Source organism: Uloborus diversus, chromosome 5 (assembly GCF_026930045.1).
Source record: "Uloborus diversus isolate 005 chromosome 5, Udiv.v.3.1, whole genome shotgun sequence".
Lineage (NCBI taxonomy): Eukaryota > Metazoa > Arthropoda > Arachnida > Araneae > Uloboridae > Uloborus > Uloborus diversus.
In genome coordinates, this window is record NC_072735.1 from 117,783,163 (window position 1) to 118,071,520 (window position 288,358).

The 288,358-nt window shown below is 32.7% G+C and overlaps 2 protein-coding genes across 2 annotated transcripts in view; one reads left to right on the forward strand and one right to left on the reverse strand.

Annotated features, from left to right (window-relative positions):
- The first annotated feature begins 14,825 nt into the window (after positions 1 to 14,825).
- LOC129222759 (sodium/potassium-transporting ATPase subunit alpha-like) lies at positions 14,826 to 234,010 on the forward strand. Its single transcript, XM_054857287.1, has 22 exons — positions 14,826 to 14,893; positions 137,138 to 137,203; positions 146,177 to 146,314; positions 155,721 to 155,780; positions 157,513 to 157,716; positions 165,973 to 166,086; positions 170,539 to 170,791; positions 171,977 to 172,245; positions 180,511 to 180,709; positions 182,914 to 183,025; positions 185,617 to 185,749; positions 195,251 to 195,443; positions 198,922 to 199,097; positions 202,741 to 202,877; positions 206,642 to 206,859; positions 207,687 to 207,788; positions 207,869 to 208,023; positions 209,556 to 209,650; positions 222,995 to 223,169; positions 227,425 to 227,555; positions 229,243 to 229,344; positions 231,220 to 234,010. The coding sequence occupies exons 3-22, from the start codon at positions 146,255 to 146,257 to the stop codon at positions 231,338 to 231,340; spliced, it is 3,009 nt and encodes a 1,002-aa protein (XP_054713262.1). The 5' UTR covers positions 14,826 to 14,893; positions 137,138 to 137,203; positions 146,177 to 146,254; the 3' UTR covers positions 231,341 to 234,010.
- Positions 234,011 to 277,340: 43,330 nt separating this feature from the next.
- LOC129222874 (hemicentin-1-like) overlaps positions 277,341 to 288,358 on the reverse strand; it is a 91,984-nt gene continuing 80,966 nt past the window's right edge. Inside the window, exons 11-18 of the mRNA XM_054857433.1 lie at positions 288,273 to 288,284; positions 287,906 to 287,997; positions 286,707 to 286,890; positions 285,376 to 285,513; positions 284,642 to 284,675; positions 284,349 to 284,503; positions 283,668 to 283,871; positions 277,341 to 280,567 (exon numbers count right to left, since the gene is read on the reverse strand). Of these exons, the coding sequence (XP_054713408.1) occupies positions 280,407 to 280,567; positions 283,668 to 283,871; positions 284,349 to 284,503; positions 284,642 to 284,675; positions 285,376 to 285,513; positions 286,707 to 286,890; positions 287,906 to 287,997; positions 288,273 to 288,284 (980 nt within the window). The 3' untranslated portion in view covers positions 277,341 to 280,406. The remainder of the gene's footprint in view (positions 280,568 to 283,667; positions 283,872 to 284,348; positions 284,504 to 284,641; positions 284,676 to 285,375; positions 285,514 to 286,706; positions 286,891 to 287,905; positions 287,998 to 288,272; positions 288,285 to 288,358) is intronic.

Sequence of the window (288,358 nt, forward strand, 5' to 3'; positions counted from 1 at the left end):
ATACGGACGTCACGAGAAAAGTCGTTGTACTTAACTCGGGGAATGTCAAAATTGATATTTCCGATGTTTATACGTTCTTAGGCACTTATCCGCGTGTGGTCGGGTTGAAAAGAAACTCAACATTTATTCGGGGGTGAGCAAAATGGAATTTAAGGCCGAATTTTGAGTGAAAATTTTTTCGCGAATACAATAGTTCCTTTTTTGGAAAAGGAAGTAATAAATGGATCCTTAAGTGATATCTAAGCACTCACAAATTTTCTTCAAAGCTTACAAATAAATAGGTATTTATTAAATGGTATCCCTTTAAAAATAGATTACTTCTATTTTTGAAATGCTATGGTTCACGCGATGTATGGTGCAACGGGATTAGAAACCACTTCGGGTTTTATGGTTCAAAGGTGAAAAAATCCTGTTACATGAGTTCAGGACTTATGTATCTCGGTTTTCAAAAAGTTATTTGTAGAAATTTCTTTCTTTTTTCTTTTTTTTTTGTTATATCTTAGGGGAGAGATTAACGATAGCCGATCCCTTTTTTTGTTGGAACTTATAAATTTTGTTTGAATCGAGAGAAATAAATGACTTCTCGTTACATATTTAGAGCAGTCTTTTTCTCATCAAAATGCTATGCCATTTTTTAAATTTATTTATTGTAACAAAATATTTTTAAGAAAAACCAAAGTAAGTAAAAAGAATCAAGTCCCCTTTTTGCAAGGAGACTTGATCCTGGGAGAAAAGTGTCCTTTAGTGTTTTAAATGCAAGTGAAACAATTATTATTGCGACTTGCTTATTATTTATTTATTTCAAAAAAAAAACGAAATCGTTCATGTAAAATTTGAAAAAGGGAACAAAATTAAAATAATAGATATCAAAAGTGATATTTGACAAAAAAAAAAAAAAAAAAAAAAAAAAAAAAAACAATAGAAGAGAATAATAATAGAAAATAGCTAACAATGGTCAAGATCAAATATTCAATGAAAACTAAAAAATACGAGGGTTGTTTTACCCTCCTCATAGAACGTTGCCGCCAATGATTGAAAGTGATTTTTGACGGTGTCTTTGAGTTCCACGTCAATTTGGAAGCGTTGCCCTACAAGACGCTTCAGTTCAGGGAAAAGACAGTTTTCTGAGGCGCAACCGTTGAATCACTATAGAATGTAGTGTAGATCTTGAAACTTCTGGAAATTGCATCGATAATTCAATTGTCGTGAATCTTCGATTTTCCTTAACCGCTTTGTCGACTCGTTGAACAAGGTCGTCTGTAGCCGCAGACTTGTATCTCTGACTCCCTTCATCATGCACATTAGTTCTGCCCTCTTTAAATAGTCGGAACCACTTACCAACAACACCAGCACTCATTAAGTTGTCTCCATATACACGACTTATTCTTCGATGAATTTCTGCTGCCCTGTTACCTTCTGCTTGCAAGAAACGAATAACACTTCTCAATTCACATTTGGCGGGAGAGTCGATAGAGACAGCCATGTTTTCGTGTCTGTAGCTCAGGAGGAAATGGCAGACTGGACTCGACAGTAACTGAGTGTTTGGACAGGGGTATGTGCAGTATCCTAGTACGCAAACCAGCTACCTACCGTCTACCTGGCTTTCCTACTGTAGAAACGGAGCTTGGAAAAAAAAAAAAGCCCTACATAAATGCAAAAATACATTTAAAATTTAACGTATACACCATAAGTAAGGAGCAAAAATAGTGTTTTAACGACTTAAATGGTAAAAATGTTTCAAAATTGACTCCAACCATTAGATAAAATTAGTGGCAAGAAAAGGAAGAAAAAATAAATGCATTTAATTTTCCAATCGGGTATTTTCCAAAATATTAAAAGCATTTTTTTCTGAAGGAGCATGCTTAAAAAGATAGGAGCTGACCATTTTTTAAGTAATTTATTAAAGTTTAATATTTTTAAAAAATTACCTAAATCGGTATGCTTTCATTGTTTACACTTCTGCCGATGATATCACAAATGATGAAATGCCATTTAGTGTTGCCATTCACAGAACAACATATTTAATTCGCATCTTTACTCACGTGCATTGGAAACGATATGGTTGATAGCAAGCGTAGAGCGCAATTTTAATTCGCTTCTTGATTATCATAACGTGGAAACGCGATAGAAAGATGCGCCAAAGAGCATCATTTGTGACGTCATCAAGACCACGCCTTGTTTCAAAAATAGGACATTTAAAAAAAGTAATAAAAAAATAACTGTTGGGAAAGTATTTTCTGGGTCCATGTTATTTTTTTTTTTTTTTTTGCTCATTCTATCAATTTCAGTGACAAAAAATACTTGTTTTGACTGAAGGAAACAACACCATTCCAACAACGTTTTTGAAAAAGTAAAGCGATCGATTAACAGTAGATTTTAAAGTTGGTTTGGGGTGTTTTTTAGGATGTGGTATCTAAAATTTCTCCTTGGTCAGTTTTTTTCAAGTTTTCGCTACATTAATAGGGGATTTATTTTAGCTGTAGACTATATTTTGAAAGGCTACGGCATTTCTGTTAAATAGTAATTAGGACGAAAAGCATATACTTATATGTACAATTCTATTCAAGAACATTTGATCCCGAATCAAGTCCCCTTGGCTCGAAAGGATCAAGTATCTCCAAGTATGCTTTTCAAACATATTTCAAAAATTACAGCAAAACAAGCTACGATATGCTTTTTTTCACACCTTTAACATCTTTTTGAATCTTTTACTATATTATAAAAACAATGTATGTACTGCTTAGCTTCGTTAAAAATGCTAGAGACATTTTAAACCGGAACTCAAACACAAAAGAAAAAAAAAGATAATTATCTCTCCGCTGAGAACTGACAGTGTCACATAACCTCAAAAGCATGCACAAATCTGGACGTGTGATACTTAGAGATGTGAACGTACCATGGCTGCTCAGTAAAGCTGCCAGTATTAAAACTGTACATTATAGCAGTTTCGAGATTTTAAAGAGCGAATAAATATCCCACTGGATCAGGTATCCCCACTCTTTCATATTAAAAAAAATACCCATAACATATTTAGACATGTTAGTCTATAGTTTTTTAATGACAGAAGTCTCATTACAAAGCACTTACTTAAAAGAAACACAATTGCACAAAACTAAAAATTAAACAGGTTTTAACTAAGTTTTACAATAATAAAATAAGGAACAGGAAGTTTCGTCTCGAATTAAACAAGCCTACGTTCCCTTATATGAATATCAACTTTCTAGTATCTGATCAAAATTCTCAAAATTAGCTAAAATCGCAAATTATTTATAACAAAATATTTTAAATATTTTCAGGCGATTTCTAGAAATAAAATATGCCTCACTCATCTGAAGAATTAGATACGTAAAAAATAAATAACGAACAAATAAAGTAGCAGCACCTTTTAAACAAAGCAGCAAATAAATTTTATTCCATTAATAAAAAATCTTTAGCCGTTTTAAAAAAGAAAAAAATAAATAAAATTAATAAGCTCATTAAAATAAATACATCATATAAAAAAACGTCGTTCGTTGTTCCCCTTTTGCCAAAACAATAATTTTAAAAATGAATTAAGGTAATACCAAAAAATAAATAAAAACAATAAAATGTCAACTAAAGAAATAATTTTCATTGTCGAAAAAAAAAATCGTCTGCGCATATCTTAATGTAGAAACATAAAGGACTTCGAGTTGATCCGCTAAAAACTGAATACATAAATTAAAACTTTAGACTGAAAATAACAACAAATCATATTAAACAATAATTATTTTGTAAATTACCGCCCATTAGCCAAGACTAAAGCAGAAATACGTGAAATACGCCGCCAGCTCAGTCATTTCCAGCCGAGGACTGCAGTTTCGTGCTTATTAGCACTCATCAGCCCGGCATAGGAAAGTGACTGAGTTGGAGATGGAAAACCTCTTAAGGAAGCCAAGAGTGCGAAACAAACTGGCAGCTAATATCGAATTAGCAGACCAGACGAGTGACCGAAGCAATGGTTCAGTTCAACTCGAAGATTGAACGCGAGGCAAGGTATATTCAGTAAATTACCGCCCATTAGCCAGGACTAAAGCAGAAATACGTGAAATACACCGCCAGCTCAGTCATTTCCAGCCGAGGGCTGCAGTTTCGTGCTTACGTATTAGCACTCATCAGCCCGGCATAGGAAAGTGACGGAGATGGAAATGGAAAACCTCTTAAGGAAGCCAAGAGTGCGAAACAAACTGGTAGCTAATATAGAATTAGCAGACCAGACGAGTGACCGAAGCAGTGAAAATTTCTTCGCGAATACAATACTTCCTTTTTAGCCTACTTTACCAGTAAAAGTCGGAAAAAGAAGAAAAAAGCATGGAAGAAGGCTTAATGCATCTTAAAAATATCGCGAAAACAAAAAAAAAAAGTCAAAAATAAATAAAATAATTAAATAAATATAGAAAAATTAAAAATTGGAAAGTAGGGTATTGAGACGGGGAAAAATGTCTGTCGGTCTGTTTGTCCGACCCCCCTAATAACTTTTGAATGAATAGTCCGATTTGAACAAACTTTTTTTTGTTCGAAAGATATCGGCGAGTACACCTCATTCCCATATTTCACTTTTTGATTTGAGCTATTTTTTGTTCAATTTGAACAGTTCAAAAAACTTAACATTATCACCTACGGGGAAATTCAAGGCAATTCCGAACTGTGAGGCGAATTTGCGTCAAACTTTGTAGGAAAAAGCTTTTGATGAAAAACGTATATATGAAATATCTTTTTGATTTGAAAAATTTTCCGTTCAATTTTGAACAGTTCAAATCCCTTAACATTAGCGCCTACGGGGAAACTGAAAGTCAATGTAGATTCCATACTTGAAGGCGGATTTACTTCAAACAAATTTTGTTGGAAATAGCTCTTGATGCCAAACTCCGGACTCCGACTCCGATTCCTGTGCTTGACAATTAATCGGACTCCAACTCCTCGATTTCGACTCTGACTTTTGGCAAAAATTTATACACGGAGGACAAATGACTGACTCCGATTCTTGGATTTCGACTCCGACTCCTTTATCCCAAAATGAGATTGACTCCGACTCCGCAGCTACGGTTTTAACTGTGAAATAATTATTGTTGATATGACTTGTTTTTATCTTCACGCTAAAAAAACTGAAAAATTCAGGTATTCAGTTTTCGGCTGATAAACTCGAAGTCATTTATGTTTCTACATAAAGATATGTGCAGACGGTTTTTTTTTTTTTTTTGACAATGAAAATTATTTTTTTAAGTTGACATTTTATTTATTTTTTATTTATTTTGGTAAGTGCATTAATTCATTTAAAAAATTATTTTTGGCAACAGGGGAAAAAGAAACGATTTTTTTTTGATATGATGTATTTATTTCAATGAGCTTATTAATTTTAATTAGTATTTTTTCGTTTTGAAAGCTGCTAAAGAATTTTTTTTAATGGAAAAAAGTGTATTAGCTGCTTTGTTTAAAAGATGCTGCTATTTTATTTGTTCGTTTTTTTTACGCATTTAATTTTTTTATTAGATGAGTAAGGAATATTTTATTCCTAGAAATCAGCTTAAAAGATTAAAAAAATATGTTTGAAATAATTTGCGATTTTAGCTATTTTTGAGAATATTGATCAGGTACTAGGAAGTAGTATGGGTATACGGGAAAGGAGGCTCGTTTAATTCTAGACGGAACTTCTTGTTTGTAAAAGAAAGTAAAAAGATTCATTGTATATTCGAGACATACATTTATGTCAGTAATGTTAATCTTTCCAATTTGTTTTTAAACCCCTTTACAAAGTGTACAAACGGAGCAAATGTCAACAATTGAAGTACGATATTTTCAAAATAATTATGTAAACTTGGTACACGTACCATTGCTACTTGGTGATATACCATTCAGAAATTTTAAACATCAAAGTCAAGAATACCTTTTGTAATTTCGAAACGATACAAAAAAATTTGACATGCTTAATAAAAGCCACTGTTCAAAAAATAAGTAAATTCCTTTCACCACATATCACGATTTCTATTGAAGTTCGCTGTTTTTTGTAACACACAAGTTAATGTATGGAAGCCTTTCAAATCTACGTATTTTTGATTTCTCCACAAAACGCATTCAGTTTCAGCTAATACTAATAATCACTAGAACAGAAAAAATTCTAAAAAATTTGTTTTAGGAATAAATACAGGTAAATTTTACGCGTAGGCACTGATATAAATATAAGTACAGAAGTATACTGATCTAAAAAAAAAGAAAGAAAATTGAAGGATCTGAAGCACAAATTGATGGACATAATAGCATTCAAGATTTGTCAGCTTCAGAAAATAAATGAATCAAGTTGAAACAGTTTTACGCAAGGAAACGGATTACTTACTTTTCTTTGAAAGAAAATCTTTACTAATAATAAAACTTAAACTTTGTCTGGATGTCTCTCTGTGACGCGCATAGCGTCTAAACCGTTCGGCCGATTTTCACGAAATTTGGCACAGAATTAGTTTGTAGCATGGGGGTGTGCACCTCAAAGCAATTTTTCGAAAATTCGATTTTGTTCTTTTTCTATTACAGTTTTAAGAATATTTCATCGAGCAAATTATCATAATGTGGATTAGTAAGTTACCAAATTATCCTAACGTGGAACCGTAACATGGGCGAGCAAATGAACATAGCAAATTGGCGTGAAATCATTACCCATTATTTGTAAATATACAGGCGAACCGAATGACTTTTTAATTTTCTACTACGGGCAAAGCCGTGCGGGTACCACTAGTATTTAATAAAACGAAAAAACAAGAAGTTTTCAATTATTAAGCATTGTATAGCTTTGAAAACTGATATTATTAAAGCAGTGACTCCTGAAATTTGTACTTTTTAATGAACAATATTTCAAAACTTCACGACGCACAGTGGTTCAAAACGACAAAAAAGCGGAAAAAATTCAATAACTTTGAATATTTTCAAAAAATGCTTTGGAAAATTGTTAAAATTGTTGCATGGTAATATTTATCTTCATGCCTGCTGATCGTATACACTGAGAAACCCCGATTTTACGTCCCTCGAACCTACGTTTTCCCCACATTTTACATTTTTTATCATCAGGTCCCAGTTTTTCCGTACACTAATAATATTAATTTAACACGGATGAAAAGTTTGTTATTTATGAATTTCCCGCATTTTACGTTTTCCCTCGGTAGTTAAAAAAAAGAGAAAAAATGTTTTAAAATCAAGAAAATTCCCTCTGTGCATTTTTTAACATAATCCACTCTGTTGAAAGTTAATCCATGAAAACAGAAACGCTTCGGCTCCGTCCGTATCTGACTTTATGGACTGAAGATGAACAAGAAGACGAGGAAACACAATTTGTCTCTTCTTTCAATACTGCATTTAAGAGCTTAATAATAGTGAAAGACTATTTTCTTTATCATAAAGACCAGGAAAAAACTTTGCAAAATGTTCCAATCCTGGAAGATGCTGTATTTACTTTGGATTCAATGACTCATAATTACTGAGTATTTTCAACCTAAACGCTCGGATACGTTACTTAATGTGTTAGAATGATCTAAACTGGTGTGTACAAAAATGTTCTTTTCGTAAAATATCTTATTTTTACATTTTATGTGTCATCGTAGCAACCTTTATTACTATTTTTGTTTCCTTATCTGATTTTTGCTTTTTATGCATTTCCTGTATTTAACGTTTTCTCATGTTTTATGTTTTTGGATTTGAATTGACGTTTTTCCACATTTTATGTATTTTATGTTTGATTCAGGCCTCTGAGAACGTGAAATCGGGGTTTCTCTGTAGTTCAAATTCATTTCTGTGTTTTTAGTGAAAAATATAAATTAAATCAGTTGTATACCACGTGCAAGGGTTTATTTATTGCAATTGATACCCTCGAACAATATTTTCTGGCAATGTTGACAAACTGAGAACAGCTTTATACTAGAATGATTTCGAAAAAGAAATCAGGAATTTCAAACGTTTAATGATTTTCTAATTTCATTGTTTTATAAACAGAATGGTTATTTAACTTTTTATATAGATTTCTGTATGAATTTTAAAAATTTCTTTCTCATATGTATCTTCTTTAAAGCCAAACAGTTCCGAAAATTGTTATTTTCAGGTTACTACTGCATTGCATGTAGAATAATGCGCCGCATTAAGCCATAACAACGTAAATCTGTTTAAAAAATCCTCTATATTTATAGATGAATGTTTCAAAAGCCCCAACTTTCGGAAACAGTAAACAAACGTTCTTAGGCTCTCCTGCAAAGTAGTGAAACTGTGACATACGTTAGTCTGGAGCATGTCAAATTTGATGACCAATTTCTTTGATAAAAAAGCAATTTACCCCCGTCATACCGTTACGGGTTATTTTCTAACTTACTATACTGGTATTCGTAAATAGCGTAGATCGAACAAAAACATCTGCCACGACCGCAGTCGCAGGTGATCGCAGCTAAAATGTTGTTGTTTATTTACAGGAAGGATAAAACTATTGATGTATGTAAATTTTAGCCCACCGGAAGCCGCCGATAAAAGTATATTCCACAATACTTTTCATTATATTTTTTAAAAAATAATGTTTTTTTATTTCAGGTAGTTTTTAATTTTGATGAATTTTTAATTTTTAACTGCGATGTAATATGCATCCTATAAGTGTGAAAAAACAATCAGAAATGAGTTTTATTAAATTTTAGTCCTCCTTATTGAACGAATGAATTAAAACTGAAGTATACGTCGTACGTCCGAAAAAAGTAAAAACGCAATTGTTCAACAATCTCTGCTTTTTTTTTTCTGTAAAAACGAATTTTTTTTTTTTTCAAAAAACTCTTTTGGAGTAAGTTACTACAACTCGAGGGCTAAGTAATTACGGCATTAAATATTTTTTACCTTAAAACTTAAAAATGGCTATTTTATCCGCCCTTGAACCACTGTGCGACGTTGAAAGGAACATTTGAATGAAGTCAAACAACTACTAAAGTATTCTCCCAAGAGTTTTTTTTTTTTTTTAGTTCTTGATAATTTTAATTCAGATACTGGAAATAAATGGCTGTTTATGAGCCGTCGCTCAAAAGATTAATAAATAGTATGAGTGTTACTCGAAAGAAAAATGAATATTCTTGTCATAAACTGAAAAAAACTCCGTTATTGTTATTTTTTGGCATCTTTTCAACTCGAATGCTATTCTGGAAAGCGTCCACCCCTCACCACACGTGTTGGAACAAAAACATCAGATGTAATCATGAAACGAAATGTACAGTTTCCTGAACGACTGATTTGTCATGATTATTTACGCGAATAAATGTTATTTATGAAGAATCTTTGAACTTAATTAGAAATTCTCGATAAATACATTATTAAGTATGCAACTACATTTTTGATTACAGAAAAATTACCCCACTGTATTTATTACTAGCCGTTATGTACGGAGCTGCACGGGTTTTAAATGTAATGCCAATCCAAATTATAAGATACTATGGAAAAGATCTGAATTGGTTAAACTTTTTGGATGAAATTGACATGAAAATAATAACTCAAAGCAACATAACTTAATGTGTTATCATTAATGTGTAAAATTAATGTGTATTTTAAACAGATAATTCTTTACTGATACCATTGGAGTTATTCGACAAACAGAAGTCTTCGGGGCCAAACCACACGCTGTTAAAAAAAAGTCCTTTTTCACCTTGTTATTTTGCACAAAAATAAGATATATAACAGGTCTCAATAATCCCGCTTATACTCACTATACTCACTAAATAGCCGGCTCATTACATGTATTTTTAAACCGCAATAAGAAAAATCCCCATGAAGGGAAAAAAGTGGACTGTTGCACGAATAATTTTAGCTGTAATACACTGACCGGTTTCAAAAATGAGGTAGTTCAGAATTGGTGTTGGTGAGCAGGTTGTAATGTAAACGTACACTATCAAAAATGGACTAGTAACGTAACAGAATGGACAACTAAGCTTTTAAAAATAGTTCTAATCATAAAGAAAAGTTACCATTACAGACAGGGCTGTTAGATTTTGGCCGGGTCAAAAAAGGTGGGCCGGCTGTTTTTGGTTTTAACTGCTTTAAAATAGGCGGCTTTTATTAGAACAAGCCGCCTTTTTTAAGAAAAATAATTTTTTGGGTTTTTTTTTTTTTTGTAATTTAATTTAAATGGAAATTATTTTTGTATCCTTAATGTAATTACTACTGTTTATTAAATTCCGTGTTACAAGAATGAAAATTTGGTAGTTGTTAAATATAGCGTTGTTCAGTACTTAACAAAAACTTGCTTTATATTAAAAAAATAGTCTAGTTCAACGGAATTTAAATGATTATAAATAAGTTTTAGTTGAGAATTCAAAATATCAGATGACACCGCTGTTGTCATACCAGTCATTTGATTCATACTTTAAATAACAATGCACTTATACGTTTTCTTTTAATCACCAAAACTGTTTCTTACATTTTGTAGAAAAGTGAAAAACATTTTGAGAAAAAATATAGTTTCTTATATAAGAATAAATATAAGAATATATAAAAAGACCAGCAAGACCATATTGGTGAATGAATTTAAATTCCGCCGGAATGATATAGATCTACAATTGTTAATAGGTACATAATATAAATAGTTGCCTCTGTGCTAAAAACTGAGCCAGCTGAACACTACAATAAGTCTTTTAAAAATTTTTACTTCAGGTAGTATAGTAGCAGGAATTGATATTTTATTTTTTTGGGGGAATTTTGGAAGTACTTGTTTATGGGAAGAAGGAAGGAAGTACTTGAAACAAGTATGTCTGATTTTAACCTGAGGGGGAAAAAAAGATAGATTTATTTAGGTGTAAACCACTTATTGTGTCATTTAGTTTTTGTTTTCACATATGTTAAGATGTTAATCCACAGCAGCAGAAATCCAAAATATGATGTTTAATGATGCAGAATTCAGTTTTGTTTTATGAATAAAGAGTCAAAAGTTTTTTAATCATCAAGATTGATTAAAAAACAAGATTAATAAGGCATAAAAAGCGGCAAATTATTGCATACAAGTGTTTTATGGTTACAAGGAAGCTATTTTCAATCTTAAAAACATCAGCTTAGTTGGAGGATCATCCAACAAAATCAAAAGGGTTTTGTAGGAATGATTTGCAGTTTTTGTGCTCCCCCTTTATCATTTATATATCCTTTTTATCATTTTACATTCAGCTAACGTATTGTTTTTTTACTTAAATTGACATTTGTTAGCTTGTTAAAATGCATAGAGATCATTATTATTAAGAATACAAGAATATAATACATGATTTATAAAAGCCAAAAAAAGGCCATCTTTTTTGCAGCCCTGATTACAGAACAAACTTTAATTGAATCAATGATTCTAAAACTATTCTTCTTGCAATTTCAAGAAAATATACTTTTTTTGAGCCTGTTTTTCTTTTCTTTTCCTTCATTATTATTACTAATGTAACGTAGTGGAAATTCAATAACAGAAAACAGCTTTGAGAGCAGAAGAAGAAGACAATTGTTTACTGGCTGTAGATATATTTTACATTTGGCGCAACACCATCTATTCATTTTCAAATGCTTTCTTTCCTACAAAAATCACAGTTTTTTAAAAATTATTTTTTTATGCATTGTAGTTTAACCAATATGTCTAATAAAAGTTCTTCCAAAAAGCTACAAAATAACTGAAAATTTATTTCAGTATTTATTTAAAAATTAATTTTGCATTACTATTAATTTAAAATGAGTGATGAAGAAGACATTTTTCTAAATTTCTATTACCAACATTTACAAGTAAAAAAGGATATTGACAAAATAATGAACAAGAAACTCTGCTATTACTCATTTATATAGCAAAGACTATTGTAGTTTATGAATTATATTAAAAACTATACATCATTATTTTCTTTTATTTATAGTTCATTATATGTTACTATCAATTAATTCACTTTCAAAAGGCTAAGTAATTTTTTTAATTATTGACGAATGAATTTGAATCATTTTTTTTCCACCATTTTTTAAATCTTGAATAAAGTTAAATAATAATTTATTCAATGTAAATTAACTATTGATGAACAGAGATTAAATTTTTGTGAAACATACAAAATTATTAATTCTTCGATCCACTCTAGATTTAGGTAAGGAATATCTGTTGAGAACATAAACTTCTTTCAGGACAAATTGCAAAGTGTAATATGTATGTATTTACTAATTATTTAAGAAGAATCGCTTTTCAAAGCGGAAAAAAAGAAAAAGAGAAAGAAAGAACTCCCGGACTCGCTATGAGACAGTTGCAACGATCTTCTTAGCTCCTCGTAACCTCGAACCACATATGTGAAATACAGTATAACGTCCATTATCCGATATCCCATTAACCAACTATCTAATTATCCAAACGCTCTATTCCTCTCATTTTTTATTACTTACTTATAGCTTGCTCTCAATTCATCATCATTGTTATTATTTTTATTACGATATTAAAACTTGCTCCCAGTGTATAAGAGTAAGAACATTTAGAAGGTGAAAATAGAGGTCAAGACAATACAATTCCTAATCTTATTTTGGATAAAGTGTGAAAGAAAGTTGTACGAACAATATTTTAAAATATACCTTTTAGTATTAATTGAAATATAATTACGTTAAAACATTCAGGCTAACGTTGATCCACTAACTTTCCATTTTCAGCTACTCCATTCATATTTTAAGGAGCTCCCAAACTATTTTATAGTTAACCAAAATTAAAATATAATAATTAGTAAATCCATTTAAAATGAATTATTATCCTGGTTCAAAGCTATCTTGTTACTCAGGGTAACTTTTAGCCACGTCAGAAGCGAAATGCAGAATTAATAATTTTAATAAAAATAATGCAACTTTTACCACAAAATTTTTTTTTTTTTTTAATGTTTAAACAAATGCCCGTTTTGTGCTTCGCAACAAGATTCCTATCATTTTTAAATTGCATGGAATGTTGCAATGCAGGAAGAACAATATCAACAACTTCAAAAATAGCTTCCAAACAGCAACTTCAGAACCATTGAATGATGCAATGAATTGTGCAAAATATTGCCAAATTCTTTTTAAATATTTTTTTGCAAATTGAAGAGTAGAAAACTCATTTCATAACCCAGCTGGTAGAGTGCTTTACTGGGCCTTCTAGATATTTTATTTTTAAATCCAAATACACTAAACAATTTGAAGTGGCACGTAAGAAACCGACGTGACGTAGCTCAAAGTGATTCTGAATACTGTATTTGACCAGTTTTATGTTCTTAGCATAGAAGCGTCCATGAAACTAACTTGTCCAACCATCTGATTTTGTGTCTGTCCGAACCAGGGTCTGTTCTGGCAAGTACTAGGCGCTTCATTTCGCAATTTATGCTAAGACGTTTTCAGCTTAAGAGATTTCGAATGAAGGTAAACGTTTCCATCTTAGACAATATTACTTCCAAATAAAGAAAAACAATTATAAATATATGACTTTTAAGTCGAAAAGAAAACATATTTTTTTTATGTAGTCCACTTTTATAACTTGTACTAGCGGTACCCGTACGGCTTTGCCCGTAGTAGAAAATTAAGAGGTCATTTGGTTCGCTTGTATATTTACAAATAATGGATATTGAATTGCTCGTCCATGTTATGGTAATTTCCTCGTCCACGTTGTGGTAATTGGTAATTTGCTAGTCCACGTTATGGTAATTTGTTCGTCCACGCTATGATAATTTGCTCGGTAAAATGTTCTTAAAATTGAATAAAAAAAAAAAGGAACATAATCGAATTTTAGAAAAATCGCTTCGAGGTGCGTACCCCTTTGCTACGAACTAATTTTGTGCCAAATTTCATAAGAAATTTGCCGCACGGTCTAGGCGCTATGCGCGTAACAGATATACAGAGATAAAGACTTTCATCTTTATTATTAGTAAAGATCATTAGATTTTTAGCGCCATACTAAACCTTTTGCTCTTTCTTTTTTTTAAAAAAACCAGGAAAAAATCGCTTTTATGAATTCAAGATTTTTAACATAATTTAACAAAACAAAGTTTATGTTTTAAATTGTGCCTCAAAACGTTGTTGATTACCAGTTATACAGACCGTGGTTTGAAACAATCTGAAAAGTGCCCTTTTGGTACGCTCTTTTTTTTTTTTTAGTTATCTAAAAAAAAAAAAAAAGACGCTACGCATATTATTTACAAACATTTAAAAAATATAATCATCGATAAATAATATAATTTTCTCTTTTAAAATATCCTGCATCCAGAATACTAAATATAATGTAGAAATTAAAAAAAAAGTAATAAGTGATAAATTGTTGAAGCAAAAAACTAATATACTAAAATGACTTTCCTCTCAATTATTTATTAATGCAATATGCATTGAAGAAATGTATTTAGAGTTAAATATTAAGTTTGACTGCATTTATAAGGATAATTAGCAAAAAAAACATTTTTAAACATCACTTCGGAAAAAAATTGGCACATAAATTTAAGAAATAATTATTAGCATCATAAATTTTTGTTAGGGGCGAACAAAACCCTGAATAAATTTTTAATTGCAAATTAAATTTTTCTGAAAACTGCACGACCTTCAGTGGGTCAAAACATCTGAACGGATATTGAAAAATGATATTTTTTCTCAAAACAATCGACCGATAATTTTCTTCGATTTTTAAAATGCTACATTGTAAATCTTTTTATTTTATTTTAATGGGATGACTTTGAAGTGAAGGCCCCCTAGGTCCGGCGAGTGCCGGACGGGTCCAGGGTAAGGCTGACGTCACGGTCTTGCGGTCTCGGCCGCCATCTTTTCCCCGTGACGTCATAATCGCACACCCACCCACCTTTATAAAGCACTCGGGAGCCGAAGGAGCATCGTCAGATCCCGAAAAGCTCACTCAAATATGGCGGCCACTCCGTGCAAGTCACTCGTGCAGGTAAGGCTCCAAATTTCCTTCTCCTACTCCTCTATTTTTCCGCATCTTAATTAATTCACTTCTGTTCCGTTTGTTCCTTTTGTTCAAGCTACGATAGTTCGGTATCCGAAACAAAATAAAATGCATATAATTTTTTTTTTCATTCGCCGGCATACTGTTAAAGTTATTGATTTATTCGATCCCGCTGCTGCAAAGGAAAGATGATTCCTCGTATCAGGAGCTATGGCTCGGTTTGTGATAATTAAATATTTTTTGGTTTTCTTGTGTAACAATGGTGATATAAGTAGAAATTGTTATTGGGTTAATGTGGAAAAGGACCGCATAGGCCGGGGAACAGATCCTCGTTTCTAGCGATGGGGGTTTTCGACCATGTTTCATTTGACCTTTCAGAGCCTGTTTCTTTGCCACAAGGTTATTGCTATGGCTACCGTCCCGTTCAAACTGTTAACGAGTTTCATATGATATTTGATTTTTAAATTAAATTTAATTGTTTTAACAAAACGAAAATGATTAGAAAAATTCTTTCTGCACGCTTGTGTGAAAAATAAGCTTTTCTTTTTTAAACTTGCATGCTTATGAAAGAACAAACTCGACTATTACAAATTACACAGTTTAACTCACTTACTTAAATGTAAATTGTCCAGTGAGGAAAGTATCAAATGACCTATCAAGGTTAAACAACGAAAACTGATATTTTACCTAATGTTTTCTAAGTTTGTTGGTCCGAAGGTGATCTTGATTATACGTTCAATTTCAAGCATGTGGGGTTTTGTGTATTAAATGCTTACACAAAATTATTTTCTTTCTGTTAATTTTACAAATTTGCTACAATAATGAATTTTTAGATATTTAATTCATGTGCAATTTTTGATTTCATAGATTATGGTTGCAAAAGCATGTTAGTTTGCTTTAAGTTACGCTAAAATATTACTCGTTAAGGAGGCAGTTGGTGCATAAACTTCTTTTGATTTGTATAAAGAATATCTGAAATAATATGTGCCGTGAGAAAATAAATAGTGCTAGAGGAAAAGTTTACTGTATTCTGTTAGTTTTTAGCTAAACTCATGGATGAAAACTTAAATAAATATATAAAAAGTTCTCTTCTTAATTTCAGGCAATGAGTGTTTTTAATAATTGAACATATGTCTAAGTGCGTAGTTGTTTATAAAAAGTGCGTAAATTAACTATGTGCACTTTGAGAAAAAAAAAGTGTTTTTAAAACTATTTATGGATCATAAGATTCGGCGTAGAGTATGGGCATTTTTTACATATAAAATTATTAAATAGCAACGAAAATAACTTGTGCAGGAAAATCTGTGAAAATTGGCTGTAAAATATATGTGTCGCTACCATTTTTCAAAATTTGACTGATTTTTTTCTTCAACTTAATAGTATTTGGTTAATTAATGACAATATTTTTATTTTATATTCAATTAAAAAGCGATCTTGAATGAAAAAAGGGGCGTGGCATTGTAAATGTACATGTATTTCATTTGCGATGATTTAAAATAAAATTAGCGTAGAATTTACACACTAATGACAATGATTATTATGAACTTTTTATCTCAATAACGTAGAGAAAATATAATTTATAATTTTTTTCTATTCCGTAATTTATGCAATAAATTTTGTACTTGGGGGACACATATGCCCCTTACTCAGCTAAAGGGTTCAATAAATTAATAACAATGATTATTATTAATTTTTGTCTCAATAACATGGAGGAAATATAATTCATAAATTTTTCGTATTCTACAGTTTATAAAATTACTTTTGTGATTAGGGGACACATACGCCCTTTCATCAGCTAAAAGATTCAACAAACGAATACTAGTACTGATTATACTTACTTTTTTTCTCAATAACACGGAGAAAATATAATTTATAATTTTTTTTGTGCTCTATAATTTGTAAAATAAGTTTTGTACTTAGGGGACACATATGCTCAGAAAACTAATGATGATGATTATTATTACTTTTATTGTCTCAATAACATGGAGAAAATATAATTTATAAATTTTTTGCACTTTATAATACATAAAATAAGAATTGTATTAAAGGTAGACATGTGCCCCTTGGTCAACTGAAGGGTTCAACAAACTATTAATAATGATTGTTTTGTTTTTTTTGTCTCAATAACATAGAAACAATATAATTTTTAAGTGTTCTGTATTCTATAATTTAATGAATAAGTTTTGTACTTAGGGGACTCATATTCCCCTTGGTCAGCTAAAAGGTTCAACAAACTAACAATATTGCATAATAAAATGCCGGTGATATTGAAAAAGAAAAGAGTAAGCACTTATTACAATAAAAAGAAGTAGTATGTTTTGTTCTAAGGTTTTTCGAAGGAAAAGTTTTCAGAAATATTCCATAATTTTTGTTCAATAGCCAAAGTTGATGAGTTATTTTCAATAAATTTATTCATATGTATTCATCTTTCCTTCAAAAAAACTGTTGAATAGAATTAATGCGACTGTTTAAATTATTTGTTGTTGTTTTCGTGTCCATGGACATTAAATTTTTCCGAAGGTCTTTAAATTATTTTAACTCTCTTTTTATATTATTGAACGTTATTCAAAAGCATTGAACTAATATAAAACTAAATAACTCAAACATTTATTTAAATTACAATCCATTTAATTGCAAACATACATGTCAGAAACTTCACATCATGGGGTTCTCAGAACATGGGAGGCTCTGAGAATTGAAGCCCCTAGAAGCAAAGTGGTGTAAGTGCAAAAATTAAAAATTTTCAGATAAATGTTACAAATATCGGTAGAAACTCTAATCTGTTTTGAGAAATGGTGTTAATAGCCCTGTTAGGTGTTTCAAAAAAGCATGATTAAGAGGAAATATTCAATGAAAGCCTACTTAGGGTTAGAACTTTGTTTTACTCAAAACGTAAAAAAAGTCCACTTTTAAACCTTTGCTTCTCTCACTGTCACAATTCTTTTTTTCAATCATATGTTACTCAGCTAAAAAATTCGAGCCCTGAAGTTTAACTTTCATATTTAACTTTCTCATTAAGTGGATTCTCAAAAAAATGTTACAAATTGCTGTGCTTCAAAGTTAATGTCCACTATGTTAGTTTACCTTTATCACTGTTAAGTTAAGAAGGCTACAAGTAGTTAGCAAATTTTAATTCTGTAATAATGATAACAGGGATCTAAATGCTAAACCTAAATGGAATAAGCAGAAAGAGTAATGGGTCGTTCTCAAAAAAATATTACAAAACGCTGCCCTTCAAATTCGATGTCCACTATGTTACTTCATTTATTTTCAACTAAATAAATAATTAGGAATAAAATTAGTGTCTACTATATTACTTCATTTATTTTTAACTCTTAAGAGATTAGGAATAAATATAATTATCAGTTCTTAGCCCTATAGGACATGTTAATAGCGAAGTAAACGTTGAGCCTAAATGGAATAAATAGAATGAGTAAACACAAAGTAAGTTTATAAAATCGTACGAATCATTCACCAAAAAAAAAAAAAATGTTCTTTAGTCTGTAAGCTCTAAAATCAGGATATGAGGAGAAACCTTTAAAAAAAACCCCCTAAAGCACCTTAAAAAGGGAGAGGAAGACATATTTCGGTGTCGTCAAGATTTTCCATCTAAGGTATCTACACCCCACTTTAGTGTGCATACCAATCTGAAGTAATGAAGGTGAAAAATGCTTGATTGCTCATGATCAAATAGGCAAAACAGGAATCAAAATTCATAATGTAATAAGATAATATTTATTTTAATTAAGAGAAAGAAAAGAGAAGGAAACGCAATTTTCAAAGTAATATTTAAATTTTTACCCATGACTAATTACTCGAGCAATTGCTTGTTATGCATTCATTATAATTTAGATCTCTACGTTCAACAAGCATTGAATATCTTCAGTTTCGTTCTAAACTCTCTTTTGTTTGGATGATATAATATCAGAAGATACAATTTGCTCGATTTCTCAAAAAGAGAAAAAAAATTAAACGACCTCCTTAATCGCATTTTGTCTTCTTTACCAAAATTTAATCCTTACAGCTGGGACAACTGGGTTATTCTGTTAAATAAGTATCTACGAATTAGTTGGAAGAGCGTTTACTTTTAAAACTAAATTGCACTTTCAATTCAATTTAACAGTTTTTCATCTCGCAACTGAAAAGGCAATAAGTCACGATCAAGATTAGCATCCTATGGCGACTAAATAAAGAAATTTTACTTTGGGGGCGACTTTCTCCGAAAATCATCTGATCAACGATAATGCTATTAATTAGTAGTTACATTATTAACCTTCATTTAAACAGGTAATTTGCATGTTTCAGTTGAAATTTAAAAGCTAATTTGTTGTTTAGTTGCTTTTTCTCGCGTTTACAAAAACGAGAAAAAAAAAAAAAAGAGAAAAGGAAGTAGCAACCAATAAACTTGTTTCTACTTGCCACTGGTGACCAGAAAAATTGCCCATTCTTGTTCTTTAGCAATAAGAATGAATTTAAAAAGTCGAATGTTTAATTTTACTCAAACTGCTCAGCATTAATTTTTCGCGGGGTACATTTTTCATTCTGATATTTTTACTTTACTGCTACTGAATTCACACCGGTGCTGATTTTTGTCCTTTTAATTTATGAAATGGTTTTTCTTACTTTATCTAGAGAGATTTATCTAAGATCTTATGAGCTAGAGAAAATGAAATCATTTGAAAGAATTGTTTAACTTTGATAGATTTTTGGTGAGTCTGCTTCAAAATGCACTTTTATTAATATTAAAGAAAGTAACAGAAAAAAGCTCTGAAACTCAAATTGAAACTTTAATAATACAACGTACATTATTAAAAATACTACATGCTCAATAATATTTTCGAACTGTGACTTTACATTAAATTTTCTCTCCTTTCCTAACACATAATGAAGTTTTGGTTGTATAATTGGCAGCAGTAGAATGAAAAATCATCTCTAACTAAGATTTTATACTGCACTGCAGAAATTCCATCTAAAATTCATATTAGAAAGTCAATTGATTTTTAAAAAAATGTGCTTCGAGCCCCTCTCCAATTTTTTTACATATACAGTTCTTAGAACGAACATGTATTAAAAATGATTTATACAAACCGTTAAAATTTTAAATTGGTGCTGATTCATTTTTAAGTGTTTCTAAAAGTTTCCTGCGTCGACTTTCAATGTATCGACAGTCCATCCATTTGTCTTTTTTATGGATTCATCAGTATGGAATAGACAATAACCAAGCTGGAGGCAGATGCCGGCTTACTGAAACTTAATTCCTGCTCAGACTTAAATGATTGAAGTAAAGTAGTCTGGTATAAAAACCAGCTTCATACATTAAAAAAAAATGTATTGCATTTTTTCTGTGAACATCTGTCAAACATGTTTTACTCTCCTTCAAAACCCTGCTTATTTAATGTGTGTACAAACTTAGCGTTAAAATAAAGTTAATAAATTTGGGCTTCAATAATGTTTAAAATATTCTGTTATGTTACAGTAGTTAATAACTATAAATGTTCTTAAAAGAGAAATAATTGAATCTATTAACATGAAAACGTACAACCGTAAAAAGAACAAAAAATTGAAAATAAGAAAAAAAAAGTGGAAAATTTCATTGGAAAAATTTATCATTTATCATGCATATCATGGTCATAAGGAAAACAATGCTACTTACTGCTTTAGTAGCTAATTAATCACTAAAACAGTAAATTTAGCGCACTTTCAGATTAAAAACAAAATTGAGTTCTTTTTAGTAATCTTACTTCAAAATAGTAATTTTTTGAATTTTTCAAATTTAAAAATTAATTTCTTAGGCTGTATGCATCTGAAGTTAACAATAAAATATGCTGTGAAACTTTTATGAAAGTACCCTTGATTTCCATTTGTATTTGGTAAAAAAAAATTCCCGCAAAAAATAATATTCGTAAATTTAGTAAAAAAGCAATTTTTAGACCCAAAAATATTCATTTTCTTGATTAATAAAATATAGTATGCTTTCAGATATTATACCTAAATGATGTACTGTTTCGAAGTTATGTATCGAAAACAATATTTGACCCTATTAAATATTTTTGAAATTTCACAATGAGTTATTTTCTGATTTTCTGAAAACTAAGTTTCGAGTTAAAAATTTACAAGACTCTACAAGGGGGGGGGGGGGGGGGGTATCTTGAAATTATTTTTTGATATTTTGTCAGTCCCTTAGCTTTAACTATACTGTATTTATTTTTCTTTTTACAGAATTATTAATGATGGTCATACAACACTTTAAAGTGATTTTGATCTGATTTAAAACGGATAGGCTTTTAAATTTTTAGAACTATTCACTTAAACGGATTTCAGCCATTTTTACAAAATTGTATAGTTATTTTTTTTAAACAAAATAAAAGTTAAATTACCCGCAAAATGCTCACAAACTGGATAAAATGTATGATTTTTTTTCGCTCTCTCTCTCTCATCCAACTTTGTTCTCAACATCCGTCTCCAAACTCAAATTTTTATGGAGTTAACTTTTCGCAGCCCCATAACTTTAAAAAATTTAAAGCCTATGACGTTAACATTTAAATTTTGTATCTTTTAATAACTTTCATTACATTGATCTGTGTGTTTGAAAATGTGCTTGGAGATGATTGAACTGTTAAAAAGTAGCCAAACGCCAAACAAGTGAAATCTTCCCCAAACTATGGATACTTTTATCGCTTCCTAACACGAAAAGTTAAAAGAAATGGTTTATAGCATTTTGAAACAGAGAATTTACATTTTTTAAAAGTCTAAAAAGAAAATTACCAAAGTTGTAGCAACACGGAAAGGTTTGTAGTTTAAAAAAAAAATTCTTTTTGTTATTCTTAATTTTTAGTATAATTTAACGAAATTGTAAGATGTTGGATTTCAACTGCATGCTATTTCGTCAGAAAATAGAAACTTTTAAGCATGAAGATTTTTGTGTTCTTTCTCCCGGGTCCTTCAAACGTGATCATACATGTAATTTGCAGTTTAATCATACTAAAGTTTAAAATATAAAACGTCTCGTTTAATGTTTGTATTTTTTTCATTTGTGGTTTCAACTACGTTATGCAATTTTGTTCATGTTTTAGTACAACATTTTTCAGATTTTTCTAACTTTCAACTTGCTTATTTCGTCATTCAGGAATGTTGCAGAGGGAATTAATTTAAGAGAATGTTTTACAGTAGTAATTAAAAAAAATTCATTAACGGTTTAGACGTTTTATTACGTTTCACTCTATCAAAACACTGGAACACTATCATACTACTTAAAAATAGTAATGTCTCCAGTTTTTAGACATGAATATAAATTGAGCAAAATTTCCACGCATGTAAATAAGTTAAAGATCTTACATCTGAAAATAGAACAGCTTAGGCTTTGAACATTTTTAAAAAAGCCCTAAAATAATGACTGACGTCAGATTTAGCTTTGAGTAAAAAAAAATTCGCTTGTGAGTTCTACTGGAAAACTGAGAAAGTAAGGGAAGTACAAAAACAGTTCAGAAAGGAGATTCACCGAGATGTACCATCGAAATTCACAACTTCGTTTAGTGACCACATTTAAGGGAGAAGGAACTGTTAAGAATATTGAGGAGAGCCATTTCGGAAGATTACGATCATCCACAGCCCCACATGAGAAAGGAAAGTCCCTGAAACAGTGGCAGATCTAGCCAATTATTTTGGGAGGGGTCATCCAAAGTTTTTGATCAAACTCCCCAGAAATTTTATTAAAATAAAGTTATAAAAACTCACTTGTAGGCTATTCTTTGATACGTAATGTGAGGAGAATGGGTTTGACAATTTATTTCAAAAATGTTTTGAAATTGAAATTTCCGAATAATTTTGGAAAATTTGTCTTAAAAAAGCATTTTGAGCTGTTTTTAATGATGCAATACGAAAGGCCAGGGTTCGGGTGCTGACTCTAAAATACTTTTTGAAAATGAAGTTTAGAAACTGAAATACGAGTATTCTGCCTTTATATGTAGAGATGTTAAGGAAGGGGGTGGGTGCTTTTCTAGCTCTTCTGCTGTCGACCTAAAAATTCACTTTTAGGCAATGTTTGCTTGGCATGAAAGAGAGAGTGAGAGAATCTCCTCTTCAGGTAAATATTTTACCATTGAGGCTATAAAAATCCAATATTAAGCTTTTTTTGGACATATTAGAGAAAGGGATGGAAGATTTGTGAGCTCTCCTTCCAAAAACCTCATTTTGAAGCTATCATCATGATATTAACAGGAGAGGGGGGGGGGGGGGCTATCAGAAATCGTGTACTTGAAGCCCCCCAAAAAGGCACATTAAGCGGCTTGTAGGCAAGTTAATGGATAAGTGCTGGGTAAGCTATTTTCCATTGAAATATTTTCTAAATTGAAGTCATAAAATGCAATTTTTGGTGCCTTTCGTGGCATTTGTGGAGGAGCATGGGAAAAGGGTTCGCCCCCAGAAAAATTTCGAAATTAAAGTCATGAAAACGCAAGTTTAGGTTATCTTTGTTCTCGTGAGCAATTTCTCTGATGACAGCAGTTTTTAGCGATCGTACAATTGTCTAAAGTTTGAATCAAGAAATGATTTAAACGATGGAGCAAAATTTTGGAAATAATAGTTCTGTTTCCAGGAGAGGAATTTCTCTCCTAATTAAGACCTAAATTTCTTTTAAAGTAAAACAAATGCGTTGAATTTTGTTATCTCCTCATAATATAGGTCCTTAAATCTTAATTAAGGCTGTGAGAAGCAAAAGGATGTAAATGGGAAAATTGAAAAATTTGAGAAAAACCAGTACACATGGTAAGTGAACCTCTCCTCTGTCTTGGGGCAAGAGATGGTACTAGTAATCCTGGTAGTTGTTGCTATACAGCATGATTTAGAAAAAAAATTCAATGAAAGCCTACCCAAGACGTTATATTAAAATGCGTTTTACACCAAACTTGAAAATGTCCACTTGCATCCGTTTGCTTCTCACTGCCTCAATTTTGAAAAAAAAAAATGGACACAGTTCCGATTACCTCTCAGTCGCAGGTGCATACACATACACATTTATACAAGCAGAAAATTAGCAATTAATGAAATTAATGCAGAATAGACAGACAATCTAAGCTATTAGCGATTTATATATGACGTCAAAGCATCAAGGTGCCCTAGAAATTGAAAGGTCAGAGTTGCAAGATCGAACGATGGAATGAATACGAATTCATCATTATTCTGCAGTTATTTTTTTACTAATTTTAGGAATAAGCGAAAGGTAAATGCATGTCTGGTGCATACATTTGAGTGACCTAAAGAAAAAAAATATTACAATCCTTTATTAGGAAGAATATGATGCACGATCACAAAAGAACATTTTTTTAAACGCTGCATGTGGTATAAATGACAGAAGGGCAAAAATATCACACATTATGAATCCGTTATATGCACAGCAGCACGTCGCAAGAATCTCATATAGTGATAAGTATGTAAACTTCATTAGATTCTTTTAGGGTAGTTTAGTACTAACATTTTTCATGTAATTGTTTTTCTTCAAATCAACAGAATTGTCGAAGACCTGAAACAATACCTTTTGGCTGAAAGCAAAGTTTAGAAATAATAATTTAAAAGAAAGAAGCCCTAAAACTGCTTAACTTATTACATATAAGTGTTTTGCAGTTACAAGGAACTCCGTCTCTGATAGACAATGGCTTTTGTCGGATGCTTTCTCATTCATAAGCTCACATTTTGTGCATTAAAGCACGTGTTTGCAGCAATTTGCAAAATATGTATCGTCTACGTTTGGTATGTCTATTTTATTAAATTATCCGCAAAATGTTAGAATCATGTTTTAGATTATGTTACGGCTCTATTTTTTGTATTTCTTATTTTTTTAAACTCTTAATGTCCGATAAAACTTATTTCTATCGATATGCAATTATTATTTAAGCTACTATGTCAAGAATTCGAAAAGGTCAATGTTAGAATTCGAAAAAAAAGTACAAAAGAAAGTAAGTGATTTTGTTTTACTTCAGGAGACAAAGAAATTATTTATGTATCCTAAGACCAGTGGTTGGAAGTAGCGTGCTACAAGTAGCGACGCTACTGTAGTGGCTACATTTTTTAGTAGTTTGTAGTGTAGCGTAATACTTAAGTAGTGTAGTGAGTAGTTCGATACAAAAAAAATAGTAGTTTGTAGCGATTTCTGGAAACTACTTTTAAATATACTTTAAAAAGAAAAAAAAAAAGAAAAGGTTCAAACGAATTGGACTGGAGCAAATTTTACACAAGTACATCAGCGGATGCAATGAGAAATAAGATTCATAAAAATACTATCTGACCTCAAGCATATCATTTTGATGCCATACATTCCATCTGTTGGACACCATAAGTTTGTTTGCCATTGTAATTCTCTTTTTTTCGCCAATATTTGTATTGAATTGAGCTTGACTTAGAAAGAAGAGTATATGAAGAAGCGATAACCGCCAATTTAGTAACTCCTTTGTTTTTTCTGGCTGCCGAGAATGTCCCGTGGATCAACGTTTTAGATTTCAAAGAGATTGTTGTAATAACATTGTAAAATCTTTTATTTGAGTGAAAATGAAGACACCGATGATTTCGCGGATTAAAAATTTCGTGAATTTTGTATAAACAGACCGAAAGTTGAAAAACCAAAAATTTGTCTCGTTTCGTGATTACGACGGGCATGCGAAAACCGCTAAGGTTGAAGTCTTGCGAAAATAAGTGCTTTTGCAGTATTCACCTAATAAAGAAGCTACTAAAAATGTTGTAGAAGAGGACGATATTGAGCTGCCCTGGCCGGCTTACAATAAATACGAGCATTACAGCATTATATAAAAGTTTGATGATGGACATTTTTGACAAAAAAAAAAAAAAAAAGATAATTCTTAGTAATATTCCATGTTCAGATGAGCTAATTTTATCAATCTAAACCTTTATTCGCTCAATCCTCTTACGATGTGTGTGTGTATCAGGGTGTCCCAAAAAATCGAAAGTTGATTTTTCAAATCGCACACCCTGTTATATTTTTCCTTTTACGTCAAAACAATTGTAAAAAAAAAAAGTTTCATATAATTTGAACAGCGGTAACCAGTGCCGACTTCCGTCTGAAAGTGTGAACCAGCACTTGCAATGTTAGGCCAAATAAAAAAAAAAAAATTTTTTAGAAACACGAAACTTCTGTTGATAAAAAGATGCCCCTATACCCCGCATGCACCATAAAAACATTTATTAAAGTTAAAAAAGTTTAGATATCCCTCACTTAAAATTTATAATTTTCTTCAAAAAAAAAAATCATTTTTTTTTCGATACATATTTTTTTTAATGCAAGATAAATTTCACAAAATTATCAAACTGGAAAATATAAACAGTAAAGTAGGTGATTAGTATTAAAGAAAATTTTTTTTCTTCTGCAATATTTAAGTCTCCCGACGCGAGAGGCCATGTCAGCCTAGTCGGAAACTAGGGGCCCGAGCCTTGGAGGATGGTGGGAGGCGGCGACACTGACGAAAAAAAAAGAAAAAAAAGAAGGAAAGAATAAAAAAGAAAAAAAGAAAGGAAGAAAGAAAAAAAGGGGGGGGGGGACTCCAAATAAGAGAAAACGTAAAGATTACGTAAAATTTACACTTTTGGTATTTACTGCTGTGGCACGTAAAACAGAGTTAATTGTTTTCTAGTAAGCAGTTTTGACTCCCCCCCCCTTTTTTTCCTTTTTCCCTTTGCTTCTCTCCCCCTTTTTTTTCTTAATTTCCCCTTTTCTTTTCTTTTCCCCTCTTTTTTTCTTATTCCCCCGCTTTTTCTTTTTTTTTTCTTCTTTTTTGGGGGGAGGGAGGGGCCCGGCGAGCGGCCTGCCTTGGCTCTCTGCGGCCGTGCTCCCACATAGTACTCGAAGATATGGATTTTTTCAAGGTTAAGTTAAATCAATTTTTTTAGAAAATTACAATATTTAGGCTAGGTGTGTATACTTGGCCACAAATATCTAAATGTTTTTTAATTTGAATAAATGTTTTTGTTGTACATGTGTGGTATAGGGTGGCAACGTTTTATCAACAAAAATTTCAAATTTCTGAAAAAAAGTTTTATTTTTTCGATTTGGCCTTGCGTACAAGTGCTGGTTTACATTGTCAATCGTAAGTCGGCACGGGTTGTCGTTGTTCAAATTAATATGAAACTTTTTTTCACAATTGTTTTTACATAAGAGGAATAATATAAGAGGGTATGCGACTTGAAAAATCGACTTTCATTTTTTATGGGCCACCCTAGTGTGTACGCATGCTCTTTATCTACTTATTTTTTTGAAAAGTAGCGAAGTAGCGAGTACATTTCAAAAGCAGTTTGTAGTTGTTACATTAAAAAATGTAGTTGTAGTTAACTAGATTTGTGACAAGGTAGTTGTAGTTCGCTACAAAAAAAAAAAAAGTTTTTCCAACCACTGCCTAAGACTATAGTGATATTAAACATTTTGAAGAAATAAACAATTACGGCGGATCTGTGTGCGTTAATGCAAACTTAGTGAAACTAAGAATAGTTTGTACTGATAAATTGTTCTGATTCTTAATCATGATGTGAATAGTTCAAATTAATGACTGTAATTTGTGCGTTAAATAGTAAATATTTTATTTTCTCTCTCAATCCAATTAGAAACTTAAACCTAAGAAAGCAGCTTATGATTTATAATTTTTCATTTACAGCTTCTTTTATTTCCTTTTTTGACTCACGGTTCTAGCAGTTGAATGTAGTTACGAATAGTACAACTGGTGTACTTTTACGCAGTACACAATCCAACAGCAACGGACAGTATGTCCAACATCACTATAAGTCCCTTACAAACCCAATTAGAAGATCAGTTTCCTTCACAATCTCGATGCAAAGCCTGTTTCATACAATTTTCATGATTAATTTATGTAACAGACTGGGTAATGTTGATACAAGCGCTTTAACTTTCGAGTGCGTGCGTACCCAGAACTATGCTGATTTGATCTATGTACTGGAGAAAAACCTGTCTTTTACATTTGAGAATTATTCGCAAAAAAATCGTTTTTTGCACAAAAGCAATTTTTGTGGTTTCTTTCAACTGTCGTGTAGAGTGTTTAAGTGATTATATCATGTTGAGCAAGATATTATTGTGATTTTTGAATAAGAGACATGATTTTACCGAAATTAAGCTGTTTATATTCAAAGCTATTTTTTCACCGTTCTTGGGAAAATATAATGATTTTGTTTGGGTCAAGTTAATACCATATCATAATTTACCACAAAGTTTAATTAATTGTTACTTTTCCAGATTTTTTTTAGAAAATCCCCCCTCCCCCTCTAAAAAAAGAAAAAAAAAAACTCATAGTAAGGACATTCTTCGTGTAATACTTGAACGAGCCCATTTCGGCGAAGATAGTCATACTTATATTGGCATCAACTGTAAATCAGATTTACGTTTCTCATCTAACTCTCGGATTAAAACTTTAAACCTTTTGAAAGAATCTTCTTAAGAAAGAACTCTTAAAAATTTCATTTCGCTGCTTATTACGTCAGCAAAACAGCTCATTCCTTCATGTATCAACTTGATCCATGTTGTGTATAATTGATGGATTCCGAAATGCTTTTAGAATTTTTTGCTTTTATGAAAAAAAAAGTGTGTCAACAAAGGTGTTGAAATCATTATTTGATAGCAAAATAGTAATAGTGTTAAAAGAAATTGTCTTTTGGTACGATACATTATTAACAAAAACTAAGAAAACCGAAATCTAAAATGTTTATCAACTAGATCTGGTTCTCCTAGTACAAAACTGAGTTCTTTTTCAATGTATTGTGAGTCACACTTGTGCTTCACAGTATATTCACGGGATAACATGAATCAAGTTGAATCTAACTAGCATAAAATAACTGCAGCAAAATCCCGTTACAACACACATCAATACAAGGAAATATACGTTTCAACGAAATAAATTTTCAGTCGCAACTAACTTGCCATTAAATTGTTTGAGATCCATAACAACAGGGTTCCCATTACAACGAACAAAACTAGTGTTGATTTTAAGTTCATTGTAAAGGGATTTCTCAATATTTACACTCTCAAAAATAATTCCTTCAATTGACGGAAATTCTCTTGGCAGCAGTGCTGCCGGACTTTTCACGATTTTTAACGGATTTCCGTTTTTATTTTCTCCTGTCAAATGAAGGAACGTCCTTCTTATTTCTTTTCGTCATAGGAGGAAAATTTTCCGTCATTTTGACGAATTTCCGTTTTTATTTTCTCCTGTCAAATGAAGAAAGTTTCGTCCATATTTTTCCTGTTGTGGGAGGAATATTTTCTGTCATTTGACACTTTCCCCGTTTCTTTTCTTCTCCGTTAAATGTGGGAAATTTTTCGTTGTTTGAAGAAACGTCCGTTATGGTCGTTTCTGTTACATGAAGTCAACTTTTCGTTATTTGAAGAAATGCTCGTTATTTTTTGTTTTGTTACACGAATGATTTATTTCGTTGTTTGAAGAACGTCCGTTATGATCGTTTCTGTCACACAGATGAAAGACAATTTGCGTTATTTGAAGAAACTTTTTTTTTTGTTTCTGTTAATGAGGTTTTTTAAATATTTTTTTCAGATACTTTGAAGCTGTATTTTTGCTTAGTCCGAAACGTGGATACATCAAACCACCAAAATCCCAAGTAAAATTTTAGACCCCATCCCCTTTCCCGCGAAAAAACTCTCCAAAAATCATGACAAACTTATTTAAAAACAACTTTTAATTTTTTTAGTTTTGTTGTCAGTCGAAAATTTTCGGAAACGGCAACCCAAAATTTTCGAATCAAATACGCCTCTGAAAATTCCACAAGAAAGTTCAAAAATAGATTCCTTATTGCTAAATGTATTTATCAAAAATCTGTTTTTGTCACCTGAAAGCAGAGTAGAGTACAGTACAAAAGCAATACACTGTAGTTTTAAATCTATTGCGCCTCTATTATTTTTAATGCCATAATCAATTCTATTTGTAGTGTGAGTCGCTTATAGAGTTAGCCACTTAGGGCGGGGGGGGGGGGGGGGGTTAAAAATCAAATATCTGCATTAACAACAAATGATATTCTTGTATAAATCATGAGAAACAGAAATTATTGTTAAACATAGTGTTGAATATTAAAGGTAAATAAAGGATGATGAGTAAATAATGACTTCAACTTTTGCCATTGAAAATAAAAGTCTACTCAGCAGTTCAGCGAATATTTCTTTATGTAAGGAGGAAGTATATGAAAAGAAATTAAGCATTATTAATGTGAAAAGAAGAAAAAGAAGGCGACAAAAATACATTTCGTGCCAACGAATACAGGGATTATTTAAAAACGCAAGCTTTGTCGCATAATTCAGCCATGTACATGTATGTAGGATGTAAAAATCTGATCGTGTCGCAAGTATTTAGTTTATCACGTGTTTAAAAAATCAATATGCATTTTATGTTTTCAGAGGTATTTTCTTTACCACAGCTTTTTTTTTTTGATTAGGAACAATTCGATTTTAAAATATTCTACTGCAGCTTTGTGTCGTTCACTCAAATCTAGGCACGAAACAATAATTTAAATTTGAATAGAATTCGGAATTCGTTTCATTGCTAGTTTTGAAAACTGTTAGATTTAGTGAATTCTTTTTATTTGAAAAACTGAGTTTTTAATGCTTTACCCATTATGCTACTTTTAAAAAATTTAATGAAAAGTTAAATTAATTCAGCATTTTTACATACTTGTTATCATTTTTTATGTTTTTTATTGTATTTCTAAATAAAATATGTATGTGTAATATTCCATTAATTTTTCAAATGTTTTTAAACTGCAAAATTATTTGCATTGTTTAAATGTTAAAGCCCGAAGAAATACATTAAGGGGAACTTACTGTGCTACGTTCTTTGACTCCTAAAACAACGCTAATAAATTAATCACGAGTTAAATGCATTAATTCACTGGTAATTCATTTTGAAAATCTTCTTATTCTATCGTTGATTACACTTTTTAAATCAATAAAGCAGGGGTTCTAAAGCTTTTGAAAATTTATTTTACGATTGAATTGACGCCACCTGTGACATTATACTTCAGTGGATTATACTATGTGGATCTAAACTTCAAATGCGGTTTTCTCGAAACTTAAGAAAACACTTACATTCATTTGCTTTTCACTGCTTCATAAGAGCTTCGAGAAATATGAGTCAGCAACACCTGTTCAGCGTGAATTTCAACAAAAATAACCTGATGCTGAGCCTATTATCGAGAAGAGCATCGGAAGATAGTATAAACGGTTCTAAGACACGCGTCGTTCGCATGACGGAAAATCATCACCTGGGGTCCCTGCACAACAGACGAAAATATCTGTATTTGTGATAATAGAGCATTTAGCATGTATAATTAGTATAGAACTTCCCAACAATGTGCAGGAAAGAGCAATATAACCCTCCCCCCCCCCGCGCACATGAGTTCCTGAATTCAACGGACCACTGTGCGAAATTTGGCAAAGATCCGACATAAGCTGTGGACTTGTATAAAGAACATATAAGCCCACCCATATATATATACATATATATATATATATATACACTCAAGAGCCAAAACATTATGACCACCCCTACATTTTGCAATGAACTCGCCTGGATGACGTGAAAGGCACGTGATCAGGTGGAAGTGATATTTAACTGCTGCGGAGAGTCTAGAGAACCATTCTTTCACTTACTTCTGTACGTGATGGGAAAGGCTGAGGATCTAAGAGACTTTGATAGAGGGTAGATTGTGATGGCTCGAAGGCTCGGAACAAGTATTTCAGAAACTGCACGACTCGTGGGTTGTTTGCGACCTACAGTTGTTAGTACTTATGCAAAGCGGATGAATGACGGTGAAACCAACAGTAGACGACATGATATTGGACGTCCACACGCTATCGAAGAAAAAAGTCGTCGGAGACTGTCTCGCATGGTGAAGCAAAACCGGAGCCAGACAGTGGCTCAGCTGACAGCCCAATACAATGCAGGGCCAAGTAGAATAGTATCGAAGCACACTGTTCAGCGGACAATGTTGGATATGGGGCTACGCAGCAAACGTCCCACTCGTGTGCCTTTGCTGACCAAGCGTCACCGCCAACTGCGCCTGCGCTGGGCCCGGGAACATCGCGACTGGTCCATAGATCAGTGGAAGAGAGTTGCCTATGGTCAGATGAATCACGGCGATGGCCGTGTCAGGATACGCCATCTTCCGGGCGAACAGTTGCTCCCTCAACGTACAGTAGGTCATACACAGGCCGGTGGTGGCGGTATTATGCTTTGGTGGACGTTCTCTTAGACATCTCTGGGACCCATGGTTGTGGTACAGCAGATCCTGAATGCTACAGGGTATCTGAACATCATTGCGAACCAGTTACAATTTTACATGGCCTCTGTTTTTCCAGCTGGAAATGTTATGTTCCAATACGACAACGCCCCGTGTCACAATGCTAAAATTGTGTTGGAGTGGTTCGAGGAACATGATGCTGAACTCCAGTTAATGTCTTGGCCGCCTAACTCACCTAATCTCAATCCGATAGAACCCATTTGGGATGTCATGGGACGGCAGCTCAGAATTCAAAGACCACCAATTCTCAATATCTCGGATTTGCGTAACAATTGCTTAAACATCTGATACAATCTGTCTCCGGCCATCTACCAAGGACTTGTGGCATCCGTGCCAAGGCGGGTTGAAGCTGAGTTGCACGCCAAAGGTGGACCAACTTGTTATTGACAGGTGGTCATAATGTTTTGGCTCTTGAGTGTATATATATATATATATATATATATATATATATATATATATATATATATATATATATATATATATATATATATATATATATATATATATATATATATATATATATATATATATATATATTATGTATTACATACCAAATCTAGGGCTCTTTTTTAAAGATTAAATGTGTCAGCTTACAGTAATGAACGTTTATTTTCAACATTAAGAATTTTGAAATTCTGCTTGCGAAATTCCATTTCGCAAAAAGAATTTCAAAACTCTTAATCCATTATCTCAATTTTATCGGTACTGCGCAATTCAGTTTCACAATAACAATTCAATGGTCTAGTTCTTATTTACATTTATAAAGACATTTATGCATCTGAAGAGGAGGTTTTAAATGATCTTAATAAAAACCTACGAAGAATGGGTATAAGGTAATCGTAAATTTGTTGTTATCTCTCTCCTTCCCCCTTTCTCTCCTAATCTTCCTTTTTCAGCATAAGTTAATAATTACTGAGCCGTAGAAACTGTTAGGTTAAATATATTGAATAATATTTTCACATTAAAAATGAACGAAAAAATGCAAGAATTTTTGGATACGAAAACTTCCCCCAGAAAAACTTAGCTCTGGGCGAAATTTGAGAATGACAAGTCATATTCACCCTGGAAGAAGAGGATATAGTGGAAAGAAGAGAGAGTGTGAAGGATTTTCGTAGGAGGGAGGTAGGGTCGGTGGGAATGGACTTACAGCGCTTGCTTTTTTATTTAAGCGAAATTTTTGAAAAGTAAGTTGTGAGTTAAATCTTTATCAAATGTATTGATTGTTGGCACTTATTTTGCTCAAGACTTCAAGCTCTACAACTTTTTTTAGTATATACTTATTAGTAACTACTTATTTTAGTATATTTATGGGCATTGTTAAAACTATTTTTGGGAATTTGTTATCTTAATTATAAAACGAGTGTTTTTTGACACAAATCTGTATGCAGCTGTTAAAGCTGACTTAGCAGGATGGGGAAAACTTTGTATGATTATTCCTGACCTATATTGGATGAATAAAAACAATTTCCAGTTTTCCACCAATTACTTCTAAATTCAACTCGCCAACCACTGGGCAATATACCGTAGATAAAAAAATAGAACATATTAACCGCCTTTAATCTGTCTTTTTGAAAAAAAAAAAAAAATTATAATATGAAACTACTAGAAAATCGCCCATCAGAGTATGACGAGTGAGAAATGCTTCGACATTGGAACGATGCAATCGTCTGTTTGGTGATATTTTGATGATTGAAATTAAAACCCTAAAACCCCCATTACTGGCATTGAAATTTTAACCCTGAGTGGATTAACCGTAAACTCCAGTACATCGCGTTCATTGTTGACCCCTTTTTCGTTTCTTCATTCAAGTCTTACCAGTAATTGACCGGATCCAGTTCAGCCTTGACAAAATAAAGCATTTCCTTGCATGTCAAACATTGCCAAAAATATTATGAAATTATAAATAACTTACTGAATTTTTGGTGCTTCAACAATGAAATAATGCCGTCACGCATGCTATGGCGCGAGTTTCATTGTTGGTGACGTCAGAGCGTTACTCGATCAGTGATTTTGGCTCTTTTTATGTATGTGAATTTTTAAGCGTGTCTTTGCTGAATAATTTCTGTGACTTTTTACACGAAATCGAGAATAATTTTCATTGATTTTTGCTTTATGAAAACTAGTCTTTTACTCATTTTTAAATCATCCCTCCAAATGATTCTTTCCTTTTACAGTTGATTTTTCGAAAGGTCGAAATATTTTCGGACGGTTTAACTGTACTTCCAAAAACCTTATCAGAGCCAAGCAGAACTTAATTATTGAGGAGGATTGTAACTGTGACACAAAAATACCTAACTGGAAATATAGCAACTATGTTTTTATGCATCAAATGTTTTACAAGTCAAACGAATGCAAGAAGCTTAAAGGTGTTATAAAACTTTTGTGCAGATTAAATAAATAAATATTTTCTCAGGATGATATTCAGTCTGTAAAAACGTCGAACTTCGTACTAAAATATTAGAAATAAAATAAACAAAAATAATTAAAAGTACAAAAGAAATTGTTAAAATTTTGCGAATGTTAAGGTCTTTGTTTTATGATTGTTATTTGTACTTTTAATGAAGCCGAGTCATTTAGCTTTTTATTGCATTCAGTTATTCTATTATGTACTTGAACTCCTCAGGAATTTAATAGTATGAATAATATTACTGCAATTAATCAATATTAAGTTCCTGTCATGGATAAATATGCAATTTTCAGTTTAAAAAATACAAGACTATTTTCAGAGTTGAAATAAGCGTATTCAAAAGTGTTGCGAATTAGGTGATTTTTTATGTATTTGTATCACAAAAAAAAAAGTTGAAATAAAAAAAAATAGATCCCCCCTTTTTTTTTATCTTTTGTTTAAAATACTATAATTATATAAAAAGCAGCAAAGTTCTTTAAAAAAAATTGCTACCTTTCATAGAGTAATGAAGAGGAAGAAATTAATATATATTTTGGCAAATTTTTTTTTAAGACACCCAAGTAGATCTGTGTCTGACAGCTAATGTAGTCTATGTGCATAGACAAATTATTGACATTTTTTTCAAAGTAGAGTAAGTTTGGGTAAGTTCAATCACTTCTGATTTCCTTTATTTTGATCTTTGTTGTATTTCCTTTAAAAAAAGTTAGATGTTTTAATGATTTGGGGGTAATTTTTTCTTTAAGAATAAAGAAAAAAATAATTAACCTTCAAAGTTAATTATTTTTTAGGCTCTTAAAGAGGGTAGTTGTATAACTCCACCAAAAAAATCAAAAAACTGAAAATTTTGGGAACGTGCTTGATGAACAATTATAACCAATAATGCTTTCTCTTCTTCCCCGTAACCTCCCTTTAAATTTTTATGGTTGTTTTCCTGCAACTCTGATTTAAATTGTCTAAAACATATGATCCTGTCTGTGTCTGATAATCACTGCTTTTGATTTTCTGATTCCGGGTAACTTTGCGTGGGTGTTGTAAATTTAAATTTTCCTGATATCAGAAGATAATGAAAAATCTGAGGATCTTTTCAATCGTTTTTTTTTCTTGTTTGAAGCTTCTGACTCTTCTATTTTCTTGGTTTTATTTGTTGTCTTTTTTTTTTTTTTTTTTTTGAGTTTTGTTGTCTTTTTCTTTGTTCATTGTTTTTTTTTTTTTTTTTTTTTTTTTTAAGTTCTTTTTTAGCACTCTTCTTCTCAACCTTTCCCAGCCTTTCCATTGTATCTTTTGCTGTAAATACGTCTTTCTAGTTTAGTCTAGTCTTCTTTCTAGTTTAGTCTAGTCTTTCTAGTAAGTAGTTATCTTAGGGTTTCAGCATTAAAAAAATCTTGAGTTTGGGTTGCGTATTTTTTAAATTAATTTTCTTTATTGAGGTAGTGAGAAGCAAAATGATGTTCGTGGAATATTTAAAGTTTCGACTAAATCGCGTTTAAAGTTCCAATTCTAGACAAGCTTTCTTTTTTTTTTTATAAATCATGCTGTACAGCAGCACCTACTACGGCTACTAGCACTATTTCTTGCACCGAAGTAGAGGAGAAGTACTCCTATCATTTGTACTGGTTATCTCCACATTTTTAAATTTGTCACTTACATTCCTTTGCTTCTCACTGCCCCAATCGAACTTTTCTATGTGATCTCTTTTACTCCATTCTGATAAAAAGTGGAGTAGTTACGATCATCTAATTTCAGATGCTAAATTTAAATACAAACAGAAAATAAAAATCATAAGTAGAAAAGACATCGCAGGCTTTATTATAAACAATTCAAAATATACTGTATTTTTAATTGCTGACATCAGTTTGAACTAACGTTTGCGAAATCTGTTTTTCAAAGATTTGTAGTCTTTTGGAATTGTTTGATAGTGACTAAGTATTTTTATCTAACGACTATTTAAGGGTTCCTGAAACAAAATACGCATTGATAATTTTTATTATTTAAAAGTATTGAAAACCCTAGACGAGTTTTTTTTAAATGGTAAAGGTTACAATTACTCCATGATCATAATTACTAAAACATACCCGAATATCTGTTACTATTGTGTGTCATTTTGTAGCAAATTTGCTAAAAAATATCTGAGATTTTGGGTTTTATTAGATTCTATAAGGTAAATATGTTATTCCATATTTATATGCTTTGAACTGCACTGCTTAATTGACATCGATGTTAAAAGTCTCGAATTAATGACGATAATAACAATAAATTAATTAATTAATAAAGTGTAATAAATAAATAAAAACATCTAGCATCCAGCATTTATTTGAATTTTGACGCCTTAAATTAAAATTATGTTTAACGCAATCACGAATAGCGATAGGACCCTAGTCGCTGGGGTTCTTGTTTCTGCAAATAGAATGGAAAGGAAATGGTAAAGAAATTTGTACCTGTCATATTATGACGAATGATTCATAGGAATGATTATTATGAAGTCATATTTTGACGATTAGGGAAAAATAGTGATTAGGATGTGTAATAAAGGTTTTATGGCAGAGATACTTATCAGTACACTTATCATAAAGATTATTTAGAGTGTATAAAGTTGCGTATTTTTATTTCTGGTCAACCTTAAATGATAGGCTTTAGTAATCTGGAAATTTTGTACTTAATGAAATTTTGCTGTTTTAGTTCATCATACATTTTTTTCCCTGAGAAATCGCAATTTTACATACAAAAAAAAAAAACTTTTCTAAATGTAAAGACTGCTTGAGTTAAATCCTGCAAAAAAATAAAATAAAATAAATAAATAAATAAATAAAATAAAATCAAACCGCAGAAGATTTGTAACTATGACGAGGAAAATTTCGCTCTCTAAATAAATATTAAAATCAACCGTCGTCATGGCAATCTGAAAAATCAGAGCAACATCAGTTTTAGTCAAGTAAAGATAATAAGCAATTTGTGATTGCTCAATAAAAAAAAATGTTTACATATACTGACAAAAATAATAATCTACGAGCACAAAAAGATACAAAACATATTTTAAAATTATTGGCTAATTTTATTAGGCTTTGGGAGAGAAGTAGCATTGTTATTTTGCTGCTACCTTAATTGAAACTTTACATTAGCTATAAAGTATCTGGTCACAATAATTCTTGCAAACGATTCTTATTTTGAAAACATTAATTCGTGTTGATATACAAGGCTTCAGTTGACGATAATGTTTTTCTCTTAAAACCCTTCATTCCTCATTTAATTCTTTTTAGCTAAGTATACATCGGATATTCTTCTTTTTCGCATTTCTTTTATCTAATTTACTTCACTTCTTAAGCTGCTATGACAAGATACGTTTAAATCTATTTACCCTAGAAAATTTGATTTAAGGTAAGTTAATAGAATTATTATTGCTTTTGTTCGATCTTGGTCACCGAAGCAATGCAGCAAATAATTATATTACATTACTTAATAAAAGCGTGCTTTCATTTCAAATAGAAAGGATAGAAATAAAAAAAAAGGTAAATTTAATGAATCGTAATAAAAAAAAAGTTAAGAATGCTTATAATTTGCCCATTTATCGTGGAACAATGTTACTGATTATTAGTTTATTTCCTGCTTCAGCTGTATGATCTAAAACATGTTATGAGGGTAAAATAATTCTGCCGTAAAAACTTTTAGCCTTATCCTGATTAATTAGAGTTTAACTTTTTTACATATTAAGTGAATGAATTACCAACGTTTTAGTGCCCAAAAGTTGCAAATTACTGTAGACTCGTGTTTCGGGGTTTTAAGGAACCTCTTGTTTATGCAAAGAAGTGTGAGCGTTTGGATTAATTCGTTTAATTTTAAGAACAAAGGTATTTATTCGTTATTTTCTACACATATTTCTCTGAGCACTTTGTTTTACTCTACACATATATTTTTTTTTTACTTTAATGTTAAAACTTTCGTATATGTAAGTTACACATTTTCATAATTATGTTTTTTAATAAGATTTCGTTTCCGAAATTCGAAAAAGAAATTTCTGTACGATAAATAAAATAATTATAAATTCGTCACAGTTTTAACTGAAATTTCTCAAAGAAAATTAAAAATTAAATGGACATAAGCAACTCCATAAATAATAAGTTATCAATTACTCAAAATATTTTTGGCAGCAAAATGTTGGCCCTATTATGAGATATGTCGCTCCACTTCGGTTCGTTTCAAACATTTGCTAAAACGAAAGCTAAGTTTGATGCTCTTCCCAGCCACTGGCACAAATCTATTATACATAAGGGTCATTCTTCAAAAAGTGTAACTTTTCTGTCACACGCCTTTTACATTAAAAACTTTAAGGAATAATTCATTTAACAATACTTTTAAATTTCATCAAAAATATATCTATTTAAACCTTCCAACAATTTTTTAACAATAATTTTTATTTCAGTATAGTTTTGGTTCACAACATTTGAATTCTCACCTCCGCGGCATGTCACACACCTTGTGTGACTGTTTATGTTGCTTAATAACTTGTTTAACTAAAAGTACATGCTTATTTATTTATTATTTCTTTCACAAATGTCTCAACTACTAATTGTTTAAGTATGTTTAATTTTTCAATATAGTGTTTTAGTTCGTTTAGTAGGATAAAGAGTCATGTCTAGAGATGTAAAATTTCTGGAAATTTTGAAATGGTGGAAAAAAACCGGTTTTTTACCGGTTTTTTTTTCGGGAAAAATTGGAAAAAATGGAAAATTTGATTTTTTTATGAATAAAATTATGGTTTCTTAATAGCTCTGTGTTTTTTGGAACATATAAAGAGTTAAGCATTAAGAAATATGTGCTATCCACATATCTGCTTGACAGAAATACGCATAAAGGTAAGATTAATTAGAACAAAAAAAAAAAAAAACTTTTTATTTTATAACTGAAAGCTTTCATGATCAAACACTAGAAATAAGTCAAGTCGTCATTCAACCAATAATATTGGGTAATGTGTGTCTAATCGTAACAATTACATTTTCTATTTTAGATTGCCTTTGAAACTTGAAGCATTAATTGAAATTTTCAACTTTCAAACATGATTGATTTTTTTTTTTTTTGAAAGAAAAATAATACAATGTAACTTTACTGTCTGAAAATGAAAGCTATTGAGTTTGATTTTTTCCAATCCAGTCTCAGACTAAATCAAATCTAAATTGGTGTTTCTTAAGCTGAACCAAAACTTAAAATACAGTTTCAGTTTATTCATACGGTCGGGCTAAGCACAGCAGTAAAAGTAGTCATACCAGCATTTTTGAACAATATTAAGTTATTATAACCAAGTTAATCTCTGTTTCGTATTTTACTTAATGAATAAAATGTTTTGGGGTCATTTGATCAAGAAGTATTGTTTTGAAAAATTCTTTAAAAAAAAAACAAAAACATCTGACTCAAATATATGGAAGAGCCACACTTTAAAATACAATATCTCAGCTTGAGCCCAACTGCAAATTCCCCTTTTTTTGCTTAGCACGGCAGTATACAGGTTGCGGCAAAACAAATATCGGACAAAAATTGTATCATCGAATGGAAGAAAAGTAATTTCATTTTAATGAGTGCCTAATTTATTTTTGTTTCTCACTTTATTAGAAAATAATTTACAATATATTACCCAGTTTATGTATTGTTTCCGGTTTTCTTACAATTTTAAGCAAAATAACTGCTATTTTAAAGTTTAACCAAGTAGAACGACAGTTCGTTTGCTTGTTGTCCCTCGACAAACAGTATTTGAAACGGCATGCCGTTTTAAATGGCTTGGAAATGATAGTCGGGAATGTGTACAAAAACGAACAGTGAACATTTCAGTTAATCCTCAGGGCATCCAAAAGTGAGTTCAATGAAATCCTTGGGTTTCCACGAGAGCAGTCGTTTGTGGGAATTTGTGCTACTGAGGGAAAAAACAGCTCAAACAGAAGTTTTACGAATTCCAAAAAGTTCATGCATTCGTATGACTCCAAAGATGCCAGAAACGTTTGAGACGGGCCGCAAGTCCACGCTCAAAGAGATACCTTTCACTGATTTACAGTTTAACCAACTCATAACCCCTAGAACGACAGCGTTTGGTCTGTAGACACACCAAGCACATTAGAAAATGATAAAGTTCGCCAAAATCCGAAGTCAGTCTTCGTCTGAAATGGAAACAGCACAAGTGACGAAAAATCTCTAGTTTTTTATGGATGAGAGCCGTAAAATGAATCAAAAAGTGAACCAGAAGGACATTTTAGAGTTATTGTACTTCTGTGGGTCTAAGAGCCCCTCAGCATTGTAGACTGGACATTTTCCTTTAACTCCACATCGATTTATATGGCCAAAAAGAGAGTGGTGCAAGGCGCATTGTTTTTGACATGATATCATCTTTAGAGTGGACAACCTCTATCCCATTTATTACACTGTACGACCTGTTTCCGAGTCAAAGGTCTACCCTAAACTACACATAAGTTTGGACTTTCTAAATCAATTGCTTTAAAGGGAATAGGATTGATTAAAGGACTTGCTGCCTTTGAATGAAAATTTCAATAATCAGTTGCATCTCTATATTGCTGCAAAAGGCTGCTAGTTTGAAACCAATTAAAGTTATTGATTGCTAAAAATCTTCTCATATTATTTTTTGTGTTTTGATAATTTATTTGTTTTTAATAGAGTTTCTTGGAAAATTGCTTGCCCGTTTTTTTTTTTTTTTTTTTTTTTTTTGCCACATCCTGTACATTTGGTTCGCACAATCAGCAGAAACATACACTGGTGTGCAAAAATTAAGGACGAGACGGTTTTTTCAATGTAACTTTGTGCAAAAGCTTTCCAAATCAACACAATTAATACCGTAAGATCCCCAATTCGTAAGGACATGTGTAATGTAAGCAACACTTACTAAAAGAGAAATCAGAGGGATAAAAAGAAGCTTTATTGAAAAAGTAGCATGGAGCGCAATGCGACTGAAGGCCGAAACATCCCTGTGATGGGTGTCCAGCAAGAAACATCCGATCTTTAGTAGGGGATATGATCTCCCCCGACTGCTAGGAAGGTTTCACAGCGTCTGCCTATGCTGAGAATGAGGGTGTCAATGAGTTGTTGAGGCATTGCTGCCCATTCGTCTTGCAGCGCCAATCGAAGCTCCCGAATCGTTACTGGTGGTAAAGTACGAACTGCCAAGCGTCTGCCTAGAAAATCCCATACATGCTCGATGGGATTGAGATCCGGAGATCGTGCCGGCCAATCCATACGTTCAATATCCTCACTCTCTAAGAGCTGTTCGGCAGCTACTGTGCGATGACATGGTGCATTGTCGTCCATGAAAAGGAACTGCGACCCATAGCGCCTCTAAAAACACGCACATATGGAAGAAGAATCTCGTTACAATAACGGGTCCCGTTGACTGAATCTGCGTCGAAGATGTGAAGGTCTGTACGACTACCAAGCATGATGCCTCCAAAAACGAGAACACCGCGACCTCCATACTTGTCCGTTTCAATGATGTTCGAGGGATGATTGCGGCTTCCCCGCTCTCTCCAGATGAGTATACAATGAGAATCGCTACTCAAACTGTATCTGCTCTCATCTGTAAAGAGTACTCGTCCCCATTCATTGTCTTTCCAATTCCGGTGTTCCCGGCACCACAGAGAACGCCTTCTCCGATGGGCAGGCGTTAGAGGTACACACCGTATAGGGCGTCGTGCAAACAGATTACCACCGTGCAGTCATCTGGCCACGGTAAAACGCGATATCGGTCGTCCAGTCGCCTGTGTCGTGTGTCTAGCGATTTCTCCCGCTGTCTGCCGCCTATTTCTTCTGGCCTGTAAGACAATATACCGGTCATCTGCGGGTGTGGTTCTTCGTGGACGACCACTACTGAACCCCCGGATAGCTGTTCCTGTAGTTTGAAATTGTCTCCAAAGTCGTGAAACGATGCTGTGAGCAATTCCGAACTCTGCAGCCACACTTGTCACACTGCGACCTTCCTCCAACTTCCCAATGATTCGACCTCGGGTAAAAGCATCCAGATGTCGTCTAACGGATTGATTATTCGCCATTTCTCGCTGAGGCAGCAACTCGGTGTGATTTTAACTGCTATACGGCGTGCAATCTCTTTGGCAGAAATACTGATCTTACACCGACAACATGCTTTATACTACTCAGACACTCCCCCATTACGTCTGCTTGCATATCTGCGCATGTGCTACCGTACATCACCTTACTTAATCTCCTGATTGGTCTTTCTGTCCCTCTGCCTCTTCGTTCAGCTGATATGCTAATTTTTCGACTTTGTCCTTAATTTTTGCATACCAGTGTAGTTTTGTGATTAAAGTCATGCTTGTTTGTTTTATGAAGAAGGAAAATAAACTCTTCACTAAGGTTATTGGTTTAAGCTTTTTTGCTAAAAGTATTATTAAACATTTTTTGATCTATATGCAAATTATATTGTCATACAACAACTTGCATTAATGTTAGACAGTATTTTAACATAAAGCGGGGGGGAGGGGGGGGAGGGGATTGCATCAGAATTTAAGCGTGAGAAATTTCTAATCATTTTTTGCTGACAATTTCAATTAAAACTCTGAAAAGTTGAAAAAGTTCTTTTTTTTTTTTTTCAATTTTTCTGAAGTGGAAATTTACTCCTTCGGAAAAAAACAGTTTTTTTCCGTTTTTTTTCCGACTGTTTTCATCTCTAGTCATGTCACACAATAAAATCTCACCTCCGTTACCTAAACACAAAACACCATTTCTCATTAACACGTGGCAGTAATGAAATCACATTTAATTTTCCATGATACAAGCGAGCCCTCCCCCCCCCCCTGTTTATTTTCAGTCATAAAGATGTTGTGAGATTTTTGTCGAAAAACAAGAAGATAGATTTTGCTTCAAAACTTACCGTGGTTATTATAACTTCTCACCTCCGTGAACTCTAATTTCAGAGATGTACATAAATGTAAAAAAAGAAGTGAACATGTTTTCATATGCTTAACATGCGCAGACTGTAACAATGAAGAAAAAAAAAATCCCTGAAAAATGTATCCATTAGGTCTATATTAATGGAAAAATTTTCACCTCCGTGACAGATCTTATCAATGTCATTATTTCTAAGGTGAAAATAAATGATGGAGGAGAAATAAATTAATCTTAGGCATTCTACCAAAATTATAAATTGCCGGTCTATTCTCAAATTTACTAAATACTATTTTTTAACACACATTTGAACTAAAAGGATAACTACTAATTTAGTCATACTTTAATGAAGAGAGCTTAATATTATATTCCCACTAATCATTAAAATGGCTCACTGTTTGCGCAATCAACAAATTACTGCTTTGATATTAAATTGGCCTCGATTTTAAACACTAAAAGTTTTTTTCTTTTTTTTATTTCCATGAAAAAGGCAATTCTTTATTTTTTCTTTATTTATGAGTAAAATAATGGGAACTTAGCTGGGCCATTGTTTATTGTTACTTCTAGTTGGTAACACTTTCACGTAAGAATAAAAAAAATGAAAGGTTTCGAAATTGAAAAATATTTGCGTTCAAAAATTACATTTTCTGGAGAATGACCCATAACTGGTGTTTGGTGGAGTATAAACGACATAATCAGTAATGGAGAAAAAGTACATCCATGCCAGAGCTTAGATTCGAACCCAGAGCCGCACCATTCGCATTCAGACTTCTCTGACTACTAGACAAGATGGACGGCGACGAGTACTATCATCCCTCTAAGTTTGTTGAAATATTTCAGATACACCCTGTATAATTCTATCTTACATGGCAATTAGTGACTACAATTGCGTTATGCTGGTATACCGAATACTGGTATTTCGAACAATTTTTCAATTTTGAAATTCCGGTACTGCTGAGGTAAAATACCGGTATTTTCGGTATTAGCTGAAAATAGTAAAGAGTTTCAATTAAAGAACGTTCAAGTTATTTTATTAAATATCTACTTATATTTTTAAATGTACATTTATTTTTCCATGGTACAGATCCAAATCCAATCTAATGATATAAAAATTTGGCTTCAAAAGCACGAACTAATAGAATAACATTAAACCAAAGTAGCAAAAGATTGCATTGTAATATTTTCATTACTAGATGGTGAGGTGAATCGCATTTCGTGCTCTTTTGTGCACCATGTTTTTATTTTTTACATTTTCCTGATCACTCACTTTCCCTATTGTGAAAGTTAATTTCGAGTGTAATTTCAATTTATTCGAACCATCAATTGTATGATTTCTTTTTTAATTATATGTCTTGACTGTACTAATTTTGAGGAAAAACGTTTTTCTTATTAGCATAACAAATAATAATTTGTTGTCACCATCGTTGGTTTGTTGTCTTGTCTCACTATTTGGCTTTATACTTGACAATATAATATTTAGAAATTATGTAATTAGAACCGGCTTTAGCGCATGCGGGACCCGATTGGAGAATTCTGTCGGGGCCCTTTACAGAATGATTGTACAAATTTGAGATGTGTCGTCGATTTTTCCGAGGCGGGCAAGGAATCGAAACTGCTACAATTATCAGTCTTCTTTCAATCGTTTGATTTTTACTTATGTTTTTCTTAAAATGGAAATCAATGAATGCTAAAAAAAATAAGTGAATTTTTAGAACGTAGTTAAGTAGCTCTGAGGTTCTTTGTACACAATCATAGGCGGCTGGTGCACGAAAAAAGTGTGCGTTGTTGGGGGAGGAGGGTTCAAAAAAGGAGGGAGCAACGTCCCGATGCTGATTTTTTCCATTATTTTTGTGTAAAATCGGACTATGGGATTTTAACATGACTGATTGAACAACTTCTAAAGCATGAGTAATACGGCCTCCAAAATAGGAACGGATGGCCAACATAGACTTCCCTCTTCCAACTCAAAGTTCTATTATAGTGAAATAACAAGAGAAAAGTCCATTTAGTTAGAATTTTTAGTTCTTATTTATTTTCGTGAAATAAGTCATTGCGCCCATTAAAAATCTTTTTTCTATCCATCATTATTGTTTACCTCTGAAAAGTGAGGGAGCAAGTCCCTTCACTCTTGGAAGTAAGCGGGAAGTTGCCCCCCCCCCCCCCCCCGCTCCCGTACGAGCCGTTTATGTGCGCAATTTATACCTTTAACGGAAAAGTAAAATGCACCAAGATTTACCAGTTCTAAAAAAGCAATTTTAGACAATCTTTGGGATGCCAGAAGTAAATAGAACGGAGTTACAGGGAACAAGGAGCTCTTCTTAGAAATTGAAGTTTAAAAAAGTAGTTTTGGTACAGACATGAGGTTGGGGGGGGGGGGGGGGGTTAGAGATCAGATAAACTGCCCACGGTCCCCGGAAGGGTCTTTAAAGTTGACGACTGAAATTGCAAATTTCAGCATATTTTTTTTTTGTAAGGCTAAGGGAAAGGGGGAGAGGCGGAGGTTCCCTTCCTACTATTTTTTGCTATGCCCTAATTTTTTCCGAAATTTTAATCCCAGTTAAGTTGTTTGATGAAAATAGAGAATAAAGGAAGTTTGGTGATCTCCTACGGAAAACTTTCAAAATCAAAGGTTTTAATGCTCAATTTGGACTTTCATCGTTCATCGGTAACGTTAGGGGATTCGGTACTCTTCGAAAAATTTTAGATATTGAAGTCGAAAAACGCAATTTTAGACCCTGTATGGGAACGACAGAGAAAAGGGAGGGGATTCCCTCCGGAATTTTTTTCGAAGCTGAAATCAATTTTATGCTATCAGTGGGAAGGAAGAGTTCGAGGGCAGTATTTTCTAGAAGGGAGATTTTAGGCAGTTGCCCTGATGCTAAGGAAATGAGCCATTAGTTACAAAAAGGGGTTCAGAGACCTTCCCCCGGAAAAGTTTCGAAACTTAAATCTGTAAAATACTATTTTAGGCTAACTTTGGAGACATTAAGTGAGAAGAAGGGGAGGAGGGTTACGTAATTTAAAAATCTTCCTTCCTCGAAAATGTTTTAAAATTGAGAATTTAATGTATTTTTTGTCAGTTTTTTGTGATAAAGTTGAGGTAGTTCAAGTAAACGTCCCAGTAGAATCCTTCTGATTTTTTTTTTTGAAATTGAATTCTTAAAAACGTATATTCTGTCACGTTAGAAGAAATATCAGGGCTTGGTTGCTGCTCCAAGAAATTTTTTGGCATTGAAGATTGAAAAGTCAAATTCTAGGCTGTATGTATAAACGTTAGGAGAGGAATGGAAGCTGTAGGCAATTTGTGTTCTTTAGAATTATTATGGAGATGTTTTACGCATATCAAGCATGCATCATTTGAGGTTTACTACTTATTCAATTATTTATTTATTTTTCGGAATTGCACCTACGTCAGTGTTAATCGTATACCCGAGAAATTGTCATTGCTGTTGAGTTTTAGCACTTTTATCAACACAAAAAAAAAAAAGTTAAAAAAAAATAATAAAATAAGTAAATTTATAAATGAAATAGATAGCTTTGGAAATTCCTAAAATTTCGGGGTCTCGAGGCAATTTCCGCATTGACCATGAAGAGCAAGATCCTGTGATTGGAACCCTTGACTATTATGTTATTGCTCATCGTATTGATTGCCGATAATCATAAAAAAAATGTACATTGGTTCCCCGCTACTTAGTTCCTTTCTTTTGACCAGAAGTTATAGGGTACAGCGGGTGTGACCTTGGATATAGATTTAAAAATGTTCAACTGACTATATACTTTAATTTCTTTCTTCTTGTAGAAATTTATTTGAAAAAAATAGTTTTGGAAATATATTTTGCTAACTTTAATAGAGATGCTAAAAGCTACAGGAAATTCCCCTACTTCCTTAATTGCACTGAAAGTAGCTCCATACTCCCAGATTAAATATCAATAATTAGTATCAGTTAAGTTCATTTGAACTTTTATTTCATTTTTTTCTCATTTATTTTCGTGAGAAATGAAAAAAAAAAAAAAAGTTTTGTTAGTGCGGGGCCCCTGCTGGCGCGGGACCCAGTTAGGCCCTTTTGCTCTTATCGGCTTAAGGCCGGCTCTGTATGTAATGCCTTGAAAATTTGCATAGAGGTAAGCATAATCAATCGAAACACATTCTCAGATATTTACATAATTATAAATACAAAGAATTTTTAAAAGAAAGCGAAAACGAATAAGAGAAATTAACAAGATCAGATTTGGTCAAGTTTACTGTAGATTTCAAACCAAAAAGTTAATAAAAAGCAAACACAAACCTCTCCTGCTCAAGAGAAAATGATGTTAATATAGGAATATTTAGTATATATTTAGTGTCATCTCTCGGAAAAAAATTACAACTAGAGATAAATTAAAAAAAAAAAAAAAAAAAACAATAATACACACAATACAAAAGAAAAATACATTTAAAAAAAAGAGTTTATCTCAAAATAATATGCAAGAGACCGAATTACTTGAAGATGTAGGACTTCTAAACAATTAGAGGAGGTATATTACGCACTGTTAACAGTACCATTGACCTGCGTGAATTCAGAAAGAGTATTTTCAACTGTAGGAAAGTTGAGAGCTAAAAGGAGTTCCAGGCTTAGAGATAATTTAATAGATGCACTATTTTTTTAATATTACAGTCGAGTCCCGATTTACGCGAGGGATGCGTTCCAAGACGCCTCGCGTAAGTCGGAATTTTGCGTTGTGGAACAAGGTATGTTTAGTAATTTTTTATAAGCATACCCAATTGTTTCAGACGTTTGTAAACACCTCTCATACTGTTTTAAACTATTTAGTAATTATATATTGCAGTATTTTTTTCACAAAGAACCGACTTTTTCTGTATTTTAGAAAAGGCGTTATTATTTGACATAAAATTTTGTAATTTAGCACAAAATCAATGATTAATGAGGGAAAGAAACTTAAAATAAAGCAGTATGGTACTTACAGTATGTACACTACAGCATTATTATAGCACTTAACAGTATAGATATAGTAAATATATTTATAATTTAAAAAATGAAGAAGGTTTATGCAGCGCGATCTGAATGCTATCAGAATGTATTTTTTATCAACGTTCATATGTAAAATGAAAAAAAAAAAAAAGTTACGAATCGGAGCGGCTATTTGTATAAACAAAAGCAACGCGCTGTTTAGACTAATACAGTGGGTGAACTCAGGGCTGCGGAGTCGGAAGGAAAATGGCCGACTCCGACCCCGACTCCTGAATTTTGAAACACCCGACTCCGACTCTGGATTTTTTTTTTTTTAATTTTAATTGTATTTTTTCAACTCCCTCTCTCCCTTCAGGGGAAGGGGAAAAACCTCTAAACAGAGATTGAAATATTAATTCCTTTTTATAAAAATTTCGCATTTTGTTTTTTATTGTAAACCCAAGACGAATACAATGTTAGAAATACAATTTAAAAATCAAATTTTCCAATATAGTTATGAGTTAAAAAGTGAGATGACTTAAAAATCCCTTTTAAAAAATTTGAAAAGGATTATCTGTAATTTGCCTCCCTTTAATATTTAACAAATAGATGTTGATCAAATCTTGTGCTTTCAATTTTTGAAAGTTGAGAGAAAAAAAGCTTTTTTTTTTCTCTAAATATTAAGTTCTTGAGAGGGGGTGGTTTGCCCCAGGTAACACCCATCTGGTAGATGACACCCAAAGTTAATTTCAAAGTTTATAAAAAATATAAATATTTTAATTCTGAAAATTTTCGCGAATATATTTTAAATTATATTTCATCAATAAAATTTCAACGAAAATAGGGCATATATACGTCAGGAGCTAATTTTATACGAAATGCGGCGGCATACAAATTTGTACGAGTAGCGTTTACGATACCTATATTTCTTCTTCGCTAAATTTTTTATATAAATTTTATTGGCTGCTTTAGAATTAACCTTAATATGAAGATTTTAAGATTAACTGCAATTATTGAGTGTTGTAATCAAGAAATCATTTACACTTATTTTGTCCCATATTTTTAGTGAGAACCAAGCTTATAGAAATAGTCTTAATAAAAAAAAACATTAGATTATTTCATCGAATCTTTTGGATTCGTGCTTTCGCGCCAGAACTTCTTTGAATTTGCCGATCACCCTTAAACGTTTCAACCTTAGCTACGGGCCTCGACTTACTAATTTGTTACGTTTCTTTTACTATTTTATATAACTGAAATCGAATAAAACACTATATTTCTATTTTCATTTCAAAGTGATTACTTGAAAATGTTAAGCAACAAAACCGTTTGCTGACAGTTGCTATTAGTTAAGTTAAAAAGCAAGCAAACTAGGAGACGGTTACAGAAAGTTCGGTAAGCTATTTGATTGCCATAATGGCAGTTATTTTCTCATTAGTATCTTTTTATACATGTAATCGAACCAATTGGTAGTCGGTTTTTAAAAAATGCAAGGAGAGTCAGTGAAAAGGAAAGAAAAAAAGAAGCCCGGAGTCGGAGTCGGAATGTTTTCTAACGACTCCGACTCCAACTCCTTTACCCCAAAATCAGTCCGACTCCGACTCTTCGACTCCGACTTCAACTCCGACTCCACAGCCCTGGGTGAATTTCCGCTTTCAGTGATGCCAAAGAGATAAAAGTCCATTCACAAAACCAATATTTAGTGTCAATGAAGCCCATTCTAACTCTCCGCCGCTCTTTTCCGAAAAATTTCATGTTGCAGGCGAGTAATTTGTGTCCGCACTAAAAAATTCATTACTCATGAAAAACTCGCGTTATAGCCATTTCGCGTAAGTCGGATCGCGTTGTAGCGGGATCCGACTGTATTGATTTTTTCTTATGACATTTGTTCCTTTATTTTTATTTGTTCACAATACGTTTTCATAAATAATACAATTGTTGTACAAAATTATGAAATATGGCAACGAAACGAAATGTTTTGATGCATCTTTTGAGAAATTTTAAATATACCGGTATTAATACCGGGATTCTGGTATCACGTTTTAAAAATGCCAAATACCGGTATTGAATTTTTGGTCCGGTATTGCATTCCCTAATGACAATCAAAAACGAAGAAACGCATTTTGAATACACGCACCGAGCTTCATGGCCGCGGCAGTTTTTCTGCATGGATGTATTATTTTGAAACTGTTATAATAATTTTAATGGCGACTTTGTGGCAGTGAGAAGCAAAGGGATGTAAGAGGTCTTTTTTATATTTAGAGTAAAACGAGTCGAAAGTTAAGAAAGCTTTTATTGAAAGGTTTTTCAAAATTATGCTATACAGCTGCACCTGCCAAGAATACTATAACAATCTTCTGCAACAAAATATCGGAGAGTCTCTTACCATTTCAACTAGCGTCATTTTTTAAATTTTCGCACTTACATCCCTTTGCTTCTTGGTGCTTCATTTGAAACAGCAAAGGGATGTAAGTGCCAAAATTAAAAATTTGGAGGGAACCAGTACAAATGGTAGGTGAACCTTTCCTTTGTCTTGGGGCGAGAAAAAGTGCTAGTAGCTCTGGTAGGTGCTGTTATATAGCATGATTTAGAAAAACTTTTTAATGAAAGTCAATCTAGAACCGCAACTTTAAACGCGTTTTACTCAAAACTTGAAAATGGCCACTCACATCCCTTTGCTTCTTGATGCTTCATTTATAAACCGGAACGATGAACGTCCAGAGAACGAAAACACACCATCCCTGACTTAGGGTCCTGATCCTCGAAAGGTTAAAAATGAAGATTCCTTCTCAAGCCGGATATTTATACACTCGGAATAAAAGAAACAAACGCGAAAAGGAGCGTGAAAAGACGAAAGTGAGGAGATTTTTGGTAGGTTGGCGTACTGCGGAGGATCGATCGACTGCAGCTGACGACTCCCACCCCCGTCTTCATTACACTCGGAGGACGACCCCCCTTTTCTATCGCCTGGTACTGTGTACCGAAGGTGATTGCCGGGGACAGCCAATTTCCGAGACAGAGCTCAATCCATTTGCAGCACTTTCTTTTTCTTAGACGGTATCAGGCTCGAGATGAATAGGCGTTGATTCCGCGGAATTGGGAAGGCGATTCGGAAAAATGTAACTCTGTGTAAACTGAAGTGAGATGAATTATCTGCTTCGGACGAAAAGTTTTTAAGTAATTCGAACGGAGAGTAAGGTGTTTTGGGGTTAACTAAAATCGGCTTTGGTAAATACTCGAAGTTTCTTAATCTAGATATGAGGTGAAATATATTGTAGATTTCTTGAAAGGATAATCTATAGATTTGTTGTAAGATGAATACTGCCGTGGACAGGTAAACGGCAGTGTCTGCAGAAATGAGTTTTCGAGACATTTGAAGAAAGGGGTTTTGGATTCAATACTAACAGTAGGGAAATGTTAGAATTAGACGTTTATTTGACGCTTTTTTTTTTCCAGCGGTAACCAAATAAGCAAGCTTGTATGATAAAGTTAACGTACAAGAAATGTAAAAAATGCAAATAAAAAAAAGAAAAAGAAAAATTTGCCGCTATGCTCTAGACCTACCCATGGCAGCACAGACAAACATACATTTAGCTCAAATTTTACTTAAATTTAAAAATTTTGAGGTTATTACTAAAAGTGTTGAAAATAAATAAATAAATAAAAGCGTTGCATCAGCTATACACTCTCGTTCTCTTTTACACATGCACACGACCGTAAGAAGTTTCACGTCATCGTGTTCACGTGATGTCACGTTACGTCATTGTAGAATGTGGAACATTGCATTCGCTTGACCCAAAACTAAAAAATTAAAAAAAAAACTTCTATCAATATATAACTTTTAACATGTCATTGGAAAATAGTTTCAACGTTGTGAAGCTACAAAAGAATTGCTGATACATCGCTTATGGATGACAAAAGTGATATAAGTCAAAAAAACTAGCATTGGATGAAATCATGGGCAGTACCGGGATAATACTTTGGTTTAGCTTCAAATGCTGCAGTACAGACTAACATTTATGGTGTTATATTAGCTGGTCGGTTTTTTTTTTTTTTTTTGACTAAATTAATACTGCATAGTAAAAGTTTGAAAAATGTTCTTCTAAATTGTTAAAGTTTAATGACAAGTTACTCTTGATTGCAACGTTTATACGCCAGTAGGCAGCAGTTAAACGAATTAACTTTGAGCCAGTATTGTGAAGCATTAAGAAGAAAGAGCATTATTTAAACTTTCACTTTATTAAATTTCTGAAACGTACCACAATTGAGCTATGTAGTATGTCAGGATGCGTCCAACATGACGCTAGAGAGCAGACCTAGCAGGCTTTTGAACAATTGATAACTTATTATGCATAATGTTACTTTTGTTAATTCTATTTTCAATCAGCTTGGAACAATTCCAGTTAAAATTGAAATGCCTTAAACTCGATATTCTTTCTTAACCAGTAATTATTGCATTTCTTCAAAACTTTGAGGTGAGCCACAATGGTCAACGGAGAGTGATATGTGTCTGTGTATACGCGTGTGACTTCCATTTGTTCAGTTTGTAACATCATCGTAGAACGTGGAATACTACATTCGCTTGATAAAAAGTGAAGGTTTTTTTTTTTGTAGTCCTTTGGAACGTTGAATATGACAAACAGTAGATACTTTTCATCAAAGTGTATCACAGTGCATGAGTGTGATTTCTATATCTTCCATACTCGGCAATAAGAGCATCTCAACTATATTTATAAGCTTATGAAGATTGCAACAACAGGAATCCAATTATTGTCACAGTGCTCTGTGCATAGCCATTTTATTGAAAAAAAAAAGGTGCAGGCATTTAATTTTTTTCAAGATATAACCTGTAAGTTATTAAATTCTTGTTATATGCGTATGTGTGTTCCTTCATTTGATGAACTAATAACGGAAATTTCGTATTAGTTCTTTTCAAAAAGATGAACGAAATAAGTTTCTAAATGCAATAATATTTCATGCTATATGTTCATTTATAGAGCAAAGTAAAACAACAATCTCTAATTGAAATCCAAATCATCTTTATAAGTAGCGTAGTTGAAAGCAAAATGCACGAGTCCCGATAATCTTAGTAAATAATTGAATTTGCAAAAAATAAATTAAAAAAACGCTCCATTATAACGTTTCATAGAAGAATTATATTAAAAATGCTATAGCTATGTTATCTTTATGTTTTTAAGTGTTCAATTCGATTTATTCTCGATAAATTGTTCTTTGTTTTACTGATTTTCTTTCAAAATTACCTCATTTTTTAAAGTAATACTTGCAATGGGATTGTTTCCTTCAGTCAAAAGTAGTACTTTTTGTCACTGAAATTCATACAATAAGCAAAAAAAAAAAAAAAAAAAACATGGGCTCAGAAAATACTTTTATTTTCCCAACAGTTATTTTTTAATTATTTTTTTAAAATGTCCGATTCTTCAAACAAGACGTGGTCTTTATGACGTCACAAATGATGCACTAGTGGCGCATCTTTCTACCGCATTTCCACGTTATGATAATCAAGAAGCGAATTACAATTGTGCTCTACGCTTGCTATCAACCATATCGTTGCCAATACACGTGAGTAAAGATGCGAATTAATCATTTTGGACCGTGAATGGCAACACTGAATGGCATTTCATCATTTGTGATGTCATCGTCAGAAGCGTTAAACGATGAAAGAGCACCGATTTAAGTATTTTTTTAAAAACATTAAACTTAAAGAAATTGTTTAAAAAATGGTCAGATTCTATGTTCTTAAGCATGCTCTTTCAGAAAAGAATACTTTTAAAATTTTGGAAACGATCCCATTTGTTTTCTCGTCTTAGCTTACAGTTAACGCAAGATTCTGTAATCTTAACATCAAGGCGATATCCCGCCAATTTCGCGCTATCATTTTTATCAACAAACTTTTGGTGCCAATTTTCCTGTGTAGTCATTCATTCTAGGATATAAATAAAGCAGTTCATATTTCTCTAGTTATTTTAGTTTTTAGTCAAGAATTTCAGGAGTTTAGTGGATATTACCATCCCAGGCTTTTTGGTCTTGAACTTCGTCTACCTCTTGATCTCAACGTGTCAACTTCGGACACTCACCACCTTTTTTATACTCCTAAACTAGCCTTAATCCTATAATGGGTTAATTTAAGAGTAGTTGTAAAATTTTAAGTGTATTTTAATAGAAAATATAGAATATTTTTCGTAAAATCGACTGATCAACGAATTCCGTTTTTTTTTTCGTTGATTAAACGAAATCAAAATAAAAAGAGCATTTACAGAATCCAGGTATGCTTCATTTCTATTTAAAAATTAAAAAAAAAACATATTAAATGACTCAGAATGAGTTTTTTTTATTTTTAAATGTAGGTAAACATTTAGAGTTTTGTTTCACCTAGTTTTGAAAATCATCTCAGATAGGTGACGTTCTCGAAATCTATATCTTTTCACACTCCAGAGTACCTTGTTCCTATACCACTTTTTAATTTTACCCGTTGAATAGGGATTTAAAAACAGTTCTGTTTTTTTGATCCAGACCAGAAGCCAAGCAATCTTTGGTTCAGCACCGTTAGAGGTATTGATTCACTTGTTGGACTTTGTGACCACGACACCTTTAACGTGCTTCAGTCACCATTAACGAGCACGGAGGATCTTCGATCGGCTGGCATAGAACCTGGGACCTATCGGTTGCGAGTCTGACGCCTCGCTGATCAAGCCACCACGGCCATCTCTCGAGGTATATACACTACATATGCGTATGTCTGGTGTTTCTCAGGATCCCTATCAGTATAGCAGAGGGTACGTTTGCTATGTTTGCTCGGATAGTGGTCTTCAGGTATTGTAGGACTTTTGAACGGTTTCATACTAAAGGATTTAAAAGAAAATCTCGACAAAATCCCACAAAGAGCCAAATAAGGGAGTGTTGAGGCTGCTCCAAATAATCTTTTATGGATATAAGGCGCCCCAGGTAATGTACCCGTAGGACAGCCGTTGATGCTCTAGAAGTTTGAGCCGTTGTGTTGTCCCTTACAACAAAGTTTCCCTCATCAAGTTTTACGAAAAAATATGGACTTTCAGTGCACAATACAATGAAGGTGGGGGATATCCCCTACCTAATATGATTTTCCAAACAGTATAAAACAAAACTTTAGCTACGTACCACATTATTAAAGCAATAATAAAATGTGTTTCATAGAATTTTGAAATGGGAAATTTATATTGCCAAGCGATGTATTATTTCAACATTAATGAGTTGAGAAGTCAAACTTCATAATGTTACAAGCTTTGAGCTGTAAATAATCCAAGCGAAACTTACTATTTTACCCGGAACGCACATTCTAAAGGCTAAAACTTTATGCCTTGTCCACTGAATTCTTTGTTACCACGAAACACGTGCATGCAATTTTATTTCGCCTTTGGGCAATGAAACACCAAATTTTCTTACAAATTGTTTCTATCCAAAGGTGAATATTGCACCTCATACATTACAGTTTGATTCAATATCAGACTCCATCTTAGTGCAACTATAAAGTTTTAAGGACATTATTTACAAAAAAATTGTAATTTTTAAAAAATTAATCGGAGATTTTAGTCTATCTCTTTAATGATTTTGTTTGATTTTCTGTTTGACGTTCGTTTTCTACTTATATTGAGCAAAGGTTGAAACAAATCAAATTAAATTTAGAGGCGATAAAATTTTACCTCTAGTCACCCTATTGTAAAATAATAAATTGGACAATACGCAGTTTTTAAGAATATGCAAAGATTTTCAGGGATAATTTCGACATTTTTTGAAGCTTATAACAGTGTTCTTTTGGGAGGCACTCTAAGCAAGATTTATTAAAAACTGAATGTGCTGCAATTATTAATTTTGCTGAAACATTGTAGTTATTGTTTTAATACCTTTTATTCAAGACAAAGCAATTTTGTACCCCTTGAAACTCTGGAAAAATTTCATTTTAAAATCAAATATTGCTTTTCCTTACATGAACCGTATTTTAATATCGCTTCAAAATGCTCATTTGAAGCTCAAATTTATGAATTTTTCTTTAAACATTTAGTTTAAAACCATTGAGGAAAGTATCACTATAAAACATTTATTGAAAGAAATATTTTCATTGAAAACGGAGAGTTCTTTCATCGTACTTCATGTTACTTTCATGTTTTATAAAAATTAATGAAATACGCTTTGAAGCTTAATTGAACATACATGGAATCGCACACATGTGCTAAATCTCAAAATCTAATATAAAGAGGAAGATTTAATACAGCGATGAAAACAAAAGAAAACTAATGATGTAAGAAAACGTGTAGCATTTCTGTTATTTATTTGAAAAATGATGTACTTCAGTCATTCATAGCGAGTCTACATTAGTTAGATGATATTTCTTATCACTAATTTGGGAAAACCCTTTTGTCGTAATTAGACTGGGATCTAAGACTATTTTTCTAACGTAGGCATTGTGATTTTAAAATGAGTTTTCTGTTTCAGCTAAATATTTTGACTTTTAGGGAATCAAGGAGTTAAAATAATGTTTTCTTTAACCATTGTTCAAGAAAATATCTTCAAAAAGCAATATTTCAATGTTGCTTCAACCGACTTATTCTATATGACTTTCACCATGACCTTTCGCGAAACAAACATCGTCAACTCTATATATATAGACTAAGTTTTTTAGAAATAAATTACTGGCAACGTTACTTCCTGATAATGTAGCTTTCTATAAGTGAAAAAATGGTTAAAAACAGTCCAGTAGTTTTGGAATCTATTCGATAAAAACAAACAAACAACAACAAAAAAAAAAACTTTCCTTTTTATATTATAGATATTCTTATTTATTTTCCACTTTTTTTATTCTCTGATGGATGGGAAAATAGTTGTCATCCTTTTCTTTCTCACGATATTTTAGTACTACTTTCGGGTCCTGTTTATTTATGTAAACGCTTTTTACGTATTCGTAAGTAAACATATTTTTTTCAAATTTGAAACGCACCAGTGTTGCTTATTAAGCTAACAAAATATCACTTTTCGATAACCTTTGCCGCATTTGGTCACGATGTTACAACTCTGGTGGACAATGCGTGAGTTTTTCTCATCTTGCGTGCAAAAATTGTGCGAAAGGTTTGTCAATACACGTCACTTCGAGGGGAATTTATTGTTTCCTTCGCGAGTGTTACCCATTTGTTTGTTCTCTTAGTTATATCGCAGACCCAACATATTATTTCTTAACTTATTATTTTTTACTTCTAACTATAAACTTGAACTGAAGGATATTTACTCTGCTTTTACCGCCACCTATCTGGTAATATTTTATAAATGCAATGCAGTATTGCATATAGTCTATTCCATTCAGGAAAGAATTACCTCTGGAGATCAAAGCATACAATAATATAAGCAATTATCAAAAATTGATACTGTAATTGTAATATTTTGTTGTAAATCAAAAATTATTTTTGTTATTATCAAATGATAAAGTTCTTGTTATTAACATTTTAACAATTTGATTGAGGTCTACTAATTTCGGTGATGTATGTATTTAGTTAATATTAAGCTTATTTGCATTTTAAATATTTTGCACAATTATTCAAGTGCATGCGGTACAAAGTGGATTTGGCAAAGTGAGTTCATTTCGTTTACTTATTCAATCATTTACTATAAACCACTTACGTAATTATTTATTAATTTATTTATATGCATTCCTTCGTTTAACAATTCACTTATTTCTTCATTCATTCACTTATTTTCTTATTCTTTCGCTATTTTATTCACTCGTTTATTTTTCCTTATGCGTTAAATAATTAACTTGTTTATTAATTTATTGTTTCATTAATTTTTCATTTATTCATTCATCCTTTAATTTACTCATTCATTTAATCTTTTTTTTGACAGTCGAATAGAAAACATTTCATTAGAAAAATATTTTATTTTTTACTTCGCCCCATGAAAAAAAAACAAAAAGTGAAAATCTTGCACTTTTTTAAGGGTACAAATTTAATGCCAAAAAAAAAAAAAAAATTAACAAATAATAATATTTTGATGAATAATGTTTTTACATTATAAAAGATTGTTCTATCTTTATGTACTGCAATTTTTAAAACAAATTTTGATGAATAATGTTTTTATATTATAAAAGATTGTTCTGTCTTTATGTATTGTAATTTTTAAAACAAATTTTCAATTTATTCATTTCGAAAAAGCTAAGCCACCTTAATTATTACACTTTTTGCACCATTTTACAAATAGACTATTCCAATGGTAACTCACGCATCAATTGTTGCCCAAAACAACTCCAAAAGACTACAAATTGTCAAATCCTTGTTTCATTGCCTGAACTTTAGGAAGATTAGGAACTCTGCTTCTATATAACGCAATTAAACTTTTAAAACTTCCGGAACAAAATATTCAAACATTGTTTTTTGCTCTGAACGGACGTATCTCATAAGACTCGTCCGTTACTGCATGATGTTTAAATAATGATCTTTAAATATTGATTGATGATGTGTGATATCGCTTTTAGAAATCTTCAAAATTTAATTGTGTTTTATAGAAACAGAGTCTATGTTTCTATGTTAGTTCTCCGAAAATTTGGACGATTTTACGTTGTAATACTTTTTTAAAACTTATTACAGAAATGTTTTCTTTCTTTTTTTTTCCTTAAGGATCTAACATATTTCGCGTCTTTGTATGGTTTTTCTGCATTAAATGATGTATTTACACGGTATTACGGTATTACACATAATGTTACACGCATTTATTTGTTACACGTAAATACATATATAATTACATATAGTTTAATCAGAAACGCCCACCCACCTTCAAAGTGCTGACGCACCCGTCTCAAATGCAGCGGAACATACTACCGGATCTAGGATGGAGAAAGCTAGGGCCCTGCAAATTCTAGGGGCAGCAAATTCATCCCATTTCTCTGTGTGTGTGCGTGTGTTTTTTTTTTTTCTTAACTAGATATAAAAAATTGAAGAAAAACGGGAAAGTGAGGCCGCTTCAAGTTTTTGCCCCGGTTCGGAAAAAACATAGATACGGCACTGGCGGAACACCCTCCTAGAACGAGACCCATCTGTGTTCCGTGGCATTGAAAAGGGGACGCCACCGCCTTTGAGGGTGGGTGGGCCCCTCATTAAACTATATGTAATTATAAATGTACTTACTTAATACCAAATAAATGTATGTAACATGTGTAATGCCGTCTAAATGTATCACTCCCGAAAATGATATTCAAAAAAACCCTTTAAAATAATTCCTAAAACTTTCAACGGCACAGTATGCTCCCTGAACACCCCCCCCCTCGTGGGCATCCCTTGATAATTGTAATTAATAGTTAGACACTTAATTAGCTCATGTACCGACGTTATAGTATAACTTGAGGAGACTTTTCAACAATGTGTTTACTTTAAAAATGCTCATAATGTTGCATTTAATTGATGTACCTTGCAGTACAGTGGCCGCTGCTTACATGAACCATGTTTGTTCTAAACATTTTTGTTCAGTAAAGTGGCTAATTCAATAAAGCGACAAATTCAAAAAAGCTAAATTTTGTTCTGTTTTTACGATTTGATTCAATAAAGCGGTTGATTCAATTAATCGGCGTTCACTGTACCACATAAAGTAAAAGCGCATGGAATTAAGTTGGTATCTAGCTACTGAGACATATGAGAAGATTCTGCAGTCTTAAGATTGTTAGGTTTAGTGTTATAAATGAAAGATATTAGTTTAAAGGCACTTTTAACTCAGGTTAAACTTATTTTACACTTTCTAAACACAAACATTTTTAACTGAAAGGAAAAAGGTTTACAATTGTTATTTTATTTTAAAACACTTGGCTAGTGATGAAAAAAAGCTTTGAGGTCTCAAAAATGCTTTCATTTGTCTACTTTAAGTCTATTTTCAACTTTAAAAAGTTTCATGCAAAAATTCATTTCTGGAGAAGTAAATTGAAGTTCGGTTTTAAGAAATTAAAAACATATTTGCCGTTTGCACAACATTACGGCACGCTTCGAGTTTTGAAGAGACAACATAATTAGCTAAGATCAATGGTACCCAACCATTTTTTTTTAAACTCAAGGGCCGCTTTTCATACTGAGACGAATTTCGCAGGTCAGATTTAAATATGCAGTATAACTTCGATTTAACGATACTCGATTTAACGATTTCTTAAATTAAATGTTACATTTAAATGCTCCTGATTTGAGCGCATTAAATGTCTATGCTCCTCGATTTAACGACATCCTTGATTTAACGATACTTTTCCCATTCCCTTAACAATCGTGAAATCGAGGTTATACTGTATTTGATTTTCTTCACAAGATAACATGGAGAAACACGGAAAAGGAAGGAAAATTACAAACCAAGAATTGTTTTCTTTACAATATGCTTACTTTATCAATATGAAGTCACCTTTTGTTTTTTAGAAACCTATTCCTGGCCCTTAAGCTCCAAATTTGCAACAATTAGTTTTAATACTGAATGGGGATGACCGGTTGTTTTGGAAGTTTCCAGAACATAGCATTTGATTCGTAATATTGAACATAACACCTTTTTAGATAGATCAATTTACCCTTAAGTTCGGCACTACTGGTTAAGACCACAGCATGTCAAATGTTATCATATTCAGAATTTAGTCTAGAAAAGTTTATCCTTCTTTCAAACAGTCCATACAATGCCTGAATACGCATTGCTCTATATTTACCCTCTTCAAAAAAATTTTACGATCTCAAAAAACCTAATTTCTTTTTTTATTTTGTATTTGAACACTGAGTTATTGTTTTTTTTTCAAGAATATTTATGGTTTACGTTTCTTCTTTAGGATTATGAAGAACATTTGTGAGAATTTTTACTTTTTGAAAGGTAGGCAGTTTAAATCGGAAAAAAATGCTTTCTTTCTGAATCAGTGTTTGAAATAAAAGATTCATTAGAAATTTAAAAATGTAAATATTTAACTAATTCAAATTTTATCTCTCTTCGATTTAAAACAAAATGCCATGCACAATAAAACTGCTTCTAGCAGACTATTTTTCATCCTAATTTTCTTGGAAATTAAAACTATTCATTATAAATTTACTAAAGAAAAAGAAAGAGTTATTTTCTTTCTCAACAATTATTGTTTACGTTTTACATTAGCTAATTCCATCTAATAAATGCAAATGGGATGCAGAAGCATTTAAAAAACTATTTGTTTTGAATGTTATAGGGAGTGGTTTTTATGGATGAAAAGTGTAAAAACGGGATCAGGTGTAAATATGGGCGCCCCTCCCTGGTGGCAAGAGGAAGTACTGTGGACAGTCGGTGCGGACTGTCGATGGTGCCATTTACCAATATAAAATAGCAGAGAGCAGTCAGAAGCATTTTTTCAAGTAGTATGGATGCAGAGTGAGTTATTGTACAAATTGCTGCTTTTCTGGACAGCAAACTTTTAAAAGATATGTGAAATTCTTTTCTTCTCATGTTCTTATGTTTAGTTAAAAACAATTTCACAATTATTTCCGGAAAGTGGAGATCTTAAGCGGCTTTTCAAAGCACACCTTTAGTTACGCACGCTTTTATAGTATGTGTGATAGCTGCCATATTTCTTAGGTGTAGCAGTTGGTGCAAATACGGGGCCCCATGCAAAGGGTGCCTATAATTATACCACCTCGTTTTCCTTACAACAAAAAATATTTCTCAAGTTATGCTACTTGCATCTTTCGTGATGAAAAGTTATCTGAAGACATTCTGGAAGAAGTGTGGGGGAAATGTGTTTTGTGCCAAATATGGGCATACACAGATTGTGCCGGGCTGAAAAAAAAACAGTTATGTTTGCGATTTCTGTAATTTTTTTTCTCTCCTGTGACAAATTGAAGTCTCTACCATTTTGCATAGTTTTTATCCCGTTTCTGCATTAGTTTTTTAGATTTTTTTTGAAGAGAATCTATGTTTACACCCCCTTTTTTTTTTCTCAGCCTTTTTAAAAACCTTTTTGTAAATCGGCGTTTTGAAATGAAATCATTCATATTAATCATTGGTTTGCCTTCTCGTATTTAGGATATTTGTAATAAAAGACAAAAATTTTGGATTTTTCGAAAAAGCCTTCATTATGAAAAGTTTTGTGGATTAATCAGTGCCCTAATTATTTTCATAAATAAAGATTAGAGCCCAGTCGGTATTTATCAAAAATATTAAAATATTCATGCAAATATTTACTGAAATACCCGAAATTTTTACTTTTTTAAATTTACGTAAAGAAAGTTGTCACGTTTCTTTGTGGTCTCACTCAAATTTTGCCGAAATGATAATTTTCCGGAACGGAATCCCAAATTTCATCGAATGATGATAATTTTGCCAAATAGAACTCCAAATTTCGCCAAATGATGATAATTTTGTCAAATCGTCAGACAAAATTTGCCGAATAAGGAAATTTTTGGAAGGTCATAGTGACTTCCCATCGGGTCGCCCCTGATAGTAATGAGAAATTTAGTTTAGTATCACATTCAGATTCCTATTTTTTTTAGATAGCAAGCTACAGCTTGTTAATTATTGCTTATCGTTCTATCGGAAAGTTATTTTATATATGCAGAAAGTATAGAACAACGCAGGAACATGAATCGACGGCAATTAACGGCATTTACTGTAACCAATAAAAATGTATCCCTTTCCTAATAAAGGGCATTTTCGGTAACTGAAAGAAAGTTTTATTGGCAGGTGATCTCGGAATACGCCCACTTCCTATGGCCCACATTTCATCAGCTAAATACCAAAGTCATTCACCAGATAAAAATAGCAACGAACAATGAAAGTGCAGAAGTCACAAAAAAATGGCGAAAGAGGAAAAGAACATGCCTCCTGGCCACTCTGAATAATTACCTTTTAGGCTTACGTTTCTCTTTATGAATTGTAAAAGTAGAAAAATAAATCGCTTTTAAATCCTTGGAAATAATGAAACGCAGTAATGTAGTGCAAGAGGATTTAAGCCATTAGGGTGCTTAAGCTCTTATTATTTATTAGGGCATGCGATAACGAACGTAAAACATGAGAGAAGGAATGGTGAAGTTGCTACAAATATGATTTAAATTAATTTTTTGTTTCAGAATTGTTTTAAAGGTTAAATGTTTCATGGTAATTTTTCTTTTAGTGTTCCTTAAAGCTTTACAGAATTGAAGGAAAAATTTTTCTTAAGCACTATTAATTTTTGAATTAATTTGAAATGGAAGAACAAAGAACATTTATTAATATAAAGTGTGTTTTAGATTGGAGGAATTCTGTTTCAATTTTTTTTTATTTTTAAACACAGAAAATATTTATTTATTTTTATTTCTTCTTTTTAAACATGTTGATATTTTGTGAACTACTTTCTTCTGTAACTCATAAGAAAGAAAGGAAGTTACAATGAATATGTATCTATGAAGCCTTAAAGCTATAAATGTCAAGAAGGGCAAACGATAGTAAGTAGACGCTGGTATTATTATTGATGACATCTGTATGAATTGATATTTCAGAACAAAGCCATTTGTGTTTTTTGTCCATTCAATTTTGATTTTATTTTACTTTTTAACGCGTAAAATATTTGATGTTAGAATTGTTTTGTATTTCTTTCGAACTTACAGAATATGGTATTAGTTTTAATGGATAGAATGAAGAGATATGCAACTACAATATTAATGAATGCACATCCAACTAATTTCATTATAGGGATACAAATATTGAAAGTTTATCTTAATTTTTATAACTAAAAATATTTGACCATTACCGTTGAATCCCTCGGATTTATCAAGTAATCAATTTTCCATTGCTGTGGTCTTCACGGAACTTTATTCAATATATTCCACATAAACAATTGGTGCTTATGCATCCTCGCTTCTATCAAGATTTGTTGTCTAGCGGCAGTCAAAGGAAATAAAGTATTCCATCAAAGGAAACTGTGTAACAGTCACATTTAACTAGAAAAACGTTAGATTGGACCACCTGCTTGAATTGAAGCTAATTACTAGTAGTATCTGTTTTTACCGAGTTTCATCAGTACACTGATTTGTTATTGAATCCTTGCACTGTTTGTTGAGATGTAGCAGTAAGTCTTATCCATTAAAAAATGTTCAATTAAGCCACTTCCGTACATCAATTAGCAAATAAATAAATGAATAAATAAATAAACGAATCATTACATGTTCGCATTGAGATCCACCAATGAAAAGCGTTTGATCGCACCAACCCTTTGGAATGATTAAGGCTATAACGTAATCAGCACTAGTCCCTGTCGAGGTTCATATAAGTACAATCCATGAGTTCGTTTTGAGTTAGACCGTGCATAAAAAAGGGTACACCAAAAATAGATACCTAACCATTTACCAGGGGTGCCCACCCCCATAAGATTATGGGCGCATCCCCCTTAAATATCGGGAAGACCCCCTTCCCCTTAAAAATAAGAAAAATAGCCCTCAAAACATCCCTTCCTCCAGGGTGGGCTCCCCTGCATTTTCTAAAAGGAGTCAAAATGGATTCAGCATTGATCATAATGAGCAAATCCCGAATTTTTGCTTGTGTATTAATTCTAATAAAAAATAAGAACAAAAAGAAAAAACTATTTGGAAAAAAAAATATTTTTGGAAAAAAAAAAAAGTGGATGTGTGAAGGGAAGTCAGTGGTAAAAAAAAAAAAAGTAATAAATGAAAACACGCACACTCACAAATTAGAAATTTGACTTTGTGAAGTAAATGTCAACGCATTAGGCTCAGCTGTAAAATTTTTCCAATCTAAAATATGTAAAAAAAACGAGCTAATGTGTGCATCACATGACTTCCTTTTACTCCAATTTAATGTCATTTCCCCATTACTGGCAATTTTAATGTGATTCAATAGTTTACTCTCTAAATATCATCAACAGCGGCCAAATTGAAATAGATTTTTAAAAAAAAACCACTAAATTTGTCGCCAAGTTGGCGACAAAACTTGGCGACCAAAAGACTGGCTAGTGTCCGCCAAATTATAACACCGCTTGAGTTTACAACGAAATTAACAGTGATTTCCCCGCAAAAAGGGGCAAAAGACCCCTTTAGAAATACCCGAATGCAACCAAAAGGAGAGGTGCACAACTAGATCCCACTAGGAGTCTACGTACCAAATTTCAATTTTCTAGGACTTACCGTCTTTGAGTTATGCGACATACATACGCACATCCGCACGTACATAAGTACCTACAGACGTCACGAGAAAATTCGTTGTAATTAACTCGGGAATCGTCATTATGGATATTTCGCGTGTCTATACGTTCTTAGGTACTTATCCACGTGTGGTCGAGTCAGAAAAAAAACTCAATATTCAATCGGGGTTGAGTAAAATGGAAATTAAGGTTGATTTTTTAGTGAAAATTTTTTCGCGAATACAATACTTCCTTTTTTGTAAAACGAAGTAAATTTGTGTTTTTTTTAATTCAAAAATTTACCAACTTATGTTGTTAAAGCACTGGAAAAAGTATAATAAATACCTTCTACAAAGTGAAATGTGAAGGTAATTTTAAGAAATTTAAGTGTTGAAACACTCTGTATCACAATGCGAGGATGTAATGAAAATGTCATTAAACAATCGGTGTTAAATAGTGAAACTCGAAATTCGATTCGAATTCGTTGAACTTGGGTATTTAGTTCGATAGCAAAAGCTATTAGTGTTTACGAACAAACGAATTCTTTCAATTCCTAAATAAATTCCGACAGTCTGTCGGTACACAGGTAACTAGTACGCATTTAGTTTCGCACAAACAACATTACTGTACTTATCCTCCTTTATTACTCAGTCATAAAATTTATCGGCAAAAGAGCGTATACTTTTCATGCTGTTTAAGAGGTATAAACTTATTTATTGTTTTCAGACTTTTAAAATATCGCTTTTATGTAATTTTAATTTTTCAGACATTTGTTTCAATTTACGCTAAACATCTTAAGTTTTAAAGTTGAAACTTATCTACGCTCATTAGAGTGGCATCGAATAGCACTTTGGTGAAGTAGTCGAGCTTTTAGTTACCGAATACCGAGTATTAAGTATGTTTATAAGAAGAAGTGAAGAATTTTGCACTCATTGCCCCATCAATACGTATCTTGAGCATGTAATCATTTTCTAAATTAAATATCATTAAGTCAAAATTTTTGCATCAGGGAACTTACTTTCAGATATTCAAATTAATTTGCAAATTTGCTATTATAGCTCATCCTAATATTAAAAACTTGCTCATCCCAAACGATCTTTGTAATTAATAAAAAAGTTAAATGTAAAAGTTTCATATTTTCCAATTTCACCATTTTAACAAAAACACTAATTAATTAATTAACAAATAAAATAGTGTCTCTATCAACATTGGTAGATTTTTAATGCATACTTTTTAATGAATTAAAAATTATTTGTTGTTGGTCATACATATTAATATTTGATTTTTGTAACTATTCGGTATTGGTCGAATATGTAATGAAAATTTGGCCAAGTATCGGGTGCATAGTAAATTGGCAGAGTACATCGAGTACAAATTAAGTACTCGGTACGACACTTAACATCACTGTTATAGATTTATAATGTCAAGAGGATAAATAAAGTTAAATTATAAATAACAGATTTTTTTAAAAATACTAAGCACTTTTCATAACGCATTCAAAAGGACAAAATAACCTTTCTGGGTCAGAAAGGACAATTTTAGCATTCCTGTAGTTTTCAAAAATTCCAAGAAAATAACACCACAAATGAAGAAAAGTGCGGCTCAAATCATGAAGAGAATTTTTTATCATTATCTAGTTTTCAATCATAACTTTGAGTGTTCAAACATGCATATTTTTCTTATTAGGAAAGTTTGGTTTGAAATGACTAGAATCGCACTTTTCTTCGTTTGTGGTGTCATTTTCTTGAAATTTTCGAAAACTACAGGAATACTTAGATTGTCCTTTCTGACCCAGAAAGTTTATTTTGTCCTTTTGAGTGCGTTATGAAAAGTGCTTGGTATTTTTTTAAACAATCTGTTAGTTTATTCTTTTTAGTGCAAATGTATTTCATAAATAGAATAATTTTACCATCACGAAGCTTCACCTTATTTTTTCATATAAATACTTGGTACTTAAAGCGAAAGAAACTACATCGTGTCTAAAACTTTAAGCAGTTGGCACTAAAATTTAATCTTTGTTACTTTTCAGGATTAATGCTTGCTAATTTCATCCTTGCTTCAGAGAAGTCTTGATTCAAAATTTTCATTATGATTTCTTTTAATATTACTGTTGCAACGCAACAAAATTTGTAAAAATAGGTTTTATATTTAAACATTTAATGGAGAAATTACATGAAATTTGCTATTTTCCATCCTAATCGAAGCAATAATTTTATTTCAGAATTTTTATTTTTCAGCGTTAAGTTGTACCTTAAGATTAAGCTAATCATTTAGTGAAATCCAGAAGTCTCTAAGTGATCTAGTTGCTGAAATATAAGCAAAACCAGGTCTCAGATTACTCCGTGACAATCAGGCCAAGTGCTTAAAAAAAAAGAAATATTAGTTGGAGTATAATTGTTAGTATACAAATAAAACACCTATGCACGAAATCTGAACTAAAGTTAGTAAACGCAGGGAAATCATTTTGCTTGAAACTTGAGATTTACTATGACCTTTCGTATATTACTATTTTTCCCGCAGGGTTGAAAAAAAATGTTACCAGTTGCATAGACTAAACTGCTGGAATTTCTTTTAGCTGATTCCAGTTTATTAAAAGAAAAGATTATATATAGAGAGTGGATTTTTAAATAATTTAAGAAAATTTAATAATATTAAACATGTATGAATGTTCAGAAACGATACAAAATGTATGAAAAAATGACTGATGTAATTAAAAAGAAAATCATAGATCAGTGAAATATATGATACAGAGCAATTTTGGCTGCACAAAAGGTTTTATAAAGTTATAGTTGTGATTTGTTGATAAACGTTTAGTTTTCAAAATGTGTATCTTAATCAAATTTTTAATATTTTAACAATTTATGAGTTTTTTTTATTTCGTAATATGATCAGAAATGCAATAAAACAATCGTCCCACGACAATAATGATACTAACTGTAAAACCAGTTAAGCTATTAGTCTTCTTTCTTTCTTTTTTTTTTTTTTTGTCGACATTTTAATACAATGACGAAGAAGCAATATGATTGTTCTCCTGTTTAAATAAACGTTATGGTTGAACGAAACGTCTTTATTCACAATAATTTGCGGATTTTTATTTGAATGTAATCTTTTCTTTCATTAGCTTAAAAAGGTGTACTTACTAAGCACATGCTGAAAATATACATGCTGAGTTATCTCGGCGTGCATTTGTTATTCTAAAATTTTTGCCTAAACATATTATCCTTACTAACAAAGCAACTAAATTAAATTTCAATAGGATGAGATCGTTCAATGTAAACAATCTTTTGGGGAAAAAGGAAGGAGAAAAGTATAAATTAAATGTAGGTGTTCTAATACAGGAAAAATTAAACTATAATTATTTCGTACTTGATAACGGCGGATTATTTAACTTTGAATTATTTACACTTTTAGATTCCTCTAACTCAGAGTCATGATCAATAAACACATTCTAAAACAGAGTCATTAAAAAGCATCAAATTTCCTACCAATATTTGACTCTCTTAAGACACTCATGAACTAAATTCTTCTTTGACTCTGTACCAGGGCAATCAATCTAAGAATTGCATAATGCATCATTTCGTGACCAGGACTACTATACTACTCAGCATTCCCTTCATCAGCGAGTCAATCCTTTTTTTTAATCAATTTTCGCCAAGTTTATTTTAAAAATTACAAAATTTTGTACCAATATTTGACTCTCGCAAGACACTCATAAAGTTAATTCTTCTGTGGCTCTGTACTACAGCAATCAATCTAAGAGCTGCATAATACATCACTTCGTGACTAAGATCACTAAACTACTCTGCATTCCCTTCATCAACGAGGCTATTTTTTATTTATTTAATTATTTATTTTATTTTCAATTTTAGCCGAGTTTAATCCGCAAAAGAACCGAATTTCGTACCAATATTTGACTCTTGTAAGACATTGATGAAGTTAATTCTTTACGGCTCTGTACCAGGGCAATCAATCTAGGAATTGCATAATTGCATTAAGTGACTAGGATCACTAAACTACCATTCCCTTCATCAGCGAGGCAATTTTTTTCAAATTTTTTTTTTTTTTTTTTTTTTTTCAATTTTTGCCAAGCTCATTTTGAAAAAATATCAATTTTTGTACCAATATTTGACTCTCTTAAGACACTCATGAACTTAATTCTTGTCTGACTCTGTACCAGGGCAATCAATCTAATAATTGCATAATACATCATTTCGTGACCAGGATCACTAAACTACTCAGCATTCCCTTCATCAGCAATCTTTCTTTTTTTTTCTGTTCTTCCATCCATCCATGTACGTGGAAGATTCACTGATTGATCCGTAATCCCGAAATCAATACCAGAAAATTTGCCTTTCGCTAAACTGCTAATAAATTCGTGTTTTCCCGCTCGAAGAAATAATTCATCGGAAGAGCAATCGATTCTTTCAGATCGAAGTGAAAGAAATGAAATAAATAAAAATAAAAAAAAAAAATACAAAAAAAGACGGAAAAGAAAACCGGGCAAGAAAAGTGGTGAAATTGTGAGAATTTCGGAGAGAATTGGAACTTTTGAAGGAGAGCAAAGGCAGAAGGACAAGAACTGAGCAAGGACTCTTGAAGGACTTTGAGGGCAAAGGCAAGAGGGAGGAGTTTCCAGACGCCGTCGGCTGGCTTGGCCAATGAGTTTCGGGATGTAAACGTGCAATAAATGTTGTTCGAGCGTTTTAAATATTTAGATGGGGAATTGCGGAAGCTATGGGGTATATTTAGTATGGGAATCGATATGATGGTATTTATACATCAATTTTGACAAAACATTACGTGAGACATATATAGGGAAGAGTGTTGTACCTTGAGACACTTTTCATATTTTAATTTTTAACGTCAATTGTTTTAATTAAATTTAAAATCTTAAAGTCACATTAAAATACCCCAACATACTTCTATGTCATATTTTTTTTTAAAATTCAGACCATTTGAAAATAAAATGTTGCCAGTCATTTAAATTAAAAGTTTCAAGCTGTCTGCTGTACAATGAGAAAGTCTTCATGATTCAAGAAACAGCAATATACTTGAACTAATTTTGCACAAGAAAACAAAAGACATTTTTTTTCATGGTTGTGAATTAAATCATGAATATTTAACAATGAATTATGAGTAATGAATTATGAATTTTTATCTAACATTAAATGTGTTTAAAAGAATACAAAAGATTAGAGCATTGTTCCATGTTCCTAAACATATCTTAATTTTTAAGAACCATGCATATATTGTACCTTGGAATGTATCCTTAGGCACAAAATGTTTGGCTGTCCCAAGGTACAATCACCACGTGGTTTAAAAAAAAACCAAAATGACAAAATGATAGTCAATCTAGATGCACTATCATTATTTTCTCATACGCAAATTATTTAAAGTGCTTCTCTTTCATAACAAAATAAAATTCAGTTCATTAAATTTACAAATACAAAGACAGAAAATGAAATAAAAATGAAGAAAATATTTACTTTTGAGTCAAAAAATTTTCTTTCTCACAAAATCGTTAATTTTACTCATTTGATGCTGATTTTTACTATGACACCATTTAGTGGTTAAGGTTACTATTAAAGATTACAAAAACATGGCTGCTAAAAAAAGATTCTTAGAAATTAGCAGTGTCCCAAGGTACAAACGTCCCAAAGTACAACACTCTCCCTTACAGTTGTTGTTGAAATCATAACCTAAAACTTCGTGCTGAAATCCAGGAAGTTATTCAAAAACATAGTTTTCTGGGGCGGGGGGGGTTCGTACACTGCACTTTAAGGTTATCCGTGTAGAATTTATTAAAAACAATCATAGTTTTAATTAACTTTCAATTTCTTAATGCTGCTTTAAATTATTTTAACTTCAAATTCTGCGAAGTTGACAACTTGATTTGGATCAAGTAAACGTTTTTTTTTACTTTCTTTTTTTTCTGTTTTGGCAATGAATCTGTAGGATACTTTATATCAGTATGAAAAATTCTTCAATGAAACAATCTCTTAATTTTCGAGCACAGTTATAGACTATACAAAACAACAAGTGCGGGATGTCTCACCGCTCCTGATCAGCGAACATAAAATAGAAACATAGAGGAGGTCGAAGTTATACTACGAAGTTAGTAAGAAAGCGTTGCAGTACATAATGCTGGTGTCACTAAAAATCAACATTTTAAAAATGAGAGGGAAAAGGTAAAAATATAGATAGTTTCGATTGTTGTAAAATGGCATTTTAGAATTTATTTTTTCCTCTGAACGAGTGAAGCTAGTCAGAAGTAATGTTTTAAAAACGGCGATAAAAAATTCTTAGTATTGTTCGGTGAAGTTCCATTGCGTAAAATTTTTAAATAAATAAGGTAAGATGAGGTAAAACGAATGGTGGAATAAAAAGGTTTTGTATAAATTTTCTACGCAGCACAAAGCTTGATTTGAAAACATATTTTCATATCAGTAATAAATGCAGCATACTCATTTGAAGAATTTATATTCCATAGTTACGTTTGTTATTTCAATTTGATAATGCATAAAAAACATATTTTTCTTCAAGGAACGCATGTTTAACAATTGATGAATGCCTCTTTCTTTTTTCAAAACTAAATAACATTCTCTTCCTTTTAAGGTCAACTTTTGTTCTGGTGTCAGAAAAGATTCTAATCTACATTTCTTTCAATCAGAAAAAAAAAATTTTGAAAACCTTTTTTCACTTAATGAGTATTTTGTAAGAAAAGGATACATGGCTATTCGTCATAATTAATAATAAACTTTCCAAATGACAAAGAATACAGTTTTACATAGAGTACTAAAAGTTAGGGGGAAACTATTGGTGCGAAATATTTAACACAATATGCTTTTTTAAGACTAGTTTCAAATTATAGAGTTTTAAATAGAGTATCGCGATGCAAAATATTTCTTATTTATCCGGTTTTTCTTATTTAATTAGTTTTTAGATATTTAATTTTTTTTTTTAAATAAGAACAATGTGGTTCTAAACAAATAAAACGCTTATTTTTGCGCGTAAAAAATGATCAAATCGATTCATTACAAGAAACTTTTTCATTATTGCAGACGTTTTGTTCAACGTTTTGGTAACTGTTTATTTTTCCATTATAGGTATTTCACTAGGCTTAGTGATTTCTTCACTTTCTACCTTGGCAAAAATAGAAAGTAACGTTACGTAACCACCTCGTTTTTAGCAGATTGTTTTCCATTTTAATGGAATTTTTAGGATAGATAAATGGTTAGTCTAAAAGAAGAAAAAATCCCTTATGTATACTCTAAAAACAAGAAATGACAAAAAAGTACTCAAATTTGAACATATCGCAGAGTCAAAATGGCTCCGACTGTGTGGTATTCATGGTGTGGTACATGTGCTATAGGAACAACGTTTTATCGACATGAAATTTCGAATTTCTAAGAAAAAGTTCTTTTTTTTTTATTTGGCCTAGTACACAGTGCTGGTTTACACTTTCAGACTAAAGTAAGCACGGGTTACCGTTATTTAAATTATATGAAACCTTTTTTACAACTATTTCGACATAAAAAGAAAAATATAAGGAAGTGTGCGATTTGAAAAATTGAAGTTCAGTTTCTTACTGTATATACATATAACCTATCCTGACTCGATATACAAAGTATTTTTGGAGGAGCATTGAAAGATGCGAAATGCGAAATGAAGGGAATGGTTCCGCTTTTTAAAATGACGCTTAGTAATCTTTTAGAAAGGCGTCCGCTCGATTCGTTTGCTAACCCTTTAATGGTGTCCTCCGTCGCTTCTATCACCCCTGCAAAGGCGCCTCATTCCAGCCGGATAAGTTATCCGGCCGGCCGGTTCTCATATTGATCCGGCTCTCTGGCCCCAAGTCATCGAAGCCGCCGTTATGTCTCGAGTGCTGAGAGTCATTAACCGGCTAGGTTCCTCCTCGCTGCTAATGACTTTTTCCTTATTTGATACCAGTTAGGATTTTAAAAGAGCCGCTGAAATTGGGTTATTGAAACGTGTTTTTTCCCAATTTTAAAGTTCGACGTGAATTTTAATTGGCCGATTAGAGAAGCGGCAGGATGATACATTTTGATTAGAGGTACTTCCTTTAAATGCGAGGGCGAAACAGCTGCATATTTAGTTGTGCCATCATTTTGACATGTCGTAATAACGAAATTCAATTTAATGGATTTAATTTCTTCTTTCCAGGGATAAATTTGCAGCGTGAAATGGAGTTGAATTTTGCTGATTGTCGGGTTTGATTCGATTAGCTTTAAAATATAATATTTTCTTTTTAAATATCCAACGTCTCTTTCACTTTAAGGCTGATTTTTAAAATGTCTGTATTAACTTATAATTGATTTTTCTGTGATTGGAGGTAAACACTTCCTTTTTTTAGCGCTACACAATTAATGTATAAGAAATGCTAATTGCGGTAATAGCTATTATTATGAAAAAAAATATATCATTTATCCATTTGAACTGTTTTTTTTTTAACCTCAAATGTTCAATTACTTTAAAAAAATGATAGTGAGTACATACTTTGTCATTGTAATCAGTTAGACAACATAAAAAATAACCTAATATATTTTGAATTCGCCAAACTATTAATAAATTATAAGTCCCCCTAAAAGTTAAGTAAATAAGAAAATATGAAATCATTTCTATGATCATTTACTCACCATATAATTGGAAATATTTAAACTTACAACGGCAAAATATATGATTTTTCTTAGCAATTTAATGTAACGAACGTATGGAAAGTAAATATTTTCCTCTGGTCAATTTTGGTTCTATTTCGTCGGATTTTTCCAATTTCTTCCAGCATCAGTGGCTTACCTATGGGATCTAGCGCCCCTGGTGAAGTTTAGAAATGGCACCCCACCCCCTGCTCATCTATTTCATAAAATAAAATTGCGATTCATTATGATACATTCATAAAATTCGCTCAGGAACTAAAGACAGGATGTTTCAGTTATATTTATAACAATGCTTTTCTTTTTCCCAAAGAAGCATTAATTTTGAATTTGGTGTTTGGAATTAAAAAGTAATTATGTACTAAAAACATAATTTACACATTTACTGAAATGAAAAAAAAAAGAACTTTCACCTGAAAAATTTTCGAATTAAAAAACACGGATTCAGACGATCGTTGTTAATGTGCGAGGTGTTAGGAAGAAGTAACGTTAACCCCCCCTTCCCCTCCCCCGGTAATGTTCGAAGCTCCAAATACGCAATTGTATATTATTTTCGGTTATATTAGGGAGAGGGGAGTCCACGATTTTTTTTTTTTTTTTTTTAATTGTAGCCTTAACAAGAAGTTCCGTCCAGATCTAAACGCGGCTACTTTCTCGAATACCAACATAGACTTTCTAGCATTTGATCAATTTTCTCTTAATTATCTAAGACTGATGCAAATTATTTAAAACATACTACTTGAGCACATATACAATGCTTCATCCATTTGGACGGGTTTGACATTTTTACGTACATATTCTGCACTTTATTCCTTGAATTTTGGTTTTCTATTTTGATACATATGAATATAAAGAATCATTATGTATCATAATATAAAGTATCAAATTCATAAAAACATTTTTTTAAACTTAAAACACTATTAGTTGTACGTGTTTCGGATGTGACTGCACAATCGCAAATTGCACAAATTGCAATGACATTTTTTTTAAAAGTTAACACTTTACAGTATGATGCATAATGACTTTTTATATTCAAATATCCTCATATATATATATATAATAGCGAATTCACTGATCGAGTAGCGCTGACGTCACCAACAATGAAACTCGCATCCGCCTTATTTCGCAACTCCAGAGCTCGAATACGCTACCTTGCGGTGATTAACAATGCAACTGAAAAAGGTAAAACATTCCGTTCCACGTGTTTCCTTTGGGGTAAATAACAGGCTTCAGACAGTTTGTGATGTGATGTAATTTCAAAGGAATAGAAAAGAAAATTTCTCACAAACATGGCGAAAAATTACTGTCAGTCACTAAGCTTCAAAGTAAGTTATAAGTTACGGCATTTGTTTGTTTTTCCTTTTTCGTCCGCCATTAAACATTGACTGCAGTGCCCCCTATAGTTTATTGGAGTTGCGAATAATTTGATAATATTTTTGATCATTTTGACGGGGGGGATGATCAGGGAAATGCTTTGTTTTCTCAAGGCTGAACTGGATCCGGTAACTTAACTGTTTTACTGGTAACACTGTAATTTAAGGAGAATGAAGAAACGAAAAAGTGGTCGACTATGAACGCTATCTACTGGCGTTTAACGTTAATCCACTAGAGTTAGGGTTAATATTTCCACTTTCAAAATATCACCAAACAGGCAATGGCTTCGTTCAAATGTAGAAACAATTTTCACTCGTCATACCATGACGGGCTATTTTCTAGTATAAACATTAAAAGCCAAACTTTAAAACTCTGAAAATAAAGTGCAAATATATGCATTAAAATGTCACACACGACCGAATGGATTGAGCAATAAATATAGATACAATACAATCCCGTTACAACGAACTAAGAGATCGCAAATTTTGTTCGTTATAACGGGAATGCCTTTTTTAATGGAATTCAAGCAATGTCATAGGAATTGGGTTGTTTCAAAAAAATTTTAAAATATTTTTTTCTGAACAAGCATGCTTAAAAACATAGGATTTAACCATTTTTAAAATAATTTGATTAAGTTTACCATTTTTTAACAACTAATTTTAATCGGTGCGCAGATTCAATTTCATTTTTACGCCTCTGCATATGACATCACAAGTGATGAAATGCCATTCACTGATGCCATCAGTGCAGAATGCAATATTTAATTTGCTTCTTGGCTCACGTGTACTGGCAACGATATGGTTGATAGCAAGCGTAGAGCATATTTAATTCACATCTTAATTATCATATCGTGGACAGTAGCGTAAGCATTAGTGGAGTAGCACGTCGAAGTACATCAATTGTGACGTCATAAAGACCACGCCTTTTTTTCCAAAATCGGACATTTTAAAAAATTAATTAAAAATTAAACGTTGTCAAAATGAAAGCTTTTTCTCGCTCCATGTTATCATTACTTATTTTTTTTTTTTTTTGCTTATTCTATCAATTTCAGTGACTAAAAGTATTACTTTTGACTGAAGGAAACAATACCATTAAATCGGGACTGAATTTCGGTCCTTGAAGCGAATATTTCGTTGTGCTGGTATTCGTTGTAACCGGATTTCACTGTATATAGGAAGAAAAATTCGGAATATGAAAATGTACATGAAATCTAACTCTCACACTGCCTTAGCAATCTTTATTTAATGCTCAAATAGGAAGTCCCTTGATGCGAATATTTCCCATATCGCCCAATTTCGCATTAAACATTCCAAGCGTTTTCATTAATTTAGGAAATTCTTCCTCGCTCGTATAGAAATAAAGACTCGTATCTACAATACAGACTTCGAAGATATGCGTTATTAACATTTGAGAAGGAATTTCTGAAATCTCGGATGCTTTCAATATGTATGATTAGTAATCAACTCCTGTTTTGCCAGTGTGTTCCTTATAAATATTATTTAGCATTTATGTTTAATTTTGGAATGTTCAAATTGTCATTTCGCATGAGTCAAACGAATAAACGTGTCATTTGGCTGGAGTCATTTCAGTTACATTTAGTAGTTAACAATCACTTTTATAAATCCTACATAAAGAGCTCCTCGTTTCATAGTTGTGTTCCTGGATACTTGGTTAGAGATGAGACAGAACTGTTTTGACTAACTAACCTTTCATCTGCAAGTTCACAATTGAATTTATTTCTATGAAATTCAAGATAATAAATGAATAAATTATTTATTGAATTAATATTTTACTAAAATTATATAATTCAAATAAAAAGTTCAACCGAAAAAGAGTGCAAATGTATTCCATTATCTACATTTTATTATTTATCTTACTGGTATTACTTTAAGAGAATGATTTTCAGATTAAAAAACCCCAATTGCAGAATGAAACTATTTCCACAAAGGCTTTCCATAACATTGTAGATCACAATTTGTAGATCACAATTTAATCTGCTTTTCAGTTTTGACACAATGGAAAAAGAGGTTACAGTCGCCTAGTCCCCCCCTCTTCCATTAATACGCCACTATATATATATATATATAGTGTATATATTAATACTATCATAATTGAAATATAATGCATATTAAAATTCGCAAAAGTATTGCTGTACTTAAAATCTCTGAAACTTCGATTTTATCAAGTTCAAGTTCAGAACTCATGAGGGGGGCTATAGCTTCCTTAGCCCCCTTTCACCTTCTATCCGCTACTGCTCCTGATGTCGCCAACAATGAAATCGCGTCATAGCATGATAATTTGATAATATTTTTTGATAATGTTTGACATGAAGGGAAATGCTTTATTTTGACAAGGCTGAATTGGATCTGGTAACTTAACTGTTTTGCTGGTAAGACTGTCATTTTAAGAGAATGAAGAAACGAAAAAGTGGTCAACAGTTTTAACGTTATCTACTGGAGTTAGAGTTAAAATTTCAACTATCAAGATATTACCAAACAGGCATTTTCTTCGTTTAAAGGAGAAGCAATTTTCACCCACCATACCCGCCGCCGATTTTCTAGTTTGAAAATAAAAGCTATAAATTATCTATGGCAAAATAAGTTTTGTGAGCATATTTTTTCCATGCACTTTTTGGCAACAAAAAAAAAAAAAAAAATTTACCACAAAACTTGGGTATGCAAATCTATATTTCGAAGTAGTTTGCAGTTTTAGAGGCTTTCTAAACTTGAGTTTTTTAACAAAATTATTCGGAGCAACAAGATAAACAATTTCAGTTGAACATCAACGGAGCTCCAGCCAGTTTTTTGTCTCTAATGCAGCAGTTTTTGGCAGCAGCAATTCTTAAAGAGGAAGATAATATTCTTTCTTGCGTGAGAAAACAATTTAAGAAAAGAATATTAACTAAAAAAGAAACATGTCGAAATCCTGCCAAACGATATTCCGAAATTTATTCAGGAAAAACAAGTGGCAGTGTAAACACATTTATATTTCCTTTTATAAAATGCAATTTTCATTACTCTCAAATATAAACCAGTTAATAGAAGTTATCCAAAGTTTTTTTTTTTTTTTTTTCAATGTTTCATTTTTCAAGCATTGTATGCATCTGTAATTTACATATAGATTGACGCAGTTCGATTACCAACTTGTAATTGTATTCATTTTATCGATAATGGGAGTATTAATTGCGGAGAGACATACTAACCAAAGTATTATTGCGAGCGCAATAGTGAATGTATTTGTGCAAAGTAACTGAATTAACAAAGAAAAAAACAACAATCGTGTATTTGAGGGCTGGAGAGGGATCAATTTCGATAAATTGCCGAAAGTTTCTGAGGATATAAAACAGCAACACAACTGTCTTTAAACAATATTTACGATTAATATTTTGTACTTTACATTTTTAGTCCTCATACCTTGACACGGTTCTAGTGCAAATATAATTGAAATAAGAAGGATTGTTTCATGTCTTTTTTTATTATACCTATGGCATAACTTTTGTAGAGCCGAATTAACATCACATACACTTTATAACACTTCTTCATGTTAGTAGTGATACGAAGTATTTTTTCTCAAACTGGGGTCACCATATTAACTACGAAAATAAAATTAAATTTGCTGAACTGTATTTTTAATGATTACCTGCTGGGACTAGTGATTTACTGTCATGCGTTAAATTATACTATTCATGCGTAGTTAAAAACAGTATCCTCAAAAATGAAATAGACCAGCGATTCTCAACCTGTGGTCAGCGAGAAATTTTTATGTGGTTCACGAACAGCTAGTCTATATTATTTTTTATATTTGCCATTAAATTTATTGAAGAAAACTTTTGGAATCATCTCATTTTACCTAATATAAAGTAAACTCACCAGTAGCGGCCAGTGCTTAATAGTGCTTCAGTAGTGACCACTTCAAGGTTCATACAGTAAAACCTGTGAAGTTGACCGCCCTTGTAAGCTGACCACCTGTCTAAGTCGACCGCTATATTCAGGCACAGAATTAGATCTATATCACACAATTCAACCTCTATAAGTTGACCACCTGTTTAAGTTGAACACTAAAGTAGTGCACCGCTAGTGGTCAACTTACACAGGTTTCACTGTATTTGAAAAAAATAGGATTTCAGGTTTCCCAATGGATGCACTTTTGAACCCATGGTATTTTGACCTTACTGGCGTTGTGACCTTAATTTGGTACACCATTAGTTGGTGTTGTGACCTTAATACTGGTGTAACCTTAATTGTTCTGAAAATATTATTTCTATCGTATATGGTCTCCTCAGGATTTGGAAGGATATCAACTGGTTTTTAGTAGTGAAAAGGGTGAGAACTAGTGCCTGATTACTGAATAGACATCCTAGGCTGTTGCCTATGGGCCCTGTTTCTCAGATGCCCTAAAATAATTAAAATTGCTTTTACCAATGGCTAAAAATGTAAGGTTTGACTGTAGGGGGCTGCCAAAAAAGTGCCTAGGATCTCTGGATATCTTACTCGGCTCTGGTGAGAACCCCTGAGCTAGACTATATATGTGAAGTACAGGGTGTCCGAAAAGTTCTTGACACATTTAAAAAAATTCATAGAAAACCAACAAATTGATGTATGAATTTGCGGTTTGCACCATAATACTTAACAGGCTCAAGAGTTTTTATTACAAAAAAAAAAAAAAAAATTGAAAAGGGGGAAAAAAAAGAAGAAAAAAAAAAGGCATTTCGCAGCCAGGGTGTCAGTATACGCTATGCTTGTAATTCTTCGTTTAGTAATTTTCATTCCTGTGAAATATTATGGTGCAAACCGCAAATTCATACCACAATTTGTTGGTTTTCTATGAATATTTTAAATGTGTCAGAACATTTCGGATACCCTGTATTTTCAAGTTCGTTTTCTACTCCAATGCAAGTTTTAATGTTCATAACCATTATTCTTTGTATTGCTTTTCTGTAAGTGCGGGGAAAAAAAAATTCCAAAGGTTAAAATCAAGTAAAAAGTACGCTTGAATAAAGTATTTGAACTCATCAATAATTTTACGCTAAACAATAACTGCTAAGGAATTGAATAAAAGGAAAACAGCGACGAAAAAAAGCATGATTACATAAATCTAATTACTATGGTTAAATTCATTTTTGAAAATGGTAAATACGAACGAAAACAGAAGTCTTGTTTTGCGAAGAGAATTGAAAAAATAAAAACTTAAGTTTGAGGTCCAATTAAAAGATTTAACGCAATGTGAAGGAGCCGAAGTGTATATTGGAACAAAAAATCACTGAATGAACAATAGGGAGAGCTAATTAACTATTTAATCGCCACATCTTAATTTTCCCTGATTATGATAATTCAAACAAATGAATAGCTCAGACGAATTTAAATAAAAATCTTAATGAATTTAGGATACGATATTGTTATGTTCGAAAGTAATTTAAGCTGAAAAATAAGAGAACTTATTATATGGGATCCTATTGTAGTGTGAAATGATTAAAACTGATTTGGCAAGGTTTGAAACAAAATGTTCGTAAGACGGATATTTCTTCACTACCATGCATGCCTGCTTTAAGTAATTATTTATAACTAGCGGTACCCGCACGGCTTTGCCGGTAGCAGAAAATTAAAAGGTCATTTGGTTCGCCTGTATATTTACCAATAATGGATGATGAATTTCTCGCTAATTTGCTATGTCAATTTACTCGCCCATGTTACGGTTTCACGTTACGATAATTTGGTAATTTACTCGTCCACGTTATGATAGTTTCCTCGGTAAAATGTTCTTAAAATTGGAATAGATAAAGAACAAAATCGAATTTTCGAAAAATCGCTTCGAGGTGATCACCACTATGCTACGAACTAATTATGTGCCAAATTTCATGAAAATCGGTCAAACGATCTAGGCACTATGCGCGTAACAGATATCCCGACATCCCTGCATCCAGACTTTCAGCTTTATTATTAGTAAAGACGATACTTTTAAGGGACTGAAAGTATTTTTGGTAAAATTAATAAAAACTTTATTGCAATTCTTCTAGCAAAGACATCAAAATTACTTTACTCTCATTTTATATCAACAATACCATCTTAATCTGAGAGTAAGTTATTTTCATTATAATTAACATCGCCACGAAGAAAATAAGTATAAAATTTTTAGATACTTTGTACTATAATGTAAAAAGGGAACTACTAATTGGGAATGATTTCTTGTTTATATGTCGTATTAATTCAAAAACTCCCGCGCTTGAATTTTGAATAATTAGTTTCACGCGATTATGCTATCATATTAGCATTTTTTATTGTTTAAGCTTTAGTAAAATAATGAAATATTATATAGGTTTCCTTCAATATATTCGATTGTATAAAAGGATATTTCTATAACCAGAGAAAATATTTACTAATACTTGCACTATTTTTGCACTGTGCTCTTATTAATAAGAAAAATATGTATAGATAAGGAAAGGAAACTTTAAAGTTGCGCTATATGAGGTTTTTAAGAGTGTGTGGGCTCTTATTGGGTTCAACTCAACTTTAGAAATTAAGTTGAACCCTTTTTATTTGAAATGGTATTTCGGAGTTTTAGTTTCAAATATACAGGGCGTATAAATTATGTAGAATATGAAAAAGTGATACACAATAAATTGAAAAGAAATAGAAAGCACAATCTTTATTGTTTTGAGATTTCAAAAGCTATGAAAATGAATTATGCACAAGATATATTGACATTTCACTTCTTACATGTTTTAGTATGTATACTTCAATTAAAAATTTTAAACTTTACTTCATAAATTACCCTATTGTTTTAATGACATTTCAACTACAGATTGGAAATATATTCAAAATATTGTATCATAAATTTATATAAGAGAATAAAAATTCTGAAAATTAAATGATTTTTGAGTTTGGTACCTTTAACTCTTGACATGTTAACTGTGAATGATTCTTAGATGATATTTTGATGATTCCCCATGCCTTTTTCATCTATCAATCACAAGGAAATTTTTCTCTTGAACAATAAGAAATAACGTTGTGCTTGAATCCCCCCCCCCCCCATCGATCCCACATTTTTTTCAAACAGACCTTGAATCGAAAAAAATCGTTGACTTCGTTTATTATTAATTGTAAATATGATCAACCGTTCGTTATGATCGTAAATGTATAGATATCGAAATGCTTTTGTCCGCCAGGTTTTGTTAATTTATTGATGGGGCTGTCAGAAAAGATGCACAGGAAGAGAACGCCCACTATAAAATCTTCTGCAATGCGGTTGGACTCCGGTACACTGTAAAAACGATTCAGAAACGTTCCTGGAAAATAATAGGCAGCTGACATGCCCAATTTCTGCCAGTAACATATCTTGCAAAAACCAGGAACGTTTTCAGCTAAAAATCAGTAACCTTTCTGAAATTATCCTTAAAACTTTCTGAAAAATTGGTAAATCTCCCCTGTTAAAGAAAAATCCGATTATGTCTCAGGAACCTTCTAGAAAAATTAAGTAGGTTTAATGTAATTGATTAGAACCTTCTGATTTACCATTGTGTTCGGCGGAATCGCAGGGTTCCACGGAGCTCTCTCAGGGGTTCCATGAGATTTGTATATTTTCTTTTTACACCTTTCAAATTTGTCCCGTAAAAAATCGACAAAAATAACGCCTTTTAAAAATACATTAACTGACACTTTCTCATCTGATCTAAGCATTATTACCGATCTGGAATAGATGGGAACAATTTTATTTCTCGCATAAAATAATGCAAATTTTTGATTATTAAAAATAGCATGAAATGGTACCTTTAAAGATTTAACTTTAAAGATTAAATTTTTTCGAGATCAATCCCAAAACGTCTATTTTTCTACTAATGTCTCCAAAGATAACATAAAATTAGTTTTTAAAATCTTCAATTTTGAAAAAGTTTCGGAAAAAGCTATTGACTCCCTAATATCGCCAAAAATAGTTTAAAAGTGGCTTCAATGTTGAACAAACTTCGGGAAATCACCCCAATTCCCTCTCCTACAACATTATCAAATATTGCCGTAAATTACGATTTTTGACATCAATTTCAAACATTTTGCCCTTGATACTAGCCACTCCCAGTATTTATGGCAAGGCCGTGGTGGCCTGATCGGTAAGACAGCGGACGTGTGACCGGAAGGTCCCGGTTTCGATCCTCGCTGGTCGAAGATAGACCGTGTTCATTAATGGTGACTGGGGGACGTTAAATATGCTCGAGGTCAAAAAGTTCTCTAAGTGAAACGATACCTCTGGGGGTGCTGGATCAGGGATTGTTCGGTTACTGTTCTGGTTCAAAAAATCAGAGCTGTCTTCAGGATCCCATGCAACTGGTTAAGCCACAAATAGTGGCAGGTACGGGGGCCTCTGGAGTGAAAAGTATCTATGGCAGCAGTTCAAAGAACAATTCAAACATTTAATGAGTGATGACCAATTTAAGGAGGAGTACTTGTCACGAGGTTTAGATGGTTTAGTTCTGTCTAAGGCCCCTATATATACAGTGACTCTAGTTCTGTCTGACGGAACACCTGTGACATCAAAAACTCTGGTTTGTAAATAAGTAAAAAAAATGTTTAAAAAAAGATATATTTAAAAAATTTTAATTGTAAGGTGTAAAATTTTTTTCTTAGTAAATTTAAGTGAATTATTAACATTTTTGTAGATAAAGCACATCAGTATTTCTTTTCCTAATCAAGAAGACATTTTAATCATATAACCCATGCATAAATTCTGAGGTTATTTATCTATTTTAAAAATTCTGAGTATTTCTCAGAATCACAAATAAGAGTGTACTGGTATTTTACAATAAGAAATAATAATTAGCAATCATCAATAATTAAAATGATCTATAATTATGTGTATTTAAATAGTGACTTAATGAAAAATAGTTAATGTGATAGTCTTTTTGAGGTAAGAACCTGGGAATACTGACTACGCCACTGAAAACTGTTGAAACACTAGGGGTTCCACGAAAAAAGTGAGCATAAAAAAGGGTTCCACTAATCAAAGAATTTAAGAAACGCTGTTCTAAAGCATTATAACAAACATGACCAAAGCTAACAGAGATTTGCAAATCATTCTTTGCAACGCTGAAGTTGTCCAGTGACTTTTTCTCTCTCACTTTGAGCTTAGTCAACTCGGACGAGCCATAATCAAACTTAAGCCGATAGATACACTTAATAATCACGCTCATTCAATCATTAAACTGGTAGCTAAAATCATTTTTCACAACAGTGAAAAGTCGGCATTCGTGCAACTTGTAGCAATTCATGAAGTTTTTTTTTGCAAATTTACTCGATTTTACTGGGAAATAGGTGAAAACCTGTGAAATCCCGAAACGTTGCACGGAAATAATCAGTAACGTTTCGGAATTGTTTTACAGTGTAATGACAAGCGTAACATAACCAACATTTTATTTGTTACATTTACAATTTATGTTAAAAAAAATGCCTAAACTGTCGGTTGTCAATATTATTTTTGAATTGCACATTTACAAGGAATCTTTACTAATAATAAAGCTCAAAAGTTTGTCTGGATATCTGTCGGGGTATCTGTCTGGATCTCTGTAGGGATGTCTCTCTGTGACGCGCATAGGGCCTAAACCGTTCGGTCGATTTTCACAAAATTTGGCACAAAATTAATTTGTAGCATGGGGTGTGCACCTCGAAGCGATTTTTCGAAAATTCGATTTTGTTCTTTTTTTATTTCAATTTTAAGAACAGTTTACCGAGCAAAATTATCATAATGTGGATGAGTAAATTATCAAATTATCATAACGTGGAACCGTAACATGGGCGAGCAAATGAGCATAGCAATTTGGCGAGAAATTTATCATCCAGTATTTAAATATACAGGCGAACCAAATGACCTTTTACTTTTCTACTACTGGCGGGTACCACTAGTTTAGAATGAAAGATGCTGGGGAATTGAATTTACTTTTTTAATCGTCCGTGCGAATTCCATACAATTTGTGGTTGAACTGTATATCTTATTCTATTTTGCAGTAAATGAGCGTTCCACCCTGGGAAGAAACATAAAGTATTCTAGCCGACAAAAATATTTTTTTTTAAATTTTTTAACTAAACTTTCATTGTGTCTTCTTCATGTTTTGCATTTATTTTACATTCAGCTTTTAGTTTATACTCTCTGTTTTTACTATTTTCTTTAATCTCTAGTTTTTTTTTCTTCATGTATTTTCAAAATTGATTTGTTTCATAGATTTTTTTCCTTTCTTTCACATTTTCCCCTTACAGTTTAAAAAAAAATACTTTCACAGATTCGTTTTCTTTCCTTTTCCCTTTCTATTTTGTTTTTTGTATTCACGTCTTGAAAATTGTTTACTTTAATAGATTCCTCTCTTTTCGTCCTCCTTTACGTTTTGTCTTCATAATTTCAAATTTTTCTTTTTTCATTTTGTTTCCTTTCATCACATTTCAAATTGCCGCGTTTCACTGATTAGTTCAAACTAACTTCTTTTCCTTTCCTTTTCGCGGTCTTATACTTTTTTTTTTTCCAAAATCGTTTCTCATCATGGCTTATTTTCCTTTCCTTTCCTTTGTGGAATTGTTTAGAGCGAAGTTACTACTGCCAAATTACCTAACAAAAACTTTTGAATCCCTAGTTAAAAAAAAAAAAACGAACTTTTCATTCACTATTCGTACAACCCTTTATTACAAACGATTTTCTTCTATACATCCGGTTTTTCTTTTGTGAAGTAAGTTCCGAACCTTGCAGTTCTTTTTGAAAGCCTTTTCATTTGCCTTTTTTATAAATGAAAAAATAAAAAACATATTATATTAGAACTTTTTTCGTACTCCAAATGCGTGATAAAAAATTTGAGTAAATATCATTGAAAATAGCAATGATGCGCTGCAGTTTTAGAATAAATATAAATCAGCGCATAAGTTATATGAACAACTGCTTTTTTTTTTTTAAACCAGCTATTCCATACGAATGTTAACTGTCATTTATGCGATAAGTGCTCCAATTTATTGCATGAAAACACGAAAACCTTTAACATTTTAAATGCACGACAGGTATCGTGTCTGCAGTCCATAAAATCTTTGATGAATGGTGCATACGGGAAGATAAATTCGTTCTGACTGAAGAAATAGAAGGACACTAATCAAACGGATACCATTTAATGTGTCATTACGGAGCATCTTTTGCAAAATATCTTGTATCTATTGAATTTTAGTTACTTTTACTTTGTGTTTTGCCTTTAGTTCTTCCAAGTAAAAAACTCTTTCTAGCAGAAGAAGTTCAATTCGTTCTGACTGACGAAATGGGACACCAGTCAAACGGATACAGTTTAATGCATCATAATAGAACATCTTTAGAGAAATAATTTGTATCTACTGAATTTTAGTTACTTTACTTTGTGTTTTGAATTTATTTCATTGAAGTAAATAACTCCTTCTAAAAGAAGAAGTTCAATTCGTTCTGACTGAAGAAACAGAAGGACACTAATCAAACGGATTCGATTAAATACATCATAATGGTACATCATAATGGAACCTATACATTAGGCAAAATACTTTTTATTTATTGATTTTTAGTTGCTTTTACATTATGTTTTGCACTTATTTCATTGAAGTAAATAACTTCTTCTGGCAGTAGAAGTTGAATTTGTTCTGACTGAAGAAATAAAAGAACACTAATCGAATGAATGAGGTTTAATCAAACATTATGGAACATATTTTCTAAATTAATTTGTATTTATTGAACTTTAATTACTTCTACTTAGTGCTTTGCAACTATTTCATTGAAGTAAATAAGTCATTCTGACAGATAAAGAAGTAGAAATCGTTCTGACTGAAGAAATAAAAGGACATTAATCAAATGGATACGGTTCAACACACCATTACGGAATATCTTTTCCAAGATAATTTGTATCTATTGAATTTCAGTTACTTTGCTTCGTGCTTTGCATTTATTTAATTGAAGTAAGTTCATGGGGGGGGGGGGGAGTATTTTGAAAAGTCAAACAGTAGTGCAATGTTGATGTAAATAAAATAAGAATATTCGGAGTTTACCCAATTGAACAACAAAACTGTTTGACCCTGAAATTGAAAAAAAAAAAAAGGTAAATGTTTTTCACTTTGACTAATTTCTTCAATAACGGTTAGGTGGACTATTTAAGCTCTAGAAAATTTGAAAACTAGTTAAAAAATTACGATATACAGGATACCCGAAGAGTCCTTGACACATTTTAAAATTTCAAAAAACAAAATTGTCGTATCAATATGCGGTTTGCGTCACAGGTTCAAGATTTCATTATGACATCACAATAAAAAAGGTTAAAGAAAGAAAACAGTGCAATTGTAAGTAATTTACATTGACGGCTACATCATCACAGTGAGAAAAACAAAGTCTTACTGTGACGATACAGCGATTACTTTAGTACATTTTTTTTCCTTGTTTTCCTTTTTTTTACGATGTCGCAAAAAATTCCCGAATCTATGAATTCTAGAAAATCGCCCGTCAAAGTATGACGGGTGAAAATTGCTTCTACATTTGAACCAAGCAATTGCCTCTATTTAGTGATATTTTGACAGTTGAAAATTTAGTCCTAACTCCAGTGGAGTAACCCTCAACTCCAGTTGATAGCGTTCATTGTTGATCGCTTTTTCGTTCCTCCAGTCTCTTAAAATGAGTCTTACCAGTAAAACAGGTATGTTACCAGATGCAGTTCAGCCATGCCGAAATGAAGCATTTCCTTTCGTGTCAAACATTGCCAAAAATATTATCAAATTATAAATAACTTATAGAATTTTTCGTGCTTCAACAATGAAATAATGCTGTCACGCATGCTATGAAGCGAGTTTCGTTGTTGGTGACGTCAGCGTTACTAGATCAGCGGTTTTGGCTATTATGTACATATATATATATGAGGATTATTGCGCAAGCTGCATTTTGATATTACAATTGGTTGCTTTTCTATTAATTTTTTTGATGTGTCAAGGTCTTTTCGGACACCCTGTATTATAAAGAGATAGAACATTGCATTTTCTAACAGTGCGTTCCTTTAGTATGTTTATTCTTGTTGCATGGACAAAATATATGTGACATAATTTTTAATATCGAACAAGCGTAAAAATGTTCCATGCTTAATTTTGATTTTGATTTTCTTTTCAGGTAGGTTATTCTTGACTTCTTTACCTAAGTTTTAATGGTGAGTACAAAAAACATTTTTCATTGAAATGAAGGTAATATTTATTAAAACGAATCATGGCAGTTCATTCTATTTAAAATAAAAATAAGTGAACTAAAAGCCACCTGCCAAACAAAAGTGTTTCATCTCCTTGTTTTAAAATAATGTTCAGAGCAATGTATAATACGAGCACAATACTATTCAAATTTGATTTTAAATAAAAATAAATGTTTCGCTTCTAAGAGTTATCTGAAATAAAATTTAAAAAAAAATTATGAAATCATCAACATAAGACTTGTATTATGGTTTTCTATCATTTCAATTATGGACTGTTTAATCAATGGGTTGGTTACTTTAATCCCAACAAATAACATTATAATTCAGTATATCTTTTTCATACGTACAATTGGTTAAAACTAAAATGTAAGCAACATATATTTATATAAAGTAACTATGTATTTTATATAAATACATAGTTACTTTATATAAATATATGTTGTACTATGTATGCTTATTGGTTTTAATCTGCAAAGAAAGTTCTTACTGTACCAATATTTACTAACTAAAACGTTAAACTATCAACGGTATTAAAGCGGAGATTTTCCCCAATTTCCTTAAATCTATTTTTTATTCTCATAAATTATTTTCAAGGAATCATAAGAAATTCGCTATAGGAGGAATGATCGCTTTTACTCTTGTCGGCTTACAGTGAAATTTTTGAGCAAAAAATCACAGTTCTCTTCACTTTCTATAGAACTGAGTCGGTTGGATTCAAGATTTGTTTGAAGGAATGTATTGAATTTAGACCTGATGCCTAAAAATAATATAAATAAAAATTATTACATTGATTCTTCAAATTTTGTAAAGAGGAAACTGTTTATTCCATGTTTTCCTGACTGGGGCGAAATATATTAGTGGGTTACAATTATATATTTCAGGGGTGGAAAATCCAAAATTCATTTCTGTATCAGCTTTGTATGAACAAAAATACGAATTTTGTATCAGAACGAACAGTTTTGTATCAGTAAAAACACTATTTTGTATCAGAATGATCAGTTTCGTTATCAAGTGAGCTCCCGGTTTTGTAACAAAAACTTTAATTTTGTACAAGATCACTACATCGTTTGTAGCAAATACAAAACATTTGTAGCAAAAAAGTACATAAGTTATTTTTGAAACACAATTTGATAGCAATATTGTCATTTAAAAAAAGCGTAAAAACTACTTTTGGTACTACTAAATGTATGACTAATCATAATACATATCTAACTAGAAATTTAATTTAGTTGTTTCATATCATTTGTTGCAAACATTTATCATATTTTTATTTATAGCATTACATGACACATACAACGACTTAAGCATTGAAATTAAAAAATGCCTTTAATATATTTATGACATTCAAAGCTAAAGAGAAAAAAAACCTTTTTAAAACATATTTATGAGCAGTTTCTAATTATTACAAAAGAAGACAAGAATTTCCGTCTAGAACTATACGAGCCTACTTTCCCGTAGACCCATACTACTTTCTAGTACCTGATCAATATTCTCAAAAATAGCTAAAATCGCAAATTGTTTCAAACATATTTTTTTAATATTTTAAGCTAATTTCTAGGAATAAAATATTCCTCACTCATCTATAAAAAAATGCGCAAAAAAAAAAAAAAAATAAAAAAAAATATCAGCACCTTTTAAACAAAGCAGCTAATACACTTTTTTCCATTAAAAAAAATTCTTTAACATCTTTCAAAACGAAAGAAATTATAATTAAAATAAATACATCATATCAAAGAAAAAAAAAATGTTTCTTTTTCCCCTGTTGCCAAAAATATTTTTTAAATGAATTAATGCACATACCAAAAAAAAAAAAACAATAAAATGTCAATTTAAAGAAATACTTTTCATTGTCAAAAAAAAAAAAATCGTCTGCGCATATCTTTATGTAGAAACATAAATGACTTCGAGTTTATTCGCCGAAAACTGAATACCTAAATTAAAACTGTAGCGTGAAAATAAAAACAAGTGATATGAACAATAATTATTTCACAATTAAAACCATAGCTGCGGAGTCGGAGTCGAAGTCAATCTCATTTTGGAATAAAGGAGTCGGAGACGAATATTCAAGAATCGGAGTCAGTCATTTGTCCTCCGAGTATAAATTTTTGCCAAAGTTACGAAGTCAGAGTCGAAGTCGGGGAGTCGGAGTCCGATTAACTGTCGGGCACAGGAGTCGGATTCGGAGTCAGGTGCCCCTAAATTCTCGGAGTCAGAGTCTGGAGTTCGGCGTCAAGAGCTATTTCAAACAAAATTTGTTTGAAATAAATCCGCCTTCGAGTACGGAATCTACATTGACTTTCAGTTTCCCCGTAGGCGCTAATGTTAAGGGATTTGAACTGTTCAAAATTGAACGGAAAATTGTTCAAATCAAAAAGATATTTTTTATACAAGTTTTTCATCAAAAGCTTTTTCCTACAAAGTTTGTTGGAAGCAAATTCGCCTCACAGTTCGGAATTGAATTGAATTTCCCCGTAGGCGCTAATGTTAAGTTTTTTTGAACTGTTCAAAATTGAACAAAAAATTGTTCTAACAAAAAAGTGAAATATGGGAATGAGGTGTCCTCGCCGAGATCTTTCGAACAAAAAAAAAGTTTGTTCGTATCGGACTATTCATTCAAAAGTTATTAGGGGAGGGACAGACAGACAGACCGACAGACAATTTTCCCCATCTCAATACCCTACTTTCCAATTCTTAATTTTTCGATATTTATTTAATTATTTTATTTCTTTTTGACTTTTCTTTGTTTTTTGCGATATTTTTAAGATGCAATAAGCCTTCTTCCATGCTTTTTTCTTCTTTTTCTGACTTTTACTGGAAAAGTTGGCTAAAAAGGGCATGAGCCTTATAGTCCGTATAGCTTATTTTTACGCGTAGAAAGCCTGAATTTTGCCTAAATTGATTAAATTTGCATAAAATTGAACAGGAGTTCTAAAGATCAGCTCCCGTCAACTCCAATGTAAGTTAAACCACGCTTAGTTTCGTTCGCTATAAATGGTTATTCATTGAATGATATGTAACTTCAGAATTTCTTATGATAAGGACATTTTTAAATTAATTAGTTTAGAATTGGTTTTATATTTTCATTTTGAGTGTGAGTGATTTTTTCCGTTTAATAATATTGGTTTTTTAGCAGTATCTTTGATGTAATATTACAAATGCGCAGATTTTTACAAGATAGTTTTTTTTTTTTTTTGATGATTGCTTCATGTATTATGATATATTTTTAAAAAAAAAGGCATTCTTTAATTATTATCATTCTTTTTGTATGATATTAAGTACGCAAAAAATCCCAGAACATAAACTGAAATTTATGCAAAATTATAATTTTTAACGCTTTAACTTCTTAATTTGTCACAAACAGATTCATTTTTTCCTTTTATTAAGTTTGCATATAGCTTACTTAGTTCAACAGAGTATTACTTGATTTTTTATTCAACGAACCATATTCCATTTATTTTCGTTTTCTTTTTCAAAAGTTTCAAACTTTCATTACAGTTCGATTCCTGAATATTGTCCAATGTTGTTGCAATGCCGGAACTCAACTGCTGTCAGTTTCTATGTAAATTAAGTCTTGCTTTCACTTCACCATTGGCACGCGCTAACTTCTTTCATTCGCTTTGTGATTGGTAGATAGCGAGTCACATGATTAATTGCCATTTGCAAGACAATTAAATTCTTGATAGCTAAATTACTGAGGAAAAAAAAGCGTCTGTGGAAAAAATACTATTGTCGGCTGTTTTCGCTTGTAAAAGATCGGTGTTTATTTTTGCTTCTTTATTTCTTTCTTTTTATTTTTCGCAATTTCTTCCACACCCACATTGGATATTCTTTGTATTTGTTAGTATTTCCAGGGCTGGCCAATAATTTTCAGCACTACAAATAAAATAAACAATATTGATCTAGTACATGTTCATCTTAAATTTGATCCTAAATGACTGGTAAAGGAATTGTATTTTGACATAGCTGTCAGGACTTGGACTGCTTTTCACCTATCATTTCTCATATTCTGTGCAAAGTTCACTACACATTTTTTCGTATTTTTTTTATTGCTATACAATTTCAGATGTTTAAAAAAATTAAAATAATTTTTGTATCAGCATTCTTTTAGCGAGGTTCCTAATTCGTTAAATTAAAAATAAATAAAATTTTTCTTGAAATTTTCTTTTTTTTTTCTTCTGCACCACAATCAGATTACTAAGAAAAATCGCGCAATTTGAATGTATTGAAAGGTTTGTAGCATTAAAAGATGTGTACACACATAATTTGATCTTTAACGGTGATATTTACTAGCCAAGTTGAACCTTGGTCAGATACCCGAAACCCGACCAGTTGATTGCAGCCTTCTGATTGGTTGATTAAAACTTTCATCGATGGTTCAAGTGTCTGATTGAGATTCCACTAGGCTCGTGAGTATGGCAGTAAAAAGGTTTCTAAATATGGTCTTATTTAAAGGAAAAACTAAGCTCAGAAATTTAGATATTAATGATACAGCCTTACTAGGAAGCTATACGATATTATGGCCGTAAACAAAATGTAAAAAGTAGGTAGGAATCGAAAGATTATACCAAAACATGATTTTGGGAGCATTAATTATTTGCCCTCGTCTCCCTGTTATTGAAGTACAAGGACTTAAAGTCCGCCAAATTGTTTAGAAAAACCGCCAAATTTACCGAGTTTTGGTGAGAAATGGGAAATGTCTTTCACATGCTTTGTAGTGAATTACCTGCTACATACAGACGGTGAAGTTACATGGTACCTTCTCTTTCTCGCCAAGCCTGTAAATTTGGCGAACTCTCTCTTTTATTTCTTCCGACATTTAAACCTTATATCTCGATAACGGACGGAAGAGGGCGATTAATTGTATACGTCAAAAAATGTTGAACTCTTAACTGCTAGCGATTAATTTTTTTCATTATCATAATTTGTGTAGTTCTCTGGTTTGTAGTGTTAATCCTTAGCTGGAACTTGCTACTTTTTTAATTGCTTTACTGGTAGTGATTGAAGGAAGACACCTTGTAGCTCTGATACATGTGTATCTGGCTAAATTTGAGGTGCACAAATTTTGAAATCAGCTGAAAAGAATTTTCCGTCATTAATAATTGTTTTCTATATCGTTTTCGAACAGAAAAGGCGCAAGGAAAAATAACATTCAGAATGCCAAAGCGTAAGTTCGTTAGAAAAATAATAAATTTTATTGCCAGAAAAAGCAAGGTGCCTGAATGCTCCAAACAATAAAATAAAAAATAAAAAGGTGGAAGGAAAAGGCTCCTTTTTTGAATTCTTTTGAGATTGCATGTATTAAATCCTTTTACTTCGAGCACCGTCGTTTTGTAATAAGAGCGGCAAAGCTCATAATCAGATCAGCCTCTGGCCGAAATACCGAACCTCACACACTTTGCTTTTTCCCAGCTTCGTAGGTATTTCAATCCAGGCTGAGCTATCCTTCCCGCCAATAAAGAAGAAGCCGCATACGTCGGGTGGGTGGGCGGGAGAGGCAAGGGTATTCTTCCAAGAAGAAAGGAAGGCTTAAAATAGAACATGGTATAATTCGATGCGGCGAAATGGACTGAGAAGATTTAGAAGGTGAGCAGGGGAAATGATTCGAACCATTTTTATGATGCATTACTTTCGGTAGAACTAACAGTTATCTTTTTTAATCTGCTTTCTCTCCTTCCATTGCTTGTTTTTTTGGCATTACTTGAACGTATGATAAACGCAGATTAAACCAAAGGACATTCGGATTTTCTTACATGAGGAAGGAATTTCATTACACGACCGAACCACAGGTCAGGTTTTTGGTAGAAAATAATTCAAAACGAAAAAAGAAAAATCTCTAACTAACACAGTTTTGGATTTTATCAAGTTTTATTCTTTATTTCAGCTAACTAAAATGTAAGGACTAAATGTAAAAAGAAACGGAAAAAAGAGTTGATTGAATATTGAAAAAGTATTGCAATTAAAGTTTTTTTTTTTTTTTTTAAATGCGCATTATCCTAGGATTCATATTTGTGAACTTAATATTATTTTTAGTAGCACAAATTAAAAAAGAAAACTAGTTCTTTATTAATAAATATTTGATGCTAGCAAAATTTTCGCTGAAAAATCACTCCATCAAGGGAAAGTTTTCTGCATCGAAATTGCTCATACCCTTTTTAATTTCAAAATAAAAGTTTCTCGTACACTTTTTAGATTCTTCTTTGGAAAATATTGTCGGTTTTTGTAGTATTTGGAAGATTAAAAAAAAAAAAAAAAAACAAGTTGCTTACTGATCTGGTGATCAGACATATCACTATGGCATATAAAAAAATTCGCCCTATGCTATGTCACAAAACTATTTTTCTTTCGCAGTTTCGCAATATAAGATATATTTTTAGTTACAAATATCCCTTTTTAACAAAGAAAAGTGCAAATTACAGCCTGAGTAATTATAGACTACAGAATAATTTTTCCATTCTTCTCTTCCCTCAGTTCTCGTGATTAGTACATATTCCATTCAACCTTTTTATGATTTTCCAGCATTTCGATAAAAATTCCAGTATATTTTCAGTATGTAAAAAAAATCAATATTTCAAGTATCTTGAATATCAGTTTTTCCCTGTAACCCCTGTATAAGTTTTCCCTGTAAAACCCTACAAAACACAATAAAAATTTCTTTTACTGTAAGTCACCCCTGTCAAAGTTACCATCATATTTTTATAATACCTCGTGTTTTTCTCATACATTCTTCAAATGCGAGATAACTGACTTACAAGATGCCTCGTTTAATAACTGACAGGGTTTATTATAACTACCTAGAAAATCGCCCGTCAAGTTATGACGAATGAAAATTGCTTCTACATTTCAACAAAGCAATTGCCTGCTTGGTGATACTTTCATAGTTGAAATTTAAACCCTAATTCCAGCAAATTAACCCTACACTGTAGTAGATAGCCTTCATTGATGATCACTTTTTCGTTTCTTCATTCCCCTGAAATGACACTATCTTACCAGTAAATCAGTTAAGTGACCGGATCCGGTTCAGCCTTGTCACAATAAAGCATTTCTCTGCATGTCAAACATTAAAAAAAATATTATCAAATTATCATGTTGTGGCGCGAGTTTAATTGTTGGTGACGTCAGCGTTACTCGATCAGGGGATTGGCTTCTATATACATGAAGATTTTGAACCTTTCATGCATTTTTCAGTCAAAGATAAGATAGAAAGGGAAATCTTCAGAATTTTAAAATTCCCTTGAAAGAGCAAAAAAGTTCTACGTAATTGCAGCAACAACTTCTAGGTAGTTAACATTCTATTTTTAACCATAACCAAAGACGAGTTCGCGTTTTCCAGCACCTTGAAGTTGTTGTTATGGCTTAATTTTGGTAAATATTTTATTCCTTCTTCCTCGAAATTAATTACTCGTTTCTTCCTGAAGCATGCAGCTTTTAGGAGATCCTTTCATCTGTTCAGCGCTTCAGGGTAATGACTTAAGTTTCCGGCCGTTTGAAAGCTTTTGCGAAAAATGTTAGCAGCATACAGACGACTTTCTTTATTGATGTTGCATAGCATGAATATCTTTTCGGATGGTTTCTTCCTCAAAGTCACCCGAAATTCAGCGTCATACTCTAGTTCAATTACGAAAACTATGGTGGCTATGGTAGAAAGTTTATCCCAAAGAATGCAGTAGATATTCTATACGCTTATTTAAATTAACTAAAATTGTGAGAGTTTTGGGGAAAGTCACTTGATTTCAAGAACCTAAATCGATCATGACTCAAAGGTGTTTAATATTCTTATGATGTAGTTTTTGTAATTTTTTTCTTTTTTCTTTTTTTGAAAGTCTTTTTTGTTTAAAACTGCCACGTAAATCCTCATCATGAAGATTGTTATATTAAATTTTACCGTTCTTTGAAATTTCCTGTAAGTATCCATCGAGGAAAAATAATGAAAAACAATAAGCAAAAAATACATTTTTGAGGACAAATAAAAGAAAATATAACTACTCACAAATTTTTTTGGAGTTTCAAGAAATCCCTCTTTCAATGCAGAAAAGTGCGGTTTTGTATACAAAGTTATGCGGGGATGTAATGGTCAAACCTTTTTATCGAATGATCATACATTCAAATGTTCATTTTTTGGCATTGAAAAGGGGGTCCCTTGAAACCCTGAACCAAGTGTGTGCATGTGCATTTTCTGCAAATTTACGATTTGACATTGATGTATTTTCTATTTCTTTTAATTATCAGAGGTTTTTAAAATTCTCATGATACAATTTTTATTTATTTATTTATTTATTTATTTATTTTTAGTCTTTCTTCATCATATGCATCATAACATTAAATTTTACCATTCTTTGAAATTTGTTATGAATATCCATCGAAAAAACATTGTCGTACTTGGAGGATTGTTCAGAATATTTATGATAGTTATTCTACAATTTTGAAAATATGAAATAAAAATTTAATGGCATTGCATGCATTTACCATTCTGAAATTATTACGATGAACGGAAATACCACTACTTATGCATTTTTATGGAAGCTAAATTTTAACTCTCCCTAAAAATGGACTTTTTTTTACAGAATTCTGTGAATGACTTTTTCTCTCTTTCCATCTACTTATCTTTACTTATGTATTTACCTCTCTCTATCTCATCTCTATCTCGTTATATCACTCCCTCTCTCTCTCTCCTCTTCTCCTCCTTCGCTCATTTCTCTTTCATCTCTGTCTGGCTATATCACTCCTTCTCTCACTCCTCTTCCTCTACTTCTCTCATTCTCTCTTTAACTCCGTCTCTCTCCCTCTCTCGATAACTCTTTCTCCTTCTCTGTCTGTCTTTTTCTCTCTCTCTCTCAATCTCTCTCTAACTCCTTCTCTCTCTCTCTTTATCTACCTCAACCACCTATCTCTCACTTTATCTACCTCAACCTCCCTCTTGCTCTCTTTATCTATTTCAACCCCCCCCCCCTCTCTCTCTCTTTATCTATCTCAACCTCCCTCTCACTTTCTTTATCTATCTCAATTTCCCTCCCTACCTTCTTCTCTTTTAATCTCCACTTCTCTCTCTATCTCTCAATGTCCATCCCTCCCTCTTTCTATATATATATCTATATCTGTCTCTCCATCTCTTTATGTCTCTCAGTTTCTCGATCTACCTCTATATCTTTGTCTCTCCATCTCTTTATGTCTCTCTGTCTCTTTCTGTGCACGTGGGTGTCAAAACACTGGTAACTTTTACCAGTTAGCCCTAAGTAAAGCAATATGAATAAAAACTTTTATTTTTGACAAAAATTTAACATCAATATATATTAAGCTTTTCCCTTTTTTATCTCAATTTTTCTATCTATAAGCGAATTGCAGAATGATTCATGCAGCAAAACCATCCATTAAGGTTAAGCAATGTTTAAAAAAAAATGGATTTATAACGTGAACATGATGTGGGCTAGGAATCTCTCGCTTTGCACTTGTTTTTCTTCAGCTTTCACGTCTAATGGTGCATCGTTGAGACAAAAATGTTTTTCATTCTTTCGCTTAAAAGAAGCGAAAATGGAATAAACATTTTTCAGAATTGTTTGCATAGTTTACTTGAAAAAAAAATCAGCAAAAAAGCTTTTAATTAAACAGGAACATATTTTTGCTCTATATTTTTTCGTAAATCGGCGATTGCTTTCAGTTATTCATGTATTAATTCATATGGATATTTTTTTTATTTCCAACATAAATACGAGGTGAATTTAAGTTTAATTTTTTCATACACCGGTACTTTACGGAATCTGGGGAAAATAGTTTTATTTATTTCCTTTTCCAATAAAATACGCATTTATTTTCTTCTAAAATTCATTTGCTTCATTTTTCTAGGATTTAGTTGATATTTTTGTATGAAGCATTTGCACTATTATATTTTTGCAGTGACTTTAATAAAAGACGTTTGTTAGACTTGCTCAGTCTTTGTTAAAAAGATGTGCTTCAAACTCAAACATGATTGCTGAGTTGGTTAAGCTATTCACTCACGTAAGTTTAAAGTATATTTTCCAAAGGAAAAAAATTACTAATCTGTTAAATACGTACGGTTTTTTTTCTTTTTCTTTATGCGCATTTTCGTGATTGGCGGTTTGATTGGTCGCAGGATGCCAAATTATGCCTCTGTAGCAAGAAAGGAAAGCTCAACTCACAAAATGCATTTTCCAAAATACAGCAATTAATAGCTCCCAGGGTGTAGCGAGGGGGGTTTGGGGGTCAACCCCTTCACCCCAAAGCCTCCGGTTATAACGCACATTACAAATCATGATAGGAAAGATTATACATATAGGTAAGGATTCTTCTGACCCCTCACAAGCAACTAAATTAAAATGCAACAATTGAAATAAAACAAAAAATGTACTCGTAAAATCAACAACATAATTAAGGTATGGTGGGGTAAAGTGGTCCTAAAATACTGGTTTTTCAACTTAGGTAAATATTAAATACAGAAATTTCTTCTAAAACACCTAGTTCTTGTGAAGAGTTAACTTTATTTAAATAAATTTTTAATGGTCAACTATGTTGCCATGCTAAGCCCAGATGTGGTATCTGAAGTACAGCTCAAAATGAGAAATTGATGATTAAAGTTTTACAACTCGTTTCTTTGATTTATGACTTAATTAAATGCTCAACTTGCGGTAGTTGTTTCGTAAATAACTTAGCTAAAAACCGTAAGAGGGTATTTTTGTAAAAATCTTAATTTAAAATTAATAAATGTAGTTACGAAAAAATTCCTTTTCAAAACCTTTTCACATACTAAGCTATTTTCACCGTAAGTGACAATTACTAGGCATTTTTAGGGCTATCAGCACAGATACGACAAAAGTAGCTTAGAAAAACGTGCTCAATGTATCATTAAGCAGCTGAAAACATCTGCTTTCTTTAGACTTAGCTGTTTTGCTTTATTTTGTTAACACAAATCTGACATAATCTACCTTCTGAAAAATACCATTCTCAAAACTCCGGACAGTTAAAACTGTAATCCATAACAATTTTCTGTTTTTTATATTCAAAAAATGTGTTTTTTTTTAATATGTTTTATTTTCTAGATTCATTTTTACCGAACATGAAGATAATTTTGACAGCAGACGATACTTGAATTAAAATATTACTGGCCGTAGAATGAAATGCGTTTTTTTTTTTTTTTTTTTTTTGCATGAAAGAATTAGATATGAATATTTTACATGCATTTCATTTTTAGAATTTGCATTTTAATTAACCATTTAAATAGAAAAAGCTGAATATTTACTTTAACAATTATGCAAAGTTGTATTAGTTTTTATTATCAACCTGACTCAACTATTCAATGGCAAACTAACTTTAATATTCTGTGTTACAATAAACTGCTACATTATTAAATATGCTGCTTTACTAAGGTATAAAAATCGTATCTACAAATTACTAAGGTAAAAAGTGGTAACTGCGCAGATACCACTTTTAAGGCTTAGTAATTGTCATTTACGTTCAAATTGCCTTAGCAAACTAAGCAAATTTGCAGTTACGACTTATTTTTCTTAAAGCTTTTTTTAATATTTCGCGGTCACAAATCGCCAAAAAACTTGAGATTTAGGTAAATTAAGTTACTAACGACCACCTGGTGACAATAACTCAATTTTGATGAAATGTGCAGATACCACATCTGTGCTTAGCACAGAGTCATGGCCAAAAGTTGATTCACCAAGAGTTTTAATCATATTTCACTCCTGGATTTCATCAATACCATAAGGAAAGGTGTGATAACTTGCAATGCTTTATTTCTTCAGGAATGTATTAAAGATAGCTTCTGAATTATGTCTAAAATACCTAAATCACATAACAAGAAAACATTACATTCAAATAGAGTTCCGAAAAAATATTACTTAATTAAAAACCAAAAGAGAAAAAAATGATCAAGCTTTATCTATTTATTCAATGTATGTGAAACACTTCTAGTTCAAAGTTTCTACTTCTTACAGATATTTAACAGATGATTTTTTTGGAGAGGGAAGGCGGTGGGGGTGGCATAAGTAATTCTACTGGAATAAATTGAAATCTGGTAGCAGAAAATTTCTATGACTTTTTTCTGAAATATTATAGGATTACAATCTTGCTTTAATTCAATCGATATGCTATATTAAATTTAAACTCAGTTGTATTTAATTCAGTTTATCTTAAAACAGTAAATGTTTACTAAACTTAATATTTAACTGATATATGCGTTATAAGTGTAGATTAAATGAGTTTACATGAAGGATATATGTTAAGCTTAACCTATGATCACTATACCCCATCTTACTTAAGTTGCTCTAAAACATTATATAAAATGAATGCAGCTCAGCTGTTCATTCAAACGTGTTCTAGAGACACCCGGGAAGCTGTTTGCACAACCAATCTACTAAAAATTTTGATGAACAAAATTTTACTAACAAGTTTTAAAAAATGTTCAGATTTTAAAATGTTCCATGTGCAACAAAACGATTTTTTTCACGAAATAAAATACTACCAGTTTAAAATTCTTGAATTCAGAATATAATAGTTGTTAAAACCTAAAATAAAAAATTTATCCTCATTTTTTATTTATTTGGAACATGTAGCTCTATATCTGATTTATGACCACTTTAACCCCATTAACCACTTTCCCCCACCACACCCTATAATAATCTGCTTAACAAATTGTCATAGTTGATTGTACAGGCTAGAAGTGAGAAACCACATGAATTTAATCGGAATTTGAATTGAAAATCAAGTAATAATAATAATAAAAAAATCCGATTTACTTCAAAACCAGCTTAATTAAAATTATTTCTATCTGGAAGTAAGTGGACAATACTGCAAATTTAAAAAAGAAAATAAAACTGAAGTCTTACACGGAATGTTTTTCAAACGAAAAAAAAAAACGAACTTTTGGGAAAATTAAGTGGGCAAGCGGGAATTTTTTTGTCTCTCTTGTAAAAATTCTAAAAATGGATTAAGATGGTCACGCACATACACATGCACACAACATTGCATCGGCGTGGCATGTGTGTTTTTCACTATTTTATTGCTTTGCATATGCACGCGAGTCCGAGCTGCCATCACTGTAACGTTGCTTTTTTGACAATAGCACTCTGATTGCAGAAAAGCTGCATTGACGGCAAGTGTACTATCATGCGCAAGTAGTGCTTTCGCAAGTAACGTTGTGATAATTGATAGTATGTGTTGTTCTAAGTGTTTTTTTCTTTCTTTTTTTACACTCATAAAGTTAAGGCTATTTTTAAAATGTAATAGAAATCATTGTTCAAGTTAAAAGCCTTTTTTAGATAGCAACAAAATATCATTCGTTTTCATGATACAAAATCTAAATCATATGTTTGATTTCAAGTTTAGTTGCACAGTCAACTCCTAATTCTGCGCGGAGCAGATTATCCGCAAGTAAATCAACAATCAGGAACCTGTATTTTCGTAGCAAAAAGCAAAATCAATGTCTCTTTTTTTCCGGAAAATTATAAATTTTAACTCAGTTGTTTTTGTTTTATTTACTTCTTTATTTATTTATTTATTATTTTTATTTATTTATTTATTTTTTTTTTTTGCATTTTCTTCGTCGCGGTTTTTTTTATTGATGTCGAGGTATGTTGTGCAAAATACAAAACATTTTTACTGTACTGTATATATTTTCGCAGTTAGTAATAAGTATTATTCATCAATACAACCAAGTTTTTGAGGAAGTGCAATTTTTACCTTACTAGTCCCTCATTTTAGTCTTTGAAGTTTTTCACTGTGACCGGAAACAGTAGGGTAGACCGGGGCACGTTTGCGCATGGGGCATGTTTACGCAGTGCCCTTCTTTCAAAACGAATTACAGCTGGAGAGCTAACGGTCATAACAGATTGATGCTGCTCCCTAGCACAAATATTCTCACAAGTTTTTTAGCATCGGTCGAGCTTCGGTCTAGCATGCAGAAAGAATAATCTGTTTTCTACCAAGTCGAGTAAATTTTGATTTGAACGTTTTGAAGCTTATTGTGAATAAATAATACTTAGTTACAAAAGAACATATATATAAAAATTAGCAGAATTTCATCCTTTTTTGAGAATTTTATTTGTATGAACTGAAATGTAATTAAATTTTTTCCAAACAATATATAATAATAAACAATAAGAAAAAAATAATTCCAAACTTGGCGACGGGGCAAATTCACGCGTTGAATGTCGAAGCACCTTTACGCACGTTCTTACTGTATCTTACTCAAATGTGCCCCTGACACTTTTCTCGCTCCAAACTGTCTCAAACATTTTTAGCATTTTCCGGGTATTTAGTTTTGAAAATTACCATTGAATTTTTAATTAAGTTATACATTCGTATCTTATAGGTTACAATCATATAGTGCTGTCTTCATGCCCCTTCAGCTTTCACTTTATACAGTATTCAGTCTGTAATAAATTTGCTTTATTTTAGCAAAGGTAAGACATTATGTTTTTTTTTTTTTTTTTGGAAAAAAAAAAGGTGTTAAAATAAATATGTGTAAACGTGCCCCGTGTCTGGCGCAAGTTTACGCAACCTACTTACGACTTGGACTCAAAAATAATTTTTCAACGATTAAAAATATAGGCTGAGCAACAACTGAATATACCAACTTTGACTCCATTAACTGCTTCATGAAACCGCAATGTCAAAATTTCCCAAGTTAAAACAAAAAAGTTTGAAAATTCATTGAAAAAAATCCACATAAACGTCCTCCTGTGTACCCTACTGCAAATATTTTCGAGGTTGAATTTTTGAAGCCATGCCTTTTATTTTTCAGAGTTCCCTGAATCACTAATAACGTTAAACTTCAACTCATAAAAAAGGCAACTGTATGGGCACCACCAACTCAAACTGCCCCCCTCGCACCTCCTTTGATCCCCCCGCCATTTTTTTGGTGCACCAGCCGCCCATGTTTTATGAAATATAAAAAGATGTTTTCTAACATACCTCATACTAGGAGCTGCCCAAGGAATTAAAAACTTTTTGCATTGTTTTAAAAAATAAAATTCAAATCTCTAACTATTGGTTCAAGCGTTTTAATACAAACGATCTCAAATCAAGAAACCTTAATTCAATCATTTTATGTTTAATATTACTGCTTTATTCTGAATCATTCTGAATCATGTTAGTTGTAGGTTGTAAGAACAAAAAGTCTCCCACATTCAGTGACCTAAAATATTCTACTAAAGAAAAAGTACTTTTACATTCATTCTTGAAATTCTCTCGGCTATGAGCGTGAAAGTTATCGGTTAATTTAATCCGCCCGCTGTGGAAAGCTTTCTGTCATAACTCACATGATAGATGTAGCAGATCATTCATCGAAGGTAATTAGTTATTAATGTGCTGGAATAATAAATAAAGCTACTGGTATTTTGTCAACGAAGTGATAATTTTGATTACGCGTAAGTTGGTTTCACAAATCGGGAGCAAATTCCTCTATTTAGCTTTTAATAATTAAGTTATGTGGTCAATACTGACTGTTTCACATTCTCTAATAAGTTTAGTAGGAGAATATGCGGCAAAGTGAAATAGATTAGATAACTTTTTCAAAATAAACATATTGGAACTTTGTTTTGAGAATCACAGAACATAAAGAACGAATAATGTATTTCATGATGAAACTTTTTTTTTTTAAATTTAATTTTTGACAGCACATTTATACCTTCAAAAAAAAAAAAAAAAGAGTGGATATTTTACACCTTTTTTCAACATGAAGCATTAATATAATAATATAATATTTTTCTAATGAAATACTATTTTCTATTCGTCTATTAAAGATATTTTTTATCAAATGAATGAATAAATAAAAGTATAAATGGATAAATTAATCGATAATGAAACAATAAACGAAAAAATAAATGAACCAATTAATTAACAGATGCGGAAAAATACTGAATTAATAAAGAAGAAAATAAGTGAATGAATGAATGAGTGTGTGTGCGTGAATTTTTAACTGAAGAAAAGTAAATGAACTAATGGATAAATGAATACGTAAATGATTTAAAACTGGACATGAATCAAGGGATAAGTTGAAAATCCAAAAAACCCATGGGACCAAATATATCGGATTTTTAACGACCCACTGTTTTATTTATTTTCAACGTTTTTTTTTTTTCTTTCATTACAAGTGTGATCTCGAGTTGGATTTTAATTTTAGCCCGCTTATCAAACTATTTCGTACCAGTCGAGCTTCCTCCGATATCGTTTTTCAAGCAATCACATAGACAAAATTGCACCTGATTTAAGCATTTGATGTTAAATCGTCACGTGACTGAGTTGAAAACGATAGCGAAGTTGAAACCGAAGCGTACGAGAATGGAGCTGGGAGTCATTTTCGTCGGCGTGTTTGAGAACTTCACAGCACTTGAATTTGTTATAACTTTATCTTTTGTTAGCTCGGTGGTACAATAATAAAAAAGAAATATGAGTTTTCCATTTCCTTGCATAATCTAAATATTTATTTCAAAAATATATACGTATACACTCTCTGTTTACTTTTGGATAAAAGTTAGGGTTTTATTTTTAAATAGAAATTTGAAAACTTTATTTCAATAGGAGCTTAAAGCGTGCAAGAGTTTTGTCCCCAAAATTAAGAATGCCGGTTCTTTAAGGTAGATAAAGTAGTGAAAATGTTGCTTACTAATAACAGTGAGAAAAAATAAATTTTTAATAATCGTCATAAGTTGCACACCAAATGATCCCAATGAATGGCGTGACGAATTCTATGATGAAAAAAGAAATGTAGTCTAAATGGCTGAAGATGTATCTCATTAAATAAAATCTGAGCACCAGTGATCAAAATGCACCAAAACTGTATCAGGCAAAAAAGAAAGAATAACGTGGAAAAAAAAATGAAAAATTCAGGAGGAAAACATATTAGTCAAAAAACTACTCCCTCCCCTCTAAAACGCAAAAACACATTTTTAAAAAAGTGAGAAAAACCCAAATCACCACCAACAAGCAAAAGAACACCACTCAGTCCAACTTATTTAAGTTTACTATTTTTCTTATAAAAATTTTAAACGTTAATTACACGCGAAAGCTTAATAGTTCGGAAAAATTCATTTTACGAGGGGGGGGGGGGTCAGACCGTTTGATTGGTGGGAAAATAAAAAGCATTTTTTTCCCCAAGTAGGAAATTTTGCTTACAACTAAAATGAAAAAAAAAAAAACTTATTTTATGCCAAAACCTATTTTATGCCTCATACGGCACGGTACATACAGTTCAAGTGATATAATTTTCATTACTTTCATTTTAAATTTAGCGTCAAAAAACACAGCTTCTGAAAGAACAGCTTCTGATGTGGTTGTATTATCATAACGGTTTTTCGATGATTATGACTAATAAGATACTTAAAAAACTAAACAACTCTGGAGGTTCCTCATTCCTATAATATATTGTTTAACTGAATTTAAAAAAAGGAAATAAATAACTTTAAAAACTTTTAATTTTGAAATGTTTTTCGTATCAGTGGTTTTAAATAAACAAAGCGGTTTATTTCAGCAATAGTCGTATATCATATCATTAACGAAAAATGTCACGAAGAAGACAAACCATGTGGTATCAAAAAGAAACTACAGGGTGTCCTGAAAAAGACTGACTGCTTTTAAAAATTTATAGCAGGGAAACGGTAAATGATCAAAAAAAAAAAAAAATCTTGCAGAAAATTCATATGGTGGGCCGTAAATTATTTCCCCCTGAGTTTCAAATTTTAGTTGAAAATTTTTGCAATAGATGGCGTTGCAGATAGTAAGCCCGTGAATCAAAAATAAGATGTAAAATTACACTATAATTTTTCGAAAAAAAATGAACAAAAGACAAAACAATATTTTCAAACAGTCTTCGGCTGCGTTCCCATGTCGCAATCGGAGGAAAAATCGGTGAATTTCAATTCATCTTTTTTGACTTACCAGCTTGCTATGTGCAGCGCCATCTATTGAAACATTTTTGAACTAAAATTTGGAACTCTGAGGAAAAAAATTTAGCGCCCACCACATGAATTTTCTGCAAGAATTTCTTTTCTATCATTAACCGTTCTTCTGTTATCAATTTTTAAAAACAGTCAGTCTTTTTTCAGGACACCCTGTAGTTAAATATGTATGCATAAAAGCGGTTTATTCGACAAAGTATGCTCTTTTAAGCAGAGATAATGTACATAAGTATAAGCAAACAATTTTTAAAACTTTTAGTTCTGACATTGTCTTTTAACTATTTTGTGTGTGAGTCGGTTTTGAACAAATGGGTTTGCTCCAGTAATAGTCGTAAAGTCAATAAAATAATAATGAACTTCAAGCGGGAGACGAAACGTAAGGTAGCCGAAAGAGACTAGTTAAATATGTATAGATAAAAGCGGTCTAATCGTCAAAGTATATTTTCTTAAGCACAGATAATGTAAATAAAATAACATGTTCCGTATTCTCGCCAAGCAATCAATAGCATGCTATTTTTAGTAAGGGTTAATGTTTTTTTATAAAATGAGAGCTCCAATTCGGACTGTAAGATGTTACATTCGGTAGAATATAGGTTAATAGTATTATCTTGCCTTTAATGTAGAAGTCGAATAGTGCTAAGCTCTTATAAAGTATGTATAAGTGGAAAGTATTGATTACCCATGAGTTATTTTCGTACTCTGCAGGTGTTTAAACTTTCGGTTAAAGAATCTATCGCTCGGAGTGAATAAAAATATTTTCTTCATAGAAAAAGAATATTTTGGAGTTTAAGGCATCTATTCCTTTCATCTTACTTTTAATAGTTTTAATACTTTTGTTGCTAATACTTTTGTTAATAGTACTAGGGGCTTCCGCCCCCTGCTCGTTAAAGCTCACCACCGCTGAAGATAGGGGAGGGTGTCCCAAAATGGGTAGGTTTTTGAAGAACGCTCGAAAATTGCAGTTTTTGGACTTTTATCACAACAATTTCAGTTTTATTCCCTAGCAGGATTCTTGAACTTCAAAATAAAAAGTGATTTTTGTACTATTTCAAACCCAATATTTATTTATTATCAAACTTTTGAAAAACCCGCTTTGCCCTACAAGGGAGCCCAAAGCGGGTAAGCTTAACTAATTGTGATTTGGTACATTTGAAAATCGAATACGAAGTTATAAATGATTAAAATAATTGACTAGCTACCTGCCATTATTAAAAAATATATAAAAAAAATTGTACTTGTCCACTTTAAAGTCAGCATATTTGTTTATAAAACATAAAGAAATAACTGATTAAACTAATAGACTAATTAATAGCTATCCTAAAAAATAACTTTTTAAAGTTATACTTATCCTATTGAAATAGAAAATCTAAGTCGGCACAAGTCAAGAAATTATAAATAAATACATGATTAAATCCTATACCCGCTTTGCCCGACTCACTTTGCCCGATGGAACGTTTTTCTCATTTCAAAAACTATAACCTTAAATTAAAAAAAGAAACAAACGAAATGACTATCGTAGTTTGTAGGTGGATGGTGTCAAAATAACGTAATATTATTGACAATCAAAAAATAAGCTGGTCTTCGACTAATCACAAGTTACAAAACTTACATTTTTTTAAAGAAATGTATCATTTTTTTAAATTTTAAACCTGGTTGCTCCATAACGCTTCACTGCTGCTTTGCTGGGACTGATTAAAACTGAAGGGTGTTCGTGTGAACATGACATACGTATGCATTGCCGCTTACATACCATTGGGGGGGGGGGGGAGCATTCGAAAGCCTACCCGCTTTGGGCCACCCTCGCATAGCTGCAAAATCTTATTTGAGTTATGGATATTTATATCGTCTATTAGGTTGAATCAGATTAAAATACTTATTATGGTTAGAATGAAGTGAAAATCCTATTCTCCCTCTCGTAAAAAAATACAATTTTAGTAACGAGTTCTCTTTTTTTTAACAAATATAAAAATTCCGTATCCATTCGAACAGAGAGGAACATTATAGAAACACATAAAAACAAAGCAATTAATAATCTATTTTGTCGTGATTTGAGTAGCGACAAAATAAAAAGGAGGGGTTAGTTTAAAATATCACGAGTAATGGAAAGAGTAAATAATGGGGAACGTTATTTGTCTGAATAATTTAAAAAATACATTTTTCCTTCAATCTCTGTTGCAGAGATTGAATACGCCATCCTTCCGTGATTTAAAGAATTAATCAAAGATGTAAAACATTTCAATTTGGCACGGAAACGGCAGATGTTTCATTGGACAGTCAATATCCTAGGGTCTTGGCGTTACCTCAGCCATTTTCCAGAGATTGCTGCTATAGGCTGTTCCAATTACAAAAATTATCCATGCGCGTGAAAAAAGCGTATCTCACCTTTTTTGTGACGTCTTAAATTCAAATTTTGTTTTTCACAATCACGAGAGGACCCTTTTCGTTGGATTTCTTGCTCCTGAAAATGAGTCCTATTACAACAATTATTTCGAAAAACGTAAGTTGAATTCATGATGTCAAAAGTCAAATGAATGCCAGGGGCTAGATGCTGGATGTTGAGCGCTTCATGCTGTTTTTGATTAAAGAGGATTGTATAAAGTCAAGAAGGTCGGTTATAAATAAAGTAGATTTCAGGGGGCTGTTTTTTTTTTTTTTTTTGTAAAAACATATTTTGTTGCAATGTATATACATATTACTCGTGTATATCATAATATGTAGCATTGTTTTTTTCAGTTCAGTGTATTTTTTAAACTCCCCTCCCCATACGTATGAAGTTTTGGGGAGGGGGTTAAGTACTCTCTTTCAGTTGAAATAGGAAGCAAAAATTCTTCCAGTAAATTACTATCCACAAGTCTAAAAACATTGAGGGGTGTCCTGTCTTCTAGGACAACCTTTTTTACATGTATTTTTGAACCACCCTAGGGCAAATGCTCACGGAGGCCCATGGAGCTTTATATTATAAGCATAAAAATAAGCACAGAAATAAAAAAAAAATCAAAGGAACATCAACAACGATCAAGTGAGGGCAATAAGCAATTCGTGATTACTTAATAAAACAATAAAATTTACATTTTTTCATTTATTGTATGTTTAATCTTATAATGTGAATATGTTTAAGCAATAGTTAGAATTATGAGCTTTTGAAGGTTTTCATTATTTTTTGGAGATGTAATGAATTGTTATAATGATTTTTTCTGGTGTCTACTATTCCAATAAAACATTTTTTTTTTTCATTTCTTCTTAAAATATCGTCGCCTCAGAGCAACAATAAAATACCTTAGTGTTTTTTCTGGGATTAGATATCTTACTATTGCTTTGAGACGACGATAAGGAGAGTTTTAATGAGTGTTATTAGAAGGTTTTAACAGAGTTTTTGAGTAATTTGAAAGATAAATTCTAAAATTTTACTCAACTTGCACTAAACCTGTTGAAAAGTAGATCTAGATAAACAAGAATAACTAATAGAAATATCAACTGCTAGACTTGAAAAAAAAATGTAAATTTGACGCACATGTCTTGTGGTAAAAATTATTAATCTTAATATTATTCGAAAATGAGTATTCGTCTTTAGTGGAATAAACTATAATCGAATTTTAACTTAATCAATCTTCTGATTTGTGGCATAGGATTTGAATTGTTTCTCTTGAGGATTTATCCTTCATTTTAAGACTTTTTATTAACCGCTTCACATATTTCACTTTCTGGTTAATCTGTGAAAAGAACACAGCTGTAAAACTCACCTTTTATTTCAAATCGGCTTCTATGATAAATTTCTTTTAAAACATCTTCTAGCCCCAATGTAAGCACCTTAAGGAAAATCATAATGCATTGTCAATTTTTCGATAACTTTAGCTTCCTTTTGTTCTTCTTGGGGGGAGGGACTACAATTTAGCTGTTAATGACCAAATTGGGTGGATGCACGCAATGCTTCCAATGATTAAGAACTGTTAAATCAAATACATATATGCAATTTGAATGCATATATGTATGCGTCTTGTGTGCTTCGTGCTGGTACACATATTGGGATGCAACTGTCGTTACAGTTTGATGAAGCTTTATAAATCTTAATAGCTGAAAATTCGTTAAAGATAAATTGATAATTCAAAGGAACCAGATTTCCGATGCGTTGCTTATTTTGATCGTGTCACTTACCATTTACTTGTATTTTTCACTCCATTTTAGTCACGCACGATGCGGAATCCTAAAATCGTATCAGCTAACACAAGCTCCGGGATTAAAGGGTGAATTTATTTCACAAATTTCAAACTTTACCACCGTGTGAGTCGCGTAATTATCTTTAATCGGGATGCTTCAGCATCTGTTGACATTTCAAAGAAACTAATCAGCTGATTACAGACTTCATATTATCTGATATATACGATTTGCTACATCTTCTCGGACCAATGGAAGAGGAGAGCGTGCGCATCAGAAATACGATACACATTTATAACGAGATATGGATGTGACAGGCGTATGTCCCTATCGTTTTTACATTTTTCATCTAATTACGTCTCCTCTCTCTCTCACATATATATATATATATATATGTATGTGTGTGTGTGTGTATAAAATATGCAAGCCAAATACCAAATATTAAACAAATTATATAAAAAATAATGATGATAGAAAGGAAAATTGCAAATAGCTATTTAATAAGAAAAGACAAAGTATGAATCCAGAGCTAAACCAGAGAGTACCTGCCACTGTCTCCACGGCTCCAAAGTATGAAGCCGTGGAGACAGTGGCAGGTACTGTCCCGTGGATGGCTGATTTTCGGAACTTGTTTTCCTAATTAGTCGAGGCGAAACCCCCTGCTTTTAGTTTTAGGTTTGAGCTCTAATTTATTGTTTTTAGTTTAGCAAGTGGTGCATTTTCCCAATGTTACTCTACATTGCATTTACTGGAGCTTAAACATTCTCTTTTAGTTCATAGTTAAATTTTTTGGTCTTTTGACCATATTTATTGAATCCTCTACGGCTAATGAGCTCTGGATTCGTACTTTGTCTTTTCCTATTAAATAGCTATTTGCAATTTTCCTTTTTATCATCATTATTTTTTATATAATTTGTTTAATATTTGGTATTCAGCTTGAATATTTTATATTTACTTGGCCTTTTAGTTTTGCTGTGTTGCGCATCTATGGGCTTTTGGTGTGGTTTTTTCAATATTTTTACTTTTATTTATATATATATATATATATATATATATATATATATATATATATATATATATATATATATATATATATATATATACGCTGTGTGCTTATATATTAAATACACCACTCCAACTCAAATATATTTTCCTGCCTCTACCTGCATATTTTACGCCTTGAGACTTAAAAATACGCCTCAAAAACTGAGTCAAAACGTATTTCTCCTTAAACTCTAAGCTTCAAATAAAAACTAAAAAAAAAACTTGAAATAAAATTCACTTATAATATATAATCTGATTGCAAGGTTGGCAAAATGAAGTTTGTTTTTAAAATCATCCTCTTTCTCTTCATTAATAATAAGTATGATTGCATTTTTTTGAACGAAATTCCACATTTGTTTATTTTATCGATTATTGCATTTTGTTTTAAAAGAAAAATTTTCCACTAAAAGGTTTCATTTTCTTTACAAATTAATCTATTACGAGCTTCAAACGATTTTCGAAACAAAAAATCCAACAACATCTGCAGTTTAAAAGCTTTTCTGAAAACATCACATTCTTTTTTAAAGTAAGTTTTTTCAGAAAAGTCGTTTCAGGAAAGAAAGCCAATAGAAGCAAAGATACTACCGTTCTTTGTAAATTAAACTATTTTTCCTCTTTCTGAGTTCACCTTATTTAAAAATTAATCTATCCCGTCAATTGAATTAAGCCAAAGGAGCACAAACAATACTGATACTTTCAAATAAAGCCCCCTTTTTTTTTGTAACTTTTAAATTTTGCGTGCAAAAGATTTTTGTACCTGTGTCTATTGAGGTGCAATACACTATTTTTTACTTAATTTAACATAGGAAAAACATTTCACAGAATTGAAAATAAATTTAAAAAATACATCTATATAAAATACAAATAAATAAAATAAAAATATATCTGCTTATATACAATATCTAACTAGAAAGTTATATAAATATATAACTTTGAAAACATCAGCTGTATATTTCAAGAAAAAGCTGCGATTGGTCACTTGCATCTACAGATTTTTTTTTTCTTTTCTTTCTTTCTTTTTTTTTTTTTTTTTTTTTGGGTGGGGGACAGGCATTGGTTTTTAAGCCCAAATTTATAATACTTTCCATATGTCCAGAGTTATGATTTATTCAACGAGTTGTTTTCAATCCAAAAATTAAACAAATATTTTACGTAAACCTGTTGAAAAATAAGTCATGGAAAAAATTCAAGTGAAAGTATTTTGAAAATGGAAATTCATATGCGAGAACAAAAATCCAAAGCCTTTTCTTTGACCAGAAATTTGACAACAAGACGAAGAAGGAAATAAGGGAAAGAAAAAACGAGCGTTTGCATAATTCATGAGCATCCGCATTCTCGAAAAATCTTTCAAATGACTTGAATTTGAAGAAAAGCATATACTAAATACGAATTTTTATGTATCAGTGTAAAGCATACAAGGGACTAATATTGAATTTTGGCTTCTTTCCAAATCTAAGTCGGTAGAAGTACTAAGAGAGCAATACCCTCCTCTTTCAAGGAAATTATAAAGTTACATTTTACTGTAAATTTATAGCTTTAGCCCTTTAAGGATCATATAAAGAGTGAAAAGCATATTAAAGATGATTTTGGTTTCTTCTTGATTGTGCGAAAAGCACTGACCGAAACTATTCACAAAAAACTATGAAACACAGCACGAATCCACACACACACACACATATATATATATATATATATATATATATATATATATATATATATATATATATATATATATATATATATATATATATATATATATATATATATATATATATATATATATATATAGCCAATGATCGAGTAACAGTCCTGACGTCATCAACGAGGAAACTAGCGCCACGCCACGGCATGATAATTTGATAATATGTTTTGGTAATGTTTAACATACAGGGAATGGCTTTATTGTGACACGGTTGAACTCGATCCGGTAACTTAACTGTTTTACTTGTAAGACATTTCAGGGGCATGAAGAAACGAAAAAATTGTCAACAATGAACGTTACCTCCTGGAAATTAGGGTTAATCCACTGGAGTTAGGGTTACAATTTCAACTATCACAATATCACCAAAGAGGCAATCGTTCAAATGTAGAAGCAATTTTCACCCGTTATATCTTGACGGGCGATTTTCTAGTTATAATTAGATGGAAAAGACATTGTTATTTCCTTAACACTACCATGTTCCATGCTCTACCACCTGTAGATCTTTTCACAACTTTGCCAGACTTAAACAGTGATTTTTTTCTATATCCTTATGATATTTTTTACTTCAAGGCAATTCTTAGCTAATGTTACCTTTTTTCCGACTGAATCAAAAAATTTGCCAGGCCACATGCCGCCCATGTGTCGCAAGTTTAGCATTGATCATTTGTAGTAGGGGAATGTGAGGCAAAGTGAATGGTGAAATATTTGCTCTGCATTTAGTGTCACCTATCTCGTAATATTTTAACTGGGTAGTAACACATGTAATACATTCTACTCAAGAAGAAGTAACCTCTGAAAATTACGGACTTCAATAAAGCAAGCAATTTTCAACAATTGATACTCATTTGTAATATTCTGTTGTAAGTCCAAAATAATTTTTGCTATTTTAAAATAATAAATGTCTTTGTTATTGACATTAAAAACATTATTCGAGGTCTACCAATATTCGTGCATTATTTATTTATTCAATATTAAGCTCATTTGTATTTTAGATGTTTTGTGCAAATAGGCAAGTACATGGTGGGCAAAGGGAAATAGTTCAGTTCGTTTACTTATTCAATCCTTTATTAAATCATTTAAATAGTCATTTATTAATTAATTCGTTTACATTCCTCCATTTAATAATTTCCTTATTTATTCTTCCATTCACTTTTTTTTTATTCATTCACTATTTTTATTTACTTATTTATTTTTTCTCATACATTAATTAATTATTTTAATTATTTATTCGTTTATTATTTCATCCTTTTCATTTATTCATCCATTCATTTATTTTTTTACTCATTCACTGTGTCAGTTACTTATTTATTTTCTCATACATTAATTATTTAACTTAATTAATTATTCGCTAATTGTTTCATATTCTTTTCATTTATTCACATATTCACTTATTTTTTCATTCATTCACTATTTTATTTACTTATTTTTTTCTCATACATTAATTAATTTAATTATTCATTCCTTTTTTGTTTCATATTATTTTCATTTATTCATCCATTTTTTTTTTATTTACTAACTCATTTAGTAAGAAATATTTTTAATAATCAAACAAAATATTTCATTAGAAAAATGTTTTGCTTTTCACTTTGCCCCATAAAAAGTTGAAATTTTTCGACTTTTTTTTTTTTTTTTTTTTGAAGGTATACAAGTTTACTGCCAAAATTAAATAACAATATTTCAAAGCAAGTCTCATTATAAAATGCATTGTTCTTTTTTATATACTGTAATTTTCAAAACAAATTTCCAATTCGTTCATTTAGAAAAAGTCAAGTTATCTTAACTATTTCACATTGATCCACATTCCCCTACATAAGCTATGTTCGTTTTATTTCACCTTTTGTAAAAATTTAAAAAGTGTGTGCATTTAACCTGGAACAGTTAATTCGTTGATTGTTTGTTGTGGATCAAATGCTAGTCTGCTACGTATGCAAATTGCTTTCACGTTATATTCATTACATGGCACTAAATACTAAATAGATTTTTTTAGAGAATTATTTCTACTTCCCTTCAGCTTCAGAATCACATTGTTTTCATAAAGAATTTCTAAGTTACTTTGTACGCAATAGGCATAAATATAACGGTATGTTGAAACAATGATAATTTGTGTCTGTCTGCTACAGTAACATTTTGTTTATGATTAAGAGTTCACAGAAAATATCGACCTTTACCTCACTCCTGCCATTATATACAGTGTATGACCTCAATTTGAAAGAATGTTTAAAGATTCTTTACAGTAGTAAAGTCATTTCCCCTTCAATGATTGTTTGCCTGCAACGAAACTACCCTTCAGTGTTTTCCCAATTTTTTACTTATAGAACTAGTTTGCCACTAACGTCCGTGAACCGATATTTTTTTTAAAATGTTTTTGCTGATAAATTATCTTTGTGAATTTTAAATTGTAATCTTGTAGAATTTATCGATGATTGTGCATTGTATTATCGGGTTGTAGAAAAAAATCGAGTTATAAGATTAGGAAAAGCCTCACGGCAAAGCACTAGAAAATATCAAGTAATTTTTTGAGACTTTTTTTTTGTGCGATATTTCCATTCTTTTCAAGTTTCGGTTTCAGTCCCAAACGTAAGCTCTAGACGTATGTTATGAGTAATCAGTTTTCATTTGAGAGAAAAAAGTAAATCTGTTTTCAAAATAACTTTCAAAAGGCATGAAAGAAAATATTTTCTCTCAGATTTTGTAAGTAAAATATTAAAAAGATTTTAAATTGACCAGTTTCGTAGTCATTTTTCCTTTGAAGGAAAACGAATATTTATAGTTGAATTATGTGCACATAAAACCGGTTCTAAAATACACCCAGGACATTAAAATTTCGACAAATCAAGGCTAATTTTGACATTTAAAATTTGTTGTTATTCCTTTATATTATATTGTTAGTCAACTTACACAGTAGTGGATTTACCATGCCGCAAATGCAAAGGACCCCATGACCATAGGGGTCCCGACGGTGATTCAAAAATGCACATGATAAACGTTTTACATGACTCTGTGACCAGCAATGGGGCCTTAAAGTACATTGTGACGGGCTCCCAAAACTCTAAATCTGCCACTAAACTTATGTAAAAATTATGAACAAGAAATCTAATTTTATATGCTTTCTTTTTTGAAAGTTTTTTCCAAGCTCTACAATTTCATTTACAACTTAACTTCTTAAATAATTTCTTGAAGGGATCAAGTGTCTCTTATCGTTCCCTCATTAATGACCTCGGAAGAAGGGGCGTGTCCTCTACCTGATTTGTCGCTTCTTCCATATCGATAAACAATGTAACAACAATTGCTGCCACTCCAGCGGGACAAGGGACTGACCCGGCGAATGGGACAGTCTGTGCCGAAAAAGGGGTCACCTATACCGGCTTCGTTAAGGTCAACAATCCGGGCAACTGCGTTACGTCACGTCTAACGTGAGCATGCCGGGAGCTGGCAAGTGGCCAAAACGAACCAGTAAATCGATTCTCTTTGCTGGCGCAAAATGTCAAGGGTAATTCCAGCACTCGGCTCACACTCTTATACAGAGGCGAAGACCGGGCCTACCACAGCAAAGTGAGGAGATAGTAGATATGAAATATGGACGTGAAATTTTTTTTTTCTCTTACCGCTACCATAATTTTTTATTCCAGCCCGAAATAAGTGGAGAAAGGTTCCCAGTTATGAGTTTTTATCAGTGAATTGAGAGCTGTAAAAAGAATCCCATTTCCGTTTTGTCGGAAATTTTCCGCGCCGACAATCCTTTAGGTAAAGAGCTTTAAAAAGGGAGAACAGTTTTCGGAGTTCGGTAACTAAAAATTTACCGGTGCTCGGGTGCAGTAAAAAATTTATTTTAGTGACTCTGCATGGATTGTTTTAAGGTTGCATCTTGTTCATTATTGTTTACTTTGCAGTCATTCAGGGTAATGTTTAGCCATTCCAGGTAACTTTGTGCCAAATTATTTTTTTCTAATATCTTTAACTTTAAAAAGGAACAGAAGGCCCTGCGCTGCATTCTTCTGCAAGGTTGAAGAGTACGTTCTGTTCTTTTATTTTACAGGAAAAAAAAGCTTCTACGCAATTTATTGCATCATTCAATAATTCTGAAGTTTCTGTTTTTCCAGAAATTTTTGAAGTTCCTCAAAGTGCTCGTAATATTGTATGCAATTAGTTTAATGATAAAGTCTTGTGATGTTACAAAGTAAAAAAGGGGAAGATTTTAAAAATTTAGATTCTAAACATTTTTTATGCAATAAAGTTGCATTACTTTTATTAAAGTAATTTATTTTATATCCCTTTGCTGACGTGGATTAAACGTTCCCTAAATGGCAAAATAGCTAAACAAATTGAAACAAAAGTACTGGTATAGATTAAAGCAAAATTAAGTAACCAAAGAATCAATCAACCAAAAAGAAGTTATTTTTTTCTGTAGTATATCTTTTTTTTTTTCTATTTCTCAAAAAAAAAAAAAAACTTGTTCTATAAGTATGCATTATTGGACCACGTTTGCATTGGAATTGGAAAGTGGGAAGATTCTATATGATTAAAAGAGAAAATTAAAATTTTGATGCGCGTGTTTCCTTCATTTCAATGTGACAACTGTTTAACCATCAATTAGATAGAAAGACAAACTTCCAATTTAGAGACGGAAATGGACGCATCTATTAGTTTTCCGGGATTCCAGCTTTAGTGGATATATGTTAGCCTCTAAATTAAGCAGCATCACTTTCAAATGAGCGGAACACGCCCATCCAGTTTTTACTTTTTCCCCTGATTCAGATAGGCTCGTCTTAACTAGACGTTTCCCAATTCCACATAACCGGTGGTCAAACTACTTAATTTCAATGCTATAATGCATCTGAAAGTCAAACTGGCATCCCTGCCGACTAATTAACGCGTCCTTGTCCACTTATAAACCGAATGTTCACCTTTCTCTCTCATCGGTGGTCAAACAGCAAAACTTCTCACTCTGTTGCGCCAAAGAGTATTGTAAATCGAGCATGATGTAGTTGACTTCATTTATTTATAATGATTTCTCTTTTAACATTTATCTAATAAGCAAGGACTGTTTATTGCTCTAATGCTCAACTTCAGCAAAATTTGGCGTACTTAAACCGCTGGAAGTTTGGTGGTTTCTAACTCTCTAACTAAGCCTTAACTTAAACTCCCAAACGTTGCTATTTCTCCATTGTAAAGGGAGAGATCTGAGATTGTGATGAATTATGTATGATTGCACATTTGGCTGAAGTGCTAACAGTATGTATAGTAGGGCCCATTGTTAACTAAAGTAGTGATTAATCGATGCGTATTATTAAGCAATATGCTCAAAATAAACACTTACTGTCGAAAGTTAAGCACGAAAAGAAAAATGATAATTTCTGGAAGCAAATTGGAAAAAGAGAAACTGCAATTTACTGAAGAGTTAAAGTGATTGATGCATTTACCGATCCGAGCTTAATGTGGCAGAGAATGTATATATTTGGCTAACTAGTCGTCAAATCCTCCTATTTATCATTGTTACATTGCATTCAGTTCATTTGCTGTTACCCTCATTTTCTAGAAATTCTAGATGCTAAAACGTTAATAACACCCCTAAAGAAACATTTAATTGATTAAGTCATCAAACACAAGTGCATTAAATTATGTGGTAAAAGCTATTTGCTTTGGTAACTGGACCAATTATAGAACATTAATTCTGAGCCAATTACTAATTTTAGGAAAAATACAACATATTTTCGACTTACATTTTCAGTAAATAATTTGGACCCTCACTTTTGAGTATTATAATCTTTTTCTTTCTCTTCACGCCTATGTGACATTTTAAACTTGATCAGCTCTATTTGGATTATTTCAGTTTAATGGATGCTTTCATATAAGCAAATTTTCAAACTTCAGAAATTAGGCTTTGGAGAACGTAAGAGCGTGGTTTTGGGGTAAAATTTATTTGCATTGGTAGGGTAACGGCAATAGTAACAGACATGCTTAAGACGTCGCTCTCAGGTTAACTCAATTTTCCGAGCCTTTTAATGTATTTAGAGTTTTAAAATTATTTTTCGTTCATGCAACTACATCTCATCTAATGTTTGGCTGCTTCTGGATTCTTTGAAATAGTTAATTCTATTTTTATTTGCTCAATTTCGAAAAAAGGTCCGACCCCCCCAGTAACAGACATCAAAAATTCTGATGATACCCAGCAACAGATAGGATGAGAAAAAGATGGGTAATTGACAGAATTCCCTTTTTCTCTTCAAAATGTGCAAAAGTTCTTAATTTTTAGATCTAAAACCATATTAAATTCAAATGAACATGAAACACCGGCAGACCTCGTGGTGGCGGCTCATAACCTTCCACCGCTGCCTTGTAAATACCAGCTGGCTCATAAAAGTTGCTCTGATAACACTAGATGGTTGCACCGTATTCATGGGTCGCAGCAACATCAGTTTTACCCGCCTAAAATTCTTATTATTTAAATCCAAACTTATGACTGTCTGTTACTGGAACCTTCTCTTTTACTGGTGCCGTTACCCTAATTGGACAAATTGCAGAACATTAATTCTGAGTCGACTACTTACATAAAAAATATATTTCTGACATACATTTTCAATAAAGAATATGGGCATTCACTTCTGGGTATTTTTCTTCTCATACCTATATGAAATTGTTGTACGTTATGCTGCTGTATTTAAATTATTTTAGTTTTATAGATAATTCTATTAAAATAATTTTCGATATTTCAGAGAACGTATATAAATTATTAGAGCGCAATTTTAGCAGAAAAATTGTTTTCCTTTTAAGGAATGGATATCATCACATTTTTAATTTTTAAAAACATGCTCAATCCAATCGACAAGTATGTGACATTTTTGCGTGTAGGTTAAACATTATTCTCGGAATTTTAAACTTTGTATTTTAAGTTTTATATCTTTGAGTAAAGGAACCGTTATGTACCACAGCGTAGAGTAGAAAAAAAAATTGTATGTGCTGCGGTGTAACCGTACAGTCACACCCGCAGCACCCACAAATCATTTTTTAATTGAAAAAAAAAATCAGTTTGAAATTTGAGACCTTGAATTCAAATTATATTTTTGGCAGTCACGAATGGCGATAGAACCCTACTCGTTGGGTTTCCTGTTTCTTTTCTACTAATAGCTTTTATCGCAACCATAATTTGTATTCAAGATGTCTAAATTCAAATGAATGCCAGGAATTGGCTGCTGGATGCTACGTGCTGGATAATGGATGTTGTGTGTGCTGGATACTGTTTTCGTGCGAAAAGGATTCTGTGTAACCCAGAAGATCGTTTATAAATTATTCGATTCCGAGACACATTGACGCCTGCATTATAAGCACAGAACAATAAAATCAAAGGACAGAGGTCATTCAACGATCAAGTGAAAACAATGAGCCATTCGTGATTGCCCAAAAGAAGAAGATAATCTCAATACTTTTTATCAGTGGTGCCCAACCTTTTTTTACTCTTGGACCTCCCCATAAGTTAGATTGGTGATTCTCGCCGGACAGAACATACATATTTTTTAAAAAATATTTACATGTTTTCTAGTTAAAGCGTAGAGAATAAAATAAAATTACGAACAAAGAACTGTTGTTATAATTACTAGTTCTTCATATTACACTGCGCAGCAATCCATCGCTGTGCAGGGGAAAAAGTAAATAAATAAAAAAAAAATCTCTCAAAATACTTTTGATACCATTTTTGCTGATTCTTACGCAAAATAATCCTAATACAAATATAAATACCGCTTTTCCCCAATCATGCACATATTTCAGAGATCACACGTTTTTTCAAGTTTTCGACAGTTTCATAGGCACTATTTTTATTTGGACGGGTAGGGAGCATTGAGCATTATATTAACCGATAAGGTTCTTTCGAGGGACTGGAGAGGTGAAAAGATCAAAATCATGAACATTAGTAGGAATCAGGGACTCATAGAAGCACTCTGCCCTAAAATATTTCAAGAATCATTAAAAACGATCATTATTTTAAAGATTTTTTTTTGTCATAGTTTTCTAATCCAGTTTTCGGTGTAAAACCAGAGCATCGCCCTCACTTCTATAAGCCCCATGCTCAAAAACATTTTCCATGGAAAAATTAAAAAAAAAAAAAGAGCATCGCAAAGTGCACACGAGTCGCATTGCAGATCTTTCATTAAGAACCTTCCCGTAGTGTTGTACCTTCGGACACTTTTCATATTTTAATTTTTAACGTCAATTATTTGAATCAAATTCAAAGTCTAAAAGTCACCTTGAAATATCCCAACATACTTCTAATCAATATATTTTTTTTAATTCAGACAGTTTGAAAATAAAATATTGCCAGCCATTTAAAGTAAAAGTTCTTAGCTGTCCCAAGGTACAACATTCTATTGTACCTTGGGACACATCCTGTTGTACTAAGAGAAAGTCTTCATAATTCAAAAAACAGACATATACTTGAACCAATATTGCATCAGAAAAAAATATATATATTTTTTATGGTAGTGAATTAAATCATGAATAATGAATTATGAATTATTATCTAACATTAAATACCTTTAAAAGACTACATAAGATTAGAACATAATTTCCTGTTCTTAAAAATAGATTAATTATTAAGAACAATGTATATGTTGTACCTTGTACCTTGGAACATGTCCTAAGGTACAAAATGTTTGGCTGCCCCAAGGTACAATCACAACGTGGTTTAAGAAAAACCAAATAATGGTCAATCTAGATGCACTATCAATATTTTCTCATATGCAAAATATTTAAAGTACTTCTTTTTTATAACAAAATAAAATTCACTTGATTAAATTTACAATTACAAAGACAGAAAATGAAATTAAAATGAAGATATTTACTCATGAAATTAAAAATGAAGATATTTACTCATGAAATTAAAATGAAGATATTTACTCATGAAGAGTCATAAAATTTTCTTTCTCTCACAAAATCGTCAATTTTACTCATTTAATGCTGATTTTTACTACGGCACCATTTAGTGGTGAATGTTATTATTAGAGATTACAAAAACATGTTTGCTAAAAATAGATTTTAGAAATTAGCAGTGTCCCAAGGTACAAGCGACCCAATCTACAACACTCTCTTCTGTTGAAAATCGCCTACGATTGCATTAATTGAATTTCAATTTTGAAAATTTGCCAGGAGAGCACTCCGAATCTCTCCACTCATTACCATTACCAAAAAATCTAAAAATACGTTTTCTACAAATCGGAAATTTTTTGTGAGAATGCTCCCTTCTCCCTCTCGCCAACATCATCGAAAAACGTCTCAAATCTCGTTTTTCATGCTTCAATTACGAAACATTTCTGTGTGCGAGACACTTCAAAACTCCCCCTCCCCCCCCCCCCCCTTCAGTGAAGGTTGGTTTGAATTACGATTTCGGAGCTTTAATTTCAAGAAACTGGCGGTGCACTCAATTTTAACAAAAAAGCCTTTAGCCGCGTTTTTAAACTTCAATTTCAAAAAAATTCAAGATGGCGCTCGCATCTCTCTTCTCCTTAATCTAGGGTGCCCACCGGGGGGGGGGGGGGGGGGTCATGACGCAAGTGAAGAAAATATTCACTTTGGAGTCATGAAATTTTCTTTCTCTCACAAAATCGTCAATTTTACTCATTTGTTGCTGATTTTTACTGTGGAACCATTTAGTGGTGAAGGTTGCTATTAGAGATTACAAATACATGGCTGCTAAAAATTGATTCTTAGAAATTAGCAGTGTCCCAAGGTACAACACTCTCCCCTAAGATTAAAAATGAAATGAAGTATGTTTATAAAGTAGCAATAATGTCTATTTATATTTTAGGAGATGCACCACCTCATTGTTTATCACTTCATAGTGATTCAATAAGACATTAAGACATGGGACCATGGGGAGGGGGGGGAGACTTTAGAAAATATTTCGTAAAATGACGAAAATAAATATCTAAAGTGATATATATATATATATATATATATATATATATATATATATATATATATATATATATATATATATATGACAGGCATTAAATAAGCTATTGAATTAGTGGGATGAATTCAATAATATTCCATTTGACTAATAACACAGAATAGTTACCCGGGAAGTAAAACGAAACAATTACAGTTTTATCCTTTGCTTTTGTTGCAACTCATGCAAATTTCAACTATTTCTTTACTATTCTTAACAGGCTTTTCGTGATTCTATTAAAATTTACCATCTCGTGTTAATGCTGCTTTAAGACTCACGGCGTAATGTCCTTTATTGGGTTTTCGAGCACGGTTTATTAGCTTCATAAACTTTTGCGAGCTATAATGTAACGGAGAAACCTCAGCTTCAGTGCATTCAAAAATCATTAGCCAAACGACCCCTGTAATCAGGTGAAGAGATTGAATAAAATCCCTTCTGGAAACGTAATCTTGTCTTAAGAATGCTTTTAATGCCCGTTTGGAAAACAAACTTCAAGCAAATATTCCAGTTATTGAAGGTAGACACTTTTTGTATCTTCAAAGGTTTGTGTCAGTAATTAAGTTAAATAAAGTTCTTTAACGTAAAAAGCATCAATATTTCAAATTTGATTATATCGTGAGTACACTGTAGTTGATTTATGAGATGCTAAAGCTTGTTTTCTATTACAATTTTTTTGGTAACCAAGTAGGCATTTTGTGTGTACAAACGTTTTCTGAGATCGTTTTGAAATTAAAACTCATAGCTGAAAATTTTTTTTAAGCATTTGAACTGATATGATCCAAATCCCCCTGAATACTGAATTTTAGTTTTCGCTTGATTTCATTGTTATTTTTATTATGTCACATGTAAACACAAAAACAAAAAGAACCCCATATTTGGTGATTTAGCCCTGTATACAGTGTTTATTTTGCAGGAGAAGATAGTGGGGGGGGGCGGTACCGTCTCCCTAAACATTTGTTTTTGCTTTGTAAAAATAATGCAAAGGTAATGTCACTTGGTTTCGAGCCACCTTTTATTTTGTTGAGGCCCCCCAAACCCCAAAGAGAGTTCCTCTAACTTTTTTTTTCAACTACAGCACTGCCTGTATACAGGAAGAATATGTGCAAAAAACAAAAATGCAATACAATGGTGTCTTAGAGAGAAAAAAATATGTTTTATTCCTATTTTGTTGCAAAGCAGTGCAGAAAAGACTGTTTAACAGATATTCATGTCAAATATAAACAATTTTAAAGTTGGTTCTGTCGGAATCTCGCTCAATATCGTCAAACTGACATGGTAGGCCTACACTGACATGGGTAATTGACATATAATTTTTGTTATCAACTTCACCGCGTTGGCGGCAAAAACTTTGTGATCAAATCTCGGTGATCTATCGCCATGTAGTCACCAATTTATGATATTACGTCAGTTTGCATTGAAATTAACATAAATTTCTCACAAAAATACCTGAAGAAAAACTTGTGTTAATTAACTCGGGAATGCGTCAAAATGGATATTTCGGTTTTTCATTCGCTTATGGATACCTGTGCATGTCCGAGCGATATGTAAAGACTGGTCAGTATTAATTCTGAAAGTGAGTAAAATGGAAATTTAGGTTGAAATTTGAATGAAATTTTTTTCAATCGATTATTTCCTACACTTCTGAAAAAAAAATAAGAATATATAACAATTTTTTTTTCAATACCAGCAAATAATGCTCTCTGTGACTTTAAAGTGAATGTAACATTGACGCATGTGCAAAATGACCTATTCTCATACGGATGATTCCAATTGATGTGTGCAATTTTTAGCGACATATTAAATATATGTACAATGTGTATATAAAAAGATAGAGAGAGATAGTATTAATTTTTTTTAAAGCAATCACGATTGCTTATTGTCGTCATTTGACTGTTTTGATGTCCTTTGATTTTATTTTCCCACCGCCCCCCTCTGCAGCATCACCGCCGACCGGGTCCTCACGATGCTGCTCCTATAGCGAAAGTCGTCTTCAGGTTGCATCCATGTCCTACACACACGCGCATACATACACAACTACACACACACACCTACACACACACCTACACAAACACATACACACAACTACCCACACATTCGTGCCTGCACACAGACACAAACACATATGCCTACACACACATACACATACCCCCCCCCCACCACCACACACACACATTCATATACACAACTACCCACACACTTATGGCAGCTCACAGACACAAACACACATGCCTACACACACCATACACATACCCCCTACACACAAACACATATACCCCACACACGTCACATACACACACTCGTGATTGCGAAAAACATAATTTGAATTCAAGATGTCAAAATTCAAATGAATTTTTCTTTTATTTATTTCTATACAAATAATTTTTAGCACCATTTCTTATCTTCTTAGCATTCTACCGCATAAATTTTGTGTAAATCCTTGTCTTACGTAACCTTTTCCTTTAAATAGTATTGAAGACAAAAGAATCTCCGTCCAACGCTCACAATTTTATTACTTTACAATTTTCTAGCGCATAACATAAGTTCTTAAGATTTTTTTACATGTTTTGAATCACAATAGACTTGTTCGTCGGGGCACGCAGAAAGAAGCACAAGAAAAGAAAAAACCATTTCCCAAAAGCATACTTTTTCAAAAGCTCAAAAATTTTCCTCACCGCGTATACAAGCAACATAAAGAGAAGCAATCCCCTAAAGGTTTAGAAACGATAATTCGAAGATGGGAAGCACTCCAAGAATTCATTTTTAGTTTTTTTTTCTTCTTTTCGCATCCTTAAAGATCACATTTGGTATTTATGGTTGTACTCTCGTGATAACCTTTGTGATGCATTGAACAAGAGTTGTGATTCTTTGAGCTTTCAGTGAATTCAGGATACAAAAACCTGACATCATATAAAAGTGAGTTTTAAGTAGCAAAGAAGTTGCTTTTGACAGATAGGAATGTTTTTATGATTTGAACATTTCTTAGTTTTTCTAACTGGTGGGACAAGGAATAACATTTACTCTTTATGTTTTTTTATTATAATTACAATAGTTTGAATGTTTAAAACAATAAGATATTCACTTCGCTACATGATTTAATTCGGATTCTATCGAAAGCATAAAACTTTCACATTTATAAGACGACAAAATATTTGGTGTCAACAGATTTTCTTACTATAAGGTAGTACGCCAAATAAGGCTATGTAGACCAATAAGGAAAACCCCATGTTGTTCCAAGAACTGGCAAGAATTCGCTAGATCGTGATTTTATCGTCATCACAAAACCTAACTGATGATAAATTTGTATTCAAAGCAGATTGTTATCAGCAGGTAAAGGGGTAGCAACAGTCACTACAGAGAAGTGTTGTCAAAATTGCCTGATCTCATTTTACAGTAAATTCTGTTTCTTGGTACAATAAAAGTTGTTAATTGTTCGAGAAAGCCTGATTTATGTAGTTGACGAACTTAAAAAGAAAAATGTCGCGGTGTACCCTCATTTTTCCTGTGATTTGATAACCCTCGAATTGCAAACTGTTGTTCAATGCGTATACGATTGCTGTTATTAGGAATTCAATGTTCTTATACAAAACCTTTCCTTGTACAAAAGCTGCTAATTTTATAGGAATCTTTACTAATAATAAAGTTGAAAGTCTCTCTGTCCGGATCTCTGTCTGTCTGTCAGGATCTCTGTGACGCGCATAGCGCCTAGACCATTCGGTCGATTTTCATGAAATTTGGTACACAGTTAGTTTGTAGCATGAGGGTGTGCACCTCGAAGCGATTTTTTTTTGAAAATTCGATGTGGTTCTTTTTCTATTCCAATTTTAAGAACAAAATTATCATAAGATGGACGAGTAAATTACGAAATTATCATAGCGTGGAACCGTAACATGGGCACAAGTCAATTGGCGAGATACGAAATTAGCATAACGTGGAACCGTAACATGGGTACAAGAAAAATTGGCGAGAAAATTCACAATACATTTTTTATAAATATACAGGTGAACCAAAACATCTTTTAGTTTTTCTATTACGGGCAAAGTCGTGCGGTTATCACTAGTATACAATATAGGGCAAAATTGAGAAAATTCTGTAGTCGCCAGTAGCCGACATCAACAATCTCATTAGTAGCCACTTTCTTGAGATAGTCACAACTTTCTTTTAAAGTAAAAGTGATAAACCATTGTTTTACAATTTTTATGTTCAAATTAACAAACAGAATCAGAAACGTAGCAAAAGAATTGCTGGTAAATGGCTAATTCACAGCTGAAGGCAGAAAGCATATGTGTTTTAGAACAAACTATCAAAAATGTTTTCAATGTATAGGGTATCGAATTTTCGAGGAAAATTAAAGACATAAGCGCAAGTAACAGTTAGAGTATGAAAAATATTTTTTTTCCGACCCCCAGTTAAAACCAATAAAACAACACCAGACTAAAAATACAATTCTGGAATTCGGTACTTTTTTCCTAAACGTGATGTCGTATTAGTACCGCGATAGAAATGTTTCAAAACTGAACAAAATATAATTTTATACAAAAACACGCATAAACTATGAAAATATTGGCTTTTTAATCTATACGACTAATAAAAGCAGCATGCAGTATAACATTTCGAAAAACTGCTTTTTTGCGTGAAAATGTTATTTATGATACCACCTAATGTTGAAAATATATTTTTGTATTCCTTCGACGCTTTTATTCAATTATACCCCATAAATTCATCAAATGATTGATTTTGGGCTGCCCAATCAAAAAATACGTTTAAAATAACAGTAAATATTTAAACCTTAAAATTTAAAGCTTAAAAACAATTTTAATTGAAGCTAATGCCACAAATACCAGTAATTTTCCCATCAAATACCGATTTTCCGAAAAGAAAAATATCACGTTATACCAATTCGTATTCTACTGATACCAATATACCGGTATTTGTAATACCAGTATACCACTATTGCAATCTCTAGTAGTCTAGTTCAACACATTTGCTATGCGCACTCTGCGTAAATACACACTATATGACCAAAAGTATTGGGACACTTTCAAATATTCACCTTTTTAAGGATTTCTCGATAAATAAAAGACCAATTGCTTTGTAACTTTTGTCGCATTAAGTATATGTTTTAGCTGTCATTTCATATAAAAAATTATATCCTCCATGCATTTAGGGGTCCAGCAACAAATTTAGGAAAACGAAAATGTTTTTTGATAATAGTTCATCGTAAATAGCTGAGAATTATTTTACGTTTTTCGAGAAAATGTCACTTATATTTATGAAGGTATACATCTCTTTCAGAACTATGAAATTTATTTGAAGGTTTTTGGCGCATAACGCGTAAAGTTTTCCATCAAAGCTTACCAAACTTTCAGAAAACTTGACGGCACACAAGAGAAGTATAATATTAAAATTTCTAATTAAAATGTTGAAAATTTGATTAAATATGGATAATTAAAGCAAATATTGCTTCTATGCGCATGAGCGTAAGATAGTATTTATAACTTTCATAACCCAAACCCCAACTAGATTCTCCAACTCATTAAAAAATTTCAGTTCAATATCTTAAAAATTCCGAAAGTTATCAGCGATATAATGAGCCGAATTTGAATAGATCTTGGATTGGCGACGACTCGTTAGGGATCATTCGCAAGTTTGCACTATTTGCTTGCAATCACTCAGTGTGATTCATGATAAAACAGATTATTTGCGAACAATCCCTCACGATTCGTATTGAATACCAAAGAGGTATTCAAATTAAGCTTATTAGAACGTGGATAACTTTTTTAACTTTTAAGATATTGAACTGAAATTTTGTTATGGATTGGAAAATCTAGTTGGGATGATATGATATAGATTATGAAAGTTATAAATTGTTATCTTTCGCGCATGCGCAGAGAAAAAATAATTGCTTTAAACGTTCAAATTTCCATCAAATTTTCAACATTTAAATTTGAAATTTTAGTTTTATACTTCTCTTGTATGCTGTCAAGTTTTCTGAAAGGTTGGTAACTTTTGATGGAAAACTTTGCGTGTTTTGAGCCAAAAAGCTTCAAATAAAACTCGTAGTTCTGAAAGAGATTATATCTTCATGGATATCAATGATATTTTCTCGAAAGTACGTAAAATAATTGTAAATAGTAGGGTAACTAATTTCTGAAATTTACAGTTTATTCTCAGCTATTTACGATGACCGATGGTCAAAAAACATTTTTGTCTTCAGAAATTTGTTGCTGGTCCCCTAAATACATGGGCGAAATAACTTTCAGTTGAAAATGACGACTAAAACATACCTTTTATGTGACAAAATTTACAAAGCAATTGGTCTTTTATTACTCGTGAAATCCTTCAAAATGTGAATTTTTGAAAAGTTTCCCAATACTTTTGGTCATATAGTGTATGCTCCCATTGTTAGGCCCATTCCACGAAAATACAGACAAACAGTCACACACATTTGGGATTTCAAAAAAAAAGTTCATTGCTTTTTTTAAAACTATTATTCTTTATATAATATATTAGCTGTCACGTGCAGGAAGGACACAGTATTTTTTCCGTGGAGTAGTTTTACTGTTTTTTGAAAGAATTATTGCGAACGTTCGCAATGTTTATCGATTGTTTCATCTCTTCAAATGTCAACAATTCTAAAATCAAAATTTTCGTCTAACATGTGATCCTTTATCAGAAGAAGTCCCTATTAGAAAAATAAAAAAAGCTCTTTTTTTTTTTTTGAGTAGTTCAAAATCTTTGAATACTATTTTCTGTACATATGTTTTCTCCTTTGTAATTCCGTAGTGCGGGGAAAGCCAATGTGTTTTCTTTTACCTCTCACAACTAGATTTAGTATTCTTTGAACGTATGATTAAAATTATCTTTTTTTTATTTAAATTATGTACTAAAATTAAAATGCTGATAATAATATTGGTAATTCCATCAGTTAATGTCATAAGCTATAGATGATTTAACAACACTTCGCTTTTTTTTTGTTTTGAAATATATGTTATTACTATTCTTACAGCTATAAATCTACGCTTAAAGATGCAATTACCTGTTTCGTAATTACTCTAATCGCAAATAAAGAAAATCAAGTATTTCAATTCGGCCTGGCATTTGATGTTATAGTGTGGTGACAGTTCCAGAAAATATAAGCAAAATTACAAAATTTGTTTATACCAAACAAAAGTAAAAGGATATACATTTTGTTCGTGTTTCCCATCTATTTTACTACTAACAACGGGTCAAGAACAAACAGTAGGATTGATATATTTTCTTTAAATTAAAGTTTGTTAAAGTATTTAAAATTAAAGGACAATCTCAAGGAATGACATAGCACTAAGGGCAGTTGGGAGTAATTAGAAACCTATGCTGTTGTGAAGTGTTTCTTTCAAACCAGAAGTTCTAATTCTATTTCTCTCGTCATTAAGTGTTTTTTTTCCTTGGTGTATTTTCTTCGTCGCAGTTTTTTTTTTCTTTTTGAAACATGTGTTATTGTTTTTAGAACATCTACGTTTTTCTATTGCGTTGATGATTTTCGGTTGGCAAACGGTTCGTTTTCTTTGCCAAATTTTTCACTGAATCCGCACGCGTGCAATCTTCATTTTACTGTTCCCACAATCTTAAGAGCGTAAAACGTAAACTTGATCATGAAAAGAGTCTTGGTCATCATTTAGGGACAAGAGCAACAAAAAACACCGAAATTCAAAACGACGTTTGAAACAGGCTGATTCACTTCCAAGCGGTTTTCTAAAGTTTTATTTCCTATTTATTCAATTTTAATTAAAAACCTGTTTTACTTTTTTCCAATCATTTAAAAAAACGGAATTAAAACACACATTTTTTTTACATTTAAATTTTATACCAGGATGAGATTTGATGCAGTAATTGTTTTCATTACGTAAAATACGAAGCTTACCTACATTTAGCAGGCGATAAAAAAATTCGAGGAACTTGCTTTCAAAAGAAAATGCTTTCAATATTGCCATGGTTACGAAATGAATAAAAAAATTCAAATCTCTTCTCCATGCTTAATGCTTTTGCTATAAATAGAAGCACGACAAACTTATACTGCTAGTAGCATTGCTTGGGTCGAAATTCGAACAATTGTGTTTATCGTTTCTCCCTCTCTGTCTGCTTCTCGATCGAACCTGTAAGCATGCGTCTAGGAAGTGTAGCAAAAAAAATACTTTCTGTTTACTTTTATACAAAAATATAGGTTTTTAATTTAAAAATAATAACATGGAGGCAATTTTTAAGTGACTACATTCGATAGACAAACCTTTACAGCTGTTGCCGATCTAAAGTAGCGAAATAAAAGTAGTTTCTTTTAATTTTGGGGGAAAAAATTAAATGAAAATAAGCACAGTCGAAATTTGACGATGATGTCAAATACTTGGACGTCGCGATGATCTTAAAGAATTTTGTCGCAAACTTCATGAGTCTTATGATGGAAAAAGTATGAGACAAAATAACCAAAAATATGAAACGTTAAATAAAGTCAAAACCGGCGATTGGAAGTGGACCAAAAATATGTCACAAAAGAAATAAAAACTTCAAAAACTGAAAAGTGTGAAAGAGAAACAAAAACATCTTTTAAACAAATTGTATCTTTTAAAACAAAAGTTTAAAAAAATACAATTAAAATGCAAAGAACTAAAAAAAGCAAAAAAAAAAAAAAAACTGAAAAATAAAATAAAATGGGCACCAGCAATCAAACAGATACCCCGGAGCTTTGGTTTTCTTATTCTTTAAGCGATAGTTACTAGCATTCTATTATTCTTTGGGCCAATAAATGATGTGTGATGTTGAGTGAAAACACATTATAAATATCTTGTACTAATGAACTTTTTTGACTTTTCTTGTTGATAAAATTATGAGCATTATTAATCATATTGCTTCTAATAACATGACAAGGATCATTCATCATTGAAACATAAACATAACCGCTTCTGGTCTTATTTGCAACTGATTTTTTGAAAAGCATTAATTCTATAACAAATTAAGGTTTTGGCACTTTTTCAAGGCCTTAAATATTGTCCTCCATGATAAAGAAGCTCATATCTCAATAAATATTTTATGCTTCAATTAAAAAATAAATGATTGGTGAAAATTCTTTAAAAAAATTTAGCACGCGAAATTTTACTTTTCCCAAAATTTGAATCAACCTCAATACATCTACTTTTGAACAAAGCATGCAGACTCTTTCTCCAGCAAGTTCACAAAAACTGTCCATAAGCTAAATATTTCAATATAGGTCGCCTTTGGGGCTAAAAAAAATAATATCATTAACTTTTATAACGTTCTCGAAGTCAGACATGAGGTACTTAAAGCGACGGCTCATTTAAGACGTACGCGTTTCGCATGTCATTTCCACCAATGGCATTTTTGCAGTTTCGGAATTCTGCTTCGGATCACGAATTCCTTGGAGAAAGAGAGTTATTAGAATCATTAGGATTTCGGGACTCCAAGCACGTAGACGATTAGGCAGTGGGCGTTATTTGATTGTACCAGGCCAGGAGTTTCTTTAAACACAATGAGTAGCAAGTGCACTTTTTGTATGGAATTAATTCCGTATTGGAGAGTACGGTACGGTCTTTTCAATATCATTTTAAAGAGAAAATGTTGTTCGATAAATTGACGATTTGTTTTCCTTAGATTATTAATCGAAATAAGAGCGAATCGATGCAATAAATTTGAAATAATTTCACTTGGTTTAAAAACGTTTTAGGATTCTTGAATGTAGGAACTTCTTTAAACACAATAGGTAGAAATTATCCATTTTAAGCAGAATTAACTCAGTTTTAAACTACGAAACGATCTTTTTAATATGAATTTTAAAAACTATTGTTGCACGATAAACTCGAAATACACTATGCCATGGATTATTAATCAAGATGAAAGCGAATCTATGAAGTACATAAAGGCGTAATTTCATTCGGTTTAAAAACTTGTAAGGAAACTTGAAAGCAGCAGTTTTGTTAAACACAATGGGTATACAGTCCACTTTTTGTACAGAGTTAATTCAGTATTAGAGAGTGCAGTATATTCTTTTCAATATTTTTTGAAGAGAAAATGTTGCGCTATGAACTGAAGATACGCTTTGCCTCAGATTATAATTAGAAAACGAATCTATGCAATAAACAATGAAAGAATTTCTTTCGGTTTAAAATTTTTTTAGGATATACTTGAAACTAGAACTGACTTTGGGAAACGTTAGGAAACAATAAAAAGGTATTTTTTCCGAACCTTAAGTAACTTTAAATTGACACGTACGTGGCGATGGGAAAAATAGTTATTTATTTGCCTGTTTAATTTGAGCTGCGTTGATTTAATTTCCTTTAGTCTTTGTTATTTTGGATCTCCATACTTGAAATCTTGAATCTAGAGCAATAAGCGCTAATTTCGTTACTTTTATTACTATTGTTTGTTTTACTAGAAAGTCGTCTACATTTTAACGAAGCAATTGCCTGTTTGGGGATAGTTTGACAATTGAAATTTTAACCCAACTCCAGTGGATTAACTTTAAACTCCAGTAGATAGCGTTCATAGTTGAAATTTTTTTTTTTCGCTTGTTAATTCCCCTGAAATGACACAGTCGTACCAGTAAAACAGTTAAGTTAGCGGATCGAGTTCAGCCTTGTCACAAGAAAGTCTTTCCCTACATGTCAAACAATACCAAAACACATTATCAAATTATCATGCCGCGAGTTTCATTGTTGAAACACGCGCGTTACTCGATCATCGGTCGTTATATATATGAGGATGTTAGTTTTTATTGTTGCGAGTCCATTAAAATATGTTTCAGAGAAAGTTTGAGTTTGTAATAACTTAAGAGTAACTGTTATTAAAATTTTGAAAACATCATATGAACTGAACAGGTGCATGATAATTTTGATAAGGTGGAATTAGCTTAAAACTAAAAATGGTATTATGTTTATTTTCTTATTCATTTTGGTACTTAAAAAGATTCAAATACATTTAAGGATGAAGTAATGTATTTTTTAGTTAAAAATGATGAAAAAAAGAAGTTCGAGATAGACTTGCTCAAACAAAAAAGAAATTCCCAAAATTAAAAGCTCAAAAGTCGTACGCCTAGGATAAAAGCAGTAAACCCGCTGTTCCTACGCCTCAATTACCCATTATTTCTGTATTAGAGAAAATTATATCTGAAAGACATTGATAGCGTTGCTTCAAAACGTAAACTCTTTTGAGGAAATTTTATCATTGGTTTTTCTTGTAAACACTGAGGCATAGCCTGACATTGATAAGTTGACTTCCGATCGGGTGATGCTTAAGCAATGTCATTAGTCAAAATAGGGGTGAAGAAAGTCGGTGTGTGCTTTCAATAGCGATTATTTTAAATGGTACCAACATAAAACATTTCTACTCTTTCAATCCAAATCTAAATGAGCTAGTCTGAGGTCAAACTTCTTTAACCATAATCATACAATACTAATTTAATAACGGTAAGTTCATAAAAACTACGAAGTCAGTTATATTAGGTATCTCCAGTTAACCTAACCACTAACCAAAACTGTCTAATACAGACTGTCCATAAGCGTGGAAAGTGTTTCTCATTTATCTTAAGATAATTTTCCTAAGTAGGAATGTCTGCATTAAGTTTCGCCAAGAAAAAAATCATAGAATCTCTTATGACATAATTAGATATGAGATATCATCTTGTTACTAAGAATTGGTTAAGAGTTTTAGTGAAAAAAAGTTTCATGAGAGATATTTTTACCAAGAATTATTATTTAAGGTAACAGATGTCTATCCTTCGTTCATGCATTTGGACGTATTAAACTAAACAAGCACAGTGCTGGAAGTTTTAAAATAACATTAATCTAAACTTATGATGCTCACAAATGAGAAATATATTAACAAATTGTATATGAAATACACCGCCAGCTCAGTTATTTCCAGCCAAGAACTGCAGTTTCGTGCTTATTAGCACTCATCAACCCGGCATAGGAAAGTGACTGAACTGGAGATGGAATGGATTTTCCATCTCCAGCTCAGTCACTTTCCTATGCCAGGCTGATGAATGTTAATAAGCACGAAACTGCAGTCCTCGGCTGGAAATGACTGAGCTGGCGGTGTATTTCATGTATTTCTGCTTTTGCCTTGGCTAATGGGCGGTAACTCACTAAATATAACAAATTGTATGTTGATTTTACTTCAAAAATGATTTCTTTTCGACATTTTTTTTATTTCTTATAGTAGTAGTAAGTAATTTTATGTAAATACTTGCTTCAATTCACGGATAAAGAAAACATTATAAAAGATTTTTTAAAAAATGATATCTTCTGTAAAAAGAAATATATTTCACTCGTAAACAGTTTAATAAAAATTTTATGAAGTTTCTACAGGTTATGTATATTTGTTTTGAAGCATGAGAAAAAACCTTGAAACAGTTTGCGTCTCATCTTTTATGTACTGATGCTTTTGGACTTTTGAATTTTTAATCTAAATGGAACAGTTTCAGTTTTGTTTCTCTATTTCATTAGTAAAGTAAGTATTTTAGGTGACAAAACATTGCCTAATGCATTACATAGAGTAAATGCTGCTGCATCTGTATGACAAATGTATGCAATAACAATTGTTCGTTTATTATGAGAGAAAGCAAACATTTCTTACTCAAATGTTGGGCGGGTCTCCGAGAAAATAGGCAACACGCAATTGTGTTTTCGATTCATTTTATACCTATGTTGTTTCCGGAATACTTATTTGATTCAAAAAATGATTAGTATGCCGTAAAATGTGTTCTTGTTTTATTCCGCAGGGCGGTCATTATTTTGATAAGGCCAAAAGTTAAAAAATTGAAGTATAAACCTTGATTGATAATAGTTCGTGAATTTGAAAAATAAAGATGTTTTCCTAACCATTGAAGTACATTTCTTATAAGTAATTTTACTGCTCTTAAAATCCAATATTATGTTTCGGTAAAAGTAAAATTTTTAAATGAAAACATCAGTTTTTAGTAATGGGGTTGTTTCCTTCAGTCAAAAGTACTACTTTTAATCACTGAAATTGATAGAATGAGTAAAAAAAAATAACATGGACCCAGAAAATACTTTCATCTTCCCAACAGTTATTTTTTAATTAATTTTTTTAACTGTCTGATTTTGAAAACAAGGCGTGGTCTATATGACGTCATAAATGATGTTCTTTCACACATCTTTCTACCGCGTTTCCACGTTTTGATAATCAAGAAGCGAATTAAATATTGCGCTCTACCCCTACTATCAACCGTATCGTTGCCGATACACGTGAGTAAAGATGCGAATTAAATATTTTTCTCCGTGAATGGCAACACTGAATGGCATTTCATCATTTGTGGTATCACACGACAGAAACGTAAACAATGAAAGCGCACCGATTTAAGTAATTTTTTTTAAAATATTAAACTTGAACAAATTATTTAAAAAATGGTCAGATCCCATATTTTTAAGCATGCTCTTTCAGAAACAAAATACTTCTAAAATGTTGGAAATGAACCCATTGTCGTTTCAGGTGAATCATGTTGAAGTCTTTGCTTTTTACTCTTTTAATTACGATCTAAATTACATTGAAAATGCTCTTCTTTCAGGTCGACTGAATGTGCTGTCTAGTTTTAAGAAGGATATTGTCATCTAAATGAAGATTGTCTCCCGTAGTAAGTATTGCTTGTTTGTCTTAAGGAGTTTAAATAAATTAAAATCTTGAATTTTTCAACCAATTATTCTATATCTGAAATTTATGTTTTCTGCTCTACATATTTCTGTGTAGATATTTCAGCTTACTTTCAATTTATTTTTTTTTTTTTTTTCATTTTATGCAATACGTAAGGAAATGCGATGCGAAGGAAAAGTATTTTCTTTTATGTAATTATAGTGAAAGCAACAAGTTGCTAACATTTTCGACGTAAAATGTATTTTAAAATGAAATTAACATAACGGCCCATGAAATTATACATCACATAATAAAAAATGTGCCCATATTCCACCTCAAATTTTACAACCAACTCTTCCACACAAATTTTCTTTTCCTCCACTAGCCTTATAAAAGAAGAATTAAAGGTAGGGAAAAGTGGGACAAAACCACAATACTAAGCTTTAAAACGAAATTTAGAGTCATTTCGCAATATTTCCAGGGCCAAAAAATCAGACAATGTGCTTTCATATACATTTAATGGGTAATTTTGGAAGGCACTTTGGATATTCATAGACATTTTATTATTAATTTTCTGTCATCAATAAAATAATGGATTTGTCTCATGGATGGGGTAAAAATGGAATTTCATTTAACAGGAGAAAAGATTCCTTTAAAGCGTTTGCTCAAAAGTCTGGAAAATAAGAGGTACACGGCGAGACAAATTAGCGATGCTGTTCTACTATACAAGAAACAAATTTCTACTAGCAAAAATCGTAAAGAAAAAATAACGTTCTTCAAAGCAGTTGAAGCAAGCATCAAGAGTCCATGCTCGGTATTTAGAGCACTGGAGGGGCCCCTCTCCAATCATCTAATTAGAATATAAGTCTCAACAATAAATTCTAACTTCGTCTTCCCCTTGTTCATCGACAGTTGAGTAAACACAATTTTGCAAGCGTTCATGCAGGGAATATTTCCTTAATATGCTGTCGTTGTTTTTAGCACTGTCTTCAACATTTTACATTTTTTCCCCATCATGTGAAACGAAGTTTTTTTTGAGCACTTTTCCTCCGTGTTCTTCTTTATTTCTGTTAATTCTATTGTTTTCTCTTGGATTCCGGATTTTCTCTTCACCTGTGTTATTATTATTATTATTATTATTATTTTGTTTTGATTCAACTTTCAATTCATAAACTATTGACGCTGAATTCGCAGATATTATATCTACTACCTTTTCTCATTTTGTGCTCTCTTGTGGCAAAATTGTCAGCACTTTAGTGAAATTTTAAAAGGCTAAATTTTGTCCAGACTCAGAGACTTGGTGCTACGATGCTTCGCCAGACTCCCTACACTCGATTTTAGAATTTGTGTTTAACTTTGTCTCTACAGCAATTTCATTTCTACTTTTAAAAAGCATTACAAAAGCATTTTCTCACACGCAAATTTCTCCCCCTCTCTTCATACAGAACTCAGAGTGATGGTTTTGTGCATTGAAAACTAAAACACCTCAATGTTTGAAAATAACTTTTCTTCTTTCTTCATTTAAAAGGCAATTCTTTCTTCATTAATTATATCATAAAATCGTAACTTCCAAGGTTTCAAAAGCAAAAAAATCTTGGCACTTTTTATGTTAAAAATGTAAAATATTTTTTTCCCATTGTTTTTAAGTAAAAATGGTGGGGGGAAATCGCCGAATAACTCTGACCGGTAACAGATACACTGCTGAATATGTATAGTGACGTCGTTAATTAATTATTCTTAAATCCCATAGAATCACACAAGTCTCACGCTCGGACACGGGATTATGTGATTCTGGCAAATATTTTCCCAAATCCCAGCCAGAAAACGCTGTTTGTTCGGTGTTCCCATAAAAATTTCACATAACATCTTGGTTAAGGTTAAAAATCTAACCTTGTTATTTCCCCTAGTGCGAATTCTGTATCTCTCCTTCAGAAAAGGTCACGTTCCATAATGTTTGATGGATACTTCCGCTTTTAAAACTCCCTTAGATGTAAACATGCTTAGAATCTCTTTTAAACCTAAACCTTGATTCATCAGTAAAGAAAACATGAGACCAGTGATGTTCACTTCAGTTTTGATTTTCTTCAAACCAATCATAGCGATCCCTTTTATTTTACGAAGAGTGAAACACATTTTCTTGTTTTTTTTGCAGTAAGTTACCACCCAAAGCCAAAGCCTAAGGCAGAAATACATAAAATACACCGCCAGCTCAGTTTATTTTCTTGCCTTTCTGGTGGGAAGGTCTTTAACAGTAAGCCTCTTGTGTACCATTTGCCAAGATGCTCCAGTGCAGACCACGAGCTCTGAACTTAACTAGCAAGCAGTAGACTTCCTGTTACGAAAGGCAATTATTAACGGATACAGATATTTAGAAATAGTTTTATTCGTTTACGACCCTGTCCAGTTCTTTTTAGAACAGTTCTGTAGAATAAAAGTATTTCCATAACGTAAAAATGTCTGTCTTGAAACATTAAACTTCTGTCTGCTTCCGGAGATTAACTGCCCGGCTTCAAAAAAATAAAAAAAATATTTAAAAAATGTATGAATTATGATACATAGCAGTACATTTTCTGTGTACGAGACGAGGTAGATCACATTCCATATTAAATTCATACGGCTCAGTGCTCTTGTTAGGTTTTTCTTTTTTTCTAAACTTCGTCAGATTTTACCACCATTTTTATTGTTCCATGCTGCAATTTTATGCCACGCGCGGAGTTATTACTTTTCTCTTTAAATTTATGTTATAAGGTAATGTGTGCATCCTTATAGAAAGTATAATGAAATTATAATTCATAGTTTCTGAGAACTCCATCAAACTATGTATGAAAAGATAATTTTGGTCATAAATATTTTGCAAAAAGCACATAAATCTTTAAACATAAAATAAACTTCTTAAGATTTTTTTTCTTTCAATAACTGTTATTATCTATCGTTTTCCAATATTTTATAAGACCTAACATCATTCCTCGAAATTCTGCTAAAATTCCAGTAGACAGCCAGAAATATTTTTAAAAAGTAAAAATGGAGCACAAGGTTGAAGTTAAATCCTTGATCTGATTCGCCGTGGCTGATTCAAAATTAATTGTAAAAGTAAACCTCTTCCGTACACGTGTAAGCAAGGAACTAGGGTTTCTAGGCGATAACCCAAATTACTTATTGATTTTGCTGTAAAATGTCATTCATTGCCCTTCTAAAATAAGAATCCAAGTATCGACGTAACAGGGCGGTGGCCCGCACTTTTCCCCGCTTGAAATTGAAACTTAGGATACGCCCAAATATTGACCCTTAGGAAATTTTGAAAGAGGAAGATGAACCTCTGCATGATGAGATTTTTGTGATTGTTGATGTAGGGGTAGGAGAAGAAATGCTCCTCTGCACTGATTTCTTGATCGACTCATTCCTCATGAACAGCGGGGATGGATGACTTAAAGAGAAGTATGGAAAACGTTTGCTGCATAAGTTATTATTTTGCCGTCTGATTTACTCTATAGCAGGATGAATAACTATTAAGGTCGTGATTAAGTAAGGGAAAATTTATTATAGTTAAATTTAAAATCTATTTGATTATTTTTAACGTAATGAATAATCTTTACTCTAATAATAAAACTGAAAGTCTGTGTCTCTGGATTTCTGGAACTCTGTCTCTCTGGATCTCTGTCTGGATGTCTGTTACGCGCATAGCGGTTGGAACGTTCTGCCGATTTTCATGAAATTTGGCACAAAATTAGTTTGTAGCATAGGTGTGAACACCTCGAAGTGATTTTTCGAAAATTCGATTTTGTTCTTTTTTAATTCTAATTTTAAGAACATTTTATCTAGGAAATTATCATAACGTGGACGAGCAATTACCATAACGTGGACGAGTAAATTACCATAACGTGGACGAGCAAATTACCATAACGTTGACGAGTAAATTACCATAACGTGGACCAGGAAATTACCATAACGTGGACGAGCAAATTACCATAACAAGGGCGAGCAAATTAACATAGCAAATTGGCAAGAAATTCATCATCCATTATTTGTGAACATACAGGCGAACCAAATGACCTTTTAATTTTCTACTACGGGCAAAGCCGTGGGGGTACCACTAGTCCTTTAATAAAAGTCGAAGAAATTAAACCGAACTCAGAGAAACCAATTTGGTTTTAAGCAGTTTTAACATACTTTGGACAATTCACAGGAATACAGGGGATAAACATCAGCTATTTAAAAATTCCTTATTGCTCAAGAATTAGGCCGGATATTGTGTGTGTTGTTTAAATCACTCGAGTATCCGAGCCCGAGTAGACGTTGCTACCAAGTTTAAGGTAGAGGTACGGCTTTCTCTTACAGAGTACCACTAAGAGAGAGAGAGAGATTCCTCCACTTCTTCCCCGAATGGTTGCAAGACCTTCTCGTTTTAGGTGGGAGATGTGGAATAACTAACATTTATTTGAGAACATTATCGAATAAAAAAAAATCTTGAACATAATTGATTACAAATTTCTGAAGAATAAATTGAAGAAATCCTTGATATAAATTTCATAAAACACAAATTTAAAATACAAATGATGATGTCTGCCAAAACTGATTGATTAAATCAAAATGAAATTAAGGTTCTGTAAAAGATTAGAAATATAATTTAAAACGTAACATAAATAGACCTTATTACATAAAACAAATAAAATAGCAAATTTATTGTTAGAGTACCACTATAAGGTCTGATTTAGCTCAGACAGCACACGCTAGATTGAAGCACCATCTATCAACATTTCGTTAATTTTGATCCAAACAAGGTGCCGAACAACACCTGGTTCAGCATCCCCAGAGGTATTAATTCACTTGGATTTTATGACCACTACGCTAGGGATGTGTCGTTCATGAACGAACGAGTCAAAAAGAATGAATCCTTAAAATGAACGGATCCGTTCTTTCACCTAAAAAATGAACGACCGTTCTTTTGAACGGTGATCAGTTTGGAACCGTTTCAGTTCCTTTGCAATTTTCCAAAGTATCCATTAGTAATATTTTGTGTAACTTGTTTGGGCTACTAACAAAATGTTTGGACTTTCTCCTTCCTATCCCACGCACCTGCTAAAATACTTCTCATGACACAATTATTTCGAAAAATACCTTTTATCATTTTTCTGGCGATTCTATGATCTTCTATAACATCCCTTCTATCAAGTAAGAAGAGTTTTATCAAAAGGGAGCGTGTACTTTTAAAAAAAAAACTCGTTTTTTAGCATTTTCTATAACTATCAGATGAACTCTATCAAACCCACTAATCTCCAGAATTAAAAGCTGGACAAATCCATAGTTTATTAAAGGGTAAAGTTTTAACATTTCTATCAAAAGGTAACAAATCCGTTCCCTGCAATTTCTTTAGGTCATTTAAACAAAAGAGAACATATCTTGACTAAATCTGTTGAACGTAAACTTTTTTTTTCAAATAAGCACATATCCAAAAGCTCAGAATCTCTGCTTGGTGTTTCAGCTTTGAATTCGAAAAGTGAGAAAATATCCGTTAGGTAACAGGTGCATTTTTGTATGATTCATGGAAAAGACACATTTTGCTACAGTTAGAGTGCATTCCCAGCCTTCTTCGGCAAACGTGTCATCAAATAAGCTCTGAGGACCATGAAGTCAATGAAGATTGTCACTCTCTTAATAAAGAAGACATTGATATACATGGATAGTTTAACCAGCAACCGGTTTTTAACAAATTAGACTATATATTTTCCTCTTAATAATATAGTCTGCCTTTATTACTTTAAAGTGTTTTAAAAAAGGAATTTTTTTTTTCAGCATTGACAATATTACCAAAAACTTTTTGTTTCATAGTCACTTGTTGAATCTTAAAAAATAAAAGTTTTTAATCGGTGTTTGGGGTAGATTTCTTGCTTTTATTATCTTTTACCTTTGTTCTATTTTACTACATCCTACATTTTATGAAATAGTAAAATCATGAACACAAATGAAGTAAAAAGTTAAGCAGAATTCTTACTTTCCATTCCCACGAATGAAGTTCATAATTTTATGATGATCAAAACATCAGTCGTTCTATCAGGCTCATAAACACTTGATCTGCTAATTTTAGGCTCAAGTACGTGGATATGAGGACATGAGGAGGTGATGTATTAGAGTTTTGGTGAAGTTGTAGCAATCAACAATCAGGTTTTCGTTCCAAATAGTATATCATTAGGTTTTTCAAACAAAGAGGCACATATCCAAAATTAAAATGGTGATATATCCCTGATTTTTTTTTTTTTTTTGCATGAAAATTTCTTACTCTTGGACTTAATGCCTTTGTGTTTAATTATATGAGCAGAAAATATAATAAAAAAAATTTTGCTGTTAGTATAATTCGTTGTTTTCACCTCCTGAAGATTTTTGATAAATTAGTCCTCAACTACCATCTATGTTGATTTGGCTTTATTTTTAGCTTGCTTGGCGACTTTCAAATCGTTTATTTTACATTCAATATCCAAGAGATTTTTAATACGGATTGTTACTATGTAATTTTTTCTTCGATTTAAAAGTATTGCGTTTTTTTTTTTCTCTCATCTCATTGGTACTGTGGATTGTGGAATAATTTTGAAGCTCCTTAATATTTAGGACAGTTTTTTTCTCTTTAATTAAACAATCCTGTACTCCGGCTGAGCTACCAATTTATCTGTTGTTACTTTTTTCGTTATACATGGTCCTTTTGTTAATATTTAATTTATGTATAAAAAGCTCTAGCTGGAAAAACATATTTGAAGGAACGCACCTCTTTCTTTTGGGAAGATGTCATGGTTGACTTTACAATTTTGGGGTCAGATAAGATCAGTTTCGACAACTTACGCCAGTTTTTATTTAAAAAGCAAACGTTTTATGATTATAATATTTTTGTTCATTTTATGTATATTTAACGTACATAGTTTTAATAAACATTTCTTTATTCTCGTGTTTTATATTATAGCATGTTTCTTTCTTTCTTTCTTTCTTTCTTTTTCTTTTTTTTTGTAGTTTTCTTTTATTTATTTTGTGATTTACATTTTTAAATGTATCCTAAAGTACACATTTAAAATCATTTTTTGTTTTATTTTCACCTGTGACGGTACTACACTTTTATATATGATATTTTTATTCAGAATCAGTGCACTATTTTATGCAGGTTCAATTTCGCAAATTTTCTGATGTCACAAACAGTATTTTTTTACATAGTAAAATTTAATAACTTAACTTTGTGACATGCTGAAATGGAACCTGCGATTTTTGTAATGGAAAACATTGACATTCGACAACCGAGAAACATCTTACAAAATGAACTACAATTGCTTTATATATCTTACTCTGAATTTAAAAAAAAAATTTGATTCATTTTTCACAGTCATATTTTCTTTTACATGATTTTAGTTACTTTTCCTTCAAAGAATATCACTGAAAAAATGAAACATTTCGAATGTATGCGAGTATGTCGTGCAGAGAGCAACTTTTTCAAATGAACGAAGTCGTTCAAATGAACGAGTTGAATGAACGGATCAAGAGAATAAACGATTCTCTAATGAACGGATCATTAAAAAGAACGACATTGCCCACCTCTACACTACACATTTAACGTGACCTAGTCATCATCAGCGAACACTTCTCCGGATCTTCGACCGGCTGGCATCGAAATCGGAACAGTTTCGTTACGAGCCCGACACCTTTCCGATCACCCCCCCCCCCACGGCCTACCTGGTCGGATAATATGAGGCAGCATAAAGCAAAAGGATATCAGTGGATTTTTGATTACATTGAAAAGCGTGCCGAGTTCAAACCGTAGGTAGTCCTTCATTGAAAAGTATTTTTTAAATCATGCTGCATAAGTAAGATCTACCAGGATTGCTATAACCATCGCTTGCAGCAAAACATATGAGAGTTTTCACTTCCATTTGTACTAGTTATCTATATCCAAATTTTAAATTTTGGCACATAACCTTCCTTTGCTTTTAGGTACTTCAAATAGTCCCAAAAAAGACAATTAATGAATTGACTTCACTTACTTTGAAAAACCAAAACAATCGCATTTGACTTCATGAATCTGCGCGCCATACTTCCACTCGGTGGCTCTAGATTTCCAAAGCATCTGCAATCTTCTAAAGGTTATGCAACTGATTAAACACAGAACACCAAGAAATAGTAACTTCTGAAAAAGAGATGATAATTATGATTTTTCAATTGAAACTTATAATCTTAAACATGCGCAAAAGAGAAATGAAGGAAGCAAGCATGTTGGCTCAATAAGAAGGCAGACATAGAGCAACTTAATTATCTTTTCGAATAGCAATAAAAGTCTTCTAAATAAATCTATCAATTCGTTGAGATTTTACTTTCCATTATGTATATCGGCGTTTATTACAATGTTTCAAAATGTGTAACACTTTCAAAAACGAAACGGATTTAACAACTCTATCACATCCAAAGATTGCAGTTTCGTCTCTGTTATGGCCTCATCGGTCTGAAGTGGTCAAGGCAGTTATACTCTCATTAGTGTAATAGCATTTTCAATGAGAGGTCATTCACCTTCAGCTTGGTTCTTGACCGTGCCGGACTAATGAGTTCATAACAAGGACGAAATTGCAGTATCTGGGGCCTCCGTGGCTCTGAGGTAGAAGCTTCACTTCAAATCCCGGAGGTCGCGGGTTCGATTCCCATCGGTGCCCTTGGAGTTATTAGAAGTCCAACCTCTAGAGGCAATGGCACCCACTCTTTCCGTAGTGTTTATCAACTATGGATACGTCAACAACAACTGCAGTAGCTGTATGTCATAACCAGAATGTTTCTATATTTCTTGTAGGGGTGGAATATGTTCTGTTAAAAACTGGTGGCTTTGGAAAGAGAGAATAAAACATGTTAAATATAACGGATTGTAACCCCAATAATTTGTGTAGATCATGAAGTTTACAATCATTTTTCAGTTTTGCCCAATTTTATAACATTCATAATAACTGATTTTGTTTCTTTTCAGCCTAAAGATTCGGACAGCTACCGGGAGGCAGTGATTGCCAAAAGTACTTGGAGCGAGAAAACCTAAAAGGAAAGAATCATGACGAAGAAAGAAAAGAAAAAAGCAGATCTTGATAACCTCAAGCAGGAGGTGGATATGGTAAGAACGATATTATCTAAACAGCTTTTCCAGGCAATAAGATTTCTTTTTCAAATTGAAGGTGAAATTTCGAGGTGAAAATTCGATTGCATACCAGTTTTCTAAAATTTATGCTACTTTGTAAAGCTAGTTACATGGAAACTCCATAAAACTTCAAACGACGTACCAAGCATTTAAAACGAAATGTCTTTCAAAAAGGTTTAAACGTGTTTTCAATAGTGTCTTAATGTGCAACAAAACAAAAGCTAATTTCCCCCATTCAGTTCCATTCAGAAAGCAAATCACTGTTAGGAAAAAATAAATCCCGAAAGTAACCTTCTTTCAGAATAAAATTTGTATTGTAAATAATATGTGCTTGTTATTTATACTAAGTCATTATTAATGGATTTAATTACATGCCAATAAAATTAATAAATTCAGAAGCAATCATCGTTACTGCGATTTGTTCAGAAGTTTTTTAAATAAATTATTTTAGGTTCCTTTTAGGGAGGTAGGGTAGACCGACCAGTGAGTGAACACCACCCAGTGAATGAACAGCGCGTCATTTTTTTAAAAAAATAAGCTTCCAAAAATTTTTTATGTACTAGTGGTACCCGCACGGCTTTGCCCGTAATAGAAAAAATTAAAAGGTCTTTTGGTTCGCCTGTATATTTACAAATAATATATTTACAATTCTATATTTACAAATAATATATTTACAAATAAAAAAATTACAATAATATATTTACCATAGATTATTTTAATGTATGGTAAATTTTCTCGCCAATTGGCTTGTACTCATGTTACGGTTCCACGTTATGATAATTTCGTATCTCGCCAATTGGCTTGTGCCCATGTTGCGGTTCCACGTTATGATAATTTCGTAATTTACTCGTCCATCTTATATTTTTGTTCTTAAAATTTGAATAGAAAAAGAACCACATCGAATTTTCGAAAAACCGCTTCGAGGTTCACAGCCCCATGCTACAAACTAACTTTGTGCCAAATTTCATGAAAATCGGCCGAACGGTCTAGGCGCTATGCGCGTCACTGAGATCCTGACAGACAGACATACATCCTGACAGACAGAGAGACTTTCAGCTTTATTACTAGTAAAGATTTCATTATATATTTTTTTGTCTTTGTAAACAATGCACTTTTTACTGAGTTTTATCTTTTGTCTATCTATATATCTATTTGTGCATTAACCTACCTACCTACATCTATCTTTCTATATCTTTATCTCTCTTGATAGATAGACAGATAGATAGAGAGATAGAGAAATAGAAATATATATACAAAGAGAGAGAATAGATAGGTAGATATGTATGTATGTTTGTGATAGATAAATAGATAGAGGAAGATATAGAGATAGATGTATAAAAAATAAGAGGTAAATAGATATATAGGTAGATAATATAGAGATAGAATAGGTAGGTAGATAGATAGATCGATAGATTTATTGATAGATAAATAGATAGGTAGTGGTTAATAGATAGATAGGTAGATAGAGAGACTAATATAGAGATAGATAGCTAGGTAGAGAGACTGATATAGAGACAGATAGTAGGTACATATATAGACAGGTAGATAGACCGATAGATATAGATTGGTGGATAGATATAGATAGGTAGATATACTGATAAGGAGATAGATAGATAGGTAGATAGACAGGTAAAAAAGCAGGAAGATAGATAGATAAATAGATTGATCAGGATAATAGAGTGGTAGATATTTAGATGTACAGACAGATAAATAGGTAGATAGTTAGGTAGATAGACAGCGAGATAAGAAGATAGATGTATAGATAAGTGTATAGATAAGTAGATAAGTAGAGAGATACGTAGATAAATCGATCGATAAGTAGATAGATAAATTGATAAGTAGATAGATATATAGATAGATAAGTAGAGAGATAGATCGATAGATAAGTATATAGATAGATAGATGGATAGATAAGTAGATAGATAGATATAGATAGTTATATAGATAGATAGATAAATAGATATAGTAGTTATATAGATAGATAGATAGATAGATCTCAAAGAAACTTAGTTTCTTTTTGAATCAAAATTTATCATGTTCATTCACTGGACCAATTTGTGTTCATTTACTGGTTCGAGGTGTTCATTCACTGGGTCTTTGTGCCATTTTTTTTAAACACCTAAAAAAGTCGGAAGCGGTACCATTTAAGTTCCCGCGATTTTTTAGAGATATTTACATAGATCAATTAAAATGTTTTAGCTATCACAATCTGTATAGTATAGAATTTAAAATTACTAGGATTTTTTAAAAATGAAATTGTGCTTAACTGTTCATTCACTGGTCGGTCTACCCTAAGTTTAATTTTTATTCATTGAATAGCTATGGTAAATTCCTTAGCACTGGTTCAGGGTGGTAACTTACTGCTTAAATGATTGCTTACTTAGTTTTATTTTACTTTTTATAAAATTACTCGTTATTAAACAATATTTTTCTTGTTAAAATAACAAATGACATTTTCAGTAAATATTTTTACAAAATTAAACTGTTTATTAATACTAATAAGATATGTATAGAACTTATATTCATTTTTAAGCGGAACACACTTTTTTCGAGTTTTAATTTTTTTTTTCCTAACCCCGATTTTTCCGGCATGCCGGAAGGGACCAGGCAAGTGTCATTGAAAATCTGGTGACCCCCGAATTTTACGGCATGCCGGATAATGCGGGGTAATACGGTATGTAGAATCTAATTCCGTAGTGAGCCATTAAAATGTAATTCTATTTTTTAAAGAAAAAAACTTATTAATGTTTATCGGTTTTATAAGAGCACGAGTTAGAACTTTTATTTGGGCCAGAAGAATGTTTTTACGCTCTCCCTCTCCTGAAAAGTAGTGATAATGTGACTTACGTTAGTCTGGCTTTGAGGTATAGAAATTACGAGCAGCAAAAGTTTCAATTTTTCTGCTCTCTTAATTTTATTTAGTTATTTTTTTTATTTATTTATTTTTTTATTTATTTATATTTTTTTTTTATTTTATTTTATTTTATTTTATTTTATTTTTTTTTTTTTGAGAATATTCAAACATTTTTGGAGAATTCCTAGGAGACCTAAGTACAACGATGCTTTAACTTAGGTTAGTTATTAAAAGTGTTTTTTAAAAAAAAAGTAGGGGACTCAAACTTCTTACAACAAACCAGCAACTAAAATAAAATTAATACCGGGCGATGGAGCAGTGAAATTTATACAGCAACAGTCAGAAGCACATAAACTTATTGTATGACTTCGAGCTTACAATAACCTTTTCAGCTCAATATAGTAAATTCCCCCTCCCTCCCCCCCCCCACACACCAAAAAAAACTGGGACTTTTGAAAGCAATGCTGAAACATAAATCCTACTAATTAATTACATCGGAGCCACCAGAAAGGCAAGAACAAATTTTTTTCTTGTTAAACCGCGACTTAGAACCTAAATAGTAAAAATTAGCTTTAGATTTCCTAAATATAAACAGAAATTTTTAAATTACATAAAATTCAAATAGTATGACGCAAAAATAATAGGTTATGCTTGCGAAATTCAAAGGTGCACAAACTTCTCTCATAGTGCAACTGAAACTAAACTATACATAATTACCTTGTTCAAGCAAACCCTTGAATTATGGATTCTTCGAATCTTAGCGTTTTTTCTGTGCAAATAAGTATTGATTGCTTAAAAATGATTTGGTTTGTGTTTCAACAATTAGAATCTCGATTAAATCGGAAAAATCTAAAATTCCGTTAGTTAAAAAGTGGCTGTAAGAAGACCGAAAAAACGTTAACTCTTGATTTAAACATGTTTATTTATTTACAATTTAACTACAGACTTGATGTTTTTAACTACGCTACAATTATTATAAGGTCTAAGATGTGGTTGACCTAAAAATTCTTTTAAGATGTTCTTAAAACTATTTTTTTTTAAAAACCTCGAAAAATAAAAATGTCCTAAAAACGATTAGTAAAGCTCAGTAAATTTACGTAAAAGATATTTTAATTAGATGTTTTTCAATTATAAATCGTAATTTGTGTTTATAAATGTAATGTGAAAGTTTGTACTCGTGCATCATAACTTTAATTATAGAATAGTCATACTTAAACGAATAATATAATTTGTGCATAAAATTGATGAAAATAAATACCTGATAAAGAAAATAATAATTGATAAACTTCTTGTTTCAATTTTCAAGAGCATCAAACTTACATTGCATACTCAAAAGTTTTCTAATAGTCTTAAAATCGAAAGATAACATTTGTGTGCAAAAGCAATTTCTGTAATCCTGAAAAACTACGTACAACATCGACATTTGTATTGGAAATTCCAGAAAAAATTAACAAAATGAAAAGTAAGAGACTTAAAAATGTTCAAAAACATTAAAAAATTGATTTAAAAATTATGGATAATGCCCTATACAGGAAAAAAACAGCTAAAAAAGGAAAGAATCGCAAAAGAAAAAAAGAATTTATATAACAATATCCTAACCCTGATTATGATAAACAGTAAACTTGTTCAATAAATATCCCTCAAGTCCGAAAATGCAATGTAAATTTAATAAAACATAATACAGTAAATTTGAACTATTATTGTGATATGAAATGATGCATGTAATTTTCATTGTATAAAAACTTTCATCAGATATATTTAAATCCAAAAGCACTTTTCCGCACCCGAAAAAGGGATTCCTTGAAACCCCGAAACACTTGTCTACAGTTCTCTGCAATTTGCGCCATTTAACGTTGTTATATTTTCCTTTATTTTTCTGTACAATTATATTTTTTTATTTCTTTTCAATTACTCTTATTTTGCAGACAATTAGAAACCGCAAGAATTAAAGATCACATCTGTAAAGTTGAATAGATACCTTTGTGCTTGAGAAGTAAAACAAGAAATAACAACGTTAAATTGTGCAAAATTGCATATCACTAAATACACGTGTTTCGAGGTTAAAATGAAGCAACTTTTCAATGCAAAATAAATGAGCCTGTGGATGAATCCGCTTTTGTCGGATGTCTTTTCCTATACAGCTCATTCGTTTTGAATTAAAATAAAAAGCTACTTGTAATCCCGAAATACGTGTATGTAACAATCCGAAATTTTGTACAATTAACGTCGTTGTTTCTTACTTTGCATCACATCTGTAATTTGTCAAAATGATGTCGCACTTTTTTCGGCATATCTCATCCTCTCCCTCCCCTTACCCCGCTTTGACGCTAAGAGTCACACTTCATCTGTCCCTCTCCTCTCCCCTTGTCACACGTCTCGCTATATTATGTAAGCATATTGTTATTTAAAAAACGTGTGACGTCACACTTCTTGTTACCTCCTCCCACTCCCTTATCATACGCTGTCGCTATTTCATGAACCCCTCTCTCTCCTCAAAGTGCGACATCAGTTACGGACGACCCCTTAAAATCCAAAGATTTCAAAAATTTCAGAAAATCGTTTAAAATACTACTACTTTATTATTGATTTTAAAAGCCTCATATTATTACACCACATCTGAAAAACAAAAGATTTAGAGCGCGATTTCGTTCTTCTTTTTTTGTTTTTTTAATTCAAACTTTTCCCCTACTTGAATAATTGAATTTAAAGCTTACGCAAGGAAAAACCATTTATAGTTGTTTTATCCCTTGCTTATGAAAGAGAGAAATATTTCTTTGACATATTTTTATGAAAATAGAAACTTCGTTTTTGCAATTTTTGACAGATTCGAAATTCAGTATTTGGAAAAATTATGAAAGAATATATGTAAAAACCTATTTCGTTAAAAAATGTTTCAACAGATCCAGTAGATAGTTTTCTTTTTTTTCCCCTTGAATCAGCTCTAAAATACAAACTCCATTCAGAAGAAGAAAGATTAATATACTTATAAACTTGATGTTTACAGGTTCATTATCTCACTGGACTTGTTCCAAGTGGAGAGCGGGCATAGCTTATTATTGAAACTCATCCAGACAGTTTAAGGCTTCTTATTCTTTTATTTCTGTCACGTTCTTTAGCGGGAAAGCGGCACTTGTGGAGGACAGATTTTTTTTCTCTTAGGATATTCAGTAGGTTTGGTTGTAGTATTTACGTTAGTACGTATTGGCTGCAATTCAACAGTTTCTGCCAACGTTTACAATTTTAATTTACAAATCTAGCGATTTTCAATAATGGTTCTAATTCATTCACATTATTTTTTTTATATCTTTTTAACTTTTGCTAAATTATTGAAATGTAAAGAAACAATTTTCAGGACACACGATAAAACAAGTAATGTTTTAAAATCAATGTGTTTCCGAAGCTCTAAGGCAAATGTAAAAACGCGAATTCAAATACAATAAGATATGCACTCCAAAGGTAATTTTACATTTCTACTTAACTTAAACTTAACTTTTTTAAGAAAACAACCTTAAGAAATTTTCATAACAACCGAAAGTTAAACAAATCGTTTGGTCATTAGGTTTTTTTTTTCAAATCGTGCATTATAAAAAGCTCAGTTTAGAGGTTTTAACGAAATGAAAGTGTTAATTCTTTTTTGATGATTTTTTCACTGCCCCCCCCTCCTCTTTTTTTTTTTTTTTTTCAATTTTCCCTGAACAAAAAACACCTTTAAAAGTTAATTCATCAAAAGTTTACTTTTATAAATAAAAGTACTTTTATTTTCCTATAACGCAATTATAGGAAAATATAATAATCTTCAATCCTTTCCTTTAATAATATTTTTCCTAAAAATGTATAAAGTCCAGCAGTAACTAATAACTGAAAATTCTGTTTAACTGCGATAGCTACAGTTGAAATCTACGAAAATTGTATAAAAACTTCTGATTAATAAAATATGTATAGACAATAGAAAGTTAAATCTAAGTATTCAGTAAATACAGTTCAAAATAAGGGTATGCCAAAAATATTGAGCGCATTTCCTGCTAAAAAAAGAACAAATTGAGGTACGTACAGGTTTTTTTCTTTTCAGTTGAAAGATAGAATAAGGGAGTTTTATACAACACAATTGTACAAATAATCTTTCACGGAGACACATAGAGAATCATCATTTCTTGGGGAAAATGTACTAATTGACTCTCTGCAAATGGATACTGCACAGGAAAAAGTAATGTGCGTTTTATGGTTCCATGAAAACAAATGCTTTGTAAGCGAGTCTACGCAATTCCAACTCTGCAGCAAGGACGCAACATAGGTGTGTCATTGCTTTATGTGACATAGCTAAAGCAATGATACATACAAATCATTGGAGATATAAATCAATTTCGGCATGGTTTTTGCGTGTCACAAATGGAACTCATGTGGATCTTTATACTAATTTAAAATTGTGTTGTATAAAATTCCACTGTGTTGTCGTACCAATGAAAAAGAAACATGTATACTTACTTCAACTTGCTTTCCTGTTTTATATAAGCATGAAATGCGCTCAATATCCCCCCCCCCTTTTATATAAGTAAAAAGATTATTTTTAAAAAACGCTTATCAAAGGTTACATGAAAACAGTAATTAACTAACAAAATCTCAACCAATCAGTGAATATTTTTCTCATAAAATCTTCAAATTTAGGTTTTCAAGTGAGGTAGTACTTATTTTAATAAAATCTTTTTTTTCTTGCTTAAATATAAGATTTTTATAACGATTCGTAAAAAAGGTGTTTTTTAATAATCATTTGCAGCTCTAAAAATTTCTGAAAGAATAAATCAAATTGATTTTCAAGGATTTTTTATTCTTTTTATCCTTCCTTTAACTTACATACGAACTTAAAAAAAAAAGGTTTTAATATTTTCCCAACGGTGCGTTTATTTTATTTATTTATTTATTTTTAAATAAAATAGTGAATCAGCAAAATATTTAAAGTAGAAAGTGCTCTCCACGTAGAAATTCGCCAAGTCGTGCAAAAACCTATTCTTACTTGCAGAATGTGACAGCTGCTAAGGTTATAAAGTGAAACCTATCAGGGTGTGCATGCAGAAGAGAATTTTTTTATTGCTGTTACATACAAAAGCACAAAAATCGCATACGAAACATTATACGGAAACTAGAAAGGAGAGATACATTACATCCCAATTCGGTAGATGTGTTTAGAATTTTATTTTTTGCTTCTTGTGCCTGTTTTCAGCCTAATTTGAAATTCTGCAGTTCGCAAGGAAGCGTGCGAGAAAATAAATATCAGTAATGAATTTAATGTAAATATTTTAAACTCGAATTTTTCACACTTTATTTTATTTAATCGTCTTTTAATTATACATGGTGGTCATAAAGCCTTGCTATGATAAAGAAAATTCATTAATAAAAGAAATGCAATACATATTTTTTTAAGATTTACAAACAATTTATTTTATTTACTTACCTTTATCGTTAACTTTACCTATAAAGTTTTCTTTTTTCCTGTTGATACAATGCTAGCTCAAGGCATGTAGGTGGCACTAACATCGAAAACTGAAATGGCGTCTGTGGAAGAAAAATTTCCACGGATGTCGCGAAAATGTCATGGAGGACGCGATGGAGGTCAATCTTCCAAAACCTTTGGTTATGACACTTACTGCTAATCCGAATATGACAATTTTTATCCCAAAAGGGCTGTTATAACCAAACCCTCACTTCCCAGAATGCAAATTCTGACTGCGCTAGTGCCTGGCGTGAAATAGAAAATCGCCTAAATCTTCTCAGAGTTACGGAAGGTGCACACACAGAAGTGCATTAACATTGTGAAAAGTAATTTTATTGAGATCGGAATAAAAATAATAATAATAAAAAAACTATGTTTAAATCTGAAGTATTTTTTAAAGTTAATTTTCTTGATTAGTGCACTTTGTAACACCCAGTTTATTATAATGCCCATTTCGAATCTAAAGATTTTATTTTTTCTCATGCATCTCTTTTTTTTCATAGTTTAACAATTGAATGGATCCCTAGAAGAAGGGCATATGTTACAAATTAAATATTTTATTTGTTATTTGTAACATATGCCCTTCTTCTGGGACAGGAAGATCTAAATATTTTTGAAAATCAAATGTAACATACGCCCTTCTTCCACTGCAACATTTACACTTCTTCTTCAATTCTTGAACGAATCACGGAATCACCAAATGAATTCCAATTCTTCTTCCGAATAAATTTAATATAATTCTTTCTGTAATACTTAACGAATCGTCATGCACATGATATGTACGATTTCTGCCTAGTTTCTATAAAAACTTGCAATGGTTTTTTTTAAGTGAAAACATAACGGTTACTTTTCTAAATTAAACTTTTTTATGAAATATTTTTTTTTTGTCAAATAAAATAGTTACATTTGAATGCATACTAAAAATAGTAGCACAAGTCGGAAACTTTTCAAAAATGAAAAAAATACTAAAACATTATTTAAAAATATATCTATTTTACTCATATTATGAGTTGTTATTCAACTATATGTTTTCTTTTTTGTAGGACGAGCATAAAATTCCGTTACAGGAACTTTATACAAGGCTAGGTTCTGATGCTGAAAAGGTAAAAATTTTCTTTTTCTTTTCTATCATGATTGTTTAACTAAATAAATTGTTTACTGTTAATAATAATTAATGAAACTGTTTTGTACTGCTAATGATTTCACAGACTGTAGTGTTAAGTTTTTACATTTAAGATTAGAAATAATTATTATACCCGAATATTTTGAAACCATTGTCAGATTGAGAAAGACGTTATTTTAAATAATCAAAAAAATGTGTTTCGTGCAACAAGCAAGCTTTGTTGTTATTTTAAGAATGCTTCAAAAAGAATCATGGTTTCGATATACTATTTCAAATGTGTTTGGATCATTCTCAAGAAGCGGTCATTATGAGCTCCAGAAATTCAGAAAAATTAAAGTAGAAAAAAATCGCAGAAACATTTTACATAGATTGCTATATGCAATTACTTTGAAAAAAATATATATCCTGTAAAGTCTTTACAATATTTAAATAAGTAAATTCGTTTCAAAAAATTAAAAAGTTATTGTACATTGAATAAAAATGTTCAGTAATTTATATGGAACTACATAGAATAACCGTGAAAATCAGAAAAAATAAATAAATAAAAGTTTTGAATAAGAAAAATATAAAATAAATGCATTCAAAATAAAAGAAAACATTTGAACAAATAACTCTTATGAAACATTCTCTCACTGTGTACGTAAGTGAAGGGCTGTCAATGGTGAGGGAATGAAAAATTTGTTAAAATTTGATTCTAGTCGATAGGCCTAACTGATTTCTGAGATTAATGACATACAAATATTCTTCGACATAGAAGTAACTTTTGATTGTTCAGTTTTCATGCATTATTTTGTTTAATTTAGCTTTTTAAAACGCATATGAGGCAGTGAGAAGCAAATAGATGTAAGTAGTAAAATTAAAAATTTGGAGATAACCCGCACAAATGGTAGATAAGCCTCTACTCTGTCTTGGGGCAAAAGACAGAATTAATAACCCTGGTAGGTGCTGCTGTACAGCATGATTTAGAAAAAAATTTCAATGAAAGCCTACCTAGGATCTGTACTTCAAATGCGTTTTACTCAAAACTTGAAACTGTCCACTTACATCCCTTTAATTCTCACTGCCTCATATGTAGTATACAAAAAACGTTCCCCAGTTGGATTAATCCAAGTTGATTCCAGAGATATATTTTCAACCCAAAAAGGAACTGCAATATTTGCGTGCGTCGACATATGTAAACTACTAAACCTTTTACTTTTTTTAAAAAATTTATTGCGACTCTGAGGGATTAGTTTACTGTGTAAGTGAATGACGCAATTCACGGTAGACAAACTTTAAAAATATTTGTGGAAAATTATTTTGCATAGAAATTAAACTTTGAGCGTTCCTTTTGCATTTCATTGGCCAATAATTTGAAATGGAAGACAAAAAAATCTGAACGTATTGTTTGCTTAGAATTTTTTTTCTATTGTTTGGGAACAGTGGTGACAATTGAGATAATGACATTTTTGTACTAAAAACTTACATGAAAATATATTTAAAAATAAAATATAAAAATTTCACTTTCATTATCTTGTTAAACTTTATTCTGAAAAGTATTCAAATACGATCAATATGTACACCAATCAATATGTATAAGTCTTTAACGAGGACATGAAAAATGACTGTTTCTGTGAGAATGACCCATTTAGCACCAACGTCTATTACATTTGAAAACTTCGAGTTGCGAGTTCATTTCCATTCATTCGTAACTCAATTTGCTCTATTTGCAGGGATTAACTCAAGCTCAAGCTAGGAAAGTGTATGAACGGGACGGGCCAAATTCCCTCTCGCCCCCAAAGAAAACTCCTGAATGGGTCAAGTTTTGCAAGAACCTCTTCGGTGGTTTCGCCCTTCTACTCTGGATAGGCGCCATCCTCTGTTTCATTGCATATTCCATCCAAGCTGGCACTTTTGAAGAGCCCCCAGATGACAATGTAAGTCTATGACAATTTAATTTATTATAAAATTTAATTTTTTATACAGTTAACCCTCGTTTATCGCGGTTAATTCGTTCCAGACTTCACCGCGAAGTAGGATTCTGTACTTATCAACCGAATATTTTCCAAATTAGAGGGCATAAAACTTACTGACGACAATTTAAATAGGTTTTTAAACATAGTTAGACCCCCCTAGACTTGAACCAGCACCCTTATCCAACATTACATTTGTATTACTTAATATATTGCACAAAATATGAGAAAACGAGATATATTACACAGAATCGATATCACATTAATTGTTGGGAAATAAAGTACACACACACACACACATGCAGTTCTTACACACTACTACTAACCTATGAAAATAGCTCAACTTCAACTTGTTCAATGATGAATTAATTTCCAGTTAGTGACCCTCTGTGGCCCCTTTCTTCCTCTACATTTATCCTCATGAAAGGTATTACGCATACAGCTTAAAAAGCTAGTAGTACGTGGTTGAACACCATTAGAGATGTATTTATCCCCTAGTAATAATACAGTGATTTATACTTTGCAGTTAGCGTTTAAGGTTAGATTGAGATGAACTTTCTTCGGCGATTTTAAACCTCCACTCCCTCAACTAGTACAACTACAGTCCCTAAGTAGAGCTTACCTTACTTAAAAGACATAATTTGTAATTCTCTTGTAAAAAAAAGTTTACACGAGAACATAAAAAAGGCTCATTGCTATAATTGAAAAAAAAAAAAAAAAAAAAAAAAACAGAAAAACTGCGATGTAGTGAAACCACGAAAGTCGAAGCGCCAAGTAGCAAGGGACGACTGTAATCTGATTTATTATAAATTTGTTATTAAGTCTATGATAATAAATTTAGCACAACGTGGTAGAACTATTATTTTTTAGAAAAATCTAAGAAGGTAACAAATAGAAAGGGTAGAAGTAAGGATTTTAACAGATTAATTAATTAATCTTTTTATACAAAATTAAAAAGTCTGCAATCAAGGACCGCAGTCAGGCTTTTAAAACAATGTTTTTTTTCCCCTTAAAAGAAATTATAACCTTCCTTTTTTCCTAATTTCCATACTCTTTAGATTCTGCAATTCTAAATGTTACAATTTTACACACATTTCAGACTACCGTTTTACATTTTGTATTAATATTAAATAGCATACAAAAAGAACACTCAAAAATCGTAGTAATTTAAAAGGTATACCTTACGTGGTATACCTTTTAAATTATACAGAAAGTAATAATCGAAACATGAATCATCTATACCGCAAGAAATGTGTGCGATTGTAAAATATACTGTTCACAAAATTAATTTTTTTTTAAAATAATAATTTTTTTTTAAAGAAAGAAAATGAACATGAAAAACATCTAATGAGTTAATATAAATATATATTGTAGAAGAAATTCTTACGTGAGATGTTTGAAATAATCATCATTCTTAGTTAATGTATCTGTTACGCCGGATATAAGGTCTACCGCTACATAAAGTAATAGATCACTATCTATCAATCACAAAGCGAGCGATTAAACACGTGTTTCACTATCTAGCAATCACAAAGAAAACAACTTGAGAAACGTCAGGCAAAGTGACAGAAATAAAAATAATTAACAAAATAAATGGAAACTAAGGTGCAATTTAAGACCAGTTATAATAAATGCTTTCGTTTGCATAACACCAATTTTTAACCCTTGACGCACAAAGGAAAGGGGTTATAAGTTTGATGTGTCTGTGTATCTGTGTGTCTGTCTGCGGTACTCTAACGCCTAAACGGATGGACCGATATTGAAAAAAAAAATGTTCGAAAAGAGAATTGATCGAGAGTGTTCTTAGCTAGGTTGCATCTTTGGATGACATTAATTAACAAAGATATTAAAAACCTCTAAAAGGTTTTTCGCGATTTTCGCAGTGAAAACATAGTTAAAAGTTTCAAAATTTAATACCAAAATAAAGAGAATTTTTTTCCCGCGTCTGATAGAATGTGTTTGGAACTTCCATGTTTCATAGAATTCAATTTATAGCGTTTTTTAAGGCAGATTTTAGTAACGGCTAGGCTTTTCTTCACGCGATTGATAACCGAATTCATTGTTGGCCGACAAGGAAATAAAACGCAATGATTTAAAAATTTTATCCGTTGCCAGTTTCGATTTAAGAGCAAATAAAATACTTGACATTGATTTTTAAAAATATAAGGCTTTTAAAAGGATTATCAATTTTCCCTCTTGATTCTACAGTTGCGACTCAGTTGGGGTTTTTTTAAGTTTTTTAATTTTATCATTGTTAATTTGCATAGAATTCAATCTAATTTTCTTGCATTTGAAGACCAACGACACCATTTTTCAAATATTCAAATTTTCTTCCTATTGAAATATTACTTTCCGCTTTTTCATTTGAAGATTTCGACTGTTAATTTAACTGAGATAACCATAAGAGCTGTTCATTTGTTTTATTATTCGTCTTAGCAGCTATAAAATACCATTTTCTTACGTTAAATCACACATCATTGTCATTGACTAACTCGCTGCCATTTGAAACTTGACGAAGCGTTAGATTCGTCAAGTTTCAAATGACGAATTTAAAATTACTGAATTGTAAATCTGTTTATGTAATAATTTCCTTTTAAATCATGTAAAATATTTTATTTTACCATGCCTCTCTTAAAGATAGGTAACACACAGTAGAATCATTTCTGCTACAAAAAAATCTCTTTATGTGTACAGTAGACCGTTATCAATCCAGACGCTGTCAAACCGGATTTTGCTTAATCCGGACAGCCATTTACACTGTAAAATCGATTTTAGAAACGTTCCTGAAAAATAATGGGCAGCTGATGTGCCCAATTTCTGCCAGTAACTTATCTTGCAAAAACCAGGAACGTTTTCCGCTAATATTCAGTAACCTTCCTGAAATTATCTCGGAAACCTCCTTAAAAATTCAGAAATCTTCCCGTTTAAAGCCAGTCGTGTCTGTGGAACTGTAGAGTAAACTTTGGAAGGTATAATATAATTGCTAGGCCCCTTCCTGATTTATTAAGAAAGTTCCATAAGCAGTATTGCAAACATGGCCAAAGCTAAGCCAGAATTGCAAGCGGATATCGAGAATTTTACTCGCCTGCAACTCCTGCAAAGCAGCGTAGTCCATACTTATTCGTTCCTTTTGGAAGTTTAATCAGCATGGACGGGCCCTAAGTAACCTGATGCCGATTCACTTTATAAATACGCAAAGTTAATCTTTAAACTGGGAGCTAAAATATTTTTTACATCAGTGAGAAGTGTGCATTCGTGCAACTTGTAGCAATTCAGGAAACTTTTTGACAATGATACTTGATTTTTCCAGGAAGTGGATCAAAACCATTGAAATCCCTACACGTTACACGAAAATACTCAGTAACGTTTCGGAATTTTTTTACAGTGTAGGTATACATACTGTATAAATAAAATGCAAGTTAGCGCAATATTGTGCTTTTGTAGGCAGCATTTTGTATTTTTGTAATGTATTGTTGTAGTTTTCTCTTTTGCAGTTTTATATTTCATTATCTTTAGTTTGGAACAAAAATTTTACTACGTACAGTACATGAAATACACCGCCAGCTCAGTCATTTCCAGCCGAGGACTGCAGTTTCGTGCTTATTAGCACTCATCAGCCCGGCATAGGAAAGTGACTGAGCTGGAGATGGAGAAAACCTCTTAAGGAAGCCAAGAGTGCCTGGTAGCTAATATCAAACTGGTAGCTAATATAGAATTAGCTCAGACCAGACGAGTGACTGAAGCAATGCTTCGGTTAAACTCGAGGATTGAAGGCCATGTGAGGATTGATTGACCATGCCTTGCCTTCAATCCTCGAGTTGAACCGAACCATTGCTTCGGTCACTCGTCTGGTCTGCGCTAATTCTGTATTAGCTACCAGTTTGTTTGGCACTCTTGGCTTCCTTAAGAGGTTTTCCATTACCAGCTCAGTCACTTTCCTATGCCGGGCTGATGAGTGCTAATAAGCACGAAACTGCAGTCCTCGGCTGGAAATGACTGAGCTGACGGTGTATTTCATGTATTTCTGCTTCATCCCTGGCTATTGGGCGGTAATTTACTGAATATATGTACAGTAGTTTGTTTATGTAGATTGGCTCAATGTACAGGTTATTTGTTTAATCAGTACTTTCATTAATTCGGACGACCTGGATCCCCCATTAACCCAGATTAATGAGTACTGTATTTGAAAAGCAATAAGAAAGCTTGTTTTATCTTTCAAAAAACAAAAGAAAAAAGGGAGAGAGAAAAATTTGCTCAACTAATCGTGGTTTTAATTTAGACAAACAGGAAAGGGGTGGCTTTATTTGCCTAGAAAAAAAGAGACTAGTTGGTAGCGTTAATTAATTTAACATAGGAAATCGTGAACAGTTTTCATGTAATGAGTTTTGCGGGAGTTTGTAACCTCCCGCGCTGAAAAATATAATTATTTGCAAGATAGGTTTGCATGAGTGTTTTTTATACAGATGATCTATAATAGAATACTATTATGCATATATTTTTTGTGTTGTATGAAAAAAGATTTTAATACCGCTAATGGGAAATGTGTTTTATTCTATACATGAATTTCGCAACGTATGTGGCACAGGATTTGAGCTTATTACTTATTGTCGAATGGCAATAGTTAAACTTGAGCAAACTGATGATGAAAATTTTCAATTTCAAAACTTTTGATATGATTTGATTTGATTAGTAGCGCAAGTTTTTTGCAATGTTCCATACAACGCTTCAAAAGAGCTGCAAAATATAATCCAAAGTGATCGGAAAAGAGCTCGCTATGTCACCAAAATTTCCGATTCAGCCGGAGAAAAGTAGATCTAAGCGAAAGACTGATGACAGAAATAGGTACCTGACAAAAAACCTAACTTAGCGTATAAACAATACTTATGCGTCACCAAATGCAATAAAGTAATCGTATAATTTGCCTATGGAAAATATTTAAGAGCATAATTGCTGCAAAATGTCCGATGTTTCCACATTTTGTAGCGCGCTTTCCTGGAAACACGAAATAAACAGCGGCAAAAGAATATAAAGGGTGTTCGGTTTTAGCCTGCAAGACCTTTATTTTCGCAACCGTTAGTCCTAGATCTATACTTCCAATTGCAAAAATATTCAAAATCAGATGCAGAGTTAAGGTATTGAAAGTTCGAATGAAAAGTTTTCTTCTCTTCGACAATAGATTTTTTGAGGATTTGCGTGTAAAAATACAAAATTTCAATGGAATTCGCTGATGTGATAAACTGTATTTCATCAGCCTTTACAAAATTTTTAGAAAAAAAAAACTCTTAAAAAAAGCTCTGTTTTACGCACAGTTCAAGCTTTACAGAATTTTTGTTTCCGTATTTCACATTCCTTTTTGTACCGTTTTTGTATGTGCAGTGAAACCTTTCTAAAACAGCTGCCCATCGTTCTTGATCAAACGCAGTTTTTGTTTATGTATTTTTTTATTCATTCATTTATTTTTTATTTATTTATTTATTTTTTCGTAATCCCCATGGGCCTTTTAGATGATTTTGAATAAAATAAAATAAAATTCCGCAATGCGAATATTAAAAAGCTTTGACCACTTGTAAAATAAACCGAATTATATTCAAAATTACTTTGTAGATTGTACACTAGAATATGAGTAAAATGGTGCGCATAAGTGAAGTGAATGCAATTTCTTCATAATACCCAAGATTTTCATTCATTCTATTTGTTATGATAATAGAGTCAATAATAAAATAACGTTAATAATAATTGCAAAATCAAAATTCTAGCATATAAGCAGCTGTTAACATTTTATGATTGTCTTTTAAATATTTCTCATCTCCCTCTTCATGCCTTGTAATGCAGTCTACCTCAAAGAAAGTAGAATTTTGTCTCCATTCAAATAACAAGCAACGATAAAATTAAAAATTCTAAAAAACCCCGACTGAGTCGCAACTGTAGAATCAAGAGGGAAAATCGAAAATAATTTTAAAAGCCTTATGTTATTCAAAATCAACGTCAAGTATTTAATTTGCTATTAAAAAGAAACTGGCAACAGATAAAAATTTTAAATCATTTCGTTTTATTTCCTTGTTGGCCAACAATGAATTCGGTTATCAATCGTGTGAATAAACCCTTAGCTGTTATTAAAATCTGCTTCAAAAAAAAAAAAAAACGTTATAATTCGAATTCTATGAAACATGGAAGTTCCAAACACATTCTATCAGACGCGGAAAAAAAATTATCTTTATTTTGGTATTAAATTTTAAAAATTTTTAACTATGTTTTCACTGCAAAAACCTTTTAGAGGTTTTTAATTAATATCTTCGTTAATTAATGTCATCTAAAGGTGCAACCTAGCTAAGAACACTCTCAATCAACTCTCCTTTCAAACATTTTTTTTTCTTCAAAATCGGACCATCCGTTTAATCGCTAGAGTGCCACAGACAGACACACAGATACACAGACACGTCAAACTTATAACCCCCTTCCTTTGTGTGTCGGAGGTTAAAAAAAAGAGATGTAGGGGCGAAAAATAATCAAAATTTATTGCGGAAGTGTATTTTGTTCAGTTTAAATGTGCTCCTCCAAACAAACAGTTTGTAGAGACAGACATTGTTGTAAATTTCCGGTGACAAAATAAATAAGGAAAATTAGTAAAAAAAATTATATTAAACGATTAAATTCAGATTGTTTCCTTGTTTAAGATGAAAGTCGTCTTTACTTTTGGTCGATAACTTAAATCGATTTTCTGCTGTCTATATTTTTTTAAATCGAAGCATTTAGACCATATTTTTTTTTAATGTAGTTCTCATAATAGAATCCAAACGTACCAAAAAGCTCTATGTTAATTTCATTGTCTTTTCTTTCACAACAAAATAAAATTAATTTTCTGTTGCCATCAAGTTTTCGCTATTAAAAACCCATTTCGTGATTTCCTACTGTTAACGACGAATTAGTCATAATATTCCTGCTTTTTCTACCAGCATATTTTTTCTTTTATGTCTTCATTATTTTATTTAGCAAATTTGTTCCTGATCAAAAATGAAGTGCCATCTTTTCTGATTACAGTCAAAAAACATAACTGCTTGTTATTAATGAATGTCTGCAACATCAAATAGAACTTTTTTTATATCATGCGTTTTAATGATAAAAATTCTGTACCTACAAAAATAGACAGATAACGCGGTTAGTTAATTATATTTTTATAATGTTTAGTAAGCATACTATACTAAATATTTAAAAAACGCATTTCCTTGAAACGTAGCGCCTTCGTTTCCTTCTTCCACTGGAGTTTGATTTGAATATAAATCTTTGAATTTTTCTCTATCTAAGCACACAGTTTTAAGCTAAACATTGAGCAACTTTTTATGATTAAAAAAAAAAAAAGGAAAAAATGCTTGGATTTTGAATGCAAGGGGTTAGAACTTTGATAGCAACAATTATCAATTTACGTGCGATACAAAATTGATACATGCCATCAGGGCTTACGTCCTTCAATATACTAGTTGCTAGCATAAGAAAAAAAATCGCTCCATCAATCTTTTCCTAAAACTTTTATATCAGACGCACAGAAAGTCTAACACAAACAAATTTTTAGCGTTCAATTTATAACTTGTATTTTGTTTCACATTTTAACTGTTATAATTGATACTTTATCTCCCAATTTTTACCTTAGCTATGTTTAAAATACTAACATTAAACTGTTATTATGAAGTAGGACACAATTCATCATTAGGCAGTGCACTTGCACTTTGAAATTATTTTTTCCCTCGTAAAAGAAGGCTGCATTTATCACAGTAATAATTTCTTGACAGTATAAAATGCTTGCAAGAGAACTTACATCATTTTGGCTCTAAGTCTCATGTGTCCCATTCCAAGGGAAAACAGACATTTTGCCCAGCATGTGATAGCTGATACATTTCAGTTAAAATAATAAATGAGAATTCAACAAAATTCTACGGCTTAAGAAAACACAACAATGCATTCATTTCCATTAAAAAAACAATTCGAGTGATTTTAAAATTGAAATCTTTTGATGAAGTACATGAACTGTCACGTGCGAGACAAAATGGCTATTTTTCTGTGAAATGGCTCATTTATTTATACAAAAGTGTTGAATTTTTACTAGCCATGAACGGTGAAAATTTAATTTAATATTTATAAATACATTTTTTAAAACTGTCTGAAGTTATCATTAAGAAAAGTTAGGAGTAATAAATAATGAATTAATGCATTTTTTCTTGTTTCCAGCTGTATTTGGGTATTGTATTGTCAGTCGTAGTTATTGTTACGGGTTGTTTCTCCTATTATCAAGAAGCTAGAAGCTCCAAAATTATGGAATCCTTCAAAAATATGGTTCCTCAAGTAAGTAACATTTTTCCTCTCCTCTTCCTCTCTCACTTTACGCATGATTTCTTTGAATTATAATAAAACTACACTACATAAAACAAAGAATAAATTTACTCCTGCTGGAAACCATATAATTTTTTTCGTGAAATAGTTTTCTTACAACTATGCCAAAAAGTTATACACCTGCATCTACTTCCCTATATTTTTGATTCTTTAGTTTAGTAACATTCTTTTTATTTTCCTTGTTCGACTTTAGGGATTTTTTAAAAAACCGAAGCCCGTAAGACAAGACACAATTTTCTTCAAACGTATGTAAAATTAATGAAAAATATTAAGGTTAACAATAATATGTTATTTCCAAGAAGAGAAATTATTATTCCTAAATTAAGCCCATGAGTGCCAGACCTACGTCATAGTATAAAGGCCCAAATATTTTTTGCGTAAATAACAGTTGGGCTGAAAAACTCGTAGGCTAGCATAGTAAAACATATTTTTTTGATAAAATTCGATAAGATTATTTAATATCGTGGCCTTCGAGGGTGATACAGCGATTATAGCGATCATAGTTTTTCCAATACCAGTTTTATTGTATCATTTCTCTTTAGCCTCAGTTTCGGCTATTCCCTTTGCAGAAGAGCTTAATTTCTTTCCAGCGAGCATTCTTTTGAGGTCTGCAAAGAAGAAAAAGTCACTGGGGGGCTAGATCTGGAGAATACAGTGGTTGGGGAAGCAATTCGTAGCCTAATTCATGCAATTTTGCCAGTTTTCATTGATTTGTGACATGGTGCATTGTCTTGATGAAATAGAACTTTTTTCTTCTTCAGATGAGGCCGTTGTTTCGTGATTTCATCGTTCAAACTCTCCAACAACCTTATATAATAAATGCTGTTGATGGTCTAACTATTTTCGAGGTAATCTATTAATGTAATGCCCTGTGCATCCCAGAATACTGATGCCATAACCTTGCCATCCTTCTGTTGCGTCTTTCCACGCTTTGGATTCGATTCATCATGTTCAGCCCAATCGGCTGACTGTCAATTGGACTCTGGAGTGTAGTGATGGAGCCATGTTTCATCCATAGTAGTATGTCGATGGAAAAATTAGATTTTATTACGGTTTAATATCGATAAACACTGTTCCGAATCATCAAAACGTTGTTGTTTTTGCTCGATTGAGAACACGCGCGGCACCTACTTTGCACACAGCTTTCGCATGTCCAAATATTCATGCACGATATGCTCAACAAGTTCCTTTGATATCTTAAAGGTCTCGACTATCTCAGTCAACTTTACTTTACGATCATTCAAAATTATTTTGTGGGCGTTTTTGATGTTTTCGTCGGTAACAGCCTCCTTGGCACGTCCACAGCGTGCATCTTCTCCGATGTTCATTTCGTCTAATTTAAATGTAGCAAATCACTTCTCAACGGTTGAGTTACCTGGTTCAGAGTCCAAATAATGTATATCAAGCCAAACCTTAACTACAACAGTATTTGTTTTCGCCAAAAAGCATTGCTTCATTAACACACGAAATTATTTTTTGCTCATTTTTACACGCTATATCTCACAAACCAGATGTCCAACAACTGTGAAGTTAATAAGCATATCTTTTGAACGTTGGTACTAACTAAAACCAGCATGGATTTAACTCTATTAACGTCCTCTATATGTCAGCCTACGAACTTTTCAGCCCACCTGTTACACTACAGCAAGTAAGAAGGGTTTGCTGTTATTTAAGCTGAGTCGCGCAGGATTTGACAGGAAATAGGTAGCAAAGGTGCTTAAATTCGTTGCAAAAACATCATAAATTTCATTTCATGTCACATGAACTGGTGGTATACGCTCCCCATCCAACCATTTTTGATTTAGCGGACGTTTCAGAGAAGTGCAGACAGGCCTTTGAAACTAATCTGTGCACATTTTCAGCTTCCAAGACACAAATCATGAGGATCAGGGATACCAAAAAAGAAAAAAAAAAGACTCCAAAATGGCTTCCAACGGGAGAATCGTGCTAAACAGGGCAATTCGTTTCACAAAGCTGATCCTCCATTTTAGAGCCCTTTTTTTAATTTAGGATTTAGGTCTTTAAAGTCATGGAGTGACTCAGTTTTTTGTCGCATCTTTGCTACCTGTTTCCTGCTAAACGCAGAACGACTAAGCTTAAACAACAGCGAACCTTTCTTACCTTCTGTGATGTGCTAACGCAGAAAACATTTTGGGCCTTTATACTATGGCGTAGGTCTGGTGCTAATTAAACTTTACTTTTTTTTTTTTTTTTCACCTTTTAGATGAATTCTGAAATATATATGCTTATAGGTAGAAATAACAATAAACTTTTTTTTTTCTTCAACTTCAGGTTTCAACCTTGCAAGTTTAAATTTCGGTACATTGCAATAAAATTTGCGTGTGATTTTTTCAAACGATTTTGTCTTTGTGAACAAGAAAACCATTCTGTCATACTGGAAATAAGTTATACTTCCGCAAAGATTCTTTGCAAGAAACTCAAAATTACACCTGTTAAACTTAAACTAATTGCAATGAAAATTAAAATATTTTTAATTGCACAGTACATTTACCGTCTTAAACTAATTCTAGCAAATCAGTATTAACACAATCAGCAAAAAAAGTAATGAGCAATGGATTGTTACATAAATATAAAACGCAAGTTTTCACAGTAGTACTTCTTTTGACTTCGTGAAAGTGATTTTTATATGCAATCAAGGTTGCGTGCGCAATGTACAACATGTACTTGGGCGTATTCTTTTTTCCTTTGGTGTGACGTCATAAATTGAAGCTTGTCGGAACTAGAGTGTTAGCAGCCACTGTTTAGTGAACTTGTAGCGATGAAAATCGTAAATCTGATAAACGCGACATTAGCCAGTTAATCCGGAGAATCATGAGTAATAGCCGACATTCTCTAACTTCTGTCTTTCACGGTAACAGATTCTCTAAATTGTGGTTGCTAACTGACGCACACTATATATAGATACACTATATATTGGCATCAATAATCTTATGCCAATACCTGATAATGGAATAAGATTAATGCAATAATGAAAGTAGTCATTTTTTTATTGCAATCGCAACTTTTAATGCCATAAAAATTAGTTTAAGGTTTACTGAAATATTTTACAGTGCATACTATGAATACATGTTTTATAATTGCTATAATGTAGAATCAACAACAATTTCATCAAGCTGAAGCTCAATGTTTATTTCCCACTAACCCTCGTAAATTCCACCCCTCGTATCAAGCTTGTTCTGGGTTTATATATATATATATATATATATATATATATATATATATATATATATATATATATATATATATATATATGAACATTACTACTGATTTTTCAATTCAAGAAACGTCTGCACTTTTAACTTTTAGGACGTCAGAATCTCTCTCACTATAGAGGATAGGATGAAATATCGGTTCCGAAATGTAGATGAAGAATGACGTAACTATGCGTTTTGCAAAACCGCCTTTATGAATGTTTCTAACAAACATTATTGAAAAAATTTTAAGTTCAGTTAATAGGTTCCGTTTTAGAAGGTCGACAAGTTCTACTGTTACGTCAAAATACCAATTACTTGCAAAATGTATGAATTTTCTTTAGCACCAATAGGGTGGTGTAGTAGTAAGGCGTTTGTCTCTTACGCTCAAGCAAAGAGCAAAAAACCGTCAGCGTCCGAGTCGTAAAATTATGCAGGAATTCGATGTTAGTTTAAGATCCCTTAAGTATTTATTTGGTTTGGATGCTCTTGGCTAAATTAATTCCTATTGCATTTCAAAACGCATGAGTTCAGGGGTCACCATCAGGTGGGACACTGGGTGTCAAAATTCTTGAGTGATGACGACATCCATCGGCAGCGATGCCACATGAATGAATGGTTGTTAGGCCCTAGGGAGATGACAACCAAATTTTTAATGACAGTTCTAATCTACTTTTCATTGCCGTAGAATGTAAAGCTGAAATAGAATAGTATTTTCCCATTTTTCTGACCAGTGAAGCTGTTTGTCGGTTACAAAATCTTGAAGCTCATAACAATTTAAATATCTTAGACTGATCCTAGCGGGATCTCTGAGCAGGAATTAGTAAATGGAGGGAGCAGGTCCAATCACTGGCTTAGCAAAAGCTGAGGCATAGATCCCAAGTCACGTGACTCAACAACGACGAATGGTTGACACGTTCTGCGTGAGACTAACGAAAGAAACCTGATTTCTTCCAATGCTTTGCTTTAAAATTTATCACGTTGACTTGAAGTTTATACTTCCCGAATGAAAGACGTCACTTCCTCCATTTTATCTAAGCGGGTTCAGTCTAATATCTGCAATAGGGAGGGAGGGAGGGATGGCGTGGTTGTCAAAGTATGTTCAATTGGGATTTATTGGTTTATTCTAGTTCAAAAGTGATTTCTTGGTTCGTTCAAATTCTAACTTAAGCTATGGTGTTTCTCTGTGCAGTATGCCACAATAGTTCGTGAAGGCCAGAAGTACACGATTCCCGCAGAAGGAGTGGTGGCCGGAGATATCGTGGAAGTGAAAGGCGGGGATCGCATACCGGCGGATATCCGGATCTGCTCCGCCTCTTCCTGCAAAGTGGACAACTCCTCTCTAACAGGGGAGTCCGAACCTCAGAGTCGATCGCCAGAAATGACCAATGAAAACCCATTAGAAACCAAAAATCTCGCTTTCTTCTCAACGAACTGTGTAGAAGGTGAGATTTAAGTTTTTAATTCAAAATTACAGATCAGATTCTATTGCACAAACTTTGTATTGATGTATGAAGTTTTAATTTAAAGCTCCTTAGCCTAATAGATTAATCATGTCATGTGAAATATTGCTAAAACATTTGGTCGTGAATTTCACCTTCTATTTAATGTGCACAATTTAGGCGTCTTCATTTATTCCATACATGCTGTACTTTGGGAGAAGAGTAAATGAAAATAGCTAAGCTTGTCAAGCTTTCTATCTCCTTGAAAGGTTATATTTTTATGTAAAATATACTTTAGTGCGCATTTTGCTTAAATTTAGTAAATAATTTAATTTTTTGTATGATGTAACCTATCTAAACGATTTCTGACTACATTCGTAAGATTCAGAGGGTAGCGACCTATAGGCTGCAGATTGAGTATCGTTGTTGCAGATATATTTAAGAACTAAGATATGATTGTGTTTACCATGGTCATCTCCTGAAATCAATTTCATGGGGAAGGAAATCACTATTTCCATTTTCTTCCTAGTATCTGGAGTAAATGAAAGCACGGTGGGGTAAGTAAATGGGTAGAGGACTTTTGTTATATATTTTACTTTAGCCTTATTTGGCAGAAGCTACAATTGCTTATTTGGTTTCCATTAAAAATAAAGCAGGAAAAGAGTTTCAAATTCCATTATTTTGCTAGTGTTTGTGAGAAGTCAAAAACATATTTCTTTGAATATCAAGAAAACTCATTTTTGTAGACATCGCCGTTAACCTGGGCACGGCAGAATAGTCTTGTGGATGCAATACATAAGATTTTATCTCTCTTCTTCCGAAAATTAAGGAAAAATCTAAAGTTGAAACATTTAAGTTTTGTTTCCATTTACCAAATGACTATTGTCCATTTATCAACCGACTCGTTACACTGTTGTTATTCCCTTGTTACACTATTGTTGTTCTCTTGTTTCACTGTTATTCTCTTGTTTCACTTGTTATTCTCTTGTTACACTGTTGTTGTTCTCTTGTTACACTGTTGTTGTTCTCTTGTTACACTGTTATTTTCTTGTTACACTGTTGTTGTTCTCTTGTTACACTGTTGTTATTCTCTTGTTACACTGTTGTTCCTCTCTTCTGAGACACTGCAGTTATTCTCTTGTTACACTGTTGTTACTCTCTTCTGAGACACCGTGCACTTCCTTATAGGTACGTGCCGCGGCATCGTTATCAACACAGGCGATCGCACAGTGATGGGCCGCATTGCGAACTTAGCCTCGGGTCTGGAGATGGGTGACACGCCAATCGCCCGGGAGATCGCTCACTTCATCCACCTGATCACGGGCGTGGCCGTCTTCTTGGGTCTGGCCTTCTTCGTCACGGCCTTCATCCTCGGCTACCACTGGCTGGATGCTGTCATCTTCCTCATCGGTATCATCGTTGCCAACGTACCAGAAGGCCTACTCGCCACCGTCACCGTAAGTCTCACTAACAATACCCATACCGTAAAAGCGGGTGGGAATGGTTTGGAGGGTGAGAATGATACAAACCTCAGTTTTGACGTAATAAGCGTTCGTAGTGCATTCTGGGCTAGCTCAGTTTCAATAGGAACTATTGTGCAACCTTCTCTGGTGATGAGAGAGTTGTTATCACTGTCAAAACGGACAACCAGACGAATAACCTGATGATTATGAATTTATTTGTTGGGAGCGACTGGTGCTACGTGTTTGTAGGTAGCTCGGAAATTCATGTTGATGGACTTTTAGTGCAGAAAGAATCACAATTTCGTAAGTACCTTTCGCTTTCATACTACATAAAGAAAGTTACCTCCAATTTTCATTCAAAAATAAAATATTTTGGTGTTGTTACAGTTACAAACGTGTAAAGTTTACAAATTGGAGGGTGAGTGTGGTACAGTAATTATTCGACATTTTGGAGGTATGCTTTGGGTTATCAGAGGAAAAAGTACCCAGGAAAAATCACGGGTGAAGATGCAAGTGAGTTTGAAGTTTCAACAATGTTGAAGCGAGGTAAATTTTGGCAGAGGCCTGAAAAAGAGGTTAAGCTTTAGAATTTATCTTCAAAAATTATGAAGAAAATAAAGCTTTTGTTTTATCTCGATTTTATGATGTACCTGACTCTCCAAAGACTCTACAACTCTCCAGTTAAAATATAAGAGACGTAGAATATGGTAGAAACCATCAAAGCTATATGAAAACATTGAAACATGTGCTGTACCATTCTCACCCGCAACGAAAGGGTGAGAATAGTACAAAGAAAAACTGCTCTGGAGGGGTGTGGGTAAAGTTTCAAATTATTTCAGGGTCGGAATCGAAAGCCCAGGTCCTAAACTATAATAATAAAGCAACTTCATTTTTTTCAAATGAATGTTGAGTAATTACAGTCAGAAATGTACTAAAACTGTACCATAGTCATCCGCTTTTACTGTAACTAACTGACCAGAATGCGTTATTAACGGGAATTCACAATTTTAGAGCTTGCCATGCACCATCTTGAGATTAAAAAATTATCCAAAAAGGTAAAACCTTACGATTTTACTTGTCTCATTGGCAGGTCCTACGTATGGGTCGGTTTTGGTTTTACCTCTTCCAGCCGACATTTTTATGAGACTTCAACGCCTCCTATTGTTTATTTGATCAACAAATTCATCATTACGGTTGTTGGAAACAAAATGGAGCTTCTTTTTACGTTGCAGTTTTTGCTACACGAAGAGAAAAGATAGATTGTGCTAAGAATACACGTAAAAGCAGGATATAATGAATAAAAAGCATTATTTATGCTTTGAAAGTGCTTTCATTCATAATCTCGGACTGTAATGTATAGGGTGGCTATAATGAAATTACCCTGCTTTAAAGTTGTCCGGCGACGAAACTATTGCTTAGAAATTAACGAATTTCATCGTAGAACATAATGAAGGGATCCCGGATGGGAATGTGTTTCAGCGAAAAAATAATAGCTCAAAATTTCACAACCCGAGGGCATTTTTTAATGAGTTACTCCTTCACTAAAAAAATATCGATAGTTTAAAAAATTATTGCAAACAAAACAAATGTAAGCGTTCCGGCCATCATTTTTGGCTACCTTCTGGAATCGGAAAATAGCGTGTCCTACAGTTGACCTCAGTGTGTTGTGGGAAATGATAGGAACATGTCGTGAAATTCCCCTTTGAGATCAAGTTAAGTTCTAACCAGGAAACCACACGATTAAGGAAATTCGAAAAAAATCGAAATTGGTAGCATTTGAAAGAGCTTCGTAAAACATGTTAGTGGCACAAAAATTACGAACCCTCTCGACCCCGTTATTGAAATATGAGGTCTTAAAGTTTGCCGAAATTTTAAGTTAAGTCACCAAATTAAGCGAGTTTTGTTCAAAAATGGTAGGTACAGCGCGAATTCAAGATCTGCATCTGACAAGACATCTCATTGCCATTTTTGGCCTTCACTAAAACGCGTGAAAGATGTTTTAGGTTAATTCTTTACTCATGGGTGACTACCAGGGGGAGAGACTCGCCATTAAAGTTTTTTGGGGGTTGTTTTCAGGGGCATTTTTCTCTCGTCTGGGGGCTTTTGTTTTTCTGGGGTCTTCAAGGTATTAGTGTGAGGGAAGGTAGTGAGTAGCATTTTCGCTCTTGGAGGAAATAGGCACCCCTGCTTTACTTGTGTGCCTCAAAGTTAAGAACCACTATCAAGCTTATAAAGCGGAAAGTTTTTCCAGAGGAACGAATTTGAATCAAGATTAAGCTTAAGTTTTATCTTATTATTAATGATAAAAGCAAGCCCACCACAGTCGGGGACGGGGGGGGATTAAGGGGCTAAGGTTGATCCTCCTGGTTTCCAACAAAAATATATTTACATGTACTTGCAAAAGAGTAATATGGTAAGGAAGGGGGACGCGCGCGGGGGAATGATGTCACCGGAAATATTTTTTTTTTTTTTTTTTTGCAAAAACAATGCAAATATAATGATAATTGATTTCAAACCAAATTGAATTTTTTTTCTGTCGAGTCCCCTAAATCCCAAGATGAGTTCATAGACACATTATTTCCAACTCTATAACTATGTGTATGTGGGTGTATTTTCTGTTGCTTTACGGCATGATAAGCATTTTGTATAGTTCTGCCGTAGGAAAGCAAAGCGTAGTATCAGCAAATTGTTCTTTTTTTTTTTTTTTTTTTTGCTTTTTTGCCACATTTTGTACTTTAGTCAGGGGTGCCCACCTAGGGGGGTGGGGGGTCGTAGGACAGACTGCGCCATTGAAATTTTTAGGGGGTGATTTGAGGGGCATTTTTTTCATTTTGGGTAGGGGGTCTCTTGCTTTTCGGAAGGCTCTTCGTGATATTGAGGGTTGTGCGCCCTTGCCCTTAGAGGGGATAGGCACCTCAGCCTTAGCTTTAGTGTACAAAATTGCTTATTTGGTTTCCGCTGAAAATTAAGCACGAAAAGAACGTCAAATTCAAACGTTTCCCTTTTTGGAATACAAAACGCGTTTCTTCAAATATCGGAAAAATTCATTTCTACACATACGGCGTTTTAACTTCCCACGGTAGAATTGACCTTTTCCCCAGTAAAATTTTGAAGAGACGGATCGGATAAAAGTATTTTTTTGCATTTTAGTAGATTTTAAGTAGATTTTGTTTTAGTACTTTAAGTGTTAATTACAATATTATTGATGTAATATGTTTTAAGTATTTCTTATTATAGTTCTTATTAGTATTAATTATGAGTACTTTTTTTTAGATTCTGTGCAAAGCTAATTTCTTTACTTTAGGCAATTAAATATAAATTATTAAAAAAACCACTAATCATGAAATTTTAATCAACAGATTAATTTAAGTACAGACAAGAGCTAAAGTAAAATAAAAATGAAATAATAAGTTAATTTGTATACTCAAGGCAATATGAATTTTTTAAAAAATTTCTAATTCAGAAATTTTAATTAGCAGATTATTGTTAAATACAAATAAGAGATATAGCAAAATAAAAATGCAAGAAGCCTGTCGAAAGGGCAAAAATATGCTACTGACCCTGACAAATATGACACTGAACAAAATAATGATTAAAAGATAGATTAAAGTACAGATATTTCAACCGTCAAACTCCCCCGAAACACAAAATTGTAGAGGTGTTTAAAATGGAGGCGGCCGAGTTTTCAATAACCCAGAGTTATACCAAGCATATAGTATCATGCCCGAGTACTGCGGTTGTAATAATCTGGAAATGAATAAGTGATTGTACACTGGCCTCAAAAAGTTAAGGTACAACATGTTTTTCGAAGCTCACCATTAAAAAAAAATGGCAGTAACAATAAAATGCATAGTTTGCATGAATGATAATAACGAACTTTAAAACCATTTATAAAAAAAACGATAGCTGCCACTTTTTTTTTCTAGAAAAGAACGTACTTGTATGAGTGAGAAAAAAATTGCAAATATCAAGCTTTCGTACCTTTGTGTGTAAGTTGTGTATATTTTCAACTGTTGTTAGCAGTTTCGGCAGGGACGTAGCCAAGGGGGGGGGGGTCCACGGGGTCCGGATCCCCCCCCCCTCCACCCCCTTCCTGAGATGTCACTGTCCCCCTGCGCTTACATAAACAGAATTTTTCAAAAAAAAAATTAACAAATATTTTTTCCTAAATATTTTTATTAATCGACAACTTTCTCACGTTCAGTTCAGTTCAGAATATTAGAACCTCTGGGAGTGGTAGGGGGGAGACAGCGACAGAAGTCTTCAACCCGTGGAACGCGTCGCAGACCTGCCGAAAAGGAGACATTATCTTAGTGCCCCTCCCCGCAAGAAAATCGCCAGCAGCTCGTAACCAAACATTCATTGTCAACGAAAAATTGATGAGAGGACCCTGTGATGAGAGTCATTAATGATGAAAATGTCGGAGACAGGAAATTTGTAGGAATGTTTTTGCGGGAAGGTCATACAAAGAGGAAAGCGGCACTTGAGATGTTTTTCTAAATTTAATTAGAAACAGAACCCCTTCTCTTTGTCGGACAGTGGTGGGTGGGGTAAGCCACCCTGGTAATGTAGCGCCGTCTTTTTAGAAAGTGCCTAAGGCTCCTAGAGTCGTGGATAGTGCAGAACTCTGTCAGGTCGCACATTCACTTTCTCTATCGCTGCCATTGGTATGGGTCGGTCGCACAAATGTTTTCATCCACAAAGTTAAAGGGAAAAATCATAAGCAAAAACATAAAAACATAAGAAAAAATTAGCGCACCCCCACTGGGTAAGTTGTACTGCAGTTTTTTTAATGTTTTTTTTTTTCTTTTTTTCAACAATAGGAGCAATTTTATGCGTTGTTTTCTCATTTGAAAATTTTGTTCACACAAAAATAGCATCGAATATCTCTTCATTTTTTTAACTAACCAATTCAATTTATTTCACTTATATTTTTTATTCGTAACAATGATGGATTATTTATATCATTGTGTCCCGGAAGCTCGCAACTTCTAGCATTGATCAAATGCCTTTCTACAACCTGGAAATTCGTTCTGAATATTTGTTCATTTTCATTACAAGGTAACAGAGTTTTTTCTTTTTTTTTTTTTCTTTCACTCTTTCTGAGCAAAAATGTAACAAAAAGAACTAGAATTTTTGCAAATGTTTTATCTCTTGCGTTTTTAGATATGATCATAGAACTGCATAAAAAGGGGAAAAAATATGTATCAGGAGGTTAAAAAAAAGATGAATAAATAAAGGTAAATATAATGTAACAAAATTAATTTCAACGATGTCAAAGTTTAAAAAAAAAAAAAAACGACGAATTGAATTTTAAATTTTTTAATATGTTTGGGTTTTTTAATTGCAAGTTTGGAATAATTAACCCATGTGTAAAGATTTAAGTTTAAAGATATACTGTCGGCCCCGCTTAATCGAATATCGTCCGCTCCATAAAATGTTGTTCGATAAATCGGGGTATTTGATTAAACAGAGAAATTTTATTTACCTTTCTAAATTGACAACATTTGTCTTAAAACGTAATATCAATAGCTATATAAAGTAAATAATGTTATTGCTAAAAGGTTTTTGAAATAAGCTAAATAAAAAATAAAATAGTTCAATAATTAGTATACAATTATAGGTACGTATGAAAATTAAAAAGTAATTTACAACTTTAGTTATGAAATCTTTGTTTTGGCACCTTTTTTCAGTATATGTTATTTTTTGAAAAATTCCATGATGGGGAATTGCTTGCTCAAGATCTTGGGACCAACAGCAATCAGAAGAACGTGTGTTCAGAAGACCTGCTCCAGGCCGACCACGAGCTAAAACACCTGTAGAAGACCGTTTTCTAGTTCTTTCGGCCCGAAGGAAAAGAACCAGTACTATGAATCAGCTTGTTGCACAGAACCACTTTGTGGCACCAGGAAGAAGAATCTCTGCTACTACGGTGCGAAATCGTCTTCACAATGATGGTCTCTATGCAAGACGACCGGTTGTGCGTGTTCAGCTCAACGGACCACAGCGAAGGATCCGCTTATGCTGGGCAAGAGAACGTGTTTCCTGGACCCAGCAGCAATGGGTTTCTGTGCTGTTCACAGACAAGTCCAGATTTACATTGGAGATTGATTCAGGGCGTCTACTGATCTGAAGGGAACAGCGCACTAGATACCGTCAATCGAACACTGCTGAAAAGCACAGTTATAGAGATGTTAGAACCAAGGAATGGTTTGGGCAGGAATCTCGCTCGGTGGTCACACTGACATGAATTTGTTCCATGGAGGAACTCCAACTGGTCTGAGATATTGGGATGAAATTCTTGATCGGTACGTCCGCCCATATGCTGGTGTTATTGGTAATGATTTCATTCTGATGGAAGGTATTGCACGACCTCACCGAGCTCGGATTGTTGAGGAGTATCTTGAGGACCACGATTTGGAACGAATGGAATGGCCAGCTCGATCTCCAGACCCGAATCCGATAAAACATCTTTGGGACTATCTTGGCAGACAGGTTGCTGCTTTAAATCCTCCTCCTAGGTCGTTACATGAGTTAGAACAAGACTTCCTCTGTGTCTGGTCGTCACTTCCTATTCCGGTGTCCGACAACTTAATAAACAGCATGGAAAATAGATGCCGCCAATGCATTTAAGTTAGGGGGGACACGTTTCTTATCAGAACACATTTTTGTATTGTTTCTATGACATTTTACTACATAACACTGTGATGTTGCTTTCTTCAAGAATGAACTTTTCCGCAAAGGTTGCTGTTTTTGTTATAAATCGTTTTTGCAATACACTTATACAAATTTCTATGACGCATTCAATAAAAAAACTATTTAATGCACACATCCTCCAAATTTTTTGTTTCTACATTCATTCGTTTGCAAGATAGACGCAAAAAACCGGTTGTATTTTAACTTTTTGAGGCCAGTGTAGTTTGATTGAAACATAACTTGTAAAAGTTATTCCAGTATTTTTAAAAATGAATAAAAAAACATGCAACATGTTGTGCATTTACGTTATACCCACTTTTAGCTGTAGTGGCAGATTTTCTTCGGACGTCAGGGGTTGTTGTAACGAACGTCGACTATATTAACAGTTTTTGAGAACAAAAATAACTATTTCCCTCCATCCATGATGTAATTTCCGATATCGATAATTTTGAAGAGCAGGTTATTGACATTTTTTATCCTTTGTTTTCTTTTTGGATTTTTTTTTTCTGTTTTAAATTAAAAATTAAATATTTTTTCCTCACAGAGGTCAGTCTTTAAATCTAGCGACTTTTCTTGAGATTTCGGCAGACTTTAAGCCCTTATATCTCGAAAACGAAGAGACGAGGGCACACTATTTATGGGTAAAAAAATGTCTAAATATGCTCTTTCGAATGCGACCATTTTGAACTTTTTCCATGATTACTGAAATCGTGTGGTTCCTTGGTAAGATTTTGACAATTTACAAGGCGGTTCAAATACCTTCAAAGATAAATGTCACATAGATTGAGGTCTGGGGAACCGGAAGGCCACAGATCACGAGATTGGCGGCTGAAGAAATGTTATCTTGTAAAGTGATTTTTTAAGATTTCCTTAACCAGAAGATTAATGCCTGGAGAAGCTCCATCTGATGAAGTGATGAAATATCAACCAGTTGTAAATGTGTATTTCATTGAAAATGCGGTGTAAGTTTGAACTACTTTTTGTATTCGCTGAAATAAATTCTGATCCTTTCAGTTAGTCCTACACAAAATTTCGTTAATTGAGGGGATAACATGTGGAAGACTTTTTTTTTTCGACTGTCCAACTAAATTATTTTTGTAAATTAGATACAATTTACGATAGGCATAAAAAAGAAGCTGATAAAAACATACATTTAAAAGGTTTTCCTTTGGTCAGAATTCAATCCTCATGCCAGTAAATAGCCTTACTTTCTAACATAATCTTAAATTTGATCATTGGAAAAGATTAACTTCGAGCTAAGTTCCAAATCTTTTTTTTTTTTTAATTCGAAGTTAACTAATAAACAGTGTGTTTGAAGGAGTGCAAATCTTAGACTGTTACGGTCGTTTAATTTCTGATGATTTGGAAAAACTACATGTGAGTGTAAAGAAAAGAAATCGGTCCCTAAAAAATTAAAATTTACATTGAATAAAAAAGGGGGATAGGAGTGTTGTGCATGTAATTTCAACATTATATTTCATTTATCTTTCAACGGTGCATCCAGTTTTGATTGCGAATGTTTTTTATATATTGTCAATTAACATTAACTCGTCATATATTTAGGTATGTTTAACACTCACTGCCAAGCGAATGGCCCAGAAGAACTGTCTAGTAAAGAATTTGGAAGCTGTCGAAACCTTGGGCTCAACATCTACTATCTGCTCAGACAAGACCGGAACTTTGACCCAGAACCGAATGACAGTAGCCCACATGTGGTTCGACAACCAGATCATCGAAGCAGATACCACTGAAGATCAGTCAGGTGACAATATATTTTTTTAAAACCTACTTTTTGGTTGTTTATTACTGTTAATGTTAAAAAAAAGCATTAAAGAATTCCATTGAAGTTTGTTAACGATGTATATTGTTTTGGGACTGCTGAGATAGAGAGGAAGAGAGAATATGTTTTTGGTGTAGTTGACTGGCCGGATATCACAACACTGTACAGGCGTCCCTCGTATAACCTGGTACTACTTCTACAACACGGCTTCGATATTACACGGTACCAAATTTGCGTTTATTATAACACGGTTTCGATATTACATGGTACGAAACTTGAATTTAATGCTTCATGGTTTTGATATAACTCGAATGTTATATTTATAAAGATAGAATTTCATTTTGGTTAAATACATTCTATTAATGGTTGATAACTCTAATAAATTTTTACTTTGTTTTTATGAAACTTGGTTTCGATATAACACTGTACACATCCCTTGATTTACATTATTTCTAAGTCTCGTATAACACGGTTTCGACATAACACGATACATCTTCACTTGATTTTTCTCATGCACATACATAATTAATATTAAAGTAAGTAAAAATGTTATTTTTGAAAAAGTCTCGTATAACACGGTTTGATACTACACGGAACGAATTAACTGTGTTATACGAGGAACACACCTGTAATTGGATATTATCAAACAGATAAAGCTTGACAACGGATTGACGATGGATTAACTGAAAGCGGAAACGGAACACTTCATTTTGTAGTAGGTAAAACCGAAGAGATCGAACGAGCAGTATAAATTTAAATGCTTGCACGTTCTCGCTGAACCTACCTATTACAAACTGAAGTATTTTATTTCCGTTTCCAGTTCACCCGCCATCTCACCGCGCCACAGCTACCATTAGTTATTGTTGAAAAACATTTGGCATCGGACAGCGTTACGGAACTCAATTTTTATTCAACCATGTGAACCGGTGTGTGTTTACAGTTCTCATTTTAAAAATAATCCATTTTTCATCGCAAATGACAATACGACTTAAAAGCTAAAACTGCTTTTATTGCGAGAAAGCAAGTATAGCTCGAGTCTATTTCTTTTCTGAAGCTCGCTCATTCCAAAGTCATATATGAGGCTTCTTTACTCTTCTAATTCAGAAATTCAAGCAGAAAATAGTTTGTAGGGGGGGGGGCTTTAAAAAGCTTATCTGATAGAGGGGTCAGGGGGGACTTAAAAACACGATTATAAGCTACGTTTCTTGACGCAACATATGACTGAACACTGATGATTTTCTGCAGCTTGTCCATTTACAATAATCAAGGTCATTTCATGTTATAAATTTGTTCTATTGGGTAAAATACCAGAAACAAAGTGTTCGCTGTAATAGGTGAGACGATACAGAACGGTCATTAAAGTTGGGGTTTTTACCACTGGTCGTTATAATGGAGTGGTCTTTATGATGTGCGATAGTTATAACGAGTGTCGACTGTACTGGAATGCAGTGCGGCCAGTATCCCTTATTGTATGGTTCAGACGCCACACACTACAGGCCTTATAAAGGAGAATATAGTATTCATAAACACAGTACTCTATACAAACCTTACACTTAGTTTTGTACTAAGGTTACTAGTTTTGTACTTAGTTTTGTACTAAGGTTTGTACTATGGTTACTATATTTAAAGGGCAAAAACTATTTTAGTGAAATAATTTTTTTTTTTTGAATCATATATATTAAGCGCTTGACTGCTTTCTATCAATCATTACAAAAAAAAAAAGAACGAGGGATGCAGCTTCTATTCCGGGTGCGGTGATATAAGCTGGTTTACCCGATGTTGTTTCTTGTTTGTACAGTCCGTACTTTTTTGAACCAACTCAACCCCACTTATATTTGAGTACAACTCTAAAAATTATGCGTAATCGCGATACAATAGTGTTCTTTTTTCTCCTTTTCTATTTCTGCACAAAGGAGAACTTTCTACCTCGCAATTTCTACTATTTTTGCTTTAAAAAATCGTAATTATTTCTACAATTTTGAAGTTTAACGACAGTCACGGTTTGATGTCAGATCATTTGAAAGGGGGGTTTTTTGACCTTTTCAATACCAAAGATCGAAAATATAGTGATATACTTGCCGAATATTTACATATATGCTTCAGTTCCTTTTTTATCTCCTATTTATCATTTCTTTGTGTAATTCAAACATAATCTGAGTCATCAGAATTTTCTTTGTTTTTTTTAGGAATGCAGTACGATAAAACATCTATAGGTTGGAAAGCTTTATCTAGAGTATGTTGTCTTTGTAGTAGAGCAGATTTTAAAGCGGGACAAGAAAACATTCCAATCTTGAAGAGGTAAATCACCGTTATTTATTAAAATGGCTTCACTGAACAAATGTTCAACAAATACAGAGTGATTCGAAAAGAGTTGTAGGTTTTCATACGGCTACCGATTTGTGAATATTGGACAGACAGCTCTCTGGTGTAGCTCGAATGAAGTAGGAATTTCAAAGTTTCAAATGGCTTCCACTAAGTGTCACGTCATAAACTATAAACTATGTTTATGACGTGTTTATGATTGGCAGTCAAGGTAGAGTTGATTCAGCACCTTATGATTGGTTCCCTCACTCACCAGGCCTAACACGCTGTGATTTTTTTTCTTGTGGGGATATGTAAATTGTACTGTATTTGTCCTGCTAATCTGTGTTTGCATTGTTAATTTGCGATAACTTACCTGCTAATATTGACGAATTGAAAGAATCAGATCACTGCAGCAATTGCTTTTGCGGACATGCTGCAAAGTGCACAGCGGGAGTTCGCTTACAAGTGTCATATCCTTAGGGTGCCAGGCACATTGAATATTTTTGGAATGATTTAAGTAAGTAAAAAAAAGTTTCGTTTTTGTACTACTTTTACTTTTGAAAATACACGTTTGAAACCCTACCATTCTTTTTGAATCACACTGTACTTTACCGTCGCTGTTACAAATAATATATTCGTTGTTGTCTACTGCTATAGTATGGAGGTTAAGGTATGTTACATGCTATGTAAATATGACCTTTTTCATTTTATCATAATAGCATGAGAATATATTATTTGCAAGTGAAGCGAAAAGTGAAGCATCAAAGCTTCCTTTCAAAGCTCCAAATTTTTTCCGGTAGATGTTGAGAAATTTTGATTTTTTTTTTTTAATGCATCGTCTGAAATTAGCTACAAATAAAGTTTTCCTGCCTTATCAAATGCAGGGCTTTATTAACGCACGGTCCTGCAGATCCGTGGTCCTGGGCATCATAAAACAGGGTAAATTTCTACTTTTTATTCCATTTTTCTTTTTTTTTTTTTTTTTCGGAAACCGTTACTTTGAAAAATTACGTATTTTCTTGTGAAATGGCATAAAATTTCACCCCAGTTTTATTATTACTATTATTATTATTATTATTATTATAGTACTGAGGAAGAAGCAAACACCTTTAACATCCACAGCTGCTTCTCAGACCACTGTCATATCAAAACATAAAGAAATGACTATTTGACAACTAGCTTCGACATTTTCCAAAGATGTCGAGTGCGTTTATAAAAGTAAACAAAACATAGATATGACTCCTTATTAGGAAGTACCGTCATGCTAGATGAGTTAACCGTAATGTAATTTAAGCAATTTCGAATGTATTTTTTCGTTATACACCCAAACCTGTTTTTGGTGGATAGGGACCGAAAAAAAAAGCATAAAAAATCGTTCGTTTTAAAGATAACTTAGTGTATTTTAAAGATAACTTTGTCCGTTTTATAAATAATTTCTTCAATTGAGTCCCAATATGATTGAAATTTTCATACACCGCACAAAAAAAAAAAAAAAAAAACGCACAAAAACAGGTTTGGGTGTATATAACTTTTCAACAGCACACATCTTAACTGCCTCGCGAATGAAATATTTTTAATGCGTAACATATGAATTGCCCATGTCTTTAAAGGTACACTGAGAAAAATGAAGTTTTCAAAAATAAGTACATTCATGCTTTCAAATTTCCTTGAAACCCTTTGTTACAAACATGAGTACCCATGTTTTCAAATAGTTTGCTGAATTATTTCATATTCAAAAAGATATTCAGTTTTAAAATTATTACACATTCAAAAATGAGCACAAATACCTCAAAAATGAGCACACATGATGATTTGAGTACTTGATGAGTATTTGAATGTTTCAAATTTAGATACCACGTAGTCGGAGCCATTTTGACTCGCGATATGTTCAAATTTAAGTATTTTTTCGTCATTTTTGAAATTATTGTTTTTAGAGTGTATAAATGATGTTCTTGTTCCTATATTCCCACGCCGGGGGGGGGGGGGGATGTGTAGGAATCATAATTTTGTAAATGACTGCCTGAAGTCAGTTTACTCTGGTGCAATATTCTAACATCATTCTTCAAGTACTAATCAAATTCCGTCTTTTTTAGATGCGTTAGTTAGTCATTTCGAGTTATATTTTTATTGTTGTTTAATTTATCAATCTATGAAATGGTAATTTTTGAGCATGGAAAAAAAGTACATATTTTCTTGTGAAATAGCATAAAATTTCACCCCAGTTTTATTATTATTATTATTATTATTTCAGTATTGAGGAAGAAGCAAACACCTTTAACATCCACAGCTGCCTTTCAGAACACTGTCACATCACAACATAAAGAAATGACTATTTGACAACTAGCTTCGACATTTTCCAAAGATGTCGAGTGCTTTTATAAAAAAAAGTAAACAAAACATGGATATGACTCCATATTAGGAAGTACCGTCATGTTAGATGAGTTAACCTTAATGCAATTTAAGCAATTTTGAATGTGTTTTTCCGTTATACACCCAAACTTGTTTTTGTGCGGTGGATAGGGACCGCAAAAAAATGATTGATTCCATGCTCAAAAATTACATCTTCTGTAACTTGTTCTTTGCAGAGAATGTGCTGGGGATGCTTCTGAATCAGCTATCCTGAAATGCATGGAGTTAGCTGTTGGAAATGTAAATGGATATCGGAACAAAAACCCTAAAGTCTGTGAAATTCCATTTAATTCAACTAATAAATATCACGTAAGTCCTTTATCTTGTACAAGCGATAATTCTAACCATGCAGAGCAAATGAAATACCTTCCACGTGTTTTTAAAGGAAGCTTTATCGCTTAACTTTAGCTTATGAAGTGTCCAAAAATGCTCTGGATTCACACAGTAATGGAAGATAATGAAGTGAAATTGTAGTTTTTTGCTGCTGTACTGTATTATAAATAAAAAATTCGATTGGTACAGTATGCACGCATTCACGTTAAAATCAAAGCAAGACTTATAGGAAAATCACACAAGGTTGCAGAAGAATTACAAGCAAATTGTTGCCAATCCAATTGTTGGGTGATCTTCAATATCAAAGGACCTCAAGTTTTCGTTATGAGGTTTCAATTTAGAGCCCATTAAAGCCCTAGATCAAAGCTTAAAAAGCGACACGTTCGTCATCTTGGAACTACACTGGGTGGCCAAATTATTAGGGACACTTCTCAAAATCTCGTATTTTCTAGTTTAGGTCCGCCCACTTTTTGAAAATATAAACCATGAACCACATTTTTTTTTTATTCTGCATTGCTGCTGGTATGATTATTAATGTTTTTTTAGAAGTGGCAACACTACCAGTCTGCGTCATTTTACAAATATGTGAGGTTATTCCTGTTTTAGTCTCTAATGTGTAAAAACAGCTGTTGTCTTAAGGTTGTGTTAAGCATTCTAGAAATATTTTTCTGAAAGTTTTTGGTGTCTGCGAAATTAATACTTAAGTAACACTTATTAATAAAGCAATGTTGCTACAGTTTGCGAGTAACACTTATTAATAAAGCAATGTTGCTACAGTTTGCGATTAAATTACAATATTTGCTTTGTATTATTGCTTGATATTGTTAAAACTGTTTTTTTAAAGAATGGGCAAGGCTTCAGACGCGCCCTATAGAAACTATAGGGAAATAAAAGCATTACTACTCCCTTCCTTACATTTATAGAGAGCTATTTCAATTTTAACAGGTGTTTCCAAGTCTCAGTAGTTGCACACATCAAAAAACTCAAATGACCAAAACAAGTCACTGAAAGCAAATAGCGTAGGCAAAAAATGTGGTTGAAAACGCATCACTACTCTTTATACCGTTCGAGGACTCAGGGTTATGTGCTTTTCGGACATTTAATCCTTTCTACAAAACAGTCTTGATGGAATAGCTTCCCCAAGTGGCGTTCGACCCCTCCTGTGGGAGCCCAGGTAAAATAAACTTTTGTCAACCAAAATGCTAAATGCTGAGTCGTCAGAGACATACCTATAAAACATTAAACTAATCAAAATAATAACATTGTTTGTTAATAGCACTACTTACAAATAGTACTTACAAGATTCTAGTCCTCAACAGTCATTTTTTGGGTTATTTTGCCCACTGAAGACGCTTTTTCTTAGCCTCGGTGCGGCGTGGTTTTTTGACGACCGGCGACCTATTAGTCTCTCTTCAACCAATCGTCTCCAGACAGTCCTGGTGGAAACTTCAATGCCCTATTTATTCATCATCATCGTAGTGAGACCGGCTACACTCCATTTGCGATTTTTGAGGTCAATATCACTGATTCGGTGGCCGCTACCAGCATTGGTGATATGTTTTCAGCCCCATTTTCCGAAGCGATCAGCTTCCAGTGACATATTCTGGTGAGTTTGATTTTTGATATGTCCAGCTATTGACTTAGAAACACCAGTTGTACTTGCAATAACCCTCTGAGTATGTGTGGAAGGGAGTATTTCCCTACATTTTCTAGGGGACATGTTTGAAGTCGTGCCCATTCATAAAATATCTGTTTTGACAATATCACGTGAAAAAGGCATTCAAATGAAACCAGGTCACTAGTGTAAAGTAACGGCACCGATTTTATTAACTCAAAAATATTCGCCAAAACTGTTGGCACATTTATCCCATTGCGACTCTAGGCGGTCAATTCCATCTTTGAAGAAGCTAGTTGATTGCTATCGGATTCAGGACTGAACCCAGTCACACACTTCGTCGTCCATTGCGATATCCGGTGTGTCGTCTGCGAATAGCTTGTTTTAGAGGTCCAAAAACGTGAAAGTCACACAATAAAAGGTCTGCACGGTGAAAGGGTGCACGGTGAATGTTCCAGCTACAGTGTTTCCCACCGAAACTACTGCAATGTCGTCTTCACCGTATTGGTCGTATGTGGAAGCCTTTGGGCAACATGCCTGGCCGTTTTGACTTAATGGCTCGTCTAAGGCTCTGTAACGCTCAATAACGCTGGGCATTGATGGTGGTTCCCTGTTTCAGGAACTCGACAAGCAGTGGGCCCAGGGAGTGAGCCCCCTCCCCCTGAGTGGGCCCTATTGGTCAAAAAAGGACATGTTTCGTAGTGGACGATAACTTGTGTGACCACCTTCACTTCGGCGTTAAACCACACTGTCACTGTACAACATGAAACGTCAGGGGTGCCCACGGGGGGGGGGTTAAATTTGAAATTGAAATTTTTGGAGAAAAGAAAAATATTTAAATTTATACAACAAGAATTAGTAAGATGCATGAATAATACTTTTTTGACGCACTCCTTCCATTATTTTGTAGTAGTGTCTCTTTTCTAACTAAGATCATCCCAGAGACGGGAAGGGTCTGAGTGTTGCAAAAAGGGATCAGACGGTTTAATTTCATTTTAATTTATCATGAATTTTTCTGGAACTAGCACAGTTTTCGATTAATACGTGTAACAGAGATGAAAAAGAGGGAGTCAAAAATGGATATAATAAACTATTTTTAAATCTCCCTTCTTTTTTTTTTTTTTTAAGGAATTTTGACCCTAATGCTCCAGCCTTTCACATTAAGAACGGGGGAAATCAACAAGAACTAGTTTTAAAGTTTTAAAATAACATATTTTTTAGCCCTTGACTGGCCAATATTAATATACTTTATTTACAGACCAACTTGAGTTGATTTTTCCTTTCATTTTACTCCCATGTTTTGTATCAAGTTTAAAATGACAGTTTTTTTGAACTTGCATTAGATGATTTTGACTAACCTTTCCAAAATGTTGGACCCCAATGATGGTTGACCATTTCAAGAAAATATCAATCTCCGTGCATCTGTTTTTTGCAGGGCTGCCGAGAGCCAAGGCACCCCTTGTCAGATTGGTAGTCCCTCCCCCCTCCACCTCGAAAACTTGGTAAATTTATATTACTCCGATTTCGAGCCTGGAACCCTCAAGGGGTGGGCCTCTAGTTTCGGACTTGGCTGATATGGCTTCTCTTCGGCTCTCTCTGTGGGACCAATTTTTGGTGGGGTGGTTAATGGTTATACGTATTTAGGAGCAGGGACCGATTTACATACTTGGGTGCCCCGGGGCACTGACAAATATGGTGCCCCCCTACACAAAAAAATATGAATGTAAGTGTTGGATATTATTTTGATAGAGAGAAAACTTTAAAATATTGATTTCATACGAAAAAAATTAATAATTAAGACGTTTTGCAAATAAATTATTTAGCATAAATCTAAAATGAATTTATGGTTTTCATGTTAGAAATTTTTTTACAGTCGCAGATGGGAAAACTATGATACAAATGGTAAAGGTAAATCAAAATGTGCTTTCTGCGCATCAATGATTCTTTATATATATTCTCCTATTCTCCTTTGTTTTCTTGTAGTAAATTCATCTATAATGTCCTCATAATCAAGTTTTGCAGTCAAACTCCCTTCTATTGATTATACCGCTAATGAGAATAATCTACTATCAGAAATGAGAGTACGCAAAAGGACACTTAATTCTCTTCAATAGCGAAAATGATCCTTCTCCACTACAATTGGGGATTGGCAAAGTCAAAAACGGTTTCAGGGCTGTATCTACATTGGCAAAAGTATCCATTATACCAAGTTCATGGATTTTTTAAAACTTTTCGGTGATTGAACGTTTTCAATGATTGAATTAATATGAATAAATTCCTCCAAATTACTGGAAGTAAGATTTTTGAAGATTTTTTCACTTTCTCGAATATTTTGCTTGTCGCATTCAAACAAGCAAGAAAATTTCTTTAATATGCCATCATAGGCTGACATTCTGAATTTTAGAGAAAAGCATGAGATCACTAATCACAACAAAATAATTTTAGCTCACTTCGTTTTTTCACCTGCATTTGCAGATGATGCTTGTGTTTGAAAAGAGCTTCCAGTTTACCCCGGTTAGTTGATTGACGACGTGATGATGACGTCAATGGTTAGTGCGGTGATGCCTGTAATATGCTTTCATTTAATTAAAAAATTGTCAAATGACAAAAATATTTTTTCCCTTTAGTTGGAGGAACCGAACACTGGTCCCTAAAAAAAGAAAAAAAAATGATGACATAAATTTGGCGCCCCCTTTCCTTTGGTGCCCCCCGGCCCAGGCCCCGAATGCCCTGCCGTAAATCAGTCCCTGTTTAGGACTTCAATTTTAAAAACCTTTCAGAAAAACGCCCCTTCCCCATCATTAAAAGCCGTCTTAAATTCTGTTTTTAGAGCTTCGATTTCAAAAAAACATTCCGCGGGAGAGCCGTGAATTCCTTTCTTCGATAACGTTAAGGAAATTCATCAACAGTTGAGCTTCTATAATTTAATTTCAAAAAATTGCCTGTAAAGGTCTCCCTGAAATTCTCATCCAATAAACATTATCAAAGATCGTCTAAAACTGCCCAAAAAGATACAAGTTCAAAAAATCCCCCCCCCCGATGAAGTGCTCCCCCACCCCACCCCCTTGCATTCTTAGCAAACATAATTAAAAATAGTTTTAAGTTTTGTTTTTGGGGCCTTAATTGTGAAGCATATCCGTGGGGGATCTTCTGAGAACTCGCCCTTCCAACATCATCGAAGATCGGCTAAAATTATGTTTTTATAGCTTCAATTTTGAAAAACTGCCTTCCCCTAACGTTACCAAAAATGGACTACAATCGCGTTTCTAGCACTTAAATTTTGAAAAATACCCCCGTCCTCCCCCTAGCGTAATCGAAGACAATCTATAATTGCGTTTTTGGAGTTCTGATTTCGAAAAATTGCTGCTGGAGGGCTACGTAACCTCTCCTCTGCCTAACATTAAAGATGGTCTAAAACTGCGTTTTTAGAACTGCACTTTCAAGAAAGTTTCAGGAAAGAGCCTCTGAACTCCCTTCTCCATCCCATTACCAAACATCATCTAAATCTTCTATCGGAGTTTTGATCTCTAAAAATTGCTGAATAGACCACCAAACCTCTCCTCCCGAACATTACTGAAGATCGTCAAAAATTGCGCGTTCTAGAACAACAATTTCAATAAAGTTCCATTTGAGAGTGTCTGAAAATTGCTACCCCCTTCCCCCCCCCATCCTAAAATAATCGAAGGTCGGCTAAAATTGCGTATTTGAAGCTTCAATTTTGAAAAACTGACTGCCACCTCATACTATCAAAAACGGCCTACAATCGCGTTTTTAACGCTTTAATTTGAAAAAACTTCCAAGAAGAACCCCCGAACCCCCCTTTACCTAACATAAACGAAGACAATCCGCAATTGCGTTTTTGTAGGTCTCAATTGCGAAGAATTGACGCGGGAGGGTCAGCAAGCTTCTCCTCTCCCTAGCATTACCTAACAGCGTTTTTAATACGACGATTTCGAAAGTTCCGGAGGAGAGCCCCCTAGCCCCTCCCCCTTCGCTCCCCTCACGCTAACTGTACCTAACATCGTCTAACACTGCGTTTTTGGAGTTTCAATTTTGAAAAATTGCCGCGCTACGGACACCAAACTTCTCCTCTCCCTAACTTTAACGAATATCGTCTAAATCTGCAATTTCGAAAATTTTCCGTGGGACTAACCGTAAGAATCTTTAGTTCTGAGTCCATTTTCTACTTACGACAGGGGTCGTATTGCTTAGATCTAGAAATGACTCCGTCCTAAATCAAAAGCTGAATCCTTTCTGTATTTTAAAATATATTAGGGAAAAAAGGTGGGAGGGGGCTAGCTAAATCTCATACCCCTGCCCCCTTAATATTTTGACCTCGCGACGGCCCTGAAAACTTTAATGTTATCATCATTTTAACTTGGATGTATACCATAAATTTCAAATTCATATAGACATATAGTAAATAGATCTAATCTGGTAGCCGCAACGCTGAAATTTGAAGTTCTGAGCAAACGCCAAAACTTATTTTAGTGTTAGCAGCAGTTATTCACAAGATCCTAAATCTTTATACATAAACGGCTACTTCTGTATGTATATATGTCCGGAGTAATCTTCAAAACTACTGGACCGATTTTAACCATTTTTTTCACCATAGATAGCTACATTATCTGGGAGCAACTTAGGCTATAATTTATTCCTAAAAACTTAGTTTGAAAACGTTATGATGGAAAACAGTAAATGTCATGTAATTTCCCCATTAAATGATTAAATATAAAACCCAGTGTTACGAAAATTCGTTGCCTTACAACAGCAATATTAAAAGTAATCATAATGAAAATTATAAATCAAGGCTTCTCCGGAGCAAACATGAGTTGAAAGTCATTTAAACATTTGGAAACTCTACTTTTTGCACTTAGGGAAACATAGTAGAGAGCTTTTTTTTTCTTTGTGTGTGTGTGTACTATTTAATTAAATAAAGCGCACGGTTTTTTTAGTGATCTTTGTTTTGTTAGTTAATAATTTGGAAATTCTTCAAATTTTTATATGCTTCAATTCGTGTTTTCGTTTCTAAATGAATACTCGTTCGTTCTTTATACTTATTGCAATTTTACTTTTATGAGTAAGGAAGAAACTCGATTTTTAATCACGTCAAAACGGTGTGTTTTGAGTTTTTTCAATTAAAACAGAAAACGAAAGAAAGTAGCGATTGTTTCTCACAATTATTACTGACCCAGGCAATGCCGGGTATTTTTACTAGTTTATTATATATATAAAAAAAACTATTATATTACTTGTGCTGTCGCAAATATAAGTAGTTCGTTTTCGAATTTCTGTAACTTGATTTATCTCAAGAAACCTTACTTCGTGATTTTTTTTTTAAATTTTTAAAAATATTTTTTTGATGATTCATAAAATGAATGCGAATGATAAGAATTTGACTGGAACTTTGTGACTGCCAAAAGTGTTAAGTTTAACCTAATTTAAAAGCAAGAGAGTTAGGAAAATTTTTGGGGGGGATTTTGCGCCATTGAGCTTGGGGGGATGGGCACCCCTGTGAAACGTTGCACCATGCGTCAGTCTCTCTACCAATACATAGTGTCTCCATGCATGCAGTTACGTGGCATCGTCTAACGTCTAATGTGAAGTTAGACGCACTGACCTGGTTTCATTTGAATGAACCTAATAATAAGGAATTTATAATCTAATATAAAACATCAACCACAAACTGCAGAAAAAAAAAACTTTATTACTAAGTATTACTTGCATATTGACCATGGCAGACACCAAAACTGACCTAAAACAGGAATAACCTCACATACTATTTGTAAAATGACGCAGACTGATAGTGTTGAAACTTCTAAAAATCAATGAAATGATACCAGCAGCAATGCAGAATTTAAATAAAATAAAGAATTGGTGCGTGGTTTACTTCTTCAAAAAGTGAGTACACACTTGAAAATACGAGAATTTGAGAAGTGTCCCTAATAATTTGCCCACCCACTGTAAATTCCGCTTTCTTCCTATGTCTGCTATAATGAAGTAGCGTGTTTTTGCTTCTTGACTGTGGCGCTTCTTATTTGTGGATTAACGTAGAGTTAATAGGAAACCGCAGTCAATAAGCAAAAACGCTACTTCACCATAGCAGCCATAGGAAGAAAGCATCGTTTAGCCTCAAGATGGCGGACGTGTCGCTACTTATTCTACGATTTGGGGCTTTAGGGCCCATCAGAAAAAGTTTTATTTGTATGTCATCCCTAATATATTGAGTCATATTTGTCAGCTCTAAGGGCCTGTTAACGTAATGCGTTTGCGTCCCATTTGCGTCATCGATGGCTAGAACCAACGCGCGTTAGTAATATATCAAGCTATCTATGAGATATTCACATTCTGACGTACGTTAATTTCAAATGAGTGTCCTGAAGGAAATAAAAATATAATAGAAATAAAACTAACGTATGAAAGATTAACCAACTACAGTTTTTACTTCAAAGTTATAAATGACCTGAACTACGCCACAGCACAAAGAAATGGAATACGTTGCTTTCAAATTTCATTCAACAATTTTCACAATTATCGTGTACGAAATGTAAGATAGTCTCAAAAGTTAAGTACAATTTTTCTTATCTCGAGCATACGGGTTTTCTCTGATCCAAGGATTTTTATACTCTTGTCTACCTCTTGTCAGCGGTGATAAGTTGGATACAGCGGCGAAAATGATGAAATTTTATTACTTACCACTTTTAAATCAAGCGATCGAAGAAATTATTGTATTAAAAGTATACAAACTTTTTTGCTCTTTGTAATTCCATTGATATTAAAAGACTACCCAATAATTCGTGAAAATTGCAACTCATTCTATTTAATACTTCCTTTACATCTTGTACATAAATGGAACCTGTCAGCAATACTGTTTGTTAACAAGAACTTCTGTTGAGCTCACAGGTGCTAAAATCCAATAAACAAAAGCATCATTTACCTAATAATAACGACTACTCAACTAAAACGTATCACTTTCTTAGCATTTAACAATGAAATCACGTAAGTTCCTCCTCCGTACGCGATTTAAAATATTTTTTGAAACTTGATTTCTTAAGCAAGGAAAAAAAAGAATCAGTCTTTTATGCTTCTAAATTTAACGGTTCTCAACAAGTTATCATATTATTTAAAAAATCCTTTTGACTTCATTTCATTGTTTCCGTCAATCGAATCTCAATTTCTACTGCTTCTTTTTTGTTTACTGATTTATTAGAAAACTGCCCTGGGCAGATAGATGGCAGTATCTGCAGAAATGCATTTTCGGCATATTTGACAAAACGAGTTTTGGACTCAATACCAACAATAGGGAAAAGTTAGAATTTAAGTTCTTTTTCGCGCTTTTTTATCAGCAGAAACCAAATAAGCAAGCTTATGTATTGTCCGTTTTTCACAAGAAGGCACTTGACTCCTCTTTCGTCACGTGATATCCGATGATTCTATTTCGCTGTTTTCGGCAGAAGGTATATTCGGATCTTAGCATTTTGTTGTAAAAACAGCAGTTTTTAAAATGTAAGAAGAACTAAAACGGCAACAGACAAGTGAAGCAAGTGATGTAAAGGACTCTAAGATTTTTTTGCACATTAAAATGCACGCCAAGTTAAAGTTGTCTGATTGTCTCATTTAGAAGCGCGTTGATATGTTTACCGATCACCCCCGCGTAAAATGGAACTCTGCGTTCGAGAAGGCGTGGCTAAGTGCCTTCTCTTGAAAAATGGACAATAGGGGGGGTAAAACAAAACAGTGACAAAAAGGCAAAAAAAAAATTGAAAATTTGCAGTTACTGTTCCTTTTCCTGCCCACGACAGAATACTACGGCACCAGCAACGTTTTCAAGTTTTGGTATCTTCTCTTCTCCTGGATCGTAGGTTACAATCCATGATATTGAAGAGAATAATGAACACGTCTACCTTTTATGTATGAAAGGAGCTCCTGAAAGAATCTTGGACAGGTGCGCGACCATCTATATCAACGGGGAAGAGAAGGTGATGGACGACGAGATGAAAGAGGCCTTCAACAACGCATATCTTGAGCTCGGAGGACTCGGGGAACGAGTCATAGGTAAGAAATTCACAACTTTATAAGTTTCTGAGTTCAAGAAGAAAGAAAGGACAGAAAAATCGATAAATTATCGTTTTACCCCGCAATATCCAGCAGGCCGCAAAATTCGGGGATCACCAGATTTTTAGTATCACTTGCCTGGTCCTTTCCGGCATGCCGGAAAAATCGAGGTTAGGAAAAATAATAATAAAGCAATAAAATATATACGTTTAGCTTAAAAAATAATATAAGTTCTATACATATCTTATTAGTATTACTAAACAGTTTAATTTTGTAAAAATATTAACTAACAATTGTCATTTTAGCAAAAAAAAAAAATTATTATTCAATAACGAATAATTTTATAAAATTTAAATTAAAACTAAGCAAACATTTAAGCAGTAAGTTACCGCCCCTAAGCCAGTGCTAAAGAATTTACCGCAGCTATTCAATGAATAAAAACTTAACTTACCGCTCAAAAAAGAACCAAAAATAATTTGTTTAAAAACATTATGAACGAATAGCAGTAACAATGGTTTGCTTTCTGATTGGAACCGAATGGGGTAATTTACTTCAGTTTTGTTCCAAAATAAACCTCGAATTGTCCGGCATGCCGGAAACTTCGAATTTCTTCGGCATGCTGGTTTTGGCATGTCGGATAATGCGGGGTAATACGGTAATAAAAAATCAGAGCTCGATCTTAAAAGAAATTGAGCCCGTTGATACAGTCCTTCACAAAACTTTAAACTACTTAACCCTTCAGATCTAGCTCTGTGAGTAAAACACTCACACCAAGAAGAAAAAAATCTTTTGCTTTATCTTTTTAATGAAATATTTTATTTAGATCGCAAGTATATTATATTTTGTATAAAATGCGTTGTTTAGAAAAAGTAGTAACTAGAATATTTTGGTAAAAATATTTTTTACATTTTTTTTTTCTTTGTCTTTTTTTGTGGGAAGCACAAAACACAGAAGTTGTGGAATCTGGCACACGGCCAAAGTAGGATGGCACGCGGAAAGATAGAATCAATCTTAATGAATCTAACGCGGGAGACGGAAAAATAGTGATGAGATTTCCATGCGCACGTTTTTTATGTGACTAAGTCCTTATTAATTTATTGCATGCTCTAAGTTGAAAATGAAGAGAAACAACAAAAAGAAAATGCTTTTATTCCGTCCGAAAATGTAAGAACAAAACGACGCTCAAAATTATGTAGTAAAAAAAAAAATTGTTGTGAGAATATAGATCGGAAATAGTTTATATTTTTGAAAAATATTGCTGAGGACAGACTGTCATTTTTACAAAACTGCGTCTTAAAAATTAAGAGACGAAAGTGTACATCTGTAACGAGCTGACACCCCTGTAAACTAATAGATGCACACATTTCCGCCTATAAACCGGCTAATATTTGCCTTTCCACTTCATCAGTGGTCACACAGTTCTGTTTTTCAAATATGCCTGTTAAGTAAATAAAAACTGAGTATAGCATTTGAAGGGGTCAGTGGAAAAATGAACGAAGTCCAATCTTCGAATAAAACGAAAATGAAAATTTACTTACTTATAAAACGACAATTTGAAAAGGGAGGAATTTTAAAAAGTAATTTTTGAAAAAATGGAAGACATTTACAAATATAAGATCAATTAAAAACAACATTTAAGCTAAAAAATGAATGAATAAAGCAAAAAATAAAGATTTCATCAAAAAGCGGATATCCGTCTTTCCAGTGGACCCTTCATTTGAAAATAAGTAAAATTGACCATAGAGAAATAGAATTTCAGGTTCTTAATAGAAGTTTGCACCGAATGAAGGGTACCTTTTGTTACTGAACCTACAACTGACATGATTAAGAAAACATTATAAAATCAAACGAAAATCAAAGTTTAGGATTCTGTGATTAGGTTCACATTATTTTAAAAGCTAAAAACAAAAAGTTTAACTACACATTTTAATTTTCAAAAAAAAAAAATCTGGAAACGGTTTCTTCGCCTATGTTGGAAGCATGTACTGAAAAATACATAATCAACCCATATTAAAAAATACTGTCATGTAGGGGGATTTTACCTTACATTTCACACTCCAAACCAAACCCTGTGACACAACAGCCCGTAAAAGTCAAGGCCAACTGTGCCCTACTCAGTTTTAGGGGCTCTCAAGGAGGATAGAAGAATCTATCCTCCTTGGGGGCACTGGGGTGCGAGGCATTTATTCTCCTGCAGGTATTTCACACTCCACTTACATTAAAAGAAAAAAAAAAGCCCACACATTTTAAAAGGAACGCGAGACTCGTGAAAATTTCAGCTGTTGCCACAACTTATAGAAATTGCACAATTTAAAAAACAAAAACATGGAGTTACATTTTTTGCCCTTTGAATAATTTCACAGATTTTACACATTAATGAAACTTACACAAAGTGGATTAAACATACTACAGAATGAACCCATTTATTTTTCCTTCTTTCTTTATTTTATTCTCGCTACACCAAACAAATGCTCAAAGATGCGATCATGCGACAGTAATGTTTCAGCTTTAAACAAAACCCGAATCTTGTTTCACCGGCACCCGAATTGCAACCCGAACAGAACCTCAATTCGGATATCGGCTCTAACGAAGTGGTGCATTTTCTACATAGTTTTAACTGTGACTCCACTTCTGTTTCAAGTATTCGGTTAACAGGAAAATTAAAGAAATTTAGACAGAGGAAAAAGTCTCTCTTACAGTCAAAACCTTTTTTTTTTTTTGAAATCATAGAAGCTTTTGAGAAATTTTATTCTAGGAGCCTCTGCTTCACTGAGAAGGGATGGTTAGAGATTGTAGCTGAAATTCTAAGAACAGTTCATAGAGCAAGATAACTTGTTGTTGATTCTACCGGAAACATTTTTTAAGAAGCATTTTTATATTGTTATTTATCTTTTCAGTTAACTGAACATACCCCCAATTTACAAGAAATTAATAATGTTTTTCGGAACTAACAAAAATTACTATATAAAATTTTAGTTTTACTCAAGTTGAAGGAAATGCATATATAACGGAAAAATGATTTTTGTTTTTTTACAAAATGAACGTTAAAGTTTATTGCAACATTGTCTCGTAAATCGCAAACTACTTTACCACGCAAAATTTTTTATTCGTTACATCATTTGCTTTGATTATCATGCCTCTCATAGTCAGGCTGTGGTAAAAAGCAAGACGACGGAGTCGGAGGGAAAATAACCGACTCCAACTCTTGGAACTTTAAACCTTTATTCTTGACTGCGACTCCGCAGCCCTGGTAAAAAGGTTTTTGGCCTTGGACAAGCTCATATTTGTTTTGGTTGCAAAAATGAGAATCTCGTAGATTGATACAATGCCAATAATCGTTATCGATAACTCCGCCTCCATATTTTAACAAAGGAAATTGTGTAAGCCTCAACCGATCTCAGATCTTTTTACCAAAGCCTGACTATATACACAGCTAGATTTTCTACCTAGTGTTATTTAATGCACGCATTTTTTCCAGGTTTCTGTGATTATATCCTACCTGCGGATAAATATCCGCCAGGCTATCCCTTCGATGCTGACGAGCAAAACTTCCCCTTATCCGGCTTGAGGTTCTTGGGTCTAGTGTCCATGATTGATCCACCTCGTGCTGCGGTGCCGGATGCCGTTGCCAAATGCAGAAGTGCTGGAATCAAGGTACAGATTCCGATTCAATCTTTTTTTTTTCTTTTTGTGAAATACCCCAAGAGTTTACATTTCTTCTAACAGTCATGATGATGTTACTTTCGTTTTCTTAATCAAATGCTTTGATATAAACTAAAATGCCGTGTACTCTGCCATTGATTCAGTTGACTATTGATTATTGTTCCACATTTTTGTGTTATTCGCTTTAGATTGAAGTTCTTTAAACAAAGGTGTGATTAACCAATGGTCTAAACTTCTTCCGACTTTCGTAAAAATGGCACTTTTTGTTTCATTAAATTACTTTTGTGTAAACTAAAACGAAGTGAATCCTCTAATGCTTTAATTGAATATTATTCCTCATTTTTTACTGTTTCCGGACGAAGGTTTTTCGAACTAAGGTGAAATAAACCAATGCTCTAAATTTCCTCTGACCGTCATGAAATAGTACTTTTAAAAAAATCAAATAGCTATTGAATGAGTTAAAACGCAATGACTTATTCAGTTGACTTTTGATTATTATTCATTATTTTTCTTATTGTTTTGAGACAAAAGATTTTATTCATAGTGAATAAGTTCAATGTCTTCTCATGAAGCACGTTAAGCTTAATTATACTTTTTTTTTTCGTTATATAGTATTGAACTTCAATTCATAGGTTTGTTTAATGCAAATTTCAAATAATACAAGAATGCTAGTTACTATTTATGTAATTTCAATAACCTCTTAACCAGCACTTACTAACAAATGAGAAAATGAGATTTAAATTTTGTGTAATTATGCCTAATACTATTGTACTGAAAAACGGCAACAGATAGTAAGCCATGAGTAGCCAATATTAGTAACATAAAATGTCTAAATGGCACTACAGTCAAGTGCCCATACTTGGGACAGTTTTGAACTTTTAACTTTAGTAGCAGATTAATCATATGTTTTCCATTCGAACTAAATATCCCATTTTTAAGATGTGCCTTAGTACTGCATCTCAAGACAAAGAATAGTTGCCTAGATACGAGTATCTCCCTTTAACAATAAAGCAAAAAAATGTTCACTGTCCCAAGTTCGTTGTCCTACCCCCTAACTTGGGACACTTACTATTTTGATCTTTCTTTCATGTATTCAGCATTAGATATTAGTTGGGGTCACCAACTATCACTTTCAAGAAGTTTATTTTACAACTCAATAAAGAAAAAAATATCATTAAATAGAAATAATATAATCTTTCAAACTTTCAATCATTTCAAAATGTACACTTGCACCTGAAAACATTGAATATCTCCCCAGCCTTCTTAATTCTTTTGAATGTAATACAGGGTGCCCGAAAAGTCCTTGGCACATTTAAAAAATTCACAGAAAACCAACAAATTGTCGTATGAATTTGCGGTTTGCACCATAATACTTCACAGGTTCAAGAGTTTTTATGACATCGAAAAAAAAAAATGAAAAGGGGGAAAAAAAGAAGAAAAAAGGCATTTCGCAGCCAGGGCGTCAGTATATGCTATGCTTGTAATTCTTCGTTTAGTAACTTTCATTCCTTTTTGCGTTTTCCCATGTTAACAAAAACGATTTAAAAGTAACTTTTAAATCGTTTTAAACGATTAACGATTAAAATCGTTATCATATTTTTTTTTCGATGTCATAAAAACTCTTGAACCTTTGAAGTATTACGGTGCAAACCGCAAATTCCTACAATTTTTTGGTTTTCTATGACTTTTTTAAATGTGTCAAGGACTTTTCGAACACCCTGTATTTCTGCGTTCCCCTCTTATTTAGAAGCATAAAAGTGAACCCAAATTGGTGAATTCAAATAACTATTAACACAGTTTATTTTTAGCTCTCCATGTTCCTTATTTCACATCTTTTCTCATTAATTTTCATTCCTTCATAATACGTGAAATTCACACCAAATAAATTAGCCTCATCTATACTTTGAGACTCACTTTCATTAGTAGAACTAATAAATGCAATATTTTTGCGAAACGTCTTTTGCTCATCAATAGATTCAATTTTTTTTTAACAATGATGACTGTTCTTTCCTGTTATGATATGACACATTTATTGTCATCAAAATAGCCCTCAATTTACAAAATTTTGTATCTATACGTTTTTGTTAATACAATTATGCCCTTTATTTCCTCAAAATTCCTTATAGACACTTTTATGCCTGAGTATTCTAACCTGGATCAGTGTCCCAAGTTTGGAGCGTATTTACAACTTCTCAAATTTATGAATAAGAATAAGTTGGGTGGGAGTGAATTTGCCCAAATAAGACTCAGGTACATAGCCGAGATAAATTGTGAAACAAATTCATACTAATTCTGCTCAGTTAACGTAGCTAACCAATTATTTCCATACTTAAAAATCACATTTTTTTTTCGAAATTTTCAAAATTATAAAAATAACCCATAAAGCTGATGCATCAAAGTTTAACTCACATAGCCACAAAAGATAACTATTCATTTATTTTGTAACACCATTTATTTCTTACTGGTGAAATACCAACAGGTGTACCAGCCCTTAAACCTAAATCCGGCAAAATGTCCCAAGAGTTACTGTCCCAAGTATGGGCACTTGACTGTACTTCTTGTCAAGATGTTCACTTACTATTCTAACCTCTTTGGCAATTGTTTTCCTTGACTCAGATTTTCATTTACAATATGTGGTATATTTTTCCAAATCAGTTGATATAACAAGATCACATTGCCTAATACTTATACAGAAAAAAAGTTTCCTATAATAACAAAAACAAAACTTTTTCATCAAATTTCGATAGCTTTGAGTAATTTTCGGAACATACAAAACCTTTTAATTCACCGACTTTTTGCAGGATACAATCGTATGGATTTACTTTGTAAAAGCAGTATGCCTAACAATGCAGTTGGCTTGATATAATCACAACACAGAATAGTTAGAAACATCATAAATAAATGTCAAAATTGTAATTTTTTGCATAACGAGCTGATGTGTGCATCACATGACTTCCTTTTACTCCAATTTAATGTCATTTCCCTATTACTGGCAATTTTAATGTGATTCAGTATTTTAGTCTCTAAATATCACCAACAGTGGCAAAATAGAAATCAGATTTAAAAAAAAAAAAATTGCCAAATTTGTCCCCAAGTTGGCGACAAAACTTGGCGACCAAAATATTGGCGATATATCGCCAAATTATAATACCACTTGAGTTTACATCAAAATTAACAATGATTTCCCCCAAAAAAGGGGCAAAAGACCCTTTTAGAAACAACCGAATGCACCCAAAAGGGGAGGTGCACAACTAGATCCCACTAGAAGTCTACATACCAAATTTCAACTTTCTAGGACACACCGTTCTTTGGTTATGCGACATACATACGTACATACAGACGTCACGAGAAAACTCGTTGCAATTAACTCGGGAATCGTGAAAATGGTTATTTGTATACGTGTCTATACGTTCTTAGGCACTTATCCACGTGTGGTCGCGTGGAAAAAAAAAACTCAATATTCATTCGGGGGTGGGTAAAATGGAAATTAAGGTCGAATTTTGAGTGAAAACTTTTTCGCTTATACAAAACTTCCTTTTTTGTAAAAGGGAGTAAAAAATAATAGTGTAGTTTTAGATAAGTAATTGAGCAATATTCTTCTTATCTTAATACTAAAAAAATCAAATTATTTCAGGTAATCATGGTGACCGGAGATCATCCTATCACTGCCAAAGCCATCGCTAAAGCCGTAGGAATCATTTCAGAAGGAAATGAAACTGTAGATGATATTGCACAAAGGCTAAATATTCCCGTTGATGATGTTAATCCGAGGTAATAACGCACTTTCAGAGAATACCAATTCTTAACATATATTCAATTTTCTGTTATATTGAGCTACTTGAATCATTTTCCTTAATAATATAGTTAATGTTTTTTTTTCTCAATTAAACTCGTTGAGTGCTATAATTGAAGTCCAATGGACAGGAAAAGACAGCTCCACATTTAAAAAACTTTCATGAATCACCAAAAACCATTTTATTAAAAATGTGTGATTCGCAATCACTTTACAGTGAACCAAAGAAGGTCTTGGAAACATGTGCGTAATTCAAACCGCAAATGTAAGACCCACAAAGCTGGATTTTTTAATGATAGCACCCAGCTCAAAAGTAACCATTTTACGTTTAGGCTACAATATTTTTTTTTCCATGAACAATTTAATTAGGTGAGGAGAATTTAAATATATACAATGTAAAGTATCTCGAATTTACTGTACGGATATGACATTTGAATAGAAACATAATTAAAATCATATGACTATATTACACACAAGAAACAATTTTACATCTGAACAAATATAGATTTGATTAATATTAGAAGAAAAATGCTTTTCCCCAGTCTTTTTTTTTTTTTCTTTTTTTATTTCTTTCCTGAAAAAAAAAACGTTTTAAACCACAAGGTGTCCAGAAATTCAAATCATCGGGTCGTTGATCACCGGGTAAGTATTCGCTGCAGAAATAGATAAATAAATAATCTATGAAGAATTCCTTCTGAATTTTATTTAGCTATAAACAAATTTTTTTCGCAACATCATATGTGACTTTAAATATGTTTAGTACATTTCAGCGTGAGCAGTAATGGTTACTAGCAGTAATGGTTACAAGCGATTTCTCTCGAGATATAGACAAGCGTTATTAGTCGAGTCACGCTGTTTCTGCTGTCATTCAATTTCGCGATTCATTACTACACATCTTCGATGAAAAACGAATTCGAATCACTGCCAGATTCAGTTCCATGACACTGCATTCCTTGCCAACGTAAGGCGGGAAATCGAGTGCATGCAGATTTTTCTCAGAGTAAATAATGACATTCTCCTTGTCACAATACATATAATACTGCGAAAAAACAGATAGTGACTGAATAAAAACCAGAAAGAATATTTTCCACATTGTTAATTCAATATTTTTTGTAGAAAATTATTCTCCGACTAGACGGCTCCATCCCCTGCTAGCTCGGCTAGCCAACTCCCACTCGTCGCCTGTGGCGAGTGACAATTGATAATTTTAATATTATTTTTATCAACTTATATCTCCAATCCCAAAAGGTTTTGAGGGGTGAGACAGGGCGGAATGGCTTCCTCTGGATGTCCTGCATCCAACGGTACCAGTATTGCCCTAGTAGGCATTTGCAGTCCGGAAGAGTTGGGGTTACAGACACACACGCTGAGGTTTTAATATTTTTGATGAAGAATTTGCAGACACCCTGCATAAAGTGAGAACCTATTTTCTAAAATCGTCCAGATGAAGATTTTGAATGATCAGAAAACTAAAATTTTTGCATGTAAAATAAGGACGATATAATTAATGGAACCAAAACCAAAAGTAATAAATATTATTTTATTTATAACAACAATAGCTAGTGCAAAAGAATTTATTTGATTAAATTTGACTATCCATATAAACCTAACCAGTAATCATCATTTAGATTTTCATCGAAAGTTTTCCATGTTTAAGCGAATGAGGCATGTACTATGTTCATAAATGCAAGCGTACTTATGGATCTAGCTTCATCAACGCTTGAATAGCGTAACAAGTCTGTGTTGTGAAGCATAATAAAGTTCCTAGAGACAAAATATAATTAACGTGCAGAGAAGAAAGGGAATAAATAAATAAATAAATAGCTCAGATTCAACAAACGCCAGTGTTGCAGATAAGAATAAGGCATGGTCGTGGTAAAACATGAGTTTTCCCGTTTACCCGATGAGAAACAAATTGCTATTAATGCACTGCGAAAAAAGCATATATAAATATAAAAATTCAAACACCTGCGGTGATCATCAAATACTCAACTGTCTACTCACTAGTACGGAAAATCATTCCTTCATTATCAGAAAACTCCTGTAAACGGAATAATCGAAATTTCGTAGTTAATCATATCTTCATTTCACTTGAAAATAATGAACTAAATAATTATTTTTTGTAATGAAACGAGCCATAGGATGTAAATAAATAGGTAATCATCTACCTTGTAAGAAGCAGAATATGTGTATTAACTACTAAACTAAGAAAGAATGAAAAAAAAAAGTTTCTAAATTGAAGCACCTAGAAACAAAGGGGGGGTGTGTGCCGGAGTTAAAGATTTGGAAATAGCTAGTGAAAATGGTGGGAGAATCTCTCATATATTTCGGGACTAGAAATGGTACTAGTAAGTCCTAATATAGGTGCTGCTATACAGCATGATTTAGAAAAACTTTTCAATGAAATCCTACTTAGGGTTTGAACTCTACAAAGGATTTTTTTTTTTCAAAAACTTAGATAATCCTATTATATTCCTTTGTATCTCACTGCCTCATCTGGCGAAAGTGAAAAAATAATGGTTCTTTTGAGGTATTTTACTGTAAGTGCAGATATTGCACAAAACAAATGCGTACTGGGGCCCTCCGAACTTAATTCTTTAGGAGGGCGGAAAGTCAGAATTTACCGAACAAATAAAAATTAAGAATAATAAAATACAATCATGAACGTGTAAATACATCCAGTAATGAAAAGAGGCATTAGACATCATTGAAAAAGACATCTAATGGAAGAAACATTATAGGCATTATTTTTAAAAAATGCAATATTGAAGTACTATTTTCAAATTTGTCGAATTGTGAGACAAGATTGTCGGAAAACGAATTCTTTGAGAGGTTAGAGTCACTCCTATTAACTCCCATCGAGGTACCCCTGAATTCATAATGAAATTTGTTGTTTAAAAGGATCATAAATCTTAACTGAATCCACTGCTGGAGAATAACTTAACCGACATATCTGATGTAAACTTACACACAGCTTGTGGAAGGTTACACCATGGTAATGTACTTATAGCGTAACGTCTCACTCATTTCTACATAAAGTTATACCAGAATTTTCTTTAAACTTACAGAGAAATTGCTTGAAAGGTTGCACATTAGCAAAAATTAAGCTTTCATCTGACTTTTTTGAACGGGTACTCATTTTCAATTTGTAAATAGATTTCTACTTCAAGTTAACTATTCGATGGTTTAAATTATCCAGATATATAAATCATCAAGTAATAAGTTCTTTATGAACGTTTTAAATTGAAAGTATAAAAATGAATTAGTAGGTTACAATACTTGAAATTTCGTTAGAACAGTATAAAAAAAAAAAATTATGCTTGTTTTTTGTCTTCTTTACAGCACTTGCTTTAAATTAAACGTTTATTCAATATTTATCAAGTCCATGCTATTTCACAACCAATATATTTCAATTATTTATGTATTTTATTAATATACAAACAAGATATTTTTATTGCTCTAAATATAAATAACCTGAATGGTGTCCGCAACCACAACGCGAGTCTCACAGACAGGTCCCAAAGCAAGAATTTGATACTGATCTTTACGCATACGCTTTGAATTTTGCTGATTGCAAGTGGATCTTTTGACAAACCATAGTGCAAGGTTCCTCCAACAATTTGGGTTTTTAAAACAATGATACTACACCCTCCAGAATTCATGTAACGTTACGCCCATTAATACTGATTACCTTACACAAATTTTTACGGTGTACTAACGAACTTTGTCCATTTTCTTTCAGAGACGCAAAGGCAGCAGTCGTTCATGGTTCTGAACTAAGAGACATGGCTTGTGACTATTTGGATAATATACTGAAGTACCACACAGAGATCGTGTTTGCCCGAACTTCTCCCCAACAGAAGTTGATCATCGTAGAAGGTTGCCAACGGCAAGGAGCCATCGTCGCTGTCACAGGAGACGGCGTAAACGATTCTCCTGCCTTGAAGAAAGCCGATATCGGTAAAGTTTCCTCGAGACCAATTTTGGTTTCGTATCTTGCTTAGAAAATGTGCTCGATCAAAGAAAACAGTATTGCGTAGTCATTCCTAAAAACAGCAGTGCAGAAAAAGATGAATTTTAGAGGTTGCAAATGCTGTAACTGTATTCCATAAATTATATTTCATCATAAATAACAATGTTATCAACATTTTGAATCCAAGTTCCTTAATGTACTTTTCAAAAATCTTGTCCCTCATTAAAAAAAGATTCATCTTATAGAAACGTATAATAATTTAATTGAAAAAACATGGGTTTATTTGATTTTTTTTATCGTTGAGGCATACACATTGGAAATAATCAGAATTAATATAGATTTAATGCTTTTGTGTATTTTTTTTTTCATCCTCTAAAAACGTTGATTAAATACTAGCTTCATAGAATCGTATATTGAAAACACGACATCCGTAGTAGGCTGAGCGTTCACTGTTATTTTAACTAAAATAAATTCCGTATAAAAACTCACAAAAAATAATGAATATAAAAAGTGGGTTTATCACCAGTTTTGCCGACATTTCAAATTTCCTACCTCTTTTAATGGATCAAAAGGTATGATTTTAACTGAAAAACGGGGGGGGGGGGGTGAAGAATTTCGTGTCGGCGAAACTGGGAGGGGGGATACCAAGAAGTGCACCATCTTGGTATCCCCATTGGAAGGAATTATGGAAAATATCACTCATACCATTTTCTTTTCATAATAATTGGTTGGAATAAGAAAAAAAACCTTATTTTATCATAAACACATTGAGCAAAACTTTCAAACTTAATTAATGTTTGAATTATTTTTACAGGAGTAGCCATGGGTATTGCTGGAAGTGATGTGAGTAAACAAGCAGCGGACATGATTTTGTTAGATGACAATTTTGCTTCCATAGTAACTGGCGTAGAAGAAGGTAAATTATACATACATTTTCCTCGCCATAAAGAACTATATCTTTATCTTGGCTTTCAATTTACTCATATCTCCCGTCAGGTCGTTTGATCTTCGACAATTTGAAAAAATCCATTGCCTACACTTTGACTAGTAACATTCCAGAAATTACGCCTTTCCTACTTTTCATTTTGGCTGACGTCCCGCTGCCCCTGGGAACAGTGACTATCCTCTGTATTGATTTGGGTACAGATTTGGTAAGTATGGTTGATGAGCATGAGACAGTGCATGTGGTTGTTATTTCCCTTTCGTCACAATAGCCATCAAATTAATTATTTTTTATCATGATCCATTTAATCATTCATGATGTAATTCAAACGACATTGTAAATAATTTTCAGTGAAATTCGAGAAAGAGCGCTGTGAATCAGCAAAGAATTTCATTTTATTTCAATCAAAAAAAAAAAAATAATAAATAAAAACATAAAATAATACCAATAACAAAATCAGCAATGATAATATGACGAATGATAATCAACAGTTAACAATAGCAATATTAATAATAATAACAATATTAATCATAACGACAATAGCAATAATAACAACGATAACAATAAGAATAATAATAACAATAAAAATAAGAATAACAATAATAATAAGAACAACAATAACAATGACAGTAAAATAATAACAATAATAATAATTATTATTATTATTATAACAATAATGTTTACTAAAGTATTTTTAATGGCGTAGAAAATAATGGAAAAAATACCTTTTCATCTTTCAAAAAACTTTGAACATTTCAAAAAAAAAAGTGTTCTAATAATTCGACACGCACCTTATTGAATAATATTTATCAAGTTCATCACTCTTTTAAATAACATTGCTTTTTATTAAGAATGTTTGGCAAATATTTCCGAATACTTTAATTGATTATTTAAAATCTAGTATGAAATGGTTTCACATTTTCCAACTTAACACATACCGTAAGGACTAGACATCAAAGTTGAGAATCGTTCTTATCAATTTCACAAAATGACACAGTTAAAAGTTAAAAATAAACACAGATTCAAATGCAAAAAATTAGAATAAAACCAAATATCATTGCCAAGCTTTTTACTTCAAAACTGCAATATCTAACTGGTTAGGAGAAAAATTATTTTTTTTTTAAAGTATATTTATTTTGAATTGTTGCACACAACTGTTACTCTTTCTATTGTTCAATTACTTACATATAAGGAATAGAAGAATAAAGGTAGATAAAAATTCGTATTAAAGTCAAAATCATAAATAACTCTAATTTATGATTGTGTAAGAATTCTAATAATAAGCATAGACTTTTAAATACGTAAAAACGAACACAATCTTAAAAACATAAAGTTACTTCTGCTATGAAAAAATGTAAGTCTATTTCTGATTAACTTTTATTAAAATTAACCAAATGAGGTTTCTGCATCGCAAGCTTAAAACATGAAAAACTAGAAACAATAATGAAATAAATTTACATTTCGATAATTGTATGTAAAATAAAAAAGATTGTATGTTATTTTATATGATGCCATCATTCCATTATGAACTAAAATTATATTATGATGTATTTTTGAGCTAAAATGTGATTTATGTGTTTTGATATGTGCATCACAGTGCCTTGCATTAATAAATATGTTGCTCTTTGTGTATTGGAATGCTATTCATGGAAATGCATCTGTATTTTTTTGGAACGTTGTTGTGTTGCATGACTTGTGTGTGGCCCTTACTTTTCTTCTGTGGTGGTTACTTTCCTGTAGGTGCCGGCGATTTCTCTGGCCTACGAGAAACCCGAATCTGATATTATGAAACGGAGACCTCGTGACCCGAGTGTCGATAAGCTTGTGAACGAGAGGTAAATGCAACCCATCTCCCATCACGTTCGAAACAGGGTGCAATAAAACCTCTGTTCAATGGATGGTGGACGCTGCATGAGCATAATGCGAATCATGTGTTACAGAAAGTGTCATCAAATTCAAATGATTGAAATTTTCAGTGAAATTCGAGAAAGAGCGCTGTGAATCAGCAACGAACATAATCAAAAAATAAATTAACAGAAACATAAAATAAAAGCAATTACAACAACAATAATAATACGAATAATAATAATAGTTAACAATAAAAAAAATAGTAATATAATAATAATTATAATAATAATGACAACAGTTAACATTACCAATAATATTAATAATGATAGTAATAGTTATAATAAACATAACAATAATAATAACAATATTCAATAGATATACTTTTTATGGGGTAAAACACACAATATCAAAATATGATAAGCAAAAATTACCAAGAATTCTTTTGCGATAGAAGGTAATCCGGAGATTTTAAAAACGGGAGCGAAAGCTGTTTAAATTCATCACTAACCTCAGATTTTGAAGCAATTCCATTTTAAACACACGCATGCGAAAATTTTAAACTGAATGTATTGTATTTTTCTACAATCATGAAAAATTAATTACTAAAACTAATTATCATGGCCAGAAACCAGAGGCTAAAACAGCCATAATTAGCTAACAGAGACACATTAACTTATTAAAAAATGGTAGCCCAGTTAAAAGCTTTCACAATGCCTCCTTGCTTATATTGAAGAATTGGGAACTTCAATTTTAGCAGAATTTTAATCACATGACTCATACATTAATTTGCGTAATTTCTTATGTAAAATGTATTATCTTTCGCGGAAAATCATTAATCTGTTGAGCATAACTTAAATAGGCCGTAATCCATATGCTTCTAGACGAATTTACTAACTAAAATGGAGACTCGTAAATCTCCTTAAAAGGAATATGGGGTAATCTAACCAATAAACTACCCTTACAGTATGTTGACCGTACAAATACTAAAGCATAATTTCATCCTCAGATAATCATAATATCGTTAAAAAATGTAGCATTTGGTACATGACACTAAAAGCACTTTTATTGATAGTATAATCAAAAAAAAAAAAAATCAGTACTTTTATGGCTCTGCTTTAAGCATTTCGAGAACTTAAACAAAAAAAAAAAAAAAAAATGGCGTAGCTCACTAGTTCATGAATGCATCTGACCCCATGGACAAACGCAAAACTTTCTAGCCATTTCCTATTTAGAATTATATAGAAGGAAGTTACTGTTGCCAAATTACCTGAACTTATTGTCTGAAACCTAATTTTAAAAAAAAAACGAATTTTTAGTTATTTAACTGGTCAAACGACCCTATTTAATGAAAAAGATTTTTCACGTATTTCTGTAAAACACTGGAAATAGAATAAGCATTAAAATAGCAACATAAATTCCATCAAGAACATAATATTTTCTAAAATTAGCATAAACACTTTCTGATGGTGTACAAAAGTACTTAAGTTAGTAAAATCATAAATCATAAATGTAAACTGAATAACGAAGTTGTCCCTTTTAAACAGGCGGGGCCATTTATAATTTTTTCGAAAATGTTAAAAACTTTTAATGGAGTGGATGTTTGATAATTCACTGTGCTTGCTTCACGTTCAAATGTTTTATCCTCTCATTCGTGTGGATAAAATAAACAGAAGTTTGCAATTACGTACTTGAATTTTGAAACAAGCATTTCTATTTTTCAACTATCTTTTAATGTAAAACACCGCAATTTCTGAATTTTACATCTACTTAGCAATAAATGCTCAAGTAAAGTGATCAGCTGATTAAATGCAAATGGTAACATTGTTCATTTCTAATAAATTGTCAGAAATAAAAACTGGGCATAGAAGCATATGAATGGTTACTCACGAAAACACTTGAGTATTAATCATTCTTTCAAAATTAGAATCCGAAATAACACGAAAAAATAATTCTGGTAAAGATAACTAGGTATTATGACACATATTTCAATCACTAACTGGATAAACGAAAATAAATTTGAATTGTCGTTTTTGCTACAGTATATATATTAAAGTTACTAGTCTAGATTACGTAAAAGCGCTGAAGAAAGTTGAAATAGCTTCAACCTTTAACAAGGTTTGATGAAAATTAATATTGCTTTGCATATGGAAAGTAAAACATTCGAAATGTGAACATTCCATATTTTTGCGATAACATTCATCACAAATAGTTTTTGAAACTATTTGTTGTTGATTTTAAAAGTATTGAAGAATCACAACGTGATTCTATCTAGTTATTACAATACAAGATTTTGATCCGATGCAATGAAAAATTTAGATAAAAAAATCTTAAGTAATTATTTTTTCATTTTTTCCTTTGAAGCAGTATTAAAATAAACAAATGAAAACATAAAACGCGGGAAATTGTCATTTCATTACTGTCTAAATTCTTTTTGACTAAGCCTCTGAGAATAAACCGTACATTACTACCAATTAGGAGACAACTATGAAATAATAGTATGCAGAAAAATTTGACAGTTGCTAAAAGCTGTGCTATCATTGTAATTCATTAACACTAGAAAGCTTTTTTTAGAAATGGCAATGTTTATTATTTACGCACTAAAAAAGAATTCTACCTGAGAAGATCCATTACCGGAGGTTTTATTGCACGAGGAGGAAACGAAACAGTTATTACGCGATTGAGCAAGATTTTTCATCAAATAACGCCTCTGAAATACTTTTCTCTTACGCGTAGAAAAACAAGCTTTTTTTTTAAAAAAAAAAAAAAAAAAGACGGCTTTACTGATGATATCCCCCTTCCCCTTTTTTTTAAGTGCATTCTAAACAGCAAGCTAAAGTGTTCGATTTAATAGCTCTAAACGAGGATTTTAGTTTCGGGCTAAAAACTTTGTTTCACGAAACCGTAAATACTTAATCTCGTAAAACTTAAAAAGATGGAAGTAGGATTTTCAAAGAGGAAGGCAAAGGAAAGCAAATTATGCAATAAAAATTCTTAAATGAATTATGCATACCAGATTTTTTGCTCCAATTAGTACAATAAAATATTTCCATTGAAATGTAGTTTGTTTTTATATCATTTATTTGGATAGAAATAGTACCTGATTAAAACTGAAAATTAAAAAGTCAATACTTCGTGATTTGAAATATTAAACCATAGAATCCTTGCAAAATAAGAAATATTAAAAATTCCATTGCACAAAAGTGCTGATTAAGAGTCATTGTTCAACAGTTACTAAAGTAAAAACAATAGTTAGCAGATTTTTGCTTCAAAAATCTAACTAAACTCTATGGACTCCCCCCCCCCCCTCGTCTCCCTTTCAAAAATGCTCCATTCCCTATTCACTGTCATATAAGAGTAAGTAATTTGTTTTTGTAGGTTAAAAAGCTTTAAAAGTTTCCTCATTCAAATAATTGGTAAATATACACATTTTTGTTCCATGACAAGTTTCAGATTTTTTTTTTTTTTTTTCAATTTATGCAACTCTTTCTTTCTTTCTATAAGAAAGAGCAAAACTATGAAATTATGGTTTTAAAGAACTCAACCAGTATTACTCATAACGCTTCATAAAATACCTTAAATATTTTCGCGAATAAAATCGAAGCTTACAAACCAGTCAAACTGTTGCGATTCCTCTGTTTCAATTAATTCATCTATTCATGTCACGTAACAAATCACTTTTTTCCATTCCTATTTTTTATTTATTTATTTATTTGTTAAGTATTATAATAAATTGGTGGAAATACTTTGCTACTCTTCAGCACATCGAACAAGTTTATTTTTGCACTGAAATGTATGAGACAGTAATTCTATTGAAATTCAGAAAGTTCTCGAGGAACATTTTGTTTCTTTAAGAAATGCATAGGTACATCTGTCAACTTCAGAATCAGCCATGTAAACAAAACACTGGTAATACATTTGAGCATTAAGTATTTAAACGAATCATTGATTTAATCAGTCAAGTATTCTTCCGGGGTTTTTTTTTTTTTTTTTTAAATCCCCGATGTTATCTTGAGTTTTAAACTATTTTTTTGCAGTAAAATTTTCCACGAAGAGAAAAAGGGCAATTCAAACAAAAATGTAAATGCATTGTTTTACAGCATATGGTACATTCTCTATAACGCAGTTTTTCACTCAAACCTGTTTTTTTTTTTTTTTTTTTTTGCGGTGAATAGGGTAAAAATCATTGGATAAAAAAAAACTGTTCGTTTTATAAATAATTTCGTCAATTGGGATGTTTCCCATTTTTCAAAAATACGTTTTTTTCTGAAAGAGCATGGTCAAAACATGCGGAAAGTTACGTTGTTTTTTTCCTTAATCTTGACTTATTTTCTCTCTTAAAAAAAAATAATCTTCAACGACATTCATCATTAATAGGCGATAACTTGCCAGAAAAAACAACCACACGATCCAATTCAAAATGGCTTTTATCACTTGTGACGTCACACGATAAGAAATATTTTAGTTCAAAAGTCAGACATTTTAAAAAATTAGTTAAAAATTAAATGTTGGAAAAATAAAAGTATTTTCTGGACCCATGGCTTTTTTCTTTTTTTTTTTTTTTTTTTTTTGCTTATTCTTCCAATCTGAGTCACTAAAAGTAGTACTTTTGATTGAAGGAAACATCCCCTTTTTGAGTCCCAATCTGATTTAAATTATCATATTCCGCACAAAAAAAAGTTGCACATAGGAAAGAACGCACAAAAACAGGTTTGAGTGTATTGCGAATTTGACGAAATGTTTTTTTAATCAATTAAATTGTTTATTTGGGAAAACATAAAGCTATATTAACAACAAAACAAACCCTCCAAGATAACATTTCTAAAAGCAATAATGAGAGGTCTCTATTTTTCAATTCAGTCATCCTAAGACAATTTTTAAATTTTGTGCGTTTACCATTGCTTGCTAAATGTGCCTACAAAGCAAAGTGCTTGCTTGCATGAGAAAAATTGAGGGCGAAAGCTTTGTTGTTGTTCAATGTTATATAAAATTATTTGTTAAGAGTATACAGCTTTGGTAAATACAAAAAGCTTCCTTGGTGTTTTTTTGTTTCTGGCTTTCATTGTGATTGGTGTACAAATGAAGCTCGAAACATTTTTGCTTATTTTTGTTTTTAATTTTTGCATCGATGTTAATTGTTGCGAAAAGGTTTTTGTGAAGCTTTTTTGGTACAAGTAAATGTGAATGCATTTGTAATTTTGATTGTACGTGAAATCTTGGTTCGCTAATTGTTAAAAATGAGACAATCGGATTGATGCAGTTAACTAATATTAGTTTAAATATTATACATTGAAACTGAACTCACTTAAATTTTCCGTAACAATTGCTTAAAATTTTAGCACTGTGGCTAATTTGTTCACAATAAAATCTAAAAGTGTTTGTACGTTTTATAAAATCTTGACTTAATAGCTAATAAACTTTAGCATATAAATACAGCTTCGGTCTTAAAAAGAAACTTAAAATTGTAAAAAGATTGCAAGGTAGTTCTAAATCATCTATCAAAAAAAAAAATAAATAAATAAATAAACTTTGCACTAAAAAGTCAAAACAACAAATCTTGGGATGCTTTGATGGGAATTTAAGTTGTATAAAAATTAGATTTATCATTATTTACTTCGATAAAAGTCATAAGTCTGTGTAATTTGAATATACTGCGTAATATGAAAATGGGTACACAATGAATAATATTTTATTATGTTATGCATTTTATCTCTTTGTTCTCTATTGCTTATGTATATAATCCTCTTTCTTACAGTAGGATTTCTCGAAAATTTTTATTCAAGCTATTTGCAACACTTATTTATTGTTGAAATATAAGCGAAGTATCTGTTTGCGAAACTAATTTTACTACTGTTCCGTTAAAACGTTTCTAGATCCATTTCAAAAAATGGGATTTTTTTTATCAAGACGAAGATTTGAACACGAACAAAGATATCGTCTCTATGAATCACTAACTATAATTTACAATCATACAAGACGAAATCAAGATTATTCAATGATTCAAGGTGTACCTTATTTCCTCGGAAAAAAATCCGTTTCACCAGTTTTTATCAAAAACGTTAATGATGATTCTAACCATTAATTCTGATCTTGTAGGAACTATCAAAAAGTTTCATTAATTTTCTTTTTCTGTTTTTGCTAAACTATTTTCTTTTTTGAGTAACCTCCATTAAAGTTGATTTCAAAACTATAAAGTAAAACAATTTTTAAAAGTCATAAATAGAGTTATTTTAAGATGCAATTATTAAATTAGAAAATCAGTATAGGATAGGATAACCAACAATCCTTATTCTTTAAAACTTGATAACTTTAAGCATGTTAAAATTAATAAAGTTATGAATCATTTCAGTTTTAATTTGAAAATGAGAACTAAAGTCTAACTGTTTATAAATTATGGTTGCAATACAATATTTCCGACAACAAGTTTTTATTCCAATCGCAACTGCTATGACAGTTTGTTAGTATTAATAATATTTTGTATTTCACAAAGCGGACATATTTCAAATTTTAAAATATTTAACTCTATGTGTTTAAAGAAAGAGTGCTTGAGAAAATTAAAAATCAAATCCACATTTGTCACCAATAATATTATCGTATATAAAACATTAGCGAACAATTAATTCTTTACTCGTTGCAAATGGATCCGTTATTCGCTTTGGTGTTATCAAAAGGAACTGTTTGTGTGTGCATGGCTCCATGTTTTGCATGAAAAATGGGTGTTCATCTGCAAGTACCGTCATTGTTGCTTTTTAATAGTGTTGCCATTCCGTTTTTCCAAAATGCAAATTGGAAAAGGATGATACTGCTGCCATTTTCGATTGTGATACAAGATAAATAACTTCAACAACAGAAATTGTTGAAATCGGTTTTTGAAAGTAGAAATATCGGATCAATAACTAAAATTATTAAATCACTTACAATCACATTAATTCACTAAAGTTTATTTCAATATATTATTTTATAACAAATCTTATCGTTCTTACCCCATGTAAAATGGAAGTAAAATGAAAAATTATTCACAGAAGTTTTAGTTGGTTTAAAATTTTGATAGATTGTAAAGACCAAAAAGGAAAAAAAGATTTAAAACGGACGGCACACAAGAAAAAAGTTTAATGGGTTGCAAACGATATGATTATTCAATATTATGCACTTTGAAGGAAAAGCGTATGTCTACGTGGTCCGCTTTTTCAGTATAAAAAACAAGTTTTAATGTAATGCATTTGCAATATATTTTGACAGAATATGATGCCGTAAAATATTTCACACCGAATTTGAAAATGTGTTGGCAAGCATGCAGTTATATTCACTAAAATTAGGGATATTAGTCTTTCAGTATCTGAGCATCATATGTACGACATTGCTCAAAACCGCTATTAAAAAAATTGAAGTTAATATAAAACACGAATTACAACTCAGTAAATTTACGCAGTACAATCAACACAACTAGTGGAAAAAGCGAATGAATTATGCAAACAATAAAGTAACTTGATTAAGAAACGAAGTAAAAATATGTGAACCAATCAAATGCAACACATTAATTGAAATTCGAGAGTAAAAAGGGAGGGAAAAAAAGCGAAAACCACACGGTTTGGTATTTTCTAATAAGTCGCAAAACGAGGTTGAAAATGGTGGGAAACAATTGGCAAGCAGTATCTTCCGCTGTTGGGTAAGAGCTATGCTTGGAATGTTTATGACAGGAGTGTGGTTCCAACAGGTGCCAGCAATATCGTTGGCCTACGAGCACCCAGAGAGTGACATCATGAAACGGCAACCACGTGATCCTTCCAAGGACAAACTTGTCAATGAGAGGTACGTGAAAGAATCATTGTCAAACATGGAAAAAAGTTTTTTCATGATTAAAACTGCTTGGTTTCCATTTGCTTTCGCTCATGTGTTTCAGCCTAAGCTTATAAACGTTTCTGGAGCAGAAATAAGTTCCTCCTAACATAATACTCCAGGCGTCGAAGTGTTTAACAATGATCCCAACAAATGCTATTTCAATATGCATCGCAATAATTCTATGGATTTAATCAAATCAATAATTTTTCTCGATTGATTTTTTTTTAAACTCTTATCAGTAAAATGTATTGCAACAATCATTTTCTGTTTTGAAAATTTTTTAAGGTACTTAAAATATATGCAACAGCTTTGAATACCTGCGATGAACAATTATTATTGAACTGAAATTTTATTTTTAAAGCTTTGTCCTTTTATCTTTGCCATCAGTTAGATCATCTAAATGTATGTTTTATCCGAAATTAGTATAAATAAAGGGAACTGCTACTATTTTCGCTTGTGTTTTGCCAAAAGCAAAAAATAATTTTCACACTCCCAAATCGTTTCTATTTTTATTTATTTATTTATTTTTAACCTGATGTTTATATGTAGTCCAGTCAATGAGTGCTCAAAACAGGGGTGTAGCGTGCATGGAATATGCGATAATTTTTGACATCAGAATATTGTTAGGGGTAGTTAGTAAGTAAACATACTATAAGTCCCCGACCCTGGGGGGTGAGCTAAAGGTGGGAGGGAGGGGGGAAGAAAATTTTGGGTTTTTCGAGAAAATGTCGGAAACGGTGGAAAAAATTCGTTTAAAATAAAAATTCAAGCTAAATGAATTTACTATGAAACTTTCTACACATATGTGTCAAATTTCTAATAATTTTCCGGGTATACGTTATGAAAAATCGATGATTTTCGGAAAAATTCTCACTTTTTGTCAAACATTTGCTCCTAGTGCCTCCCAGGATCAGTATTCATGAAAATTGTTAAAGAAAAAGTTGTAGAGCTTTAAATTTCCTACAATTTGATATGCTACTTTGTTATATTTTATTCAACCAATGAAACGTTACATAATTTCAAACACGCACTTTCATGGCAAAAAATAGAACACTTGCCATTCACAAATTTCAAACTGACTCGAAAGGATCGCGCACTTCCTCTTTCTTCAATGAATTCGACAATCCTGATGGACAATAAAGAAGTATTTGTAGATTACTACAACTCAAATGATGTTTAATGGTAGGCGGGGGGGGGGGGGGTTCGTAAATTGTGATAAGGGGGAGGGAAAGAGTAAGAAGTGTGACATCAAGCATTTTTTAATGCGAATATGTTTATAAAAATCAGTTTGTGAAAAGTACTTTGTGACAAATGGGGAGGGGGTCAAAATGTTGAGAAAAAGTGTAACATCATTTATGAACAGTCCCTGACCAAGAAATCGGACGAAGATTTGCAGAACTACGTTTATGCAGTATGAATTATATCCATACCCATTGCAATATTTAACGAAAGTGAACTGAGGAAGTGCAGAAAGCCAGCATATCTTCAGTAAGAAATTTCTTAGAAGTAATTAATAAGTAAATATACTGAAAGTCCCGACGCTGGGGGGGGGGGGAGTTAAAGGTGAGAAAGGGGAGCCAAATTTTGTGGTTTTCGATTATATCTTGGAAACGGCAGGAAAAATGTGTTCCGAATAAAAGTAAAAATTAACTAAATTTATTATGAAATAGTTTTTATACATATATGTCACATTTTCAGTGTTATTTTAGGTACGCGTTCTGGAAAAAACAATAATGTTCGAAAAAAAAATCTCGTTTTTTTTGTCTCTAAGTGTCTGTGCCAAGCAGGCGCTCAAGGGATCTTGTGCAGCAATCATATGACAAGGACCCTGACGGTTTTCTGTGTCTTGAAAATCCACCGGCTGAACACTTGAACTGCGGATTCAAACCTGATACCAAAGAAATACGTAGCTATGCCCAATCACAGCGACACCCAGCTGAAAAGCAATCAAAAACTATGAAGTTATAGCATGTACTCAAATTCGTTACTCTTATTGAAAGGAATATGTGACGCTATAGCAGGATAATGAAAATTTTAATAATAGAAATAAGGTAAATGTAGCTGACCGGCAGCACCTTTTTGTAATCATAGTTTTTATTACATAATTATTAATCATATTTTGATAGTGTTTATATGGAATATGGACTGACAGTAATTAGAAAATGAAAATATCATCGTTAAGGTGACATCTTGGTTCTATTCTGAGGCGGAAGGGTCATGTCAACAGCAGTGGAAAAGTTGTTCTTAGAAATTGGTAATGGATTTGATGTCATCGTCGTCCCTTTCGTCCTGTTTAAGCATTTTGACTCCGTTGTTGCAACTGCCCTTGCAATACAAGCTAGCGACAGAGTAGTCTAACGATGATTTTCTACAAGTGACCTCCTGGTCACTTGTAGAAAAGCAATCTGTCAAAATCATCTTTCAGATTCCGTCAGGAGCAACATCCGATTCCGAAAGTTTCAGCACAAGTTAGTCATTCCTCTTTCCCCAAACCACCAATCCGGTACTTCACCATTAAGTTCCTAGCTACAGGTTAACTTGGTGGTACGGCAGAGTTAGAGATCAGTCTAGATGTTTGCAGCTACGTTGATAAATGATCTGTAACGGAACTCATTGCGGGACTTTTCTGTGGCTAGAACGCCTTACCATGAGAGATAGCCATGGTAAGATGGGAATTCGGGAGAGGAAGAGCTGTTGATAGATGGATAGATAGACCTTAGATACATGTTGTATGATTTTAGATTTCTGGCAGAATATTGTGATCAATTGAGGATTTGGCTATCAAGGGGCAACCAGGAGGACTTCCTCTCAAATGATAGCTACCGAAGAATTTTGCCATCTGATGATAGTCGTCTTCGCAATATCAACGTCAACATCACCTAAAGCTCGGAGCGTATTTGTCTCATTTTTCAGCAGCTACATCATTAGCGGATTTGTCAGCTGACTGTTATTATGAAAGTTGGACAGAAACCTTCTTGTTTGACCATCGTTTCAATTTTCTAACTGACGTTGATGTCCATATGGTTTATACAGTCGTCTCTTTTTGCCTAACAGTTTTGTAGGCTAGGTATCTTCAATAACAACAAATTCAAATTTAATTAAATCAATGTCGTTATCAATTTCCTTAAACAGTATGTATGGTGCTGACTTTCTGCACGTCCTCAGTCCACCAATTCATACTGCATATACGTAATTTTGCAAATCTTCGTCCGATTCCTTGATAAAGGGCTGTACACATAAACAATGTCACACTTTTTTTCAACATTTTTAACCATCTACCCCCTCCCCCTTCCCTTTGTCAGAAAGTTCGTTTAACAAGCTACTTTTCATGAACATATTCGTATTAAAAAATGCTTGATGTCACACTTCTTACTCTATCGTTCCCCCTTGTCACAAAATCACAATTTCACGACCCCCCCCCCCACACACACACACACTTTAAACATCATTTGTGTTGTAGTAATCCACAAGAGTAATCCTTTCAAGTCGGTTTGAAATTTGTAAATGGCAAGTGTTCCATTTTTTGCCATGAAAGTGCGTGTTTGAAATTCTGTTATTTTTGATTGGTTGAATAAAATATAGCAAAATAGCATATCAAGTTGAAGGAAATTTAAAGCTCTACAACTTGTCATTGACAATTTTCATGAATACTGATCCTAGGAAGCACTAAGAGCAAATGTGTGACAAAAAGAAAGAATTTTTTCGAAAATCGTCGATTTTTCATAACGTATACCCTGAAAATTATTGGAAATTTGACACATATGTATAGAAACAATTTCATAGTACGTTTACTTAGCTGAATTTCTATTTTGAACGCATTTTTTCCACCGTTTCGGACATTTTCCCGAAAAACCCAAAATTTTCTTCCCCCCTCCCTCCCATCTTTAGCTCCCCCCCCCCAGGGTCGGGGACTTTTAGTATGTTTACTTACTAACTACCCCTAACAATATTCTGAAGTCAAAAATTATCGCATATTCCATGCACGCTACAATGTGTTCATTGACTGGACTAAAGCAGCTCGAAACCTTTTTCAAAAAATGCATTTTTTTTATGCATTACGACATTACGTCATTTTTTAAAAAGTGCTCCCATTGGAAATTTCCTTTCTTTACATACATAATTTAACTTAGTTTAACGGTTACATGTATAAATTAACTTTGACTTTTAGCTTTTTTAAACGAAACTACCTTAAATTTTATTGAATTCTTAGATTTTAAAATATGCTGTGAAAAAATTTCTCAACAATTAGTTAAATTTTAAATCAAATTATAGTACATATAATTGTATCTAAAATGAGCTATTACACAACTCTGTAACTCCCATAGAACTTCAGTTGTAATATTTTAAAGAAGTGCCAGCAAAAGATTCCTTTTTAACGAATTTCAAAAATTAATTGCTCATCAATTATGAATGATATATATTTTTTTTAATATTTTTAAATTTACGTCGCCTCTGGGCAGCAGTAGGATATTTTACTGTTATTCTGAGGCTTAGATATCTTACTGTTGCTCTGAGGTGACGAATTTCATGCGAGAAATTTTTATCGTAGACATTTTTCTATATACATTAGTTACTGATTGAGGGCATGAATTTTCTTCTTTAAATTATATCTCAAGGTAAATTAAAAACTGGAATTAAATAAAGGTCATTACTGCGACTGCCGCTTTGTGTCTGTAAACTTGAAACTTTTATTGAATGGAAAAAGTTGTTCATTATTTCCCCCAAGACAAATCTCAATATTTTTGTAAAATGAGGTTCTTTAACATTGTTTCATTTAATTGTTCTGCAAGTTTATTCAACTCTTTCCCTCTGCGAACATTTTACACTGTGCTGAAATATTTTTCATGAATCTATGGAAAATGTTACGAGAAAAATGCAACACTATTTTTTGCGTTGAAAAACAACACTTTTTTTGTGTGCTTACAAAATGCATTTTGTCATACAATTATATGAAATTATAGTATAAATTGCTGCTGTTGTTGACGTGTCTATGGTCCAAAAGGGTTAGATGGAGCCAAAGGTACGAAGTACTGCTTAGGCCACTTCGACATTGTCAGAGAAAATGATGTCCTTGGTCCAGTTAATGTCGATGCCGAAGAGGGCCGAAGTCATATCGGGACAATAGAAGAGGTCTAGTTGTGTAGATGGACAGTGTGGACATATTGAATCGTAAGTTCTGTACCCGTTTGGCAAGGTTTTCAATGCCTTTTAGGTGCCCAGTACTAAGTCTTGCGACGGTGGTGGTGACTTCTTGGGAGCAGTTGAGCTGTGCAGTAGGGAACTTCCCTCACGGGCGAATGGACTAATGGACATTCTACGTTCGCAACTGCATTGGCTTCGGCAAGTGTGGTCAACGCTGAGGTGGTCTCGAGAGTTCATAAACTGTTAATTGTTTGAAATAATTCCTAATTTACACCTATTTTTTGTATTATAGTCAAAAATTTCACTTATAAGTAACACTTTGAATTGCTATTAATATGCTTATTTTTGGCTAGGTTAATATCAATTGCATATGGTCAAATTGGAATGATTCAGGGAGCAGCTGGGTTTTTTGCCTACTTTGTGATCATGGGGGAAAATGGGTTCTTGCCGGGTCGCCTTCTTGGTATTCGCAAGGAGTGGGACTCAAAAGCTGTCAATGACCTTACAGACTCCTATAATCAAGAGTGGGTAAGAATTATTGTCTCATCTTTGTTTCATTTCTGTTTTAATAAGATCACAAAATGTCAAACACAAGCTTTCTGTGTCCATGGATGCAAGAATAACAGGATGGAACATGAGAAAAGTTTTTTGGAGCTGTCACCGTAACCGGACACAGCCATCTTGTTTGTACAGTAAAAGCCTTTAAAGTTTATCACTTTTGTCAGATACAGGGTTAGTCCTATTTCCTACATCATATATATCAAACTCTATAAGCTGACCACTTATGTAAGTTGACCATTGAACTACTACACCTCAAGTGATTACACAGGTTTCACTGAACCTAGGTCATTAATGTTAGGATAGCGTATTGTCTTCATTTTATTAAACAAATATTTCAAGGAATTTCGATCTGATGGAGTCTTATGTAGTCTTCAAATACTGAAATAAATTTTCAAAAAATATTCCACGGTTATCATTTCACTGTTAATCCTCTTTTATGCAGTGTAGTACAATGTTAAAAATTCAGTAAACTTTTATGGAAATATTACTGTAAAATGGAGTGTTACAGTACCAAAAAGTTACAGTTCATTCAACCGTAATTCAACCGTAAAAAAATAAAAGATTGCAGCGCCAATAGATACACTACGTGACTTACAGTGCGAAGCATGTAACACCGTATTTCCACTCACTTGATGTGCCTCCACTGGCATGGTGCTCAGCAAAGCCGCCTGCCAATACGAAGGTCCCAAGATCGAACCTGCTGTTTACAAGTTGCGTTTTTAACTCTCGTTTATTCTACCGTGAAACTTTTCAGTTAAGTAGGATTTTACGGTAAAAGTTTCTGTCAATATGGATGTCAGTAACATTTACCGTAAAATCTCAGGATTTTTTCCAAGAGTGTACTTTAGCTAGACGGTCAACTAATAGAGGTTGATATGAATATTATATCGGATTAACTCTATACCTGACAAAAGTAGTCAACGTACATGGGTGATCAAGTTTCACTCTATTATTAAAACTAAATTTTTGTACTGTTATTGTTAATGAAATGCTATGTATTTTTTAAAATTATTTTATTAATAACGGATCACTTCAAACTTGGCACACTTACAACTTTAAGCTCTCGGAAAATTTTGGTTTCACAGTAATTAGGGAGTGATATTAATTAAAACTTAACTTGTCACGCTGATATTTGTTAACCAGAAGTAACCGGAAACGCTGAAGCAAGTTTTGTAGTTTTTTATTCTCCTTAGTTTTGGGGGAGACCTACGTATATAGGGCTATCCCAATTATGAAATAGCTTTTTTTTTACTCAGATGGGTGAATTTCGCGCCAAACAATATTTTTAAAAATTCGGCTAAAAAGAAATCATGTGATGATTCATCTTTGATCAGTGTATAAAACAATTTTTAAGATATTTGATTTAACTATGAATTTATTTTGGCGTTACCACTTTAAAAAATATTTCTTTTTTCGCTCTCTTCTATTTTCTTTTTTGGTACAGTAAGGGACTTCAAATCCGGAACGCTCGGGACAGCGATCCATCCGGACATTGGAATTTTACGGATTTGGGATTCTGTCTCAAAAAATAGCAGGAAATTATCCTGTCGTGTGGTATTTGTGACGTTTTTCCTGGTTTCGCTATGTTCGCCTTAAAGTTCCTTTATTTTTGATCAATCTGAATGAAAATATACTTGATTACGTTAAAACAAAAGTCTAAGATAATTTGCAGCAACATATATTCCGCGGATGTTGTTTTTTATTATTATACAATGTGCCAACCGATATAATAAATTATATTTTTACTAAAATTAATTTTGTACTTTGGTTCAATATGCTTCATATTGCGTACCACTTAGAAGAAAAAGAAAAATATATCGTTAACTGAAAGAGGATGTTAAAAGATTGCTGCACAATTACAGCAAAACGCATATTTACGCATAAAACATGGTATTGGAAAAACTTTAGACTAAAGCTGATCTGAAAGTACAGTGTTTTCAACAAGTAATTGCCGAACGTTAACTGTTTTAAAACTTTTAAAACTGAAAAAAATAAAAAGATTTTGATTTAAAAAAATATATACAGTCAATTCGCGATAATTTGAAATCCGATAACTCGAATATTACTATAACTCGAAGTTTTTATGAAGTATCGACCCCTTTGTCTTTAATTTCATGCTAATTATTCTCAATATCTAGAAGTTAACTTCTTTTAACTCGAATTTTTTTCAAAGATGACTCGAAATTTATTTCGAAAGAATGAAAAAAAAGAGAAACAAGCGACTATGAGCGAAAAATTAATTCACCTTCACTTGCAATTCCTGCACAAAAAAATTCCTGCATCCCTTCTAAAGCAAGTTGAGCACCTGTTGAGCCAATGTGCGATAAAGGAGTTACACATGCGGAAATGAGTTAGCTTGTTTTCTTTTGTTGTACTGTACTGTTTACAACAGGGCCTTGACATGTTGCTGGACTAGGAATTAGCTTTTAAGCTGTCAAGTCAACTAATTGTACCTTTATTCAAAGCCTGACCGAAGTTAAGATGCATTCTTCTTCGTTCTTTTGTTCGATCATTTGCTAAATTCCTGACAGACAGATATGATATTAAAAGAAAAAGAAACTTCTAAAGCGGTAGAATCCATGAATCCAAATTTGAAACAAATGAAGATGTTCACCTTTCTTGAAGTAAAATTAGTATTCAAGTGGTTCCAGCAGTATCGCAAGCAAAACCATGCTTTTGATTTTTTTCTCTCAATATTTTGATTAAACTGCGCATATTGTGCTTAAAAACTTTTAAAATCTGTAATTTTGTCTGTTATATGTATATATTTAAAATATTCAATGATTTTTAATATTAAAATGCCAAAAACGATACAAGCGGTAGGTCGAACTTCTGATAAGTCGAAGTTTTTCGTCGGTTCTTTTCAATTCGAGTTATTGCGAATTGACTGTATATGTTTAAAGTAGAGGTGTGACATCGATGGCAAAACATCAATGTTTCAAAACATCGATGTGAGAAATTAAAACATCGATGCTATTGATACATCGATCAAAAAACATCGATGTTTTAAAACATCGGTCTTTTTATCAATGTATAACATACATTTTTGAATATACTACACTAAGTTAAGCAATACAAAAGAATACGTACCCGACGAATACATTGAAAATACTGAACATCAAATCATGAATATAATTTAATAAGAATAATTTCGAAACGTCTTGGTATTATAGTAGGACAATAATTCGTAATAAGACAAGCACCGATTAATACAAACTAGTTATAGTAATAAGGAAATATTTTGAAACTGAATGAAACTAAAAGTAAATTTACATCAAAAAAGAATCGAAGAAAAAATGTATCATAACACTTACCTTCAGTTGAATGATGAGAAAAAGTTGTGCTATTTTTTTTAAAAAATACAAAATTAATTTTAACAGTTATTTTTAAGAGCAAGAAATATGTGTTGTGCTGTTAGTTAATAATTAAACACAAATTGTAAGTAATAGAGGGACGACTTGTTGGAGGAAATCGATAAGTAACCCCGAACATTGGTGTTGTCAGTTTGGCGAAAAAGAAGTTTTTACTTTGTTTCCCCAGAAGCGCATTTCTCTTTTCGCAGACTATCCCACCATTCAGAAAAACATCTCTTTCCGATGGAACAGAAGTTGTCATCACTATCTAATACTTTAAAGCAACTTTTACCAGCTCCGAAATTTTAAAGTTATAATTTTCCCTGCAGTAACGTATAGGATTTTCCTTTAGTTTAAGAACTGGAGCCTTGAAATAGACTGCAAGTTCTGGCACCAGACTACCAGTGTCAGGTTCTTCCAATAGCTTTGACCTCCTCCTCACTCTCTAGTCAATCTTCTACTATCTTGTAGTGATCTTCCCAAAAATCATCTTCTACATAGAAAAATTGATTTTATAAAATGGGTTCAAAAAAAAATTTTTTTTTTTTTTTTTGGCAATTCCATAAGTAAACTTAATTACCTAGCGAGAAAATTGGAGCAGATTTTATGATAATTTTCCATTAAAATGCAAAACCATCAACATCGAAAAAATATCGAAAGTAAAACATCGATGTTTAACAAAAACATCGATGTTTCCAAAACATCGACATCGATGTCGCACCCCCAGTTTAAAGGGAAAAGTTCCGAATTTCAGGATTCCGAATTTGGGGTCTCATACTGTAGTTTACTTTTGCGAAGAAATAAGTAATTTTTTTATAGTCAAACCACACAGATATTTGGCTAATGCAATGCTTGTGTTTCTTTTTCAGACATACCATAATAGAAAAATTTTGGAATTTACCTGCCACACAGCCTTTTTTGCCTCCATTGTCATTGTACAATGGGCAGATCTTGTTATCTGCAAGACTCGTAGGAATTCTATTTTGCATCAAGGAATGAAGTAAGTTGGTTTACATACATGACAAAAACCGAAATAGTAGGGGAATGTGGGGCAAAGTAGTTAAGATGACTGAGCTTTTTCAAAATGAACAAATTAGAAATTTATTTTGAAAATTACAGTACATAAAGGAAGAACATTCTATTTTATAAGACTTGCATTGAAATATTATCATTTATTTTTGGCAATAAATTTGTACCTTCAAAAAAAAAGTGGAAATTTTTCACCCTTCGTTTTTATGAAGCAAAGTGAAAAATTAAACAGTTTTCTAATAAAATATTTTCTATTTTATTATTAAAAATATTTTTGACTAAATGAATGAGAAAATAAAAAATGGATGAAAAAATTTAAAGAATATGGAACAATAAATGAATTAATTACTTCCTTAATTAATTAATATGTTAAAAAATGACTGAATAAAGTAGTGAATGAAAAAGAAAATAAGTGAATTAATGAATAAATACGTGAATATTAACTGAAGAAATGTAAATGAATGAATTAATTAATTAATACGTAAATATTTCATATACGATTGAATAAGTAAACCAAATGACCCATTCACTTTGTCCCGCATGAACTTGACTAATTGTACACAAACATCCTCAATATGAAATAAATAAATACTGCACTAAATATTAATATGTCTTAATTAATATTCAAAATGTTAATAACAAGAATTTTATCATTTTATAACAGCAAAAATATTTTTTGAGGCACAGCAAAATATTATAATGTAAGTATTATAAATTCGATGGCCCGAAAAGGAATAAGCGTGAACTGTATAATTTTAAGTAACTATTTTATTTTATCGTAAGTCAGCAGACTATTAGCACTTTTAACATAAAAACAAAAGACACAGCTACATTTTACATAAAAAAAAAGGTTGAATGACAAAACACATGGCTTGCAATGCTGAAAAAGTTCTTACAGTTCGTTGCCAATCGGTAATAAGAAAAACAATAAATAAATGCAAAGGCTTTGCACAACTATCGGGAGGAAAGTTGGATAGTTCATTTAGATCAACAAGTATCAATTCTTGAAAATTGCTTGTATTACCATATTACTTGATTTTCAGACGTAACTTTTTATTGCATGGAATAGACTACATGTGTTACTACGTAGTTAAAATATTAGCCGATAGGTGGCATTAAAAGAAGAGCAAATATTTCCTCATTTCACTTTGCCCCACATTCCCATACTAATGAAGTGATAAGACGAACACACATAATGTTTAATAAGCTTTTTTATTTATCTTTATTTTTAATTTTTAGTTTTTTTTTTATATTTTTTTTAACACAATAATGATTAATGTTTTCTATAATTTATTTATTTGTTTTACTTCTTGCCAAAAAAATGCTCAAATCGATGGTTGCAATTTACTTTTTACGTCCCATGTGATGTACTTTACCTTTTAAATTAGTTCTCTTGTGTATTTGTAAAACAAAAAATATGTATATAAATTAACTCTTACAACTATTTATAGTGATAGGAGAGTAAATAAAATTTACATTAAGAGCTATTACCATAAAAAAAAATGCTTCCGCATATGTAGCCTTTGAGAACAAATCAGTTAAAAGTGGTATTGCGTAACAACTTTATTTTTCTTACTGCTGTTTTTCAGATTGTCGTCAATGGGTGATATTCTTCATGTTAGAAGCATGTTCTAATATATTTTTACTCCCTTTTCCAGAAATCATATACTGAATTTTGGTTTAGTATTTGAAACGGCCTTAGCTGCCTTCCTATCTTACTGCCCAGGAATGGACAAAGGTCTTCGAATGTATCCTTTGAAGTAAGTGTTTGTCGAATTATAAAATTAAGCTATTGAACATTCATTCATAACAGAAACCGATATTGTCTCAAATATACGATGATCGTAAAAGAGTAAATCTAGGAAAAGGACTTTTATGTTATTTAATACAGAAAGAAGTTTAGGAATCGATGTAATATATTGAATGGGATTGAAGTAAAAATGTATTGAATTTATGCGGGGTGAATAATAGATCCACAAAACCAACTATCTAAAATATCCCTATGAGTTTCTCATCCTTACCTGTTGCAATTGCATTGAAGTTTTTTATACATAGTGATCGATTTTGATAACACTCAAGAAAGTAAAGAAGGAAAAGCAGTCATCCATTAAACATTTTGTTAAACTACTTATTTGCATTCAGAAGCCATGCGTTGTACAAAAGGTGTTTATCACAAAAAAATACCACGATGCCTGGAGTACGTGACACGCACTAGTACGACCACAATACCCTTAAAAAGTGGTTACTTCAATGATGACATCATTTCAATTCATGCTGTCACATGTCAAGTTCTTTAGCTTGGCACTTGCTTCTAAAATTCCGTCCTTCCATACAAGTGTCAAAAAGCTTACTTTACAAGTTTCCTGTTTGACATAACTCGATTTCCTAATGACTTTCCCCCTTCACATACATATTTCGTGATGTGTGTCACATGTGATGTACTTTAGCTTGACACTTGTTTCTAAACTTCCTTCCTTCCACACAAATGTCAAACTTTCCTTACAAACCATTGCAGTGGTTCCTGTTTGACACAGTTCCATTTCCTGATGATCTCTCCCCTCCACATATTTCGTAAGTTAGGTAGGGTACATGCTGTCATATGTTAAGTTCCTTTGCTTAATACTTGTTTCTGAAACTTGATCCTCTACTCTCAGAAATGAATAGCTCACTTTCGGGGATCCTTCAATCGTAAGACAAATTTCGTCGTAAATGACGGTCCGTTTTTCGCTGTAACCAAAACTCATGTCCAAATCTTATGAAATGTTTGTCGATTCGATCGTATTTTACTACCGTGCTAAGCATCGTATCAGCACTTTTCATCAAAACAAAATTGAGTTACGGTCACCAGGTGGTTCTTTGTCAGATGTTTCACCTAAATACATTTTTTCATGGTCATTTGTCAAAGGAAAAAATATATTTTTTTTAATCTGAAAAAATTCCATCTGGATCAAATACATGGAAGCACAGAACTCAAAACGGAATTTCTCCTTTGAACTCCACTTTTCACTCCAGGGTCCCATGTACTACCACTATTTTGTGATTTAACCAGTTGAATGGGAGCCTGAAGACAGCTCTGATTTTTGGATCCAGACCAGAAACCGAGCAATCCCTAGTCCAGCACCTCCAGAGGTTTAACGTCCCCCCAGTCATCATAAATGAAGATGTTATATCTTCGGCTGGGATCGAACTCTGGTCCCTCCGGTCACAAGTCCGATGCTTTACCGATCAGGTCACTACGGTCTTATTTGAATTCGACTGCAGATATGACTTTTGCGCTTAGCACAGTATATATATCGCTCATCTGGAAGAAGAGTGCCAGAATACGAAGAAATGAAATTTTACAGGAGAAGCTTTCGAAGTTGAACTCTTCAGGCAATTTGCATTGAGAAAAGTAAGTTTGCTGAGCACTTCGGCGGTTAATATAAGAACAAAAAATATGTCATTATTTTCTAAAGAAGAAAACGTCCTTTGAAAACCTTTAAGCGAGGAAAAAAGAAAGAAAATTGAAATTTCCGTATTGTGGCACTTTTCTTCCAAACGAACGAGGGAAGGAGGCGGGGGGCTCTGGAGTGCAACGTGATGTAATGCAGTGTTTTCCTCGCTTGACATGACTCTAATGACCTTCCATTTTGCAGGCTCTTCTGGTGGCTTCCAGCCCTACCCTTCTCTCTCCTCATCTTCGTGTACGACGAGGCGCGTCGCTTCATCCTGCGGCGCAACCCCGGCGGCTGGGTGGAGCGAGAGACTTACTACTAAAAGCAGAGATTCACTGTGGCCCCGTGTGCGCCCGGAACACCTTTGTCGATATTTGAGGGCCTTCTTTCATCGTTGTCTGTGTGTTCAGCCATCGCCGCAGTGTGCGAAATATACCTTCTTGTTTCGAACACGCATCTCTTTACACATCATACTCTATCTTGTTCGTAGTCTGGTGCTTCAACGCCTTCCGATGGCTGCCACCACCACGGGGAATAGGTGTTCTTCGGCGAAACAGAGGCTTATGTATACACACACATATATATAGATATATATATGAAATAAGAAAATATATGCAAGCAGAGCGGAGGGAGGCTGTTATGTATATGTATATACACACTTATATGCATGTATATATACATATATATGTATCATATTTATGTTTCTGTTCTTTGCAAAACATGCAATGAAAAGTTGTCCAACGATTTAAAATTTATCTATTTTGAAAATGCTGTCATAACCAATACTGCCGGAACGGGAAAGAAAAGTGCTTTGATATGAATTCTAGAACCCGTGTTTCCCGCTCAGAGGGAACATCGGTGGACAAACTGATTATATCGGAGGAAGTCAAGACGGTTGTACACAGTCTACGTACCTCCACATTCCAGCAATTCGCACTGTGATGCTGTGTGAGGTTTTGCAGTGTTATCCAGTTGTATTGTTATATGATCGTTTCCTCCCACACCCCGCGAAATCGTCCCAGTCATCCTTTGTTTCCGAGTTCCGTTTCGCCATAGCTCTTTTTCCAGGCATCCGATGCGCAGCTCATATTTTTAACGTGGAAGCCGGTGGTAACAAGAGCCATTCATTCACTGTACGTGACAGTTGTCGAGAAAAGAAGAAATGTATTATATCTGCCATCGTTTCGAATGAAAAGGAAATGATGCTAGAAAATTTTTGTGGTGAAACGGAGCCGTTGTCTAAAGCATTCAAGATTTTTTTTATGGACCAGAGGACAATTTTTGGTTTCTTTTGCTGTCTGAAATGAATAAGATAATCGTTATTTGCTTCATAGTCAGCTCTAGCCATAAAAAGTAGCTAGCCAGTATTTTCGCCTCACTTTGTTTATGATACTATTGACGATAACCATAGTTTTCGAAATATGAAATGTTACAATTTAATGCACCCAGTGGAAAACAGGAACTCATTTCGGGGGACAAAAATCTCAATTAGTTCATGGCTTAAAATAGCGACTTTGGTTCTCATACTTTGAAAGAGTTAAGAGTTAGAAATTCGCGTTGCAAAAACAATAATTTTTCTTCGGGCAATGGTAGCGTCCTAGGATTGACTATAGGCTAGGAGGAAGAATTTTACAATTTTTACTTTTAGCGCCAATCTTCACATTCATTTAGTCGAGAATCGCTTATTCATATTATTCTCACTCCACGTAGAGAAACAAATTAAGAGAAAGCCACCAAAAGGGAGAATGGCAAGCAAAGAACTGTAATGTAGTTTTTCAATTATTTATCGGGAAAAATACAACTGTAGTTTCTTAGAGAGCCAAGGGAATAAATTACAGATGTGATATATGTGTTTTGTGCGATTATATTTCATGATGTTCAGCTAAGGTTTAATTTGCCAATAAAGTGATACACGGACCATCTCATTGTCGATTCCAGTTCTCTTCAAATAGATTGCCTGAAATTGAAAGTTGCTTCGTCTTTCAAGAATTAACTATCAGAAATCTTAGCATTGTTTTTCACCAATGAATTTTTCAAACACTACTTGAATGTGGCTATGTTTCATTAGCTTTCACCTCAGCTTAAATTTTTCAGGACGCAGAAAAATTAACTGGCTTAAATACACATCTATACACAAAATACATTCTATTACTAACTGTAATTTTGATTATTTGTTTGCTGAACGAAAAGAATGTAAGTTTTTCCTTTTTTTCAGCTAGAACGCTGCTTAACGTATAAAAAGTAAGCCTTCATTTATGCTCCAGATATAACTTAATGTCTTAATATGCCTTTTATAGTTTCAATTATTTTATCGGTTAGTTAATCTAAACTGCTCTTACTGTGTCATATGAAGTATTGTATACAAAACATTTTCGAATATTTTTCACTTTATTGCAATAAATATTTTAAACTGATAAACGGAAGATATTTTTAAAAAGGTAAAACAATTAAAAAGTATTAAGCAAAGATGAACTATAATTTTTTTTATAATGAAACTTTTTTGATGAAGCATTTCTAGGACATGACTTAATTTAATCCAAGGGGGGCACATGAAATTTAGAACATTTTGTACAAAAACGAATTCACCTTTAAAGTGAAGTAAATTTTTTATTTATTTAGGAATTTACAAATTGCCGACAATCCAAGATCTGTTTTTAAATGACAATTTGAGAAATCTTTTTGCTCTGTGAAGGAAGTTTATGTGAAAATATTTTTCATTTACATTTTTTTTTCTATTTCGTAAGAGCAAAAATGTACTAAAATTGGTGTTTCCGGGAAAATACTGAGAAATATTACATCTATAGATAGTCTTTCCATAAATAATAATGTTTAGTGAAAAATAATAGAATTAAATTTATTTGTCAGTTGTACCAAATGCATTAGAAGTTGCTTTCGGAACATATATAGAACTATGGCAATTCATTTGTACAAAAAATTTGAGTCTATATTAATAGAGAAAAACATAAAATAAAAGTGACAAAACTTTAATGAGTCTTTTTCTTTCAACAAGTCTACTGTGAACTGCAAACGAATGCTTTGCCGCCATCCGTAGATTGGGGGAAACATTACGTAATAAGATGCAAATCTGTAATGAAAATTGTATACACGTGCCTCCATGGCATGAAGAACTCCGTTTTCTTGGGAAGGAAATGGAGTAATAAACTAGACAAGAAGTGTCAAGCTACTTTAGTTTTCTGGCCGATGTACTCAACAAAGAGATTATGTAAATTGATATTTTTCTTAAGACTCCATTTCCATTCACGGAAAATGGATTTCCCACAATTTCGAAACACTTGTAGGGGGAAATAGAGTGATTAGACCCGCTTTTTACAAATACAATTTTCTTTTTTGTTTTCCTGGCAGTTAGATAATTTCCAAATTGACATTTTTTTTTTTTTTTTTTTTTTTTTGTTTCCTTATGATGTCTAGAAAAATTTTATATTTCTGCCTTTTATTTAAATAATATATAAATTTTTTATCAGTAATTTTTCAAGTGTGTCCAAACTGCTTCAAACTCCTCCACTTGAGAGAGGTTTGAACCATTATAAGGGACATTTGACCGACAGAGTTTAAAAGTTGAAAAAAATGACTTGTCTAATGAGATGCTATTACAAGGTACCGGTTATAATTATTGCATCTAAGAAAACACCGTAAATTGTTAAGCGAATTCAATTTGAATCACTAAAAATTATGATTTCCAGAAGTACCACAGTCAAATTTCATTTTCAAAGCAACTCTTTCTGCGGCTCTACTGATCACTTGATGAGGGAGCTGGTTACTGGCATCTGTTTTGACCACTGTTTCAAACAACTTCTTTTTCAGGACAGATAAAACTGAAGCTACATGCATCGGATCTTCCAAGAAAATTTATAGAAAATTCAGTCCATTTACTTTCAGGGAGCAACCAGTATAAAGTTAGAAAGTTTAGCTGGATAAACGTTTTACAAAAAGATCTCATATTTCAAAGATACAACGGTAGTATTTGAAATCATCACCAGCATTACTTGAGGTGTGGAATTATTTTGGTTCAGATTCCATATCTGAAGACAAACCTTATCTTCGCTCTTTTGTTAGTTTCCTTATCATTTTATTAACATTTTGCGATTTTTTTTCTATTGTGTATATTTTTGATGTTAACTTTCGCACGGGTATCTGTGAAAATTCTTGATTCGGTATGTTTTCTACCACATTTGCCTTTACAATGTCCTTATTTAATTGATTTTCATAGTATACAATGAAAAGTACTTCAGTTACAAAAAACAAAGATTAGCAAATAATTGAGGACAGTAGAGAAGGGTTGAGTATCTTATTAAGTTTACTAACAAATGAGAAAAACAGGTATCCGTTGTGTTTAGTTTGATCGGAATTATGCATTGACAGGCAGTGCTTCGAATGAATGTCAAAAGACTGATTGCAAGGTGAGAACAAAAACCTTCTTTAATTTGAATTAAAAGTATTTCCTTTCAAAACTGTTTATATGTAGTATACAGTTTTCAAATTGTTTTACCATTAAATGATAATAAATGGAAAGGTTTGACCAGGGTCAAACCTCCCGGAATCGATGTGGGTCAAACCTCCCTTAATAGCCATTTTAGCAAAAAATTCAAAAAACACATTAAGATAAAGAGTGAAAGCAAAAAATAAGTATGCAGTCTTTTTAAGTATATTGATCTGAGTACACAAATAATTCAATTTACTTTTGTGTATGTAAATGACGAATAGTGCAGGAGAGGTGAACTTGCAACAACAAAAAAAAAAAAAAAATACTTTTTTGCCTTAAAAAGACATCGCATATGATTGCTAGTAGTAATTGATTTTACTTCAAAAATGGCTAGAAAACAGAAGCAACTTTTAATTCTCCTTGATACCATACTACCATATGAGTAGTTACCATCAGTTAAGTTAGTCGCTACTTCACTGCTTTTTAAAAAATAAGTAAATAAAAGGCATACACATATACACATACACCGTTTGAGGATTGAACGAAAAATTTGATAAGTTGCTCCGATTAATAAATTAGCTCATTTGAGCGTGTAATATTACTTAAAATTATCATTTTTTTCTTTCTTTTCTTTTTCAAACCATTTTTACGAATATTCGCTGCAAGAGAGGATTAAAGAATTTGAAAGATTCAAATTTTTACAATTCGTCTGATTAAAAAATGCAAATAGAAATAGTCATAATTTGATCTAAATTTCTATCGGCACACATATACTTAAAATTGATTGGATGGGGGAACACAACTTTTTAAAGCCAGAGGAGAAAAACTTTTAATTTTCTATATTGGAATTAAATTTATGGAAACTTATATTTTGTAGGATCTAATTAATTAATTTTGAACTTCAAGCTAGGGGTCTGGATCTGGACACCATCCCCTTTCTTAGGCTACTGATAAAATGTTTTTTCTTTTTTAACTTAATTTGAAAGTAGTTTCCAGAAATCGCTACAAACTACTTTTTTTTTGTATTGAACTACTCGCTACTTCATTTTTTTTAAGTAGTGCACCAAACTATAAATTTAAACTAAAAACTGTAGCCAGGAGCGTGCACAGGGGGAGAGAAGGGACACTTGTTGGCCTGGGCCCGAGCCTAAAGTGGGCCCTATATTTTTAAAACTAGGCGTCAAATATAGGGGTCGACAATATAGTGGGGGGCCCGACAAAGTCATTTGTGACGGGCCTAGAGATGTAAAATTTCCGAAAATTTTGAAGTGGTGAAAAAAACGGTTTTTTACCGGGGTTTTTTCGGGAAAAATGGAAAAGTTTTTTTTTTTTTAATGAATAAAAATAGGTTTTCTTAAAAGCTCTGTGTTTCTTGGAACATATAAAGAGTTGAGCAATAAAAAAGATATGCAATCCACACATCTTTTTCAGCTTGATAGAAATACACATACAGGTAAGTTTAATAGGATTTTTTTTTTTTTTTTTTTGTTTGTTTTATAACTGAGAGCTTCCTTGATCAAACACCAGAAATAAGTCAAATCTTCGTTTAACCAATAATATTGGGTATGGTGTGTCTAATCATAATACTGACATTTTTAGATTTCCTTGAAACTTGAAATAATAATTGTAATTTTTGACTTTCAAGCATGAATAATATATTGTTTGAAAGAAAAATAAGTATGCTTTCCCTTCCTTACGATGTAACTTTACTGTTTGAAAATGAAAACTATTGAAATTTGATTTTTTTTCTAATCCAGTCTTAATCCAAAGCAAAACTAAATTGGTTTTTCTTTTTCTTCAGAACAGGTTTTTCAACAGAAAGTCTAAACCAGAACTGCGTTACGGTTTCTAAAGCTGAACCAAACTAAAACTGGAGTTTCAGTTTATTCAAACGGCCGTGCTAAGCACAGTAGTAAAAGTAGTTATACCTGCACTTTTGAACAAAACTGAGTTATTATAACCAAGTTTTTCTCTGTTTCGTATTTTACTTTATAAACTATTTTAGGGTCATTTTATCAAGAACTAATTTTTTAGAAAATTCTAAAAAAAAAAGACATTTGAATCAAATATATGGAAGAGCCAAACTTTAAAACACAATATCTCAGCTGAAGCTCAACTGCGGATTCCACTTTTGTGCTTAGCACGGCAGTATAGTGCGGCAAAAAAAAAAAAAAAGGACAAAAATTGCATCATCGAATGGAAGTAAAGTACGTACTTTCATTTTAATGAGTGTCTTATTCATTTTTGTTTCCCACTTTATTAGAAAATAATTTACAAGATATCTCCTAGTTTATGTATTGTTTTTCGGGTTTTTTTTTACAATTGTAAGCAAAAGACTTGCTATTTTAAAGTTGTTTAACCAAGTAGAACGACAGTTTGTTTGCTTGTTGTGCCCCGGCAAACAATATTTGATGTGGTATGGCGCTTCAAGTGGTTTGGAAATGATAGTCGATGCCCAGAAAGTGTACAACAGAGCCGTGTCCAAGGGGAGGGTTTTAGGGGTTAAACCCCTCCCATTGGGGAAACAAATATATGTCAAATGAAGAAAATGATTGACTTAAATAAACTTTAATGTGAAAGTCTGCGTTTAGCGCTTTTTTTCCCTTTCTGTCTGAAGTTTTTCTGTAATTTAAATCAGTAATTCTGTATTTTTTTTTTCTTATTCAATTCAGTTGGACCTAAACCCTAAACGCTTGCATTTCTTTCTTCTTTTTTAAGGGGGTCCGGGACACATTTTGAAATTTTTAGTATTATATACTTTAGAGTTTTGAAATTTTTTGCACTGATTCACCATTTATTTAGTAAGCAAAATCATAACATAAATATGAAAAAAAGAAAAATTTTTATTTGAATTTAATTAGTTTTTTTATAAAAAATGGGGTTGCTTTAAATTGCTACAACTCAAAATATTTTTAAACAATTTTCAATTTTTTTTCAATGAATTACGCACCAATATCTAAGCTTTAATTTTTATTCGGCGATTTTAAAAATATTGATTCAATAAAAAATAAAAAATATTTGAAGAAAAATTTCGAAAAATTCGAAGATACTTTTTTTTAAAAAAATCGTAATTTTTGCAGTAAACGTTTTTTCAAATTCGACGAATAAAATTTAAAGTAAACTGCTTGAAAAATATATGCTCCAAGTTTCATTAGTTTATCTTCATCGGTTCCTGACTTATAAGAGTTTGAATGCAAGAAATCGGGAAAAATTGCATCATGGAGAAAAACGCGTTTAAAGTTTTAAAGTTAAGTACACATTAGTTAGGTGCATGAAACAAAAATAATTATATCTTTCGTTCTATTTAAGATAGAAACAAGATTCAAACCTCCTCTTAAGCAGAAAAACACGGAGTAATTTTTTACATGATAAAAAAAAATTGCAAAATTTGACGATTTTTGTGTCTCGCACCCCCTTAACTTGAAAAGTTTTACATTCCATTCAAATGTTATGCAATTTACAATTGTTAAATCTTTACCGACTAAAATAATATTTTGGAAAAACTGGTGGTTGAACCGCTGAATGAGCTACCAATACAAAGCATTAATATAGCTTATTGTAAGGAGGTAATGATGAATTTTGCATATGCTGCAGCTTTGAAAATGTATTGGCGATTGTGTTTAGTAATGTAATTTCCATCTACAAAAAGCTCTTTCTTGTTTTGTTTACAAGTAAGAACGTACTAAGCATTATTTCGGAACATAAAATCTGATGTACAGTAGACCCTCGTTTTACGCGGGGGTTGCGTTCCACGGAAATGCCGAGTTAATTGAAGGGTTTGGTTCCCTAGATAACAAAATACTTCATTCTAGTGATGATTAATTATATAATGAGTTTAATATGTACTTATATCGACTTTTATGCACAACATGTATGAAGAAAACATAAATTAATTTCGTGTCCTGTTTATAAAGAGGAGCTGGCTATGATAGTCTTTTGGCAGTCATTTCCAAGATAGAACTTTCCTTCACTAAACGATGAGAAAGATCATTTCTATTGTCTAGGAATGGCTCAAAATTTTCAATGTGAACGTTTTTGGTTGTGTGTCACCGACGTCGGTATCCTCGTTGGTTTTGGCCGACTTTGTCACTCCTAAAAGCTCTTCTTCCAGTGAGTTCTGAACTGCGTGAGTTTAATAATTTTACTTCTGGAAAGAGCTCTGGAACCAATCGATTAAATGTCTCCAGTGGCCCAAGCTCGATTATTTGCACGCCAAAATGCAATTGATTACGCGTAATCTGCAGTCTTTAGGAGTTTGGATTTTAAAAGAGGGGAAAATTCTATCTGTTTGCATTGCCGCATCCGTGTAAAACCGAAACTCATCCACGTAAAATAAAGTAAAGGTGTCAAATCTTAAACCGCGTATGATCGAAACTGCGTAAAACAAGGGTCTACTGTATATTCTACATTATAAAAGAATTTGTGGAGAGTTATTAATTCTTGTTGCAATAAACCGCATAGTAAACAGGTTTAATTCAAAAGAAACAAACAAGGGTTGATTCAAGTGAGTGAACCTGTAAAATGAAGGAATACTTTGGTTACATGTGCAGCCAGAATTATCCTTCTAACGGGAAAGAGGGGCAGCCATACTTACAGGTGTATAAACGCTATACTGGGATCGACAATTTGTCGTAAAACTAAAGGTTGTGAGGTGTTGAATTCCCCCCCCCCACACACACACATAGGTAAGATTAAAACCCCTCCCTTTATGAAAATCTGGACACGGGCCTGGTGTACAAACACGAACAGTGAACATTTCAATTAATTGGCAGGTCATCCAAAAGGGAGGTCAATGAAATCCTTAGGTTTCCACGAGAGAAGTCTTTCGTAAGATGTGAATTTGTGCCCGATAAGTGCAACTAAGGGCAAATACAGCTCAAACAGTTTTATGAGTTCCAAAAGTTCAAGCATTTGTATGACTCCAAAGATGCCAGAAACGTTTGAGACGGGCCGCAAGTCTACGCTGGAAGAGGGAATACCTTTCACTGATTTACCGTTCAACCAGCTCATAACCCCCAGAGCAATAGGATTTGGTCTGTAGACACTCCAAGCACCTTAGAAAATGTTAAACATCGCCAAAATCCGAAATCAGGCTTTGTCTGCGATGGAATCAGCACAAGCAAAAAAAAATCTCTGGTTTTTTATGGATGAGGGCCATGAAATGAATCAAAAAGTGTACCCGAAGGACATTTTAGAAGCTGTTGTACTTCTGTGAACCTAAGAGCACTTCAGCATAGCAATATAGACTGGACATTTCAATTTGACTCCACACCAGTTCATACGGCCAAAAAGACAAGAGTGGTGCAAAAGGCGCATTGTTTTTGACATGATATCATCTTTAGAGTGGACGCTCTATTCGCTAGACCTCAATCCCATTTATTACACTGTGTGGCCTGTTTTAGAGTGAAATATCTACCCTAAACCACACATAAGTTTGAACTCTCTAAACCAATTGCTTTTATAGGGAAAGAGATTGATTGATCGGCCTTTGAATGAAAATTTCGGCAAGTAGTTGCACCTCATATTAATTCAAAAGGCGGCTAGTTTGAAACCAATTAATTTATTGATTGCTAAGGATCTTTTCATATTATTATTTTTTGTATTTTTTTAATTTACTTTTTTTTAATAAAGTTGCATGGAAAATTGCTTTCCCGGTTTTTTTTTTTTTTTTTTTTTTTTTTTTTTTTTTTTTTTTTTTTTTTTGCCACACCCTGTACATTTGGTTCGCACAGTCAGCAGAAACATAGTTCTGTAATTAAAGTTATGCTTAATTGTTTTATGAAGAAGGAAAATAAATTCTTCCCTAAGCCTATTGGCTTGATTTTTTTCTGCAAAAAGAATTAAATGTTTTTTAATCTAATATGCAAGTCATATGCATTACGTGCATTATCAAAGTTAGACAGTATTTTAACATACAAGGAGGGGGGGTTGGGAGGAAATTGCATCAGAATTTAAGTATGAGAAATTTTCAATAACTTTTTGCTGAAAATTTCAGTTAAAACTTCCTGAAATTTTGAAAAAATTCATTTTTTCAATTTTTCCGGAAGGGAAATAAATCCCTTCCGAAAAAACGGTGTTTTTTCCGGGGGTTTTTCGGAACTTTCCGGTTTTTTTCCCGACTGTTTTCAGCTCTAGACGGACTCCGAAAATTCTGTGCTCGCCCCTGACTATAGCTATTACAAAAGCGTCGCTACTTGTAGCGCGCTATTTCCGACTACTGAGTAAATGTTTCAAAATAAAAAAAGAGAGGGTGAGTCAAACCTCCCTAGTTTTCCATGCACGTTAAAAATATGTTGCATAGTCGAGTTATTTTTCCTCTAAATCATTCTTTCGAATACTGTAAAATGTTCTTATAGTCTAAGGTCTTGCTGAAAATTTCTGCCATATCTGTTTTTTAAATAAAATTTAAAAAATTATGAGTAATTATAGTTAAAAGAATGTTTTTTGCCCGGTTGTCTATCAAAGTACGGCAGAGAGTAGGCGAACTGACAACACCATCTTGGATTTTAGTGTTTTTTTTTTTTTTTTCCAATTTTTGTTTCATATTCTCAAAAACTACTTATGTACTTCTTACTTGCAAGTGAAATCATTCGTTAAATTAATTAAGCAGCATAAAATTACCTTGAAAACTGATTTTATTTTTATTATAGCTGTAAAAGGTGGGAACATATTTAAATTCAAAGTTCATAAAATTTAAACTAGAGTCCAAAAAACGAAAAGCGGTTTTTTTAGAACTTTCGCAAAGTCCCAAAAATAAAACTCACAAAACTATGAAATAAAATATATCTCCACAGCTCTTACAGCTTCAAACAAAATGGAACATCTTTTTAAAGGCAGTTTTATGCTCTTTAATTTATTAATTAATGACTCTACTCGCAAGAAAAAAAGCTTTTGAGACATGAAACGAAAACTGAAAAAAACGTACCTGAAAACCAAAATGGCAAGCGAATTTCTCCTACTTGTGGCCATATTTTAATAGGCAACCCGGCACAATCGTGTCCCTGTAGTTATGATTATGTGTAAAAATTGTTTTGCTTTAAAAACAGATGCTGGCAGAAAATTGTTGTAGGATCTTGTTCTTTTACAAATACAGTGAAACCTGTAAAGTTGACCACCCTTGTAAGTTGACCACCTGCCTAAGTTGACCGCTTTTTTCAGGCACGGAATTAGCCCTTATCATATAAATCAACCTCTGTAAGTTGACCACCTGTTTAAGTTGACCACTAAAGTACTGCAGCGCAGGTGGTCAACTTACACAGGTTTCACTAGTACTATCTCAAAAGGCAAATCGATAAATTATTCGAAGTAGGCCATTCAAGCTCAGGAACAGGAAAGCTGGGTCTAAGGACACAAAGGGTCTCAGACATTGATGTTAACATTGCAATTACAAGTAAAAACACATAAATTAGTTTTAAAAAAGGGCTTTTCGCACAGAAAAACCCTATTAAATTCATTAATATTATGAAAATAATGTCTGAACTTATCCTCTTTTCAATCCAAGGGGAAAAACGGAAATCTGAACCAGAAGACCTTTCTCAAACTATCTAAAAACACTATTGTTACGACTTAATCAATCCATTACTGGTGGGCAATTTCATCGTGGCGGACAAACAATCAGAGAAGGGATAATGGTGTTGTTTAAAAAAAAAAAAACTCTTAATATTCATTTAAATTGTGGTTACACATTTCATATAATGGCAGAAATGAGGTGAGGTAAAGTTAGTTATTCCTTGTAAAATATTTTAATTTGTTCTGAAAAAAAATTCTCCTCAACATACTAACACATATTACTATTGTTTAAACATACTTTTGTATTTGTACCTATTACGGTAGTATGAGCAGCGCTACTCTATAAAGACCTTAGCAGACTCTTGAAACACTCTGCAGATTATTTCTAAATAAGGGGGGGGGATCTAAAATTTTTGAGGAAAAAGTCTAAGAGATTTCTGTGAATAAAGCTTTCTACCACAGTTTCTGGATCCTCTGATTAAATACTTTGGAAAGCTTTAAAAAAGGAAAGTCGACGGATAAGTCGTTGTCAAAATATTCATACGTATGCTATTCTACAGTGAAAAAAATGATTGTTTTCATATTATTCTGTTTAAAACTAACTTTAAATATTAAATTTCTTTGGGTACACTCTACATTATACTTCTGATACCAAAACAAAATCACTTGCATTGTTTTACCTTAAAAATACAGACTTTTGTACCCATAAATGAAAAAAATAGCTGTCCCTGATCCAAACTTTAGAATTCTGTATAATATTTTTCTCTTTTTATTTATTTATTTTTTGTTTTACTACCAAAGGAAAATAATTGTGACACTTCAAGAAGTGAATCAATAAATTTTTAATTTCTGAGATAAAAACTGAAAAAAAAAGCAATTTTTTTCATGACATCTTACAAAACATTTGGTCCCTCCTGTTTTGTCAGTTACCGAGGCATAATTTCATGGAAAAAGAAGGCTATCAATTTTACTAAGAGATAGCGACACTTTTTCAATTACAACACTTACATTACATGAAATACACCGCCAGCTCAGTCATTTCCAGCCGAGGACTGCAGTTTCGTGCTTATTAGCACTCATCAGCCCGGCATAGGAAAGTGACTGAGCTGGAGATGGAAAACCTCTTAAGGAAGCCAAGAGTGCGAAACAAAATGGTAGCTAATATAGAATTAGCAGACCAGACGAGTGACCGAAGCAATGGTTCGGTTCAACTCGAAGATTGAACGCGAGGCACACGCGAAAACACTTACATTAGTTAAATATTTACCTACAGTGATTTTCTTTTGCAGTTGAAAAGGAATGGTGTAATTGTATACAGGGTATACAATTACACATGGGGGTATATACATTATACAGGGTATACAATTACACCGTACAATAATTCATATTACTGTCCTAAAATTAGTATTGAATTTTATGACAGTAAACCCAATACATCTTTATGGGGTCCATGAATTGTGCAATTGAAGAAAGTACTTGGAGCCTGAGGTCCCTGCATTTTAGGGGCCTAAAATGATTAAAATTGTTTTAGCCAAGGGCTAAACTTGTAAGGTTTGACTACAAGGGGCCCTGAAAAAGTGTCTCCATTAGAGCCTCCATACATCTTAATCGGACCCTGACAATCGAATCGCACATTTTTTTCTCATTGCATTATAGGCTACATTAGCAGAGTGTGAACATGTGGTAGTCGATCTTTATTTCTCTAGAACCACATACAGTGGCTCCCAAAAGTGTTCGTACACTTTGAAATTTTTTAGTAAAACCAACTGAATTCGAATATGAAGTCCAATATTTTTTTCAAATCATTCCTATGTCATTCTATTGGTTTTTTAAAAATATTGATGAATCTTCTTTTTGAAATGGGTCAGAAAACGAAGAGACAGAGAAATAACACGCCACAAAAGTCATCGTACACTCAAATGTTTTCGAATAAATTCATGATTAAAATTATCATATGCCGTTTTATTAATATTTTTGCCTTGTGTTGACCCTTATAAGTCATTCGGCTTTAATTTTTTGTTTATTTATTCCTTAATACTGTGCTTATTACTGCAAAATGGCTGGTATTCGTAAAAAACCGCAAACACCATTCAAAATTTGAATTTTTTTCCCACAGTAGTGGTAAATTGGTTTGAAATGTCTCTAAATTAGTTAATTTATTTCATTCTATTGTAAAATGCTTGATAAAATGCTTTAAAGAAAGGAATTGCACCTAAAACAAGGTAAGAAAAGGTCAACCGGCAAAGTTGACAAAATGTGATCGGAGATTTCAAGCTAAAAAATTTATGAAAAATACACATTTGAGTGCTGTAAAAGTTTCTGCAGAGTTAAATGAAACATTTTACATTTAATTTTCACCTAAAATTGTTCTTCAAGTTATCTGATTAGCTGAATTACATGGGTCCTCTTAAAGCAGAAATTTTCTTGGTCGTGCGAAAAACAGAAAGCTTACGCTTTTCGTCGCAAAATCAATGATAAATAAGCTAAAAACGTTTTAGAATCACATCTTACTTATAGATAAAAAATAATTCAACATTTTTGGTTAAATTGTTGTATAACTTTAAGTAGAAGAAAAAAAATTAGGAACTTAATCTTAAGAACTTATTTGGATCAGATAATCAGGACGGTGGAGGTGTTCTAGTGTGAGGGTGCATATGAGCATCAGGACTTGGTAGTTAGGAATTTTTTGATTAAATAATGAATCATGCTGTTCCTTTAAATATTTTAAAAACCAATTTTGAACTCTTAGCGAAAAATTTGGTTATTGGAAACAACTTTGTTTTTTATCAAGACAACGATAAGAAGCACACGTTTGCGTTTGGTGCCTCAAAAATTGTCCTTAAGCTTAGAAATATCTCCTCAATTGCCTGATTTTAACTTAATGTAACGTATTTAGATAGATCTGGAGGCTAGATTACGAAAATAGGGCTTTTAAAACGAAAATAGAGCTAGAAACAGTAAGACTCGAAGTGGTGGTTGAACACTTATTCAGAAATTACGCAAAAAAAGAAAGAAAAAGAATGAAATCTATTCCCAGACGTTTAAAAGGTGTTATGAATACTATATGATATTCTACTAATTAATAACTTAATCAAAAGTTAGATTATTCAATAATATATAGAAATTTTATAAAGTGTACGAAGACTTTTGTGAGATAAAATTTCCGGCCCTTTTTGGTTTTTGATTTTTAAAAAAATAAGTTTTAATATTTTTTAAAAACTTTTCATGTAGTTTTGTTAAAAATTGATCATAGATCTTATAATTAAATACCTATTCCGAAATATTAATTCTAACCAATGGATCAATGCCTATTTCGTTGAAAGTCGTAGGTGTACGAAGACTTTTGGGAGCCACTGTACACATGAAAAGTATTTCACACGAGTCACAACCGAAACTTGAATGCAAATTGACTTGGATCAAAAGTTTAATTTTGTCAAAAATGTTGCTGAACCCATTAAACATACAGTCCTTTCCTTGTCCTTGAAAATATTAACCAATGACTTTTGTGGGCTTCCAGAGCTAGGGCTCCCCTAAGTTGTTTCTAAGTGCAGCAAGTTGTTTCGAAATTATGCTCAAAACATCATATTTTTATTTTTGTGTTGGCTGTTTTATACATTACTAGCAAAAATACCCGGCGTTGCCTGGGTCAGTAATAGTTATGAGAAACAATCATTACTTGCCCTTGTTTTCTGTTTTAAGCGAAAGAATTTAAAATAAACCTTTTTGACGTGATTAAAAATCGAGCTTCTTCCTTACTCATAAAACTAAAATATCAATAAGTATAAAGTACAAAATAGTATTAATTTAGAAACGAAAGCACGACATTTAAGCATATACAAATTTGAAGAATTTCCGAAATGTGATATTAAACTTTACATGTTTAAAAAGATTTATCTGTTAATACTTTTTTTTTTAACATCTAAAACTTCCTCTGTATCGCTATTGATGTACGAACTGTTTTAAAAAATGTAGCCGCCCGTGTTCCCCTTACACTTGATTTAGTTATTTTGGGAAATTTCAATTATTGTGGGCACTTGGTGCGGTTTAAAATGTTACCAAATTTATGGCGCTAAACGGTTTCACCCGAAATGTTTCCAAAATAAGTAGTAAAATTTGGCGATTGTTTGAAATTGTGCCAAAATAAAAAATTATGGAAGTTTTTTTGCTCCTTATGGATTTGCCAAATTTAGTTGCTGGATTATTTTACACAGTAAAAAGAGTTTTTTTGAAAAGATTCTTTGATTGGCAGTATTTTTTATACATGGTGTAAGCTGAGAAACATTATTACGTAGCCTTTGGCTTCAAAAACAGCGTCAGTTGAAAAAACTACAAATGCATCAGCTACTGAAATCTTTCTGCAAAAATTTTGGCGATATTTCTGCTGGTTGATTGGATAGTGAGTAAGTGTCCAATCCGCATAAATAATAATAAAAAAAACCGTTAATTACATTTAAGTTCCGTTTAAATGGAAAATGATGAGTCAAATCCATTTATTTTTATCCACTCTTGTGGAAAAACGTTACTTTAAGATTTGACTTGAGACGAATTCAGACGAAACGCAAAAATATTCAACAATACAACAATGCTAGCTATCGACTGGGAGTTAAGATGATACACTAAATAATGAATTGGATTGATGAAAGCCTTCGAACAGCGAACAAAAAAGCTCATAACTCGTTTTTTATACAACTCAGAAACTTCGAACAGATGCTATCTTCAGCAGAAAAATTAGCGCTTTAGATGGACACATAATGTTAATATGTGCAGGTTTTTTTCCACCCCCATATTGGGGCATTTATGCGAAAATTGGGACTAAAATTGGAATAAAAAAAGGAACTATCAATCGGATTTTTTTCGAACTGGTCTATAAACCTTCCCAGTGTACCGTTTCCACCTCTTGTGTAAAGACCACAAGAGAATGCATGATGGTCTTTTAGAGACGTTTAATCAACATATCAATATTTACAGCTATATTACAAATTACAGATTATTTAATGTTACAAAGATATTTTGAACTGCGAGAGTCACACTCCGCGACTCATCAGCTCTTTGCACTACGAGAGTCTCCCCTTTTGACCTATTTACTTTCTCTTATATACGGGGATTCGTTTGGCGGGGAATGCACCCCTGTTTACAACAGTCAGAAGATGTTGACAAAATGCGTTAAGTTCTTTTACTTCTGCTGTCTGTGGTTTTCAACCGCGTTGACAAGATGGCTGAAAAATGTTCCCTATAGTGTCACAGACATCATATCACACCAAACGGAGAAAGTTTATGTGCACAACAAATGTCCAGCTTCGGATAGAATTCAGCTATTCTGAAGATCTAATTTCGAACATTTCTCAGAAAAGGGGAGCAAAAACCTTATTTACGTGTGGTCTTATACTTATCCAGCTCCCATACTGGTGACAGATATAAAACACCCGCGTAACATGTTTTTCTCACGATGAGTGTGGTCTGGAAAAGAATTTCTAGACCGACCCCACACATTGAATCAAAATAGCAAACAACTGGAGAAGTCGCATCGGTATAGCTCCTTCCCCCTTAGAAGAACTTTTCGATTAAGAGAAAAGTTTCATTTTTCTGGTGATGACACCTAAGTACAGTTGATTACAAAAATAGCACTTCTATAGGCAGTACTATGCTAATTCTGGAGTTGCGATTGACTCAATACACAATTTCCATTTTAAAACAAATAAACTACTTTACAATTTTACTTCTACAATGTAAACACAGTGCGAAACTTGTAAGAGTCATATAATTAAAATAGAAAAATCGTAGATGAATTACAAAAGAAAACAACAACAAAATTAATCATAATATAACGCGTTCATAAATGCATTAAAGGTTAAAAGCATCAAATTATTTCCCTTATTCGTGAACATTGTTAACTTGCTATTCATTAGAACGCAGTACGAGTACACACAATTAACCAAACCATGCAATGAAATTTAAAATTATACAATTTGTTATAGTTAAGATTAACAACATTTAACAAATATATTCAGCATATTTTACCGACATCCTGACATATGCTAGTCTTTCCCCCAATTTACCAAAACAAACTAGGTCACTCGTCTCTTTCGTTCCACCATGAATCCTTCCCGCTCGCGACACATCGTATAATGCGCGAAACACAGTAACTTGAGAAGTATCCTAAGTTGAACCCGCGTTAGGGGATTCAGAAAAACGAAGAAGTGATGATCTTTTACTAGCAGAGCTGCCCCCCTGTGCTCGGCTAGTGGAGTCGGGACGGCCAGTGGAGAAATCGGCCGATAGGGAGAAATTTTCCCTATTTTTCCCTGCTAACCAGTTCTCTCTCGACTTGGGGTGTGCTCCTCTTCCATTGGTTGTTTCGCGCTTGCGGCCGAACTGCTTTTAGTCGCTACACTTGCCGACTGCCTCGGAGCAGTAGAGAAATGGCTTTTTCCGTTCCTGTGCAAGTGCTAATGCATTACTATCAACGGCAAGCGCTTGCAGGTGAAAGAATATACATACATATCGTAACCTAATCACTTGAAAACTTGATTGCAAATTTTTAAAACCTTAGTTTTTGCAGATTCAAATTTTACCATAATTATAACAATGAAAAGAAATAAAATTGAATCATTTTTTAGGAGTAAGAAAAAGATTGTGACTTTGGGTAAAAAAATACTTGGGGGGGGGGGGGCGGGAATGCTATAAAAATATTTTAATAATAGAAATTATTGCACAAAAATTTTGACTAGAACTGTATTAGATTGATACAATTTGTTTTAATTACAACTTGATAAATCATACCTTTTATTTCATTGTTTATTGTTAATGTTTAAAATAACTTTTGCTTTGTTTTTGACAAACTAAATTTTTTAAATAGTGTAGTTAAATTTCATCTGGAATTTTGTTTTAAAATCTATTATATGGTAATGGAGGTCTATACTAGTACTCCAATAAGTTTAAAATTCATCATGTGTGTGGTCGTTGGTTCTTAAAACATGATTTGGTACTTGGCCGAAATGCTATTCGGTACGTCTCTACATGATATAAAGAATCTTGAATTGATTTCGCATACAAAATACAAATCAGAGTTGCAGAAGATATCATCATAAACTTTTAATTCAAGTGATTTTCTGCAATCTCAGTCCCTTTAGTACTTCATACTTCAATACAATTTTTTTTTATCACAAGTGAAATTGAAAAAAAAAAAAAAAAAAAGGTTGCTGATGATATGATGGGGGCTGGTAAAAGCTGTTTCAAAAAAGTCGCCTTGAAAAATTTGTTGGTCGACATTTGCACAGCAGAAGTTAAGTCTGATCAACTTTCAATAGCTACTTAGAACAATAGAAGCTATTTATGTGAAAAAAAATTTAAATAAATGTGAAAATATTTTTTTTTTTACAGATTAGAGGTTCACTAAATACCAAATATTCAGGTAAAATTCAAACTGAATATTTGGGCCTAATACTTGTTTAAATAAGATAAATACCTTTGCGCAGAATAGTAAAGAAAGTATAAACAACGTCAACAATATCAACACTGTTTATGCTTACTTTACTTGTTTGAATGTTTTCGAAACTAATGTTTAAATTTTTTCCAAATTTAAAATAGAAAATATTTATCTTATTTTAAGAAAAAAGAATATATTTTTTATTAAATGTTATCTAGATTGTGTATAGTTACAATATTAAAACCAAATTCATCCGAAATCAAAAGTAAATTCACATAGTAAATACAGTAGAACCTCGATTATCCAAGCTACACTACTGCCTTGGATGTTGGAAATCTCGGTTAATAGAAACTTGGTATAAAAACCTCGGTTAATCGAGGTTCTACTGTATAAGAATTTGGTTCATGTTTGTTATAAGTTTGGAATATGGTTGCATAAACAGAACAATAATTTCTTTCCTGATAGATGATTTGATAACTGTATAATCATGGTCAAAACATGCTATATCATAGATCAAGAACCTTGCAGAATGCAAATTATTCAAGTGGTTCTCTGCTATGTTAATCTCTTTGGAAACTGACAAATACAGTAAAATGTCTACAATGATACTGTTGGGACCTAAATAAAATATCGTAATAGACAGGTTATCAATCGACAGGTTATCGTTATAGACAGTTAGATTATTCATGCTGACATTTTGCTTGGGCCAAAAAAAAAATATTGTTATAGACAGATTTTTTGTTAGATATTATCGTTTTTCACAGGTTTCACTGTACGTGTATCATCATTTTAAAAATCTAAGAATAAAATTTAAGGATTATTAAGCTTTTAACATAATGATTGACTATGTAGAACAATAGAAGTTTATTATATGTGATTAAAAAATAATGTGATTAATTTCTATTACAGAGTAGAGATTCAGTGAACATCGAATATTCCAGTAAAATTCAAACTGAATATTTGGCCAAATACTTGTTTAATTTTTTTTTCAAACTAATATTTGAATTTTCTCCAAATTTAAAACATAAATTATTTGGCTACTTTAAAAAAAAATACATACATTTTTTTATTAAACTTCATAATTTTAGCGGTGTATTTCAAGTAGATTACATATACAGTGAAACCTCTCTTATGCAGACAATTTTTAATTTCTAATGCAAATAACATTATTAAGGCCCCTGTCCTGCGGACACCTCTCTATTGCGGACAAAAAATATTGTCCCGTTAGTGTCCGCATTAGAGGAATTTTTCTGTAGTTGTTATACACAAACCAAATTCATCCAAAATAAAAAGTAAATGCACATAGTAAATATAATTCAGTTTACGTTTGTCCTAAGTTTGGAATATGGCTGCATAAGTAGAACAATAATTTCTTTCGGGAGAGATGATTTGATATCTGATAATCATGGTCAAAACATGCTATATCATAGATGAAGGACCTTGCAAAATGCAAATTATTCAATAGGTTTTCTGCTGTGTTAATCTCTTTGGTAACTGATAAATATGTGTATCATCATTTTGAAAAATGAAATTCAAGGATTATTAAACTTTGAAGTCAATGGTGAATTTAAATTAGGTTGTTTCTTAACAAGTTTTAAACTTTTGGAGTTTTTTTTTTTTTTTTACATGAGAATTACTTTTAATGTGATAAAATTAATAAGCAACTGTTTAAATTAATTTTTTACTGTGGTACTGTATTGTAATTTTCATTCGGCCTTGTCTGCCGAATATTCAGTGAATCTCTATTACATATATTTTCAATTAATTTAACGAAAAGAAAACAATTAAGGTACTTACCCTCATCCACTTGTCTGTGCTCTTTTTGCACCCTCCTTGTGCATTCAAAGTGGCGGTTAATGCAGTCCACATCTTTTTTTTTTTGTCCTGATTGGTGAAGTCATTTGTTAATTGGTTAGTAAATAACTTATTATTGTCTTCCATCCAATCCAGCATTATGCAGAGTTGCTCTTTTGAAACGCGCTTCGTTTCTGCCATTTCCCCTTCACAAAAAACAGTTGCAACTTCCAATTCCAATGCAATGAAAAATGCGACGCTAAAGGATTCGGATATTTTCGCGCTCCAAAAAGAATGACATCACTTTCAGCGACCACGATTGGTCAACACCCTTCCCCTCCTAAAGAAAAATATGGGCTAGGTCCAACTTCCTAGATCTCCACTCCACTGCCAGCCGGGCACACCTCAGGTGGAAAAGTAAACCACTCCTTCAAAACTGGTTGTTAGAAAATGGGGAATAATCGTTTCTCTACTCCACTAGCCGAGCACAGGGGGGCAGCTACGTTCCCTCTTTCTCGCCCCGGAGAAACTCTAAACTTGGACGTTCTGATAGCAGTTAGTTTTGCTTTCGGGATCCTATAAAGAAACTTCCCCATGCTCGAAGATGCCTCTGTATTATCCGAACAAAGTACGACCGAATTTCCAAAACTCTTAATTAAATCATTCACTAATTCTGTAACGAGAGCCGGCACAATATCCTTTCCTAATTCTATAAAATGTGTACATTTTAATGGAATGTTTTCCCGAGGATTGCACGGCATTACGTTATCGAATGAATCTGTTTGATTCGTATTTTCGGCTTCGGAGCCTCTAATCTTCAGATCATGATTTGAACCCCTGTTGCGAGCTGTGCTCAACTCATTTCTATTATTATCAAAAAGGACCACTTGCGAGGAGTTTTCCTCTGTTCCGGAAACCAAAACCTGCCCCTCAACATAAAGACAAGTTTTTTCTTGTCATCAAGGACATCCTTCAGATCTGAATTTATATCAACTACTGCCCCATTCCCACATTTGGACAGTGAGAAATTTATATCAGAACCCGGGGGGCTCCCGCTCATCGAATCTACCAGGGAAAATTCATAGCCGGTCCTTTCTTTGATCAACGCGGCCGTCCGATTTCCCAACAGGTATCGATTTCGATCAAACACATCTCCGCAAACTACGGCTTTTGTTTTCACTGTACCAAAAGGCCCTGAAATTTCTATTTGAGCTAGGAATAATGTTACTAAATCCAGACTTAATGGTTGCCTTATTCTTACCTTTTGATCACACCAACTCGATTGTTTTACATATTTAGCGTTGACTAAATCAATAGTCGATCCTGTATCTCGATATAAATATATCGGATTCCCATTTACGGTACCCTCGGTGTAAGGAATCAAGCCCTCTGTGAGTTCTGCCGTCTCTATAAAATTTATAGTTTCTTTTTCAGAATAGATACAATTGACAGACTCCACTCCGGCTCCCTTTCCCAGTTTTGGACAGGCAGGCTTAATGTGACCTACCTCATGGCAGTAGTAACACCGTGGAGCCGCGCGTTTTTCGAAATCTTTCCGAATTTGCACGTTAGAAGAATTTGCCGACTTAGATGTCTGATTTTAATTCTCCCGTCTTTTCCTGTTTCTTTAAAACCAGTACCCTCCGCAGAAAATTTAAAATTTTCTCTTAGAATTTTTCTCAGATTTTGAATTATGTTTTCGGGCTTCGTCGTAATTATCAAATTGTTCTGAAAGTTTGGCGGATGATTTGTAACTAGTCCAGTCGTCTAGAAAATGACTTTTCATTTCTGGACTGGCACGTTTTTTTCAACTGATCCACTACCATGAGCTCTTTCAATTGATCAAAACTTTCTATCTCCAGCCCCGCTAACCATTCATTTAAATAATTAGTGATTTCAAAAGTGAAAATCTTTTCCAGGAATTTTCGGGTTTTTTTCTGATGTTGAGTGAATTTTCGTCGAAAGATTTCTGAACTTAATTTATAATCTTTTTAGCAACACTTGTTTTACGTGATGATAATCCGAAGCTACTTCTTCAGGTACCCGCGCGATCAGCTGCACTATATCCAGTGGCAACAAGCTCAACAAATGAGCGACCCAATTTTCCTCGGGAATTTCAGCTCTCTTTGCTTGTCTCTCAAAGATCACCCAGATATAGGCTGATGTCCGATTGTTTCGCATCAAATTCAGGAATTAGTTTCTTAATATTTAAGCGCGCAACGATAGATGATTGGAGGTACTCCATTATTATTTTCAAAAATAGAAGGGTTTTCACATTTTAATTTTATTATTTCTAGTTCGTGTTTTCTTTGTATTTCATTTTCTTTTAATTCGAGTTCTCTTTTTTTTCTCCTGTTCCCCTTTCCTCCTCTAATTTCCTACTAGAAATTATGTTTTCGAAAAGGGTCCTAACAAATTCCTCTTCGTAATCGTCGGAAATTGTAATTGCCTTTTTAAGTTCTACAATTTTCATTTCTGAGGTAACGGTTACCCCTAAATTTTCAGCCAGGATTATCAAATCCTGCTTCTTTCCCTTTCCAAGGAACGCCATTTCAAGGAATACAAAAATTACAACAAGAAATTACTTAATTAGCTAATTAGAAAGCAAAAGAAAGTTAATGTACTCGTACTTGAGGTTCCCACAGTTAACTTTTAAATGACTTAAAATGTACACAATTTTCCCGTACAAGATTTGCAGTGTCATACATTTAACTAATTAGAATTAAGCTAATTCCAAAACTTAGAACTTAATATAGCAACAAGTCAATGACAACTCAAGAAAAAAGCAAAGGTACGTACCCCAGATTTTCCTGAGCACCTTTCTTCTTTTTGTAATCCACAATTGGCACGTGCACAATAAATTTTCTTCGGCAAGATTTACCCACCAACACACACACACACACTTTTTTGAAGGTCAGCTTGACCTTTTCACAGTATGGTCAGTTTGACCATTTATCGGTTTGATCAATATGATCACAAAAGCAGAACGTTGATTGCGTTTCTACTCTTAAACAGGTCCGGTTGACCCTCTCTTCAGCGCGAACACAAGCCTCCGTGACTGGATTCCGCTACAGCAACTTGCGGCCAGTTTGACCGTTTCCAACGTTGCACAGATCAAGGTGATCTCTTCAGCTTCTGGTCAGATTGACCCTTCCAGCGCAAACAGCGAGATCCTGGAGAACTCAAAAACCTTCGGTCAGGTTTACCGTTTCCAACGCTGCAATCCTAAGATCAGGGTGATCTAACAATCTTGTGGTCAGGTTGACCACTCACAAAGCGAACAGCAAATCTTTAGGAGACGCGAAAGTTCCAGTTTCGTCCTTTATTTCTCCTTTTCTCCGCGTTATAAGAAGACGAAAACGAAAAGCCCCCTTTTCACAAGAAGGGAAACAAACTCCGCTTCAAAACAGCTGTTCGGGAATTCTCCGAGGAGTGGGAGAAAGCATCGACTTTCTTCTCCCCTTGTTTTCTTTATGAGCAAAGAGTCAGTTCAGGGTTATTTTTCGCACCCCACTTCTGACACCAATTTAAGCTGTACCGTTTCCACCTCTTGTGTAAAGACGACAAGAGAATGCATGGTCTTTTAGAGGACGTTTAATCAACATATCAATATTTACAGCTATATTACAAATTACAGATTATTTAATGTTACAAAGATATTTTGAACTGCGAGAGCCACACTCCGCGACTCAATCAGCTCTTTTGCACTACGAGAGTCTCCCCTTTTGACCTATTTACTTTCTCTTATATACGGGGATTCGTTTGGCGGGGAATGCACCCCTGTTTACAACAGTCAGACCGATGTTGACAAAATGCGTTAAGATCTTTTCCTTCTGCTGTCTGTGGTTTTCAACCGCGTTGACAAGATGGCTGAAAAATGTTCCCTATAGTGTCACAGGACATCATATCACACCAAACGGAGAAAGTTTATGTGCACAACAAATGTCCAGCTTCGGATAGAATTCAGCTATTCTGAAGATCTAATTTCGAACATTTCTCAGAAAAGGGGAGCAAAAAACCGTATTTACGTGTGGGTCTTATACTTATCCAGCTCCCATACTGGAGACAGATATAAAACACCCGCGTAACATGTTTTTCTCACGATGAGTGTGGTCTGGAAAAGAATTTCTAGACCGACCCCACACATTGAATCAAAATAACAAACAACTGGAGAAGTCGCATCGGTATACCAGTACCAAAATGAACAAACGGTGAAAGTTTCAGCCAAATCTGCCGGGTAGTTTCTGAGATCTTAGGGAACAAATTTGCGAACATCCATTTTTATATATATAGATTTCCTTTGCCGAAAATAAAATGCGAAACGACTAAAATACGGTCTTTTTTACAAGACGAAAATCCTTAAATCCCAGTATCGACAAAAACAGCAAAAACAGATTACTATGTAGTGAACTAGTTCCAGACAGTGGGCTCCATCAAAAAATTAATAGTAGTAACAATTTTAATGGTGAAAATTAAATGAAATTAATTCAAGAAAAGGAAATTTTTAAACAGCATCATAGTAACTGTAATGCTCCAAGAGTAAGTAGTATGTAATGTTTAATCAGTTAAATAGAATGTGGAAGTTTGTAGAAAAAATCGTTAAGATAATTAAGCCCCTCGCACATTTCAAATACATATTTTGAATGTCATCTACTCAAAAGGTGTCACAATTGCTTTTGAGATGCTTCTTCCTCATTCAAACATAATGTTTTTCTAAACATCGTATGTTTGGAAAATGTTTAGATTTGATGAGATGAATTAAAATAAATATTGTTTGTTATAAAGAAAAGTTGCGAACACAGAAAACAAAATTTTTGTTAATATATTTTGTTTTCAAGAGAAGAAAAATAGTATTGGTGGAAGAACAACTTGTAGCACAGCGAAAATGCTTTGTTTCCCTTATCGGAAAGTCTTCATTGAACACGGTGTCCTTATTTCTCAGAACGAAACAATATTAACTGAATTTGATAACTCAACGAAGTTCGAGTTGATGTTGGTATCATTTCAAATAACGTTTCCATTAAGAGTTTCTGAAAATCAGCAATTGCGGTGATTGCATTTGTGCATTTTATTTGCGTAATCATTATTTATTCTATTTATTTACTTATCTATTTTGAACAAGTAATAACGTTTCAACGGTAAGCTTACGATTACACAAGTATTTAGCAAAATTTTTCTTAAGAATTAAAAATGTAAACGAACTGAAAAATTTAATTCGCAAAAAAGCATCAACTTACAAACATTATAAACAGACTCAAAAGCAATTATCTCAAAGCTTAAAAACTCAAAAGCAATAAGACCCGAGTACATGTTAATGCCTTGGTTCAACAAAGTTATTGATTCCGCAATGTGGTAAACAATGCTAATTCTGAAAATTATTTTTTAAAGTTGTTTTAACCCACTGTCAGCTCATCCCGCGATTTCCACGGGTATTGTAAACGGAGGAAAATTCGCTCATTCCGCGATTTCCACGGGAAGCGTAAATGTAGGAAAATTTTACTCATACAGCGAAACCTGTGTAAGTTGACCACCTGCGGTGCACTACTTTAGTGGTCAACTTAAACAGGTGATCAACTTACGGAAGTTGTTTTTATATGATAAGGGCTAATTCCGTGCCTAAAAAAGCGATCAACTTAGACAGGTGGTCAACTTACAAGGGTGGCCGATTTCACAGGTTTTACTGTACCATGGTTTCATATATCATTCATTCTACATAAGGAATTTTACATGTATTTAAAACCTTACAGCACTAGTTCATGGGTTAAATTTCAGTAACGCCTTTTCTGAAGAATAGGTACAATACAGCTAAACATTTATTATTTTTTAGAAAAACCGCCCGTCAAGGTATGACGGGTGAAAATTGCTTCTACAGTTGAACGAAGCAATGGCCTGTTTGGTGATATTTTGATAGTTGAAATTTTAACCCTCACTCCAGTGCATTAAACTCTAAACTCCGGTGGGTATCGATCATTTTTGACCACTTTTTCAAATCTTCATTCTCCTAAAATGACTGTCTTACCAGTAAAACAGTTGAGTTACCGGATCCAGTTCAGCCTTGTCAAAATAAAGCATTTCCCTGCATGTCAAACGTTACCAAAAAATATTACCAAATTATCATACCGTGGCGCGAGTTTCATTGTTGGTGACGTCAGAAGCACGACTCGATTGTTCGTCTTAATATATAAAAATCAATGTCCTGAGATAACATATATATATATATATATATATATATATATATATATATATATATATATATATATATATATATATATATATATATATATATATATATATATATATATATCAACGCACAGCCAATACCGCTGAAGTCTCGGACTTGAAATTTGGCAGGCATGTCCACATGATTACGAAAGTATCCACTAAGAAAGGATTTTTCGAAATATCAGTTAGTTCAGGAGAAATTAATTAAAACCCCTTAATTTCTGTGAAATTAAAACCTGTCATTGAAATTCAAATCCCTTATTTTTGGAGGCTTTCCCTCCATTCAAATCATTATTCAGTACTTCTCAGTTTTGCTCGATAGTGAATTTTAAATTTGATATTGTTTTTGTTTCTCACGTGATTCTCGAGGCTTTTCTCAAGTCAAATAATAATGTTTCTGTCTTTTGCTTTCGTTTTTTCAAAACTAGAAACGAAGTTTTTAAGAACATCATCACAGGTCTTTTTTTCAACACGACCAATTTTATGTAGCTTGCTCGAAAGTCAGTTCATCAAGCAGCTTAATAATTTTAGCACCAGAAAAAAAAACTAAATATGTTGTATACAAAGAAGTTCTTGCTTAAACACAGGCATAACAATAAAATGTGGATGGCCTGTGTTTGCAAAGATAATCAATACTTTAAAAGGATCGTTAATAACAGTTAAAGATCGGTTAAGGACAAGTGCATATATATAAGGAGTCCAGAGGCCCCGGGATCCTCCCAAAATTAGAAAAAAAAACTATAGGTAATAAGTAATTATTATAGGGGATTTTCGAAACTTGGTGCACCAAGCACTGTTAACCCTGCTAATTCCATTACCCGAGCAATGCCGAGTACGGGAATGCTAGTTATTATATAAGGATTTGATAGCCGAAATGAATAGAGTAACAGTTTAAAATAAAAGTTTTACTCTTACCTGCTAGTTAGATGTTGTAGAATGTTATTACAAAGCAACGACTAGAAATATTTGAGTTAGCGGAACTGTCCGCTAAGTACCGTAATACTTTCCCCTACACACCTCACTTTCTCGGTTGAGTCCTGATAGGAACTTGCAGGCATTGTGACAAAATTTATAAACATTCAAAATTAATTTATGAAAGAAATTTGGCCAAAAAGGACTCTCCAAATCGCATAAACAATCAATTCAGCATAAATTAATAAATGAGCAAGATTTTCCAAGTGTTAAATTATTTCGCAAGCGAAAAATCAATATAGAATAATTAAATTTGTCTTCTCTTTGTTTAGAATATTGAAATGAATCAGTTTTAACCTTACCATGCCACTGTGTGATAATGGAGAAAATGTAAATAAGTAGTAATTATAAAAGCATAGTAAAGCTTGTTTCAAGACACATAAATTATTTACCCTCGTGTCCCCGTTGTCGAAAAATGAGGTCTTAAGAGTCTGTCGAAATTTAAGAAAAAAAGTCTCAAAATTTAGCGAGTTTCGGTGATTAGTGGAAGATGTCCTATCAATAGCAGACTGAAATAGCGGGAAATCTTTCATTTGGCAAAGTCTTTAAATTCGGAGCTTTTTTGGAAATTTCGACAAACTTTAAGACCATATATATCGAAAACGGAGACACGAGGGCAAATAATTTTGCGCCTAAAAAAATCTCAATATGCTCCTTCAATTGCTTTTTTTTTCTCCAAAATTACAGTAGTTGTGCTAATTCCTGGTTAGCTCAGTCTTCAGTTTAATTTAAATAGTTTTTTGGCAGTTTTATGTTATTTTGACACCTGATACACAGAGTCCGACTATGATTTTTGAAGACACTGGGAAAGAACTTTATTTGGTGCCCCCCCCCCCCTCAACTAACCAATATAGTGAGGGAATAAAATATTTTCGCTTCACTTGGAATTTGCGGAAAAGTTTGAAATGTTTTAAGGATTTGTTTCCAATAGAAGAAAAAATGTCCCCCCATAGGCGGATTTACGGGGGGTGCCAGGGGGTGCGCCGCACCCCTAAAATTTTTCGTCGGGTTTTGAAAAAAAAAAGTAATTTAGTGTATTTCACTCAGAAACGCAGTTGGGAGAAAAAAAATTCATAGCTGTTATACTCAGAGCTGCCAACCTCTGAAAATCCAAAATCGTAGCTGCATTTTGCGGCGGGGGTGGGGGGAGGGAGGGGGGGGCGTTGTTTCAGAATCAACAGTGATAAATTGTCAACAGTACAATGAAGAAAAACATGATACTTAATGAATTTCAAATATAATACAGCAAGTATTAATACGGAATAAAAGATTTTATACTGAATATTTTAAGATGATAAATTCTTGATTATTTGCTGTACCTTTCACCCGGTCGGCATGTCTTTTTGAAGTAACATCACGACCACCATTTTCAATTGAAAAATCGCTATTGCGAATAGTACATCTTACATAAACCGTCTTTAAAGATGAAATAAAGAATGGCCAAGTGCTTTTATATTCTTCACGATATTTTTGGCAGTTTTCCACTTTTTTGCCGAAGAACTGACAGCATGAAAACTAAACCGGCAGCACACGTCTAGAAGTTTGATTTTCTGAACTTACCGATTTAGTTTTCATGCAGTCTGTGATTTTTTTTTGGGGGGGGGAGGGGGGATTCTTGGGTTATAAATTAAAGAAACAGAAAATCGTTATTTTTGGACCCGCTTTCGTAGCGTCGTAGTTTTAATCTGTAATTCGTAGAAACTACGATTTTTTCATAGCAGTTGGCAGCTCTGGCTATAATAGTAAATTTACTTGAATCCAGTGTAACACCACAGGTCATTAGGGCGAGAAACACATAACTGTGCTGAAATTAAGAACTAAAGTAATTTAATCGATTTGAAAAAAAAAAAAAAAAACGTAATTCACATAATTTTATGCAAATAAAGAAATTTCTCAATCAATTTATTGTTCAGTGCTGTGTTATTGTATAGAATAATTGCATGTTCTGTAATTGGGCGTTTATTCGTACATCAATACATCAATACCAACTCTTCTATTTTGAAACAACTATTGCTAATTAAGTTCAAAGAAGAAAAAAAAAATGACTGTTGCAACAAACATCATCAATAAAATCTACTCTGAAACCAACTAAAATCCAACATTTTTAAAGTAAATTTTCAAAAAATTTTGAAGGGGGACTCCGGACATTTTGCTGCAGTGGTGCATTTTGGGAGGAGGAGGCACCAGACTGGTGACCCTCCCCACAAAATGATGAGTTGATGTTCTTTAAAAATATTTTTAATTACTGAAGAGAGGAAAAGATCTCATTTTGGGAAAAAGCAGTTATTTTAAGGAAAAAAAAAAAGAATGTTGGGAAAAAATCCTAATTTCTTTCAAAAGGAAATATTGACATTTAAATTTTTCAACAGCTTCAGATTATTGGCGGTGAATTGTGTGCCTCCTACTCCCCCCCTCCTAGCACAATCCTCTTTCTTTCCTATCTCTCCGCCCCCCCCCCCCCTTTTTTTTCATTTTTCTATTAGTCCTCAAAATTTTTCTTCTCCGAAGCCCTCTCTCCAGCCGAAGTTATTACAGAGTATCTCAAATTTCGTTTCCTGGGCTTCACTTTCGCAAAATTTCCAAGGAAGATTCTCTAATCACCAGAAAACATCGAAAATCGTTTACAATTGCGTTTTTGAAGCTTTGTTTTTGAAAAATTGCAGTGTCCCTAACGTTACCAAATATGGTCTTACACTCATGTGTTTAAGACTTCAATTTTGGAAAATATTCGAACAAGGGTATCTTCTCTAATATCATCAAAGATTGTTAATATTTTGGTTTTGAAAACTACTATATCGCAATACTTAAGTGGGAGGATCTTTTGGGACAGTAGCCTTCGAAATCCTTTTTTAATACCATGGAGTATTGCATAAGGACTTCATTTTTAGGACTTCAATTACGAAAATTTTCCGGGGGAGAGCTCCAGAACACCCTGTCGGTAATATCATCAAAAATTGTCCACCATATCGTTTTTGGAACTTTAATTATGAAAAACTAAAGAGGTAGTGTGTGGGGGGAGGGGGTGCGTATTTCTATCTGTTTTTCATAAAACCTTTTGGAGACAGTCCATGAGTCTCATTCCTAACCCAAACTATAAATCTGGATTATAAGCATTTATAAGACTTAAATTTCTAAAAATAGCATTGGAGCCCCAAGTACCTTTATTGCCCCTAAAATATCACCAAGAACTGTAAAACTGGGTTTTTCCGAAATTACTATTGAGATTTTTTTCTGGGGCGTAAATCCCCCTTCCAAACTAGAAACTGGATTCACCTATTGTTAATCAAATCTAACAACATGCTATCTAACAACATCGACTTTCGTTTAAGACTTTTTCCGCAGTTTGAAATGTTAAGAATTGCCGATCCCCTAATGTTACTAAATATGGTTTTTTAGACCTAAAAGTGCGCTCCTCCCTAAAATTATTTTCTGATTTCTCCACTGCCTTGTCCCCCCCCCCAGATCCCTGTTATTGTTGCACCCCCAAAATTTTCGGCCTAAATCCGCCTATGTGTCCCCCGCCCCCTATTGAAATTCTAGCGTTTTCAAAACTGAGAGAGATTTTTTTTTCTTTTTAATCTTAGTATTCACTTTAACAGACGCGACAAAATCACGAGAAATTGCTGCACCGAAATATTTTTCGAATGAGACTTCTTTTTAAAGTGAGCGATTTTCGCGATATCGCGCTCTGCTCTATCGGGAGCAATGCAAGGACATTTTTTTTTTTTTTGATTTAATACTTGCATTTTACTATTGTGCAATAGACATATAATTTTTTTAGATAAAAGCAACAGATTTGGTGCCCCTAACATTTGGTACCCTAGAACTGTGCCCCATGTGCCTATGTTTCAATCTGGCCCAGCTGAAACAGCTTTCCTTTGTTGTTCTTTTCGTGCAAGAAGTGAAATACTTCTTGAGAATTTTTAGGTGAATGAAATTCATTTTGAAGGAATTAAATTTTCGAAAATAGTGAATATCATAACAGTGTCGTCTCCTTGTCACAATATCACACTTCCCTCCCCCCCCCCCCCAAAGCGAGACATCATTTGCAGACAGGCCCTTTGATCATAATTCATTACTTCATCAAACCAATGACATATTACGATATAATTTTACATCAAACATACATTTTTTACTTTATTTTTAAAGGAATTTCTCGAAAATCGTGTAGTTCAAAGTCGTCTGATTGGGAGGGGGAGGGGAGGCATCAGCGCTCTTCGAAACTCATGTTCTTAACTAGTACTATGTTCTTTGGGGGTTACCTGTACGTAAAGTTCTTTCTCAAGGCTCTTTGCTAGGCCACCGATTGGAACTTAAGACATTATCAATTGAACTAATTTAACTTTTCACTCAGAACAAAGCCTTTTGTAGACGAAAAATTGTAGTTGGCAGTTAGAACAGAAAGTTAAAAATATATAGCTCCTGCTTGCCCTACCGTAACTGTTATTCCTTTATACACAAGCTGAAATTTATGCACAGATTTCACACAGGTGTTAAAAAAACAAAGAACGTGTGTTCTTCCTAATTGTAATTATGTAGGATCATTTATAAACTAAAATCTATGCAGAAATTTTACATATCTATGCAGAGTTATGAACACAAAAAATATAGTTGTTTCCAGTGGCGTACCTAGCATGGCTGACACCGGAGTGGTAATTTGTGGTGTCATGCCCCCCCTCTTCCCTCAAAACACAAATAAAATATCTATATATGTTCTATGAAAACATGAAGTTCCTACAATTTCCAGAAGAAACTACATTTGTGTTATATTACGGAATTTTAAGTGGGTCAATGTACAAAAAACATAAAAACTGAAAGCTTTTTTAAAAAACTTGTCCTAGATGCATATGTACAGAGCCGTTGCAAGGTCTAAAAAAGGGGTGCATGAAATTGATGGCCTCTTAATCATTTGCGGAAAAGTTTGAAATGTTTTAAGGATTTGTTCCCTATAGAAGAAAAAATGCCCCCCACCCCTCCGTTGATATTCTAGTGTTTTCAAAACTGAGAGAGGTTTTTTTTTTTTAAATCTTAGTATTCAATCTCAATCTCAAGCAAAAAACATATCTCAAGCAAAAGGAAAAATAATGGGTTTCAGTTTTTTGCTTAAGAGGAAGTTACAAAGGTTTAAGTTTTAGCGATATGACCCTAATCCTGAGCACAATATTCACTCCATGATGGTTGATGGGGGGGGGGGTCCCCTCCCCCGATAAATTTTCAAATTTGTAGTCTTAAAAATGGCGTTTTAGCTTTATATTTTGCAATTCCACTTTGGGTGTCATCCACCAAATGGTTGACACTAGGGGCGGACCGTCCCCCTCTTCCCCCGGCGAGGCCACTGGTTGTTTTTGAAACTGCTATAAAATATGCAACATAAAATTCCCTGCCTTAAAAGGGGAACAAGTAAAATTTACAACTGGGTGGACGTGGGGTTTCATAACAATTCACAATCCTTTTACGGTATCCATGCTATGATTGGCAACATGGCTCAAAATTAAGACTTCTGGGGCGAATGGGGACACCCCTGGTTACGCCTCTGTACAACAATTAAACATATAGATTTTTTTTTCTGTGCCTCACACATACTTCTGCTTAAATATATCTTGCTTGATCTAATACGCTATATTCAAAATCTGCCTTCTAACTAGATGTGTTTTTTATTTCATACCGTTACGTGCATCTATAGCACAAAACATTTTAAATTGCTGTAGAAATTTTAGAAAATTTTCAGTCTAACATGTTTTTTTTCAAAAGTTACTACTACATTCATAGCTTATGAAACAACAATCATTTAATGTCATAGAAAATTGAAAACAAAAGTGCACGAAAATGGGCTTGAACTAATAATACAGGGAAACGGGTACTCACATCTTGGCGATCCAATTTGAAATTTGCAGCAGTTTCATGTGTGGCGGTTGTAATTCTGCAAGGCACCTGTAGCATGCAACCTTGAATTACAGCAGATTTTTTCTCCTGCAGGAAATCGATTATGTCTGCTTGTTTCTGATTTAAATCGAGAGCTTGCAATCGAGTATCTAGCTCAATGCGTAACATTTTGCACACAAGCGATAACGATCTTAGAAATAAGGTTCGTCCAAAATACGCAAATCGTGATCCTCTTTCTGTGGCTTCAATGATTCAATTTCTTGCAAGATTTTATTTTCTTGTGCAAAAAGGTTTGTAAAGATCGAAGCAATTAACAAAACAACAACTAGTAAAATAACGCAAAAAGTCACAACTAACAATCGCTCAACCTTTCAAAAATGCGAAATGTTGTTTGATTTACGTATCAAACATCGCAACATCGCCCTACGCATGCGTGATCATCTAATCGAAATGCTATAATAGCACTTAGTTTTTAGTGAGAATTATTGTATTTCATTGAGCTGACGGACGGGTTAAACTCTTGTTTATTTGGTGCAAAAAAATTACCACGATTTCTAACTATTGAATTTAATAATGTTGTGAGATTCCGGGCTGTTGTGCCGTGGTCTAAGTGTTGTTTCCTCAACGTTTCGACCGCATCTGCGGCGGTCATCTTCAGTGTTTACGTGGTCGAAGCTTCCAGGGAAGCGACTTCCTAGCAACTGATGCAGATTTCGAAGTGTTTGTCACTATTTACGTGGGAAGAGCTAGCTCTCCCTTCGTTTTGAGCCAGGATTGGCAGATGAACGTTCGTCCTTGTTTCTTTCATTTTCTGTTTGTTAACTTTCATGGGCCAATTATTTCTTTAACGTTCGTTGCCGTTTTGGGCCAATCCAGGCCCAAAACGAAGGGAGAGCTAGCTCTTCCCACATACATAGTGACAACACTTCGAAATCTGTATCAGTTTCTAAAAAGTCGCTTCCCTGGAAGCTTCAACCACGTAAACACTGAAGATGACCGCCACAGCTGAGGTCGAAACGTTTGGGGAAACAACACTCAGACCACGCACAACAGCCCGGAATCTCACAACATTATTGACACCGACCGTGAAGTCTTCATTCTTACATTGAATTCAAAATCAACTTTTTTAAAAATCTAAAATAAAACAACTCTTTCTTGTGAAACAGCTTCCCATCAATAAGCTCTAGACTCATAACAGGAGAGGATTCGTAAATTTTCCAATATCTGAACGAGTAACGCTAGTTGAATCCTAAGTCGGGATCAATTTAATGTGAAATGAAACTTTATTTTTTCATAAAAGCAGAGTCCTATGTACCGGAACGGCGCACAGAGGGGCATTTGAGCCAAAAAGCTGGCCAAAAGTCGAAAATGCAAACTTCAATGAGTAGCTTTGACCTTAAATTTCAGAAAAGGTAGATAAATTTGGCATCTGCACTGAGACTAACCAGTCGAATTTACCAGCAGTCAGAACTTAGCGCTTTCGAAATACGGCTGTCTTCGTTTGTGTCATTACAGTTTCTGGAAGTTACTTCATTGTACTATTTTCACGTCAGAAGTAACTCTAGTGAAGTAATTTACTGTGGACGGGGTTGAGCAAGGTTTGTGCACTATTATTCATCAGTTTTTATTTATTTTAAACTACTATTTTTACATTAGTACGGTTTGTCAAACTTCACAAAAATTATATCTGTTTTTTTTTTTTTTGCAATTCCTAAAAAAGTGAAGGTTTTTAAACATGTTGTACTCATTTGTACTCATTGAAAATTATACCCCGTGATACTTCAGAATCTCTATTTTGATAATCTGAACTAAAAGTTTGCCCGAATTTGCCCGAAAAAATAATAACGCGATCAATAGAGCAGTTGTGATTTTTATTTATTTCTCTTTTTTCGGCTGTTTTTAGGTTCACAGGCTTCTGTTACATCTATGAGTCGAATACAACTGCATAAGATGTTAATTGGCAGTACAAAAAGGTCCTTTGATGGAAAGTTTAAAGAACTAATTAAAAATCTAGCTAAAATTACTAACTGTCCTTACGAAAAATTGTCGGAAGTTAAAAACACCATTAACAGTTTTAAAATTGTTTACATGCGAAAATGGATGGCATGTAATAGAATGGAAAGCCGATTTCTAGAAAACAACCAAAATTGGTTAAAAGAATGGGTTATGTTACCTTCCTACTCAGTTCCGGGTCTTTTACCATTAGGAAGACCCAGTAAGGATTTCGGAGAATCGAGTGAAAGAACGAAGCGCCGAAAAACATCGGAACTAAGAAAAAATGTTGCTGTTGATGAATTAACGTATGCTGCTCAAATGAGTCATCGTGCCATGGGCAACACAGACGTGGCAAAAGTTATCCAAGACATAAATAAGTCTCCAACCAGAGCAACAAAGTCTCGAAAAGCAGTCATTGCTGGTTGCATTACTATCAAAAAACACTCGCCGGAAGAGGCTTTAGCAATATTTGTTGAAGCTAATTTGCCTAGGAGTCAGTATGAAGTCATACAGCAGGCTAACAAAGATGTTTATCCTTGTTATAAATATGTACAACAAGCAAAGCGAGAATGTTATCCGAAAACGTTTGTCGATGAAACTTGTGCTCAAATACAGTTGCAAGATTTAGTAGATCACACAGTCATAAGATTGTGCATGTATTTAGAGCCAGTGTTCCAAGCATACAGTCATGAAGAAGCTGCAAATTTTGTGTTGATTTTTAAGTGGGGTTGTGACGGATCAAAGCAAAGCCAGTACAAACAAAAATTTGAAAATGAGGATGGCACTGATGCTCACATTTTCCTCAGTTCTCTTGCGCCTCTTAGATTAATGTCTGGCAAAAATGTTATCTGGCAGAATCCTTGTCCATCGTCACCTAGATTTTGCAGACCTATTAGAATAAGGTTTATTAAAGAGAACAAAGACATCACAAACGAAGAGATTTGGTATATAGAAAATCAAGCAAAAAACTTAGTTCCAACAAATGTTAGTGAAACAATTAAAATAAAACATTTGTTACTGCCTACAATGGTGGACGGCAAAGTGTGTAATGCGGTCACTGACACTGCATCTACTATGCGCTGCTATATATGCGGTAGCACGTCAAAAACCTTTAATGACTTATCAGCAAAAAGCACAGAAGATCCAGAGACTTTTAAATTCGAGCTATCTATTCTGCACGCTAGGATTCGGTTTTTCGAATTTTTATTACATTTATCATATAAGTTAAAAGCAGGAGTATTCAAAGGTCGTATTACAAAGGAAAATGAAAAAGATCAAATTAAGGCAGCCAAAGTGATAATTCAAAAAGAATTCAAGAATAAAATGGGATTGCTGGGGTTGGCTATGGAAACACGAATGATGGAAACACGTCTCGTAGATTTTTTGATGACGTGAATGAAGCAGCTGCCATTACAGGGATAGATTTAGAACTAATTCTCCGATTTAAAATAATATTGGAGGTGATATCTTCGGGTTTCGACATAAATGTGGAGCAATTTGGCATGTATACCATCAGGGCCGGATTTAGCTTTTGAACAGCTCCGTGCAAAAGGGAAAAATTGCGCCCCTTTTGAACTGCATGTATAAAGAACCCCTCCTCCCCCAAATAAATAAATAAATGCATGCTGTTTTTTAAATTTTTTTAGCAAATGCACAAAATGTCTCAAAGTAACTTGGTAATAATTAATGTAAATATTAATAATAAGTTTCATTAAAAGTATTTCATTTTGTAAAACAAACGGATTACTGATTTAATTCTGTTGATTTCAAAAATAGCTAAACAGTTACAGAACTAATTCTCGGTTCATAAGCCAGCGAATTGAGAAAGCACGGATCTAGCGTCTGGTTAAGAGCCCTCACTGGAATATGAGCACACAAATTAGGAGACTTGTGTTGTCTATGTGGAATCTAGAATAAGTCTAAAATTATGCTTATGTGTTGCATGCATATTACAAATCTTCTTTCTATGTGAAAAAAAAATTAATTAATTAATTAATAGATAATATAGTTTAAATTTTGAGATCTTGAAACCAGTTATGTTTTTCGCAATCCCAAATAGCGATAGCACCCTACTCGTTGGGTTTCTTGTTTCTACTAATGGCTTTTATCGCAACTATAATTTGAATTCAAAACATTAAAATTTAAATAAATGCCAGAGGCCGGATGCTGGATTTTATGTGCTGCGTGTTGGATACTGTTTTCGCATTAAAAAGATTATGTAAAGTCGAGAAGGTCGTTTATAAATAATTTGATTCCTAGGCTCGTGGACGCCGGCATTATAAGCATAGAAAAATAAAATCAAAGGACGGACGTCGTTCAACGCTCAAGTAAAAACAATAAGTAATTCGTGATAATTTATATAGATTTTTTTTTTAAAAAAAAGCAATATAAACATTGCGTTATGGGTAAATTTGGAGCATAAATTGGGGTCCAGGGGTTACACCCTGGAAAATTTCCTAATTTATAGTACTAAAAACTCTATTTTAGACTTAATGATATTAGGAAGAGAAGGAACGTTAACGGGACTTTACTTCAGATTTTTTCAAAATTGAAGGCTCAAAACGGCAAAACGAAATTTTAAGCAATTCGAAATTTTAGTTCTTTGAACAAAATTTAAAAAAGGGAAGGGAAGAAGGGGTTGTTTGAATGTCTAGGCAGGAAAATGTTCCAAAAAATAAATAAAAATAAATAAAACTTGCAGTTGTTAGCAATCTTTCTTTTTTTATTCTGTACTAATGAGCATTCTTTAATGTAACACAACTATCGGCAGATGCCACGAGAATATCGACGCCGAGTTTTCTTATCAGATGAAGGTTCTTGGGCGAAACTGAGCTAGGAATTTAATTTTTACGAGAGTACTTCAAGCCAAGCGAATAATCGAGGGATCTTTTACATGCCGCTTAATCATAGGGTCCTGTCGCTGTCTAGTTTCTGTATCTTCAAAATCCACCGATTGGAGCCCGGTTTGAGCCTGCGTCTTCTGGTGTTAGATGCAACGTCTAACCACTACACCACTTGGTCGGCAGGCAACCTTTGTTGAAGTAAAGGAACGGGATGGTGTCTGGGATCATCCATCATACATTTTTCATCCAAAGTACGAAATTGTAGGTCATCTTTGTTTGCCCTAAGAGAAAAAAAGGAATGGGATGGAGAATTTCCCATAGAAAATTGTTGGAAGTTTAATTTCCAAAATTGCAGTTTTAGACGATCTTCAAAATGTGTGGATGAGGAGAGTTAAGTGGCTCTCCCCTCAGAATTTTTTCGAATCTGAAATCATTTAAACAATATTTGATCTTTAATGATGGGTTGGGAAGGTTCGGAAATGCTTCCGCGGAAACTTTTCAAAATTGAAATCATAACTATACAATTGTAAGCAATTTTTTGATGGTGTTTTGGGAAGGGATGAGATTGAGCTCACCATCTCGGAAGTTTTTCAAAATTAAAGTTCTGAAAACGCAATTGTGGACAATCTTCAATGATATCATAGGAATCAGGTTTTTACGGCTTTCCCTTAGAACTCTTTCAAAATTAGAGCCCTAAAAAAGCAAATATTAAAATTTTTAATTTTCACCCTTCCCTTGCATTTAAATATGTTTGAATTCAAACGCCTAAAGCCCCAGTCAAATATTTCATAGCATTGGACTGAGGTGTTTTATTTATTTATTATTTTATTTTATTTTTGACTTTTGTGTAATAACTATAGTTATTTTTTCCACTTTATTTTATTTTAAATATCGTGCGTCTGGAATCTTCTGCAGAATCTTCATAGTAAGGAGGGAAAAATGAAAGTAAGAAAAACAGAAAGAAAAAAAGCATTAGCTCCCCAGAAGCTATCTTGTTTATTTATAAATTAATACATTTTTTAGTCTAAATAAGCTTGCCATGAGTTTCTGTAATGCATTGATTTGAGCAGTTATAAAAGATAAAAGCACTTATTTTCGCATGGCCTTAATTTTCGTGATTTTCGTGACATCGTCGTAATTACGAAAATTGAAACCTCTCGAACTCTTTTTTCGTCGGATTTTCAACTTTCGGTACATACAAAATTCGCGAATTTTTCAGCTCGTAAAATCACCGTTATATTCATTTTCGCGAAAATTAACGGTTCGCGAAAATCAATCCTTTTACAGTTGCGTATTTTCTTTCCTGTTTAAAACGTTCATCTCAGCGGCTCTTAGTTGGTTTAGATGATTCACTAAATATATTTATTTTTTAATTTGCATTTTCTTCTGAAATTTTAACGAAAAAAAATTTTTATCCTTTTTTACTTTTCATCTTTAACGCCGTGCAGGGTTTCCCTCCGCTACATTACAAAAATTTATTGGATTGGACTGAGATGTTTGGGGGCATTGAGATAAGGAGGTCACTGTAATCTCCCAAAAAATTCATGATTCCGCAAAATTTGGCTCACGGTTCTGCAAATTCGGAGACATAATTGAAATACTTAAATGCCTAAATGTAACTATTTAGTAGATGTAAGTACATATGTGTGCAAATCCGTATTTTATCATTCTACAAAATTTGGAGCCCCGTTTGGCTATTTGAGAATTTCTCCCCTCTCAAAAATTTTAACTTGGAGGGCGCCCCTGCTGGTGAGGATTCCCCTTCGTTTAAAATGATTTTAAAGTTTCTAATTAGTTAAAGTTAGACAAGAACTAAAACCTTTTACTTTAAACTTGTGCGAACTACGATTCTAGAATAGATAAGGGGATATCGCAGATCGCCTTCATTTGAAGATGGCGCCAGAATGTTTTCCAGGGAACCATTTTTTTAACAGCTCGGTCGCAATATTTCTCTCATTTTCATTTGGCAATTTTGCGCCCCTCAAATTTTTTATTCCGTGCAGGGGCACGGACTGACGGAGTATTAGTCCGGCCCTGATACCATGGATACTGCGAAGTATTATGTAAATTTGTATGCCTGGCAACCTATGTCACCAACAGTCCACAAGATACTGGTTCATGCTCCGAGTATTATATCGCATGCCTTGTTACCAATCGGTCAGTTGTCCGAAGAGGCCGCAGAAGCCAGAAACAAGCATTTTCGGCAGTACAGAGAAAAATTCACCAGAAAAATTTCCAGAAAGGATTGTAACGAAGACGTTTTAAATAGACTCTTGTTAACTTCTGATCCATATTTGAGTAGCGTTAGATCATCTAACATGAAGAGAAAAAGGCAAACGATATCGAAGGAAACCATAAAATTTTTAAAATCTTTTTGTTTTGAAGATAGTGATACTGATGACGAAAGTTTGTAGACTTTCATCACCATCATCCCATGTACGTGTAAAACAGCAAAACTATAATTAATTTGCTCTGCTTTAATTTTTTGTACACTTCACTGTGTCGAATGTCTGTTTAACAGTTAGTAAATATGTACTTCAACATTGTTAAATTGTTTGGTTTCCTTTTACATATCTAAGCCAGTTAATAATCGGTATAACTTTTATGGGTTGCGTTTGAGCAAGCAAAATTAAGAGTATACATATAACTTGCCCGAGTTTATTATTAGCAACCATTTTTTAGTGAAAAACTAGCAGAATAATCATTATATTTGGAAAATTTGATTTATGGCCAGCTTTTTGGCTCAAATGCCCCACTGTGCGGCGTTCAGGCATCAAATCCCTCCTGACTCATTAGTGCAAAAAAATTTACAGGCACAGCCTGTGGCCAGGCCCATCATTTAGGAGGGTCAGGAAGGGCAACCACCGCTCCTCTTCAACTTTGAGAAGTTATTTATGTAGGGAAAAGTAGCCATATTTCATTACCCTAAGCGTCCGCGGTCAAGAACATTATTCATTTGGGGAGCTTTCATGAGTCTAGTCCTCTGCGATGCCGTTTAAGAGAACTTATTCTGATTTTTGAACACTTGAGTTATCGTGATATTATTTGTAAACGCTCTTTCTTATTTATTAGAATGCTTTTATTTAGTTATGTTTGATATATTTGTTAACATAAGCTGTAAACTGAATGATCTGAGCATTTTTCTATGTTAGATTCACTTAACGTTGAACAGAAAACCGTCATATTGTCAAATATGATGTTCCTATTTTCGTCCCCTACCAACATTGGAGTAAAAGACGTTGATGCAGAGTATCCTAGGGTGAAAGAAACCTTGGCTGAAAAGGGAGGGGGGAGAGAAATCTGATTTTATTAAATGAGACATTATATATATATATATATATATATATATATATATATATATATATATATATATATATATATATATATATATATATATATATATATATACAGTGAACGCCGGAAATCCAGCTTTATTAAATTAGCCGATTTTTAGAATCAAAACTCTTTAGAACAAACGTGATTCATATAAGCGGCGGCCACTATATATATATACAGTCTGAGTAAAAACTTTAAGTCCAGTGCACTTTTTTGAGAAATTGGACACGCCTTAATCTTAGGATCAAAAAGTCATATGAGTGATAATTATTAACCTTGAATACAAGTAAAAAGACAAAAAAAATTAATTTTAAGTGTTTCATTATTAGAAAATATTACAGATCAATATTTGAACTGAGTAAAATCTTTAAGGCCAACATAGGAAAAAGCATATGAGGACAAAAATTCAAATATTTATAAGCTTGTGTGGGAGTCATTCCTTCAAATTACTTCAAATATTCTTGTTTTCATGAATGAAACTAGTTTTTGACGAAATTCGGGATGTATTTTTTACCAATTATTTTCGATGGTAGATTTCAGCTCTATTGATGAAGTAAAATGTCTCTCCTTTGCAGACGCCCTTTTTTCTAAGTCACTCAATAAGTTCTCTATTGGGATAAGATCTGGAGACTTAGTTGGTCATTTCAAAGTTTCAACATTGTTTACTTAAGTCCTATTTTTTGCACTGTTACTCGGATGGATAGATGCACTGTTTTGCTGATATTTTCAATTTTCTCCAGCAATAAATTCAGCATTTGGTAAAAGATGAGTCAGGAGGACATTTTGATATGCTTGTGGGTTCATTTTACCTGAAACAAACGCAACTGAGCTCACACCATTGTAAGCAAAGCACTCTCAAGTTCTGACTGAGCCTCCATATAATTGGCGCTTGCAGAATATTTCTTTTTCTTTTCGTAAACCATGCCAGTAGTACTTCCGTCCGTTTGATCCATCCAAACTCTACTTCTTTTGTTAGAAAAAATTATTTATATTCATTGGCTATCCCAGGTCATGATTTCCTAGCTAAAGTTGAAACGCTCTATATTGTGCATTTTCAATAAATGAGGTTTAAGCATTTTTGCAGCATTAATAAATTTTCCACACCTTCTAATTGTGTATATCGTTTTTGACAAACATTTAAACCTATCGTCTGAATAAGTTTTCTGGTTGAGTACTTTTCAGGTAATGTAATACTTTCCAAACTCTTCTTCCATGACGCGAGGACAAAGCTTTAAGTTTTCCCTGATTTTCCTTTTACCCTAATTGTGTTTAAATCAAACAAAAATGTTGAGTTCAGTCTTCGATCTTCCTATTTTTTCGCAATAGTACGCCTACTTATCCTTGTTGAAGAAAAAGCTTCAATCTGCCTTCTTTCTTGAACAGTTAACTTTTTACCTTACGATATCGTCACAAGTAGGACAAAAACTTTGAAGAAATTAATTACAAAACTGCAAGTTGAAGGGTTTCCACAATCTTGTTAACTGAGGTGACATTTATTACAGTATAAGTACTTGCAGTTTTTTAAAAATACTAGTGGCCTTAAAGTTTTTACTCAAGCTAAAATGCTAACTTTGTATAAACCACTGCTTTTCTGGTTATTGCATGCTTTACAAATCCTGTCTGTTGCGTTATTTCTTACTTAAGAACATTAATAATCAATAATATAATAATATTAAAATCCCTTTAATTTCATTTTCCTTTTTTCAAAGAAAATTATACTGGCCTTAAAGTTTTTACTCAGACTGTATATATATATATATATATATATATATATATATATATATATATATATATATATAATGTGTTTTTTTTTTTTTTTTTTTTTTTTTGATTGAATACACATGTAGTATATACCCTTTACGCTCCCCCGCCCCCTGGCAAAATTTGAAGTGACGAGCGCGAGCCTGCCTATAGGACGGATCATGGGAGATAGAAAGCTGCTCTGTGATAGCCCCTCAGAGTTATAGTTCCGTTTTATTTGACCACAGAAATGGCATTCTTTTTTAACAAAAAATTTTTTCTACGCGATTTCAAGTGAAGAAAAAAAAACCTCAAGTTGTATATTGTTTTATTCTGCGGTTTACAACTGGTTGAAGAAGAATCCACCGCCAATTCACTTTTTGTATTTTTGTGATTCAATTCTTGATGAGGGGCCGTGATAGCCCGATCGGTAGAGTGTCGGATTCGGGGTCGGAGGGTCCTGAGTTCGAACCTCGATGGTCGAAGACCCACCGTCGTCATTAAAGGGGACTGGGCGACATTAAATATGCTCGTGGTCTCAATGTCCTCCAAGTGAAACGATACCTCTGGGGGGTGCTAGCACCAGGTAGCTATTAGCTCCTGGACAAGTTCTAAATTCTCATTAACTGATCGGTCCGGTGACGGTGCTGCCATCTATCGGTATATAAAATAATGGAGGCAAGGCACTCCTCGTATGCAGTCCTCGACATAAATATAGTTGTAGTCAGTTGTGACTCTGAATAGGAATAGGAATTCTTGATGAGCGTCACTTTCTTAAGTTTCCAAACTTCCTTGAGATGTAGGTGCTATAATAGGATATTTCCTCTTTAGCCTGATTAGCTAATTTTATAAGGGCACAAGCTAGTTGTACAGTATACTCTCGATATCACGAAGTCGAAGGGACGGAAAAGAAAAATTCGAGATAACGAGTTTTTGAGATAACAAGGTCATAATTATAATAAAATAATATTCTAAAAATTAGTCACGATAGTTAAAAATAAGTGGAAATATGCTTTGAAAGTTGAAAAATAAGTCTTAATACAGTTTTAAAAAATTTAATTCATAAAATGAGTCAAAAATAGAGAAAGAAGAATAAAAAAGAATGCTTTAGTGAAGTAGCAAAATGTAGTGTTTTATCACGGCTAAAAGATTTTGGTTACCAAGTTACAAAACGAGTTCCGAGCGCCCAGGAGCAAAAGAAGTTGGAAAAAGGATTGCACCATTCCGTGTCTCTAAAGGAATTTCCGTTCATTTTCCCTTTTAACGGAAATGGAACTAGATTCGAAAGGTCCAAGGATATGGCATTAGAAGAAGGCGAAAAGTCTTAGGTTGGATTTTCGGGCTGCTCGGGACTTACATTTTCTGACACCCCTCGAGCTCTAGAATGAAAGTGACAGTAGATAAGCTTCTTCGAGTTGTTCCTAACCCTTGAGAGAAACAATGAATGGTGTGAGAAATGTTTGTAAACATTCTGCGAGTTGCTTCCAGACAATAAACCGAGGTTTTCCGGAAAAACTATATTTGACTTCAAAAAATATTCGACATAACAAAGTTTTGATTAAAAACTCTTCCACATAAGAATGAAAAATAACATTAGATAAATATGCAAAATCAAGGGAAAAAAAATTGTCATACGACATCGAAGTTCAAGATATCGAGAGTATACTGTATTACAATTAAAGAGTTATCGCAAAATGTTGCAGTATATTTTCATTCCCCCCTCTTTTTTGAATTTTAGTAGAGAAATGATGTGCAGTTATTTATGATCATACATGGAACCAATAAATAAAGTAGTTATTAAAAATACATGCTTAGCATGTAAGCATAATAGTTTTTTGTAATTAGATTCGACTTTTCAGTTAGATACAAGCCAAGTTTTAGTTGAAAATTGTTTAAGTTATTTATATACAATATTACTTGGCAATTATATTTCAGGAATGCTAACAAAACAATTTACCGTATTGTATCATGTGACACCAGTGGTAGCCACTGGATGAAGAAAAATGAAGAACTGAAATCATCTAGCAATAAAACTCACAACTTGTATTTTAAAAAAATATTTTATTGAAAAAGTACAAATTGATAAGTAGAAAAATTCTAAATGATCTGATTGTCTAAATGAATATGATTTAAATATTTCTAAATTGATGAAATTTTCTTGATTTATTCACATAACAGACAAAGATTGTTGCAAAAAAAAATCTGTTTACAATGAGTGTGTACATTTGAGATTTTGATGCAAAAATTATGTACAAAGATTACTAGTATGTCCATCAAAAGCATTATTTAAACACCAACTCAAGAGAAAACTTAAGGCAAAGACAACACATAAGACAATTGATCTGAAAAACATGCTGGCACCAAAAAAAAATATATAATATCCCTAGCAGAAAAAAAATAACCTAAACTGAAACCTAACCTATGTTATTAAAAAAAAAGAACCCCTTTTTCTTTTAAGATTACAGTCTATAACCATGCTGCTATTAACAATAACAAAAAAATTCCTTTATCAGTTTAGATTTAGTCAGTCAAGCTTTGCAAGCAGAAATTCATACTTATAATTTTAGTTTATTTATTTACCTCTTGAAAAAATTAGTTTCTTTTTGTGGAAAAATATATGAATTATTAATAAAACTTGGTATTTATCAGTGGCAAGATTTCAAAAGTATTTTAAAACAGAAAAATGAACATTTGGGAAGAGTTAATGGGTTTCTTTAAAACAAATGAAGAGCTTAAATTACCATACAAAACAGAGCCACAATGGCAGGTATGACAATTGCTGTATCAAGGTAAAAGATACATTTACTGGCAATAATTATCATCAATCTGCCATAATTATTGTCATATTATCTTGCCATTCCAAATCTAAAATAGTTCTGGCATGTCTGAGAACTATTAGAAATAATTAAATACAAAACAATAATGCTTTCTGAGAACAGATTGTAATCTTCTTGGATAAGAAATATATTTACATGCTAAGAAAATTATGTACACAAAATGCAGTCAACATGCTTATTGTAAATCATCAGTTTAACTTGACAATTACAAATTGAGCACCTGACATCTAAGTCTGATACAAAATTTATACAAAGATAAAAACAAGGAGTTTCTATACATTATGAAAAATAAATACATGTTTTTGTAAGAAAAACAGCACAAGGCAACAGCAAACATTCAAAGAAACATAAACTAACAAAAAAATCAATGACACAATAGTTGATTTTTTTGTCCTTATGGCATTCTTCTAAACAAATACAGATGAACAATGACACATCTACAAAACACAAACAAAAATGCTTCAATTTAAAAAAAAAGGTTCAATCCAAGAAATTGTTTAATAACGTAACTTAGATTAATTATACGGAAAATGAAAATAATATTTTCTATGCACTTATCAACCAGAAAACTTTTCCAAAATCTTACAATTTTATACATTGTTTGCATGGTAGGTAACTAAGCAATATACAGTACAGCTTATGACTTAGGTGGTCAACAAGTAGAAAGCATACAAGTCTGATGATTTAAAGTCAAATAAATAAAAAGAGTGGTTGATCAGATTGACTTTTGAACTATGCATTAGCCATTTCTGATTGATCAAAAACACTCAGGATAAGTCAAAATATTTGATTTTAACTGTAAACATATTTATGTCATGAACCAAATTGGAAAGTAGTAGTATAGTTTTAGAGATTATTATATCCCTTTCTTGATTCATTGTAGAGCCTTTAAACCCAAATGACAATTCATGCTTCAGGCTGATTAAGCAGAGCCAGTACTAAGTGCCCCCCCCCCCCCCCCATTGATCTTTGGAGAATCTAAAGCTTTTGATTAGCTCCAAACCACTTTATTGTACAAGTACAAAACGAAGTTATAATTTTCTAGTATTCCTGCCAGTTGTTTTGAGTTCTGAATAATATTAAGACAACCGTGAGTACAAACATGTTGGCCACCTTAGCATTTAATAGAAAAAGCACATTCGTAGAAAAAAAATTGAAAAAAAGTCTCGTTTTGGGTTAATATTTTTGTAGGAATGTGAAAAAAATATAGTTAAAATTCATAGTAGATAAATTACTCTATTTTTCAATACATAAGACAAACTCCTTTACTTCGAACGTCTTAAGGGATGTCACCTTATGTCAAAGCAAAAAAAAACATCCACTCTTTTCATGTTTTCTTGCTTTGATGAAGACTAAGGTTAACTTCAAAAACAAAAGAACAAACTTTCGTTTAATCTTCCTTGAAATATGAAATTAGCTGCCCCTTTGAGGAAAGTAAAGAGTATTAATAATTATAATGAGGAGTAAAAATAAAGAAGAATAAATGATGGCAAAGAGTCAAATGTCAAGTTTTTCAGGATCATAAAAGATTAATTTTACTACTGAAAATTACCTAACAATTTCATCCCATGTCATGCATTAATGTAAATATTTAAAAAGTAAGCTGTACCACAAAATTGTATTAAATTTCTTGGGGGCGGGGGGGGGGGGGCGAGTATCTCATACATAGGAAGGAAGGTACACCTTATACAGGTGATCCCTGAACATAAATTTTAGGGAAGGGGGGGGGGATTCTCAATTTACTGAATGAAACTCCAGATTTCACCAAATGATAAAATATGAGCATGTACACATACCTTCATTTAATTAGAGAAATTAGGCATGATTTTACTCGAAATTTACGAATAGTCAGACTAAAACTACCAAAAAAGGAATTTTTTTGGAAGGTCCGAGTGATTTCCTGTGACCCACATCACAGGTCTTATACACTAGAAAATATGGCAACACCAAACATGTTCAATTTCAATAATTCACAAAACAACTTGCAAATAATACAAAAGTTTTTTTTCTTTAATCTTACATTGCATTATATATTAATGATTTGATTTGTCATTTACTTGCATCTTCATCTTGTGCAGCTATTTGATTTCCTTCTGGGCAACATAGGCACATTTATTTACATATACAGCTCCAACAGTAACACAAGACAAGCACTTTTCTTGAAAGTTGTCACACATGTCAAGAAAAGTGTTTCAATCCGTCCAGCAGAATGTTTGACGACTGAGCGTCGGGGCCCGAAGCCATTAAATGAGTCTATTTTTTTAAGTCTTATCACACATGGCTCTGTAGGACCAGAGAAACAGCTTACACACATGAAGTGTATTTCTGTTTTTTCTTCTCCGCGCCGTACAGCTGACAAGCTTCAAGAACTAAGCATTTCGAAAAAATGTTCACACGATAATTTCTCGAATGATCCTCCTAGATCTGGAATTTGGAGTGGAATATCCACTTTCTAAGCTTTCATCGAAACACATCGAGTTGTGATGCATCTTCTCATCATCTCTCATGCTATATGGGTCAGGTAATCCACTGACATCATAATATGGTGAATCTGTAACAAAATGCAGAATCCATTAAGTCAAGTACCAAACATATTTAGAGAGAAAATAATGAAAAACTGTCAATAAACCTCAGTACCAAAATAATCAAGACCTCTGCAAAAGCATATTTATTCATTTACTTATGTCAGGGAAAGCATTAAATGAATATAAATTTCTTTCTTTTTTATGCTATATTTTTATTTCAATCAGATCTAGGTTACCGATTAATATATTTATAAAGCTTTTAAAAACCTTTGTCAAATTGTTTCTTTTTACTGTTAAGTCTGTAAGCGGAGTTCCAGTTGAAATTCAAGTTATAGGAGGGAAAAGAAAATATGCTTTGGTTTGTTGTTCAAATTGAGGAAAAATACTCGACTTTTGAGCAACTGCTTTATTACAGCACTTTTCATGACTTACAGTCTACATAGAATCTGCTAATTTTTTCGGTACTTTTTAATAACTTTGCACTCTGTATAAAATTTCAATTCAGCCAAACCTTTTAAATATTTTGATAGATAAACAAGAATTATAATAAAATCTCTGAGAGACTTTAAAAGCATAGAAAGCTTTAAAAAGCATAGATAAGTTATGGTACAAATTATTTTACTTCATGTTTCAGAACACAGAATTTAATAAATGTTACTAATGATTTTAAATGCAATGAAAATTCAGGTAAGATCATTTATAAAAAAATTTCTCACAAGATTCCATGGAAAATAATTCCAAAGAAATCGAAAATTGCAAAAGAAACAAAAAAGAAAAAAATAACATTTTATCCGCTTTTTAATTAATTATTTAAATTCATTTTTAGAAACTGTATACTATAATAAATGCTCCAATAATGCATACATTAAATATTGATTACAAACATTAAAATGTTTCTGTAAAACATGCATCTAATACATTAAAATCCCCCTAATACCGACACTAACAGGACAAAAAATTTTGTCCGCAATGGAGAGGTGACGCAGGACAGGGGTTTAATAATGTTACAGTGAAACCTGTGTAAGTTCACCACTTGCGGTTCACTACTTTAGTGGTCAACTTACAGAGGTTGATTTATATGGAAATGGCTAATTCTGTGCCTGATAAAAGCGGTCAACTTAAACAGGTGGTAACTTACAAAGGGTGGTCAACTTCACAGGTTTTACTGTATTTCCATTCAAGGCCGTATCCAGAAATTTTTTTCGGGAGGGGCCCGGATTAGCACATTGCCCTAACATACACACACACACACACACATAGTATATATAGACACACCAAACACATAAAAATGTTAACATAGAAGACTTTTTGTCTCGATTTTTAATGATTCCACTATTTCGACTGTTGTTATTTTAATTTCTTATTATTTTTCTTATTCACCTTGTTGTGGTAAGGATAACAGGAGAGTGTCCCTTTAAGTCGGATGTAGAACATCCATAATTTCATGGGGTCCGGGGGTCTTTCCCCCGAGAAATTTTCGAAAAAAAAAATCTTTATTTTGAGTTTTTATATTAGGTAATTGAGACTACAAAAATATGAAGAAAAAAAATAGGCAAAAAAAGTCTTTTAAAAGTTATACGTTCTTTTGCAAATCAAGATCAAACAAAATAAAAATTGCTTGTTCGACAAATCATGGAACTTAACGGACAGTGAGGAAAAACGAGAGAGGAGAAAATCGAAGCACTTCGTCATCTGCTCATATCGGCTTTTAGTGAAGTTTGTTTTTGATCACTTTTTTTTTTTTTTTAATTAAATGTCCTACAGTATGAAAATTGTACAAAATAGTTTAAAAGAAATGGTGTAGATATTCAGAAAATAAGAACGGAAGAGTAATATTCTGGCCATTTGGACAATTCATACTTTATTTTCTTGATAAGATACAAAATTGAAGAACTTTTCAAGGAATTTCAAAAACTTAAATAGTTTTCAAAGGCTCTAGAACAGTTGAAATTATTTGAAGCTCTTTATTCACACTTTTCAGAAGTTGATTGCAGTCTTACAAAATGATTATAACTTTGTAAGACACACCCGTTTTAAGTTAAAAATAAATGCAACGAAATATTTCTTGAAACAAACTTTTTTTTTTCAATCACAAGTAGTGCAGAAAATGAAAGAGAATAGAGTAAGTGTTTTTTTTTCTTCTCATACTACAGGTATTAACAGTATGCAGTAGAAGTAAAAAAAAAAAACAAGCAATAACAAAAGAACTTCCATGATACTGAATTCGGCATTAAATAAATGCAAGACAAGAAACATATCAGTCACAAAAATGATCTTGAAAATTATGCTACAAAAACGCGAGAATCGTGATTTTTGCATTTTTTACTCAGGATGTATCAAGGAGCTGAATTTGGCACATCTTGGTAACAAGATACTCGCCTCATCGGAAACTAGGGGCTCAGCCTTTGGGGAGTCCCCGGCTCGAAATCAGTACAGTTTAAGTTTTGTAAGAGTTTTAGGTGGAGGAGGGCAGGGTCGTTCACAGAGGGGAGAAGGGACAGGGACACCTGTTGTCCCGGGCCCGAGCTTAAAAGGGGCCCAATATTTTTAAACTTAGGGTTGAAAATATGAGTAAACAATATGGAGGGGGCCCAAAAAAAGCATTTGTGACAGCCCCAAAATTTCTGTGCACGCCTCTGGAGGAGGAAGTGCACAGAAGTCAGTTCGGTAGACTTGAAAAGTCTACCGAACTGACAAAGGGCCTGCCTTGACCCTGGACTGACCTGAATTGAATCAGGGAAGAGAGGAGGAGGTCCTAATTAAAGGTCTAAATTTCAAGTGTGCCTTGCAGCTAATGAGAACTAGAACTGCTTTTTCTGTATTTCTACAAAATATTATAAATTTTAAATAGTAACAAAAGAATAAAAAAAAATTCTTATTTTCCTTTTCTGACATTAGGAATTAAAAAAAAAAGAAAAAAAAAACTTTTTCTGTTTTATGGTACAAAACATTTCGGGTTTCGGGGGGGGGCCCGGGCCCATCAGGCCCCCCCTCTGGATACGGCCTTGTTTCCATTGGAACTGGGAAATTAAAAATTGTTTGCATAAGAAGGATGTCTGTTTTGAGGGGTTTTACTGCATGTCCAAATCTGAAGCATATTTGTACTATTTGTAAAGGAAGACTTACGTAAATGTTCTCTATTTTTAAGGTTCATCATGTCATCATTCACTGGTTTGAAGTCATTGCCACTATAGTAATCATTCACCATCTCGCCTTCAAAGGGATAGTAAGACCCATCAGGAGGCATGTCTCCATTCTTCAGCAACATGTTTAAGTGACCATCGGGAACCATGCATGAACCCAAATCACGATCACCAGGGTACAAAAGACCTACAAATATAATTTTTGGCACTTTTAACCATTATTTATTTTTGTAATAAAATTTTGAAAATCATCTATGTGATCAGAAATTATCATCTCGGCAATTATTATCAATTTTATTATTTGCATAAACTTTCACATTCCCATCTTTATCAATGGTTTTTTCACCATTAAAGCCAAAGAAAGTATCATCTATATTTTTTGTTCAATTCTTTTGAATTTATCTTTATATTTGTGAATACTTTTAAATTACAGATTTTGAAGACATTTAACATCAATGCAAAACAACCTACATGTTTAGAGGCAAGGAAGTATATAGGAATAAAAAACATAATTTATGCAATTAATTATGTAGCAGTAAATGATAATTTTTGTGCTTGTAAGTTGGTAAGACTAACAACAGTGCAAAACTTTTAACCTAATACTTAGTTTTGTAAACAGTGAAATGCAGATAACAAAACAATTTAATACATTTAAAATAAGTACCATGATCAGGAGCTGAGGAACACATATGATCATTAGGGCCATCAGTCAGTCCAGTTACATAAATATTAGGTTTAGATTGAGAATCTAGTACATCCCCATGTTTGGTCAAATTTTCTTCAGAATAATAAGGCAAAGTGACCGGAGGAGGACCAGCACTACACAATGATTAAAAGATAATATTTTATTAGTATTTATAATTTCTATTACATTCAAATTTTAGATAATATTATACAGGACAATATGTGCATATATCATTCATACACAACAAATATATTTACTCAAAATTAACTTACTTCAATGTCTTTATCTCTTGTTTCTTCTTGCTTCCTAAATTCAAAGAGAGAGAAAAAGAATAATATATTAGCAGGGGCCAGTTACTGCACTTGAAAGATAAAGTATGAATAGCAAATTTTAGGATAAAATATGAAATACAGATGAAATTTTCATAAATGTTGTTTTCTTTTTTCTTTTTTTTTTTTCTTAAATCTCAGATGATAAAACATAGGTTGTTTGAAAAAATCAACTCTTTTTTTCCAAAGAAATTTTGAACAATATTTTACAAAGAATAGTTTACCTTTTTTAGATGTTTTTAAAAATAAAACCTGAAAATGGGTAGTTTCCTGATATTAACAACAAACAATATATCGGTGAAAAACACTGTGTTGCAACATATAGTGTTCACATGTCTGTTATTAAATACTTCAAATAAACAAATTACAACTTTTTAATTCACAAAACTTCTTGGAAGAGAAAATATTTTTATTTTAAATAATTTTCTTTTTCAAAAAAACAACTATAAACAAGTTCAAAGTAAGATGAACAAATTGGCCTAGTTAGACTGAAATGAAATGAAAATAAATAAATCATAGAAATTTGTCATATTATCGGATATCTAAAATAAAAAATAAGGGGTCAATTGTGTTTAATGACCTATGATACTGTGTGCAGTTAACTTACACAGGACGTTATGATAAACAGAGTTCTTTTATATAAGGACATACTATGACAAATGTAGTAAAATACATACCTCTATTTCCTCTCCTGCACCAGTACAAGCAAATGAGAACTCCCAATGTAAGAACTGCAAGTGTTCCAGATACAGCAATTATGACAACCATGTTTTCAAGACTCACAGGACCAGCTGTTTCAATTGAACGTGGAGCATCTATAATATTTAATGATATATTGTAATTGAAAAAGCAGGAATAGATAACTATATTTCAATTTTCAATGCTCTGTGTCAAAATTCAGGGTAACAACTAACCTGCCATGTGTGTCCTTCAGATAGGCATTAAAAATTTTTAAAAGAGTACATTAATATAAATTTACAGTACAATTGGAAATTTATTACAAAATTTCAAAAAAAAAAAAACATTTTAAAATATGAAACAGTTACATAACATGGATATATTTCTAAACGTACAAAAATGACAACAAATTTATGTAAAAATATTTGCCTTGAGTCTGGCTGAAATTCAGGTAACATGTAAAACCTTGAATTAAATCTTGACATTTTGAAAAATTTAAATTTTGTGTTATTTAAAAATTTTATTATTAAATCATAATTTTTTACAGTGATTAAAGTTTTATATGTATGAATAATAAAATGTAAATATTTTTTTAAGATAGTGAAATAAATTTAAAACTGACAAAGTCTTCACATTCTAATATAATTCTAGTTTATATAATCATAGACAGTCTGAATGAATAATTATATTAAAAAGAAATTCTCATTTTGGGAAAATTAATGCATACAATGTGTGAAGCCTTTAAATTGCTATCAATTTGATAGACCTGAAGAATGAGGGGGGAAAATCATACTTTTATATTACACTTTTAATCAAGCACTTAGTTTGGGAAACAATAACTGAAAAGTTAAGAGTTTTTTTTTCTATAAAAAAAGATGACAATACATCCTATTTTTTAAACCCCATTGTGAATACCCACGGATTTAGACCTACATCAGGTCCAAGATTCACCACTGACTATATACATTTGAGGATCAAAGCCACTACAATAAGTAATACGAGACACAAACGATTTTCATACTACTTCCATTTAGTATTTTGGCATGCTGTGTAATGTTTTTAACTTTTAGCAGTACAAAACAGAACCACAATAAGGGAACCTGCACCAAGCGAAGTATTCTATTATATTTTTAAAGAGAAAAGGCACAAATTGAGCTTTCAAGTTTTTTTTAATGGCAGCAGAACAAGCAAATCTACCACTGAATGCAAAAAAAAAGGAGTAATTCTACAGTAAAATTGTGAAAAAATCTCTGCCTTGGACTTAAGGGAGAAAGTATTTTATATAACAAAATCAACAGTTATGGTATTTTCAAAAAGATAAAACAATTACCGTCAAAAGGACTAGCTATTTTAGAATCACCACACCATGACTCATTACTCTGCAGACAGAGTGACACCCGCACATCACTGAAAGGTTGATCTCCCGTCTTGAGATAAACGGTTTCTTCCGTTGCATCAATTTCGATATATTTCTGAAGAATCCATTCTTCACTATCAGGATATCTAGCTTGGATCTAGAAAATATTACTTCAGTTATAATTTCATGAATATTGCAATTAAACAATTCTTTTCACAAAAAGATGCATAAAGCAAACTTTTTCAAACTACTACTGTAGTGACTGATGCGGCACAAGCATTTTGGAAATCTTTTGGCAAACTTTTCTATACATAGCTTAGCAACTTCACCAGTGTTGTCCCTGATAGATGTTAAATATTCCAAAAACAAAACGTGCAAAGCAAAATATCATTGTTCCCATCCCACAGGATACATGAATCAGATTGCTGAAATGACACTCAAAACCCTTCTCTTAATTGTAAATAATTTATCTTCCCAGAAGTGACGACTCAGTACATTATCAAGTGTATTTGAAAATCTGATCTGAAGAATCAAGAGCACATTGAAGAGGGTGCCCAGGTCCTTCCCGAAATAAATTGCTCATGTAATGTACTTTTAAGTCATACCACATCATTTAAATTACCTATTGTGACGAATATCAATAGAATATTCGAATGAAATCCAATTTTATTGATCATATAGATGTCAGGAATAATGTGCTAGGTAAAACCCTCCATGTAACAAAAGCCTCGTTATGACTCTGAAACAAATATATTATAATATTTTATATTGTTTAAAGTTGTATTATTGTTTATTCATATTTATTACTGTTTGGCAACACTAAGTAGTTTTGAAGTTTAACAATGGCAATCAACTAGTAAGTTGGAATAAAGTTTCGCCAATAATATCTTCGTCTCTACTGTATTTATAGTTCACAGTTTACTCTGCTAAGTAAATACGTAACCTTAAACATGTTATTTAAAGTCATTAGGTTATGTAAAATTTATCATATATGTATGTTTATAAGTGTGAGTTTGTGCAATTGAAAAGCAACTCCATGAAAAGTTTCACTATACTACTGCATCATTACACAAAAAATCAACTGAAATTTAATTTTGACGGAACATTAAAATATCAGATTGCTGACACAAGATTAGTTGGTAAAACTATTTTAACAAAATACTTATGCTTACTTTGGCTAGAAGAGGAATGGGCAATCGATCCACAGAAAATGTAAGTTCGCTAGATTCCTTATCAAAATGAGCATCTAGAGCACGAGGTAAATCTAAAAACATAAGTTATAATTATGACTTTAAGTACTCTTTGAAAAAAAAGGAGAATTAATGGTCTATAGGTTTTTATAAATATGGTTAAAAATATTTTTAATATACTTCAGATACATAACATAGAATTAACTATAGTAAAATTATTATTCTTATTTACATAATTCTATAAGTTAAAAACATGAAATAATTGAATTTTTTGTAAATTTAGAATCATGCACTACCATTAATATTAAAATTGAAGAAATAGAAAAATATTTGAAAAATTGATACTCACCTCTTGGATTAGCTAGATTAGGGAAGGAAAGAAAGAGATAATTAGTCATTTTAATAAAAATTAAATACACATAAAAACACTAAGTG

Excerpts from the sequence above, each read along its gene's own strand:
- LOC129222759 (XM_054857287.1), top strand. The coding sequence starts at position 146,255 with ATGACGAAGAAAGAAAAGAAAAAAGCAGATCTTGATAACCTCAAGCAG. Across the intron at positions 155,781-157,512 it reads TAGGTTCTGATGCTGAAAAG|GGATTAACTCAAGCTCAAGC; the intron begins GTAAAAATTTTC and ends CTCTATTTGCAG. Across the intron at positions 199,098-202,740 it reads GCAGAAGTGCTGGAATCAAG|GTAATCATGGTGACCGGAGA; the intron begins GTACAGATTCCG and ends AAATTATTTCAG.